Here is a 229119-nt window from a genome sequence, read left to right on the forward strand (position 1 = left end):
AGGTGGAAACGCGTGGCCTCCAGGATCATCGTATACCTCCCAGAACGCTTGTTTTTTGTTGTTAGCAATCAGCTGATCTGAGGCAGTAATACGTTAAAGACTTGCTTATGAAGGGCATAAATGCAAATTGTCCCAATGCAAAGGAAACATCAGGAGTGTAAGAAGTGATGAGCTCAGCTGAACTGGGAGCTGCTCAGTGCCCCGAGACTCAAAGAAGCCCACAAAAAGTGGAAACTAGATTAAATGAATAGGTGCACCTCTGAAAAAACAGTAGCAGGGCAAAACCGTGGTGAGTAAGACCAAGCTTTCCTCTGCCTCCTGCCTTTCCTGGAGGGAAACTGATGGTGAAAGTTGCCAGAGCATTTCACAACCTCAGCTTGTCTGTCGTGCCGCATGGTTGCAGTTTGCTATTTCGGTTAATGCTGTACAGCCACTGATGGTGTGGGCTCACGATAGAGATCTTTAAGTAACTGGCTGGGATGAAATTAATCCTGAAGTGTCCAGAGTAGTGCCAAAGAGATTTTTGAGCACCAGTTTGTTCTTGGCTCCTTTCAAGGGCTGCTGAGGATGGCTGAGGTTACACAAAACTGAAAGGGCAAACCTAGTACTTGGCTCTGAATAACGGGGGAGGAAAATAGGAACTGCAGGGCAGAGTGGCTTATCTCTGGTTTCTGGGTTAAAGGAGCAGCTTGTGGCTGCCTAGGGGATACCAAGGCCTTGTCAAAAACACAGCCTGCTAAAGCAAGCAGTCTGCTTCAGTAACGTGGGGAGGGGGCCCGTGGGTGGGTAGGAGCAGTGACCTTGTAGATAAGGTTTCTGATGTCTTGTTACTTGATGTTGTGAATGAGCTAGGAAAATGTGGTGTGGGTTGCAATGTGATGTGGTATGTATCTGTAGTTCATTTCTTCCAAATTATTAATTTGGAGAACATTGCCAACCTGCAGGTATGAAGAACTTCCCAGATTCCAAGATCAGGAGTAGTGCAGTGGTGTTTTGTCCTGGTGCTCGGATGCCTTAATGATCTGGATGATAGTGTAGGACAGTCATGTAGAAGTTGCAGGTAACAGCAAGGTGGGAGGTTTTCAAGTGTGCTGGAAGATGAATTTCAGCTTGATCTTGAGGGAACCCCTCCTAGATCAAAACCAAACCCTGTGTGATTCCCTAAAAACACAGGTGAATATGTTTGGGAGCAGTCCACTGCATGATTGCAGGAAGGAAAAAACCTGCCAGATCCTGTTCCTGCAGATGACCGTCCCAGCCTTGTTCTGAAGGAAAATGGGGCTTTGTTGGCTTTGCCAGGAGGTCCCCAGAAACCCCCAAGAAATAGGAGGGGAGATAAAAGTGAAGGTACCGCATTCAAAGTTGAGGAGAGTTCATGGGAGATCCCAAGATGAGCAGGGTTTTCAACTTCTGTGCTGTTGATTGGGACATTGGGACAGGAGCTGCCATAATTTGGCAGCCGGGGCTTGCTCTACTTCTGCTCATCACGGTGCCTGGCCAGGAAAGTGACAGGGGTGTCTTCAGCTGCTCCTTCTCTAGCAGGCTGCTGGCAAGGCCCAGGATGTAATTCCCTGCACCTGCTGCTTGGGAACCTCTCCAGATCCTTCCAGGTTGTGACGAAGTGGCTCTGCGCTGCTCCTTTCCAAGAGAACAACGTGATCGATGCGTATCTGCTGAGACAAGTCGGTCTGTGCAATGTCAGCGGCTTGCGGAGTCCTGTAGCGTCGGCTTCTTTCGGGTGTAAATCTAGGTATCGCTGTGATAGTTGGGAAATGGAATTTCAGTTTGAGCTTGCCTTTGCTCAGTTCCAATAAAAGGCTATGGGTTGAAATGTTTCTTCTGATTGCGAAGAGGCTTTCTGCATTTTTCCTGAGCTAGGTGGCTTTCAGGTGAGCACCACAAGGAAATATTCATGTTTCAGTTGCACCTCTGAGCATTTCCAAATATACCCCTGTAGTCTCAGAGGGGAGCAAGGGTGTTGAATGCAAGGTGATGGATTTCTCTGAGCAGTAAAATCTTTCCCCCGCTGACTTTTTCTTTTTGAGTTATGGTCTTGTGTGTAACCAATTGTTCTGGTAGAGCTTGGGAAAGAGGCGTGCTGGTGGTTTGCCTGTCTTCTCACCAGATATTACCTTTTATTTTCACGTCTATTTAACAGCATGAGGAGAGGTGCCGTTCTGGCACTGCAGTGTTGTCAAAGGCTTGCTTGCAGTCAGCTTCGTGGTGATGCACATTCTCATGCTGTTTCTGCATGCATCTAGGGATGCTTGAGCTTTCTTCAGAAACCTGCAGCTTCAGGAGCCTTGTGCCTGTACCTGAGATAGTGTGGGCTGGTTGCTCCTCAAGAGCTGGCTGCGAAACATAAATGTTGTGCTGTGCTTACTAAGATATTGTGCGCAAAAGCTAGTGCCGTGTACATCTGCTGGAGTGTCTCTTTGCAGTGTCAAACACTAAGCAAACTCCTCAAGTCCCCACCAAGCCTTGCTTTGCAGAGCTGGGGCAAGCCAGGTAAGTGCAGGGAGTTTATTTTAATACGGATGAACTGTTTCAGCCTTGGGAGCTCTCCAAGCAGATGCCAGCTACGCGGAGACAGAGGAGCTTGCTTGTTCCTGTGCGTCTCTTGTGCCCTGGGCCTCAAATTCCACTGTGCTGATGGCACAGGCAGAGATGCCCTTGCTGGTTTCCAGCCAAGGTAGTGATGTGTTTTCCTGCCTCTGTATTTATCATACCTGTACATCTCCCTCCAGCTCCTCCACTGCCCGTCCCAGAGTGCACAAACAGACCCTGTCACCTCTGCTCTGCAGAGCCTTATTTTTCATCATCAAAGTCACACCAAAGGGAGGGAGTTTGCACCAAAAAGCCTGCGTTTCTTGTTGCTCCTGGTTTGTAGCCAGAAGACCTCAACAAGCCATCTCGCTGCATGCCAGCCGGCCAACAGAAAACCTCCTGTCAGCCCCCTTGCTCCCACAGACAGCATTTACCCACCAAATTCCACAAACTTGCCCATAAAATGCAATTAAACGAGATGCCCAGAACAGTATGGACCCATAATGTTTTGCTGACTGCTCAGCAGGGTCCGATGGCTTGTCTGAAAGCTTCCTCCCATCTCCTGCCTCTGCCTTAGCACGTCGCTGCTCCCTGCAGGAGGCCGAGTGGCTGTCCTGGATGGGGTCGGGGCTCTTGATTGCTCCCTTTCCCTGCTTGCCAGTCCATTGACGGAGGCTGCATCACCTTGAGCAGGAGGACCTCCATCTCAGGGAGTTGGCCTTTGCTTATTAAAACCCATTTCTTTCAGGATTGCCTTTCCACAGCTTCTGGATTCAGAAATACTGAATCCATGTCAGAAGAAAACGTGTTCGAAGGTGACAGTTGCTTCAAGATCCAGCTGTTCCTTTGCGCGTGGGTGCCTTCCTGGGGGCTGTCTTTTCCTCAACCTGTCTTTTTAATTTTTTTTTTGTCTCTGGTGGATGGTATCGGAGCGTTCCTTGGCTGCAGCATGCAAATCCTACAAAATCCCTTGATCCCCCTGTCTAGTTTCAGACTTGTTTATGGAACAGAGTCTGTGTAGGTATTAGTGGCTGGTTAGCAGTGGAGGAGCAGAGATGTGTTGCAGCATCAGACTGGATTCTCAGTGGTACTTGGCATAGGTCAAAAAAAAAAATAAAATTGTGTCCTGAGGATTGCTCAGAGGATGTTCCAGCCCTGGCTGCTCTGGAGGCAGAATGTGGCTGAGCTGGGTAGCCTTAAATATGAAAGGCAAGTTTGAGCTGTGATTTCTTGGCCACTTATCCATGTTGACTTGGCCGAGAGACCTGATGGCACAGCCGTGTGTTCAGTAAGCTGGCGTCTGCCATCTGGCAGGGCAGTGCTGCAAGTTTCCTCCAGTCTTGTGCTCCGTCCCCTCTGTTTACGTGAAGCCAGTGGGGAAATGCAGCGTTAACTGATACATTGATGGTTATCAGAGCTGTTTTGCTTTTATTTAATCCAGACTTTTCAGCCTCCCTCTGTCTGATGGAACAACGTGTAACCGAGCACAGCTAGTGCCTTGTAGGAGCGATGACGTGCTTGGGAACAAGTGACTTTCTGCATCGTGTGCCACGGGCTGTTGACACAGGATCACCCTGCTGATGGATCCCATGCTTTTCCCTGCAGACTTTGGCGCAGCTCTGTGTTATGTTCAGGTCTGCCAGTAAGATTACCAGGAGGCAAGTTAATGCAGCAGGAGGGGGAGACCTCAGATGGGCTGGTACAGCACATCCCAAACTTGCCCTGCGATGAAAGGCTGGGGACCTCTGGATGTCAGCATCTGGGGCCTGCCTGCAGGTGCTGGGATGGTTTGGGACAGCTGTGCAGGTCCTCTGGCTGAGCCCCCAATAGAACAGAGAGCTCTGAAGCACACCCCTGAGAGCAGAGAGATGCTGAGACTATTTCTGTTCTGATGGGACTTCTCTAGAATTCCCTGTGGTTGTGGTTCTGCCTTAATTATCCCAGATCTTGATGCCATATGTTAATTTCCGAGTGCTTTGCTCAAGAGAAGAGCCCAGCATTTCCCTATAGGTTCTCACTTCATTAATGTATCGTCAGCCCATAACAGAGCATTCCCTGCTGTTAAAGCAGCCCCAAGACCAAGATAAAACTCCTTGTGGACATGGGGAGGCCTGAGCCCAGACCCTGAGGAGCCCACAGCTGCCTTCCTGTTGAGAAATCTGAGATCGGAGATGGTCATCTCTCTGCAACCCCTGTTTTTCCTTCACCTTTTCCTTTTTTTTCCTTTTGTGTTTAAAAGAATGATATATATATATATATATATTCCTTTGTATAGAGGAAAATTCCTGCACACCTAGCTTCTCTTGTGTGTGTGGTGTTTTCACGTGGCTCTTTTCAACCTGGCTTATTTTGGTGTTTCCAGGTCAGAAACAGGAGGACATCACCGCCCCCGGTCCCTATTAGCGAGGGCCTTGTTGGCCATAACAGAGGATGCCTAAGGCATCCTTCCACCTCTCCCACGCCAACCTTCTCCTGCACAATTCCTCTTTTCTTCCCCAAGTGAAAGAGCTGCCTGAGGGCTGTGGGGATCACCTGGCTGTGGGCATGAGCCCGGGGATATTTTGGGCAGGGGCATGCGAGGGCTGGGTGCGTGCTGTTTGCCTGGGAGATGTATCGGGGCACTGTAGCTCCGCAAGGACCTTGCCATGTTACACAGCAGCTTTGTGGCTGAGCAAAAATAAATGAGTGACTTATCCCACTGCCAAGGACCGTCAGTGGGAGGTCAGTGTTTGATATTTCCACACCCAAAAAAGCAGCCCCAAGCTAGAATTACAGTACAAAATACCCATTCAGACCTCTCCAGCCTTCTGTTTTCATTGACTTCCATCCCCTGCTTGTACACACAGAGTCCCTTCCTTTCCAAAAGAAAACAGTACCGCTGATAAGGGACACTTATCTCAGCAAGTCATTACAGAACAAGCAAGCTTTTGTGTTTGCATCTGATTCCTGCTGCGATGTTAACAAACTCCTCGTATGGAAGCTTTATTTTCCACTCTAAAGATGGCCCTTAGGGTAATATGCGAGGTGCATTATATATCTCATAAATACTTCCCACAGATGTTCCTTCCTTCCTTAAAAAAAAGAAAAGAGAGGGGGTGACTTCTTAAGGTTTCAGCATTCTGTCTGTTCTGTAGAGTGCTTTTAAACAATGATCCCTGGCTCTGCTGCACATGGATATTTACCCTTCCTGTGCTCTCTGCTGGGATGTTGCTGCCCTTTGATCCTCTCGAAGCACTAGCCAGTGCTGGAGTTTTCTCTCTCGTTGCAGTGGGTTCTCATTATGAACTGAAAGCTCATCCTCAGTTGCAGCAGTTCAAATTCAGTGTGCTATTTCCCTCTGCACATGCCAGGGCACAGCATGTGCCATGGGTAAGTATTGAGGTACTATGATTATAGATCTTCATAATGAAATCTGTGCTGCAAACAGGATTTCCAATCTAACTTCAGTGCTCAGCACCTTCTGAGGTAGACCCTAAAGCTGAGAACTTTGCAGAAGAAAGGTCTTTCATGGCAATTGAGGATGGATATTGGCTTCCTGTAATTCTGTGGGCCTTCCTATCGAGGAAGGTTGGGCTCATCTCCAGGTGCCAAGGAAGCTTCCTCTGCAACCTGGGAAAGGGGAGGTAGAGAAGTACCACCAGAAATCCAGCAGTCGGGAGGCTGGATGTGGCCTCTCTGCGGAGCTGTGGTGAGATGAGAGCCAAGCTCAGTGGTCACAGTGCTCCCCCCAACCTTCCACCAGCCGCATGGTGTGCAACTGGAATTAGTTCAGGCCAAGCGGCAAGTTGGTTGCAGCGCTGCAGTAAGGGGGTGGGAGGCAGCTCTCCCAGCATGGTGTCAAGCAGCTACTCTGCGTGCAGCTACTCCGCATCAACCTCGTGCAGCCAAGATCTGATGCAATTCTAATTTTCGTTATGTACGCAAAACAAATTGGAGTGGGCTATAGCTATCCTTGACAAATAAACTAAAAACAAGAGCTGGTTGGAAAAAGTCCCCCATCCAAATAGGATTTTTTTTTTTAGGCAAAATCCCAGATCGGAATATTCCAGTTCTTCCACGTGATGCTTTGCATTATGTTCCTGCTGCTCATCGGCAGGCTGCCTCGCTCGCGCCCACCGCTCCCTGGTGTGCTCCTGTCCTGGTCCCCATGTCGGGGGAGCCCCTCACAGCAGCAGCGTGCGGGATGCTTCGTGCCTGGGAACGTTGCCTGGTGAGCAGCAGAGGGACCCTGAATAGCTGATTACAGCTTCCCATGAGATATCGCGTGCTCTGTGCTTTGTTCAGCAATTTCTGATGTTCCTTCAGAAGGAAAGGTCACACAACTCTTAATGTGAACGAACTTTTTCATTAGGAAAATTTCTTATGGATTTTCTTTTCTGTTTTGTTTTCCTTTGCTTGCCACCTTTTAATTAAAACAGCCCTGTTTTAAACAAACCACTCTTTAAAGAGGTTCTGTTGACATATTCAAAACTCCCTCCATCTTAAATCCTTTTAAAATAAGGATTAAGTCTGGCCATTTCCAGTCACCTGCCCAAATAAATGAGCTTGCAGTGTACTTGAGTTGAATAACCTGGACTGCTCTGGTCAAAGGAGAATTTCTAAAGCCATCAGTGAAGTGTTCCTGGTCAAAGGAGATACGAACAGCAACCAGCTTAGTGTTGGGTGCGTTGTACCTGCTCAGGGTCCTCTCCTTGGATCGTGCTGGTTCTAGCAATGTGGAAATGGAGGTCCTAAACTGCTGCATGTCCTACAAGTGTGCATGCCTGGCAGATCATTCCACGTGGTGCGTGTAAAGTTCTGAAAGAACTGAGTAGGTTCCTCCTGTACCAATCACTTTTCTTGTGATATATTTGAAAGCCTGAATAATTGGAAACACTTAAGTAGCCTTCAGGGAGATTACTGGCATGCCATGGCATATAGGCTATAGCTTGTTAAGCTCTTGGTGAAAAGCTACATATGTTTTTGGCCTTGCCTTGGAAAAGAGAAATTGAAAACATGGTAAATGACAGAGCTGGGACCACATCCCAGAAGGCTGTATCTCTCGCTGTCTGTCTCTTATCCACCCTGGTGCCTGCATGTTACCCTTCTCTGTCTGCGGCTAATGGTTGCTGTTACTCAAACTTTGATAGCGAGGTGACCTCGGAAAAAGCTGACTCTTAAAAACAGCCGTGTTATGACATGTTGGATTTGTGTTTTCTCTGGTATTTTCACCTTCCTGTGCATCCCAGTTCAGTTCCAGCCAATTTCTCAGCACGGGGAGCTCGCCCCATCACTGCAGTAGGAGCAGGACGTGGCTGCTGCAGGTACCAGCTGCCTCTCGGTGGGGGACTTGTGATGAAGGCCAGGCATGTGCATCTGTCCCCTCTTGCTGAATTGAGTCTGTACGGGGGGAACAAAACCACAACCTACGATACTTCTGAAACAACTCCTTTACTAATTTTAACTATTGCTGGCAGGAACAGCTTTCACGCCCTTGTACACGCTGTACTGCGTTACCCGTAATGATTCTCTACTGTCATATAATCTAATTGCAAAAATGGGCCAAATTCTGCCGATGGCACGAGGCCAGAGCAGAGAGCTCCAGAGCCCTAATCTCCCTGGCTTTATATCCTCCCCTCTTGCATCTACTTTTTTCATCTCCGATGAATAGAAGGCTTCATCTTTTTTAAACTCCAGCAGGACAACACACATGTGGACTGACTCTCCCACAAACTCCTCAGTAACACTCTCGCTGTTTGGGGGAAGTAAATATGCGAATTTCAAAAGTCTTTCTGTGTGGAGAATCTGTTTGGATTTGAACAGGAAGTGGGGAGCAGGCATATAGGTAGTAATATTAATGAAGTTTTTTATAAAGACTTCATTCAAGGCTTTCAAAGAAAATATGACTCTTATGGGACCCACAGTTTATCTGCCAAGTCCAAGAATCTGGTTGGAATTTAAAATATATATTTAAAGGTCTCAGAGAAGTAGCAGATTAGAAAATAGAGCAGCTTGGGAAGGGCACATGGGAAATTAGTGCCAGAAGAGGAGATGGGTCCTTGGGGGCCGAGCTCTGCAGCAGGGTGCTGAGCCACCAGACAATAAATGCTTTGCTTGGCTATGGAGTGGCAGGAAGAGGGGGTGACTGGTGTAAATCCAGTCACCTCTTCCAGCTCTTGTGCCACGTTCAAGTGGTGAAGGATGTGCAAAAGGCCTCCTGCTGATGGATGTGTGCTTTTGCAAGACCTCGAGTTCAGACTCCTTCCTTCCTTCTTTCTCCCACACGCTCATTTTCTGCCTTAAAAATGCAGCTAAATAATTTTCATCATTTCCTTGAGGGTCCCAAGGTTGCTTGTTGTGGGACTGGGGGACAAGAGCGTGCAGCAGTCAGGTGAACTGGCTGGGAAGGAGAGGTGTCTGGCAGGGAGCAGCCAGGGGCAGCAGCAGGGCATTTCTGATGGGTCTTCTGTGTCTCTAAGGCCCCTGATGTGTCTGCATCATTACTCTGGGGGGCAGAGAATCAATCTGAAAAATCTTTTGCTTATTTTGGGGAGAACAGGCTCCCTGATAGTGGCACAGAGTTTTCCAATCATCCCATCCAAGCCTGGGAGGCTGTGATCCTCCTTTATATGGGAGAATCACAGGGAGAGCTTGCTCCCTTGTGGTCCCTCACAGCCTTTATTTTTCTTGGGGCTGGTAGTTTGTTTCCTAATCTGCACTGGATTGTGATCAGAGACCTCTGCTGGCTTGCCCATTCCCTGTGTCTCAACCCAAGCCATGGTTCATTCATGCTTGGGTGCTTCCAGATGTCCTACTCATGTCCCCTTTCCAATGTGCACCCGTAGCTTTCTCCAAGCCTCTCTAAAAGCCTGTGTTTGTTGTTTGTGTCGCATGAAAGGCGATGTATGTGTTCACTGCTTTGGGTCAGATGTTGTTAGCCTGGAAAATAAGCAAACAAGCAGAAGCTTGTGAAGGATCACTTCTCAGCTTGGCTGTTTAGTTAGCAACCTGTGTACAGCTCGACAGCTGGGCCTTGCACGCAAGGTGTCAGGTGTGGCAGTGGTCCCCACCAGAAAGGCTTTGACAGATGATGTGCAAATGCCCTGTTTGTGACAGTTTTACCTGGCAGCGATCCTTCTTGTTTCTGTGTTGCCCCTGTGCTTTGCATTCCCAGTGCAGGCAAAGTACTGCGACTTCAGGCAAATGGCAAGAGCACGAAGCTGCACCCTGACCTTGGTCTTGTTTAGAAAAGTCAGCAAGGCTAATTTGGAGCGAAGGCAATCTCTGTGCATGGGTCAAAGACCCCAAGAATGTATGCAGGAGCACTCAAGGACGCATCTGTCCAGCCTCGTGCTCCTGTCCCTAGCAAGAGCAGCCAGGAAGAGGGTAATGACCTGCATAAAGTGATAAGTTTTCCCCAAAACATGTTTTGCTGGTGACTTGATTCTAGGGGCTTCCTCAGGCACTGATGGTGCCTTTTGGATTCCACACTTAGCGACTGATATTTTTCCAATTGTTTTTTGCCATGTCCCAAAACAAATGGTTTCACAGCTCAGCTGTGCACTGTGCCCTACTGTAGGGCTGCTTTATGCTCTGTGTGAATGTGTTCATGTCTCCAGAGCTGTGCCTGATGTGCAGGCCTGTATGAGGTGATGGAGCTCATCATTGCGTGCTGGATGTGATGCTTTGGGGCCATCAGCAGCAGTTCAAGGTGGCAGGACTGGTACCAGAAATGTCAGCTGCATTGAGCTTCTGGTATTTCTTTCACCTGGTATCTCTGTTCTACCTGTTCTACCTTTGCTGGGACCTGGCCAGGTGTTGTTGTTTGATGCAGTGGCTTTGAGGTGTTAGTGATAATCCTCTTTTCTTCTCCCAGCCCCGCAGTCACACTGTAGCACAACAAATCTGTCTGCTGCAGAGGATTTGCAGGAAAACTCTGTCTCTATTTAAGCTGATGACAAAGCTCCTGGGGGTTTAGGCTGTATTTCCATATGATCACAAGACTGTATTTCAGTGGCAGCAGGAATAACTACCTGGAGAACAGGATCAGGCTCCATCAAAGAATTTGTCAGGTTTTAAACAGTAGCAAAAAAAGAAGTTCCTGTTCTTCTGCATTCGGTAAGGAGACATCAAACAGCATGACCCAAAGTACATCTTGGCTGATGTACTTGACTTTCTTTTCACTGAAGAGCACATCCTTACACTTCAAGTCAACGCAAGACCAAATATCAGTGTTTACATAACAAAAATAACCCGAGGATTTTTTGCTTCAGCATCAAATGAATGGAAAGGATTTCCAAAAAAACATGACTTGGAAATAGATAATAAAATCAGTGAGCAAGCTGCTCTCATGAGCAAGCCTACAGGGTGAAGTCAGGATTTTTTTTTTTCAAGGCTAAAGTAAACTCTGTGAAAATGCCCACCCTGTTGAAGGAGGTTTTTTGGTGACTCCAGTGGCTGAAACACCCAGAAGAGGGTGGATATTTTGGCGTGCTGGACAAACAGAGGCTAACAGGAGCAGCGAGCTTGTGACTCCCTCCGTGTATAAAATGATGGTGATTCATCCAGGTTTTTATTTTAATAGCAAGGCCACCAAGCCAGCTAAAATACATCTGAGGTGAATGCCATGGAATAAAAGGATCAGCTCAGGACAGCAGAGCGGTGACGGGATGCCAACGCCCCGTGGTGGGTACCAAGACTGGAGGCTTGTCCCACCAGCAGCCAGGTTGCCAGGCACAAAGGAAAGAACGGGCAACTGCTGCTGCTTTGGCAGGGATGGAACAAAAACAAGCACTAAGCAGTCCAGCCCTTTTGGATTTTCATCATTTTTGTCTACCTTCTGTTAAGTTTCCATAGGCTTAAAACTGGAAACAACCTGGGGCCCTCTTCTCCCCCGCATCCCCAAACCCGACTATTTCTGTGACTTGGCTGGGGCCAGAGGAAGCTATTTCAGTAGGAAATGGTTATTTTAAGACAATCTAGAAAAGGCGATGGCTCTTTGCCAAATTAATAACATAATGCAACTAAAATGTTGCTTTTCGTGTAATGCTTCCAGGGCTAGCACAAAACCAGAGTGCAGTGAGTTTATGGGGCTGCCGGTCATTACCCTGCCTGTAGCGGTGCTCCCCGCTCAGCTGCTTCACCTCCTTCCTCCTCCTGCAGCCCAGGATGTCAGGGGCTGGAGCAGGGCTGTTGTTTCTCCACTGGCCTTAATTCTAGCCAGCGGAAAGGCAAGTGACGCATATTTGAAGGGGTGACTTAAGGCTTTGGACCTGCTGAAAAAGAGCAGCTCTCCTCCTGAAAGCTGAGCAGAACTGTAATCGTGGCACGCACAGGATTTCAGATCTCTTGGAAATAATATTTAAAAATTTGTATTTACTTCAGAGAGCACATCTGTGCTTCTGAGTGGTGTTAAACAATATCCAGGACGTGTGAAGGGAGAAGCAGTTGTAGGAAGGGCTGCGTGGCTGGCATACAGATGAGCTCTGAGCTATGCTGCTCCAACCTTCAACCAAATTCTGAGGGCTCCATTTCTCATGCTGCTCTGTGAGACAAAAGGACACATGAATTTTGAGGTAAAATGAATATTAAGGACTAGAGACTGAACCCAGAGCTGTCCAGCTGTTTGTTCTGGATACAGGTTGATTTTTCACGTATATCTGAATGAGATTTCAGCTCCAATTCCTTGCTTTTTTTTCAATGTATATAAACGAAGGAGGTGTTTATTGCTGAAGGAAATGCAGTGGGAAGAGCACAATTTTTTTTGGCTTTCTGTCTGGTCTCCACAACAGTGAGAGACTGTGAAAATACAAACAAATCTTTATTTCTGGACTAATTGCTTAAAGCCAGGAGCTTGCAAAAAGCTGAGAATAACTTGATGCAAAATGCAGTTCTGTCACCCCGTTTTCACACTCCTCATTTCTCCATACACTTCTGTTCCTTCTTTCATGTTAGTCCTTCCCTGTAGCCCTGTCCAGGCTATTGAAACCTGTAAGCTCATCCAAAAACTACTGAAGGACACAAAGCTTTCTTTTGACTTAATGAACTTTAAGTATGTAAGGCCTAAACTAACATGGTCCTGCTCCCAGCCCATCTGTGGAAACAAATTCAGACACCAATTCAAATGCTGGTTTGGAAGCACTTTTGACCGTTTACATAAAACTCTGAGATCCTCAGGATTTTGTTTTCATCCTTAACGCTGCAAAACAAGCCCTCAGCAATAGAGGAAGACAGGGGTTGATTTGATTGGGGGAATCTACCCTTTTTCTGAATGTTCACAGGCTGGACTTGCAGATGGCACAGCTGATGCCCTGTTCCCTCTGCATGCCTTTGAGCTGGATGCCAACCACCTCCCCAGACCCCTGCTGCTTCATTTAACTAGTTGTGCTGGGGGGGAAAAAGGATCTTTTTTTTCTTTTTCCTCCCTGTCAAAACACTGTCTGACACTTTTGGCTTCTGTTCTGTTTTGTGCAGCAAGCCAGTCCTGGTGCCTCCAACCAAGTGGGACATCACAATGCAGACTTCTCCCAGGGAGGTAACGCTGCTGAGGTTCGCTCTGCAGACAAGATGTGAAGGTGGGCTCCTCTGCTAGGACAGCTTGTGCAAAGGCTTCCCCAGTCTGAGCTCTTCCACTAAACAATGAGTGCCCAGCTTAACCCAGGGGGAGGAAGTGATTCTAATTTAATCATCGGTTGGATTTTAAATGCACATTACAAGTAGATGGTGTGAGTTAAAGATATCAGCATCAGTTTAATAGCAGAGCTGGAGATCCTCGTGTACTTTCAGGTATGGAAGAATGGTGAGAAAAGAGGGGTGTTTTCCACACAGCCCCTCCAAGTGTTCATCTCCTGTATGTGGCACAGAAGTGACTCTGGAGGAGGAGGAGAGCAGCCTTACTATGGAGTGTTATTATGGGACAGACTTTGCCATTAGGCATTGAAGGAGGTAATGGAAAAAAAAAAAACTCCTGTGATTTTGTTCCCTGGCTTCTTTCTCTAGCCTCCTTCCAACCCATGTACTCATCTCCAACCAGAGCACTGGTAGCACCCAATGGTTCTTGGTTTGAAATCGAAATCTATTCTTTTTTCCCCTCTTCTTAAAGTCTGTGATCTTCCAACAATTGATCCCATTGGCTTCAGAGACTCAAGGCTGGGAATCACTTTGTTTTAGAGTAGTTTTCCTATAGGTTTTCCTATAGTTTTTCTCTGAGGCTTTTTTTTTTTTTTTTTTTTTTTCTTCTTCTGCTCTATTAGTTTAATGCATTAATTTGGCACAGAAGAGGTGGAGCCCATAATATCCTGTTCCTGAGGAAGGAGTGCTGGATAACACTGTGAGCCACTGTTCCAAGCATGGGCTTATTTACTTTAATTAGAAAGTGCACTTGTTGAGTCGTCAATTAATTAGGTAAAGCAGCACCTACTGAGAGCAGATGAAAGAGCTACTGTGTGAGAGGAAGGAGGGAGGGGGAGACATGAGGGATGAAAAGGGAAAGATAATACCAGCGCTGGAACGTAAATGGTGTTGGGGATGCCAGAAAGAGATCACAGGTACAGCTCTGTTAGGGCCTAAATTGGAGTCACTGTGCCTAGACTGGCTTCAGGTACGGATCTTGGGCATTTTTGGAGTCGTTCTGCAGACTGCTTTATAGGGGATCATTGACCAGGGCTTGGGGATGGATTTACTTTGTCCTGTCCCAGGCCCTGCCTAACCTGCCATGTTCTAGAGGCTATAGGTCAGGCAGGAATATCTTGACTAGCTCATGGTCTTTTGGCTGGCAAAAGACACAGCAAAAAAAAAAAAAAAAAAGTACAATAGTTTGTTTTAGAGAGGAAATAGTTCATTCTGACTTAAAAGACATCTGAATATTTTTGCTGTTTCATTCCCTTTCTCTCCTTTTGCATTTTTCTTTGAATATATCCAAAATTTCAAAGCAAACAAGCTAAAGTCAGTTTTGAAAGAAAATTTTCATGTTGTGATTCCAGAAACAGGCTATTAATACCAGATGTTTAAAAAGTCATAAATGTTTTCCAAAAATAAGGAGACTTAAATGATACGTCATGCGTAGTCCTTCCCTTCTGACTTCTGTAGTGTGTAGGATTCGTCTCACAGATACGCTTGCATGAAATGAAATAGAGGTTTTGGGGGTTTCCAAGCAGAACTTGAAGTTCTTGCACAAGAATCCAAAAGCTGGAGTTTTAAGCAATATGCCGAGCATCATGAGACTTGTGATAAAATCAGTCTGGGTTGCCAATTTTAAACTTAAACCCATCTCCCCATCAAAAAGGTTCCCTTGAACTTCAGCCCAGAACCACTGGAAGAATTCAGTGGAGCTGGGCTGAGCCTTGAGACTGACCCTTTGCCTGGCAGCCCCGTGCTTGTGGTAGCTTGAAGCAACGTAGCTAATCAAAAATGTGTTCAGCGGCTGGTCACAGTGCTCTCCAAAAGTCTGTGCTGACAGATCAATACTCTGGCGCAGGACGCAGATAATGGGTCTTCTGTGATCTTCCGTGCACAGGAGGCTTTTTTAAACTGCCCTGGAACGTATGCACAGGAATATTTCAGAGGCTTCAGATGAAATTTTACGCTCTACTGACGACTACACAGCAATTTCCAGGGAATTGTAATAACATAATAAACCAGTCTTCTCAGAGGTTGAAGGAACCTTTCCTCAGCATTTCTGAGGTTCGCTGTCATTCCCAGTCTTTTCCATGCAGAAGTGCAAGTGTGGTTCCACGCTGGATAAAGGCGGTGTTCGTGGTGGGCAGCAGGAACACTGTGAGCTGTTGTAAGCCTTTTCCTGAAACCCTGGAATATTCCTAACAAATACATTTGTGTAATGGCACAGGATTAGGTAATGGCAGTCTTTGGAGCCTGACTCTGCTTAATGTTCGTTTCACTCATGTTCCACTGTGCAGTGTCTCTGAAGACAGAAGCTTGGTGCAACAGAGAAGCTTTTGGCAAATGAGGCAGTGAAATGATTACTACAAAAATACGAACACTTGGGGGAGAGGGTTGGGTTTGTGCATGTGAAAAATAGAAAATTTTGGAGTTGCGCTTACTGTCCATGAGTATAAGAGGGACTCACCGCTCTCTTCCTGCTGCTCTTCTTTCGTTTCTCTCTTGGCTTTGTGAATGTTACAACAAAATCTGAACATTCAGATCTGAAGAGTCCCTGCTGTCTGTCTGCTTCCGTGCTCAGCCCAGCTGCTTTAGCTCTCTTTGCTTTTTATGTCTTTGCGTTGCTGATGCTTCAGCCTGTAAAATGCTGCGGTCCCTTTTATTGACTCTGTTCCATCAGTGTATCCTGAAGCCTTTCCTTTCTTTTTTTCTCCAACATGCAATTTAGCTTTAAATAATTATTGTGAGTTTAGAAATAAATAAATAACTCATGTATAACTTTGTAAATCATCCTTGGAGGTTTTGTACAACAGAGACAACTTCTGAACCATAATGACTGAGGTTTCTGAGGAAGCACAGGGATTCAAATCCAAACCTTTCATTAATTTTAATGAGGAACAGAACATGTGGGTGTGCATCTCTAGAAGTGCTTTAAAATACTTAACTGTTAATGTGTGAACAATCCTGCTTCAACCCCCCCCCTCCCTTGATACCATAGTCTCCTGACCTGGTGCTGCTTCTCTGGAGAATAATAGCAAATGTCAAAGCAAGGTTTGCTCCCTTCATGGAAGAGGACCCTGTGGTGTGGATTGTTGAGTGGTTTGATGCCCCACCAAACAGGAGAGAGAGAGACAATAATAAATTTTTAAAATATACATATTTCAGCCCAGCAGCAATACCTGGGCTTCAGGCATAACCTTTGCCATAGGAATTGATTCTGAAGCCAAAACAACAAGGAAAAGATCTTCGGCTAATGTAGGTCTAGAGCCTTGCGTGTAACTAACAAATATCCCCACCACAGACACTTCTTAGCTGCAGGCCCACCTGCACTGAAAAAAAAAAAAAAAAAAACAAACACAAAACTTTGGAAGATGTGTAACTCTGGAACTGGGCAAAGAGGTTTGGATGAATAATTTACATGCTAAAAGTTGTTCACTCCAGGTCAACCAAAGGTATTTGTGAATTTTGCCCAATTCTAAGTGCTTTTCAGCTGGGTAAGGAAAAGTTGAAGCAAACCCAGAAGCTTTCTCCTGTATTTGCACATCAAAGTGTTACTGTCTCCATTTCAAAAATTGTTTTTTGTTAACTTTGAAAGTGATCAGAAAATCCTGGCGTGCTGTGAAACCATAGAATCACAGAATGGTTTGGGTTGGAAGGGACCTATGAAGGTCACCTAGTCCAACCCCCAGTACGTGGGGTTTTGTAATACCCCGGGTGCTGCTGCTTTCAGAGCCAGCATCGCCTGTGAGAACAGCCTGACTGTGCTGTAGACCTGGCGCAAACCACTAAAAAAAGCTTTCCTACTGGTATTATTGGTATTTCCATGTTTCTGAAGGGGATGCAGTTTTTCAGCTTTGTATTAATTTGATGAAAGTAAGACAGTTTTGCTTGAAAAAAATGCTCATGGGAGCAAACACCCAATATGATGGCAGTGCTAATTGGGAAACTTGTTTCAAGACCAAATGAAAGACCCTTCCACCTTTGGCATCAAAGCAATGGAACCTGGTGAGGTTCTGCCAAGTCCTATAGCAGCTAAAACCATGTACGTGTGCAGTAACTTTGGTGAGGGGAGACAGAGAACTATACATCGAGTAGCGTTAATCTTTGTTGGTTATTCTTACAGCGATCTGAATATTTCTAGAAGTGACGCGAAGCGTAGCCTGTCTGGTCCATACTCAGTGAATTAAAAAAGCAGTCTAAAACTGCCTAACACTGCTTCTCTGATTTGTCTGTACCAAGGGATTTAAATAGCAATGGATTTTTTAAGGTGGTTTTATATTTTTGGTGTATTTTCCCAAGCTGCCACCCTAAAAAGAGTTGCCTTCATTGAAGTACCAAAGCCAGATGACTTGACTCATGCAGTTGGTCACAGCTAAATTCAGCTTGGACTTCAAATGTCAAACTTTGAATTTGCACGCTGTGCAGGGCTGTTAGAGACAAAATATTCATATTTTCTGAGATGAGGAAGCTGCCATGCCTTCCCAAAAAAAATAAGCAGATTAAAATGTTGTATTTTACATTGTCAGGAAACTATTTCCATTCGGTTCTACTCAGTGCTCGTGTACCAGGCTGGGTTACTGGGACACTGAACTGAGGTTGTGTGGATTCAGCTACAGATTGTAGGGAACAAAGTCTCACAAAGGTTATCGTGTTCATTTATTTCCAAAGGCCAGCAGCAATATCTGAAGATGTGCTGTTCTAAGACATTTGATCAAGAGCTAGAAAATTAAGCCCATTAAAGTATTGATTGAGGCTCAGTACTGAAGTAGCTGCTGTTTGATTTAGAGGAACAATTTGACTTTGCCCTTCTCTGCTGTGAAAGTGGAGAAAATTAGGAGTGCTAGTACCGGCCCTCCTGCAGCAGAAATATCAAAACAGAGCCAAATAGCCCCAGGCAATAAGCTGCCAAGTGGTGGAAAAGGAAAAAAAATCATCTTTAGTTGTGCCAAAATGCCAGAGACCTTGAATGATGCTGCTGTGAAGACGAGCATCCTGTGTAGACTTTGTGTTGTCCCATGAGGGGCTCATGGTTGGCACGGCTCAGGCTTGCTTTCATGCTGGCATGTCACGTAAATCATGTGCAGCACCCGGATGCTCAGCTTTCCTTCTGGAAAGAGTGCCAACGGGTGAACCTGAAGTGAAGGGTTTAGGAAGGGATGTGGAGATTCAGCAAGTGTGCCCACAAGAGAGCTTGTAGTAGGTCTTGGGGGAAGAGATGTCTGGTGGCAGAAGGTCCCTTCTTGGGGACCCTCAGGAGCAGAGGGTTGTTCCTACAAATGCATGGGTTGCTTCTTGCAGGTGTAGCTGTCTCTGGAAGGATGAACTAACCTCTGATGGGCTGTGGGCATGGGGAGGTGCTGTGGTGTGGCACTGGGAGCAGAGATGCTCCGGAGCAGGAGGATGCCTTGGGTGCTGGTGCCAACCTCCACCTGAGCTTGGGGGCAGCAGAGCACACCAGAGCTTCCCGAAACCTCTTTCATCTTGAGAAAGAGAGAAAAAGTGCTTTGTGGAGGGAAATAAATAAATAAATAAATATTAATATATATATATATTAATGCTATGGGATGTGCATCATGATGTTGTCCATGGCAGGGTCCTCCAGCAGGCAGCAGCCTCCTTTTCTCCATGGCCCCGGTGGGCTTGGAGGCTTGCTGCAGACAACTGCTCCTCCAGCTCTCACCATACAGCAGCAGGCACCTGGGTTCTGCTCGCCACGAAGCACCAGCACACCACCGGGGTGTCTCCAGTAAGCCCGTGTCAGCTGCAATGTGCCATCTTAAGACTCCATCGTTCATGCTTAATTGCTCACCAAGTCACAAGGGGGCACCCATGGCTAAAACTTTAATTATCCATGGAGAGCTGCGAGCCTTCATGTCCTGTCGGGTTTCCTCTGGCCCCTCAGCTGGCTGGGACTGTGGGGCTGCTGCCTTGTGGAGAGAGTGGGGGCAGCCACAGATGTGAGGAGAGGCAGGAGACTCTGAAGTCAGGTTTTGGCAAGGTGAGAAAATTTCCAGTTCCTTTCTGTTGGGAATAGGGGAGAAATCCCAAGACGCTTCCTTTTGTCTGGAAGCGTAACTGAAGTCTGCTAAAACCATGAAATAATAAGGTAGGACCATTAAAATGATCCTTTTAGGCATTTTTTCCCCCTCCAGCCAATGTTGAATCCCTTTTAGTTCATGACAAATTCAGCACCAACTGTTACACTAACAAGAGACAGTCCTTTATAATTAAAGACAGCTTCATATTTTTGCAATTCAGGGATGGAATTAGAATTCTGGAATAAAAGTGAAGCTTTCTAGTGATCTTCTGCTTATGATGTTTATGTAGCAACCTAGAAGGTTATAGAGCTTTTACAGTTACATAAGGACTTGAAAATACCCACAAGTAAGCTGGTGCTTCTCTGAGGATTGAGTTGTTATTGTCTTCATTTCTCTGTTTATTTTTAAGTTGCTGATTAACTCTCAATACCACTGAACATCTTTATTCCCCCGGGCCCTTCAATAAGAAACGTGGTTTTCTGCGTTTCTAAAATGGAAAGTTGAATGGAGATCTTGGCTGTCTTTCCCCCACCTTCACCCCTTTCTCCTCTCTGGACTGCGCTGACTCCACATCTGTATTAGCGTGTCGTTCCAGCGACATTACGCATCCCTGTGTGTCCTTAAAACTGCAGCTTTAGAAATTTGCAAGATGAATTGCGTTGGCAAGCAACAGCGACAACACTAGTAGTTCTTTCCTCCCCAGCTCCAAGAATGGAAAGAGCTTTTCCCACTTTGATCAGGAAAAGCCTGAGCAAACAGATAGGCTCTGGGGCATCCCCCGGGGTCACGGAGCAGGAGGCAGGGACAGAGGCTTGCAGCAAGGGGTTGTGTGCAGGGAGCCTCCTGCTCCAAGGCACGCATCTACAGACTGTCGCTCACACTTCTGATGGGTGTATCACGGTAAGGTAAATGAGCCTGGAGAAGGTGTTATGCAGGGAAGAAATCCTGGTGCTTCCCAGTGAGAAATCTGCTTGCTGCAGCGCTGGGTGCCTGGAGATTCCCTTAGTCCATAACTGCACCCCTCTGCTCACTGCTGTTCTCACCTGGCACACAAGAAACCCAGCAAAAGCAGAGGTTTCTAATTACCCTCTTCTAAAGCAGACCTGTCTAATTTCTGCTGAGTGAGCAGCAGCTCTGATTAATTTGGAAGAGGGAGAAAGGGGGTGTAATAGGTAAGGAAGCGTGGATGAACTCCATGCTTCGTTTTGTAATTCTGAGTTTGCATTGTGGTGCCTTATTTTGTTGTTGTTGCTGTTCTTTACATGTTCTGTCCAGCATGAACGAAGTTTCCTCTGGGAGAGCAGATCAAAGCTAGAGCTATCAGCTTCTATCAGATGGACCTTCCAAAAACAAATTAGCAAATCTGTGGTAACTCGTTATCTTCAGGACACGCTGATGTGTGTAAAGCCCACCAGGCTTGCTTGCATACAGCCTAATTATGGTAAAATAGGGAACACTCAGTGTGATATGATACTCTGTAGCCTGTAAGAGATGTGAGGTAGGATATAAAACTCATGGCTTGTGTGACTGGGGACTAGAGTCCCCTTGGGGCTCTCTTTCCCCAGATCTTTAAAAATTTCAGCTGTGGTGCTTTCAGCACTGGGAACTTTTCTTTGCTCTTATTCAGCCTGAGCCCAGTGAGGGCCCCAGTGGGTGCCCAGGGTTTCTGTAACGTGTCAAATAATAGGAGAAGGGTGGACGTGACCAGCCTTCTGGTACAGTGTTCTGCTGTATGCACACATATTTCTGTATGCTGGTAACCTTTGATGTGTGTGATGCAAGAGAATGTAAAAAAAAAATAATCTATTGCAGTTTAAAAGATGTGGGGGGAAAGACGAATGTAATAGGAAAAGGGTTAACGAGGACACAGAAGTGCGGAAGAGGCATGTGTAAAGCAACCATAGATACTGCAAGTCCAGGAAGAAGGGGCAAGCTCTATTTTGAGCCTCCAAATCCATTATGAATCCCTCTCGCCATCCGGTGTGATCTCCGAACTCCAGCAGATCCTTGTCAGCGCTTGTTCGGGGATGCACTAACCAGGAAGAAACGTGTGCGTTCTGCAGCCGCCTGGCCTCCTCTTGAGGAAACACCTGGGCTGTGTCAGGCTGAAATGCGAACCGCCTGCAAGACGGGGAGGTCAGCTCATGCTCCGAGGCACAAAACCCCAGGTCTGGTTTGGGCTGGTGGGTGGGTGCTTCAGAGTATGCTTTGACATCCTTCCCATGGCCAAAAGGAGGGCACAAAACCCTGAGGGAGCAGTGATCCTTCGAAGCCAGCCAAGGCATTTATCAGGGCTGCCGTTGTCTTCACACCACCGCAGTCAAAGCAGAGGTTCTGGGGGTGAGCAGCTCGCAAGGAGGGGAGAGAGCAGCACCTGGGCAATAGATAACCTTGGAAAAGTTGGTCTTAGCTCGTCACTTCTTTTTCTTTTGGAAAACCACTGGAAAGAGCTAGGTCGCTTTGTGGCATTAGGACACTAAGCTCTCCTGCCGGTTGTGTGTAGGTGTCGTTGAAAATGAGGAATCTCCCGGTGTAGGAAATAGGGTATAAGACTGTGAGAATGATGCTCGGTATTTGTCAATCCACGCTTTACAACCAGAAGGAAAAAAGTAGCTGATGAATAGGAGAACATGGGGAAAATGTGAGGTTTTCTAATGGGTATTTTGGGATGTAGGAAACCCTTTCCTATGCATAGGAAAATGTCTAGGTTCTTGTGGGGTGCAAACGTGGAGCGCTGTTGGAAAATCGAGCTGTTGAAACAAAGGCTTTTGTTCTGGGGTCACAAGGAGGGTTATGACTGTGGAAGCACCTTGAACCAGTCACTTTCAAAATCTTTGGCTTTAATGTGTAACTTCCCTCTGTGTTTACAAAGTGAGATTAAGAGCTTTACTTCCATTACATTAACGAAAGCTGATTTTTAAAGAGCCTTACAAATAATGAAAGACCCAAAATCCCTTTCTCAAAATGCAGGTCTGCCTCCAACGTGATGTTAGGGTGAGCTGTTGCTTCATTTCCCCCTCCTGGCTTTCATCCAAAAGCAAAATGGTGTTTTAGGTATCCAACCCTCCGAACCCAATTTTTCCTTCTCGTTTTCCTTGAGCAAACTGGGGCTGGACACGAATATATTCTCCCCACTTGTTTTATTTAAAGCCCATCTTGCTCACATTTCAGTCAAACAAAGGATAAACTCTTTTCGGAACAGGATCGTGACATGCTAATCTCAGGGGTTTCAGCTGAGATTTCTTTGAATTTCCCTCGGATTCAGTGAGCTGCTTCCTCTGTGCTCCCTCCCAGACCCAAGGAGGTTAAAGGATAATCAAAAGAGAAATCTTAAAATTTGCCTGATTTTCAAAGGGTCCCTCCCAGAGATATCTGCATTGGTTTCTCCTTATTTCCTACCTTCCCTTGCTCATTGTGGATCCTTTCTGAAAAAGGAGTGTGCAGATAGAAACCAGTAATATAAATTTTAAAGGTGAGTCTTTTTATTACAGTTGAGCTGGAAGGATTAATGGTAAATTCTTGTAGAGCAGGCACTGTAAGAGCTGTGGTTGCTGAGCTGCAAGCCCTGAGCAGGTTAGGCTCCCTTTTTCTTGTCTGTACTGGACACTGGGAGGCTCATCCAAATCCACCTCCGCTCAGTACCACAGGGCAGCCCATTGTGCTCGAGGAAGATGAAAGCAGTCAGGAACCTGGCTTCAAGAATTATCCCCAAACCTCCAAGCTTTGTAACTCGAAACGTTATTTTAAGATCTTCTTTGAGAAATGTGTTCAAGCCAGTGGGCACGGCAAGGGTTGGGAAAGTGCAGTAAAACCCCAACACAGTCACTGAATCCAAGGCAGATTTTTCAGAAATACAGATTGCTACCATTTGGTTTGTTCTTTTTTGAATGAGAAAAGGGTTCTCATAGTCCCAGGGCCTTAGGAAACCTCTGTCATTGCACACTTCTGAGGCTGTAGCAGTGTTGCTGACCCTTAAGCCCTACCGTGCAGCCTCTGCTGCCTGTCTGGGGAGACACGAGGATCCAGCTGCAGCGCCCTGCATCAGCATCCCATGTGGGCTGCTTCCCAAAGTGCTGCCCGCAGCTTTTCTGCAGGTTTGGGCACTTTAGGACAGGTACCGCTGTTAGGACGTGCCTTTCTCTTCTGGATGGCTGTTGGAGGTCTGTCTGTTCCCTGCACGATGCCCACGCTGCCTCGCTCAGGCTCCGCCAAAAGATCTGGATACTGGCTGATGCGGGGAAGGCAGCTGAACCCAGCAGAACTGGTGGCTTGTGGTTCATCCACATAGCCTAAATCCCACTGCTGCTTTCCAGCAGTGTACTCTCCCTGCAGAGCGTGCTGTGTTATTTACATTTCTGTTCAGCGTGTTCTTCACTGTCTCAAAGAACAAAAGCTCCTTGGTATGGATGGGTGAGAACGCATAGCTTTGTTATTAATATCGGGACTTTTCCTGCTTGGACTCTTTGCATTGGAAATAACATCCAGTGATTAATCTAGTCCTGGCTTTGTTCTTTTTATAACCAAGGGATTGGCTTTTGGAGGACATCCTGCTTTTTTGGAGGGATTTTGCAAGGTTGATTAATCGGCAGTAATAGTAGCTGCAGTCACCAGAGTTTCTGCAGTGATCGGATGGAGATAAGCAAGTACACGCCGGTGGTAGCTGCCGAAGACGCCAGATGCCAAAACTGCAAACTGGTTTTAAACAGATCAGAGGGGCAAAAGCGTTCTGTGGGCTCCACAGTCAGCTTGGACCTGAACGTCCTCTTTGTTTAGCTGAACAAAAACCAGATAAACAAAACACTGAAGGCAATTAGCATTGTTTGCTTGCCTTTGTCCCCTCTTCTCCCAAATCATTGTAAAATTAGGAATAGTGCCAGTGAATTCTGTAGCTATTCAGTGGACTGAAGCTGGTGCATAGGAGATGAGAAACAAATCAGTGTAATACTTCTGTTTTCAATAACCAGCCCATTCAGATTAGGTTTTATTCCATTTTCTTTCTCTGCTTTGGATTTAAGTCTGTTTCTTCTATCACCCTTGTAAATGGGAGCACCAAGCATTGCTTTTGCCTTGTATCCAGGGGCTGGTGCCATGTTTCTCCTGGGAAGGCTCCTCTTTTGCCCAGCACTGGCAGTCTGCTTCCTTCAGAGGTCTCACTGCAGCCTCTCAAGGTCTCAAGTTGTGGATGTACCCCTCACAAATCACAGCATGTCAGCGGGGACGTGCGCTGGGCCTGCTGTTAAGTGGCCAATTTCCTGGAGGCGAACGCCTTCAAGTTCACTGCAAAAAAAAGGGTTAGTTCCAACCTCTCCCCTCCTACAAAAGCTTTTTGTCTCCCACTGTGTTGGCTGGGGAGCAGCTCCCATCGCAGCTCATCACTGAGCACCGCAGGAGCGGGATGGTGTTGAAGCTGGGCAGGTACCAGCCGTGCTGTGTGGTGCACAAGGCACTGTCCCTTCATGGGGGAAAATTATGGAGCCTACCTGACCTTGCTTTCCTTGTAGCCACATCCCTCGAGCACCGTGCAGCCCTAGCCTGCAGTGGAGCCCGTCCTTTGCCTGCCTGTACGTGGTGTTCAGCAGCCACACCGGAGCGGTGCAGGTGTGAAACATGTTCCCTCTGTCAAATGTTTACTCCTACAGGTCCTAAAGGTTGGGCTGTGGTTTTATGCATGAATATCCTCGCTCCAGTCTAAATGAGGGTTTTGCGGTCCAGCCTGTTATTGTTTGGAAAGGGCACCAGGAAGCACTGCACAAACACGGCTACGTGACCGCAGCAGACAGTGATGGGCTAGTGGGGCCTTAGGGTAAACACAGCCCAGGTGGCACAGCTTCCCCCAGCCCCACAAGAACATCTTCTGGTCTGGGGGGGACAAAGATGGGGACTTCCCATGCTGACAAAATGAAAAGCAATGAGAATGTTTTACGGATGGGTCACTTCTGGTAGCCCTGTGCTTTGTCTCCCCAGCTCGGTGTAACTTTGTGACAATGCCCAAGCTGTTGGGCTGCCTGTACCTCAACTCCCTGTTTAATCGTGCTCCTCCCTGCCTTTTCGAGGATGCCACAAGGCCACGTTCATGGTTTGTGGGGCCCTGTGAGAGCAGTGCACAGAACAGGCCACCAACCACCAGCAGCTGTAGGACAGGATGGGACGGCCCCATTAGCAGCGTGCTTGGGCGGTGCCACGTGGCGATGCTCACAGCACAGGATCCCTCCAGAGCCACTGGTGCTCAGCAGCCTCCTTGGGTTCCCAGGGAACACCCTTCATGCTTCACCTTCTCTAACCCTTTTAGCATTGCCTTAGACATACGGGCTTTGATGTGACTGCAGCTGTTGGCGGCATGGAGTCTGCCCAGAGGGCAGCGAGCTGCCCACAAGCACAGTTCCTTCAGGATGTGCCAGCACAGCCGGCAAGCAAACAGGGCTGGGGCAGAGCAGCCCAGGCATCTGCTAACTCCCAGGGGTGTCACACCTCTGCCTGAGAAGCTTTCCTGCTTTCCTCCCTCCCAAACCAGTCCCTGCTATCCGGGGAGATGGGGAGCTCACACACACCTGGGGGCAGCGGGGCTGCGCTGAGCAGTGGTGGTGCACAACACGAGTGCTGATCGCACAGCACAGCTCCTTCAAACCAGTACTGGGAGGAAGGCATAGGGACCAGTTAACTTGTGCAACCCTACTCTGGGGGGGCAAAACCCAGCCCACACAGACCAGGTCATTGCTGCTGGTGGGATGAGAGCAGCAGCTGCCCCACTCCGTGCTCCTCCGGGCTGCGGCAGCCCACGAGCGAGGCTCATCTTCATGCCCAGTGGGTTAATTAGCTGTCCCGAGTTGAGGCTGATTGATGTCAGTTTGCTACCTTCACTTTGTGTGGTTATTTCTGGCCAAGGGAAGATGAAGCTTGCAGTGGGTGTTTGGTATGTCAATAACTATAATTAAGTTTTTGTGGTTCCCTCGCAAACTCTGGAAACTATAATTTTCAGCATAGTCCCCTCCTAGCATTGCTAGGGGGAGAGGGTGGTCTTTGTTGGACTAAAAAATATATATATATTAAAAAATCAGGGCTAGAAAATAAAATGCTGATCAGAGCTATTTACAAATATTTTAATTTGACGTTATTTCTCCTTTAAAGAAGGAGGAAAATAGAAAGCTTGGCATTTCTTGCCCTCTTCTAAATACTTTGGGGAAAGTTTTATACAGAAACCAGTTTGTTCCTGGTGTTTAACAGTGGCATGTTGGGGAAGGGGGGGAAAAAGCTCACGATGAAGGGGTGAAGAGTACAGAGAAGCTGTGTGTCCTCTCCACAAGGTCTCCTGGCTGACCATGCATGTAGGACCCACGTGTGTTTCGCAGTGCTTACTGGGCACAGTGGTGTTACGGGGAAACTCCATGGCCTTGGGGCATGGTGGATGGAGCAGGAGCCCTGGGTTCTTCCCCTTAAGTCACACCCTTAAGTACCTGGGGCTTTCTGTAGATCGAGTGAACAAGGGAAACCACCACCACCGTGTGGGTGGTGATGAGTTCGGGCTCAAAATAATTGCAAAGTGCTTTTAGGATGCTATGATGAAAGCCATGCTAGGCACATCAAAGAGGTTTTAGGACCGATGACCTGTTCATCGTGCGTTTGCTTGGGTGTATTGTGCCTGTTGCTCTGAGCAAGGCAAAGGTGAGACCACACTGCCCACGTCCATCAGTCAGTGCCCAAGGACATGCCAGCTGCTTGTCAGCAGGGCTTTCCACCTGGGGCACAGCCCCGTAGGAGCTTTAACAAAGCGTTGTTGCCTACAAGGGACACTGGAGATGCAAAACACTCACTAGTCCCTCTTATTCCATTCTGCTGATTAATGCAAGTCCTGCAGTGAATTTTGGTCTGGCTTGAAAGCTAAATGTGGGATTTGGTGGGAAAGGAGCCACAGTCGGAGCTGTTTGGAGAGGAGCATCTCAAGATACACTGAGATTAAAACTTGTCCTTTAAAATCTAAACAAGAAATAGTTTAATGCGAACTCATAATAAAGAAATCCCTGAGAGGAACAGTGTAAGAGAAGAAAGGCAGGTGCTGAAGCTGCCTGTGAAGCAAGATGACACTGATAAAGCATACATTTTGTTTGTGGATGAAGAAAATGTTGAAGCATGGCAAGCTTGCCAGTGGAAAAGTTTGCTGATGACATGCAAATGAGATGTTCCATACGAAGAGGGATTTGAGTGTTTTCTGAGAAACTGGAGAGTAAACAGTGATTCTCCCTTGGTTTTTGGAGTGTAAAACTTGACCCTGATGTAACCCTTGTCAGTCACAAGACTTCTTCAGTCCCAGAGACTTTGGGGAATTGGCCAATGGGGAACAGGCTTAAAAATGGCTCAACTGGGTCTGTACAACGGCCCCTCTATCGTGATGCTACTGCATGGAGCAAAGGAGGGCCTACTCCCTTGGCTATGTTTCTAAAATATATAAGGGCCGAATTTGCTGTGCTGCTATGCAAACATAAATTTCAGCTGAACTCACTGAAATTCTTTGAAGTTCTGTTGCTGTAATTGCGCAGTGGAAATGCTGGATTTCGTTTGAAGCTGCTGGTGCGAATCTCTGCCCTTTTGCCAATAGAAAGTGGCAGAAGTTGCCCCATTTGGACCGAGACAGTGCAGTGAATTGGAACTTACTGTGTGCTTTGCTGTGCTTTGTAATGGAAAGTCAAAGTTACTTTGCTAACATTCACTCCTCTGTGACTTTTATTTTCTTCTCAAGGCGTGGAGAGGATGTTAATGAGTGTTTGCGGTATTTGTGTATTTATTTCTGTTTGCAAATATACACAGATGTGCTCCTGGTTCCACATGGTGAATGGAGGATGTCCAGTTGCAGTCATGGCACTCTGTCAACTTATATTTGATTAAGAACAAGTTTGGTGATTTAAATCCTCCTAAGCCACATGGGAAGGTGAATATGCTGCCTGCTCTAGAACAGCTGCTCCAGGAAGGTTCTCCAGCAGCTCATGAAATGCATCCCATTGAGACTCTGCCCTGTAAAAGCCTTAGGTATCCTGTGCAGAAGGAATCAGAATTCCTCTTTTGAAACAATAATAAAATAGGATTGGAGGATATATACTTTTAATAGGAAAAACATATCTAAAATAAAGGCTTCTTGTTCCGTCTTAGTCACGGTACAGAGATGCCAGTCATGCTGCACACACAGTGCTCTGCTTGGCTGCCATGAGGTAGCTCACACCGAAAATCTGAGCACTGCAGAGCCGTGTGGGATTTCATCCAGGTGCGTGGTTCAGGGGATTTGCCTTTGGCAGAGAGAAACTACCTTCAGTAGCCACACTGATGGGATCAGAGTACCTGATGCTCTGATTATCCCTTTAATAAGAGGATTTATGAATCATATGGAACAGACAAGTCCTACAGCCTTAACGTGGGTGGAGGGCAAAGGCCAGCATAGCAGTTTGTAATGGAGGCAAAAAGCCTCTCTCTTGCTGGTAGGGCTTTACTGGTCCACGGAGCTGCACTGGAAAGGCCAGAGTTAGCTGTGGGGCTACGCCAGTGAGAAGTCCTGGTGAAAACAGGGCATGTTGTGACAGCTAGAGAAATCAGTGCAAGGTTTTCTGTTGGCCCTGACAGGCTTTGGACAGGATCTCCATGCTGGGAGAGCTCAAGCAATGCTGATTGAGTTGTTTATACTGTATCTAACCCGCTGCAACATGAACCATTTGTCATTCGGCAAGTTCATCCTCCATCAGGGCTGAGCTGATGGGGACAGGCCAGCCCCTGATGTACCCAAGCCTGTGTCCATCAGATACCTTGGGGAGCAATGCAAAGGCTCCTGAGCTTGTGGTCCTGAATGGAAGATCCCACTGCGAAGCTGACCTGATGCACACCACGCAGTACGGCTGCACTTAAGTTACAAGGAAAATAAATAAATCCCCCAAGCTCTGAAAGCAAGCAAACAAACAAACAAAAATTCTCTTCCATGAAACCCGTTTCAATCATTTCATTTTATTTTCCTCTCCTCCAGGGAGGAGAGGATTTAATTCACCAGTGGGTGTATAAATATTGACTTGATTTTTTTTTTTTCCTTTTGGAATTGGAGGAGCCGAGACACAACCGGGTCTCTTATTAGTTCTTACCCAAACATAAGTAAATACAGTCTTTCTGCAGTGGCTCCAGTTTGGAGAGCTTTACCAAATGCTATTGCTATTGAAGTGGAGAGAGAGAGCAAGAGTGTGTAGATGTGAAGAAGTGTGTTTGCTGGAAGAAAAAGAGCCTATTAGCTTTGAAGCAGATTTGTATGCCCTCGGTTAACATACCGAGTATGTCAGAAGAGAACTTCTCGGTGAAAATGGGCTGTGTTTCTGCTTTATGTGTTAACAATTCAAGAGGAGTATGAAGAAATCGAGCATTGTTCTGCTCTAAGTGGCACAGATTGCGTTTCAGACGGTGCAGATAAAGTGCTAGGAATTGTCTGCTGTACTCCAGGAGATGTATTTGAATTGTGTGTTTAATCAGCAGCTTTTTTTTTTTACATGGGACTTTTCAGCCAGATAAAACTAAATGATCTCTAACGAACTGTGCATCTGGGCGACTGCAGGTTGTGGTGAATGTAAAAGCTGGTTGGGAAATAGATTTACACTTTTTCTTGCAGGAGAGGCTGCTGCCAACTGCACAGTAAAGTAATAACAGTTTGCTGGCAGCGCTTCATGTCTGAAGGTCTTAAACCTCTTTACACATACAATGATCTATATCACAAGCTTCACTCGGGAGATGAGAACATAACGGCACAAAAGCAATGGCTTAAGTTGCTTCAGGTCACCCTGCAGGTCAGTGGGATAGTGAAAACCAACCCCGAGCTCTGCTGAGATCTGGGTTAGCTGTCATCCCTCAGCCACGGCCCCCTCCAGGCAGGGGAGAGCCCGACCACAGCTCCAGGCCAAGCAGCTGTTGAGAAAGGAGGCAACTCCTCTTCCTCACCAAGCAGCCACATCACCTCGCATTGGAAGCAGCGAAGCATAGCCATGAGAAGCTGGTTGCAGCAGTAGCTGCCTGCAGTCGATGGAAGCGGTGTCACGGCAGCACGTTTTAGCTTGGTTAAGCAAAGAGATTCCCTGCTCTGGTTCAGTTGTACCTGGGAGTTACTCTTAGACTACACAAATCAAGTTGTTTTGGTGTTGACACTTCAGAATTTAGTACAAGTTTTTGTTTAACATACATGTGTACGTGTGAGGAGCTGTCTCATCCTTGTCTCTGCTTAAAAAAATAAAAAGTGTTTCTGGTGCCATTAGTGAGCCCAGAGCAGGGTGGAGTCCAGGAGATGCTCAGCTCCATCCAGTCTCGCTGTTCCTTCGTTTTGCCATGTACTTATTTCCACTTCAGTTTCTTCTGCCACAAGGCAGGTATGATTTCCCTTTTACAGTGAGCTGCTCCCACAGCCCTGCCCAGCACCAGGACACAGGCGTTGTCCTTCCTACAGCAGCTGGAGCTGACAGTTTTCCACTTTCAACATCAAATCAGACACTAAAAATGCACCATGTTTTACTTGAAGGAAAAAAAAAAAAAAAAAAAAAAAAAAAAAAAAAAAAAGGGAGAACATTTGTTTTCATTTTGTTTTAAATAGTTTTGCCTTAAACATTGTGTCATAACAAAAAGTTGCTTTGGCTTTTTCTAGGCTCTTCTTCCTTTCCCCTTCCCATTGAAACTGCTCAGAATCTGACTCAGGCTTTGTTTCAGTCTGTCTGTCGTGCACAGAACCAGACGTTTGCATTGCATCCTGCTGCCTGGCGGAGGCCAGGGTCCAGCACTGCTTTCTGCCTTCCCACTGCACTTGGCCAAGCTCCGCATCCCCGCGTGCAGGCACCCGACTGCACAGAGCCAGCGGCACCTCTCAGACCAGACGTCGCACATCTCAGTGGTCAACACCTTCCAACATTTGTTGCCTGCAGCCTCTAGTATTGGTCTGCTGCATTCAGAACAGGTCAGGCTGCTGGTGCCTAAATCAATTCTGCACTGCACGTGCTTGCACAAGCAGTGATCCGCACCCACATCACTGCTCCTGGGATGTCCAGAAAGCTGACAGCATGCTAGAAGTGGGCAGTGCAGCCCAAAATTCAGCAGTGTGCATGTCTGACTTGCAGAATTTTGACTTAAGTTTTAAACACCAGGTTGTGCTCCCTGCCACAGTAAAATGCTGTTGTAGCAGCAACCATGGTGGTAGTTGTCCTTAACCTGCGGGAAATGATTTAGATCAGCAGGCACTGGTAAGCACTGGGGTACCATCCGTCCCTGCTGCAGGAGACAGCGCTCTCAGGGTGGTTCTGTTTCATGAAGAAAAGATGTGCTGTTTCTTTAGAGAAAGATCCTGTTACCTGACCTGGCCCAGTTCAGCACGTGTCCACCTCCACCAACCCATTGGGGTCGTTTGGCATGCCGGTGGGAAAAGCATTTGTGCTTGCTAGTGCATTACTGCGTTTAACTAGCAAACCTCCAGACGGTGGAAGAATTACTGCTCCACGGGCAGCAGCCCAGTGTTGATTTTGATGGTGGACTGGATTTGTGGTTGTTGTGTTTTTTGTTTTTTGTTTTTTGTTTTCTATGGAGAGAGGGGGAAATTGGCCTTGGTTATCTGCTGTGCAGCTCAAAATGTAGCACTGGATCACCATGCAGTGCCAAAACCATTGGAACAGCGTGGTCTGGTGCTTAGATGTAGGGATGCTGCTCAGAACTTGTATTTTCCAGCAGCACCAGTGACTGAATAATCCCTAAACAAAATTTAGGAATCTGCTTAGGACAAATAAGGGAAATGGGATGTTACCAAAACCAGGCAGCCTTTGCCTGGTACCTCAAATGAAGGCAGTCAGGGACTAGGAGCTGTACTATCTTCCCCTGGAAGCATGCAATGCACTACCCTGTTGTGGCTTACCTGCCAGTTTGACACCACACGCTTGTAACATCAGTTGAACTATCAGCTTCGCAGCCATCTGTAACACTGCAGTTCCCTGAATGTCTAAATAGAAGCGTATGGCGGGATTATAATCAGCAGTCAGCATTTCCTTAGGAAGGGTGGGCTTGGACTTGTATCGCTGTATTGTGTTTCCTTTCATTCCGATGGAAAAAGGCTCAGTTTAATGATTAACAGCAATTCCTACCTCTCAGCCAGCTGGGCAGCCCAATGTGATATGGCATAGCCAGAAAGCACAGACAGATCAGTCTTTGCCAGACATGGCATCCCCGCAGCACCGGTCAAGAGACAAAAGCCTTTAGTGTTCCCGAAAAGAATTTAAAACATTTTACATCAAACGGCTGCAGAAGTTCAAACATGTCACCGGTAGCCTGTGGCACGGGGTGGGATGGGGTTTGTCAGGCTGCTGAGAGGGGGGAAATTGCACTGGGTACTAACTTGGTTGGATATTTGACTTCTGAGCTTTCTGTACATCTCCTGTAGAAGTGATATTCTCCATAGTGAACAAGAAACATAACCCACAGCAGCTTTTCCATCTCAAAGTAGGTGTCAGACAGCAGTCCCTAAAATCAGAACAGAACTGCTACATGTTCTCTCCTCAGCTGAAGCCTCATGTTCTTACAGAGGTAGCTGAAGCCAGACAGAGAAAACCAACAGGTGAATTGGCTGGACCCCAGCTGGGCCAGCTTTTGCTTTCATGGAGTCCTTGACTGTGCCATGCATGAGGAGCCTTCTTGTCAGCCACATGAAGCTCACCAGCAGTTTCTGCTCATGCCCGGTTCCCTTAGGGTAGGAAAGACTTGAGTTCAGGGCTTGGACTAGTGCCAGTTTGCCCAAACAGAGCTCACAAGCATGAGAAATGGCAGTACGGTCATGTTAAATATGGGATCTGAATGCAAAAGTTGTGTTGGGATTAGGAGGTCCTGAGCTGGGCATCGCTTCCCTGCAGCAGAGGGGCTGGGCTGGTCCCAAAGGTCCCAAAGGCAGCAGGAGGGGCTGTGGGTGCTCACTTTGGTGCCAGTGGCCCAGTACAGCCCTGAAGGCAGGGCCCTGTGTCCCCAGCTCTCTGGGGGCTCCTCAATGCCCAGGCTGCTGGCATGCGACATGGCTGCCAGGTCAACCCCGGCCTAGGACAGCCAGGTGCACCCTGTGCTGCTCTGTGGGCTGGGGCTGAGTCCCGGTTCTGTGGGGGGTTAATCTTTTGTTCCTGCTGGGTTTACAGGAGTGGATCCATCCTTCCTCTGGAACTCTGCTGTGGGCAGTGTGTGTTCCTGGGCCACGCAGCATGGCTGCATCCCATCACCACTGGGCCGTCATTCCTTCATGGCAGTGTCACTTGCCGCAGGGTGGGTTCCCCTTTCCCTATGGCTCCAGCAGTCCTTCGCCAGGCACCAAGGTTAGATGGAGCAAATCCTCAGCCCAGAGGGCAGTGAAAGGCTCTTTATCCCATCTCGCCTTCGCCTGTTTGTTTGATCCCTCCCACAGGCTTTTCCTGTGCTTGGGGTTTCACACCGCCCGTGCCTTCTGCCCGGTCATGCCACAGCCCTCAATCTGAATAGGGCATTTATCTAAATATATCCGGACACATCCCTGTAATTCCTGGTGACTACTGGGGGCAGCGAAGGATGCGGGACACTCTCCCAACTTGGGCGTAAGAACGACCGAGCTGTAATTCCCGAGCTGTCGCCTTGCAGGCTGAGCAGGAGGGCAGGCACAGGTTAGTGCCTGGGTTTCCTCCGGTCCTCGGAGCCGGTGCTAGGAGCTGCGTGATGCCACCTCGCCACAGCCCCTAGGTGCCTTCACGCCTGGTTTTCCAAGAGGAGCGAAGGGACAGGGTGGTATTAATGAGGGCCTTGATGCTCAACCAAACTACGGACCCAGAGGAGAGGTGGGTGAGGGTTCTTTTGGAAACTGGCTAAACATGGATGAATATTTTAAAGGCTGTATTTGTTCAAGCAGTAATGACATGCTGCTTTTTTTTTTTTTTTTTTTTTGTGAGGTGTGTTTTGTCAAAAGCAAGTGTTCTGTTCCCAGCGTCGTGTGGTGTGTGGTGGCATTTCCTCCTCCCCTGTACTTTTCTTATTTTGGCTAATTAAACTAGGGCGGTCAATTCCCTTTTTTCCCTTTTTCTTGCCTTTTTTTGTATTTTTTTTTTACATTTCACTGCTGTGCTGATTTACTTGAGTTTATTTAGTATTTTAAAATGGCTTCTATTTAAATGTGGAAGGAAAGAAAAATAAATCTGCTAAATATATTTCTATTCAGATCATATGTTGTGGCTTTTCTCTTTTTGAAGAATGAGGTCTAATTTTTGAACCTGAATTCACTTGGCACTACTCTTGGCTTCAGCAATGTTGGGTTTCCTTTTGTTTTAAACTAATTCCCTTTTTCCTACTGCTGGGCTACATTTATGTCTGCATGCTAGCAAAGCTTTTATGCATGTGTTTGGTTTGAAACCATTCATATGAGCAAAGTTAAGTACGTACATAAATATTTGCAGGTTGGGGCTCCAAGTGTGTTTCGTTGTGGTCTCTGCAGCGCTACGGTCCTGAAGCTCTGCCAGTCCTTTTGCTTACCGCTTACCTGTCCCTGCTGCATCTGCGTGCATCTTCCCAAAAAGCTGCAGCACGCCTTTTTGCTTTCATTTCTGTCCCCTTGCTCTGGGAAGCTGGACCCTTGTTGTTCTCTGGGATAGTACGGTTTTCTTTGAGGGGAAGGACGGTTGCTGAATAATTGCTGGTTTTGGAAAAGTTAGAAATTAGAGAAGAACAGTAGGCTACAAGGCGCAGTCAACAGCACAGGAATTTCCATGCGTTTCTTTGCAAAGTTATATGCATATATATGTATAATAGCTAAAGCTTTAATTGTAAAACACTCTAGGCTTGGCTAGAATATGTTTCTCAGCAAGGAATGCATGACTGAGAAACATGGAAAAACAGCTGGGGAAAAAATAGCTGAGAAAATAGAGTTTTATGTGGTTTCTGACACACTGTGTGACTACCTTTTGTCCCTCAAGTCCCAGTCCTCAGAGCTGGTCTGGGTGGGTTGTCCAAGCTCCCGGGACTTGAGAGCACTGCGACAGGTCTGTCCGTGCACAGGAGCTCCCAGCAAGTGTCTGGGCGCGTAACGTGGCTGCATGCTTCTGGGAAAGTGTCCCTGAGGAAAGTGGACTGTGAGGCTGTTACTTATTTATCCCAGTCATAACACTGCTTATTTCAAATTCCTTTGTGCTTTATTGTTATTGCTTAAAGCTTCCTCGATAATAGCAAGCGAGAAAGAAAAATGCAGATGTTTCAGAGCAAAGGTATGAATAAAATCTCCTGCCTATAGAAACTGGGAGATGCAAAACCACAGTCCCTGCAAGCAACCACGACTCAGCCAAATGTCTGTGTTAAAGAAAAGTGCTCAGCATGCCTGGTAACAGGAGACGTCACAGGAGGTCTGAGCTCTGGTGGAAACCTTAACTTTTGGCCACGCTGAGGTCACCTTTTCGAGTAAAACCTGCAGTGCTGAGTCAGGCCAGCGGCTCCTTGAATTTTCTGCTCCCAGCAAAACCTTCACATTCAGGGACTCGGTGGGACAGTGTTCATCCTACTTGCAGCTGGATTTTTTTTTTTGAGGGGGTGTATCAAGGTTAGGGCCCACAGCCAGGTGCTGTGGTTCTGCCTGGTCCTTTCCCCCATCTCAGGGGGCGTGCAGCCCCCTACCCATGCGGAGCAAACCCCGGGGCTGGCTCAGCACCTGCAGGATCCAACCTTTGCAGCGTAACCCTGGCAGCCCAGGCACCCCAACCTGCCCTCCTTGCCCCCAGCTCTGCCGGGCAGCCTCCAGCCTCCCCCCCCCCCCCTTCACATCCCTTGCTGCAGGGGTGCCCCAGTGCCCCCCTGCCCGCAGGGCAGCGCTGAACCTGCCCCTCGGAGGCTGGATCTCCTCTCATTAGCTGCTGTTTGCTGAAATCGGATACCTGGGGCACCCCAGCCAGCCAGCGGAGTCCCCTGGCTGCAGCTATTTAAAAGGACAAGGGCAGCCTTATAATTTCCACCTCTCTCCCATCCGTGTCCCTCCCGCTCGCAGCCCACCTTCCCTCCTGGACCCGCGGGGCCCCTGCCTGCGTGCGCCCCGGGGAAGGATTACCTGCTGAAATTTGGGGGGAATTCGGGTTACCTGCTGAATTTGGGGGGACCCGGCCCTGCCAGGGAGCCTTGGCTTGGCCAGGGGCCCTGAGCCTGGCAGGCACCCCCTTGGCTCCAGACACCTTGGGACTGAAGGGGAAGGAGGCAGGAAAGGGCTTGGGTGCTTGTGTTTTTTCTTTTTCTTTTGTGTTTGCTCCTTTTGCTTTTTTATTTTTATTTTTTATATAAGTAGTATTATTTTTTAAGAAGTAGACGTTGTTGTAAGCTGCTGGGACAAATGAATGCCAATGAAGGTGGGGCTGCAAGGAGACGTTGCGCAGCCTCCCGCCTCACCAAGTAAGTGCCCAAGGCAGCGACGCTGTGCGAGGGGCAGGGCTGGGGGGCACCCGGGGGCTCGGCTGCACGAGGGGACCCCCAGAGCTGAGGGCTTTGCCGTGTCCTGGCGTGGACAACATGGACAAGAGGGACCTGCCTGTCACCTTGGCTGCGCACGGTGGATGGGGTTTGGGTGGGGGGGATCCTGGCTCGGTGGGGTTTTGCTGGAAGAGTCCAGCACAAAGTCCCCTCTCGTGGCACAGCCGCCTGGGTGGGCTTGGGATCTGCTTTACTCTGCTGGGCTTCACGTAAGGAAACTCCTTCCCCCCTCCCAGCCCCTCAGGCTCCAGCTTCCATCACCTGGCGGTGGGAGGAGAGGGGGTCTGGGGATGCCCCCACCCGGGTTCCTTTGCTTCCTCCCCATGGGATTAGGACAGGGCGAGGAGGGGAGCGGGGGGCTCCTGCGTGTCTGAGCCCCCTCCATGGGCTCTCAGCCTCCTTCAAGCTCCACACCCACAGGGAGAAGCCACGTCAGGTACCTCGTACCGTGGGTCCATCGCTGTCCCGGTGCGCTGGGCCGGAGCTGCTTTGGGCAGAGGGTTCGTGGCCGGGCAGGTGAGCATGGCCAAGCAGCCATCTCCATCAGCAGCCTCCCCCAGAGCTGGGCCTTCCTCCACGGAGTCACCCTCTCCTGCTCTGCACAGCCTGGAAGGGGTCTTGGGTTACTCCCCTGCAGCTCTTCTAGCCTAAGTTTCAATTTTTTATTTATTTACTTTGTATTATTTTTTGCAAGTGCTTCAGTACTACAGAGGAGGGCAGCAGAGAGAGGCAGCAGGGACATCCTTAAATAATTTTCATTTCTGAAAATCTGCCTTTTCCTCTTCTCTCTAAGTCCAGAGGAGAGATCTTTGGGGGGGTGGGAGGCACATCTGCACTGCAAATAAAAATAATAATTACAACCACCAACCAAACCAAAAAAAAAAAAAACGTAACAGCTAAGAAAAAATACACTTTCAATCAAGGATTTTGGAAACCAGGGATCACAGCAATTGTACTATTAATAAGGAGGAAAAAAAAAAAGAGAGGCAAGAAATCCAGCGACCATGGGCCAGCCTGGCTTCCTAGCGTGTACTTTCTGTTCTCTCTCCTTTCTCCCAAGGTAATTGCAGTCTGCCGAGAGGGAGTTAAATGGGATTAAAAGATCTGTGTAAGCAAAAGGACCCAGAAGAGAAGGAGGAAGGAGTGAGCCGTCCGGGCCAGGGGGTGTCTTTGACACAGCTGAGCCCCTTAGAGAGGCAGAGAGCTGAGCTCCTGGGAAGGATGTACCCACAAACCGGCCTGTTCCCCTTTTTCTGATGGATTGCCGCAAAAATTGCCCGAAAGAGACAATGCACTAAACGTGATGGAGCCGGAATCAGAGCCGGTCTCCAGACTCAGAGCTACAGCAGCAGGCAGGGGGTGAGTACAAAGTCCGACTTCTCCCGGCGCTGGGGAAGGGCATCCTGGGGGGAAATGGGGGTTTTGGGGGGCCGGGGGAGCCCGAGGGGCGCGGGCTGGGAGAGCGTGCCCGGGAGGGAGCCCCGCTCCGCTCCGCTGTGCTCGGGGCGGCTGGGGATGGGGTGGGGGAAGACATTCCTGCTGCCAGGGGACGATGTGAAAACTCCTGGGCTGCAGAGGAGAATGGGCTGGGAAGCGGGGAGGCCACGCTGGAGCGGGAGGGTGGGAATGGGGCTGGGGTATGGGGTCGGGGCTGAGAGCACCTCGGTGAGGAGCAGAGCTGGGGGTCAGGGTGCTGGGGACGGCAGGAGGAACCCCCGCTTCCCAGCCCTGGGGAAAAGGAGCTCCCAGTATGGGAACTGGTCCCGGGGGTGGGCCACCCCAGTGCGGGTGCTGCACCCGCATCGAGATGCAGCAGCGGGCGATTCCACCTCCCCGGGGTCCCCCAAGGCACCTCCACCCTGGGCAGGCACCAGGAGGTTCCCAGCCCCATTGGGGAGCAGGCTGGGAACACTGCTCCTTGGCCCTGCACCGCGGGACAGGGGCACGAGTACCTGGAGATCGCCACCGCAGTCCTCCGAAAAGTGGGAGAGCCATGGGGAGGGCTGGGAGGCACGTCCAGGGAGGCAGGCGGGTGCGTGGTGGCATGTTCGTGTGCTTCGTGTCCGCGCGCACAAAGCTATCTTCCCATCTCTGTACCTACAGGGACATGAAAAATGAGGTTCCCCACCCTGCCTGTCCTCTTTCTCACGCAGCCGGGGCCAGCTTTGAGGATTTTCATTGTTAAATTTGTTGTTGTTGTTATTTTGCTGGGGACTAGCAAAGGGTTAAGCCCTCTGGTTGCGTTGTCGGATGTAATGATGATTTACCGACACTCCCTTGGAAGGACTGGGATTCTTCTGCCTGGCAGTTTGAAAAAGTTGTGTACAGGATCCCTGCGCTTCTGCCAGACCGGGACGGGCTGTGAGATGGGGGGAAAGGACAGAAACAGGGCAGGGGGATTTGGGGGCATCCCCCCTTTCCCCGTCTGCACCCCGAGGTCACCCCGCTCCCCGCAGCCGCCCCGTTAGCGCGGTGCCGGAGCTGGACAGGGATGAATGTGCAGTTTCCTTTGTAGGCTCAGCACACGCCTGCCGTGCATGCGTGTGTCTGTGTGTGTAAAGTTATGTGGCGGGGTCCGAACCGCTCCCAGAGCCTGCAAGCAGCTCTCCTCGGGAAGTTGGTGCATGTTTGTACGCTCACAAGGACTGAGCTTCAGGGCTTTGGGGCTTTTTCTGGCCGGACGTGGCTGTGGTGTGTCTGGAAATGCTGGTGACTGCACCGTCCCCCAGCTGCACCTATTGAACACTGGGTGCTCTCTGGAGCCCAGTGCCTGCCTGGGAGCGTGCGAGCGTGGCTGTGTCCCAAATGGAGAAGTCGACAAGGGAGGAAAGGGGAGCAGGGGGACGGGGACTGCTCTGGGGCACCAGGAGCAGCGCTACGAGGCAGCGAGGGGCAGGGCCAGGTGCTGGGGAGACGCTTGGCACAAGGCAAGGTCCCTTCACGCTACCTTGGGGGCATGGTGGCCAAGTTATCTGCAGTCTCACTGCAGATGGGGACAGGGGAACCTTGTTCGAGCCCCAGGGCACGTCAGACCCCACTGAGGCCGGGGCGAGGAAAGGGGCGCCCAGCGGGGCTGCGTGCCCGCAGCAGGGCTGGATCTGCCCTCGCATCTCTGTGCCCCAGGCTAACACCATGCGAGGTGCCACGGAAATCTGCGCTGTGGTCTCTTCTGGTGGCTCAATATGTGCGCCTTTTGTTCCCAGGATCTGCTCGGGGTTAAATACCTTGCCAGCGTGCTGCTGATCCGTTCCCTCCTCGGCAGAGGTCGCTTGCTGCCCTTCGCATTATCTCCCGATGGGCTTTTCGGTGCTGGGCTCCCACTTGCCCGGCGGAGCTGTGTGTGCATCCCCCTGTCCCCACAGCTGGGTGTTCCTCTTGAACCCTGTAGGCTCGGGGAGGGTCCTGGGAGCCCGGAGCTGCTCACCAGGACACCCTGGTGCTGCAGAGCCTGCCTCGGGGTGCTGAGCGTGGTGCTCCTGAAGGCAGCCCCTAATGGGAACCTCCTGGTGCCGTCCCTCGGGGCACTGGGTCCCCACGTGTCCCAGCGCCCCTGCAGCATCCTCCAGAGTAGGGCTGGTGGCTGGGGAGCTGCCGGACTGCGGGACACCCCCGGATGGGAACAGCAGAGCTGGCTCACCGGTGGAGGGGAAGCAGCTGCAGAGTGAAGGAACCGAAGCCTTCTGGCCCAGGCAGCCAAAGCCTGTAAAACCAGGAGAACACAAAGCTTATGGGCTTTACAAACTTAAAATGTTATTCCTGATCGTTTCTGTTGATGCATTTTCAGTGCACAAGCTCCCCGACACCACAGAAGAAGGTTTTGCACTCTGCTGTTCATTGAATGTGTCCAAGCCGTAGCACTCGTGCTCTTTAGCTGCATCTGCACCAGCCCGGCCCCTTCCAGCCCTGGTGCTGCATGCTGGCCTCCTGCTCCTGAGCCTCAGCTCGCCCTGCCTGCTGCTGCAGCCCCAGGTGGTGGCCCTAATGTTGTGCTGGGGCTGCCTGGCCCACCCACTGGGCCCCTCACGGTGGTACAGCACCCTTCTGGTGCCCCTGGGGAGGATGGACTGAGTGGCAGGGCAGCCCTGGAAGGGATGGAGGAAAGGCCGGCTCCTGTTTCAAGGGGAGATGATGGCCTTGCAGGCAGGGCAGGTGATTTGGGACAAATTAGGGCAATGCCGGGCAAATGGTACAGGTGGGCTGGTACCTTGGGGTGAACAGGAGGCAGCGGCACAGACTCTTGGAGCTGTGACCCAGGAGGGAAGGGCAGTGGTGTGGCTGAGGTCCTGTGCCCAGGTTCCCCTCTGCTGCCACCTTGATGTGCCACCCTAACAGAGCCCCAGCTTCATCCCCTTTCTGCTTTGGGCTGCGGGGATAAAACTGCCCTGCTTCAAAACACCACGTTACGTTGCGTTAAAGACCAGGGGACGCCCAGGTCTTGCAGTAGCGAGTTGTATGAAATTTCTAAATAGAGATATTTTTTTCTTTCTCTCTCTGCCAGTTTTTTGGGGGCATAAGTAGCAATTGTGATACTTAGTGAAGTGCAAATGGAAACAATGGGGAATTCTATACAGCTCTGCCAAACCCCATTGACAAAGTGAAGGAATGCAAAGGCATTTGTTGGAAGGACAAAAAAGGAGTTAGATGACAGATCACGCTTAGCACTTCTGTTTGTCCAGGGCTTCAGTTACTAGCTGCAGACACAAAGGGAAGGGCCGCAGTGAGTGCTCTCACTTCACACAGCAGCAAAGCCGATAACCCGGGCAGTGATGTTGAGCAAAAGGAGACCGAGCAGCACGTTGTCAGGAAAGATCCCCTGTTGTGGGAAGTTGCTGGGGGGTATCCAGAAGGGTGTTTGGGTCATCCCAGCCTCATCAGTCGGTCTTGCATCTAGTGATGAGGAAGCAGGTTGTCAGCAGCAGGAGCTCAGAGAAGCAATGAATACATGAATTCCTGGTTAGGAGGACAAGGACCAGCTCTTTGAACCCCATCAGTCCTTGGTCTGCAGGTAACAGCATAAACCCATGGAAAAACAACATGAGGTGCCTGGAGGAGGGAGGGTTGGCCGCACTGGTGTTTCATCTCCACCTGTTGTGTACGGCAGGTCTGCGTTACCCTCATGGAGAAATGCTACGTGGAGCTAGAGGCACGGGGGGAGCAAATACCAGGCCTGTATGCACCCACACCTTCCTTGTGCCTGGCTGTTCAGGCTGTGCTTGGGCCCTGCTGCAGTATCACTGCCAGGCACCGAGGTCCCTCCCCTCTGCGAGTGCGATTCTTCCCTTTCATCAGACCCTGATGGATCATTCTTCACTGCCAGGGGCCTCCTTCTGAGTAAGCAGCAGCTTTTTCTGGTCCACGGTTGCCAAAGCCCTGAGATAGAGCTCTACAGGCACAGCTTGGAGGCTGTTTTCACCCTGAATTAAGATGAGATTTGGCCAAAATGGTGCTGGAGAACTTCTGGGTTTGCACCTGTGGTCCAAACCCTGGGGCAGGGTGCAGTGATTGGGACATTCCTGTTTAGGATCCCCACAAGGATGGGTGCAAGTCTGGCTGAGAGAGTCCCATCTGGGCTCCTGTAAGAGTGGTGGGGCAGTCCTTGAAACCTTCCTTTGAAACCTGTTTTGTGACCTTGTTGCTGGATGATATTTTGGGGAGCTTTTCTGAACATTAAAATCTTACAGAGAGAGGTACTGCCTTACATTTTTCCCCACTTGATATTGGCAAGTTTTAGGTAACTCTTAGATTTCATAATTTAAAATGGCCATGAAAACATATCTGTCTGGACCATATCTGCTTGTATGCTTTCTCCTTTTTTCTTAAAAAAAAGTAATAAATAAGTGTAGGTGCTGAATGGGGGTTTAAAGTGAATACAGTTTCAGTCATCTCAGACACGCTCCCCTTAGCATGCTGAGTTTCTCAGCAGAGCCTGGGTACACCAGGCAAAATCTTTGACTGGAGGTCAAAGCTGGTTAATGCTGCAAAAAAGGGTCTAGCACAGAACTATGCAGGGTCAGAACAGGGACATCCACATAATGATAGGTTCCCATCCCTCTCTCCTGAAGCTGAGGGTGAGAGAAGAAATACCATAGTTTCCAGGGTGATCTAGTACAAGATGAGATTTCTACCTCAAAAAGCTGGGCGTGGAATCGATTCTATGGTGCAGTTTAAAATCTCAGTACATAGGCTGTGATTTTTGTTTCCTGTTGGCTGCCAGAACTGCTTGGGAGTCTTATAAAAAGTCACCTACAGTCATGTGCATGGGATCTTAAACAACATCTACATTTTCTCTTGTTAAGAACTCTTGTTTGTACTGCAGCTAGAAATGTAGATTTGCCTTCCTTGAAAAGCAATTTTCAGCATCCAGCTGGCTTTCTAGTCTTTTGGACAGGAAAAAAAAATACACCTGAATGGAGGAGAGTGTGGGGGGAATCGTTTTTCCACTCTGCAAGAATGTTAGCAGTTTCAAAGACATCTTGCACTGTAAATGAAGGCAAAAAAAAACACTGTTTTGGACCCTTGTAACATTTTGTTCAGCTTTGACCCATCATCTACTCAAACAAGATGTAAAATACTTTCGACTTCCTCTTTTCTTTTCTTTTTTAAGCAAAACTTTTAATTAAAGAATGCTGAAATTGTGCCAACCAATTCCAGAAATTGCAAAGTGTAGAACTAGCTGATCGATAAGCGTTTTACAGATTGCTTCAGCTTTGTCAAACTTGCACTTTTTTATTGGTAATTCCCAACCAGGTTTGTTCTCAAGGCTGTTATATTGCTCTTGTCTTTAGATTCATCATAGTCCTTTTCTCCTCTGTTACAGAAGCTGTTGGCTGTCAGGTAAGAACTGATACGTTCAGCAGGATTTTTTCTTGGCTTTTGCTCTTGAGGCTGCCACCTGAATGTGACTGTACTGGGGCTGGGAGTAAGACACGCTCTGCACAAGCCATGTGGAGCAGTGATAACTTCTGTAAGCCGCTCTGCCACAACTTACTGCTGTCTGAAGTCTGATTTTTAATATGCATTAAGATAGCGAGTAAGTCTGGAAGCTGAGAACCCAGGGCAGAGTTTTGCTAATTAGTACACTAATTAGCAGTCGTGATTTCGGTGGATCTCCAGACTAGTTCTTAGCACCCTGTACAGGGAGCTCCAGGAGGTGCCAGCCCCAGCAGAGGTGGTGCGGGGACCTTTGGGTTAAGTTTTATAGGAACTCCTCAGGGTGTTTTTTTTTCTAGCTGCTACCTGCATGCCCCTGATTCTCACCGGGGAGATGCTGAGGTCACCGCTGAGTCTGAGAAGTGTTACTGACAGCTTTGCACTTGTTTCCCTCTCTCTTGTCTCTTGCTTTCAACCCTGGTAGCTCTGGACAGATCCCTGGGCTCTGCAAAAAGTACCAAAGCCAAATTGCTCTGTAGTCAGTAGCTTCAATTTGCTGTAAAGGGAGTTTGTGTCTCCACCGGAAAACTTTTAGGGTTCGTGTGAACCTACATTGTAGGTGTTTAGGGGTGCTTCTTCACCTAGTAACTGTAGCAATAGGATCCTCATTTGGGTATTCGTAAGCCCTGTGCAATAAAAGAAATGAACGCCTCTAGTGGGTGCTTCTTGCTAGAGTCTCTGTGGAAATCACCGCTTGTGGGAAGAAGCAGAGATAAAGGAAAGGTGCGCTTGATAGCTCTATAAAAGGAGAAAACTCTTCCTTTACTACTGCTACTCAAACTGCTTATGCAATCCTGTTGCTGCAGAGTTGTAACGGAAAAAGAGCCTGCATTATAAAATCCTGCAATAATTAACAGCCCCATCAGTCACAGGTCTGCCATTTGGAAGCTGCTTTTGCTTTTTCCATTAAGTTGGTAAATTTTGCCAAAGTGTTTTTCTTCAGCGCTTTGGCACTCGGCCCCGCTCTCAGCTCGTACAGCATTGGCTGCGCGAGGGGTCCAGGAGCAGGGCTGGGGCCAGCTGGATCCCGTGCTGTGCATTCGTCTCCTTTATAGCCCCGGCGGTGTCACTGGAATGGAATTACGTGCTGGATTTTCCCTAAGGCTTGTTCTCCTTGCTGTGTTGGTCAACAGGAATTTTGGACACAAGTTTGGGTGGTGCCCAAAGAGTTTGCACCCCTCCGAACGCAGGTGGACTTGGGTTAGGTGTGTTGTGTGCACCAGGCTTTGTACAGAGCTGGACAAATCTGGTCCTCAACAGAGAAAAGGTGTTATTAATGCTTGGGTCTTCTGGCTTTGGAGCCGACATTGTGTTGGTCGCCCCCTTCCCCTCGTGCTCTCATCGGGCAGTCAGGCCCGGTTGCTGGTACCCGGTGCGGCCTTCACTCCATGCACGTGTGGGAGTTGCATCCACATCCTAACACTGTGATCCTTTGGAGGTGAGCACAGAAATGTAGGTCTTATGTAAAGGGTATCTTAGCCTCTTTTAAGTCATATAAAGGTTTCAGCTAGAGCTGGCCATGAGGAATCATTGTATTCTCTTTGCCTTCCTACTCCTCTTGAATGAGCGAGGCCAAGAGCTCTCCTGCACACAGCCACGTCTCCAGGCCCCGAGAGCTGAATTCTGTGGGATTCAGCAGGCAAAAAACAGCCCCATCACCCCAGCTGAAGGTCTCTCGGGTACACCGAACGTTTCCTGGTTAGCGTACGGCTGGCTACAGGACACGGAGAAAGATTTGGCTACTCCACGCTGCTGTTCCTTCGTGCGTAAACTAAAGCAGGCCCAGAGCTCCTGAAATGTGCAGCCCAGTGTCAGGGTAATGGAAACAGCAAAAGACTGATGAGCTTCATCTCATTTTTTTCCCAGCCGATGTGGGGCCACTCCAGTATTTTGTCCCTTCGAGCTTTAAAATATTAGTTAGTGGCTGGATTCCTGCACAGATTTTTACATTCGAGGCCAGGTTTCCCCGCTGCTGTGTAAATCACCATGGCTTCGTTTTAGCTGTGGGAAAGGGTCTCCTGCTCTAGGTGAGGATCTGGCCCAGGGTCTTGCATTGTCTCAGAGGATTTTATTTTTTTTTAGTTAAAGCTGAGACTTGATGGCAGGAGAAGAGTGGTCTATAATCCCATTTGATAAATGATTCGTCTCTGCCAGATCTGAAGAGAGGAGCAAGCTCCACTTCGGCATCGCTTTGCAAATCCCACTGTTCTCACTGGCTTGGCTGAAGTGAAGAGCAACTGGTGGATGTCCCACACTGCTTTATTCTGGCCGGGGACTTTCTGTAGTTTACTTTTTTTTTTCTCAGTTCCTCCAGCTGCCTGATGCCCTTGCTGATCGAGCAGTTAAATCTCATCTCAAAGACAAGGGAATTCAATCTCCAAACTTTCCGCTGACAGTTTTAAGTGAGCTTAACCAAGGAGTTTCCTATGTTTGTTATTTGGCTCCAAATCAAGGAAGTTGGCAGGGGAAAGGGGGCTTCAGGTGCCTTTCTGGTAAAACTTTTCCTCTCTGCTGCTGTTTTCAATGGCACTTGGATGCTTAAAGTTTAGCTAAAACAAAAAGGTTTGCCCAGTTCCTTCTCAGACATGAAGGAGTCTGCGAGAGCGCTGCGCTTGGGAGGCTGCAGCTCTTGCTTTCTAAAACTCCCTGCCGTAACAAACTAATGAGAAAGTCATTAGTGGCAATGGCATAGGTTAGAAGCTGTCCCCCACCTTGGTGTTGGTGTAAAACACTAGTCGATCTCTGTAGGATTTTACATGTTCAGAATATTTTGAAGTATGTAGTAAAGCAACAAGACTCCCATTTTGTTTGCTGAGATGCAAGGGCAGGTGATCTGTCCCTGCATGGCAGCCCCTTTCCTACCTGTGTCCTCACAGACATGCACATGTACTGCTGGCATGTCTTTTGGCCTTCCCGTCTTGAATTATTTCTCCATCCTGTTGCATTTCTGCTGCTCTGTCCTAGGCAGGATGAGTGCCAGCAAGCAGCAGTAGTGAAAGGACTGCTGACCTGGCACTGGGGATGCTGTGTCTAAAAACACCGGTCTGGTCCTCGTTCAGGATTTGATCAACAGCCCCTAACGCTGGTGGGAAAACCTCCCGCTGAATTAAGGGGGGTTTAGAGGACTTTGAAGCAGCAGAATGAAATCTCAGTCAGAAACAAGCACCATTCTACTGAGCACCCATTTCCTAGAGGTGTGTGAACACCGCCATTGACTTCACTGGACTTGTGGTCCAGGAGAAGGCCTTTAACAGGGCTGTTTTCTGTTGTTAACATTGTAGAAACTCATTATTTTTTCTTCTTTTCCAATTTTAGGGGATTCTGCTTTGTCTGGACTGTGTTATGTTTTAGCTGGTTCCTGGGATTCACACAGGGAAATTCTGAAGGTAAATCACACTTTTTTCCCCCCTCTTTTTCAAACAAAGTAAAAGCAAAGGACTTGTGCATCAGTTTAGGACCATCATTTAATAATCCCTGAGCCTAGTGCACAGAATTAAGTGCATTTATTGCTGATCATTGCAGTGATCCACGTGATGTAGATGACGCAGTTAACAGCCGGCAAAAGAACCGGGTTTTTACAGGTGATTACATGCCCCCCAGGACTTTCAGAAGTGCCTGTCTGCCTGGTGGAACTGGTGGGAATGAAGCCCTTCAGTGTATCTAAAACGTCACTGGCATCTACCTGCATTTGCTAGTGCTTAACTGCTTTTAGGAAGTGCCCCTTGGGGCCGGGGCATTAAGGAATTAAGCACCTCTGGCAGATGGATTTTTCCTTGACCTGAATGCAACCCAACCACTCCTGGTGCAGACACGTAATGTTGTGCATACAGAAGTTATGGGAGCTCTAAAAGTGAAAGCAAATTTCAGGAAGAAGTATCCCATGGGAGTGGTTGATAGGAGAATTACTATGTCTGGCTCGGTCCCCGTGCTGCAGGGAGAGAGCTTTATAGGGAGTGACCATGTCTCTTTACCCCAGCTCCTCTAGGCATCCCTTCCCAATGCTGATGGAGACAGGACAAAAGGTTGGGCTACAATAATCAGTGATCCCCATGTGATGAGGCAGCTTCAGAGTCAACAAAAATAAAAAATAAACGCATCTTTTACAACTGATAGTGGTAGCTGAGCCTCTCTGCAACATCTGTTTGTCAGGGAGCCAGCCCTTAAAATAGCAACACCTCTTCCACGCGGATGTTTTACGCGGGTACATGCTGGAACTGAACAGCTTCCTGCAATCAGGAGACAACAATAAGTGGACTAGCAGGCTCCAGGGCTCTCCTCTCAGTCTCCAAAGCATGAAGGAAAAATAGAAAGTTGGTCAATGCTCAGCTGTAAGCCAGCCCATGGAGCACTTTTTACAGAAGAAAAAATAACATCCCTGCCATCAGTAATTTTGAAAAATGTAATATTTTCCGAATTCTGCTTCAATGCAAAAGAGGTGAACATCTGGCTGAATTACTTAGTCAAGCAGTTTTCAGAGCAAGTTTTATGTCAGCTCATAAAGAGGCAGAATAAATACTGTGTCTTGGCATCTCCTATTCAAGGAGGTTTTAATATGCTGTTTAGATTCATCTTTATCATGGGAGGAAAATGATGGATAATTATGGGATGGTGCCATCTTTTTTGATTGTTACCATCAGTTCAAAGGAAACTCTTTCACTTCGCTCTTAGTGCGGCAGATATCTCCCTTCTGAGATGCTTCCTCCGTGATAAAGGAATTACAAAGTCCTGCACAATTTCCCTACAATCAGAGACAGGGGACCAAAAAGCAAAACCTTCCAAGGAAGCAAAGGCTGTAAGGAAACCCTGGTGATTTGAGACTCTATTATCACTCAGGATTTTTGAATGAGAGATCTACAAAAACAAATAAGAGCTTGTTCATAGATGTGCATGAGGATAAAATGAGGCCAATGCTAGAGGCTATTGATGACCTCAGTTATTGCTGTAAGGCTCAGAGATCTTCCTGCATGCTGGAAAATCAGGGAACACCGAGGGTGAGTTTTCCCTCGGCATTACAAATCCAAATGATCACGAGGTTAGTGAGTTCATCTGATGTGCACTAAGGGTCTGGGCAGTGACTTTTGGAAATGTAGCGTTTGTTCAACCCCGTTTTAGTTGTGGGCACCAGATCTCAGCTGCTGGAATCCAGGAAGCTGCGAGTTATTTCTCTCCTGCCTTTTGGCTTCTTCTTTCTTTATAAAGATTTTTATGTAGGGAAAGGGGGAGGGAGAGAAAGGCGAAGGGTAGCAATAAAACACTTTATCCCCTCTTTCAGAGATGATCGTGTGCTTGTTGATGTGCTGCGTATCTTGCTTCATGCACAGAGTCTGGTAGAAAAGTTTTCCCCAGTTGCTCAAGCGTTGCTACAGGAATGCTGCAGCGAGGTTTGAGGCACCTGGGAGCAGGCAGCTCTAAGTGAATGGATTTTTTTAAATAATGTGTTTTGATGGAAAAATCTACAGAGGAAAAAAAATGGAAGGAGGAAAAAATGCTTTGCTAAACTTGGAGCTATTTAAAGAAGCCACAATTACCTTGCATTTTACGTTAGCTGATGACATCCCGTCCTCCCTGGAGACATGCCCCACCAGCCCCGGGCTGTCGGCATGGGACGCGGAGGCAGACGGGCTGGGTGCACAGGAGTCCAGAGCTGTGTGCCTGGACCTGGGGCTGGAAAATCCACATCCCTGTCCCGTATGAGGTCTGTTTAAATCAGGCTTTGCGTAGGCATCTAGAATTTGGCTCTACCTTTGTGGGTTTTCAGGGAGAGGAGAGGTTGAGTCGTGCTTTTTTTCCTTTTCCTTAAGCACTGTTTGGTGCAGTTGCTAACAAAGCAGTTGGATTGGTATTGTAAACAGCAGCGGCATCCTTTGAGCAGGGAAACATCCTTACATCTTCGCACAGCAGCTACCAAATGAATAGCTCTCAGAGTGTAAAGCTTCTCTGCCTAGCAGAGACACACCGCAGTCTGTCTCTGGGAGTGAACCTAAAAATACATGTAGAAATTGGAAGCTGGAGTCTAGCTCCCAGCTTAAGCAGTAAATTTAGTTCCTTAGGGCTAAATCCTGGTGCCTTTGAAGTCTGTGGCAAAGGTCCCACTTGACTTTGCTAGAGCCATGCCTTGGCCTTTACTGTTTCATGGGCTCTGGGAACAATCCAGCTTGAAGATGCTGCTGTGATTCCTGCGTTCAGTGGAGAGAGAAGAGCAAGGCTCTACCTTTGTGGGGTGAGGGACTGCCCTGTAGAGCAATACGTCAGAAAAACAGTGAGGGACCAAGGATTTCTTAGTACAAAAGTACTGTTATTAACACTCGAACATGCTGTGCACTGAATTATCCTCTCTTTATGGAGTGGGAAAATATCTGTCCCGTTGCACATCTGTCTGACACATCTTCTCCAGGACAGTCTCTGCTAGCAAATGAGTCAAGCTGCCTTGAAAAAGGGAAGTGGGAATAAAGCTGATCTCAGACAAAGAAAATATCGATTGACTTGTTCTTGCATACAGAAATGGCCATTGTTTTTGCCAAAGACAAGGAACAGAGGTTTTCTCACTATTCTCCTCCCTTCCTGACCAGAGACATTACAGGCCTCAGACTGGCTTGAGTCTACAGCCCCTCTGGCCAAAAGTGAGGATCTCTTTCTAGTGCCGGTTCTCCAAATATTGAGAATTGTGCTGAATATTTAATAGTTGAGGGTAAAAGCGGCCAAATTCCAAGGCCCCTCTAGAAAAGCAGCTTTTTTTTTTCCTCTCCTTTGGACAACCTTTGGTTTGCTTTTTTTTTAATATAGGAAAACTACTGCAATCCCCTGATGTTAACTGATGTGCAGCCATAATTGGCACTGCTGCACTTCTGATGGTTAAATTCTTACCTTGAGAGATCAGGGTTTGGATCGCACAGCCCAGACAAGCAGCCTGCTCAGGCTGGCTTCCCCAAAGAGCGCTTAATGCAAGAGTTGGTCATCGAGTAATGGGGGCTGCATTTGGGCAGGGAGGAGGGAAGGAGATAGAGCTGTCCTAGCTCATTTTAACAGTGATTGCATCACGCTAATCATCATCGCCTTACCTTCATCTGTCTTTACCATGTGGTTGCCATCTTTTGTTAGAGTAAATGCTAGAGCTGGAATAAGAGAATGAGATTTTGGGCACATGAAGCCCTTTTTTCAGGTCTGGGCGTATTTACCTTTGCAGCTGTTCTCTCATAGACCTGAGCATCTTCCCCAGTTAAGTAGCTGAGCTAAAGCTGCAGCCAGCTGGCTCCAGTCTGTGTTGCTGTTGCCTGCTAAGCTGCTTTGGACTCCAAGCTGTGTGACTCCTGTTAGACCTCAGGGCCACGAACCAGAGGACTCTGCTTGCATGTCTGCTGCAGGCTTCTCCCAGCATCAGCAGCCAAAGATGGGTGCCTCTGGGCAGCAAGTGTCCTGTTCTCTCTTGGACAAGGCACCCAGCTCTGAGGGATGTGCTGGAGGTGACTCCTACCTGCTCAGTGGCAGCCACAGCTAGTTTCTCAGCTCTCCACAAACCAAGCCTGGTTCTTCCAACTTATTTTAATAATTTAAAGTTGTAAGATGATCCTCTGGGAAAAAAAAATCACTGCTGTTGAGAACCTTAAGCAGTTCAGTGAAATCTAGGTGCAGTTTTTTCATGCTGGGAGGCACCTTTGCTTCCCTAAACTCTCCAGAGTCTCTAAGATCAAAAGCTGCTGCTTACTAATCTGGAGACACAGATACAAGGCTTTCGCTCCCTTTGAAAGTTCTATTCCTTGCCTTCTGGGGATAGAACATGTTGCAATCCCAGCTCAGTCTGTTGTTCAAATTCCTTTCCAGCTGTGTGGTCAGTACTCAAAATTAAATCCCAGGGAAGTGCAGTATTGGTGCTCAGTGGGAAATTTCCTCGCAGTGAGGTCAGCTCCCTCCAGAACATCTGGAGCCGGTCTCTGGTAAGACAGGACAGCTAGCCAGATGCACCATGGAGCTGTTGCATTTTGACAATTGTTAATGACCAAGTTGAGCATGCACTTGCTGTTCACACTATGTGCAGGAGGAAGAGTAATGCACTCTCTATTGTCATTACTTGAAAATACTTGTGTTAGATGGTGGTTGAGGTTTCCTGAAACCTGTTGCACGTTTGCATGGACTGGCTTGACCCCTCGTAGACGTCTCACATGGATCCAGCCCTTGGGTTGCCCACCAGCTGACATGTTCTCTGCGCTTCCCTTTCAGATGTGGATGTTCTTCAGAAGCTGGGCCTGGCAGGGAGAAGGACGTCAAGCGGATGGTCCTCGTCACGTGCAGTTCCTCAAGGGGTCATTCCTTTCAAATCAGGGGTCATCTTCACTCAGCGAGCGCGTGTCGAAGCACCGATCAGCACCATCCTGCCCGCAGGCTCCAGCGTTGACTTGCTCCTAGTGCTGAGCCTGTGCTCCCACCGCATCAACAATGCTTTTCTCTTTGCTGTCAAGAGCAAAAAGAAAAAACTGCAGCTGGGGGTCCAGTTTGTGCCTGGGAAGGTCATAGTATACGTAGGCCACAAGCGCTCTGTATATTTTGATTACAATGTTCACGATGGCCAGTGGCACAATATGGCCATCGATATCCGTGGCCAGACAGTCACTTTATTTACTTCTTGTGGGAAGCGCAGAGTACATGCGGATTTGCATTTTAAAAAGGACGAGGCGTTGGATCCACATGGGTCTTTCCTCTTTGGGAAGATTAACCAGCACTCCGTGCAGTTTGAAGGAGCCATCTGCCAGTTTGATATTTATCCTTCCGCCAAGGCAGCTCATCATTACTGTAAATACCTGAAAAAACAGTGCAGGCAAGCAGATACCTACCGGCCGAACCTGCCCCCCCTCATCCCCATCCTGCCCAGGGATCCCAGCGCCTCCCCGAGTACCCCACAGCGTATGGAGCCCTCGCTTCAGGGTCTGAAGAACTTGACCACTGCCACCCCATGGCTGGAGTTCGGCAGGGTCACGGCACCCCTCAAGCCTCGAGGTTCAGGTGCAACAACCGCCGCGTTGGTCTTGTCCCCTCTGCCGAGACTGACCACCAAAGCCACGAAGGTCACAGTGGCCCCGTCTCCTGTCCCGTCGAGTACCGAGACGCAGCCACCCACTCGTTCGCAGCCTCGGGGGACAGCGACCACCCTCAGGGTGTCCCGGCCCACTCCCAGCACGCGGATGGAGAAAACTCCCCTTCCCACTGCCAAAAAGGCCCCGCCAGCAAGCCAGAACCCTGCCACGGCCGGCAGGAAGGAGTCCAAGCAAGAGACCAAAAAGAAGATGAACCAAAAACCGACCATCGAGTCCTCGGAAGTGCCCAGTACTGTAAAGCCCGCGAGGAGGAGGATTGATAACACAACCAGCAGCGTCCACTTTGTCACCCTAAAGCAAACCCCGCAGACCCCAAGCAATGGGCTCCTTCCAAAGAAGCATGCGTCGCCCCCCACCAGGAAGGTGGATCCCAGCAGTGTCCCTCTGGTGTACACCAAATCGCCCCTGGGGTCTGCCCGTCCCGTCTCCAGAGCCCGGGCACAGGCCTTCAACCTCACCACCCCAGCTGCGACCGATGGCTATCAAATCTTTGACCCCCTTGGACCCACTCCATTTCCATTTTTAGTGGGATTTCCAGGAGTGAAAGGAGAGAGGGGACCCCAGGTAAGTTCAAGCTCTTAATAACTCTTCCCAGTCCCAACTCCGCTGGCTGGTTGGCACACCAAAACCTACAGGGCTTTCTGTAAATCTTAGCGGAATGTGGCAACTCAAAACCTTAGCCAAGCACTATTATCTCTCTGATGACAGATTTACTGTGTATCTCAGGGTAAGCATTGGTGCTCTGTGAAGGCAGATGCCCCCTAAAAGTTGGTCATTGAAGTTGTTGCTTGATGTTAGTTTAAAAACAAAAAGGAAATCCCATCCTACAAATTGCTGATTGCAGTTCTGATGGCCAGGCTGGGGTTCTGCTGTGCAGCCCTGGTTTTACTCAGGGTTCCCGTTACTTCCCAAAGAAAATCCAGATGCCTCAAAACAGGCCACAAATTAACTCTTTCTTAACCCTGGTTATTATTTTGTGTTGTTCCTAAAATTCACATTTCTGGAAAAGTGTACTATTCAGCAAATACAGAGATTGCTTCAGGGGTTCTTGTGCATTTTGTTTGTGTTGTTTTTTTTTATAAAACCCTTCTCTATTCTTATGCTGTAACTTATTTTTTTAATATATTTCTTAAAACGTGCAACGAGTTTCCTTTATAAATTTAACTACTGCATTCCACGCTCAGTAACCACTCTCAGGGTGTGTGTCTTGGCCATCAGAAGAGCATTCACATGTTTAGTAATGCTAAAAGCAGTCAGGACACACTAATTATCTGCTAACATGTTTTTTTTTTAATGCAAGAATGCAAACAGGATCTTTAATCTGGCCAACGTTCAGGAGGATTTGGTGTTCCAACCCAAGCCTTTTGCTATACTGTGTATATGAGGGGGTTGTACATGTATAATAAGTTTCTCCCAGACAGACTTTGGTTGCCAAGTTCCAGCCTAGAGCAAATTTTTACAGCTGACTTCTTAAAATAGTGAAAGAAGGGTTTACAATGGAAAATTTGAGACTAGCTTAAGGAACACAATCAACAGCACTTGTGTCTGCAGATGAGCTGCTCGTTGTTGCGACTAACACCTAAAATGCAAGGGTTGTGTTTTGCTAAGCCCTCCACGAGTGCTTATCTTCAAGGTTTGCATCCCCCTGTCTTCCACATTTCGAAGCAGCGTGTTGGCTCTCTCCTGTAGGGAAGGATGCCTGACTTCACAGGCACGTCCCCTTGTACTCATCATGCTTGGGGTTTTGCTAAATCCCTGAGTATGCAGAGGGAGCCTCAGCACTTCTGTCTGTGGGCAGTTTTCTCTGTTTCTTGGGGATGCGTTTCAGGCATCTTTCCAAGAGCAGAAGTTCAGCAGTTGTGAACTGCTCCTAAAACATCACTTACCTGTACCGGGCATAGCTGTGTGGCCTGCTGAGCTCTGAAATCCCAAACTTCTTGCCCTGCAAATGTTACAAGGCTGACCAAGCTCCAAGCCCATGCTTCCCCCAGCAATTTAAAGAGCGAATTATTGAACTGGAGTGGAAAATCCCTCTCAGCTTGTGAATCACTGCAAAGAAAGTGATTTGGGCTGAGGGGAGAGATGGCAGGCTTTTTCCATCTGCTGTGGGAACAACTGGAGTCCTGAAGCCAGGCAGAGGAGAACATCTTGACGCTCTGCCTGGCCTTATCCTCTCTGGCTGCTGGAAACCGAGCCGGCACTTAGGGAGGGAGAGGTTACAGCTTGGCTGGAGCTGGCGGCCGCGCGGTGTTCGATAGCTGCTGTGACTCACATCGCTGCACCACGCTTCCCTCAGCGTCTCTGACGTGGGAAGGGAAAGAGGAGAAAGGACCAGGATCGGGATGAGGAAATTCATGGAGCGCTCCCATGGCCAGACAAGCGTGTTTCAGAGCAAGCGGTGATAAATGCTCCGTGCCTGAGTAATTACCTGGCACCGTCCTCGTGCTGTTGGGCAGGCGTTTGAGGTGAGGTCAGTGCAGCCCTTCCTGGCCTGGGGGCGATGCCGCAGCCCTGGATGGGGCAGGCCGTGGGCTGGGACCTGACGTGTGAAGTCTGGTGCAAGGGTGGGAGGACAAGGTGATTAATTCACTTGTCTGCTTGTGCTGCCTGGTACGAGGTCTTTTCGAGACCCTGTGAAGACTTCAGGTATCCCACTGCGGGCAGAGGAGGGTGTAGGAAAAGCTTTTCAGCAAGGGCTGGGACCACTTTGGCTGTGATCTGCGTGCCGAGACAGACTGGCAGCCCCCTCTCCAGGAGAGGAGAGAGGACCAGCTTTCATCCAGATCGTCCCCAAATCAGGGTGTGATTGACAGATGGGGACGAGGCAGCGATGACTCAGGCGCTGTGGTCTCTGTGCAGTTTGTGAACGGTCCCAAAATAACCGCGGTGCAACCTCAGCCACGCAGAGGGGCCCCTTCCCCACGGTTGAGGGATGTGTCCATGTGGTTAGAGGAATACAAGCAAGGGGCTAAAGGGGACACCTTCACCTGGTAGTAAAAGGCAGCACCATCTGTGGATTAATCTGCCCTAAAAGACCACCACGGTGCTGTGCAACAGGAAACGGAGGCACTGTCCCACATGCAGAGCATTAATGCTTCAGGAATGTTGGGTTTTCTGGGTAGCCAGAGGAGGGAGGATAAAATGCGCTTTTTTAAAAAAATAAAAAATAAAAAAATTGCTTGGGAACCACTAATAACCACAAGCATTTGGGATCTCTGCTCTGAATCTCTTCTGGAGAGGGGAGGAATGGTGCAAAGAGCCCCCAGGCCTGGCGCTAGGGCAGTAGCTCAGCACTGACTCAGCACCTGGCAGGCATCCCGCTGTGTGTCCCCAAGGGCATTGTTCAGGTCTTGGGGTCCTGCGTGGGGCAGGCAGGCTTGCAGCATGCCCCCAGTGCGTGAGCAGCTTGGAAAGCCATGAAAGAAGAAAAGACAAAGTTGTGTTTTGGGGGCAGCATCTCCAGTCCTGGCAGGGCTGCGATGGGATGCACGTTGAGTCCTGGCATGGAAGGGGTGGTGGTGGCTGGCTGGGGCTGGGGCTATGGCAGCAGGGGGCTTGTTGGGGGGCATATGGGGCTGCAGCCCCCTCCCCTGCCCACCAGCAGGGATGCTCATGCTCCGGGCATGCCGTGGAGCTGCAGCAACCCCTTGCCCTGGTGCAGCCATGGTCTTGCTGGGCTGCATATAGCATTACCAAATGAGCGTGCTTATCAGACACGTAGGAGCGCCAGCAACCCCTGTCTGGATGGCCAGGTCCCCGCGTCTGAACCCCGGTGGCAGCATCCCAGACAGGTGTGGCAGGGCGCTGGCAGGCAGCATCATTGCAAAGGCAGATGTTTCTGAGCCCGTCCCAAGTCTAGACTGCTCCAGCTGCCATCTTCCGCATGAGGAGTTTGTCTTGGAGCCCGGCTGCTTTTGTAGAGCAGCAGTCCTCGCCAATTCAATCAGCGTGGAGGGGAGAGAGAGGTGATTGGGAACGCTGATAAAATATGAAGTGCCTATTTCCAGTCCTCCTTGTACCAGAAAAAGCTGCTCAGGCTGACAGTCTATGATAAATTAAGGAACACACAATGTGTTTGAATGTCTCTTAATGAATGAGTCATGTTTTCTTTTGAAAAAAAAAAAAAAAAAAGAAAAAGAAAGAAATTGCATGCTTTGTATAATACATGGGAAAAGTTTTAGCTTCACTTATGCAGTTGGGTCATAATTTTTTGCTAATTTAACCAAAATTATCCCCAAAGGGAAAAAATCTTGTAGGCAAACGGCTAAACATCAGAGAGCTCTTATGTGCATAAGACAAAGTTCATTTTGAAGAGTAGTCATTGAGAGTGTGACTGAGATAGATGTACTGCAAAGGATGTAGGGATGTGTTATACGAATATATATAGTTATAGTTATTTCATAAACCTCTAAAAATAGGAAGTGAGTGATAGAGAATGGGATCCCTCTATTTCTTCACACCCCTTCAGACTTCCTGCCAGGGTCTGGGATTGCTCGAGCCTCTGGATTTCTCATGCAAAGTCTGTTCCTGAAACGTCTGTAAAAAAGCATTTTTTATCAAGCTGGAACCCAAATCTTTTGCTATGTGCTATTGTGCTGCCATGCTATGAGGAATCCAATTGTGGACAAGGACTTTTCAGTGAGAGGTGTTGCCCAGACCCAGAATAAACATCTCTTTCTTGCGGAAATGGTATTACAGGACTGGCTGCCCACCAGCATCTTGGTTTCTGCCAGAATTTCGAGGGCTTTTGTTTATAGCCTGGTTGAAACCCAGATGTGTCCTAATTATAAAATAATAAACCTGCCTCGGAGAAGAACATGACCAAAGTGCTGGACTTTTTTCTCCAAACCTCCAGATCTGTTTCAGGCAGTTGTTCAAGCTGGGTTTTGGTTCAGGTCTTGTCTGCTTCCCTGCGGAGTGCCTGGCAAGAGCAGGGAGGTGAAGAGGGGCTGCTGTGTCTTTTGGGATGAACTTTTCTTTTCTGTTCTCCTGAGCAGGGAAATTCTAATTCCAGTGCTGCCCCTGCAGCTGCTCAGTCCCTTCGTGCTGCTGCCTCCCAGATGTTCAAGGCTAAGCAGTGGATTTGGGGCAGTGGCCTGGCATGTGAAATGTGCCTCATCTGCCTCCAGGAAGGAAAGGCAGGTTCTCGGTCTGCAGGGATAAATAACATCACTGCTCAGGGTGCCAACCTGGGGAGAAGCTTTCGATGATTTTTTTGAATTTGCTTTTAAGGTGACTTTACTACATGTGTGAGCATCTGAGATGGAGGAGTTTTGCCTCTTCTCTCTCCTGTTTGCACACAGCAGCGTGCCCAGCTCTGAAATGCAGCCGTTTCTGGGATAGAGGGGAATGGAGCCACTGGTGCTGAGCATGGGAGGCAGAAATACAGCAGAAAGACCTTAAAACACAGATGTGTCAGCCCGTCAGTGTGCTCTGGAATGTGAGCTGAATCGTGTCCTGGGCGGTCATCAGCTATTTACTGCCAGGCTGAGTACCCGTCCCTGGGGAAACAATTACAGAAATACTTTGCTAGCTGAGCAATCCGAATCAGTAATCACTCAAAAGGAAGAGAGTCATTTCCCAAACCACCAGCACCGATTCCTGTACCGATTATGCTTTCCTCGAAGCCCTCCCCAGACAGGCTCAGCCTTGCTCTGGTTTTGAGACCTGAAGACACCTCTGCTGCTGGGTGCTGCTGGGGCAGGGGGAGCCCTGAGGAGGGTCCTGGTGTGGGAAGGGCAGGGGGATGAACAGGCTGATCTCAGCAGCAGGAGGAAACAGTGAGATTTCGCTTGTCCTCAGGGCCTGATGTATTTCACTTTCAGACAACCTAGCTTAATTTGCAATTTGAAGCACAAAAAGCTAAGAAAAAAAGTCCTTTTTGCGCCAGAAAGTTTCCCAGCAGCAGCTTAGAATAAATCCTGTAATCATTTGGTGGGATCAGGCATCGTTGCTAATGCTACCGTGGGAAACTGAGAAGGGTTAAACTTCCATGTGGCTGCCACGAGCTGCTCCACGGAGCTGTTCAGGCTGGTTAACAGCTCTGCTGCTTGGCTTGAGAAGAGAGAGTATCTGCTTCTGCCACGTTTCTCCTTGATCTCCCATTTTGCTTCGTGTGATAGCGGGCTGTGTGTTCCCTGCCACCGGTTTGCAGCAAGGAGCAGGCAAGAAGCCAGGGAGACAAGACCCAAGGTGCGAGGAACGGCAGCTTGCTGCGAGAGGCTGTTGGCTGCTCTGGTGTTGCAGAGCATCCGTGCAGAGGGAAGGCAGGAGGAGTGCTGTGCTCCTCCAGCTGCCAGGGAAGGGAAATTCTGCCTCTCCGAGCCCTTCCCACTGTTCACAGTGGGCTTCCCCAGGGATGCTTTCAAGGTTTACAATGGAAAAGGTACACACAGGCTCTGTTTGGTTCATTTAATGCTTCCCTGCATCCCTGAAGTGGGGTGAGGATGGAGTATGGGGATTGTCTGGGCACTACCTGCAGGCAGAGCCCAGCTCCTGCTGCGTGGCAGCTCGTGGATGGACGTCTCTCGCTCTTGGTGTCTCGGAGCTTTGTGTTTTAAGTGAGACAGCATCCATCGTCTGTAAGTAGCTGGGCCCCGGTCCAGCCTTATTCTTCTCTGGCTGCCTCTACGGATGTGCATTTTTCTGTGTGTGTGTTTCAGCACTGCTCTCCCCAGGCAAAGCCAGTTGTCTGACGTGGGCCTCGTGTTTGAAAACCGGAGCTGGATGACACAGAGCCTCATGTATGGGGCACAGGGCAGAGGAGAAGTGAGTCACGAAGAAGGCACAGTGCGTGTCCCATCCAATCTAGCTACCAAGGAACCACGTGAGAAAGCAGAGCGTGGCCTTGCAGCGTGTCATGTTCTACAACTACACGTGTTCATCCAGCTACCCCCGTCATCTCCACCTTGCCTTGCTTATTTATCTGTTGCCATGCTCTTCACGAGAGGAAAAGAGGTTGAAGGAAAGGCAGCAAATTAAACTGAAGCAAAGTGGAAGGGACTCCAGAATTCTGCACAGCTCCTTCTGTGCTGCCCCAGCTATCTGCTAACTCTGTATCCCCGCTCCAGTGCAGGTGTTAACTCTGTATTTTTTTTTTAGCTTCATTGTGTTCTGAACAGCACACGTTTTTGGAGAACATTTTAACTCAAGTGGCCAAGTGCAATTGCAGCTGCTGTTAGCAGGAAGGTAGAAGAGGTCACCTCGAGTCTGGTATGCAGGAACACATTTCTCAGGCAGTTGCATCTTCTCTTTCACATCTCCCTGAAGTTTTTTGGTGGAGAAGAGGTTAAGGACTTGAATTAATCTTTGGTAAACTCCATTAACTGTCACTACATCAGTTGCATTCATCTTCTGATAGTTATCTTCCCAACTGAAAGGGCAAGGGGATTTTTTTAATAAAAGCCTGGATTCTGGAGCACAATTATGCGTGGGGCTTAAAAAAATAGTACAATTGTGTCTATTTGCACAGCTGCATAATTGTGTTATGTGCGGAGCCCTGAGCTGGCACAATGGCAAATTAAAAAGTTGTGTGTATTGCTAAAATGAGGGTCGGCTGTATCAGTGAGGGTTGTTGATACAAGGAGCAGTAATACTGTGTCAGCCAGCAGCAAGCAGCTCGCAGAGGGGTCAGATAAAGTGTCCCAGGCCACAGAGGCTGGAAATCTCCAGGACGGGGAGCAGTGTTGGGTAGCAGCAGTGAGCAAGAGCAGTAGAAGTGCATCCTCGCGTGTCTCAGAGCAGGGCATTAGCTGTTCCGTCCTCTGTAGGCTTTTACACCTCTAAATCAGTCATTTTTTTTGATGTTTTTACAGCAGATAGAAATAACTACAGAAAGAAACGTTCTGGTTCATTTGATGTCCTGTCAAATTACTAGCACAGAGAGAGACTTGCCCTGGGCTTTGTTTACTCTTCCCTCTGGCTTTTCCCTACTGTCCTGAGGTTTGGTTGGATGTCTTTTAAAATCTCTCTCTTACACCAATAGTTTATTGCTTACCCGCTGTACCTGAGGCTGGTAACATCAGGGGAGTGTTCCTTTGTGAGTTACCTGTATGGTTCGGGCAGGTTTTCTCTGTTTGCAGTCTTAGGCTGGGCAGGAGCCTTCGGGTAGGGATCTCCAGGGTTTGTTTTTGTTACTAAATCCCGCACTTGACGACTGGAGAGCGTGAACTTTCCGCTCCTCAGGGCCAGCAACGCGCAGCAGAGCCTGAGCAGTTCTGCCTGGAAGCCCTTCAGTAGCAACGGGGTCAGCCCTGCAGCGGGCCCTGCTGTCGGGCATTGCGTTTCTGCAGGGAAAAGCTGCTGGGAAGGAAGCGAGGCCGTGTCGGCACTGTGTGGTCTCAGGGCACGAGCAGCACCTGCTCTGTGCACTGCACCCAAATTCCCCACAGCACGCTGCTCCCTCACCACTGTGCCTTGGAGAGCTCAGGCCGCCTTCCAAACATCCTTCAGCCGCCTGCTCTGGACCTCTGTCCTCCCTGAATGCACTGAAAGCCCAGCTTTTGTAACCAGCTACTAGAATATAAATCCTCTGGGAGACGCTTTAATTAACAGCTATTGTTGTTAGCCATGTTTGGCTTGGGGGGAAAGGCGTTTTGCAGAGCTATTAGCAGTTGCAAGCGGCTCTCCAGAAATCGGAATTCTCCAGTCCATTGAAAAAAATAAATAAATACATAAATGAATAAATTCCAAGAAGTTCAGACCTCGCTGGTTAAATGTTGTTTCCTAACCTGTTTCAGATCAGCGTGCAGCTGGGCAGCTGAATATCTCCAGCTTGTTCTCACCCCCTTACAAGAGCCCCCGCTTTTCTGACCCGTCTCCTTCCACCTCTCCTGTATTTCAGAGCCATGCTTAGGAATTCCCAACACCGACACCAATTTTATTACATTTTATAACACGCTGCTTTAAAATATGAAGTGCTTGGGTGCAATTAGGTGGCAACTCGTGTCGGAGCTGACAATACCAGTACACCCTCAGGCAGTGTGTGTTGGAACCCATGGTTTATTCCAGCCCACCCTCGCCAAGGTGCTAACACGTCACTGCTGCTGTGTGCCAGCATGGAGCAGGAAACTGGGGCTGGGAGGCAGTTGTGTTACCCCTGCCTTCCAGCACGGGTCCAGGAAGCTGGAAGTGTGAAACATGGCTGTGCTCAGGGAAATGTGGCTCTCAGCAGAGAGATGTGAACGCTCTGTCTCTGCTCTGTGGAAATACGTGCTTCTGCAGATGTTATGGGCACGGCTTTTAGCCCCTTACAGTGATAGTATAAATTGAAGGTGGATTCTGGCCTTATCATTACATGGTCCATGTCAACAGGTTTTCTCCAAATGGTTGCGTTATGGGTATTTCTGAAGCAGTCAGGAGCAATATCCTGATGTAGAGCTGTCAGTAATGCTTATTTTTATTTTTTTTAGGGTCCCCCAGGTCTGCCGGGCTTACCAGGACCACCTGGCAAGAGAGGTTCCCGGGTGAGTGGTTTAAAAACTTCTGTTTCTTTCCATCTGTACTTGTATCCACGTGTCCTACTGCTCCAAGGGCTGGTGTGTGGTCCTCTGGCTGAGCAGGGATTGCTTCAAGCCCCACTGCTGAGGTCTGCCCTTCTTCCTTTCTCCCCTTCCATGCTAAAGGCTTTCAGGATGCTACAGCTTGGTGATCTGCAGCCTCGCTGAGCTAAGGTTTGACCTCAGCAAAGCTGGGGATGAATGTTTCCAAATGGCTGTCAGAAGGATGAGGAGCCCCATCTCTCATTTGGTCTTCGGGATCCCTTCCTTCTTGCAAACTTGCTGGTACTGGCTTCGGCTGCTTTTTGCCTGTTCTCCACTCTTCCTAGACTGTTTCCTTTGCAGTCCTTCGCTGTCACTGTGCCTTCAGTAGTAGGACCATGGTCTAAGATCAAGGACTCAGTAGCAAGGGCAAACTTCTGTGTTTCCCAAACCAGAGACCTGCTCTCTGACTCATTTTCAAGATCTAGAACAAAACACCTAAGCTGTCCTACAAGATCTGTTGCAAATTCCTGACTTTTCTTCCCTCCCCACACTAAAGTCTGGTGCAGATCTTTGAGCAGTGGATGCCATGCTGAGGAAACGCCTGGAGCTGAGTGCAGCAGCTAGCTGTGCTATGTGAGAAAAGCTTTCTGCGTTGGCCTAGCTGCAGAAATAGTCTCTCAAAGCTGGGCAGCGTGCCCTACCTCGATACGGTTAACTGTTGGCACATTTTCGTGGCAGCAGTGTGCTGTCCTGCAAGGTATGGTCGTGGAGCACATTTCCTGAGCGCTGCACTGATGTGGGTTGGGAATCCAACAGATGTAAGTGTCTGAGGCTGAAATAAGGGAATATTTGGATTTGTGATCCAGGCAGCATCCTGGCCTGGCAGCAGAGGGAGATTTGCTCACACATACTTGGCTCAAACTCAGCCCTATGTAATGTCTTTAAAGAACAACCAAGAGGCTAAGAGCTAGAGGGTTGTGCATTCCCCGAGGACACTTGTTACAGTCCTGTGAGATCTTGCAGCAACTGGTAAAGATAAATGCACCTCCTTTCTGTAACAGGAAAAAAAATAATAATAAAGGTCTGCAGGACCAACTGCAGCACAGACATGGATATCAACAGACCTGAACGCTGACTGAGGCTGTAAGCATAGGGCACTAGATAGCATCAGGCTTGAAACAAAGCATTCCACATCAGATACGGGTGTTCCAGTGCTAGGTTAAAGGCAGGACTAGATGATCTTAGAGGTCTTTTCCAACCTAAACGATTCTATGATCGTGTTCTTTGGTGAAATATCAGCACAACTGGTTATGCAGCTCCAACGTCTTCTGCTTACCAATGTCTGAACAGCGACCACATCGGCAGATGGCCTGGAGTTTGCCTTTATTAGCAAGTCCCCATTAAGGCTGAGAGTTTGGTCTTAACCCAACTCACTGCTCACAGGGGGTGTTTGGTGTTACTTTTTGCAATCCTGTGGTGTGTACACAAATTCTGTGTCTGGAGCCCCAGCTGCATCCCCTGCCTGTATGAATGACCAGCTTTCACCTCTAGCTCTGAATTCCACTACCTACCAAAACTCGAGTTTTTCTAGAAGGAAAAAAAACATTGTGGAAACCATGTCACAACTCAGTGTTACTCCCCAGCCGTGGCATGCTCCATCCTATATTTAAGACAATCCCCTGAAAGACAATGAGCAACAAAGGATTTCTGAGCTCAGTCCCTGCCAAAGGTGCTGAGAATCAGCCCAGAAAAGAGTTCCCAGTTAGGAAGTGCTCAGCACAGCTGAGCCTGGCTTGGCTCAGGCTGCTGCAAAGAGGCTGTGCTAATTTTGGGAGGGGGCAAAAGGGTCACTCTGTAAATGTCTGGCCTGGAGCACTGGAGACAGAACTGCTCTGTGCGTAAGATATTTTGACTTTGCAACACGTTTCTAGTATTTTTTTTTTCCCGTGGCTCTTCAGGGTTTAAAGATTTAACTGCAAGGAAGAGGAACTGCCAGAAACTAAGACATGCTTAGGGGAATTCTTGCATCTTTTGCTTTTGTTGTGCATGACTCACTTAAAAATAAACGTGCAACACGGCCGGGGGGATGTTCTACCTCTGCTTTACTTGCTCTTCAAACGAAGCAGCCACACAATTTTTACACCAGCCCAGCCCAAGGGCAGCCCATGAGGTGTCCCGTGAGGCTCCAGGCCAAGCTTGGACCTCCCGAGGTGGGGGTGAGTACTGTGTGCAACTTGCAGAGCTGGGTGCCAGGGGAAAGGATGGATTTCTTCTTGTCACCAATGCAGTCTATGGCCTAGAGCATGAGACATAATTGCCCTTGTTGTAGCTTGCATAATTTCTACATTATTAATGCCTGTACAGTAACTTGGCTTATTTGAAAATCTAGCTGCAGCAATTGACTCATGACCTTCTGTAGCTGTGAAGTCCATAAAGTGTCTGTCTTGCTGATGTAGCGCAGTATTTCTACTCCTTTGAATTCTGTATCGCCTCTGTTTTATTTCCTTTTCTCTCCTCATATTGGTCAGAGTAAAATGAAAGCTCAGCTTAGCCTTTGCGTCGAGGGTGAGACTGTGGTCAGCGACAGTTTGTAAGAAAAGCTGGCTGAAGCCATGACTCTGCCTCCTGGTTTCCAGCAGATAAATCTCTCTGGACTCATGCAGAGTCAGAACGTTGCTCTCCATGTAAGCAAATGCCCTGGTTTACAGTAACAAATGCCAGTCTGTAATAGCATGAAGGAGGCTGGGTTTGGGCGCATCTCAGTGCTCAAGTGCAGCACGGCTTAGAAGCCAAGTGGGGAGCAGCAGTCTTCTTGAAAATGCCATTTCCGTGATTTTTAAATGTTGACCCCCCCATTTTAAGACAATTAAATCAGTTGTACAGCCTATCACTCAGAATCAGAGGTCTGTTGAGAGACATTCAGGATGCATGCCCCCCTCTGCAACCACGAAGGCAGAGAGGTTTATTAAATACAAGCCGAGTGTTTCTCTTTCTCCCTGTTGCAAAAGGGACTGACTCCAAGGGAAAGGAGTTAAAATGCTGCCTGTTAAAGTGCCTGTTGGAGGGGAGGCAGTTTTAGCAGGGAAGGCTTTCCCCAGGTTCCTGTGATGTGGACGCACTTTGCCAGGCACAAGGTGGGATGCGTTTTCCAAGCAGCATCACTCAGGCACGCACACAGCCCCCAAAGCAGCTCAGTGCAGGTTGTGCATCACACTCCAGCCTGGAGCAGTTTTTTTTGGTGACCTTTACACTCCTTCAAACACCAAGGTTTAGCGGGGAGGTGGCAGCTGGGCTGGATTCTGCTGGCGGAGCTGTGCTAACAAGCTCTGCAAGCAGCTGCCAACAAGGGGCTCCCTCTGGAGCCGTGGCTGCTGTGCTGCCGGAGCTTCTCCGCCTCACCCCGGCCTCGAGCAGCTTCGCTGCAGGGCTGCCCATGTGCTGGGCTGCCAGCATCTTTGTGTTGGTCACAGACTGTGGCTCATTGCAGTCCTCACTGGTTTAATTAGGCCAGAAAAGTGCCCACAACTTGATTTGACTGCAGAGAATCCTGCAAAACGTTGTACGTGGTTTTAACTGGTGCTTTTCGGACAAGTGCTTCATAGGCCCTTGTTATTTGTCGTCCCCCCCCCGGTGTAAAGGAGATCCTTATTATTTGTCCTCCTCCTGTGTGATGGAGACCAAAGTCGACATGTGACAGGAGTCCAGTTGTTGGCTTCACTCCCAGGGCAGCAAGAAAGAGCCATGGTCTGAGCTCCTAAATAACGTAGGGAGCCAAGTCCCACTGGAAGTCAGCCTCCCGTTCAGACAGGTGAGCTCTCAGGTACCAGGGGAGCGTTTTACCCAAGGGAGGTGTTTTACCCACGGCCACACAGAAGGCCGGAGGCACAATTTGGAATAAGGCCCCAAAGCCTGGCATGCTGCAGTTGTTCCAGCCTCTCAGCCCACTGCAGCACAAACCCAAAAGGATGGGTGAAGGAAGCACACGAGCATTCACTGATGCTCTGGGATGCCCTTACCATCCTGCTGTGAACCGTAGCAGCTTGAGAGATTGCAGGGTACCAGTATAACACGTCCCTGTTACATTTGGCCTGTGGTTGCAGAAAGTCTCCCTTTCCTTCAAAATGCAGGGCTTCCCCCCTAAAACAAGCAAGAACTTAGTCAGCTCTTCAGGCTCCCCGGTATCCTCATTCCGTGAGGAAGATTTTCCAGTTTCTGAAAAGAAGTGTTTGTTTGGCTTCACTATAAATATTTAGCTCATTTTTCAGTGAGCCAAAGGTCAGAGTGGGATCTGCAGGTCAGGAGCAAAGAAGTCGCTTTACTCAGTGAAACCTCAAGACATAATGGGTTTTGAATGAGTGGTCATTCCTCTGACTGAAGCCTTCCAGCATTTAGCAGGAGTTTGGAGGGTATTTCCCCCCGCCTTGTGACTGCTGAAGGGATGGGGGCAGCTGTGCACAGTCCCACTTTTGTTAATTTTTGTGGGCTGTGAAACACTACACATAAAAGCGCTTCTGTGAGCAGGGTCCCATCTCCAGGCACGTCACCCCGAGGAGCTGGATGGTGCAGCGCCGTTCTCAAGTGGCTCTCGTTCACGGGAAAGACATTCCAGGGAGATTACAAACACGTCACCTTTGGGAAACCCTCCTCACTTGGAGAACACATTCGGGGATTGTTCTGTCCTCGCTGCTGCAGAGCCTTGGGCTGCTGCTGCCCCTTGATAACATTTTCCATGGAATTTGTGGTGCAGCTTTTGGGCGATTTCCGATGCAAGGCAGCTTGTCACTAGGCTGGGTTGTTTCAGCAGTTATAAAGGAGTCAAAGAAGGTGGGTAAAGGCGCATTTGCAAATAGTAACGTGCTGTGGGATTTTTTGACCCAGTGGTCTCAGCGTTGTCCTATCCTGTGTGTAGAAAAGAGAAACAAAACTAGTATAATGATGATAAATATATTTAGGAGGATCCTCATTTCTAGATATGAGTGGGGAATTGAATTAAATCCAGGACAGCCTGAGTAGAATATAGCAATTAGCTGTAGACCTACAAAGCAATTAACTCTTGAATGGCTTCTCCATGGAACAGGGGCTATTTCGGGGAGCACCGGCTGCAGGCAGGCAGTTGTGCTGGGCACAGCAGGAGGAGAGGAACCAGCATTGGGCAGGGTTTAATAGAGCAAGGGTGGGGAGCTCGGGGGCACGATGACTTTTACTGGGGTTTGCAGATCAGTGTGTGGATTAATTTATAAGGCCTGTCAGTTCAGATTTCGTACTGCTAACAGCTCCCGAGGCGGATGCTGTCCCGTACCTTTTGTTACTCAGCCCAGCTAACTGTACCACGCTGCATCTTCCAACTCTGCCAAGAATGTGGGTGTAAGCATAGATTCAGGACTAACCATGTTGGAACACATCAAGATCAGTTATTTTTACCATTTTTAGGACTCCTGCCAGGCTACACCCTTTTCTCTCCGCAGTTACGAGAGCAGTTTAAAATGTCTAGCACAGCCCCCAGATTTGGTTCCGGCAGTCACTGGTGTGCCAGGCTGGACTTCCCACCATCACCCCATCAGCAGGATGTGGCTGCTTCTCGCTAGGATGAGACCACATTGGTCTTTGGGAACAGGATGGGGTTCTGATCATCCTCTGCTCGGATTACACACTACGAGTCTCGTTGAATTCGGTGTTAAAGCCTTCATCTTGTATGTCAGGAGCCTGGTTTTTTCATAATCACACATTTTATCCCTGAATACTGGGACCAGATGCTTTCTCCAGTCTTTCCTCCTTTACAGTTCCACTTCTGTTTAAGACTTTTTTATGATTATGTCGCTGTGCTTTGGTTTAGCTCTGGAAGCACTGCACCAAATTTGGCTGGAGGAACGATTCGTCTCCTATCCAGGAGCTCTGGGTGGGCGGCCGAGCTTCCCATGTTCCAGGTTTCCTCCTGGAAACTCTCCCTGTCAGCTAGGAGTCACACCAAGCTGTTCCCTCCAGTCTGACGCTGTTATAAGCCTGCCCCAGGCTATGGTGGAGCACAGATTTCAGCTAACTGCACTGACGTGGGCTTAGAGCCAAGCTGCCGACTTCGAAGTTGAATAACAGCTGAATTCCCTCCTCAAATCTAGCAGTAGCCTAAATTTATGAACCCTGTTCAGTGCTACCTAGATTATTGCTTATGTGTAAGTGCTTTTTAGGAACTCATCCTTTATAAAGGCTTTCCTGTTCTGGTTTCTGCCACTTGTATTGATTTTCATCCATATTTAGGACCTGGAAGACTTGGGTTCAGGTGCTTTTGCTACTACAGGCTTGCTGAACCACCTTAGGCAAAACGTGAAGTCTCTGCATCCCACCCAGTGAAGTGGACAGATGATGCCGTGTTTTACTGGGGAGATGAAGTTATTCAAGACCACTGGGTGCCCGTGTGCTGTGGTTGCAGCAGTTATATGGGTTTTCAGATGATAATTTGTCATTCCAAGTCCTTAATTTTAATTAAAGTTCTTTCAGTTTCATTGAAAATTCACAGCCAGGCTAAACTATCAGAGAATTTCCGGTTGAAAATTTGGGAGGAAATTAAGAATGGGACAATAAAAGTATTTGGGTAAAAAATGTCCTTTGAAAAGTTCAGTCTCAGCCTTTTAATTGAACAGCTTGTTACAGCAGAGCAGCATGGGTTGTGAAATAGTGCTGAGCACTCATCAACTGTCTATACCGCAAGATACAATAGCTAGACAAAAAAGCCTTTATTTTCTATTACAGTGTAGTAAAAATAAAACTGAATAAACATTAGCCCACTGATACTCTTTCAAAAGAGGGCAGGGGCACTGAACTTGGCTGGCAGTCGCATGTTTAATTGCAGCGATCTTCCTCGGAAATCAGATCCTGAAGATTTTGGCCCTACATATGCTAAAGTGCTTATTGGAAATACTACAGCTTACTGAGAAAGCACTTGACTGGCTTTTTATCCCCCAGCCTGTATTCCTCCTAGCTGGAGGGTACATTAAAGTGCTCCTGACGGTGGTGTAAAGCTCACACAGTGCTGGCAGAACAGGAGCCCTTGGAATTGAATCTTCAGGTTGTTTCATCTCCCAGGAACGCGTTCAAGAGGACTTAGAATTATTATTACTTCTGCCTGAAAGGTTAACAGATCTTTTGTGCTATATACAATCCCAGGATAAACTATTCTTAGCTGCTTATTCCAGATAATTCCTTAAATAGGCTTCGGAAAATATGCAGAGTGCTTTTAAAACATGATGTAAAAGGAGATACCGGTGTGTGTGACCTAAGGTGGATACCCTGACAGTGTCAATGGCTTCTGAGACCTATGCAAGAATGCCAAGTTAAATGGTTTAAACGGGGTCCTGTCTCCTCACCTCCCATTTTACTGTCCTGCCATCCGTTCTCTTCCAGGCCTCTAAAGACAAAAATCTGTTTGCCTTGTAGGGGAAAAGAGCTCATCTTAAATAAATAGCCAAGCAATTAAAATTTTCCTTTTTGTAACTACTTCTGTTCTCTTCCATTTTCACCAAAAAACAACTTGTTACCACCCCCATGCCCTTCCTCTGCCCTCTGCCTATCTCCATCCCTTTTTGCTGGGACTTCTTGCGCAGCTTTCCCTCCCCTGACCCCAGGTAGCTCCTGTTCCTGGCCATGGGATGTTTGGTGTCACTGAATCGCCTCATTGGCATGTATCTTGTGGGGATAAGTAAATGTCACCTTCTGTACAGGTGAGGAACGGGTGGGTGCTGTTACCACCCGTGGGCTCCCAGGGAGGGCCCCGCTAATGCTGTGTCCCAGTGCTGGCAGGTCTGGCCTCCTGCATCTCTTGTGACTGCCGTGGACATCTGCCCCTTGACTAACGTTTTGTGTTTGTTGTGTTTTTTAGGGTCCCCCAGGTCCCCACGGAAACCCTGGCTTACCTGGCCCCCCAGGCCTGAAAGTAAGTATTCGTTGGCATGAGGAGTTTTGCCTTCTCAGAGCTGTTGCTTTCTCATTTCAGAGACGTACCAATAGGGGAAGTTCAGCCTTTTTTCGTCCTGCCCCACACAAAACGAGGAGAAGCTGAAGCCATTTATCCCCTCCCCTCTGCTCGGCACAGGCCCTCCAGCAGCACAGCACAAGCCTTTTCCTGTGCCTGCAGGAGACCCCGCTGTGCGCCTTCGTTCTTGGTTCTCCCTAATTTCAAACACTGCCTAATTAGGATCCCGCTGAAGCTCGCTCTGTGCTAGGGAGCACGCTGCTTTGCTGAGATGAGGGCAGCGGAAGCCTCCCACTCACAAAGTCGCCCCACGTCCTGATTTGCTCACTTTATTTCTCATGGATTTTGTGGCCTGTTCATCTGCCTGCGCATCCACACAGCAGTGGGGGGCCGGCAGCACCCACATCTCCTCTGCCTTCCCCCTCCTGAAGGTCCCTCACTTCTCCTTCCATCTGCACAGTTCCTGGGCAGCCAGCACTCTTCCCAAACTGCTTGCTCCTAGATGTCCTCATCTGTGAGTCACCTGTGAGGTGTCAGTGCCAGAACCCCATGTTCTGCCCTTTTTATCCTGTGCACGTGTCCCCCCATGGTGCTGGGGGCATCCCCACTGCCAGGCCCCTGCCCTTGCCCGGGGATGTTCACACACATTCAGCTCCAAAGGGGAGCTAATTCAGTCTGCTGCAAAATCCTGCAGAAAGGTGTTTGAATTCCCAGCTTGTTCCTGCGTCCAAGACTTTTTGCTGCCCAAAGTCTGTGAAGTTCTTGGGAAATTTGTTTGCTTTGTTTTGGTGTCATCGGTTACACGGGAATAGATTTATGTCTCGTAATGCCTTTCTGGGGCCAAACTGTCGTTGAGTTTCAAGGGGCAGAGCTTCGTAGAGGTTTTCACTAACAAGGAAGCTGCAGGATGTTTCAGCCAAACACAGAGAAAGGTGCAAGCAAGATTCCTTTCTTTTTATGATCTCATCAGTAGGCAGAGCCGTTAGAAGCACTGCTGATGCTCTGGGAAAAAGATTCTGGAAACCTGGCGTGCTGCCATTATGCGATTAAAAATTAGGCACTGGAGACGTGGTGGTGAGCAGCAGCTGTTTTAAATTCTGAAGTATGGCTATATGGCCTGCAAAGTGAGGCCGTAAAAGTTCTATATCTCAGTGTTCTGCATTTATTCTCCATCAGTGATTTCCAGATCACACTTGCTGAGTTTTACAAGTCAAATCAAAGTCCTTTTTACCTAACTTCCAGGCCTGCAAATTCAGCCTGATCCAATCTGTGCAATCAAACTGTTTTTTTATGCTATAGTTTTTTGGGGTTTTTTTTTGGACTTCAGTCCAATACCTTGTCAGAAAACATCATTTGGCTGTAATAAAGCTATATTCAGCTGGCCTCCTATTAGAAATTAAAACTTCCTATAGGTATTTCCCCCCGTCCTGCTGAACAGTCTGTCTGGCAGCAGAAGCCCTCAGCTGGGGGATGGCTGTAGCAGGCGGCAGCAGCGATCTGGTGCCATCAGTCTGTACTACGTAGTGTAATTTTACCCAGGCACCATTTGCAGGATCAGACTGTTCTCCGTGAGGCTTTGTCACAAGAAGCACTGAGTTTGCAAAGGGATCTGAGAGCTCAGCCCGGGCCCAGGTGTAACTCCACCTCTAGTAGCTTCTAGAGCCTGCAAAGCCACATTTGCAAGACCTTTGCATGTGAAGCAGCTCTTAGAAGATGTGTATCAGTTGCCAGGGCTTTGTCTTCCCTTCTTGCCTTAAGTTCTTAGGTGTTACACCAGTCCCAGAAGCTAGTAGTCACAGAAAAAGAAAAAAAAGGTATTTCACCTCCTTACATTTTAAATACCAATTCCCTTCACCAGGCTTGACAAACCTGCACCTGGTATCTTCTTAGCACATCCAGCCCATGGCCAAAATTATGGATTGTGAAGGGCAGCCCCAACCAGAATTTGTGCTGGGAGCCTTCAAGTGGCAGTGCCAGCAGGGCCAGGTCTTCCCTGGACAACCATTAATAACAGGGAAAAAAAGGAGCAACTTGGAAAGGAAACTGAACTTATCAGATAGGTACAGCTTGGAAATTATGACTAACACCAAGTCGTTGTCACTTAGGAAGTAACCCAAGAGCACAGTTTTTATGAGCTGAATTAACAGAGCACTCACAAGGTCGGTCAATGCCTACGTACAGGGGATGTGATTCAGTGCTGCAGCTGCCTGAGATGTCCGTGTGCATCTTTTCTCTGGGTGCATTGTGCTGGCGAGCACTGGTGTTGTGTTGTCAGACTGGCTTTATTTCTGAATCCATCCTGTGCAGAGCACACCTTGTTCTGGTGGCTGGAGCTGAGCACTCACAGGCCCTTGTACTGAGCAAGCTAAGCTTGAACTTAGCTCGCTTTACACAGAGCTGTATGTAGCTGTTGAGCCAAATTCCCACCGATCTGTTTGGGCACGCTTCCACTGACTTCAGTGGCAGTACACCCACTTGTGCCACCCGAGAAATAAGCTCATCCTGCTTTTCTCAGCGATTTATAACGTGCAACACTTTAAAGAGGCCTTCCTGCCACTTCTTGGCATTTCATTTTTTTGTCCTTGGCAGTTGCAACATTGCTGTTGCATCTAATTAGAAAAGACTGATTGTAGCAGATAACCTCTTAAGCAGATGCAGACATATATTTGGCTGGGGATGCTGGCTGTGGGATCTGTAACCTGCTGGGGGGAGCAGGAGGGGCGTTCTTGCTAATGAATAGATGCAGCTCTGGGGATGTCCTAGGAGTGTTTGGGACCGGGAGGGAAGTTACCTGTCCAGCAGGGTGTTTTCCAAAGGCACTACAAGAGTTGGGTTTGTGTTTCTTATCCAGAAGCCTTTGCCTCAGATGTTGGTATGTTCTGCTTAGTTAGCTGCTCTGGATAAATCTCTCTTGTTACAGTGTGAGGCAAAGTTGAATTTTCCTTTTAGTGAATGGTTTGACTCTGATGCCTCTGATGTTTGGAATACTGTTAGTGGGATTGCAAAGCTGAGGTGTTTAAATTGCACAGCCATCAACTTCTCTCATGTAGGGAAGAAAAACAGAAGAAAGCAATTTCTTCCTTTACAAGAGGAAGGGAGAAGCGAGAGGCTTGTGGGCAAGGTGCCGATGGACAAGGTGTAGGGGCATTCTCTTGTTGCAGTTGCTGCACAAGAAGAGCTGGGCACTTAATCCTCAGTCTCAGCCCTCAACATCCAGCCATCTGTCCTCTCTGGCCCTGATGCAGTCTTGTTGATTAATCTTAGGAAATTGTGATCACACCGTGGCCGAGCTCCCCCCCTGTGTGAGGACTGCAGCAGTGTTGAAAATAGAAGTGTGGTATGAGACACAGTCCTTGCTAACATGGTCTGGAGCTTTCCAGGGAAAAATGTGAGAGGCTTGTATTCCTCTGCATGGCTTGGAGTCATCTCACGGAGCACGTTTGTGGAGGGTGGTGGGTGTCTACATGCAGCAGTATGTTCATTTTGCAGAGTAGAAACAAATACCCTGTGATCTTGACTGCTGTAATCTTTTCCAAGCAGTGATAGCACCCACAGCCTGCTCAAAGAGTGGGAGAATTGCCCTGATAGCAGCTGTGTGCAAAGCAAGATCGCCTGCATGACTTCAGTTACTGCTTGGAAGGCAGGCAGCCTTCATTCAGGATCTGTACAGACGCATCTGCCTTGAATCAGCAGTGCTCCCTACAGTCCGTAGCCAAGCAGTCTCTCCCTGAACCTTGCAGCTTGTGATGGATGGTGAGCAGGAGAAGGGGAGACAGACACTCTGCAAGGTGGGAAGTATGTCTGGGAAGTCGTCGCAGTGATGCTGCATGGAAAATCAGCTGGCCATAGCTAGATCTTTGTGCTGTCAATGAGAAATGCCAGGTAGTAAATATTATTACTCCTTTGTACGATCTCGCTTTCCCTCCAAGCACTCCACTTGACAAAGATTAATTACCTCTTACAACTGTCCTGTGCTTTGGGTTAGTTTTGAATCCCAGGCTGCCGACGTGGCATGCAGAGATAGGGACTTGTTTGTGATCCCAGGGGCGTTACACAGCCAGTGCCTGATACTGTCCTGGCCGTGCCAGCACAATGTTATACAGACCTAAGCTGCTGGGTGTGCTAAGCCTTACCTCTCCCCTGCCAAAAGAATCTGGCACGCTTCAAATCTCTTCTACTTTTTCCTGCTTCTGTCTCTTAACCTGTTAGGTACACACGCCACCTTTCCACTGTTAAAGATTTTAAACCGGGATTTTCAAAGGCATCTACTGAAATTAGACGTTCATATGCTGCTGAAATTCCAGCCTGGGTTTGTCAGAAGGTCGGTCTTCAGTTGTACTTTCTCTCGTCATGGTTGTTGAACAAGAAAATAATGCATACTGCCACTTAAGATAAAGTGTGCCTCTTCCCTCTGCCAGCCTGAAAGCCTCACAATTGCTCTGGCTGCTGGTGCTGTCTAATTAGTGTAACTTTCTCTCCAGTTTCATCTATTCCCCACAGTTAAAGAAAGCAACAGCAGCTAGGAAGTTGTTAAGAAGGATGGTTTAGCCACAGTAATAGGCTTGGTAATTATTTTTGTGATGGTACTTGTAGACAAGGAAGAAATCACAGCTGTCTAGTCTAATAAGTATCAAAAGTCCTGACGTTGCTGTCTTCCAGATATCCTTTCTTTAGTCAATTTAATACTGTCAAATACTATTTAAAACTCAACCCTTTAGCAGCAGCACTCACTCACCCAAACCAGCCCCAGGAAAACAGAGCTGTACCTAGGGGCTGTAGGGATAGCTCTTTAGGAGTAGCACTTGAGATGCGAGGACGAAACAGAGATAAAACTGTGTTTTTCTAATTTGGGGGCTTGGTGAAAGCAAAACAATGTCTATGAGCAGGATCCTTAGATTATGTCATTAATTTAAGTTTTTTTGTTTCAGGGTCAGAAAGGAGATCCTGGGCTGTCGCCTGGAAAAGCTCGCAGTGGACAGAAGGTAAGACTGACCAGACTGCACAGGCATTGAGACTGTGTTGTACTTATTGTATAAGCCCTGTGTGTTCATGTGGAGGGGGTCCGTACTGCAGCCATAAGCAACACAGACACTCAAGTAGATTGTGGACTTAAAATTAAGACTTAGACCCTGGATTCAGGACTAAAGAGTCAGCTAAGGTAGTGGCCACAGTGCACTGAAGTGCTTGCTGCCACAGCTTCTTGTCATCCAGGTGTTTACCTGTCTTAGGTGTAACCTAAAGCCCAAACTTAAGTCCCTGCTGCTGCAAGCATGCGGCTGCTTAAGCTAGGTGCTTAAACAGTGGATATACATCTGTGTGAGATACAGCCACACACCGCCGTCTCTGGGCATGCAGCTGTAGAAAGAGGCAATCCCAATACACGCAATTAAAGCCTTGAAGGCAAAAGAAATTATGTTCTTGCTGAGGAACAGTGCATGGCCTCCCGTCACAAACGCAGCCCGCAGCAGACTGCTGCTCTGAGAGCAGCTTCGCTGTCTCGCTGGCAGAGAAGGAGAACTTCTCAGACCACTGCACTGCCAAAGTGTGGATCCTGCTGTGTGGTAACCAGAATCCTTCCCACCAACGTCTCATCAAATTGACACAAAGCACACACAACTGGGAAGTGTGGCTGCTTTCTGGATGTAGCAACTGTTAAGGATCAGAGTTCTCCTGCTAATTCCTTTCAATGAATTATGAGCCCCTTTTTTGCTGTTTCACAGCTGAGTGAATTTTACTGAAGCAGCAAGGCCTCACAGAAGTCTAGAAATGAATAGAAAAGCGATCAGAACTTCCCAACACCTACCTCAGTTACTTCTATCAGTAGTGTCTGCACAATACTTCGTAATTCATGTTCGGGGCAAGAAGCCTGCACCTCTTCCTTTCATCATATGCCTTGCTGTAAATTCACAGCTAATAGAAAACATCAGCCATGAAGAGCTCAGGCCCTTCATTTGAAACCAGATGCTGCAATGAAGTAGTGCACGCCACACAAACACGAGATGGAGGGTGACACTAGCACACAATGAGATGGCTAAATCTGAAACGATGCCTTTAACTTAACAGCACGAGATGCCTTTTGAAATGTCGGGTACTATATCAGAACGGCATCACATGGAAACCATCCACACGGACAATCTGGAACTGTTCTCCTGTAAGCATGCTTAATGTAAGAAAGGGAGAGATCCAGATCACTTTCAGCTCATGTTAACAAGGCTTTGTTCCTGTTAGCAGTAATAGAAACAAGAAATTTCCAGCAGGACTTTGGAGCAATGCCTAATTTTCAAGCTAGATACTCCAAGCGTTAGAGACCCTAAAGGTTTGATCCTAATCAGAGGAGGCCAAAATGTACTTGTGCTAATGGATCAGATGTTAGAGAGTTCTCACACCAAAGTGCTCTTTCTATGATGATTTGGATTTGCCAGCTGGGAAGTGATGCAATCCCTTTTCAGAAGTGCAGGCCACTGAAAAACCTCTCCCAGGAGCAGCCTGTAAAGTTTCAATCCATGTTACATAGGCAGGTTAAATACTTACACCAACAGAGCCACCTGAACTGGAGCCATGAGCTGAGCCAGCGTGGTAGCGCAATAAGAGCAGAACCACAGGATTTGGCAGGGGGTATCTGTTGTTCTTGTTGCATATAAAAGCTAGAATTTTCTTGCCTTGGAGATTTAAACACCTATGGAAAGGCAAATGAAGCAAGTGGCTGAATGAGAGCCTTTTTTAAAAAAAAAAAAAAAAGGCATTCATTCTGCTGGTAAAAAGCTGGGCTCCAGCAGCAGCTGTAACTAATTAACTGGGTTTATAATTTATATGAGCCAGTTTAAAAAGATGGTGTTTAAATCTACACTTCTTATCCATTCTGTTTTTGAAGAGTCGCAATTAGAATCACAAATATCAATAGCTGGGTACTACCATAGGCAAAATAATTTTAGTAACAGTGTGCTAAGCACAGGGACAATGTTGATGAAAATTAATGCGACTTGCTTGCTTCCTACAGGGAGATGTGGGCTTACCTGGTTTGACTGGGTTCCCTGGACCACCTGGTAGAAAGGTAAGTGTGTGTCCTTTTCTAATGGATAAAATCACTATTGTTAATTTAAATTGCCTTCCTCTAACTCTAGCTGAAAGATTCAGTTAAGCACTGGTACCCAGCAAAAAAAATCTTCTGCCTGTTTCACAGGTGTGTAAACCATGACACAGGGCTGGAGCAACTGCCTGGGGGTTGTAACAGCAACACTCTGTATGAGTACAAAATGAAATTCTGAATCCAGGTTTCTCTTCCTTCTTTCTATTTGGTGTCCACTGCACTGCATCATCTCTCTGCGCCCTGACACTGGGTCCTCATCAGGAGGCTGAGTTCAGATCTGGCTCAGCTCATATGTTAACTGGGTGGACCTAGAACCTACATCAGTACTCAAAGGTTGGATTCAGGATAGGTTTAGGCACTCCAGGGGAAAACCTGACTGTCTCTCCTGCTAAAGCATATTTCAAACAAAACATGTGTAGGCCTCCCCTCTATTTTGCCTGGAGACTGACAGCACCAGTCAGGTTTTGCTTTATTTGCTTCCACGTTGATGTTTCAACATTAGCATTGCCAACAACATGCCTATGCCTAGAAAACGACACACGGGGACAGAGCACAAGATCCTTCCATCCTTTATGTTGCAGCAGAGCATGTGCGTGTGTTCACATGTACAAGTCCACACCACAGTACCTTAGTGATCCCTACCTTGAGTCCGCACCTTTCATACATCAAGGACACTTCAGCTGACCTTCGAGCTCCAGGCTGTTTTGACAGGTTGATTTGGTTTTCTGGAAGCTGTTGAAGGGAGCTGCTTGATAGTTGTGCTCAGCAGACATGACTCTCCTTCCCAGTGAGCCAACATTGACAGAGCAAAGCCGAACAGTTAAATTTAGCACTCTTGGTTCAAGCACTTTTGGTCAATGGGCCGTTGAAGATATACTGCTGTTCCTCAGGCCAATTAGCTGCACACAAACACCACCTCAAGTATGCTTTAAGACTGTAGGGAGAGAAAAAAGCTCTGAAGGAAGCTAAAAGAAACCCTTCCTCTCCGCGACTGCTCGCTGTATGCTTTATATTGGAATCAAACTGGCAAGGGTAGGGGACTGTGTTTATGTTTCTACTTCCAAAGCTGATCATGCTGTATGGAGCTAGGAGTAGAAAAGTGATTAATTAGCCATCTTTTGCTGTCACAAACAACTTCTAATAAATAAGGTGCAAAGAATATCATTTTCCTGGTATAACAGCTCATAAAACAAAACCTTGTGGTTATGATCAGCAAAATGCAATGTCAGGAGAGCAAGGCCTCATAGTGGAAAAAAATGGAGAAGGAATAGGAGATTGAACAAACATTCCTGAGTCCAGCACATGGCCTTCACATCTGATCTTGGCTCCCCTAGGACAGGATGAAGGCAGGGGTATGCTTCTGTTTCTCTGAGTAATGAACAAGTTGGATGCAGAATTTTTTCCTTTGGTACAGCTTAAAAAAAGTACCTCCCAGTAGCACTAGCCTGGCAGTGGTTTTGGTGTAACCTGGCTTTTATTAGCATCCTGTATTAAGAAAAAAAAAAAATAAATTACAGCTGTTGGAGAAATGTTTGGAAAAATCTTTTTTTATTTGGATTCCCTGCTGGCATTCTCCCAGTGAAAATATGCTGGTGTTTGGCCGAAAATAGGCAACACAGCTTGGCTACCAGAAAACAGCTACGCCTTGGAAATGGACATCCCTCCCTCTGACTCCATGGGGGACAGTGAAAAGAGCTCTGAGGACTTTGATCTGAGAATTCTGTGTAGAAACTTTCGGAGAGGCAAAAGAAACAAAACACTTCTCTCGCTAAATGAAACAAATGTCTCAGCAGCATGAGCTGGAGCCACAAGCAAGCGGCATACGGTTTTGGACAGCATGGCTTACACCACAGCACCTGCCTCGTGGATACACACCTTTGGCTCTTTGTAGGACCAGAGAGCCTGGTCTGCCATGCCCAGACATCTCAGCAGCACTCACTGCATCGTTACTGTCGGCCTCAAATGCTGTGGAGGAGCCAGTGGTTGTAGCAAAGTGCAAGGTTGTGCGGGACAGCAGCAGTGAGAGAGAAGCAGCTCTGCTAAAGTCACTCAGGGAGTAAAGGCAGAGCTGTGAATTGGTCAGTGCTTGAAAACACATCGTGTCGTGCCGATCTCACTTGCTGGCCTCTTTACTCCTTACATTTCCTATCAAAGTGCAGGATGGTTCCTTATAGCCAGGATAGCGTGAATTATAAATATCATCACAGATGAGCAAATCCTTCACTGGAGTGCAATTTCCTTTCTAAATCACAGCCCTTTGTGTTGAACACCCTGTAATCATCAGGAAGTGTTTGGATAAAAGAGCAAATGCAGTTGTTTTCATAACACCCTGTAATCATCAGGAAGTGTTTGGATAAAAGAGCAAATGCAGTTGTTTTCATACCCTCTGCCCTGTCATTTTAGAGCTATTTGAAGGGGATTTAGCAGGTAAATGCTTTCACATTCCAGCTAACTTCAGCATATACAAGCTTTTCTGTTTTCTCCTCATTATAATTAACCTGAGACAGAAATAACTGCAATATACCGTCAAGAAACACACATTTGAAGCTTCCCAGAGCTCACTATAAATAGTGAAGAGGATATTTAATAGGATGCAACAGTAGTAGAGTACGTATTTAACTTCAGTGGAATTCACTTACCATTATAGAGATAGCAGTGCAGTGCTTGGTGCAGACATTAGCTCAGGTCGTGCTTTGAGTGCCTGAGGGGCTCTCCCCCAGCCACCTGCCCTAGGTGGACAGCAGAGGCTTGAAATCCCTGTCCTGCAGGAACCCAGCCAGAGAAGGATGATCCAGAGCAGCCAAGCCAGGCACCTCTGTCTTGTCTGGATGGAATTAGACTTCTCTGGGGGTGTATATCCATGGAGGTAATTCCTCCAGCTCTCTGGAAACAAACATAGTTCCTGCTCCAGGCCGTGGATGGAGGAGCTGGGCAGAGGCCCCAGGAAGAAACCCATGGGCTCCATGCTGTGCCAGGGTGCGTCTGGCCATGCTGAACCCCGGGCTGTTTGCACTGGCAGCTCTCTGGAAGGGGTGAGGTGGGCACCAGAACAGACGTCCTCAGCCTCACAGCACCCTGCTGGTCCCTGCTGCAGGGACAGGCCATGTTTGGCCTTCCACACCCGGGCGGGTTTGGAGCTTTGCAATCCCAACCATCTCCCCTCCTTTCTGGGCCTTGTCCAGGAGCCAGAGAGCAGCTAAACGTGACAGGATCTCGAGGGGCAGACTGCTGGAGGTGTGCAGGGAATCCATCTGCTGGTGCTGCTCCAGCAGCTGCTGGGCACTGCCAGTGTAGGAGCCACAGGCTGAAACGTGCTAACAGTGTTCGGAGAAAGGACCTTCTAGGAAGTTCAGATAAGGGCCAGCCGGTAGCCAGATGGTTTTTCAGATTATCCACCGCCTTCTCGGGGGTGTGCAGCTCAGAAAGAGCAGGCCGTGATACATCAGCAAGGTTGAGCAGGGGAGAGATGCGGTGAAAAGGGAATTGATGATTTTCCAGGCCAAAATGTCTGAAATAACGAGCGAGGAGGAATGCGAAGGGGAGTGGGTAGTAGCCAGGATGGCTGAGAGCATTGCATACCTCCGCCAGCGCAGGCTTAGGCTGCAGGTCTAAAATAGCCCATGGGAAGAATAAAAAAGCAGTTAAGCAGAGGTGTGGACCTGGGAGCAGAAACAGGCCTGGGTTCATCTGGTGAGGGAAGCGAGAGGCTGAGGCCGTGGCCAGGGCTTGGTCAGGGCTTCCAGAGCAGGGGGCTGCTCCCCGTGGGCTTTGCAGACAGGCAACGTGTGCGGGAAGCCCTGGGCTGGGACAAGGCGAAAAGCAGGGGCTGAGTTGCAATTAGCAGTTGTAACCCACCCTGAAAGCCTTTTGTTATTTCTGTAGTATGTGCGCAAGTATTATTTCTTGTTTGTTTTCTCTGCCCGTTTGTTTCAAGTTAAATTTTCTGCCCCCCTCCCTCCTTTTTTTTTTCTCAGTCTTTCTAGTAGCCCAGCTAAACAATCATCTCTCTAACCGAATTTAATCTTCTAATCTGCTCTGACTCCACTTGACGGAGTTTTGATTTATTTTAAATAGCTGAAGTAACATAATAAAGGGAAACAAAAAAATCTGAAGTGCCTGCCACTTGCAGTATTTAGCCCGTGTTTGGAGAGAGATTTAGCTAAATCCTGGGGAAAGGGAACTGTCTTAAAATACATACTGATCAGTCTGCAGCTGAACAGGCTACCGTTGTAAAGCTCCAGTGTCTGCATCTCAAAAAAAAATAAAAAGGAAACTGAAGCAGGTTTATGAAAGACCTGTGAGAATGATTTGAAGCCTGCAACACCTGCCAGCTAGCAAGATGGATTAAGAAACTCATTCAAACTAATTCAGCAGAAAGCAGGTTAAGAGAGAATTCGCTCACCATTTTAGGTAGCTTGATAACGAAGAGCTCTGCATGTTGTCATACCTTGTAATAATTAGATTAGAAAAGCTGGAAGCTAGACAGGTTCAAGCTAGAAACCAAGCTGAAGCTTCCCATGACAGTAAGTGGTTTTGGAGCTTTTTCCTATGGCATTTCAACTTCTAAAGCAAAAGTGAGAGCTCTCTCTGAAATGTGAGTGACCCACTTCATGTAAGGATTGGTGCAAGAATTGCCAGATGAAATTACACAGGAGTGATCAGTGCTTTCACCGTGGGCTTGAGATCTGCAGTTGAGATCCAGGCTTTTCTGAAGGCAGCAGCTCAAGTCCCCCAGATTGCCCAAAGCCAACGCTTTAGCCTACAGGCCTGTGGTTTCCTAAGGATGACAGATAACTGTGGATTACGAATAGCCAGACCTGACTGTAGATACAACTGTCTGTTGATGGAGCAAGTCCTTCTCAAGTAGCCGCCAGCCAGACCCTCGTGGTGCAGGCTGCTGCCACACTGCCTTGCAGCACAGCCTGGGACCATGGGCAGGATTTGGGCTGTGCAGACAAACTAGTACGTTAAAAGGTTATGATCGTGTAGTGCTAGCCCATATCCAACGACCTGCTTCTTGTCAGAACTTTAGTCCTACCTGCAAAGAGAAATTCAAACCAAACCTTATATACATAATCATTTTTGTTTTCTAATTCATCTTTTTCACCCTATTTCAACAGGGATATAAAGGCTACCCTGGACCACCAGGTCACCCTGGAGACCAGGTGAGTCTTCTCAATTTCCTCAACCTGCAAAGAGGGGTGGATTGACTGACTCTGCTGCTAGTTTGGATCCTGTACAGCCTGCTCAGTGTGGACAGCCAGCTCCTGCCAGGGGCAGCTTGGTACACACAGGGGATGCACAGTGAGCTCCCACACTGCCAGGAGCTGTGCACACACACTGAGCATCAGCAGGTTGGTGAGAGGACACTGCCTTGGAGTTTCTAAATTGAATTTCTAATTTTTATTGCTCGACCACGTTAGGTTTATGTGGTGGAAGAAATACCAGCTCACCATATTCCCCACTTTTTTTTTTCTTTTACATTAATTTCATCTGGAGTTTACTAGCCGCATCATATTTAGTACTAACATGTATTTCCCCTCCCAAAGCCTATTCCCCCTCTCCCCTTTTCTATCCCCCCTTTATTTGGTTAAGTCTGATGTTTGCAGTTCAGAAAAAAAAGGGCAATGAATAGCAGGCCCTGTTAGCAATGATGTTAAAGGATATTATACATGAATCCATTTAGTTCTGAAGAATTTTGGCAGTGCTTCCTCACCAGTAAAATGCTTCCATATGCCAGATATAGATGCAGCCTTACACCTTCTCTTAGCCTCCTTGTTTCGAACTATCTGCTGCTTTCACTGCAGATGGAGGGAGAAGGAGAAATACCAACACTTGCTTAATGCATGGATCCTACTGACAGGGCTTCTGCTTGCTTTTTTCCCCTCATTAATTTATTTTGCTGTCCACTTTTAATATTTTCTTCTTTATAAATTTGCATAAAGTTAATTCATTCCACCCCCTCTCAAAGTAACTGAAAAGGTTTCCCAAGTGCAGCATTCACCTTACCTTGTCTCTCTTCTTTCCAAAGGGTGAACGAGGACCAGACGGAAGCCCTGGTGCCAAAGGTTATCCTGGCAGGCAGGTGCAGTAAATCTCATCGTGCTGTGCACAGACTAGGGATTTGGGTGTGCAGGTAGCTAAATATGTGCCATGCTAAATACATGCCCCACTAAAGACAGTGCAGACCCCTGGAACAAGGAAACTAAGAATCACTGAGGTTGGAAAAGACTTGATCAAGTCCATGTCTGGCTTTCCTTCTTCCCTGCCCGAGATCCTGTAGCAATGCCATGGCCTATCACTGAGGGAGACACTAAGGTTGTTAGAATGTATTTTATGACTGTAATGGATAAAACCTGAATTTCTGTAACAAAATCTATATGGTTTTTGATTCACTATAAGACTATGAAAAAACAAATAACAGCAGAGAAACAAACATGAAAGCTGCTAACCCCTCACTTTTAGGCAAGTTCTTGCATCTGATGTTGAACAGGTTAGAAACCTGGGACATAAAGCGTATTTCTGAATTAAAAGATTTTAGCTAGTAAAATTTGCTTATATAATCATATACATATATATTCATATGTATAAAGTTATACGTGGTCCAATAATATGTATAAATCGAATTTGTGGCTGCAAAAAAAAAAAAAAAAAAGAAAATCAAATTTTTGTCTTCTATCTGAAAAATAAAATTACTAAGACAACATTAGGAATGGTGGAGCATGCAAAGGAAAATGGAGCAGGATCAGACACCTTATTTTCTTACTTATGTAAGAAGTGGAGTAGTTGGAAGAAAAGTAAGAAGTAGAATTTAAAAGATCTCTAATTGGAATCTGTATGCAGGCAGGAGACAGGTCCTGTAGAATTTTACAGTGAAATGAGTTTGTCATGTTTTTTTAAATGGACATATTATTGTTAGATTCACCCATTTTTGTATTTACATACATAATTAAGAAGGTAGGCAGATGTCAAAGACCCCAGGAAGTCTGCTGTCTTTCAGACTTCCCATGAGTTCATACGAGAGTTTTTACCCAGATGTACATGGTATTGGACTAAGCATGAGCTAGATCTTCAGAACAAGTCTGCATTCCCCCTGCCTCAGACTATCAGTAGTGTATGATCTATTTTAAATTCTAAATTAGATCGATACCTCGCTTAGCAAATTGTAGGTGGAATACACAGATGCCTGCTGGAGAATGCAGATGGTAGACCTGGAGGGAAGTTTTGTGCACCTGACTAAATGCTGCATTCATACCCTGAAAGGCTCTCAGAGATGTGTGTGCCAAAGAATCTCCTAGGTGTGAATGTGCATTAGATGACTAATAGAAAACGGTCCGAGCTTTAATGGACATACAAGGCTAATGAATGCTGTTTAGCAATTCACAGCAGTGCTCTGCCCATCAGATAAGCAGGGTGAAATATTTGCGCTTGACATATGAAGAACAAAAGCACTTTCTTCAAATGTGGTTTGGGTCAAGAAAGTGACTTTTCTTTTTTAAAGCAGCTTTTTTCAGTATATCTGAATGCCGTGTGTATCCAGCATCGGGGCTGTTTACTTTAATGAGATTTTACTACTTGTTACTCCTGTCAGCTGTGCTGGCTCTGCAGTGCTATGGGAGAGCAAGCTTGGCTCTGTTTTGATTTGTGCATCATAGGCAGAATTGTTAACTTTGCCCCGGTGGCTGAGTTCTCTGACTGGCAATGATGCATGAGCCAGAAAAGAGCACAACTTGACTTTCAGATCCCAGGCTGTGCGTGCAGTGCTGCCAGCTAAAGGAAATACGGACATTGCCTTTTTTTATTATTATTACTCTTTTTGCTTCCAAAAAAGCCCAACAACATTTGGAATTGGATAAAAATTGATCTGGAAACTTGCTAGAGGACAATAAACATGAAAATTCATCATGCATTTTTACAGGGTTCCTTTTCACAGCAGTAGGGACAGAAATGGATGGTAATGCTGCAGAGGGCTAGAGATGTGCAGCACCTGCACTGCTACGTGACCTTGTAGGCTGTAAAAATGAGAGGGGCTCTGTCACTGCATCAGGGCCCGACTGTGTTCCCCAAACAGGTATCAAAATATATTTGTCACTGCTATGTGTGTTCAGTTAGGCAGGGAAATGAAACAAGAGCTGTCGGGTACAGAGGATCACTGTATGTTGCTTCTGAAGTGTAATGCAACCTCTGCGCCCTGCTGCATGAATCTTTCTGATCTTTATGATCAGAAATCATTACTTGAGCCCCGGGGAAGGCTCACTACATGCAGCTGCCTCAGGTTCTGCAGAGGCACAGCTCCCCAACAATGGGAGATTTGTGTTTGTGTCATTTTGTTGTTTTTTTTTTTCCTCCTTTGTTGATACGCCTTGGACTCAGCACTGAAAGCAGAACCACGCAGGGACAGTGCTGGAGACTTGGCAGTGCTCGTTAGGTGAAGTTAAAGCCTGTCCACATTTGTCTTTGTTTTCTCCCTTCTGTTCTAGGGCTTACCTGGCCCCATAGGGGAAGCTGGTCCAAAAGGCAGTCGGGTAAGCAGCCTTTGATTTGTGTTTACTTGTTTCTACAAAGGGCTTCTCAAGAAACTGTATGCTTAATTTTGCAAACCTGAGACAAGTTCCTCTAAGTTGTTGGATTCAGGGGATTTGAATTGCACACTGGTTACTTACTGAAACACTGTTAATTTTTTTAAATTAAACTCTGAATATACCAAGATTAAAGATCAATGATAGCTCTGATGATGTAAAGCCAACCCCTTACATTGCAGGAAGGGAAGAATGGTATACAAATTCCTACAGAAGACCAAAGTCTGAACTTTCTGCAAGCCCCAATTCCCAAAGGCCTCTTTAGTTTCAATAAATGTGGTTCAGTGGTCTTTGACTGTGCTGAATATGGGCTCTTTTGGGTATAGTCTTGAGTTTGGGAGTGATTTATATCATTATGCAGAAGGGTAAGCCAGCATCTTGAAGCCATGTGCAAATATAAACATGAATATTTCTGTTCTGCCTCCTTTTGCTCATCAAATTGAATTTCTGGGAGTTCTTCCTCACTGCAAAGGATTTTATTTTTTTTAACAGTTAAGACTCCCTTTAATCACATTTTGTTCTTTTCCTGCAATTGTAAATTCACAATGAGATTCTGACCCAATAAAATTCCCTCTCTCCCTGACACGTGATACTTTCTCTATATGCAATAAATTCAACCAGCTGGCTTTCATCACTGGGAAAACTGCAAGGAATAAACAAATGCTGACCCTCTAGCTAGCCGTATTCCTGAGCTGGGGAGGGAGAACACGTGCTTGGTGTCCTGCAGGGGAAAGAAAGGTCTGAGAGAGAACAAACAGCTTGCTCACCTCGCTTCTGCAAGCGGTAACATTTTTCCTGGTGCATCCGTTTCACTGGCCTAACCAGGATCTCATGTAATTGTCAACTGGTAGCTGTATAATTCTGAGAGCACTGTTTAGCAGAAAGACTTGAAAATTATTTTCTGCTTTGTACCTGAGTGCTGCGTACTGAAGTATTTCTAGCTCCCCAGGAAAGCCACTCTCAGCTCAACTGCAGTCAATCAGAATTGGGTACAGATCTCTAAGGTGAGATCTCTGCATTTTGTGGAGTAAGGCAATCAACTGTGGGCTCTTCTCCACCTCCCCATCTCTGTTTTTTTCTTCTGCAGGGAGTAGTTCAGGAGTCGCATGGTTTGTCTTGGGGTTCAGGAGGCAAAGGCAGGCAGCATCATTACAATGTGGCCGTATTTCCCAGTGGGATATCGTCCCTAGAGGAAGCGCAACCCAAAGGGAGCGATGGACTGGTGAAAGAATTTGGTGGGGCTGACAGTAAGAGATTTAGTGATGATGGAGAAAGAAAGATGAGAGAAAATCAGTGTTAGCACTTGGCTCTTGTAACAGCGAGGTGCCACTGAGGGGGCTCCCTGCTGAAATTCACTTCCTCTCGATTCTGCATGTTTGGCACAAACAGTCCTTTGCAAAGGACCAGCACACAAGGTAACTTTGTGCTAACTGCTGAGCAAAGAGGATTAAACACAAGGCTTCAATTGTTGCAAGGGAAAGGAAATGTAGCATTTTATGCAGCGCGTCCTGTCTGAGCGGGATCTCAGAGGCGCACAGAAACATCGCGTACTCGAAATGCGACCGCTGCTGCTGAGCGTGGAAGGAATGGGTTACTTCTGCCATCACTCCTGCTAACCTTGAACCAAGCTGCCTTTCCCTCAGGTATGCTCAGAGCCAGCCCAGGTAAGGTCTTTTGTTGCTGGCCTCTTCCTGCCCGGAACCCTCCTGATCCCTGGTGTGAGGGTATGTGCCCTTGGACTACATCGTGGAAGCCAGCACCATGCAGTCCATGGGCATATACACTTGCCTCAAGGTTTATTTCATCACGGCTGCCACTGACCAACGCTGGAGGATGCTCTGCTGCTCTTCAGGAAAGACAGACTGACTGAATGCTAATGGATAAATAGAGCTGACTACTTGTTTCTTCTTCCCTTTAGGGATATATTGGTCTCCCGGGATTATTTGGGCTACCAGGGGCTGATGGAGAACGAGTGAGTATTTTCTGAAGAAAACCTTGGTGTATTGCTTGACTGCAGTTCTTCAGAGCCTGGTGTAACCTTTTCTATCCTTGCTCCTGAGAAAAGAGGCAAGCATGCCTAGTGTTTGAACACTCCGTTAGCCTGTTTCTGCCCTTGCATGAAGACCTGTGTCCTTGTTAGATGCTAATATTCAGCTCAGGAAAACCCACACTTCAGGCAGGATCCTCAGACCACACTGATGTGTAGGAAGGAGCTTTTCTGTGTTGTCCTTCACTTAAAATCTGCTGTCCTCCTCCCACTTTCAAGCTCATCTTAGTGGGATGAGGCTGGAGAACAATGTGAGTGGAAATTTCCTGCTCCCACATGAGTGGCATCCCAACTACAGTATCTCAGCCTTTTGGGTGTCCAGCTGGAGGTGTCTGGAAGGAGCCTGCCTCTCGGAAGCAGCAGTGCCTGGGGTTCCTGACGATGGCTTTCCTTCCAGTTGCATCAAGTTGGGCAGTCAAGACTGTGGGGCCCATGGAAGGGCACCTGTGGCTGTGTTCCCACGTGTCCTCCCTTCCTCCCACCCTCTCCATCATGCCTTCTCCAAACCCATGTGCTCAGAGCCTTGCAGAACCTCTCTTGCTTTTTTGCTCCTTTTCCCCAAGTCCCCCCACCTGCCTCATCTCCACCCATCCAAGGACTCACCCTTCCCCCAGCACGAGCTCCTAAGGAAGGGCACTGTAAGATGAAGCCTGTTTTATTCTCACTTTTTCTCCCTCAAACGCAAGCTCCAGAAACCAGAGAGGCCCCGGGAGCATGTGGGAGTGAGTGTGCCTGCCTGGGAGGGGACTGCCCTGCGCTCGAGAGTCGCTGATTTAATGCTTGTATAACTAAATAAGAAACATAAACAGAAGTTCTCCAGCGAGCGCCTTGGCGGTGGCCTTCAGTTGGTTCCAGACCAGTAGCTTAATGACTGCTCCTGCTAAGCACAGCCTCAGCCTGTTGCCCTGGGTGTGGATGCTGCCTGCGTGTGTCCTCGGGGCCGTAGTTAGTGGGTGAAGGTTAATTGTCCTCTGCTCTCGCAGCTGACTGCAAGGAGCTGACATTTTGCTTCCCGAACAATGCCGCAGTCATTAGGCTGGTTTGCATTCCCCTTTCTCTTCTCGTTTTGTTTTGTGTTGTTGGTTGGCTGTTTGCTTTCTCAACCAGACCTATTTTTTTTTTCTCTGTGTGTTTTCCTTGCAGGGGATCCCTGGAGTTCCTGGGAAGAGGGGCAAGATGGGTAGGCCGGTAAAGTTTTTCCTCGTCTATTATGCAGACTTTGTTGAATGTAAACAAAACACACGGCTTTTGGCTGGGCCCTTCAGTGTCTTCTGATGGGAACTAAATGGGGAGATCAAACAAACCTTTCCATGTCTCTTTTCTCAAGCAGGAAGAAAACTGAAGATACAAGTACTGTTCTCTTCCTTTCATGCTCTGCCCACTGCACAGGCATTTCTGTTCTTTGTTGAACTGCCCATGCTCCCTTGGGTCCTACACTGCTCAGATTCTCTTCTGCAGTGTCTTTCCTCGTGCTCCCACTGAATGTGCTGTTTAATTCCTGCTGTGACTGCAACATCCCAGGTATCTGTGCTTGTTCTGCTGGTCCCATCACATTTCCCTTTTTAGCTGTGATTCCCTCCAACCTTTGTATCGTCTCAGTTTGTATAACACCAGCGTGCTTTGGTATAGGCACATTTCCGTCCCTGGTGGTACAGACAGGTGAGATGAGGACATGGTTGATGAGCAAGGAGACCAGGTAAACTTGAGCATGACCAGGAGGAAGAGGTGTCTGAAGGTAGGGATGAATAGAAGGTGGAACTGAAAGCTGCACAGAAGGGGGTTTGTGCTGCCTGATTGAGGAAATCAGTGTAGAGATCAGGAGTCAGCGCAGAGAGCAGACACATTCATGCTCTGGTGTTTCGCATCACCTTTGCACCTTGTTCTTCATGTCAGCCTGAGTGTCTCAATCTCCTGACACTGCTCTCACAGGCTCCTTGTAAAATATCCTCTCACCCACGCACGGAAAAACCCAGTGCTTTCCCCTTGTCCCCTTGCATGCGAGCGTGTGCTTTCCAGGATCCCCACGCCCACCGCGTGCTGTTCTCAGCGACAGCCGTGCAAGCAGCTCGACAGAGCCCCATTCATCCGGGCTGGCTGCTCTTCTCTCGCCAGGATGGGGGAAGGTCGAGAGGATTTTTTTGGGGGCGGTGGTGGAAACGTGTACCAAGTCTTACAGTTTTGTAAGCCGCTCGTTGCACCAGAAACCTCCGTGATGAATAACTGCAGCGAGCCGCTCGATGTAAGGATGACTCACTGACCAGAGCAAAACAAACAAAGCAACTGTCGTTAGGTACAAGGCTTTCTGCTCTCCGGCTCCTTTCTGCACAGCCCATGCTGTGGGCTCAAAGCATCCCAGCTGTTGTTTGGCTCGCGCCTGTAATCTTCCAGGCAAGGGTTTTTTGTCTTGTGGTCACTGTTATGAACAGGGCACTCCCCTGAGACCCAGGAGTCTCAAAACCTTGGAGGCATTCAGGCTTGGGATCTAGAGAAGGGACTAAATGGCTGCACGTGAGCACCTTTGTTCTTCTCGGCTCTCTCTGAGAGCTGTGGCTCCATCCACGTTTCATGCCATCAGGTTTAATAAGAACTCCTGAATGGACTGATGCTGCTGATTTGTACTCCCAAGCCTGAACAAAAAGGTTATGTGGCATCTAGAGGTATTCAGAAAATCCCTGGGAAAGCAGAAAGCAGGAACCAGCTGAGCTGGTTCCCTTCCCAGCACTTATCTCCTGGCCGGGGCTGTCTCCCAGCCGGCTTGCAGCGTTCGTGAGCCTGCTGTGATTTTTCTGGTCTCTCACATCCCCGCTCCGCGAGGTTTGCTGGCACGGCTGCTGTTCCTGTTCTACTTCAGCGCTGTCACAGCAATGGAGAGCTCTTGGGAGCCTTTATTAGCTACCATCCGAGGCTGGTAAATGCTCCGGGGAGTGGGGAAGGAGCTGTTATCAAACACATTCTCTACCTAGTTTTGCTCGGTATGAGACAGCAGAGGATTAAGAGGAGCAGGGGGCTGGGGGAGTTTGCATGTGACACCGTGGGCCTCCCAGAATGATGTAAGAGCAAACGATTAAAATAGACGAGCTGGACATGAGTCAGATTTTGAAAGCGTTCCAGGGAAGTTAAGTTCTGCAGAGCTGTGCGGGACACGGTGGATCTGTCGTGGAAACAGCCAGCCCCACCTCCATCTCCGCTTTCCCCAGTGCACTTCCCACCGTGGGCACTGGGGCTCCTGGGCAAGGAGAGGCTGGGGCTGGGGTGGGAGAGAGCTGTGGTCAGAGCACAAAGTGCTGGGGAGAAGGAAATATCTGCCCTCTGCACATCTCTGGGTCTGCTGCCTGTTTTAGAGGTAGGCTGGAGGCCTGCAGCTGAAGGGGCTGGCTGCTGAAACCTTCAGTTTTGCCATTGTGATGGCTGGCAAAAATGTTTTTTTGTAGTGTTTTTATGGATTTTTTATGGCATTCTGTTTGGTGTCTGGGGAAAAAAAATAATATATATATATATTTATAAAAGTCACATTTCCATGATGGCAGCAGGGCCATGCTGGGGGGAAGGAATGATAGATGCTGCTGTCACCTTCCATCATGGCATGCAAGCGATCTATCAGTCTTAATTCACCTTTAGAACGGAGACGTGCTGACACTGAAGTAACACGCAGGAAGAGGAGATACGGCTAGTTACCACTGGAGGTGGGAAAAGCTGAAAGTGGCGTGTTTTTCTTACACTATGGAAGATGGGTAGCTACAGTCAGGTACGTCTGTGCTGTAGATTGGAGTAAACTTCAAATAGAATATGATATTTTCAGAAGTTCTCGTGTCCTGTTAGAGAAAAACTTAAAGGGGAACTTTGAGGAAACGTATCCAAAGAGCTTTGAGCTCTTTTTGGTTCCCCTTTGTTAATGGTGAGTGCTCGTGTCCCTTATTCTTTTTTCATATGTGTAGAGTATCAATAGCACACCAGCAGTGCTGTCTTCTGCCTGATATTAGCTTATAAAGTGGGTTTTTTAGTAGTATTATTTTAAAAGAGATAGGAAGGAACAAAACTTAGTTCCAAGACACACTTAGTAATTCTTGTGTTTGTCTGAAGTCTGTTCACATCTTAGCAAAGACGCCCGAGGTTGCCTTCTGCTCGGAGAGCCCAGTGGTGCTGCTGGTCCTGTGCCTGGCCCTCTTGGAGCCTCGCTGTGCCAGGCACAATTCAAACACCTGGAGAAGGAAGAGCCCTGGCCCAGAAAGGCTCTGTCAGTTTGGGTCCTGGGACAGCAGAGGACCAGCCCAGCCCCAGGGCTGGGAGGTTGAGGTAGCAGTAGGGTGAGCCAGGTCATTAATACATCGAGCAGTCGTTTTGGCTTCCCTAGCAGTGCTGGTCATTACTTATTTATCTTTTGCTGCCCCGTACCTCGTGTTGGTGAGCGATACCCAGCTGTTGGGCAGTGTGAGGGGGCGTCCTGTGTGCCTGCAGACCTCCAGCCAGGGGGCAAACGCCTGCCGACAGCTCGGGCACTGCCACCTGGCTCTGCGCAGCCTTTGGTAAGTGCCAGCATTGCTGTTTGGAGGAGATAACGTGATGTGGAGCTGGAAGTACAGGCACAGAGCGAGGCTTTGCACTCGGGATGCGTGGCCGGGAGGCTGACAGCTCCGCTGGGGGAGCGGCCGGAGCATGCCAAGACCAGGTGGGGAGATGCTGCACTGCCCAGGGGGAGGAAGGGGATGTGGAAACCCATTTTCCCCACGGTGTGTGACTTCAGAGGAGCTGTTTGGCTCTTCCTGGGTTCGTGCAAAGTGGGGATAACACTCAGCTGCCCTTTGGGCTCAGCGACCAAAATGTGGCATGTGAGTGACAAGGATTGCTGCTCCGATGTCAGAGAAGAGGTTCGGTGTGGGGATTTTAAGCATTAGGGAACCCTATAGGGGTGACGCCAGAAGCCTCCCTTCCCTCTGCCTGTCGGCCGCAGCATGGAGGTCACGAGAGCCAGCAGTGATCTGGCAGCCGCTCTGATGTAGGCTCAGTATTTGTTGGGAGCATCAATGCGGTGGCAAGCTGCCGAATCTGGCATCCGTTCTCCAGGAGCTGACCACAGCCGGGGTCCCCCTTGCCAGCTCCCAGCTTGTAATGCGACGGTGCCTTCTTGCCAAGCTATTTTTCATGTCTGCTGTCTTCTTCCATGTTGACTTATAAAGTTAATGTCTTAACTCATGCCTCCAGTGAATGCCAAGCCTCCAAATACTCTTTTTTCCTCCATCTGATAAGTTGTTAGAAGTGCATGCGATAGCCCTGCCTATCCTACTGCAGTGGGAAGGCTGTTGCATCATCTGAGAGCGTATTGCCTTGGGAGACCAGATAGCAAAAAGCAGGGCAGCCTTGGGGTTGTGGAGGTTTCATTTTACAGCCTCCCCCGACCTCCTGACGTATGGCTACGATAACTTGGTGGGGAACGTAAGCGTGTGCGGCTCTGCCAAGTTACACAGCCGTAGCTGTTGTCCGTGCAAACAATGGGGGGACGAGTTTTGCCATGTGTCTGGAAACGCTGGCATAACCACAAATCACTGAGAAAATAAATTGTGCTCCCTTCTGTAGGGATTGAGACTTTAAACAGCTCCAGTCTTTTCTCTGCTTTGGATGAAGCTGAGGCCCTTCCTTGCATTTTAGAGGGAACCAAGCTAGAGTCTCCTGCACTACACGAGCTGAGATTTGGGAAGCTGTTAACAGCGTTTCCAAGTACCTCTTCCTTTACGAATCACTGCCAAACTCCTTCCCTGGAGTGGTCTCCTTGGAGGCGCAGAAAGGCTGCCCATATGGCAAACGTGGCTTAGGAATGCACCTTGAGAGCTCTCACCTATGGCACCGAGTATTGTGGCTCACATGGGCTCAAGTATAAAAATACTTTAAAGAAATACTGTAATTAAATTGTAATTTTAATTTTAATTGTGCTGTTAGGGGTGTTTGTGCAGGTAAACCACCAAAATGAGCTTCAGGAGGGAGTGCAAGTGGGCTGTAGGAGCTGATGGAAAGGACTCGGGTAGCTCGCTCTGTCTTGTACTGATACCCCAGCACAGCACCAAAAACTTTGTGTCTTCTTTGGAACTGATTTATTTTTTAAAAAATGCTTTTAATCATTCTGTTTGCAAGAAATGTAAAGTGGAGGTCCTGAAAATTGGTAATTAGCAGAACTCCCTCGTTACTGAGAGAGACTTCTAACCTGTGTATTGCGTTTTTCCTGCTAACCATCTAAGTTGATTCTTTGCTATCATTTTTCTTTATTAGCTTAAATTGTTGAAATAATTTAGTTTGAGCAATCGGTGACTTCTTTAATGCTTAATGTGGTTGCTGAGACTGGGCAGCTGTTCTCTTCTGCCTTTTGGGCCGGGCTCACTGCTCTGAAATGCAGGACCAAGCCCAGAGCAAATCTCACGGTCTCTTTTTTGGCCCAAATTGCATTCCACATGTCCAGAGTTTCCCAAATCTCTGTGGTGAGACACTTGTGTGGTTACTGATCACTCTGATACCAGCACATGTTCTGTGCCCGTGATTACAACATCCAAATAATCTGGCAAGCTGGACAATACTGGCATATATTTAATTTTTTAGAGAATAGGCAAAACGAAGCACTGAAAGCATAGGCAAAAGGCTTTGAAAGGTGCCAAGACCCATAACTTCTGCTGAAACCAAGGATGTTTCCAAGAATGTTCTCGGTGATTCGTCAACTGTCATTCAGAAAGCTCGTGAAGAATTAAATCAACATCTCCTAAGCACGAGAGCATCCTTCTTCCTTCGGGGAAATGTTCATTCATAAATCAGACCAAAGTCCAAAATGTTTTTCATCAGAACTAAGAAAAACTAACACAACTGTCCCTGTTGAATCTGAAAGCATTTTGATCTTGACTTTCTTAAATAGGAGGCTGCTTGATTTGGAAATCTTGGCCATGGATAATTAGAGGCATTGGCAGATTCAGCGCTCTTCAGCATTAGGTAATAGAGTCTGTGTAATCTGTGCTCTGTTAGAGCCCCTCAGAAGTAGGACCAGATCACATACTTGCATAAAAGGAGCAAAGCTGATGGTCGGGAGGGTGGAGGGGCTGTAGGGTGACTTCAGTGGTGTCTGGCTGAAGGGGCTTCGGGGGAAGCTGGCTCACCGCAGGTGGAACTGGCTGCCCTGGAGGGCCAGGCTCCTGCAGCTGGAGGGGTAGCTACGCTAAAAACTGCCACGAAATCTTTATCCAAAGAGGATGTGGCACAGAGATGTGAAGTGTGACACAGACAGAGAGCAAACCTCCCTCTGGGGTGACAAAAGAGCAAGCCCACCAGCCCCACACCCCGCAGAGGGGACACCCCCCTTCTTTGCAGGGATGCGAGCTGTCACGGTCCCGGGTCTAGACTGAGCAGGAGGCAGAGGCTCCCACATAGCTGCATGAAGCAGAGCTGGCAAAGAGGCCAGCCAGAGCAGGGGCCTTGCCAGGGGCCCCGCAGGGTGACTCTGGCCTCTCAGGGACCCAGCGCTGGCCCCGAGCCACCCCGCTCACCCTCGCACCCACCTGCGGGGGACTCACGTCTGCGCCCTCCACCAGGAATGCTCTCAGAGGTGTCAGCTGCCAACATAAGCTACATTTGTTTATTTTATTCTCCCTCTTTTTTTTCTTTTTTCCAGTCAATGCCTTCTCTCACCCTCAGCCTCGTTTCCCCACCAACTTTTTTTTTTTACCTTTTTTTTTTGGTTTAAATTGTTTGACTTGCACGCTCCATCCCTGGGGAGACTCCTGGGCAGAGATTTACCTGGCCGGAGCCAACTGGCAAATGCAGCCTTTCGCAGACAAGACAGGAGGACTGGTTGGTTCGAGCAGCTTCACCTTCAGCCAACAGGAAAATAAAATCCTATTTTTGGAGAAGGATTCTGTTGGCACGCAGACCTGCCAGGATTCCTCGCAGCAGCAGCTGCCAGACTTGCCTCCCTTACTCCACCAGGGAAAGTGTTTTAAACTGGATCAGATGGCGCATGCATACAACACACCCACCCACACGCACACACCTGAAAAGGCCTCGGGGAAGCAAAGGGCTCGGTGTATCAGACGCCTCTCGGTTTCCCCCAGGATGGCTGCTTGCGGGGCACGAGGCGAGAAATGGTGGCAACTGCTCGGAGCAGCCCTTTGGCTGACAGCAAGGAAGGGCAGGCTGCTCTGTTTGCTTTAAGCAGAGGAAGAAAGGAAGGGGAGGTGGAGGGGGATGTAATCCCCGCTGCAGGAGGAGCTGTTTCCAGAGTCTGTCTGGGTCTGGTTGTTCTCAGCAGGAGTCTCCTGGCATGCGAGAGGATGCCCTTTGCAGGGAGCGGGATGAACAAGGATTAAGGAACTATTGGGGGACCTCAAGGTGTAGGTTTAGTCACTGGTCCAGCTTCAGGCCTCTCGGTGTTACCTGGGATAAATCAGCTTGTGTCTCTGTGTCTCGGTTCCCTCTCCAGCACTGGTTCCCTGCCTTCACCGAGTGCAGCAAGGACAAAGTCTGCAGCCACGGTTTGGGGTGGGCAGGGGGAGCACAGAAGCCCTGGGTCCTGCTTAGTGCGAGCCATCTGCTTGTATGGTTTTTCTCCAGCTCCTCTTCAAGTTTCACCTCACTTCTTTCATTGAATTTCTCCTTCAGAAGATGTGAAATCCATTCAGCTGAGCTTTACTCATTTATTTTTTTTTTTTTTTTTTTTTTTACCTTCTGTATTTCCCAGCTGTGAGATGGAGCCAAAAGTTTTGTCATACCTGCCTCCAGGCACGGCGGAGGAGCGCCCCGATGGCTCCTGGCCGGCAGGACGTGTGAGGCGAACCTTTTCCTCCCAGCTCTGCCGCCCTTTGCCATCCCTTCCCGGTCCTGGTCCTTCTCCGCGTGTCCCCTCCCTCCCACAGAGCAAGCAGGATGCTCAGCAGGATGTTTTTCACTAGGGTGCTTTCATTTGTTATCCCAATTCTTTAGCAGAATTTCCAGGGACCAGGCTTCCCAGAAAAACAGCTGCACCCTGAGAAAACAGTGGACTTTTCCATACCAAAAAAAAAAACCCTCTGCATTCACTGCATTCACTTTGGGAAGGTCAGGAGACTTGGGAAAATGTGCTGAGCTCTGTGATCCCTTTTACAAGCCTCCTGTAATGGGCATGAAGCGAGCTGAGCTGCCTGCCCCCGTGTTTGGGCTCCTTGGGCTGCTGGAGCAGAGCACAGGAGAGGAGACGCAGTCGGACAAAACAAAGGGGTTGCCATAGTCCTTTTGCAATTCCTACACTGTTTGTTTCAGTTGAATAGCTCTAGTTTTGTTCCTGAGGAACACCTCTGGCCTTCAGGCTGAGGCAAGAGGGGAGAGGATCTGAAAAAATAGCTTTTACAGACGTGCGAGATCCAGGGAGTTAGGATGCTGTGGTCGCTGGAACTGTTCTTGTGGTTTAAACTGCTACTGCTTATCCCATGGAAAAAGAGGGCTTCCTTTTTCATTAGGGGCTTAACAGATTGATTGCCTCCTGCTGTGAACAGCACTGTGCTACAAGGCCTTTGGAGTCTTTGGAGACATCCTTCTTCGTGCCACAGCCCCCAGCTTTGGTCTCGTTTAACGCACAAGGCTGCTCATACTTGTGTTGCCAGCCTCAAAGTGAGGGGTGCCTGGAGTTCATTGAACTGAAGCTGCTCTTTCCCCTTCTCTCCTCTCCTGGGTTTTATGATGGAGGCCAAAAATTACCAGGGGCCCAACCATCCTCCCAGAAGCTGTGGGCTGGGTGGTGCGTGTACCAGGAGAGCAGACAGCACGTTAAGGTGCTGGCAAGGATGGGGCTCTGCTGCTGCCTGCTGTCCTGGGGCTGGCTGTTGTAGCTGTGATGCCAGCCTGCATCCTTCTGGGTTTTATTCTCTGTTTTCTGCCACTTTGACCTTTTTACAGCCCATCCCAAGGATGGGAGAAGCCCTAGCTCCGTGAGGGAGCCACAGCATGCTGCTGTGAAATGGGTTTCCATCTCGAATCCCTTGCAGGGAGGTGTTGGCCAAGTAGCCTCAGCCCAGGTACGTACCCAGCTCTCTGCCTCTGAAACAGGAATAATCTGTGTTGTAAAATACTTGGAGATCTGCTGTTGGAACACCTATATAAAAGCTAGATATTTATTAACTCTATTAGTAAATGCCTCAAATTTCCTGTGTCTTTATCTTTAAGCAGTGAGGTTAGTACTAGAAACTGAGACGTAAAAAGAGATTAGTGGGAAACATTCATTTAAATAGTTTCTTATCTGAGCACTTTTCTGACAGAAAAGTGCATTGTTTATATCGCTTTGGAAGAGATTTAACCCAAATTTAGAAAATCCTCTTAGTCTGGAGCATGCATTTCCCTAGATGATATGCTGCTGTGGCTGTATTGATTTCATTTTACTATTCCAACTAATAAAACCTTCCCAAACTGGCAAGGCCTTAGCTCAATAGAAGACACCTCAGAAGCCCCAGGGCCAGGTTGCTCGGTGGCATCTCTGGGTCCCTTTGTGCCCGGCTGTGCCCCCTTAGAGAGGGAGGCTGTGGCTGGGGGTGTGCTGAGGGCTGTGCCTGCACTCTGCAGCAGCGTGAGTACAGTATCGGGCTGTGCACACTCATATTTTCCTTGGCAAGTTGTATGACTGTAAACAGCAAAATATTCCAAGGCAGTCTTTTTTTTTTTTTTTTTTTTGTCTTGCTTGAGCAATGAGTTTTCCCTACAAATCTCTGTTCAGATCTTATTGATTCAGCATGTCGCAGAGTTATTTTTCCTCTATTTTTATTAAAGAAGGTTGTACCCCCTCGCACCCCCCGCCTGCTTGTTATATTTGACGTCTTTGTCTCTAGATGGCAGAAGGCTTTTTCCAGTGGTTGCTTACCACAGCTTCTTGGCTTTGTGCACAGGCTGGAGGGATGCAGTGCCCAGCTGGAAAGGCAGACAACTTTCCCATTCGCCGTGATGCCTGTAAAATATAAGTATTGAGTCCAAACAAGCAAGCGATAGCTTGCATCCATTCATGAGAGTGTACTGTAGGGAACTGGTACAGAGGAGGTGAAATCCTAGCTCAGAAGTCAGTAGCAAAATTACAGTTGTCTCAGCAGATCCCCCGTATTTCACCTGGGGTGTGACCAAGCAGCTTTCTGCCTGGTTGTGTTGGCCACGAGTTGTGAGCCACTGAAGGTGAGTGGAGGTCTGGCTCTGGCAAGGCAGCGTTTTACGTGTAAATACAGTTCTTAGTTTCTATCCTGATGTCCACGGTCAGAATAGCGTGGAGAGGAAAACAGGATCGTAGCCCACGTCTAGGAGGGAGAGCCTGGGGCTAGGCTCTGCCTTTGCTCTGTCCATGGGCAGCTCTTCCAGCAGACAACCTCCCTCTGAGCTCAGACTTGAAGGAGGGGGATGCCGTGCCATATTTTATCTGAAGCTGCTGGTGTTTGAGCAGGTCCCTGACAGCTCTCCGCAGCCTGCACCCCGCCAGCCCTTTGCTGAATGGAGTGCAAGCTCAGGGGAAGGCTGGGGCTTAAACTCAACGGCCTCCTCCTTGAAAACAGAAGTGTAGAGACCAGCAGGGTTTGCTAAGCACAGTTATATCCCTGTGCTGAGCTCTGGCTGAGGGACACAGCACGACAGGACAGGGGAAAGCCAGCTGCTGGGTGCGTTGGTACGTGGGGCACAGGGGACTTGGTGCAGCACGGGGGCTGTCTGAAAGAGAACATTATACCATTGAGTTCTGGCTCGGTACCTCTTTTATAATGGTTTGATACCTTCCAGATTCGTATCGGATAGAATGAGATGATGCAGAAGGCCTTGTGGTGTAGTTAGCATGGTCTTTCACAGCTCCGGGGTGCAGACCGTAAGGAGCTTGGAGCCGTTTGTTCCTCTGGCACACAGCAAGGTCATAAATGCATCGGAGTGAGTACTCCTGGCGTCTTTGGTCAGCTCCATTAAGCATCCGCATGGGCTCCAGGAGGCATTAAGCTATTCAGCTAAAGGGGGAACTGTTAAAATGACTGTGGTAGTCAGTGGGATGAAATGATGCAGATTGACAGCCCATTTTTGAGGACAGTCATTGCAGCAAGGTTTGTGAATTCTTCCAGAACGTAAAGGATTTAGGATTGACTTTTAAGGAGGTATTGCATTTATCGGTAGGGCATTTCTTCCTAAAGAGGACAGGAAGGACTGTGTCATTAAATACAGAGCCTGATCCTCCGAATGTGGGATTAAGGTTTCACTTGTAAACTACACAGCGTAATCCTCAGGGCTGCATACCCTTGTGGGACATACTGACAGTACTTCGGTGAACCAAAAGGAGAAAAAAGCACTGATTTTCACCTTTCTCTCTCCTTCGCACTCTCACGCTTTCTACATGGTGCTGCTAAAGCCTTGCCTGCCATCTGAAGCCTGCCCAGGGCTGAGAGCTGCTGCTCAAAGGCACAGCTGATGGAGGACCGGGCACAGCCTGCGAGGCAAGGCATGAAAAGTTGGGTCCAGCAGCCTCAGCAAGGGATGCTTTCCACAGCACGGCCAAAGAAAAAGCCTTCCTATCTCCTCGCTGGGTTTTCCTCTTGAGGTTTCCACCACTTAATGTGCAGCTCACGGCTGAGCCTTGTAAATGAGACTTCTGGTTACCTTTCACTGGCCCCAGGAGAGGGGAGTGAATCAGCTCTTGGCCCCGCAGAGCCTCTCGCTGGGCGCGTGCTGGTGGAGCAGGGGTGGTTTGGACGAGGACAAGCAGGCGGCTTGGCCCAGGCTTCCTGGTGACCTGCTGTCAAGTGTTGCGCTGCGTGCTGGGGACAGTTTTTAAGCTGGCTGCCTTCACACCAGGCTGCATCAATAAGTAATACTGATGTTTTCCTCCTCAGGGTTTTCCTGGTGATTTTGGGGAGCGAGGACCTCCAGGCATCGATGGGAACCCAGTAAGTTGATGGCTTTTCCCCTTGTTTCTTTTCATTGTGGTGGACATATCGTGCTAGTGAGAGCTGAGTGAAGCTTCTCAGCTTGGTGGCAGCTGATAGCATTTTGGTGTTCCTCCTGAAAAACAAATGTTCACCCCTGCCCTGCTCGTGCATGCTGTGAATTCCTGTGTTCAGTTCAACATCCTGCAACTGCCGGGTAATCACGTTGCCATTTAGTTTCTGTCTCCCTCCATCACCTTTCTTGCACCTTGGTCTTGATAGATGCTTTCTCATCCTGAGGATGTGATTAGAAGAAAAATCAGGTGAGAGAAGGTAGGGATTCTTCTCGTGAGGAGCAAGCAGTGGCCAGAGCATGTGGTTCATGCCACAGGGCCACAGGAATGGCCCTGTTGACTCTGGTGTGCTTGGGATGAAGCAGTATGTGAACAGAGCAGCAAGACAGGGCCCACAGAGAGAGGGATACATCGTCAGAAGGCACCACAGATGGCTACGTGACTGCATGAGCCCTCTAAGGTGCAGTCCTGCTACTCAGTTGCAGAGAGATCTGAGACAGTGTGTAGAGAAATAAGCTGCTCCTATCCTGCTTTTCACCACATCTCATTTTCTGATGAGGGTTAGCTAGCTGGTACTGTATGGTTTGCATCTCACTAGCATGTAGCTGTGAGCTTCTAAAGCGCTCCAAGCTTCGTGCCTTTCCTCAGCAAAAGGGAACCTTCGGCACCTGTACAAGTGCCAGGTTGCCTGCTCTGGAGCCTGGGTGTGCTGGGGAACAGCTGCAGAGTTCTGGGCTTCTGCACTCCTGCCTCGTGCCTCCCCCAGCCCCAGCACTGTGGTGAGAGAGGTCTCCAGGCCCCTGAGTTCTCGGCCTCCCTCCGGTCTCCATCTGACCCCTGCTGGCTTTCTAAGAATGGGATGTGTCTCCTGGGAACTGGGTCAGGATGGTCCCGGAGACCATCTGAGCAGCTGGATGCTAATAAGAATTATTTTGCTCTGTTCTTGTAGCACTTCATGCCAAACAGTTGGGCATGTGCTGTGTTTTCCACTGCTCACAAAACATGCCATTGTGGATTGTAAAATTATCAGATGTATTAATTATTTGAAATTATTTTCTGAATGGCTCTGTCAGTTCTTCCTCAATTAGCAGACGAGGCGTCCTGATTCATCTTTGAGATTCATACTGTCTTGGCTGTTCGCACACAACATCGCAGTGTGGCTGTGGTGTTCAATGGAGTGATTTGTGTGAAGCAATCCGCGCCTTACACATCTTAAGTTCCCATTCATCACATATGCGGCATAAAAGTTATTTTCACAAGCAGCCCCAGCCAGCAGGCCAAGCTCAGCTATGCTCCAGCCTTTGTGGGAATTGAGCAGAAGAGTTACAATTGCAGTGAACTGAAAGAATTAGATTCCCAAGAAATCCTTCTGCAGTTTTCCCATCCCTCAGTCAACATAAGCCGTGGGTCAGAGTGGAATCAGTAGTCCCAGAGTAGAAATCTTTCTAGATTGTATTGCTGTTTCCAGCCAGCCCACCAGGAAGAGCAGGAGTCCTGGAGGTCAGGAAGGCTCCTTTTCTACAAATAATTTGTTTTGTTTTCATTTAAATTCGCTAGTTGTCTAAGCCCCATTCAGAAGATGTGCTCGATGTTAGCCCAACGCCAGTTCCCAGAGCATCGGGGAGCAGCAAATGTCCTTTCCGTTAATTCATCCAGAAAGATCGCTTTTCTTTCATCTTATCAACGGCTTTTAAATATTAATGCGCCTTGGAGATCGTAGAATGAAAACAGACTGTTTCGGCGGACTTGAAGGGAGGTTCACAGGGTCACGAGTGGAGTCACAGACACAGAAAAATGCCAGAAAGTCTGTTTGCGGAACAGACAGCTATGCCGGGCTTGCTAGGTGGAGCATGCAGCTAAATCACAGGCAGGCTGCCACGGGTCCTGAGCTGCCCCATCCTCCGTTTGATCCCCGAGCACTTAGGCCGCTGCCGTCGCACGGGGACGGCCGAAGCCGCCAGCCTCTGATCTTTCCGTGCCTCCCAGCCAGAGCCAAGGCTCCCGCGACCGCAGGGGCGTTCTTCCCTCCTAGCAGCTCGCTGAGAACTGTCGAGCCATTGCATTCCAGATTCCCGTTCCCGGAGCGCTTTAGCCACTCTAATTAGTGTCTTAATCACAGGAACTGGACATGGGAAAGGACTGTTGATTCATCTCCTTGTCTCGTGTCCCAGTGCCAGATTCATGCACTGCAAAGGAGGATGGAGCCCCGTTTCCCTCGCAGGTCAGGGACCAGCCTGTCGCTGCTGATGGCCAGGAAGGGAGCACCTGGAAATCCTTCCTTCCCAGCACAGGGAACGGCTCAAACAACAATTTGTCTGGCCTGCCTCTCCCAGAGGAGTCCACCCCCTCCTCTTCCAAGAGGAAATCCTTTTGCATTAGACTGAGGCTGTGTGTTTCCACATTTACCCTTTCTCTTAAGGAATACCCTGGTGACATAATTCAGAAATCTAGGCAGTCTCACGCGGTGGGACCCAGAGCTGAGCATCCAGCTGATCTTCCCAACCACCCTTGGAGCCTGCAGAGCTCCTGGGGAGATCCAGGCCACCGTGCAGCTCCTCTGCCGAGCATCCCCAGGGATGTTCCCTCTCCTCCCTGACCCTAGCAGTGCCAGGCCTCGCCTGGATGCTCGAAGCCGACCTTGTTGCAGTAGCTCTGAGGACACAGAAATCCCACCCATAAGGAACAATTGCTCCACAGATGTCCCAAGTATGCAGGAAAGGAACCGGCCATAAAAAAGCAATTTTAGGCTGGTTGAGATTATGAAACGCTTTTTGTGTGCGCTTGCCCAATAGTCCTTTACTCCACTTCCCATAAAATAAACACACATAACCCTTTGCCCAGGAAGGCCGAGCACGTTTAGTCACGTTGCGTCCCCTTCTCCTTCATTCTTTCACTGGGCAAATCTTGCCATAAAAGGGGAGCTTTATTGCACCGAAGGGGACTCCACCAGATGTGCGCCATAAACCGAGCTGGTCTGTCAAAGAAAGTAGCCAGTGTGATCCAGAGCAGGGGTAGGGTTGCCTGAGCCAAGGGGAAGTTTAGCAGTTCCAGTGCACTTGTTTGGGGAGGCCCTGCTGGAGCTGGAGGTGTGTGAGGGCAGCTCCTTGCTCCGACAAGCAGCCCGCTGTCTGTGCGGCCAGGCAGCAGGATATTGGCCAAGAGAGAGGCACAGGGATGGGCTGAGCTTCACAGAGGGGTTGGTGAAGTGCTTGGGGAGCTGGATGGGTGATTTGTGGGGGTCTAACAGCTTCTCTGCTGCCCTGCGCCAGGAAATGCTCCCAGGCACCTGCTGGCACCCCTGGCACCCGCCTGTCTTTGGGATGCTGGCACAGAGGGAGTTTGTGGTGAAGCTGCGAATTCAAAGCAGACCTGGAGAGCAGCCTGCGCCTTGAAATGGGGAGCTCTGAGCCACTTGGAAAGCCTCTAAGGGGAGGCCAGATGGATGAGGCAGCACACAGAGGAGGCTGCAGGTTCCCCATGTTACACCACCTCTCCTGGGTGCTCTCAGGCGAGGAGCAGCCTCGGAGTACCCCATGTACCAACCACACTGCCAGGGCCCATCCGCCAGCACCAGAACCCAGCACACCCTCTCCTCAAATTGCCCAGTTTAATTTTCATCTGCATTCTCCTTTTTTCATGAGTTTTACTGTTTCTTACCAGTACTGAACCCTCACCTTTCCCCGTGCAGAGCAGCACCTTGCTTCTCCATCCCACCCTAGCTTTGCAGTCCCTGTGCCCCCTCTCTGCCCGAGCCTTCCCGTCCCTCGAGGCAGCTCCTACTGCTCTCCTGCCTGCCCCATGCACATAAAATGCTGCTTTTATCCAGCCTGCTGCTGGGAGGGGTCATCAGCCTGCAAATAGCTGCAGAGCAACAAGCAGCCCTGTGTCTGCAGAGGCTGAGCACCCACGAGAGCAGGATCAGTGGAGTAGAGTCTCTCCATCACTTTGGCCAGGGAAAGAGGTTGAGGAGGGGGGAGGAAGGGGGAGGGATGGTGTTTTCCCTGCCCTCAAGCCCTTGAAACACTGAGCTGCCTTTCAGCCTCTGTTTGTCTACAAAGAGCCCATAACCATGTCGGTCTGTCTTTCCTTTTAGGGAGAATTGGGAGCCCCAGGTCCTCCTGGAGTCCTTGGACTCATTGTAAGTATAAAAACAAATGGAGATCTGGCTTCTCGTGGCTTTAACCCTTTTGGTGTGCATAACTACACACAGATTTTCTCCTTCCTGTGCCGGGCAGTGAAAGGGATAACTGTGCATGGGGGAGGCGTGACGGCTGGGGAGAGAGGAGTGGGCTGGTGGACCAGGAGGTGGAAGAGAGCAAACCCTTTCTAAGCAAAAGGGAACAGAGTAAATATTTACTGTTAGAGCACTTACTGCTAGATAACTCGCCCTTTTGATAACATTTACCAGGGTATTTCTTCTAAGATGCAATATTCATTCCATGCTAGAATCTGTCGTCTTATAAAAAGCGAGTCCCTGGGAGCAGTAACCCAAGGATGCACAGTTCTTGCTCACTGGAGAGACCACGTGCAGGAACTGTCTGTCCTTTGGGTGTAGAGGAATTTTGCGCATGCTCCCACTGTCCCACCACTAATCCAGGTAATTGCATACGTAGCCAAATTCCACCCTTCGTTACACCCCTCCCCAGCAGGAGATAAATGGCTGTAAGGAAGGGTGGCAGCTCATCCCCTGGCAGCTGTGGCGGGGGTTAGTGAATGCCCAGCTGAACATATTCTGGTTTATTTTTAGGGCTCAGTACTTGTTTCAAGGTATTTCCTTGCACAAGAAGTGGTAGGCTCTGTTAGCAACTATAGCTTTCTTTCAAAATAGTTCCTCCTCAGCTATGATAATCCGTGAAAATTTAATTTGCATTGAATGGTTAGAAACAGTCTCCTTTTGCCGTCCCATAACTTAATTACAGGAGCGTGTAAGTCAGCCCAGATTAAGGCCTTGGCTGCACTGGGCATTGCACAAACACAGAGCACCAAACCTGGAGATTTTATACTCCTTGGAGGAAAAGCAGAGAATATGGTGGTATAAGTGTACCTTGAATTTGGGGGATTGGGGCAAAGGTAGATGGTTTCTGTTGTGGGCTTCTTCCTGGCTTTACTTCTGAGGCAGAAAGTCAATCCTTGGCAGCACTGTTTTTTCGGGAGTCGCGTGCCACAGCAGTGACACTCAGCTGCTGGCACTGCTCCAGGAAGATTAAAACCTCAGCCCGAGATTCAGTTCAAACTGAGCAGGATCCTGTGTCCCGGGAGAACAAGCAGCTCCCGAATTTGGGCTGCCGAAGCGACCCTGGTGGGACTGATCTAAGGGTGATTCCTTCTGTTTCCCCAGGGAGAAGGGGGCACTTCCAGCCTGCCTTCTCCTCCCTGCAGGGCAGCAATCAGCCACCCCCTGCCCTGGTCTGGCTGCAGGGCACACGGAGGCATTGGGGTTTGCTCCTGGCTGGCTTATGTCTGATCCCGATCCCTTCCTTCCTCCCCTCTACAGCCCCCCAGGGACCGCCTGTTCCCTCCGCGTGCCCTGCAGGTGTTTGGGCTCATTTAAAAGGGTTTGGAGAGCAGAATTAGAGGTAACTAAAGCCTCTTGCTCTCCTAATTAGCTGTGCGGGCAAAGCTTTGAGTAAACGCCTTTCTACAAGAAGCCTTTATGCTGGGAGGCATGAAAAGGGCATCTGTTAGAGGCCGTGGCCCAGCGCTCCCGGCGTGGCTGCGGGCCCTGACTGCGGGCCAGGGCCGCGCTCCCTCGGCAGGGCCGGCCCTGTTTATTGACACGCTGCCCGTATCACTGGCTCCCTTCATGGGCTGAGAGCAATCAAAGCCTGCTTCAATGTCGGCCACTGAAGGCTTCCTTTTATACGTGCGTGTGCAGGTACACACCGCCACCATGAACTCCACTGTCCCGGGCAGCAGCTTCTCGCACAAGGCCCAATACGTGATGCCGGGCTGTCTTCTCCCTGCAGCCGAGTGTCCATGTTGCTGAGGCACCTCTGTCCTTTCCTTCCTGTTTTCTCCTTTCCTCCCCATATCCGTCTAGATATCAGATCTGAGTAGCAACCCGAATTTCTTGACCACTGCCTTTTCTTTTGCTGTTTGGGTCTGTGTCCTTTTTTACACTCCCTTAACCTCCCTCTGGAGAACTCAGGAATACTGTGGTGGCTTCTTTCTGAGACCAAGAGTAACTTCACCAAGAATAAATACACTCCAGGACTGTAGTAAACCAGCTCAATATTTTATTTTTTCAAATGGTGGAAGAGGGAAAAGAATCTATTCATAAAATGTATGAATTTAGGAAGAACAGACAGAACCAAAATCTCAGACCCTACAACAGTTGCAGACTTCAAGGTGTTTTCTTAATTAATTTATGATTATTTTGCCACTAATTTACCACCCTGAATTCCTTAACTAATAGAAGCTAAATGTGAGATGAACATCCTGTGCATTTTTACTTAGAAGCTGTCCACATATAAAAAGTCTCTTGGCTAGTCCCAGGATGCTACTTCTGCTGGTCAGTGGTATGGCTCCTGTAAATTGAGGGATACTGGGGGACTGGATGGGAGAAGAACGTGCCACCAATACAGATGTCTGTTGGCTTTGCACCTAATGACTTCAATAATTTTCTTTCTCTTACTAGGGTGACATGGGCTCTGTTGGACCTATAGGCTATCCAGGACCAAAAGGCTTAAAGGTGAGAGAATACCTGAGTTACGTGAGCTCTCGTCCCTCCATGGCAGGACTGAAGATCATTCTGTTCCTCCCTCGGGTGACCATCCTGAGGGAAAGGATGGTCCCCAGTGTTGCTTGTCCGTTCACCCAGGCACAGGATTGCTCAACACAACATCCTGCTGGTGGTCTGCAGTAGGTGCAAGTTACTGGAGAATGCCTGGGGCATTTTCCCTGCATGCCTCCAGCCCAAGAAGGGTGTTTGAAGGTTTGGTGGAGCGTGCTTTGGGAGCAGCCTGGTATTTGGCCTTGGGGCTGTGCCAGGCCAGTGCTGTGGGTCTGAGCCACCAGCCCCACCAGGGACATCGATGTCAGAGACCTGAGCAAGTCTTTGTGGTGGCTCAGTCTCAGCCTGAACTTTCTTTTGTTTCAGGGGCTGATGGGAAACCCTGGAGAACATGGACTGAAAGGTGATAAGGTGATCTGAATACTCCCTTATTGCACTGTGTTTTAATTTTGCATGGGAAACCCCCTTTCTAGCTTCTCTTTCTTACTCAGCATCATGGTACTGATTCCACTCTGGCTGGCTCTTAGCTTCCTCCCTTCCATCCTACCCCTTTCTTGAAACCAAAGTTTTGATTTTTCTTTCTTTTATGGTATCTGCCACATCCCCTTTTCCATGGGGATCTAGTGTAGATCAGTTATGCTCAGCTCCTCTTTGGAGCTTCTGTCTCCCACTGATGATGATGGTAACCGTTAAGATTATCTGGTGTTTTGCTGGGCTTTTATGTTTTTATATTGGCTACACGATGGGATGGGGAGGAGGGTGAAGACCTAACACTGGAAGTGGGTTTGCATAAATGTGTTTGGAGGAAACGTGATATAACAAAGCAGCACAGCTCGCTGGAACAGACAAACAACTGGATCCCCAGGAAAACATGTTGTGTGTTAGGTACCTCTGCTCCTGTTCGAGAGGCTCACCTCAGCTCAGCTTCCTGCCGAGAGGAAATTGCCTTATGCCGAAATGATATAAATCACTTTGGAAAAAGAGAAAAGGAGAGGGGCATTGATGGCAATGATTTAGTGCTGCTGGCACAGAAACACGCAGCTTGAGCTAAATCAGCATGAATCTGCCTGTGTAAATGTCTCATTGTCATGAGAACCATCCTCCTACAGATACTCAGCTGCAGGATTTATTTAGTCTGAAAGAGTGGGAGGTGCAGTCATTTATTGTTGGCTCTGATTGCTCAGGAGGGCAATGCAAAATGACCATTAATTGTATTCTCCTCCTTCTGTGTGATGTTTTATTCTCTTATTAGATGTTTGCTTTTAGAGAATGATTTAGTAGCCCAAAACAGCACATGGAGGAAGTAGTGTCAAGCCAATTATTTCCACTCTTATTACGTTATAGCAGTTCTTTGCCAGGGCTCCTGTCTGCAGTTTCCATTTCTCCCCTGTACTGCCTTTTCGCTTTTGTAGAGAGGAAGGACAGGGCAACAGAAGGGCTTTTTCTCTAGGACAAGTTTAAGACATCGGAGATGGTTTCTTGACTCAAAACCAATTCCCAGAGGCCACAGACTCTTCTGACTGCTCCTCGGAAGAAACCTATTAAGAACTGGCCAGCATTTAAATCAGTGTTTAACAAAACTAAACTTCATGGACATTCCAGTATCCACTGCTTTACACAGACTGCTGTATTTATCCCCAGTATTTCTCCAGTTGCTGCTATCACAGTAAATGACCAGTTTTCAGCTCTCCCTGGAGCTATCTTCACAACAGTCCCAAGAGCAGAATTACCCACCATCTCCCAACAGCCCTGTGCTCAGTCTTACAGCTCCTCTCCTGGGGTGCTGGGAAACTTTCCTTTCCCTTCCAAGCTACCTCTCTCACTGCATTTTCCTTGGACAGGACAGACTCCCTTCCTGGCTTTCGTTACAGCCCTTTGCTGATCCAGGACTGACAAACCATCTCTCCTGCTCAGGCTTCCTCTGTCCCTAAGGAGTTGGCCTTAGTTTGAATATCCTGGGGCGCTATCAAACGCTCAGATCAGACTAACAATGATACCAGAGCTAAGAGAGAGCTTCCAAACAGCTTGTGTGTATCCTCTCCAGCAGTCTGAAGGCCAAAGGGATGGAAAACACAAGGCAAAGGGGAACCAGATTTACTTAGGCATCGATGACCACAGTTCTCATCTGCTCTGGTGAATGCATGCAGCTCTGACATTGCAGGTTTTAGCCAAAGCATCCAAGTTTGCTGTACCTGCTTGCATGAGATCCTCAGTTCTCCTTATGTTTGGGGGAGGATTTAGCCAGAAACAGCTTAGCGGGGTTTGTTCAGTTACTTGGTTCTTGGCCCAGTTTATAATGCATCCCTTCTCCAACTGATCAAAAGGCTGTTGTGTTCATTTACTCCAATAATTCTTCAGTGAATTGCGCCTCAAGACATTTTATTTTCTCTCACTCCAATTTGGGCTTCATGAACAAAAACACTCATCCCCTCTTACAGCTTGTTTACATTTGTGTTTTAATTGTTTATGCTCTGGTACCACTGAGAAATGTAAATGATAGCTGGTCTTGCTGCATTTCCTCAGTTAATAGCAAGGGAAAATCGCTGCCTTCAAATAGCTCATGGTCTAAATGTACACGTGGTTGGAGGATGGGATGTTTATGCTCTTCATGAGGGCTTCTGAGTCACAGAAGTGATCGAGGAGGAAGATACTAGAGGTGGGAAGTGTACCCTGGCCTCTTGGACTCTGTTCTTTCTGGCATCATCTTTCTTCTTGTTGCCTGCCTCATTTCAACAAAGATGTTTTCCATCTCAAACTTTATTTAGAAGCTGCGTGATAAATCTTTCTTTATTCCCCCACTTTGTTTTGGCCTTATGCGTTTCAGCTGAAGGTGGTCTTAGAACTGTCTGGCCTAAGGAAATCTCTGGTGTCGGAAAGTAGAGGCAGGATTTCTGTGTTTGCGTAGTGCCCAGCCCTTGGGCTGCAGAAGGACCCTGCATAGAGCTGATTTATGTTGGAGGCTCCATTCTGTCATCTCCAGCAGTCGTGTCACTGATAATTTCTGCTGCTACTGCTATTTTGGGGCTGGAACATCTTAACTGATTTCGCTGATTGCTTACTATTCGTTTTCTGCCCATTAGATTTTGACTTCATTAAAATCATCCATCATCATCTTCAGACAAAACTATCTTACTGCTATGACCAGAAACATAAGCAACCTGCCTGAGTCATGCACTTATTCTCTGTGCCTGTCAGTCTGAAAGTCTGCCTCCTGCCATTCTTGAAACATTTCCAGAGCATGATTGTGTGGAAATCTGCCTCTGCAGAGATCCTCATTTAAAGCTCGCTCACCTCCCAGGTAACAGTTCCCTTCTCTGCTGGGTGTTGGGGATGCAATTACCAGGTGAACTTAGCTAACTAATCAGAGAAAACACTCCAGCCACTGCAGGCTGGTGTTTGCTGGCTGGAGCACACCCATCCTGCTGTGATACGCAATGAGTACGTGAGGTCCTTGAGCTCCCTTTGAAGAGCAGGTTAGTTCAGACTTCCAAGCTGATGCTTTTTGCCTGCAGTGCCTTCACAGGGAATGCTGCAGAAGGACGGGCTGGCACCATACCTTGAGGTTGCACGGCCCATAGAGAAAGTTGTGTTAGAGTCTGGGAGTCCTGGTTACATCCCTGCTCATGAACAGGGCTCAGGAAACAGTTCAAGATGCATCATTTCCCATAGGAGCTGAGCTGCCGTCTTCAACTGTCCAAGTGTCTTTCCTGAGACTTTAAGTGGGCACCCACTTAATTGCTAGTTCATCTCTGAAAGAACCGAGCCATGTGCCAAGTGTGCTGAATGTGCAAGGTGAATGCATCCAGGTCCTAGCAAGCACAAATGATGCTCAGGCAGTCGACAGGAGCTGTCAACCTCACTGAACATCTCCATTCCAGCAGCACGTCAGCACCTTACCCAGAGAGTCCCAGCCTACTGAAGGCTGCATCTTGTATGAGGATGTTAGTTGGATTCTCTTGAAAGCAGTTTCTAATAAACCCGTTTAGAAATGGAAGCTTTCTCCAAAGACACACAAGGGATTAGTGCAGAAGTTTCCCATTATCCAGCCAGAGGGGAGAGGGGTGAATGTTCTGCTCCACCATGGCTTTCAGAAAGCTGGTAAATCTAGTTAAACGTCACATTTAAAAAGGGAAAGAAAAAAAAAAAAAGGCCCTAGATATTTGGCAGCATCTGAAGTGCTAGATCAGCAAGGGCAGAGAGCAGCAAACCTCTCTGCCCCATGCTGACAGTAATCAGTAACCATTCATAATTAGCAGCTCCTAGCAGATGAGAGCAGCCCCGAGGGTCGCTCCTCGCACCTTCCATCTGCCACCACCTGTGGATTAGCCCAGCTCTGAGGAGCAGTGGGGCTTTTGAGAGCATCCCACATCCTCCTTGGCAAAGGACGGGTCTTTCTCCCGTCACATTTTTACAGATCTTGGCCTCTTCTGTACCTCCCTGCAGAGCTGCCCGTGCTGTGCCACACGCTGCTCCCTGGGGACCCTGCAGTGTCCTGGGGTACCTGGAGCACAGCCCGGCCCCGTGCCTGGCCGGCCCCATCAGCTGCAGCCCACTGAGCTTTCTGTGGATGTGCTGATGAAGATTTAATTAGATGTCTGCGATCTCCTGTGCAGCCCATCTGTCTCAGTCTCAGTCCAAGTGTGTGGCCTCATGCAGATTTGTCCCCTTTGCACAGGAGCAGCTGGACCAGAAGCAGCTGAAGCCCAAACATGGTGCAGAGTGGCTGGGTGCCGTGTGCCTGAGGCTGCTGCCTCTGCCCCCTTGGGAAAAGGTCCTCACTGCGATGCTGCGTCTTTCAGGAATGCTGCTGCTGTTGTCCTTTGCCACGACAGGGGTTTTCGTTGTATTTTGGGTGTTGTTTCCTACGTTGCCTTCAGTATTCTGTATTCTGCAAGGGGCAGCAGCTTTATGTGCAGAGCCCTTCTGCATCCTTCTCATAAAAGGTAGCCCAGAAGTTAATGGTGGCTTTTGCAGCTTCGGATTTCCCACAAAATGGGCCTGTCTTCTGTTTCCATTTCCATGTTTTCCTGGAGGCAAGGAGAGGAGGCAGACAGGGCTGTGTCTGCTCTTACAGGGAGAAGTGAAATTACTGCATAACCCTGAAACAGAGTGGTCTTGAGAAGCCACGTGGTGTGATGAGCACAGGGGGGAGGTGGAGGAAGCGGAGGAAATCCTAGCTCCTTGTTCCTATGAAGGAGTTTTATGAATGAGGACATCTGTAACTAGTGAAGGACATGGCTCGGTAAAACACCTCAAGTAGTTTTGCAGTGTTAGCTCCCCATATATTGCCAAGCAGAAAACCCTGGAAGAAGAGATGCGGGATCAAGAGCAAAATGAGGTTTTAGCCCAGACACCTCCTCTGCGTGCTGCAGGCAGCAAACCTGCGTCACGCCTGCTGATCGGCCGCTTCCTTCACAGCCCCCTCTGTGCAGCGTTGCATGAAGAGGGGCCTCAGGGTGAAGCTGCGTTTCTTTTTATAGGTGAAACATGAAGCACAGGCAATATCCCATGGGCAGATCCCATTTGCAATTCCACATCGTGCATTCCTCCCCCTCCCCATGAACAGAGTGCTTGCAGCCCCTTCTTGTCATCTCAGCATCATTTTTTTTTTTTGGTTAATAAATACTCTGACCTCTCCTCTTTACTTTGTTCCTCGAGTTAAGCACACACAGCCTGAGTCAGTGTCAGATTTATGTCCAAGGCAGCTAAAAGTGGGTGCCCTGAACCTCAGTTTTGCTTTGGGTTATTAATGGCCACTGCCAATGCATCGTTTGTGCCCCGCTGTTTTGCTGTGCAGGAAAATGAGCTGGGCCATACAGTAGTTTTTTGCCACCCCTATTGTATCTAATGCTTGTGGTTCATCCGAACCAAAGCTGTGTAAATAGCTGATTTTTTCCATTTACTTGCTTTGCCAAAATAAAAGGGGGAGATGGAAAATAGTTTAGATGAAGCAAACTGTTTGGTTTGACTCAAATTAAAATACTTCAAGCTAAAAAAAAGAGTAAATGCATTTAACTTTTTTTAAGAATGGCATTTCAATTTTGATATGTAAAAGACTTGTTTTGAAGATGATTCAGTCAAAAGTTCTGAGAACATTTACCAAAACATTTAAGCAAATTTAGCATGAATCCATGAAATGTTTCCGTCATTGAATCTTCATGCTTCTTAATTAACTTTCTTCTGGAAAAGTTGTGTCCAAAAAGTCTTTCCCAATTCAAGTCTTACCCGTTCACAATTTCATTATCCCATGCAAGTTGCCACAGTACTTGTAATTACTTCAACCCTTCGATAACAAGTGGGTGGCTTTTGCCTGAGTAGAAGTAGACTTACTCTTTCATCTCTCCGTGGGCTTTGGCTCTGAAGCAGAAGTCCATGTGTCTTCCACGCGGAGTATGTTTAAACATAGATCCTTTTACTCTTCTGTGTCTTGTTCCCTTACTGGGAAGAACATTTTGGATGCGTGTGCCATGTATTGGACACAGCTCCTCAAGCAGTTACTTCTGGTGGGTCTTATCAGTGTACCCAGTTTTTGATAGTCACTCTTCCTTTGATTTCCTATGTATTGAATTTTTATTTATATATGAATTTTCTCTGCACCCTCCTTGACTCAGCTTTTATTTATGTAAATCACTGTACAAATGAGGTTGGGAGGGACCTCAGGATGTTACCTGGTCCAACAGCAGGGCTAAGAGGTAATACAAGATAGCCACTGTTTCTAAGAAATCCTTCCTTTAGGGATAATGACTTCTACACAGGGAGTCGGAATGCATTAGGAAGTCCTGAAGAGGGGAAAGACAGCTCAGGTAGAAAATACTGTCACTGATGCTGTGCTCAAAGTTGGGATCTCCATCCCAGCAAACAGCAGCCTACCCCTGCCAGGGAATCTCACCCAAAATGCTGCCAGTGGGATGGTTGTAAAGCGTTATGAGAAGTTACTCTTGTTTTCTTTTGGGAGAGAACTGATCTCTGGTGCCTGAAGCAGGGACCCTGAGTATTGTTTTCTGTGCTGTAGAGCCTTATGAGAGAAAAGGTCCATTCATCAGGCGCTAAGCTAACTCTTCTGTTCAGCTGAATTTTAACACTTCGCCACCTTCACGGTTGCTGTTAGCCAGAGGAACATAGCCTCTCTTCTTGCAGCCTCCATGGAAACACAATGCTTGCACTTCCATATTTTTCTTTCCCTGCAGTTTCATTTTTCAGTTCGGAATCAATGTTGGGAAATGCACACAGTGTTCAGGATCATTGTTACAGTTAATGCTATCTACAGTTTGTCACCAGTTCAGCTTTGAATGGAGCTGGTGATGAGCCTTTGGCTGTACATTGCACCGTCTAGCATCTACCTGGGCATTTGGGCTATTGCTGCTGCCTATTTTAACTCTCTTTGGTGGTGTGTATCCAGGGTGATCAGGGAGGAGCAGGTGTGCCAGGAGATGTTGGCTTCCAAGGAGACAAGGTAATTGTTCCCCTTTTCTTCATCATTTTTTCCCCTTTTATGGGTAATTTGTGTGGCCACCAGCCTCTCTATGCATCTTCAAGCCATGAGGAGCTGGGGCTAACTGCAGCCTGTTGCCAGGTCCTTTCCTTTAAATAGTTCCCCTTTGGAGTACTCTGCTAAAATTTATGTCATCAGATGGATTTTGTTGTTACTTATAATAAAAAATGTTCTGCTAGTGGCTTTCCATATAAAGGGCCATATTCTCATGCAGAAACTGGAAATGATGGGACAGGGTTGGACTGGTGTGCCTGTGTGTGGTCCAGCAGCTGCCGACTCAGAGAATTTGAGTACTCGGTGCAGCAACTTAAACCCTGACCCAGTGAAGCACTTAACGCTGTGCGGAACTGCTGAGCAAATGACTGCTCCCCCAGGACTACAACGTGATGCTGACTTCAGCTGAGTAAGGCTGTACTTAGCACCGCACTGGGGCCTACATGGCCCTGAGCCACAGCCAACTGCAGCAGTTCATGTGCTCCTCAGGGCTAAAGTCATCCCCGGCTTTAGCAGAGACATCTCACTGATACCAGGGCAATCACCCTGGCCCCTTGCAGGGCTAAGAAACTGCTTAGAAACTCCTCATGTCTCTGCAGAATCTGGGGCTGGAGCAGGGGGAATTGGTGTTTTTTGATGCTTTGTTGTGTTTTCTCAAAACTCCTCTCTTTCTCTCTCTTTCTCAGGGTAGCCAAGGTTTGCCTGGGGTCCCTGGGGCACGAGGGAAGCCAGGCCCCCTGGTAAGTAACCAGATGTCCTCTGCTTCCTAATCTCCCTTTCCAAAGGTTGAGTGCCCAGCTGGAAAGACAGCTTGGCAGGGGTATGCTCTGCTCAACAGGAAACATAGCAGCTGGGAGCTAGCTCACTTTTCTCCATTTTTTTCTGACTTCTGCAGGGAAAAGTTGGTGACAAAGGTCCAGTCGGGTTTCCAGGACCACCTGGCCCTGAGGTATGTCCCACAGTGCTGGGGATTGCTGTCTGGTGGGATTCGTTGTTCTTTAGTCAATGGAGATCCAGTTTTGTTCAAACGGGGAAATGGGACAAACTGTCCATCTTGTACCCTCTGACAACCCTACACTCACATTGCCTGATCTGCAGTTAGTCTTTCTGCCTGATCTTTCCAAGCCTTTTTCTTCCTATTTTGTTACTTGCAAGTCCCATACGTAACATCTTGTTCTGTTCCTGTTCCAAAAGGTCCGTCTCCAAAGATTGTCCGTCCCTTGGCACACAGCATGTCACAACCCATCACCTCTCCCCATCTTTCACTTTTAACAGCTTGGCAGACACTTGCTGCAAAGCAGAACATCCTGTTGTTTTGCAGAGGGAAGCTCTCAAGGCTTTTCTTAGGAGCTTCCAAAAGTTGTAAGAAAAAGCAGTGGTGAACAGAGATAGAGCCCCACATGGTCTCACAGCCACCAGCCAGTCTCTGTGAACGCTAGTCTTTTTCATCATATTGTTCTTCGACCCTTTTTGTTCTTTGGCTGTTCTTCTGGGGCAGAAGATTCATTTCTCGAGTCTTACACCTCACTTTCCACCTACCCTCCTCTTTTCAAGCCTGGGGCTTCACTCCTCTGCTAGGATATTATGGGACATCAGTGGCTATGAGGGGACCAAGATAGGTTCATGACCCATTCTGCATCTCATGTTTTCCTAGTTTCTTCTTTCTCTATTTGTCATCGATATCCTGAAGGTTTTGTGGTTGTTTTTTTTTTTTCACTTCTTCGCCTGCAAAATACCATTTCAAGTAGAAAACAACCCTCACTGCCCTTAACAAAAATTTTTATGGTGATACCTTAAACCCGGGCTCGGCTTCCCCCCAGCGTATTGTGGTTTTTCTCCCTCATAAGCAACCAGACAATGCCTGTGAGATGCTAGAGAGCCTCTTCCAGCACGAACGATGGTCTGTTTTCCCTTCATCACTGCTCTGGTATTTTACTGGGTCTGGAAGGGCTCTCGGTCAAGTGCTGCCACTTAGCAATCTTTGCTCTTTGTTGCTATTGGAAATAACTGCAGATTCCTTTGTGTGCTCGGCGAAGGGGTGGTGGGTGGAAAGGAGCCGCTGCCTGGCTGAGGGCGGCCGCTAATGAGCATGTCAGCACCTTTCCTAATTCCTCGCCCGCTGTCCTTTGTCGCCGAGGCGTGCAGTTTGTTTCTCGGAGCAGTGAGATTATGCGCTGACTCATAAAGATTAATTAAAACCCAAATTGCTGTTTTTAGCCCTGTGATGACAGGAAGGCCCTCACAGCAATAAATCTCCTCAGATGATGGACCTAAAGGGAGCTGCTGGGGAAGGCTGCCCTTGTGTCCAGCCGATAGCGCGGCTCCCGTCGCGGTGTTTCCTTCCCTCTGCGTGCTGCGTGGTGGCCCACACACGGACACCACCAGCATACAACCAGTTTCTCAGCATTCAGCCTTTAACTGAACCTCTCACAGAGGCTGCAGAAGTCCTTTGCACCCAAACCATCTCTCCTTTTCTTCAGGGCTTTCCAGGGGACATCGGCCCACCAGGAGAAAATGGCCCTGAAGGCCTAAAGGTGAGTGGAGCTGAGAGCGAAGCTCTGTAGGGGTGGGAGGCAGCCAGGGAAAACAAAGTAGTGGGAAGGGGGAGAGAGAAAGCCCTGGAGATTCCTCAAGACTGTCCTGGCCAGCCTTTCAGCTTGGTCTGTTTGGCTTGAGGTCCCTCCAAGAGTGGGGTTTTCTTTTTTTTTTTCAACTTTTTTTTCTGTAACAAAATTGACATTGGATGACGTCCCATGGCTGTGAAAGAGACTTTCTCATTTTAATGGCCCTTCTGAGCTTATGTTACTATTTTTCTGAGTATCTTTTCCTTTGGCTTCTTCTCAGGGGAAGCCGGGAGCACGAGGTTTACCTGGGCCAAGAGGACTGCCTGGACAAGAGGTGAGTGTCCTCAGACAAAAAGCAGATTGGATTTAAAGAATAATGTTGAATTTTGAAGATTAATGCACACTGAAGTGGTGCCTGTGTTTTGAAATCCTTCTGTCCCTCAGAATTTGGAAGTAAATGCTTATATTCACCGGTCAGAAACCCACAGAAGAGGAGCTTCCCCTAGGCCCTGAGGCCCTTGCTTCCAGTCACTGCTGGCATCCCTTGACCCTAAACTCTGCACCGGCTTTTCTTCTTAAGTCTGTTCCCCCACACCCACACACACTCCCGAACGGATGTTAATGCCCTTTTCCCTGCACATCCCTTTGCACAGACATGCCCTGACCTGGCTTTTGCTTTCTGCTCCTTTCAAGTGTGTTTTCTTTCAACTGTGAGACCTGCAGACTCTGCTGTCTCACATGGAGCAACGTTATTTGTAAAAAAAATGCAGAAACTGAAACTGCTATTTGCAAAGATTTGTTTGCCCCAGCATCTCAGAGCTTGCAGCTTTCACCTTCCACTGCACAGGAAGACTTGAAGCTTAATTCCAGTCACAGTCATTGAAAAGGGAAAATTGTCATTGATTTAATTGTCCTAGAGCTGCAAATACTTCATGGCGGCAGCAGAGAAGGCCCGAGAGCCCTCCTGTTTATCCCATTGCAACTCCAGCGGCTACAGTGTAGTTTATTCTGGGTCAGATCAGTGTAAGCTGTTTGGAGTCATGATACATTTTGCAAAAAATACTTAGTGCACACATGGGCAGCAGCTCAGACTAATAGCACCAATCATTCTGAACTTTTTCTGGGAATTCTTTTGCTTGCTCTCTAAATGTGATTAATGCAAATTAGCTCATTTATTTGCACTGAAATAGGGAAAAAATATTCTAGGCAATTTACAAAGTGAATCGAAGCCCTGCATTCCAGGTTCAGGCAGGCATGACCAAGCTGCCTTCAATTTACTCTAGTTAGTGAGCATGAAAGTAAGACTGAAGACATGGACATGGACTTTGACGTGAGCTGTGCTGAGGGCCTCTGAATGTGCATCACAGCATACGACTGTGCCTTCACTGCTTCTGTAATCTGAGGCGGAAGGTCAAGGCTGTGAATTACACCCTCTTTACAAATGTGGCATACTGTGGGTGGCTTGTCTGAGCCCACCAGGCTGGGTTCCTGACTTCCAGTCCCAAGTTCAGCCCGCCAGCTCATGCCACTTCATTACCACGGCTGACCACCTAAATGAGAGCAGCAAGAACCGTGGCTGCCAAGGGCGCTTTTAATTTCTCTTGGCAGTTGGTTTTAGACACTTGAGATAATTTTTGTGAAGCTTAATTGAAGGTCTCCTAGAAACTGTAGATCTGATCCTATCACATTAGAAACTGGTGCAGAGCCAAGGGAGAAGACCGAGTCCAATTGCTGTGTGAGATTTTGAGATAGCTCCATCGTGTAGCAAGTGTAGTCCCATTTGAAAGCAAAAGGGAAACCTCCATGCAGTTGCCAAATGGTTCTGTGGGAAATTTTGCGTCTCTGTTTTCGTGGGGCAAAAAAAAAAAAGAAAAAAAAGAAAAAGAGTAGAGAGCTCAACAGCATCCATGTCCCTGCCAAATCACATGAAACAGAGCCCTGTGAGCATGTCCAGTGTATCCCATGGGCCAAATTCAGCCCATGATAAGCCCACCCAACTGGTGTTGACTTCGGTCAAATTTTGGGTGGCCTTTACTGGCAGGACTTGACTTCAGACTGTATTTCTGATGTGGGGAGAGGAGTTGGGGAGCCTCAGAGATGTTGAGCTTCCTTCTGTAGGGGTTCAGCAGGAGTCAGTTTTTAAAATGTGACAGCTGAACACACAGCCTGTGTTTAACTGCTGCTCATACTGCAGACCTTTCATTCTTGTGCATGGTGAGACCAGGCTTTGTCACTACTTTGCCCTTTATTTTAATTTCTTTTCTCCTCAGGGAGATGAAGGACCCTTAGGACCACCAGGAGTCCCTGGTCCAGAGGTAAGTTTTAGTGGTTTACTCAGTTACTACCAGCTCTGTTGACTTTGCCATGAAATTGTAGTTGAAATAACATGAAGCTTCAACCCTTCTGGCTTGAAGTGGGAAGTCATCTGCTCTTCTAGAAAATATTGCATTGTCCAATTGCTTGATCCAGGACGTATGAAAGTCACAGAACAGTCTTTCACAGGATGTTGAGTAAGACTGATTTTATAATTTGTTTAAAGTTTCAGACCTTGAAAAACTATCTAACATTCATGCACAAGATAAAGTACTTTGACTGGAAAGCATCTTTGTAAGCAGCTCTGTTGTTTGCTTCCTTGATTTATGGTATTTTTCAATGAAAGTAGAAGGAAAAGTAAGAAAAAAGACAGGACATTGAAGTAGAGTCCTTTTTGTCATCTACATCACTCTGAACATGGTGATGTATTGCAGAAATGCAGTTAGGAGAAGCAGAAAGAGTATTATTGTATCTGTGAGCCTGCCAGCTCACAGGGTTTTATAATGGTTATGAACATAATTGTTATTGCAAGATAGTGAAATATCTTGTAAATTGGAAACTGCTGAGAGCTTCTAAGTGGATGAGGAAATAAATTTTTATCTTGCATTTCCCCCATTATTCTATTAGATACTTTTATTCCTTTCTTGGAACAACGTAACAAATCCAGTTACCTCAGTGCCTGGGGGAACGCCGTAATTGTTCTCCTAGCTAGAGGGAAGGATCAACATGAACCCTTGGGTCTGCAGGTTTATTCGTGCTTTTCTAAATTTAGCTGTGGATGTCAGCCTGGCTTGCTCCACTGCAGGGACACTCCTGCTCCCAAACCCTCTCTCGATGCCAGGGATAGAGCCCACAAGAAGCCTACATAGCCAAGTCCCTGCCAACACCAGGGAAGTGCCATCTTTGGATGCTCAGGAAGCTGGTGTCTTTGCTGGCATCACAGGAAAATTTCTGGAAGTCAAATAAATCCAACTAAATACTGCAGAGAATGAGCTAAAAGGCAGCAACAAATACCTTGGCTTGGTTGATTACAGTCCATGAATAATGTTTCTGATGTGATGTTTAAGCAATGGAATCGAGCTGCAGGGGCAGAAATGTGCTGAACCTTAGAGTAGCTGTCTGAACATGTTCCACATAAATCAAACCCAGTGTCACTCAAGACAGCATTTTCTTCTTGTGTTGCCTTGGCATCAGTGAGGACTGCTGCATCCTTAGCACGAGGGATTGGCTGGGAGTGTTGCTTGTAAGCTGCACCTTGTCATATGGATTCACAGACACATTGCTGTAACCCCAGGCAGCTGCAGGAGTCATTATTTAGCTTTTCATATTTATTGTGTATTTCAGGGTCGACCTGGCCGGAAGGGATTTCCGGGAAGACCTGGTCCTGATGGTCCAAAGGTAAGGAAAGAGTTGGTTAATGATCAGGGAAGCAGTGAGTAGAAAGGAGAAGAGGTAGAGGGATGTCTCTTTTCTCAATTTCATAGTGCTCCAAGCCTAGGGTATTCATTTCAGAGAGGACAAGGGGAACTGAGGTTTTATCTTTTTCTCTCAATTTTGGGGTCTCAGTTCTTGCTTGGTTTCTTCAGAAGGAAGAATGATGGTGTGTTTTTTGAGCCATGTGCTTTGTTATATAGTGTTTCTCCTCTGATATTCACCACCACAACCCTCCATCATCTCATGTTATTTTCCATTGTTTCTCCACATTTTTGTTCTAAAACAATGCACATCATTCCTATCTCTGCTGCCTAATTAGCAGCAGGAGCCATCCCAGGGCAGTCCGCTCCACAAACCCACACTCAAAAGGAAAGAGAAATCCCAACAAAAACAACCTCTTCAAGCAGTAAATAGCAAAAATGTGGTCTGGCAGCACATCTGGAGTATCTGCCTACTGAGAAAATACAGCTGCCGTCACCCAGAGACAATACTGCTGAGCGGTGACTCTGGCCCCTGGATGGCCTGTCCAGGGGCACGGTGTGGCCTTTCGTGCTGCCATGGCTGTCCCACATGCAGGTTTGGATTTCTCCTCTTCCTCTTGTTTTTCACTTCAGCCCTCATTTTCCCCATTCTCTGAATTTCTCTGATCCTACACTATGATTTAGCTTGTGTGCGTCGTTCCTGTGGTTTTCCTGCTCCATGTGACAGTAATTTGCCTATGGTGGAGGTTTTGTAAGAGCAGAATCAGGGTGCAGCATTGCCTGGGAATATTTGGGTTGCTTTTTGTTATTGTGACCCTTCCACCAGCCGGTGAATTTTCTCGATCCCTTTTCCTCTGTCACTCAGGAACAGCACCTTCCCATGGCATCCACACTCTTGCTTCTACTAGATGTTCTTCAGATCTTTTGGTTAATCACTCTTAATCTGTGACTGATGCATTTCTGCCTTCATCTGTCCATTTTACTCAGCTGTTCAGATAGAAACATGATGGGGTAGAAACACCCTGGCTTCAAGAGGATCCCTGATGAGAACTCACACCTTATTAACCATATGGATAAATCACCCAGGACTAGGCTATGCCACAGGAGAGCTGGCAGCTTATGTTTCAATGTTTGAGTTTGGTTTGTGTAGGTTATGTTACCACAGCACAACCAGCAACTTTTAGGGGCATTTCACTCAAAACAGCACGTTTCATGTTTGTGTCATGTTTGTCTCCATGTTTGTGGCAGCTATGTTTCTTGCTTTGGATTATTTTTCAAAAAACTGGGCTTTGTAAGAAGTTCTTGTAAGAGGTTGCCTCTTGCTGGTTTTCCACAATTCAGAAGCAGCTTCCCAAATGATGGTGTACACAGAATCATGTTGTAATGAGTGAGGGGCTGACTGGGAGCAGCAGCTAACCATGTGCCTCCTCTCCTCTTGTCATGCAGGGCGAGCCAGGAAACCACGGCCGACCAGGGAAAGTTGGTGAGCAGGTAAACTCCTTGTTTTTCTTGTCTGTTTGATGGTCTCCTGTGTTTAACACCTTCTGGATGAGCAGTGTGCAGGCAGAGGGCAATGGCCAGGAGCTTCTGACCACCTCAAACCTCTCTGTGGTCCTGGTGCTCCAGCTGTGACATAGGAAACACGTCTCGTAGTCTAGCTGTAGCTCTCAACAAACAGCACTGCCAGGGGCCATGGGGTCTGTTTTGAGCTAGAGGTTTTCCCATAGGCCGTCTGATAAAGTCACAGTTCAGATGGACGTGCTGGCCATGCTGGCAGCACTATAGCATGCAAAACTGGCTGTGCTTCTCTAGGAGGCAAAGCCTTGGAAATGAAAGAGATTATGGAGTTCTGTGTATTCCACTTATTCACAAAGGGGCAATTTCCAGGCTTTGCTTATGTAGGCTTTAAGGGTAGGACCCCCTGCTTTGAGGTGCTGCGCTGCTTTCAGAGGAGACAGCAGCCAAAGGACCCAGGCCCTGGGCAGGAGAGGCACTGAGCTGCATTTTGGTGTACCACAAGAGAGAACGTTCTGCTGGGTTAGCAGGGGACGTTCATTATCCCTGTAGGCTTCAGGGGAACCACAGGCATCAAGGAAAGAGAAACAATCGTTGCCGTGTCTGTGATTGAAACCAACCAGCTTGTCCACCACCAACCCTGAAATTGCAGCCGCGGAGCCTCCAACATGTTCTCTGCGTTCCTACATGACCACACCAGGCTGGATGCAGCCGCTGGCCCTGGCAAAGAGGGTGTTGCTGCTCAGCACAGCTGTCCTTCCCAGCACTTTCCCTGCCTATGGTCAGCAAGTTTGGTTTGGTTTAGTTCGTCAGTCTCCCTGGCTTTTCTTTCCTCTGTATCCAACAGCTGAGGGTCACTTACTTGTGGGTTTCTGACCAAGTGTGTCAAAAAAAAGCCATGATGGATCCTGTTCAGTACCAAGCAATCTGATGGGCCTCAGTATGAATCAAGGATGGTTCATATCAAGGATTTATGTCTGGAAATTAGAGGCCCTTCTATATTATCATTAATGATTTACTACATGAAGAGCAACAACTGAAGAAACGAAGCTGCTCCACACACCTGAGGCTGCAGCCCAAGTGCTGTTTGCAGCTTTAGCACCCTGTGTATGGCCTTGGGGAGTACCTCCCAGTGCTCCGTGCCTCAGTTTCCCCTCCTGTAGAGGGCACAAGTCAGTGCTGCCTTCCAGTCTGGGGCCTGGTGAGAGGAGAACTGACAGGGAAACACCTTGGGCTGAGCACTATGCCTCCTATTCTCAGGTGGCACCTGTGGATACTGCTGTATTACGGTTAGAAATAAATATTTAGAAGTGCTTTGAGAACCTTAACAAGATGTTGCCACTGAAGGACAAAGCATCATTAGGATTATTATGCTTTACCATCCCTCGGGACTGACCTTGGATGCAAACTGTAGGCACTGTTTGCTGAAAAGAAAACACAGCTGGCCTCCGCTGACACCGAAACCAGCACAGTGGTATGAAAGCTGCCTGTATTATTCTTAGTCAATTAGTCTCTGTCTAGAAATATCACCCAGAAAGAATTTCCATTTCCATACCAGTTAAGTCATTAGAAGAAAAATGTCGCAGCGGCTTAGTGAGAAATAACCTCCCTTCCCATCACACCTCTGCTGAACAGAGTGTTGGCTTTTCCGTCCTCCTGAGCCTCAGCATTTAGTTTTGGGGCTGCGTTGTTTTTTTGCAGAGCTCTGAGGGGTCAAGCTAACAAGGTCATTTGGTGCTGAAAGCCACCTTCAGCTTTTCCCTGTTTGCTCCTGGGGAGGCCTTGGAGGCACAACAGCAGTGGTCAGGCATCCCAGACTTGCTGCTCTGCCCTCCCTGTGGGTTTCCTCTGGCTGGAAACCCTCAGCATGACAGCATGAGAAAAGACCAGCCATCCATCTCGTTGCAGCTCTCTCCCCTTTCGTACGGACACCTGTTTAGGCTAACGTGGGAGTTCCTGTAGTGTTTCCAGACACTTGAGCTCTCATTGAGGAGCTGAGTTTTTAAGGCACAGGGCAGTTCCTGATGCGTTGTTTTTCCATCACAAGGACGCTGGCTGGGAAAGTTCATTCATAAGATGCCTGTCGTCTTCAAATGCTGGAAGTCCAGCTGCAATCTCCCCTGTACCCTGAAATGTGTGATTTAACCCTTCCTTGCAAGTAGATGGAGGCAGAATAACATGATGAAGAACACGGAGCCACTGGCCCAGGCCACCAGCTTTCGCATCCCAGAGCTGGGAGTTCACCTCGGTGTCCATCCTGAAGGTCAGAGAGCCCTACAGGAGAAGCAGCACCCTGCACTAGAGGCTGAAAATATCAGTAAAGACCTGTGCCAGCTGAAAAAGGCCAAAGCTGACAAACATCCTTAGTGGGAATGAGGTTCTGTCGTGGCAGGAACAGCTTTCTAAATCCTTCCTCCCGTGCAAGAAGCATGGCAACGTTGTGGTCATCTGTGTCCCCATCACACCCTGCAGGGAAGGCAGACACTCATCTAGGGGGTATTTCTCCCTTCAGGCAAGAAGGATGTTGTCCCAACAACAGCAGATGTTATTCTGAAATAATTTGTCAAAGGAGACAAGCACCGTCAGTTCTCTATTCAGTGTGTTCTCCTTGCAGCACCCTTTCAGAGGAGGGAGGTGCTGTGATACCAGCTCAGCAGGTGGGGTCTGACGTGGAGTTGACTTGAACAGGGTCAGATGGGTCGCTGAGAAGCAAGCAGGGAATTCACTGATGTTCCTACATCTCACAGCAGCGTCTTCCCAGTGCAACTACCTTTCCTTCCAGCGTCTCTTTCTGAGCTGCAGACCCACCTGGGATCCCCATTCAGGGCTTTATGGGCACGTGAGGGCACACAGCCTCCTTGCTCTGACCAGGCACGATGTCCACGTGTCACCACATTCCCGTCACCCATTTCCCAGAGGGACGTGGCCCCGGGTAGCTGTGGTGTGCAGAGGGTTAAACCGCGTGGCTCCTCTTTGCGGGTCAGAGCGTCCTCCCTTAAACTGCGATGTTTACTGTTTTACTTTCCCTTTCTTTCATCTGAATGGGAGGATTGTACATTTACTCCCTCCCACCCTTTGTCCCTGCTTTGTTTTGTTTTGAGTTCTAGCGAACCAGTAAAACAGAAAGGCCACCATCGGTTCCTGCTGGGAGCGACTGGCGGTGCCGTCCCTGGGAGACCCTGCTCACGCTGCGCTCGCCGTTCGCTTGTTCCTCTCAAATGGGCTATGATTTATGCAAGGCCTCATTGCTGACTTGCTCTCTGTTGATGCAGCCAAGAGGGGGGGCTTAATTATGACAGGGCTGGAAAATAAATGGGGAAAACCAGGCAGGAGTTAGGAATTACAATCTGCTGGTCTCCCCCTTTCTGCCCCCCAAGCCTCCAGCAACTTTTTAACAATCTCCATCCTTTTTCTGCCATGTCCTTGGCTGGGGAGTACAGCAACTGAATCAGGAGCGACATGCTGAACTCCCCATCCAGTACAAATGTTTTACACTCCTTCCTGTATACTATGGCCCTTCATCAGGGCAGCCACCGCTGCTAGGACTTCACGTGCATCATTACGCAATCTGCCTGCAGTCATGTTTGATGTAGAGCTTCTTTTCAACCCTGAGAACCGGGGGAAAAATGTTATGCCACAGCCATTTTAGTGTAATGCCCATAATTCACACACACTTTGATTTAAAGGTTGCCGCCAATGACTTTTCTGGTCCTTAAAACCTAAATCTTCTGCTGCGTATATTCCCTTCAGCACCTGTACCATTCCGGCCAGTGAAGGATATCGTTACCCGATCTTCCCCGCTTATTTCAGAGACTCCCAATAACTTACCAAGATTTATTTTGCCTAGACATATCTATTCCATGCTCTGTCTGCCTGCAGACAGCAGCGCTGGTTAATCCAGCCCAGAGCAGCCAGCACTGGCTGCAAACACCGCAGAGCTACCGTGCTGGAAGCCTGTCCACATCTCGGGGTCCCTGCTCTCCATCTGGCTACGGTGACACCACGGGATGCTCCTCTTCCTCGGTACGCTGGGAGCAGCAATGTCTTCCCTGGAGCAGCAACATAATGTACCAGAACAGGCAGAATTTTCCCCATTTCTGGAGTGAAAACCAGGCCAGAAATGTTGGCTGCGCTCCCCCTCCATCCATTTACCCACACAGCAGGTGCAGCGTTTGCCTCAGCCCTGCTTGCGTTGGCAGTGCTGGCAGCTTTCTGCCCGAGCTGCACTAACAAATGGCACATCTGTGACAGAGAGAGGGGTCTCGGGAGGGTGCTGGGCTCGTGGGCCGCTTGCTGTGCTGCAATCAGGGCTCTGCATGCCATCTGGAGAGCACCACCAGCTTGGCCGGGAAGCACAAGCAGTACATCTCGCTTCATGACCCAGATTCCTGAGAGACTTCAGGGTGGGAGCTGATGCTGCCACGGACAGTATGTCAGAAGTACCAGCCTGCAAGCCTGAGTTTGGGTGTACAAGTTTGGATGCACCCCAGCCCCTGCGAAATGTTTTTGGAATAGCCGTGTTCTGACCGGTAACAACATTTGCTGCAGGAGCAGGGAATCTCTGTTCTTCTGCAGGGACTGACCTAAGTACCCCAGAAACATCTTAGAGAGCACCTTCCCTCTCTTAAAGGGAGAAAGGAAAGGGATGTCTGCAGGTTTCTGAGAAATTGGAAATGAATATATTTACTCTTTCTTGCTTCTTTTGTTTATCTCCTTTTTGTTTAGCAATACATTGCCTTGTTTCATCTCATTGCTTTTCCATCCTCCCCTCTGCCTTAGCATTTGCCAACTTTGTGGCCTTGGGCTATGGAAAACCTCAGTAACTTGAAGCAGTTATCAGCTATGTATCCGCACTTGTGTCTAATTAAAGGGATAATTGATTCAGCAGCCTTTAGCAATGCCACCCAGTGGCAACCTTGCATATGCAGATCCTGCAGGTTTGCCTGCTGCCCCTTGGGTTCCTGCGGCGGGCGATCTGCTGCTCGGTGGAGCGCAGCTTTGCTCTCGCTCCGTGAAGCCTGGCCACAGCAGCACACTTGTGCACTGGGTCTGCTGCAGCTTCAGACACAGCAAAGACAATGTCAGTACTGATGGAAGGGTTGGTGACATGGAGCCCCTGGCGGGATAGCAGAGCTCTCCTGGTAGTTGGTGCCTTCCTGTGATTAGTCAGTATTTCCATTGCAGCACAGCAGTTGCCTGGGACATCATCCCTGGATGAATTTCTAATGTAAGCATCTAACTCCAGGCTCTGCACTTGTTGCCTTCTCCCATGAGTTTTTCCAAATGCTTCTCACCTGGATATTGCTCCCATGCAGAGCCTGACAAGAGCTCTACGGCTCCACAGAAGCGCGTGGCTGCTCACTGCAAGAGGCACAGCCAGCTGGGCATCCAAGGGAGGGATGCTTCTGTGCCATCAGTGTGCCTCGGGGAGGAGCTCCACTGAGGTTTGAAGGACGACATTTAATTGCACCATGCGAAGGACATTAATGCATGAAGACTCTTGACATTTGGAGCTATTATCAGAAGTTACTCCCTCTGAAAGGCACTGGAGAGTGACCCTCGTCGTGGTTTATGTCTCTGAATACAACTGCTGGGTCTCGCATGTGGGAATAGCAGTGAGGGTATTTTATGACACAGCTTTATGTTGTGAGCGTAACTTCATGGAAAAGAGGCTTTTGGTGGCAGGGGGAAGATGCACAACCTGTGAGTAGCTCCTGTGTAGCACCTTGCACCATCAGAGCACTGCTGTGAACAGCCACAGTGATGCACCGGCTGCACAGAGCTCCTCTACAGGCTGCACGTGTATCTTGGGCCAGCTGGGTATGGAGAAAGCAAAGAAACAGGAGTATGGCAAGGAAACCTTTGCTTCTTTTCTTGCTGTCCCCTTAGAAAGGGGATATCAGGGTGAAAACCTCCCGCTTTTCTGGGACCACACTCCAGAGTGTTGCTTTGCAGGTATAGCTTTTCCCCCGTTGTGTTTGTTTCTTCTGGATGTTTTCCTGAGGGTGCCATTTGAAAACCTCCTTGGTGTTGAAGTGCAACAGAAGAACTTGCAATTTATTATGAAGATTTTGAATTACTTTTACAGAGAGAAATAGCAGGATGGTACCAGTGGAGAATCCATCTCCTGTCTCTGACATGCCCAGCAGCCACCTCCCGGTAGCCGTCAGGATGTTGTCAAACAAGCCTGGGCATGGCTGAACCGACAGCACCCTGCCAGCTGTGGGCAGGTTAGGAAGTGTTTCAACAGGAAGCGAATCCCTTTAGTTACAGATTCACTGGACTAACTAAATATAGATAGCTATCTCCCAATGACCCTTGCTGAGACTAGGGACGAGGTCATGGGAATTGCGTAGCGGGAGAGCCGGCAGTGGCAGAGAGGATGCTCTTCTGCATCCCCAGAGCCAGAAACGCACTGGGGTTGTTGGGGAGGGTGCTGTACACCATTTCTCAGGGATCTTAGCTCAAGATAGCTTGTTTCCATCTCCCTAATTAAAAGCAGTTCTGTGTTTTTCTTCATTATCCAAAATGTTGTTAAATGCTGACAAATCCTGTTTAGATTTTTTTTTCCAAGATATGTTCTGAGTAGTGGGGCAGGTCTGCTGCCCTGCTGGCCCCTCTGGCTGTGTCCTCAGACTTTTATTTCCTACTAGCATCCCAACAGCATGATACTATCCAAGGCAAAATTAGTTTGCACGAAGGTCTGAAGTGGCTCAGTTAACCCAGAGGAAACGTAGCCAGTGCAGCAGTAGAAATGACGGTGAGTCCCAGCTCTGTGCGACCCAGGAGCTCCCGCTATCGATGCTCCTGGGGAAGCTGTGCTGACGTTTGGGGAAATGCTTGCAAAACAAAGCCACACCACGGCCTCGGCCTTTCTACGAAACGTGCTTAACTCATCCCCTATAGCGTGTGTTGTGGCTCTTGCAGCTCCTCGTGCTGCCGTTCCAGCTGGCGCCCAAAGCAGAGCCAGCTGTGGAGTGAGCCGTTCCCATGGCCAGGAGCAGCTCCGTGCGCTCTGGTAGCCAGGAGGAATTACTGAGCTGCATTCGAGGGATGCTCTGCTGCTTCAGCCAGCAAGGTGGACCAAAGAAATCGTTGACTTTCACAGCAAGTAGAACTGAGAATTAATGGTGCTTTTCTCTTTCCTCAGGGTCTAATGGGCTTCATTGGTCCGGTAGGGGAGCCTGGAATAGTGGGAGAAAAGGTAAGGTTGCTTGCAACGAGCTGGTTGCTCTTCCTGTTGCAGGATGAGGGAGACTGGGGTGGGGAAAGATTGAAGGGATTTAAGTTGTCGTGTCAGTGTAACACCCAGCTGGGAAAGCAGCACATCCAGGGTGTCTGAGTGAGTCGTGGGCCAGGCACAAGTCACCCATTTTGCATAGGAATTAGTATCCTTACCCTCCAAGGAGATGCTGTCAACTCTTCTCTGAAAACACCGATTATTTAAGCTGTATTCATTCATAATCTGCCAGAAGACTTGTATTTGACAGTCAATTCTGTTTTTCCTGGAGACAAAGGACCCGTCAGCCCTGTGCTCCTGGTCACAGGGGAGGTCTGAGGGGTTTAGGTTACAGATGGATTCGTGCAGAGATGTGCTCACAAGCCCAGGCTGCGTTGCTAACAGGGTCACACAAGACCAGGGCTGAGCCTGCTCTGGACAGGAGGGCTCACCAAATTCCCAGGTGCAGAAATCATCAAAGAGCACAGCCGTGTAGCCGAGCAAAGGCCTGTCCAAATGCTTCACTACACCAAGGACCATGCTGTCTGCCTGCCCTGTGCTAGCCTTGGGCACGCTGCTAAGGGCTGGTGCCCTCTTGTGTACAGCACAGATACATGCTTCCTCCAGGAAGAAAAATGACTTTATTTTCCATAAAAAGCAAATGGCCGTTAATTCCTTTCCTATTAGAGTGTAAAATTATATTCAGGGGTAGCTTTTAAAGACAAATCATCTATGTCATTCATTATATTTCAGCTGCAGAGTGCTGGTTTTCATTGGTGGCTTAATTATTCACAGTCCAGCCATAAAGATAGTAAAGAGCATAAAATGATGCATTCCGCACATCAGCTCACTCGCTCTCTTTTATTACTTCAAGCCCTGTCCTCTGGGTAATGATGTCAAGCCTCTGTGACAGTTACGCTGTGTTCACTGCAAATGCTTTTTATTGCTTGTCTGCGGCAGCCCTGGGGAGCCCTGTGCTCTCCTCTGGTGGGGCAGTAGCAGAAGCAGGCTCAGTCCAAACTGCCAAGGCACACAAGAAGTAAAAGGAAGGACGTGATGAGGGCTGCGTTTTACAGGAGGAAAGCATAGGAATAAAGCATCTGTGAAGTGTCCAAGGTGGTTACGCAGAAAGTCAGTGCCTGAGTGAGCCCTGTGTGGGTCTCAGTGGCAGCTGCAGATCTGAATTGAATGGGAAATATGAGGTCTGCCAGGCAGGAGACATGGGAAGACCTTTTTCCCACTCCAGTAAACTCCAGTATCACATCTGTCCCTGTTCTGTGCCAATGCCTTGACCACATGAGCTCTATCTAGCTGCAGACCGACTGTAACGCGGTGATGTTACACTGGTGTCCAAGCAAACCCGGGCTGTCCTTTTATAATCCGCCCTAGGAGATCTTCAGCACAGCTGCGACTTCTATCAGACTTCTCCTTTACCAACACAAACTCGGAGATGACAAAAATAACTATCATCAAATCAAAACCTTGACCAGGCCTCCAGTTGGCATAGCATCCTGCAGCTTACTATGTTGCTGCGAGCTAAATGAAGTGGGAAATATGCTTTCATTAGACAGAGCTGAGTCAGCAATCTCTGTCCCGAGAGCTGCAAAATTTAAGACCGAAGCCAGTAGAATCCAAAGATTATCAAAGAGAACAATATGGTTAATACAGACTTAATAAAATCCATACATTCACAGGAAAACAAAAAAGCCGTTGGTTTACAAGGGCCAACTGGTGACAACACATACTCTGGGGCTTGCTTTTTAATAAGATGCTCAGAGCCCAGAAAATATTTCCCCTTACAGTATAGCCCTTGGAAGGTAGGTCAGAGTTTGGGCGTAAACTCCTTGGCAGCATTTGCTAACTCCTCCTCTTCATCCCCCCGAGCACACAAACACAACACACCTAATTCCCGGTGCATTACGGGGCACAGGCATTCGTGGTGGGAATTGCCAGTCTCCAAAAAGCAGCAGCTGACATCCCATAGCCAGAGCTCTGCCCACAGCATCAGGGGGCGTGGTGGTGCTCGCAGAGCCTCACACCTCATCCCCCGTCCTTGGCTGAGCTGAAGGGCCAAGGATGTCCTTGGAGAAGTGAGACGTTCTGTTTGTGGGGATAAGTAGGACTTTTGGAATTAATAAGTAATTTTGGGGGTGTATGTTATTGATTTTAATGCCAAATGGTGGCTTGTTTTAAAAGGACTGGTGTCTTCAGGGCAGGAGCTGGGCTAAGGAGGAATCCAGCTCTGTATCCCTCATAAACACAGGCCTCCAGATCGTTGTTTGCACTGCAGTCTCACTATGAGCCACAGGATGGGACCCCTAAATGCCTATGATTTCCTGAAATCACCAGCCATCTGTCCCAGACAGCTTCTCTGCCTTTTTCCAGCGTGATTCTCTGCTCTCAGCAAGCCCCTCATGACTACAGCTCTCAAATCCATCTCTCTGAAAAGGGCAGGACGTGTAGGAACTGGGGTAGTGCCGAACAGAGGCATGCAGGCTGTGGGTGGGATGGGCCGGAGCTCTTCTGGGATCCAGCCCCAGCACTGCCTGGACTTGAAGGTGGTCCTGAGTGGGTGGCTCGATTCTCGTCCTTGAGTGGTTTGAAGTCGATAGTATAGTCTCATCTCTTGGGTCACAGAGGGTCAGCTAATTCTTGCTGTAGTCCTTTAGCTACCCTGATGAGGTGGGTGCTTAAAGGAAGATGTTTAGCACTCTGTACTGGAAGCCTCTGGTGGAAATCTGACTGCACAGGCTGCAATCTGTGGGTCTTTCAGTTGTTGCATTGCTCTACATCCCCGTTGCAGCCAGCACAGAGTGCTCGTTAGCACAACTCCTCACCCTTCCCCATGTACTTTTGTCTCTCACAGGGTGACCGTGGCTCAGTGGGACCCCCGGGCCCTCCAGGAGTCAAGGGGTCGATGGTAAGGAGTAAGTCTGCATTCTCTCGCTCTTGCTGCTGCCTCTCCCTCTTTCCTAGCAAAAGGTGCAGCTTCTCCTGCTCTTTTGGTTACGTGAGAATAGCTGCAAACTGGTCCTGTATCTGGGGGATGGAGGAGGCCATTTTTGGGCTGGTTATTGAGGTGTAACCTCTCCCCAGCACTCCTGTTCAACAGTCTCCCCAGTAACACTGGGTTTCCATGTGTGTTCTGCATCTCCCAGCAGCTGAGGACCTGTTGCATCAAACAGATAACGAGGAACTACCCAGGTGCTATGGCACCCGAAGGCACCCCGAGGATTATCTTTTCCCAAATGTTCTGGCTACGGGCCAGACAGGGCCTGGGGGCAGGGATTTCCAAACCTCTGGTGGTCACATCCCAGCATGAGACATGGGGCTGCCTGCACACACAGCCAGGCTGCTTTGCTTTGCCATTTGCACCACTCTCTGGGGACCCTTGTCGATGAGTTTAACAGAGGGGACTTAGTGAGATCCTGTCTTGCTCTGCCATGCACCCCCTGTATACCATAGCACAAGACCCAAAGATGGATTTTCACATTAATTCAGCCCCCTCTGTTCTGGGCTGCTCAGAAAATCTCGCTGCTTATATTGCTGCTAGAGTTGAGGTTGGGTTTTTTATGGTCTGGCATTTGCCATGTGTGCCCCAGCTGTTTTGCCCTGGCAAATAACAGACCTGCCAGACCTTACAGGCATCCAGCAGTGCCTCGTTTTCTGTCTTCTCACTTGGGGGAAGAACAGCTGAGCAGATTTTGGGAACTCACACCAGGCATGTCTTCTTCCTTCCCTTTCAGGGGCACCCCGGGATACCAGGAGCAGTGGGTTTTCCTGGAATCCCCGGACCAGCAGTAAGTAAAGGTTATCACCTCCTCGTAGTGCTACACAGCATCCTCTATCCTGGGTGTTCATGGATTGAGTCAAGCAATCGTGTCCTGGCTGGTTTGAGTTCAAAAGACAATTTGTGAACAAGACCTCGTGCGCTGTCAGAGTGGGGCAGCTGAGCAGCAGCCCCCAGATGTGCCCTTTGTCTGGATTTGCTCATCTGGTGCACACACAGCTGGGGCTGGAGCAAGCAGTTGGTGAGGAGGTAGATTTTACTCTGGCTCCAGTTTCTCACAGCCTTTGTTTAGGTGGAGCTCCAGCTCTCCCAGCAGCACGAGTGCTGCCCCATGAAGGCAGTGCACGTTGTGTGCTGGAACCAGCAGGAAGGCAGCTTTGGGTGGGAACGGGGAACAGATTTTGCTCAGCGTGTGAATTCCCACGTTGTGGTTAATTGAGAGGAAGATCACAGCAGTGAGATGGGCAGTGCCAAAGGCTTGGCCTCCAGACCCGTGGCAGCTCTGCCCAACGCAGTGAGCTCAGGGATGCTCTGGGCACACCAGCTGCAGCCAGCTGCTGGCTAGGGACAGATTTCACAGCTGCGTGTCTATTGTGATGATGGAAGGAAAGGGTTTGAGGTCAAGCAGCGCCCTGGGGTGACCTGAGGAACAGCAACACAGCACTGGCCAGTCCCTTACAATCAGAGCCCCCAGCAGTGAGCTGCTGCCTGGCCCTTCGCGGCAGCATTTACACTTGCTGTTGACAGAAGTCTAGGAGGCAGATGGATATCTTCAGATATCCCTTTTTAGCACGTTAGCTGCTCTGTGACTTGGGGATGGCCAGGGAATTAGGCAGGCTCCGTGCCTGTAGGCACTAGAGAGGCCGTGACAACGTCCTGGGCAGAGCTGGGTTCTGCACCGACCTTGTGGCGCAGAGCTCAGCCCTGAAGCACTGCCCAGTGTACCCCTAACTAGTACCCTTGGTGAGGGCTGAATTTTATCTCACTGGGACAACAGTATGGGTAAGGACATCAGCTCTGACCAGGGATGATGAAACCTCCCTGCAGAGCTCTGGGTGCTGAGACCATCCCAGGTCCTTCAGCTTCCCTCGGTGCCCTGTTCTCCTGCAGGCAAATAACCAACAGGTTCATCCAAGCAAAATGTTTCCTCCAAGGCTGCATTTAAAAAGTTGTAATTCAGTAAGTCAAACTTCCCCGCAAAGCCAGTAAATCAAATAATCCCCTAATATTAAATCCCTGCTCTTATTAACTCCAGCTGTTTCTGCCTGTTTCTCCACCAAACAACCCTTCATTATTTGCTTCTGAAGCCAGACCTGTGGTGTGTTGTTGTTTATTATCAACTGTTAAACTCTTGGAGATGAAGCTGTCCAGTGGGCCTCAGCAGCCCTGATGGCTGCTTAATTCGGTAGGGGGTGAATGGAAAGCAAAGGAATAGGCAATGGTAGGAAAATCTGCCCTTAATTTCAGCTCACTGAGGCTTGGGAATTTATTTTCTCTCTTCCTTCTCACCATCGTGGTATATCTTTTCTGTTAATTTGTAGTTTTGAAAATGATGTATACATACTGGTATATTAAAGGTCACTCATCTCCTAAAATACTTTCTTGAAATTCTGAGCATGGTATTGCATTGCTCCCCTCAAAATTTTGCCACCACAATTAATCTTTTTGTGCTCATTTTTTTTCACTTTGGGATAACTATTAGGGATAGCCTGAGATTTACAGGAGAATATTCTAAATGCCAACAAAGACTTTCATTTCAGTATGTGTTTTTCATAAAAATCTGCATAAAACAGGCAACTGACACATCTACTGCTTCTCTGTGCCAGTCACTACTGACCTCACCAGCAACACTGAGATGTGCTATAATTACAAATATAGTTACCATAAACTAACATTTCCATTTTGAGTGTGAACAGCAAAGCATTTGTATTCTGGGTTTACATGCCATGCAGAATAACTCGGCTCCAAAAGCAAGATCTTTATTAGCGGCAGTGGTACAAGCAGAAGGAAGATCACAGTCCAACTTTGTTCTAGGCCTTGGTGGAGCTTGCAGGGTTGACAGTTGGCAAAAACTCTGAATATATAAATAGCAAACTTGATGTGGAATTTTTGAGAGAGTAAGAATGTAATGTGTCATTCTGAGGTTTTCTTTTCTGACAGCAGAAAGGCACCAACTTCAAATATGGGTTATTCAAGTTGTAATGTAGAAATAAGTCCCGTTAATTGAACACATCATTCAGTGTTTGAAACTGATACGTGTTGAACAGAAGAATAGCTATTTAATTTTCTTCTGTATTTCCTGTATGCATGTTAATGAAGCAAACATGTACAAATTCAGGATAAATGACAACATGAAGCCTTTCTGTAAGGGTGTGATGAACAGGATCACCCTCAACACCAACAGTCTGAATGAAATTAGTCTGTCTGCCAGCATGAATGTTTGTGCAGCACTAGCAGCACAACAGTTACTTGAAAATAAAATCAGAGTTTGGCTGAAAGGGTCGAACTTGGATACCTACAATGAGGTGCCTGATTTTGGACAACTGAAAAGCACATCCTGGTTATTATTATTTTTTGTACTGACACCGAGCAACAGCTGCTTTTAATAGTTTTGGAGGGAATTCTGGATCCTCAGCCTCTCTTCAAATCATACCACTTACACAGACAACAGGCTGCAGATACTTAAGCTTACAAACCTCAGCCAGCATCCTTGGCCTAAATGTTGATAATTGAGAGGCAATCGGTGAGTTCACAAAAAGACCATTTACAGACGAGGAAACATGGCCACATCTTTGGCAAGTGCTCGGGGAGCCAAGTGGCTGCTCCAGGCTCTGTGTCCATGTCCCCTGGGGATCACACGGGGACGTGGGGTCTCACCCCCAGTGCTGCCTGCCTCCTCCTGCAGCTTCACTCTGTTTTCTCTCCCCTCCCAGGGTCCAGCAGGAGTCCGCGGTGCACCAGGGACCAGAGGGATGAAGGGCCGCAGGGTAAGCGCTTCCCGTGGATTTTTTACGCCTCTCCTCTTTCAGCCTTTGGAAGAGGAATCTGGTGGAGTAGTTTGGGGGTGTGAAGATGAGCAGTGATTGTGGCAGTACCTCCTCAGCTGTGTTTCTGCTGTGTAGAAGGGTCACTGAAGCAAGTCTTACCAGGGACGCGAATACCAAGGATGAGCAGAAGAGTGTTCAAGTGTGGTCTGTCGTGGAAGCAGTCCCTCTTGGCTTTTCCAGCCACCTGCAATGTCAGACAGGGTTTATGGATGCTTCTGGGGAGGATGGTAAAGATTTAGTCGTCTGAGGGTGGGCCTCAGCTGGGGAAAAGTGTGCAGGTAAAGGACCAACAAGGTGCCTTTGTTGCCAAGGGACAGTGAGCAGCTGAGGTGTGGTGTGATTTAACCAGAGGCAGATACAGCAGGATATGCTGTGCTAAGAAATAGAATCAGGAGCTGAGGCTGGCAGAAATGGGACTGACAAGGAGCAGAAGAGCCTCCCCGTTGAGCCTCGCTGGAGGCAGTCACACCTTCTGGCAGTGTTGTGCGTGGTTTCAGAAAGGTGTGCTGTGTGCTGTCGGTGCTGCAAGGTACAAGCACGTCCTGTCTTCCCGTGTGATTTTCCAGTCCATAACGCAAGCTCTGATTTTATCTGTGCGTATCTAACAGTGCCACACCATGAAGCATGTGTGAATACGTGCTTTGCGTGGGGAGAGCAGGCCCCCAGCTCAGCACTGGCGAATGGCACTGGGTAGCATTGCTGACAGCGCTGCGAGCACTCCTTACACCAGATGAATATTTCACACTCGGTGTCAGTTCATCTGTGGCTCTTCCTGCTCCATTTGGGTGACAGCCGACAGCAGAATGACCTCTAGACCTGCCAAAGCTGCTTGTTTTCCTGGCTGTGACATCCAGCTCATGTCCCACTGAGCTCCTCAATCTTTCTTCTTCTTCAGCAGGACATTCGTTGCAGGAGCATCTCTGCTGTGGGTTGTTTTTCCCTTTGTCCAGCTGCTTTACAAAGTATTAATAACAAGCACACATGGGTTCTGCTGAAGGCCCCAACAACAACATATTTTGCATTTCTCCCTCCAAGGATCTTGTGATATCTGTTTCCATGTTTTGTTTTCAAAGACGTAGGCTGGAGTAAACTAAACATTTTACCCACCCCCAGACTCTGCTTCTACTGCAATTCCTGCTTGGGGAATTCAGGACAGCGAAATGTTTCCCTCTACCAGAGCTCATACTCCATTCAAGTAGCTGGGACTGGCAAAAGGAAATGGAATAACCAGCTAGAAAGCTTTATAACCACAGAGTTATGTACCCTGGAACTGCTGTAACCTTTAAAAGCACAGCTAGACGGACACGAAAGACATCCAAGCTGAGCAGATGCATATCAGGGTTCAGCTTTTAGCGTGGGGCTGGGAAGAAAATTCCTTGGCTCTGCTCCCCTCAGTGGGAAGGCTCCTGGGTCTCAGTCCCCAGCTCCTCTCTCAGGGGGTCCCTTGGGAGTGAGGTTTCTCTGCTACGCAGCCATGACTTGGGCTGCCCGGGCTCTCAGTGAGCACAACAGATGAGAAACTGGAGGCGTTCTGCCACGGGAGGCCTTGAGTGGACAGCGGAAAATATCTCAAGGTAAAACTGCAGCACGGAGCTGAACGGGAAATGCCTTCTGAATGAATCCCAGGCTGTGTGGGTTCTCGGAGAGGTGGGTCTTCTGGGAGCACTGGGCATTTCTGCCCAGTGTACAGAGGGACAGCGGAGTCCCCGCTGCCCCCTCCCAGCCCCTGGCACCAAGCCTGTCCTTACAGCAGGAGCAGCACACACCTGCGGTGCTGGGCTCCTGGCTCATGGGAGGTTCACCCATGTAACTCCTGTTCGGCTTCTTACATCTCTTTTGGCCTAAAGTCCTTAAGCCACAAAGAGAGTACAGCTGACGGGCCGTTTTCAGCTCCACTTGTACTGGCAGGAGTGATGAAGGAGATGGATATTTATTATCTTGCTAGTAAAACCAAGAGCCAAGGTGGATTCAGCTCCCACGGCAGGAGGTGGGCTGGCACAGCAGGGACCTGCCTTCAGATGAAGCTGGATCAGGTGCCAAACCCTCAGGAGCAATCCTGCAGGGCAGCAGCTCCCACCAGCGATGTCCATCCCCAAAACGACATACCACATGGTAGAGATGCTCAGCTTGGCAGCCACAGGCTGCGTTTCCTCTCCAGAACCACAGTAACACAATCCCTACAGAATTTGCAAGACAGGCATCCTTTCTAAGATCCCCAACAGAGGGAAGGAACTCGGGCATTGCTTTGAAATCCTACAGATTTCAGTGAGTACGATGTGGGAACGTTGCTGTTGTAAGGACCAGCAGATCTCATGCCTGGAGGATTTCTGGTTTGTATCTCCATCCCTCACGTTTTGTTTCTCTTCATGCTCTCAGAAGAGATTCCAGGCACATGCTATTCTTTGTTTGCTTAGTTTGTCCTGCTATTCCAGCTCTTGGTTTTCTCAGGATGGGGAAACGATCCCCCAGTTGTAATTTCAGGCATTACGCTCTGTCTGTCCCCGTTTACAGAAGGGGTGTAATTCGATTCAGAGTGGAAACATGAAGGCAGCCTCTGCCAGATGTTTGTGGATTCCATGAGCTCTGTGGATGCTTCGTTAAAGTAATTTCACTTTTGAAGAAAATGTAAATAGCAAGTATGGTTTTGATTGTAAAGAACAACGGAGACTTTTGGGGGCCTGTATTTACGTTGTGATAGCTTTTGTGTTGTCGAGATAGAAGAACAACTTTTGAAAAGAAATTTCCTTAAGAACTGTAACTTTCTTTTCAGTCATGACAAGACGGTTGTTCCTCCTTATCTCTTTGTTTTGATCAGTCCCCCCTTCCTCTCTTCTCTTGGAGAGAGGATGAGAAACTGGGACTTGCGAGTCCAGGCTCACTTCCCTTCTTCATCCTTCAGTGTAGCACCTGGGCACGTGGCTAACATTCACCTAACGACAGCCATGCACATGTTTAACCTAATTGCTTAGCCACGTCAAGGTTTGTGTTTGGAGGAGGCTGATTCTGCCGGTCCCTTACTCTATCTCCTGTATATTCCAAAGCCTGTTTCTGACGATCAGCTCCATGCAGGAGGACAGTGCCTGGCCTCCAGCGTCCTCTGCTGAGGAGTTTGGTATTGAGGAGCCTAGGAATTGACTGAGAGCCTCTACAAAAGGCAAAATATTGACTGGAGCACTAACTTTGCAACTCATACATAAAGCCACACCTGAAATCCTTCTGTAAAGTGACCTTGCCCTGTTCTGGCCAAGGTGTGTCTGAACATGTCAACGGGATCTTACTCTCACTGGAGGGGATGTTGGATATTGACAGAGGCGCTTTTCAGGTCCCAGAGCACATTTCTCTCTTACATTCAGCCATCAGGTTCCTGCATTAGGCATTGCCCAGGTGCAGCCTGCAAAGAGGAGGCAACAAGGGCACATCTGCACCCTCCGTGTGGGGGGACCGCTATCTCCTGCCACCCAGCCCCGCTGCTTTGCAGCAGCACTGACTGCAGGACTTTAAACACTGGGAATTTGTGGTGTTCTGTAACAAACCTGGAAGCAGTTGCTTATTCCAGGCGTAGCTGAGAAGTTGCTTACAGAGAAATAGCAGAGGCATTTTTGGTTTGCTCCTAATTGTTCTTTCTAATTGACTGAAAAGCATTAGAAGTGTTGGAGGAAATGTTAGCTGCAGACCAGTGATGTCTCCAAGCTCCAGCTGAGTCATCTGCTTGCTTTCCACTTGGCCACACTGTGACAGTGACGTATCCACACTTGGATGAGGGGTGGCACTTGGTCTAGTGGCTCCTGTGCCGTGGTGGCACTGCCCCAGGACATCCCTGCACTGACCGTGGGTGAGCTGCTTTGGGATGGGCACGGCAGTGCCTTGGAGCTGCATTTTCATCCCACCTGGCTTTGGTGAAACAGGTGAGCAGGTTCTCAAATGCTCCCTCAGCCACAAACCTGTATCTCTCTGTGCCTTGGCAGTCCATGTGCAAAGGAGCAGACAGATCGTGATTTAACCCTCCTTTTTTTCCTTTTTACATTGTAAATCTGCCCAGAGCTCGCACTGCTTGTACAGCCCTGGCCCATCAGGACCTGTCCTGAGCTGCATACCACCATAGAAATTGTAACACAACTAAAGAGAAACTTCCTTCTCTGTTTCATGGGCTCCTGGAGGTGCTGGGCTGGTGACCAAACCCTGCTTTCTCTCTGCACCCTCCGTACCGTGCTCTCGGGACGAGTGTGTGCCGCGTCTGCCCTCGTGCGCCCAGCCGGGCCGCAGGGGAAGGCAGCGTGCTGCGCGCCGCGGCGCTTGGCATGGGATGCTCCTGGAGAGCCGCCAGGACCTCGCTCACCCCTCTCTAACCAGTGTTGTCAGTAAAAAAGAGTTTAAAAGATTTCGCTAATTGGCTAAACGTAGCCTTTCCTGTCAGGGCGAATTAGGGGAAGCCTTCATCCTGGGTTTCAGCCCAGGAGGCTTGGGGAAGATGAAGCTTGCCACATGCGTTTGTGAACACGGGGTCACTTTCTCCTCCGGCAGGTCAGAGGCTGATGAGATGTGTTGTGATGGGATTAGCCAGGTGACTGCTGTGAAGGGAGATTGCCCTGGCAGGTCCTGCCATGCTGGTGACAGGGCTCTGCTGGAGGAAACGTGGATACTGCAAACACTGCCCCGGCCAGCCGAAGGGCTGGGAGCACCCAGCAGCCTCCAGCAGTGTGGAAAACCCCAGGGCTGGGCAGGGCAGGCTGCAGAAGATGGCTCTGAAGGGGTGAGATGCACCCTGCTTTGCTTTCCTGGCAGCCTGTCCTGGAGCAGAGGCCTCTAACCAGGGTCACTGCTGCCGTTCCCATGTCCCACTTGCCTCTGGACCCTGTTCCTTCATCCTGTAAAACCAGGGCCAAGCTGTTGAACCCTTCCCCTCTGCACAAGCAGCTCAACCTTGGCTAGTACAGGTGTAATGCCCCAAACGGCCAAATCGCTTCTCAGAGCCAAGGGGGCCGGTTAGTTTTCCAAGGAGGGCAAGGAGCTGGGTGGCAGTGTGCCGGTGCCATCCACGTGCTGACACCCCACTGTCTTTGGCAGCCCAATTCCCAGCCTGGGGCAGGTTTCTGTGTTTTTCTGGGTCTCCTGCGTGCTCCCCAAACCTCCATGTGCTGCTCTCCCGCTGCTCCAACATACAGAGCTGGAGCTGTTGGGAGCCCTGGTGTTGAACAGCTTTCTATTTTATATCACTGTTCTTTGCGGTTCGCAGGGACGTGGGTTAGTAAAATCTGCTCTGGGGTCTAGTGGGCAGCACGAGCCAGGGCAGCAGCCTCTGGAGCTGATGATAGCAGCTGTGGTGGCAGTGTCACCCCTCTGGTTGTGCCATCCCTGCCTTTGCACAGCTCCCCTCTGTCCATCCATCCCGTGGAGCAGGCAGAGCACCGAGAGCTGTGGGTTGTTGGCATGCAGCACAGGCTCTTGGTTATTCCGCCTCTGGTACGCTCAGCGGCACGGGGGTTTGCCAAGCACAGTAGAAGTTTTTGCATTATTTTATATGGACAGTGTTTGTCTGCTGTAATAATTTGGCGAAGCTTCCTGTACATCTTCTGCTGCTACACTGCCGCTCTTTGTGCGTCTCCCTCTTCGCCTGTCATACTGGAGTTGCTTTTCTAACGCGTTGGCTCCCTAACGCTCTTATTACTTTTGGCACTCGGTTTGCATCCCGATTAAGCACATTGGCTCCTGTTTTCCCTATTTCCACATTGGCCTGCTCTCAGAATTCCTCTTACCATTACATTCTAGCACCGCTCTGTGTTATTATTTATTATTTATATTGCAGTAGCGCCTCGGAGTCCCAGCTGAGATCACAGCCTGATTACGAACACGCCGTGTGTTAATACAGTCCCTTACTATGCCCTTTGTGGACTTCTCTGTTTCCCTGCCCTCTCTGTTTATTCCCCATCAGACTGACCCATGGGTTTCTGGGGTTCGGAGGGTGCAGGGGGCTGCGCCTTGGGCTCTGCTGCCGTGAGCTCGGATGCTCATCGCAGGTGCTCTCTCACCAAGCCCAGTGCTCTCCTGGCTCAGCACCCTCTGGAAGAACATCATCCCCTGCTGCAGGATGCCAGAGCCGTGCCACGAGCTGTGCAATTTCAGCTCATGGGGTCTGGGATCACTCGCAGTCCATACTCACGTGGGTGCCAGCAGTGTCACGTACACCTCGGGAGCTCCCAGCCTGTCGGACACCCGCACGCACCCAGGTGCTGGCACAGGACCAGAGGTGCCAGAGCAGGCACAACCGGCTGCTGCCTTCCCAGCAGGCATAAATGCATGAGCACCTGCCTGCTTCCTAGCAGCTGCCCCCTCCTTAAACAGCAGGTAATGAACTCAGCTGCCAGCAGGTTTAGCCCTGGGACTCGGGACAGTCGTGAAGGGGCTGTGTGGCAGGGGCTTTGTGCTTCTCCGTGTGCTCTGTAGCTTCATTGCCCCGACTGTGACCATGAGGCAGGTGATGTGCCATGGGGCAGGTGGACCAGCAGGGCTTTTAGGAAGGAAGCGAAACCGTTCTGTGATTCTGTAATACCAGGAAGGCTGGGACTGTGACCCTGTGCATGGCAGAGCCATCAGCATGGAGGTGGTGTCTGAGAATTGGGCTGTTCCTGACGTGCCTTTCTCCTCTGGCTTTGGTTTGCAGCTGGTGGTTAGTTTAAAGGGGAATAAAAAGTGTTCTGGTGCAGTGTGCTGGTGAATGGTGAGAAATGAGGCAGAACACAACACAGAAGGGATCTTCTGAGCCCTGGGCTCCAAGCTGCCCTGCTCAGCCCAGCCAGGTGTGGGTTGGCTTCTCCAGGACTGCTCTCAGTGTCCTTCCAGGTGTCCACAGCTGGGGTGACTGCTGCATTCCCCATGAGCCGTATCCTCTGCACAAATCCTGTAAAGCCTTAGCACAGGAGCGGAGCTCAGGCACCCAAACTTCAACCTCTGAGCTACAGCCCTGCCCTGCCTGCAAAGCCCAAATGCCCCAAGGGTTAGAAGAGCAAGGACAACTGTGGTGGTTGAGGCTGGAGCCATCCACAGGTGGAGCTCCCCTGAGCCATCTCCTTGTGTGCCCCAAACCTCACCTGGTGGAGGTGGGAGTTGTCAGGCTGTAGCAGGGAGGCTGGGAACCTTCCCCAAACACAGGCTGCACTGCTGATTACAGTGGCGAAGGAATCTTCCTTCTCCTCCTCCTTCTTTCCCTCTTTTTCTTAATTTGTTTTCCCTTCTTTTCATTTTTCCAGGGCGCCAGAGGGCCTGATGGACCAGTAGGCGAGCCGGGGTCGCGAGGTGCCAAGGTGAGTGCCAGCTTGGCTGAGATTGCTCTTAGCAGCATTATGAAACGCCCTGGACAGACCAAGGTCCCATCCTCCTCCAGAAACTGGGGCTGTCCAATGGCTCCACAAGAACCAGCCAGCAGGAATGAGTCCTCCACGCAGCCAAAGCAAAATCTTCCTCCAAAGCAGCATTTGCTCAAAAGGATGTAGGTCATGCAGCCCGTTGCCCAAACTCCCCGTGGGTTGGGGTGTTCCTCAGAGCAGGATGCTGGGCATCTGGCCTTTCAAAAGCTCCAGGGAACTGGTGTGGATATCTGATGCAGAAAAACACAAGAGCAGGTGGGGTGAGGCAAAGAGCTTCACCAATACAGCGTGTGCTGTCTTTTTGCCTTGCAGGGCCGTCCCGGGGAGCCAGGCAAGCTGGGGCCAGAAGGGCTGCAGGTACGTCCCCTGAGGGACCCAGTGCCTGCCAATTCCAGCAAGGCACAAACCCCCTGGGGGTGCCCACGGTGCCCAGAAACCTGCAGCTTCTGGCCAAAGCACTGCAGGTGTCCGAGCACATTTCCAGCTGCTAATGGCTGTAACCATGTGTTCACAGGGGAAGATGGGCGAGACTGGGGAGACAGGATCGCGTGGCTTCCCAGTAAGTGCCCATCACTGGTGCTTTCTTTTATAAACTCGTTTTTACTCAAGTTCTTATATTTTGGTTCCTGGTCCAGGAGGAAGAACTTGGAGTGTCTCACACTTACAGGGCCACCTTTCCGCTCTTCTTACTGCATGTCACTGCTATGAAGCATGAAGGATTGCCATGGGGTTGGAGCTAACCTTGGTGTCGTTTATTTTTCTAGGGTATCCAAGGGCCTTCAGGACCTCCAGGAGCAAAAGGGGCACCAGGCGACCCGGCAAGTGTCTCACCATTCTCTCTCCATCTGTCTCTCCATGCACATACAGTCTTCATTTCTTTCTCTGTCTGTTTGTCCCCGCTACTGATTCCCATCTCCATCCTGGCCAGTTCCAGTGTGGTCAGAGATGTGAAAGATGTGGCTAGAGTTCTAGGAGGCCTGAGGAAAGATCAGGTCAGACCCCTAGAAAGGAAAAGGGGACTGTGGATCAACCAGGGACAGTGTGGGATACAGCCTGGGCTGGATTTTGGAGGGGAAGGGAGGAAAGAAATGCAAGGCTGGGTCTGGACAGGGTCAGATGTAATGAGAAGAGTTGGGCTGGGCTGAGGGGGGAACAGGAGGGAGTCTGACGGTGTCAGAACTGAGCCTGCAGCTTTGAGGGAGGCTCTGGGAGATGAAATGTGCAGACAGACCTGCAGGAGAGCCAGCAGGACCACTGAAACAAGGTGAGGGGCCTTCTGCTGTCTGTGTCTGCGGGACTTTCCTAGACTGGAGGGAGAGGATTAACCAGACACTTTCAGGTTACCATCAGCGGTTGTTCTAGGTTGGAGCCAGAAAGGTGAAGGGCCTTCTGAGCTGTTGTTTGCCTGTTTTGATGCCTCAGAGCACCCATTACCGGTCCCTCCATCTTGCTGGCCATCTCTGGCACACTGCGTAGCTCTGCTGTGATGTGGGAGGGAACCAGTGTTTTATCTTACAGGCTGCAGAAATGATGGCCCTTCAGAAGGGAAAACAGTTGCATGAAAAGAGCCTTGTGTCTCTGTTTTCCAGGGTCCACAAGGACCACAGGGGCCACCTGGGCCTTTGGGAGAAATCGGGCATAAGGTAGGTCTGGTCTTTGCTCCTATTTATTTTCCCTTTACATCGACAGTGGCAGGACTGAGGGAGAATCAAGGGTGCAGAGGTGAAAGCTTTCACACCCAGGGACATGAGCAGGAAGGATTTCCCTCAAGTCTGAATATCAACTTCCAAAGCAAACAGTGAGAGCCACAAATCCGAGCATCATTTTCATCTCAGGGCATGGGCACCCTGCTGGTATGTGGGCAGCCCCATCTCCACAACAAGAGAAACATTGCAAAGCTGGCCACCCTCCTGCAAGCACACCTCAGGTGTGGCTCTACCACCACTCCAGGGACCACTTCTGTACCAGGGAGCAGAGTCAGAAACAAAATAGAGCCTTCAAAATAAAAACTGGTCTTTTCTGCCTCCCTCACTAGTCCCATTGCTGACCAGGCACAGTTTTGTCAGCCAGCCTGGACTGCTGTGGCACTCCCATCAGAGGTCTGCAGCCAGTGGAAGGAGCTCAGAGAAATGCCTGCGCTGCTGACGGTGCTTTTTGGGTTGCTGTTGCCACGAAGCAGTGGCACAAACACACCATAACCAAGGCAGCAGCAGCTGCCAAACAGTGCCCTGATGCAGGAGATGCCTCCATGACTTCCCCCTAATTCATTCACAGTCTTGGCCTTATTTGCTTCTCGTTGAAATATTAGAGTTTTGGCTGATTATACCGGGGTACCAGTCCCCTTGGGTAGCTCCTTCCACAGGTCCTGAGCTGTGAAGCAGCCATGATGTTTCGCTTGGTTGTGAAAACAGCAGCAAAGGTGCCTTTTAATACAGTCTACTGCAAAGTGTATGAGTCAGGAAAGTTTCCATTCTCATGGCTGCTAGACTGGATGGAGCGAGCTCTCAGCGTGGTAAACCACACTGGGGAGCTGGAAAGCTGCTACCAAGCCTCTCTGGATGCTGCCAACCAAGAAAGTACAGAGGTTTATTCAAATCTGTGTCTCTTCCAGGAGCCTTTCCCTGCACTGGCACTGCTGGGGAAACCAAAGCAGGATTTTTGCTTTCATTGGAGCTTGAGTTTTCTCTTTGCGTGACTTGACCATTTGTTAATAAACCCAGCACTCACCCTGCTCCCTCCTCTGCCCAAATCCATTTCAGCAAGCCAGGAACTGGCTTTATTCCCTGTGCAGCCAAGTGCTCCCTTTGACTATATGCTCTTTTTTCCTTTATTCCTAGCTGCAAAGAGAAGGGGGATTGTTGTCCAGAAAGCAAGTATTATAAGAAAATAAAGCCCTCAAATCCCTTAAAGACAAGCTTTGCTGTCACATCTTGGGGCTTGCTTTCCAGACTGTCATTCCCCATTCTTACCAGCAGTAGCAGAAAATGTACAAAGATTAAAGCTCCCAATAGATCTCAGCACCAAAGGTGTTTAAGGAACTGTGGCCCCACGACTGCAAAGCTGCAAGTGGCAGCTGCACACCTAGTACGAACGATTTGCAAGATCATTCTCTCTTCTACCTTTTTATACCTTAATTTTCCATACTTTGCAGCTCAGGCAGTCATTTTTGGCTGTCGGAGGGATACTGAGCCCCTCTGCCAGGGTTACCAGCAGAGGGTTGGAAGGAGTTACAGAGGAGCCTGGCAGAGGAGGCTGGGGGCGTGAGAGAAGAGCAGAGCCCCCGCAGGGACCAGGCACAAGGGGATGCTGGCTTCTTTGATGCTGCATACCCTGAGCCAGCTCCGGGGAAGTAATTACACTGCAACCAGGGCTGTGCTATCCCAGGAGGGCTCTGCTAAAGGAATTATGCCTTTGATCTTGCTTTCTACTTGGTTACAATGGGTTTTTTCATATTTTTTTTTTCCAGGGACCGCCTGGCTCAATGGGACAACCTGGCCTTGCAGGTGAACCTGGCATGAAGGTAAGAAAAAGCCCTCAGTGCGATTTCTCTGTCAGAGCAGGGAGGTAATAGACACTTTGGTTCCTACAGGGGTGGGTAGCATTGCAGGCTCACCCTCCAGCAGCCAATGTAGACCGCACAATCGATAAAGATAAGGTTAAAAGGAAAAAAATAAATAAACATTTTAACTTCAAGCCCTTGGCTACCAATTCCTGAGCCCCATCACAGCAGGGGAAGCTGTCAGTGCCAGGGACAAGCTATGTCCCAGGGATCTTCTGCCTTGAGCTGAGGAAGGGCCGTGGCAATAAACTTCAGCTCTTTCACAGGTCTAAAAGCTGAGCAGAGAAGCGAGTCCTCGAGACCCAGAGGTCCAGGCAGCTTCTGATGTGAAACAAGAAGAGTCTTAGGAAGGTCTCAAGCGTAAAATACCCTCAGACAAGGTCTTGCCACAGTTTCCAAGCCTCAGCTATGTGGGGACTGAGCTCCTCTAAGGGTTATGGGGGAGGGAGCCCTGCTCCAGGGCCATGAATGCACCTTCTTGTCCACATGGAAAGGCCTATAAAAACCATCTCTTTGTTTGAACAAAATCCCTGTGCAGAGCAGCTCAGAGGGGTTTTTATTTTATTTTGTCCCCCTCTCGGCTTGGTTTGAAGGTCTGCTCCTGTGTGGAGAGCTTGTGAACAGTCTCTGTGTGGGGATTAAATGCAATTTCCTCTTCACTGTTCTTCGCTCCCCACCCCCAGCCCCATCCTATGCCATGTTTTCCTTGGCAAATCTTCTGACACTTCACTGGAGCTACCGTGTCTGTGGCATCCTGATACTGCGCAGCTGTCTCAGCTCCCGTGCTCCCGGCTGCCCCTGCACTGCCATCCCTGGAGCAGGACACGGTGATTTGCACAAGCACCCCTCTGCCCCCTGACAGCACAACTCCTTCCCCTTCTGCCCCTGTCACTGCATTTCATGAGCTCTCTTCCTCGCAAAGCAGTTATCTTGGATGGCACACATGGGAGGCAGCTGCCCCATGTCCCTTGTACCCTCAGAGGGAAATCCCAGCCTCGCAGCCTGTCACCAAGATCCATCTGCCAGCTCCAGACACCTTCAGGTCACTCATTTGGGGCCCATCGAAGATTGTGGATCTTCTCCGCCCTCTGCAGTCATGCTGGGGCTTGGAGAGCAGTTGGCTGTCTCCTCCATGAGACTGGGATGAGATAAGGATAATTTAATTAAAGGGAACAGGAAGAGGAAAAAAAAATAGTGAAGGCTGCGTGGAAGCACAGAGAGGGGAAAAACAATTTATTCTCTACTTCCCATCAAGGAGCAATGTTCAGCCATGTCCCGGGAAATAGGGCCTCGGTACATGTAGCAGTTGTTTGGAAGGACAGACATTTTCATAACAAAAGACAAGAGCCCCCTCTCCCCTTCCCATTTCCCACCCTTTATTGCTGAGTGTGATACCACACGGTATGGGATATCCCTCTGGTCGCGTTAGGCCAGCTGCCCTGGCGATGTCCCCTTCCCATCTCTCACCCACCCCTGGCCTGCTGGCTCTGGGTGAAGTCTTGGTGCTGTGCCAGTACTGCTCACCAAGACACAACACTGGTGTGATACCAGGGCTGTTCTAGCTACGGGTGCAGAGCACAGCGCTGTATGGCTGCTGCAGGGAACGTTACCCCCATCCCAACCCCGCTCCTCCATGCCCTGTCCTGGTGGGTGTCGCTGTTCCAGCCCCCGAGGGGTGCAGGAGGTGCAGGTGATGCCAGCCTTGCAAGATGAAGGTGTTTGTGTGAGCACAGGGACAAAAAGCCAAAATGAGCAGCACAACAGGAAGCACTCCATACTCGTTAACAGCATCTCAATGTCTGTGGTGCCTTCTTTCTAGGGTGATCCTGGCCAGCTGGGAGTTCCTGGAGAGCAAGGCCTCATCGGTCAAAGAGTGAGTACAGTCACCTTCTGCTCGGGCTCCTCTCTTACACCAGATCCCAGAGGCAGCAGGCAGGGCAGCACTGGCTGCTCCGTGCCGCATGGGAGGGAGAAGGGACGGGATGAGTTCATGGACTGAAGCTGGCCATGGCTCTTGTCCCTTTTCGGGACCAAGGTCAGCTGTTAGAGCAGGATGGGGAAGCCCCAGGTGAAATGAGGGCAGACTGAGTCCCCTTTCCAGCACAGGGAAAGAGCTCTTCTCCACAGCTGGGTCTATGGAGAAAAAGCTCAGAACAGAGCAGGAGGCTGAGCTGCTACTCTTGCCCCAGGAAGAGCTCGATCAGCGTTAGGGCATGGGATGGGACACATCAGAAGTGCTGGCCTGGGCTCCTCTTGCTGCAGCCTGACCTGCTGCCATGAATTATCTGCTGAAGGCATTGGGGGGGAGGGGGCAGAAAAAGAGTGTGTGGGCACAGCTTTATGTTGCTTGCTTCTGTCTTGCAGGGAGAACCAGGGCTGGAAGGGGACAGCGGACCACCCGGGCCAGATGGAATCAAGGTAAGATGTGTGATACAAAGGGTCTGCAGCAGGCAGGGCATTCTGGTGCAGCGTGCCCTCGTCTCTGATCCCCTCACTTCTTTGATGGGTTAATTTATTTAGAAATAAGAAGTGAAGATTTTTTTTTTCCTGCAGACACACATAATGGACTCCTCGTGTTTCACTCCTCTACCCACATTTTTGGCATGTGATCAGATCTCCAAAAAGGTCAACTCCTTCAAGATCTAGTTTCCAACAATTTGTCTGTTTTATTTGAGTTTTTACAGATTGAATTTCCAGCTAATCAGGAATTCCTGGGGCTGGCAGGGGAAATCAAGAATTGTCCATCATTATCCCCTGCACCGCTGACCAGAACATTGTTTGCAAGGAGAGAAATCAGATCCCCTTCCTCTTGGCAAGGTCCCAGGTGCTTGCTTAGGGCTTGCATCGCTCTCTTTATCTGACTGCTGTGAGCTTGCTACCTTGCCTTTGGAACAGGACTCCGATTTCTGTCCCTGCACAGCCGGCCTTTCCAAACAGGCCAACAGTTTTGTTCCATGGAAAGAAAAAGCAGCCGGTCCCACAACAATGCACTTTATTGCTTCGCTCTGGTTAAGCTATTTGCCATGTGTCTCTAGTTCTGCTTATCTCTGAGTGCTGGACCAAAAGATTCCCCCTTAAAGACAGTCAAGTTGTCTGTATTCTTTTGCCACCCCGGTTGTCCCCAAGAGCTCTTGAACCAGGCAAGGTTTCCTCGAACTGAACTTGTTTCTGGGTAGCAGAAGGGCCGCTGCTCACTGCTGTAACCCAAAGAGACGTGGCTCTGCTCTAGCACAGCAAAGACTGAGTCCATCGAGGCTGGTTGGTGCACCAGCATGGTGCCGCTCTCAGTACAGAATTGGCCCTTTTGATGATCTCCATGAAACGTGCCATCAGCTATAAGAGCAGACATGGCATGATACCTACTGCTCCAACTGCAAACCCTTCGCAGGGTGAGATAACGCGGTTTTGTAGTGTTCAGTCAAGCCCTGGGCTGCTTCCCGCTGGCAGAAAGAGCCAGGTGGCTGCTCCAGACAAACCTGTCCTATTTAAAATCTTCCAGCATCCTGAGCTCAGGGCTTCTGGGTGAGGCAAGGGAGTCTCTCAGATGTTGTCCGCTGTCTCATTCACGTGGGAGGTTCAGGCCTCATCGCAGGAGAAGCAGAGTTCACATTACCCTGTGTAATGGGGGAGTTCCTTCTCCTCCAGCCAAGAAACTTTAAAAAAAAAATGGTTTTGCTTATTTTTTTAAATTTCAAGTGTATTATGACTCATCCTCATTCATCCTTTTGGTTGCAGGCTCTCTTCCTCCCAGACTCCTGAAATATTAATTATGTGATGTTTTTTTTTACCTTGCGAGAGGCATTTACGGTGATCCGTGCATGGTGTGGGTATGAAAACTCCCACCTTCTCTTTTCCACAGGGAGACAAAGGAGAGCAAGGCCTGGAAGGAGAGAAAGGAGAAAAAGGCACTGAAGGACTGAAGGGAAAAGAAGGGCCTCCTGGATATCCCGGCATCACAGGTGTCCGAGTGAGTCTGAGAAAGCATCCTGCTCACCTCCGCCAGGCGGTCCATGGGTTTCCTGAAGCAGCCAGTGGTCTCTTCCCAGCTGCACTGGCTGTCTGTGTGCGTCACAGCCAGCCAGGTGCACGTCTTGGCCCAGCACAGCTCCTGCACCCTCTCCAGAGGGTCACTGTGATCTGGTTTCCAAATTTTGGTGGTTGCATCTTGCCCCAGAAGGACAGTGATGAATGCTGTGTGCTCTTGTCTAAATCCCCTACGTGCAAGATGACTTCTGCCTTCCTCGTGGCTGAAGCGTGAGCCCAGATGTGCAGTACGGGCATCTTTTGCAGTGAGGGGACAAAAGGAAGTTCGCAGTGTTTTGTCTGGGAGGCTGGATTCCATTTAAACCTTAGCAAGAAAGAAATATGCATTTTTATTTGATTTATTTTTATTTCAAGGACAGCAAATACTGCGGACGTTAGTCCTGCTGTAACAGGACTTGCCATGTTGCAGCAAAACACGTGGGGGCAGACTGAGTGGGAGATGCAGGCACTGAACCAGGACACTGCTTAGGGCAGGAAGTCATCCAAGACATGGCTTGTTGCAAGGGTTGGCGTAAAACATTATTTTTTTTATACACAAAAAAAAGCTGCATCCAGGGGGAGGGTTGGTCTTTGAGACGTGGATCACTTCTTTGGTCTGCTGCAGGCTTTGCGTAGGCTTTGGGACAGCTTGTGCAGCCTGGGCTTGCCTCTCTGCTGCATCTGCCCTGGCTGTCCCAGCTGGCCTCGGCCTGCAGTTTAGGGATTTGCCCTCTGTCACTTAATTTGGGTGATTACTTGATTACTTCTGTTTTTCCCTTCCAAGGTTTCTCCCCTAAATATAGGTAGGAGGAGGAATTAGTAGGAAATGATTTCCGAATCCTCAGGGAATATCCTAGGCTTGTGTGGTTTGTCTGGAGGTCTGATCTCAATGCTATAGGAAACAGAAACATAATTTTGTCTCTGAGACGAGAGCTGCAGGGCCGAGGGAGTAGGGCAGGATCTGGCCTGGGCTCATTCGGTGGTGCCGGGTGCAGGATGGTGCTGCCCAGTGCCAACGGGCTGCTCTGCAACTGAAGCCAGATCTCTCTGCTTGTAAAGGGGAGTTATCAGCCTGACAACATGATTTATATATTCTGATTATTGTGGTGGATCTCAGCTGTCAGAAGCATGGACTCAGAGGCTCATCCTGTGGGGCAATAGCCCAGCAGGTTGGATGCAGCCAGTGCTGCTGGAGGTGCCAGGCTCACCTGGGGCACAAGTTTTGCTGCCTCTGCAGCCAGAGAACAGGTCAGCTCCCACACTGTGCATGCCAGGAGGCGTGCAGGGACCCCGCGTCTGAACGAGGTTGGTGGCAGCTCCTGGAGTCCCTCCTGGGACAAAGGGAGGCTGCAGGGCAGGCAGGTGTCCTTGAGCACGGTGTGGATGCTTGATGCTGGAGTGCATTGTTTCTCTCTTTGGTGATGTTGTGGCTGCTATAAAGGAGAACAGTGTGAGGGGATGGAAGCAGCAAAGGAGCTGGATGTGTGTTGTTTTGGGGCTGAGGTGGTGGTTTGAGCACTGGCTTGACTGGAAAGTGGAAACACTGGCTTAATATGGCAGTCCTGCACCGTAAATACGCAGAACAAGGCTGTAGCCCTGCCCCAAATAAGGCTGCTTCCCCCTGTGCCCACAAGGAGCCCTTGCAGGGTTGGTGCCATCCCGTGGTCCCCAACGTCCCTGCTGCCTCTCAGCACATGGCCCTCCACGTGCTGCTCTTCTGGCTGCTTCACGTGTTGACATTGCGCGCTTCTGAGAACCAATAAAAATACCAAAATCATGCAAAGGCCTTATTAAGTTATAGGGCATAAAATATAGGTTCTCGCAGACTCCATCCCTGCTCTTTGCCAGCATGTCCCTGGGAACATGATGCCGTTTTCTGTTTTATTTATATAAAAAAAATACTCAATAGAGCCAAGATTCCGGCTCATAATCACTCCCCTCTTATTTTTTTATTTTTTTTTTACAGCAGAGTGCTATATTTCCATCTACTATTTTAACGTTTCTTTGTATATCCCCTACGTTGAAATTCGAGCAGACTTTCAGGGACCCACACAGGCTTGAGCCAGCTCTGCCTCCTGCCAAGCGCTTGGCCATTACCTAATGCACAGGCTGGTGTTCCTGTGCTCACCGAGCTAATTCAGAGATGGAAGCCCTCTGACAGAAGTACAAATAATTTTTCTCCTCCCATTTTTTCTTGGAGTTTTTTTATCCTAGCTTCCCATGGAGAGAATGTACAAATATTAGTGGGATCTTCCTCAGGTTTCTGCCAAGGTACAAAATTCATGGACCAGAGACGCAAACCACGAGCAATAACCACAACTTCTCCTTTTCAAGCAAGGATTGGAAGCTGCAATACAAAGTCAAACCATCCTCAGTGAGACAAGCCACACAGGCACAGCCCGCTGCAGAAGGGAGTGATGGACAGAGGCTTTTAAGGCTGCTGGAGAAAGATAGGAGAAAGCACATCAGGAGAAAATCTTGAAGGTATTCACACAAGGGCAAGTGCAAAGGTTGCACCATGTCCAGATCCTGTCCAGGATTTGTGCAGAACTGCCCGGTAGCATGGAAATCGCCTGTGGAAGGTGCAGAGGCACCTGCTCCATGGGGATGAGGCACACGTGCCTTGGGCTTGGGTGTGCTGTGGCTGCGGTGTGTTTACACTTTGCACACGCTGCATCTGGTTTTGTTTAATACAGCCGACGTGACAGCAGTGCTGTGTCCAGTACCCGCTTTAGGTGGTGTTAAGGAGAACTTGTCTTCAGCTCATCCATCTGCAGTAGGGCTGTGCTGGGGCAGTACCCAGGGGTCTCCACCTGTGCTTTGCTGTGGTCTCACCTGGCTCCCCTGCCTTTTCCCTGGGCTAGAGGCAGTGGTTTGTGCTCCAGTGATGCTGAGATATCGTCGTCTGCAGAAGTGACAGGGGAGATGTCCATGCTGTTACTGGAAGAGACGCACAAGGATCTGGCTGCTCCCTGTGCCAACAAATTGACCTGCAGCAGGGAGCATGTTGCTTATCTTCTGCTTCTGGAAGAGGTTCGGGTTAGCTCAAGGAAGCTGACACCCATTCACGGTCTTGGGCACAGAGATGAGCTTCTGCAGCGCCTCGGCTTGGCTCTGTGTTGCTTCTCTGCACCAGTGCTGGAGGGAACCCACATGGCCATGACCTCCAGGAACAGCACCAGCTCTGGGAACACCCTTTTCATCACAGATCCCTGCAGCCACACCGCCTCCTGGAGAATTTTCCCTAACACCAAGGCGATGTTTAGTCTTGTTCTTAGTCTTGCTTATGTCTAAAGGAAAAAGACACTTCAGTATTGTATCTCCTTGACAGATGTAGGAAATGAGGCAGACGAGTGCTCTACAAGGAAGCAGACAAGTGCTCTAAAACAATCCAGCTTTACTGCTGGTACATTCTCAGTCTGTGTTGCACACATGGCCAAGGGAAAGACCTGATGCTGGCAGCTCCCCTGTAGCCCCACAGCAGGTCGAGCTTGGCTGGGCTCGTACAAACTCACACACCACTTGGCAACGGACCAGCAGAAGAGATGGAAGGGGAGAGCAGCGTGTTTGGCCCGTGAAGTCCTACAGCTCCCTGGGAGGGAAGAGGGGACGTCCTGGGGCACCTCCACAGGTGCTAGTGCTGGAGGAGGCAGCAGGGACCTGCTCTGCCCTGCTGGGGCACGCCGAGGAGAGGCTTTCACCGGCAGCTGGTCCCCACGGCAGGGCACAGCCTGGTTTCACTGAGCAAGGCTGTTTTCCAGAGAGCCATCCCGATGCTGATACAGCATTACCGACAGAGCACACCCGCGCTTCCCTGGGTGCTCAGGAAGCATTTTTCAAAGATTGTTAGCTTTAACTTGGCCCGGCCATCTCCAGCGTTAACATATCTGAAAATCGGTTTCCACTGCGGTTTTAAAGCTCAAACAAAAGCAGCAGGGAGGCCCCAGCCAAGTCTCCAGGGGTAGTTTGTACACATTTCAAAGCCAGTGGATTTCAGCAAACAAACCTGGCAGCCGAGATGGGCCATGAGTCTCACAGCTGCGGTTGGCAGGCTCGAGGCAGCTGGAGCCGTGATGCACAAGTATCCTCTGTCTTTTGGTCACTGCGTCCAAGTTCACACTGCTCCGTTCAACTCCGGGTCCTGCTCCTGCCAGTTGTCCCTCTGGTAGTGAGCGAGGAGTCAGAGCATCTGAAACACCAACGTACAGCCGAGTGCAGGATCCAGCTGAGGTTTCAGAAATCCATCCGAGATGTGCATCTGTTGTCCTACCTGTCATCTCCTCCCGGTGGTTTCCTACTTCTTCTAACACAAACTCGTTGCTGTCACTCGATCTTGACTCTTCTGGACTTGACTAATTGATCTCTAGTTGGCTCATGTGAGCCGCAAGGAGCTGGGAACCTCTTCCCCTTGCAGAGCACCACTTTGGGCATCTCCAATCAGGCTGGAGGTGCAGGTCCCAGGCTGACAGCACGGGGAGCAGTTTTTCCTCCGGGGAGGAGAGCAGGAGGAGGCCGTACCTCTGCAGTTTGTGAGCAGAATGGGAGTGGAACAGCCCTTCAACCCCAGCTGTCCTGTAGCAATGCAAGTGTCACGCAAGCTCACGAAAATAAAAAGCTAATTCATCGTAACTGGTAATTGTATGAGGGGACATTGCCATCGAGTCTGAAATACCTGAACATTTTTAGAGAGTAATGTGTCTATACAGAGGATCCAGCTGCCAGTCAGTCCCGTTCTCCACTACAGAGGATGGAAGGAACCGAAGGTTGAAGTCAGGGTGTTCAGCCACCCAGCTGGGCACACAGCAGGGTCACAGAGGGTGACCCCTCCTGGCAGTGCTCCCTTCCAGCCCCCGTCCAGCCCTTCCCGTGGAGGACGACCGGCCCGCGGTGCCGGAGCGCAGGGCCCGGGCCAGTTGGCAGGTGGCAGGCCGTGGCTTTCCAGCTGCTCTCCGTGGCTGCGCGCTGCGGTTTTCGTAACGCGCTGGTTGTCATACAAGGCAGACATCTGATAGCAAGGCTTTTACAGTTCCAGGAAAGCAATTGGAGAGCCTGTAGGTAATGAAATACAACAAGCACAGAAACAAGAAAATCCCTCATTGTTCAGCAAAACTGGGAGCTGAGCTCTTTTCTTTTTCCACTTCCTTTTTAACCTGAAATCCTATCTGCAGTGTCATTCAAGCCACGTCAGGACATGGAAAGCTTTGAGCCAGCTGCTTCAGTGGCAGGAATGGCCATAAACAATGACATCAGAGAAGGTCTGGCTGCCTGTGCCGGCCCTGCTGCCTGGTGCAGATGTGCACCGCCAGGCCCAAAGAGCTCTAGGGCCTTGGTGAGTCCTTTTGCTCCGGTGTGACAAGGTCAGAGTCCTTTTGTTTGCTCTCCCAGAGGGTAGAGTAACAGGACTGGGCAAGAGTGAAGACCTGAGAAGGTGTTCGGAGGGAACTCAATGTGCTTTGAAAAGGGCAAAGCCACTCGCCTGAGAAATGAGAGAACTCGTGGCTCTTGGCTCCAGCACCATGGTCCCAGCCACGTCTCCCCAGAGCAGCGGCAACTCCACACGCAGCCTTGGGTGGTGTCCCGAGGACAGCATCCTTCCCATCGACTTACACCCAATGTTCCTGTCCTTTTTCCATCATCTACAAGCCAAAATCTTGAAGCAGAAGGAAGACATGCTGGTCGGGGAAGACCTTGTGCTCTGAGCTCACATGTTCTCTCCAGTGACACCACGCCGTGGTCACAGCCGCGCTGGGGCTGGTTTCTGGGCTCTGTTATAGCAGCACTGGGCAGGAGCTAATTCCCATCTGCCACACTGCTCTGTTATAGAGCTGTCCAAACATCACTTACAGCAACGTTTGTCCCAAAGCGTTTTTTGTTTGTTTTTTTTTTTTTTTTTTTCGCTCTTTGTTCTTTTCTGTTTCCTGCCCCTGAAAACATAATTCAAAGGTTTTCTGCAACAAAGCGCCTCGCTGCTGCATCCAGCCATTCAGTCGAGCACAAGAGCTCAGCGACAGCTGGCAACACCACAGCACTGCCATGGCACTTGGCTCAAGAGAGCACTGGGGCTGCCGAGGGACAGTCCCGGAGTCACTTCTGGTTTCAATCTCAGTTGTCCATGCAGGAATCCGTGCCTTTTTTTTTTTTAATATATAATAATGTGCTGAGCTGTTGTTTCCTGGACAAGCTGTTTGTGCCCTGATGGATGGGTTGGGTGTGGAGCCCTTGCTGCAGGAGCTCCCTGAGGATGTGGGGTTGCCCTCTGGCTGAGCAGCAGGCCCAGGATGATGCAGGAGGTCGGTGGCAGAGGCCAAAGGGGATCAGGAGTCTCCCAGCACCATTCCTGTGCCCTTTGCATTGTCTCAGCGTGGGCTGTGCTGGCCCACAGGCTCTGGGTGCAATGCTGCAGCAGCTGAGTGTCTCTGGGGCTTGTGCATGACCCAGCTCCCAAGGCACAGCCACGGCCTCCATGCAAGAGGAGGGGACGCAGCGGGACGTGCTTCTCCTGCCTGTCCCTTCCAGTCCCTACAGCGCCAGTTCCTTTGCTGGAGCAAAGCTTCTGTAGCTGGAGGTGCTGTGCTTGGCCGTGGCGTGTCATTGTTTAACAGCCTTGGAGCCGCTGAGTGTCATTCCTCGTGTGGACAAACATCCAGCAGAGCCATAAGCAAGTATTGGCCTTGCAGCAAAAATCAAAGGGGAATAGGGTTGCTTAGGAGTGAAGTCAAACGTGCTTGAGCCCTTTGCTTTGGCTAGGGCTGGAGCAAGGGTCAGGGTGAGTGGCTCTGCGTGGCTGCAGCCCCCAGGTTCTCCTTCCCCTTCTGGAAGGGATGCTGTGACCCCCGGGCAGCTCTGCCCTCCGTGCAGTCCTTGTCCTTCATAATCACTGCCCTCTGTGCACTCCTTTTCCCTCAGTACTCACGGCATCTCCAATGGCCCCAGGTTCAGCTGCTTCTGCCGCAGTCTAAACATCCCATTTTAGGGGAAGGTACGTGCTGGATTTTGTTGTTTGGGAGCTTTTATTGCTTTTTTTTTACCCTCATCTGCTATTCTGGTGTCCGTGACTCAGCCCACCCGATGCACTGAGTCCCCTGGAGCAGACCGCAGCCCCCCGGGGAGCCGGGCACCCCGCGGTGCGTGGGGACTCGCTGCCTGCAGCCCCGGGGCCGTTGGTCCTCGCCGCACGCCGGCCAGCGCTGCTCGGTCCCTGCCGCTCGGGAAGGCAGGCTGATCCCAGCTGGTCTTCGTTTAGAGTTAATAGGAGTTGAAATGAGCCAGAATTTGAAATAAATCCCGTTGACTTGGCACGGTTTCTTTCCTGACTCAGACGAAGGAGACGCGCTTTCTGTGCAGTTACTCCAAGATTCCCCTCCTTATTGCGAGAGAGGATTTCGTTCCCCTCCTCTTCCACAACCCCAGGGCGTTCGTGTCCTTCAGAAGGAAGATGTTAACCCCTAGTGCTTGCAGGAGAAAAGAAAGACCCGAGCAGTGCTTATTAGTGCAAGTAGGAGTTGTACTGCCGGAGCGCTCTCTCTATTGCTTTCTTCCCAGTTGGCAGCCTCCAGAAGTGGCCAATTCTTTGGAGCGTTTTGGTGTCATCTTGTGGGAAAGCTTCCCAGATCCATGGTGCTGAGGGCTTGCACTTCTCCTGCGCCTCCCACCCATCATTGAGCCACCTTTGGGTAGCACCTTTGTCTCGTGTGCTGCCTTAGAGATGAGGAAATAGGGAAGGAAGAAAAAAAAAGGAGAAAAAGAGAAATTCCCAGAAACAACAACTCAGTGGCAGTTCAGAGCAATCAGGCCAAACCAGAGTGGCTCAGAGCACACCGCACTGCTCCCCATGCAATTCTCTTTGCTGCCTTGCACTGTGAAACTGCTTACGCTGCTTAGAAGAGATGAGTCAAATAGACATCCCCATCCACAAAACCAAAGCTGCATATTTCAGAGCGACATTGCCTGCAGATAAGGACTTGCTCTAGAGCAGGGAGTTTGGGATACAAGGTTTAGTTTTGGATTCCACACTTCAAGCTGAGGAACTCAACTGAAAAGGAAGTCATAGCGGTGCTTGCAGTAGTTTTTCCATCTGAGATCTTTTTGTAGGGTTTCCCAGTTTGCGTTTTCTTTGAATCCAGCCAGCCAGCTCTACCTGCGCTCACCACTTGGGTTCCCACAGGCAGCCCAAGAGCCCGTTGCTTCCCAGTGATACCAGCAAAACCCTCTGAACCTTACAGTACAATCAGGTCTTTCTTCTCAAGAACAGTTGAGTCTTTCTTCTTTCCCAAACCCATGCAGGAGCTACTGCCGTGTCTCCTCCCCTTGCAAACTACTGCTAGGCAGAGAGATTAGGAAATGTGTTTCTTATAAATCCAAAACATTTATGTCTTCAAATGCCCGGCCCCAATAATCCCACTAATTTCCTGAGTGCTTGTGAGCTGTCCTCTATGGGGGGAGGCTTCTCTCGATCAAAGTTTATTAAGTAGAGGTTCTCATATGGAGACGTTGCTGAGCAGTAGGAAATGATATGGGGCTTTTTCATTTCCCTTTAAATGAGCTGGCTGGCTGGGCCTTGAACAATATGGGCATGGTCATCCTACGCTTCATGCTTACTACCCCTACTGCTGCTTTAGCTTTTCTGCCCTTCAAGCTTCCAGTGCCTCAAACTAGCACCGTTTTTTCCATCACCATGGGCACTTTCTTCTCTTTACTCCCTGGCTGCATTCTGGTTCTTCTTTTTCTTCCTGCCTCACTTTTGGAAGAGGAGAGTGACCTCAGACTCCCTTTACTGACACCCAAAACACCCGAAAACATGCTCCATGGCAGTCATGTAGTCCTGAACCTGCCTGAGACAGGATTTGGGAAGCTGTCTCGCCAGGTGCTGTGTCCTCCTAGAGCTTCCCTCCTGTGCCATGCTTCAAGCCTGCAGGAAAAGAAGAAAGTTGTCCTCTGAAGTGCCAAGAGCCACGGTCTCCTTGAGGCCAACCAGGCTGGGGAGTCTCAGAAACCACGTCCCGAGGCCTGGTGCATGCAGAGCGGAGCATCGCTACGTGCGGGGGAAGCCTGGGGCTGCACCGTAAGCTTGTTTGCCCTGCTTGGGGCAGATATCCCTGCAGTTCAGCTTCCTCAGTGAGGTTTTCTGGACACCTCTGCTTTCCTTACAAACGTATCGATCTGCATTGGACAATAAACCATCCACGTCTCTCCCATACGGGAATATCTAACGCTGAAGAAATCTTAAAAAATTGGCTCCTTACTGAAGCTGGCAATGAAATTTTAAACAAACTAGACCTAAGATGAACATTTTTGCTTTCCTGGGATATTTTGGCATACTTGAAGTCATGAAAAACTTGTAAAAACTGCTGCTTTCTGCTGTCCCTGGTCACAAATACCACCATCTTCTGAAGATACCGATGTGTTTCTCCAGTGACGGGCACAGTGTGTAAAGAGAAATGGCCATTTAAAAATAATGCTGCTCCCAGAAGAAGCTTGGAAAGATTTGTTTCTTCAGAAAACCAGTGACCCAAAGCATACAACAAAATGTGTACAAACCCCAAGAATAAACATGTCAAGCGTTCAGTGTCTTGGCACACTAACCCAACTGATTTGTATCTAGGAAAAAAGAACCTGGAATGAATTATTGTTATGTATCATCTTTTCTGCATTTCTACCCCTTGTTGCTCTCTCTGCTAAAGGCAGCAGGAAGCCTGGAAACTTCACAGTGCAACGGAAAAGGTACCAAATGGTGCTGGGTTGCTGATGGATTTTGGAGACTCTGCATGAAGTGTCAATCCCGCTGAATTTGATTTATCAATTGATTTATTTTTTCCTGTTCTGGCCCCATTTTTTTCATCCCTGGACAGATGAATCAAAAGAACAGGGAGAAAGAAAACCTGACCTTTTTTTGAAGGCAACCAAAGTTGGTGCTGGGCTGGTTATTGCCCGTGTGACACGTGGCATGTGGTGGCACGGTGACTTCTTGGAGCTGTGCAAACCGCTGCATGTGTGCCCTGCGAACTTCTGGGACCGCACCAAGCAGCAACCGCATCTGGAGCATCACAAGGAGAGATACCACATAGCTGGGAACCCCAGACAAATGCAGGACTGCCTCTAAACTCATCTGGGCAACATTCCTGCGCAGTTGGAGAAAGCACATCCAGGAAAATGAGCCATATGGTAGGCTTCCCGCGCACCAGCACAGCTCCGCTGGCCAAAGTCCTAGAAAGCGCGCTGGTGGAGCCCAGAAACATCCCTCGCTGATAGAGCTCGCTCCGCTCGAGGAGGTGGCTGAGGCTGCAAGATCCAAGCCACGTCTCGGCTGCCGGCACTGCCAGCGTGGTTTGACCCATTTATTTACCCCGGCGATGCTTTTAACTGGCCAACAAGGGCTAGCACAGCGAGGGAGCCTGAAAGGAAGGGCTCTGTGGTTTACCGCGAGTCACTGCTGGTCGCTCAGCTATCGCTGACAGGAGGTGGAGATGCTGCCAAGTTTTGTTCTCCAGCGATGGAGAAGGAGCCGCACCCCGGCTGAAGGGCTCGGGAGAGCCTCCAGGAGTGGATGAACATCGCTGCTCACCCAGGCTGGTGCATCAGGAGGGGAAAAGACAGCCCAGGAAGATTTCAGAGCCTGTATCTGTATCCCAACATGGAAAGATGAGCTGACGGAGCCCAGAGAGAGTGAGACCCTGTCTGAGCACTGCACAGTCTTCTATGGGTCGATTTATTTTTGTGCATAGGCCTTGGGCTGTCAAAGTGGGGTTTGGTTTGTGTTTTTTTTTCCCTCCTCTCTTAAATGACTTTGGCCCTGTAGCTGCAGTGCATGACTGTGGCATGAACTTGGATGCTGGCAGATTTCAGGAGTGATGTGGGAATTTTGTTTCTCGTTAGGGAAGAGTTAAGACCCAAACCCATCTTCTCAAAAAGCAAAGACATTTTTTGGGTGCAGGGCAGAAGCACTTTTCAGTCATTGCTTCCATGGGAGATGTGTCCAGGTGGGGGGATCAGGCTCTACATCCTGCTCCTGTGATGTCGCTGTGGGACGTCTGCATTTTTCGCAAACCCTGTAACACATCCTCGTCCTGGGGAGGCAAACACAAGTAGCATGGAAGTATTTGTTTCAAGAGATTTCACATCACAGCAATTCAGGAGCACGTCTCAGCGTGCAAAATGACTCTGCTGGAGAAGATCGACAGCTTGGCCCTCACCAGGGCCAGGAACAGATTTAGCTTCAAACGTCCTTTCTCCAATTTGCAAGAAATATCCACTGCCCAAACTTCCAAAAGATCTTAGAGCACAGCCCAGGGAGACCGATGGAAAAAAAATTATTATGCAACTAATTGGAAATCCCAGTTGTGTCTTTGTTCATTCAGGTCTTGTTTTGACAGTAAACTTTTGTGAGTGGTACCACTGTTCCCTCTCCCAGTTTTCAAGCCACTAGGCATCGCAGTGTTCCTGCAGAGCAGGGTCTGTGAGCGTTCACATTGCTTTGCTGTGCCTCCAAGCACCGACACGTGGGGAAGCTGAGCGCCCTGGTACCCTGGCAGGGGTTGGGTTGGCTGGGTAGGGGTGGCCACTTCCCAGTCGGATGCTTTTGTTGGCGAGAATTTCTTTGTACTCCTGTCAAAAGTGTACATCGCGGGGTGACGCCAGGGCCTTGTCACCCACAATTCATCGCCTGTTGCGGCTGGGCAGCGTCTGTGGGAAACTAATCCCCAAAGTGCTCTCTGGGGAAGTGGCAGCACAAAACAGCCAACAAAAGCCCCGAGCAGACTGGAGAGGCAACAGACCAGGACCCATGAAGTCCTCGCAGAGACTCGTCCTTTGTGAAGCTCTGAGAGTGCTGGCAAGGTGGGCTCTTGAAATGTTTGACTTATTTAAACGGAGCTGTTCCCTCGGGGACAGTGAAGAGCTGCCACGATTCTTCAGGGCTATAATAAGCCTGAATTGCTCCTTTGTGTTAAGAGCAGGCACTCAGGAGGCCCGTGTTTGAGATCAGAGTGAAAACCCTCAGACATGGCCAGCTTTCCAAGTAGCTTTTGTTCACCTGAGAGACCAATGCTGTCCTGCAGCATCAACAGGGGTGCAAACGATACCTCCTTAACGGGGCAGGGGAGAGATGCTGTGCTGGTGTGTGGATGCTTCTGAAAAGCACATGGCAGCTGCCAAGAAGTCTGAGTTATTTTCTTCAGTGATACTTCTGCTCATTTCTGTCAAGTCCAAAATATGTTGTCTGCCTTGCAGCCAACGGGGTCAAACATTGAAAAAATAATTTCCCTGGGCTCCCCAAGGAGAGTGTGCTATACTTAGCTGCTCGTCACCGCTAATTTCGGTTTGTGTGTGTGCGAGGACAGCTGGTGGGGTGTGCTGCACGTGAGACACCCACGGAGGGGCACAGAGCAGGGCAGCATTTCTGTCTGTCCTTGCTGTGGCTCCCACCTGAAGTGCTGCATCCCCGTGCATTTCTCGGTGCCTGACCAGCACGCTGTGGTTTCTGTGTGCCGTTCCTTGCAGGGATAGTAACACGGGGAGATGGTTTCTGCATCGTGACCTGCGTATGGCAGGTAGATAGAAAATGAAACAAGCGTCTGTTTTGTCAATGTGAAGATAAAGAGGATTGCTGCTGAAGCAGTGGTTTCACTGCCATTGTTCTAAAACCCTCTAAAAAGTATTGATATCCAATTTGGTGCTTCAGCTGATGGTGAGGGAAATGACCCTTTGTGCAGCAGGGGCAGGTACCAGTTTTCAGTTCATTGGATGCTTCAAGGAGCACTGCTGAGATTCCCCTTCCAGGCCCTCGAGGACGGACGGACACACCAGGCAGTGGTTTGCCATCCCCTGCCTGTCCTTGCCATGTGGGGTGAAGATGAAATCCACCGCCTTTCTGCCCTGCTGCTCTGTGCTCGCTGGGCACAGGGGTCCGTGTCCACGTGCAGGAGCAGCTGAAGAAGAAACATGGCCACACTCCTGCCGAGCACCTGGGAATTGTGCCCGTGACTGCCTCACCTCCTTGTTGGCTCCCTTGGGAATGGGATGGGATGGGAGAGGATGCTGTCAGGGTTGCAGGCACCAGGAAAATGAAATGAGGACCTGGTTGGGACGGGATTTCTCTGCTTTCCCATTCCAACAGCTTTTTAAATCTTTCCTAGGGACCAGAAGGGAAACCAGGAAAACAGGGGGAAAAAGGCAAGCCTGGCCAGAAGGTAAGAACATCTCACACTGATAACCTTGCCTCCTCTGGATCTCCCTTTTCTTTGCTCCTCTTTGATATTTATCTGCACAAGCTGTTTTGTCCTGCATTAATGTCTGTGCCTTTGTTCTGCAGGGCAGCAAGGGCTACCAGGGGCAGCTCGGCGAGACAGGAGCTCCAGGGAAGGAGGGGCCGAAGGGGAACCAAGGCCCTAAAGGATCCCGAGGTACCCTGGGACCTATGGTGAGAAGAGCTCTGCAGATGGTTGAACACAACACGCAGAAACGTGACTGTGCTGGGCACGAGCCCACACAAAGCCCAACAAGGGCTCCAGAGCAGGGAGAGTGAAATGATGCTAGATGGGTTAAATTGACCAAAAGAGCTTAATGATTGCTCTGAGCAGCAGAGGAGACTCCACAGTGGTGGTGGTGCCCGTGAGCCCAGCTCACATTGCAGCATGGCACTTCTTTACAAGTCCCTAGACGAGCTGAAGTATTGGGGATTTTTTCTTGAGAAGGGAGTGAGCTGATAAGCTATTTTTTGCTAAGATCTTTCCCTTTGAGACTGCACACTCATGGTAAGAGCCGCTTCCAAGTCAAACTGTGTTGTTAAAAGGAACTCTGCCTTGGACTTCTGCCCCACTTCTACACCCACTCTTGATATAGTTATCTAAAACACTTACAGCAAGAAGAAATACAGCATGGGAAAGGGTTTGAGTTGGGGCTTGAAGGTAAGGTTTTCAGAGAGAACAGCTCTGTGGCAGAGAGGGAAGAAAGTTAATTTGCTTTAGGAACGTGAGACAAGCAGGTGTGGTCAGCAGCAGTAAGTAACGAGCACCTCCTCACACGTGGCAGGCTGGTAAGCAAACTCATTGCAATTTTATTTGGTAGAACTTAGTGAAAGAGCAGGAATTATTTATGAACCGGGAATCGCGGTGATGTTTCAGAACAGTAGCAAATGAGTGATGGAATAAGGGTTCTGTGGACAGTGTTTTCCTGTGTCAAAAATTATGGCCTCCCCATATATCCTCCCTTAGATTCGTTGGCAAAGCCTCCGTGGATTATTTCACAAGGAAGCTGAGCAGTGTCCGAGCAGTGTGTTGGGCTGAGCACGTCTCTGCAGTCTGTCCTGAGGAAAGAGCTTCCTTCCACACTAAATGGGATTATCTGGGAAGGTTGCTCTTCACTTTAACCTGATGATCTGGTTAAAACCCTTTTGTGCAGATTGATAGAGATGCAATGAACAGCTTTTGCAATGCCCTCAGCACAACCCAGAAAACTCCCTTCCCGGCCTCAGAACCCACACCGAAAGGTTTCCTCCCTGCAGTTTAGGATTAGGTCATGCGTGAGGAGGGTCTCGCTGGTGGACTTCCTAGCACAAAGCCAATTTGGGTATAAAGAGAGGGCATTTCAGATGGCTGCAGCAATGCTCCCCAGCGGCCAGGGGAGAGGGTGGCCGTGCTGAAATGCTCCCTTGCTGTGCTGAGCTTTGCTTTGTGCAGCCTGGTGTGTCCTCCTGCTGCGGCTGCACCCGCGGGCTGCTCTCATGGTGCTTTCTGTGCTTGTCTCTCCAGGGTGCTCCAGGAAGGATGGGTGCTCAGGGGGAGCCCGGCTTGAAGGGTTACCAGGTAAGGTTTTTATTTTCATCCTCTGGCTTCCAGCTCTTCTGAGCTGTAACAAAACTGCCACTGCAGCACGTGGCTATGACTTACTTCTGATCTGAAGTTGGGTTTGGTTTAGTTGTTTTTCTAGTGTCTGTTTGCACCGTGTCAGCTTCTCCAGATCCAGCCTGTTCATCTCTGCCATGACCTGCGTGTGCCTCCACAGCTGGGGTGCACAGTAAAGGGCTTGTGCGAGCTGTCAGGAAACCAGGCAGGACCTTTGGTCCAGCAGCTCTCTCCTGTCTCCTCACTTGCTGTCTGCTCTCCACAGGGACACGCAGGACCACCAGGGCCAATTGGACCACCGGGGCCAAAGGGGGAGAAGGTAAGCTGGCGGTGTAGCCATCCGGTCTGTCATAAACATGAGCCAGCGCTGCTCTGCTGCTGCAGCATCAGTTACGGCCTCAGCACCAACGCTCAGCCCCAGGAGGCCTGCACAGCGCAGTCACACAGGCCACAGGGACAATGGTCATACCCTGCAGCAGAAACGCAAGCTGTGTTCTTGACAGAGGCTCGTGCTATAGCCATCTTCAGCAGGAACAGCACTAGGATTGCTGTGTCTCAAAGCTCGTGCACCTCCAGCCCACCCATGCTAAGATGAGGTTATCGAAGCGGGGCAGAACCGGTCTCCATCACCCTTGCCCTGTTTCCCTCCTCGCTGCCGTGGGCCGAGGGCTCTGACTCAGCCCAGCTGCGGCGAGGGGGCTCGGCGAGGGGTGCTGGGCTGACTCAGAGCCCTCTTTCCCTTTCCCCGTGCATTTTTCCCCTTCTGCTGAGTCAGCGCGGCCGTAACCAGTTCAGGCTGGAGAAGTGACTCACGCCTTAATGGTTTCCTGCCGGTGGGGCTGGCTGCCGTGCTCCCAGGCCAACCCAGCTGGCTCTGGCCCTGCTCTCGGTGCCGCTGGAGCCCCTCACGTGCCTGCAGTAGCAGCGGTGATGCTCCCTCCCCTAGCACAGGGAGGGAAGTGGTGGTGATTGGGAACGGGCAGCCGTGGGGTCCCAGCAAAGAGGAAAGATGTGCAAACTCCTTCTGCTCCTTTCCGTGTGTGGCTGCAGATGTGTGCCTGCAAGCAGGAGCTTCATTGCTTGTAAAAGGAGTTCGTGGGACTCGGGGCAGAGATCCCGAGGCCACGTCCGTGCTGGGCTTTTGAGTGCATCATTTCAGTGTCAGGACACCCTGTTCGTGCTGCTCCTCTCACTCTGCCTGCAGGCTCCTCACGCTGGTGGCCAGGAGCTTTTGTGCTCCACCAACAAACCTCCCGTGTCTCAGAAACGCTGCAGTTCCTGCTGCTCTTTCTCTCCTCTCCTGCTGCTGTCACACCCGTGGCACAGCAGCAGCTGGTGATGCTCCTGCTGCTCAGCACCTCCATCGCTGCCTTGCTGCATTTCCACCCTCTGCACTCTCCAGTGCAGCCTGGCCAGAGGTTTCTCACAGTCTCTCTGCTGAAACTTGAGCAACCGGGCAAAACACTGGGAGCTGTGGCAACCAAGAGCAAAACTGCCACTGGCTTTAGAACAGGAGGAGTAACAGATGTGCAGACAGGTATCTCTGTTGAAATTGTTACTGCTGATTTTTTTTAAATCTCTCCACATTTAAATTTGCCATCTTGAAAGCTCCCATCACCCCAAATCATTAATTTGAAGTGCTTGGTAAGCTGTCTCCCCTTCACTAGCGCTGCTGTGACAGAGCTGCCTGTGTCCCTCTGCTCACCCAGCTGCAAGGAAACTTCACAGCCTGCAGCTCCTCGGAGATAGCACGGATCTTGTGTGGTCAGAGCGCAACAACGCTGTGCAATAGCTTAACCATGGAGGATAAAATGGACTCTAATTGCAAGTATCCAAGCTGAAGCCTGGCAAAAAACTCCAAAGCATCTCATGCATCTGCTGAGAACAGTAAGGCCTGTTAATGACCACGGAGAGCCAGGTCCTGCTCACACCGTCCCTGACGGACAGCAGGTCTGCTGGCACGCTGCAGGGAGAGCCCAGCCTCGTCTGCTCAGTCTCCAGCATTGTTTCCTGCAGCACCCAGGTTCTCCACAAAACCTGCATCTCAGTCTTCTTATCCATCCTTCCTTCTTATCTCCTAAGAGTTGCCTGGACCTCAGCCCGAGGACAGACAGATTCCTCCCCTCCAGACGTCTGTAACCTCGCGCACGCGTGCGCATGTTAAAATGGAAGCCTGGAGCTGGGAACGGAAGAAGAAACAAAAGTGGGACCGTGGCTGTTCTGTGAGCTTTAAGCCGTGTGGTAGATGTAGGTTTGCTGAAGAAAGAGGATACAGGATGGTGGGGAAGGCCTTCCCTCCTGCAGAGCAGAAGGTGGAGTGGTGAGAGGCATTACTGTGAGTCCAGCTCCGCTGTGCCATCCCAGCCAGCTACTCTGCTGTGTTTAATACGTTTACAGCTCCTCAAAGAGGCCTTGCTCAGAGCAGACGCCTGCACTTGGCAGCTGCTTAAAGCAGTCCAGATGGGATCCTTTTAAAAATTACAAACTGGTGTATCTCACTTTGGGAAAGGAGCCAACAACAACAAGCCTTCCCTTCTTCTCCATGCATTTTCCATTTGTATCCCAACATGTTTACTTTGCTGCCCTTTACTCTAACTTCTTTTCACTGCAACTTTCCAAAGAATTAGTGCAGACCTTTCATCTCCCTCTCGAGCAGCTGAGGCATCAGGAAGTCCTGGAGGAGCTCAGTCTCGCAGTCCTAGAGCTCACCAGTCCTGCAGGATTTTCTCAGAAGACAAAGGACAAAGTGGCAATAAGACACAAAACTTCAGAGAGAAGGTCTGTGAGTCCTGATGCTCTTCAGAGCTCCCCAGAGCTGTAAGCTTTCTTTGTGTTCATCACACCCCTCTCAGCTCCCAAATGGCAAGGTGTTCACATCCTGTTTGAGCAGAAGCAGTTGGTGCCAAGACTTCTGCGCAGTAACACGTATGCTGGGATTTATTTATTTTCTCTGAGACTTGAGAAATGGTGGCTTTGTTTCTCTTCTATCCTACACTCCTTTGATAGTGACTAGAAATTAAATGAGCTGCCAGGTATTCTGCAGCTGATTTCAATCGGTGAGTTCATTAGCACTGGAAACTTTATTGGCAGAGCCTGTTAGGCATTGCTTTTCTTTCCCTCTGTTCTGCCACCCAAATCTCTCTGTCCCTATTGCTCAGTACTGCATTCTCAAGCCATACTGACAGTTTCTCCCCATATATTTTTTTTTTATTGTTATTATTATTTTACCAAGATACCTGCCCCCAAAAAACAGGCAAGTAAACAGTTCATCACCCAACACCTGATCTCCTATGGCTATGTATAACCATAACCTGGGATTATATCTAAAATCCTGGCAGCACCCATCCAACAAATGGTGCAGCAGCAGAGAAAATGCCACTGTCATCAAGCACGTAATGAAGAGAGGTGCACTGAGCTCTTTGCTGCCTGTTGAGGTTAACTGCAGGAGATTTTCCAAATCTCTAGTCTCATTCTACCAAGCTGCAAATGTCAGTCCTGGTGCTCAGCACCATGAGAAGTGGCACAGCCCTGATTCCAAGCTGTGTGCCCAGTCCCTGTGGAAGCCAAGCCATCGGCTCCATTATCAGAGCATTTTCACTGCTGCTTATTTGCTGCTCCAGTTATGCCATTAGCAAACATCATATATTAGCAACGCACCCCAAAAACCTTCTCCCAGAGAAATTCCCACTGAGAAATTGCACAGGCACCCTTACTACCAGCAGCTCCAACTCAAGCAGAAGATGAGAGTCACAGAGAAACAGTCAAAGACAGCCATAAGCACACCAGCAAGAGCTGATGCCACCACTGGAAATCGCAGAAGTTTGTGGAAGATGCGTGCCTGCATAGCCGTGTGGATTTGGATGTTCATTTTGGATGTTGACGCATACCAAACAGTCCAAACACAGCAGCTCCACAGTGCCAGAACCCCCCAGACCTCCTCGCTCCAGTAGCTGCAACAATAAAGCGTGAGATGCATCCACGCTAAGGAGCCTGAGCGCCAGAGACTGCTTGATAGAAAGTAGCCAAAAACCAAAGGGGAGCAAAGAAACAGCCATGTCTGAGCAAGACTCCAGAGAAAACAGGACACCATGACCCCAAGTGACTTACAGAACTGAATTTAAAAAAAAAAAATAGTTTCTGTTTTGAGAGTCTTGAGGGATCTCTCCGTGGATGTTTTAGAGAGACCTCAGTTATAAATAATCCGGGTGATGTTATCTGCCAGCCAAACCATGAGCTCTGAGCTCCTGCTGGGGAGCATCCCATCGATGAGCAGAGCTGCTCACACAGCAAGCGTGAGGGACCGACCTTCTCACCTGGTCCAACGTCAGAGAAGCCCACAGTGGTGGCACACGACCAGGGAGCCCGTCCAGACCACCCCCGTTCCCTTGACAGCCCAAGCTGCTCTCAGTGAGGGTGGGGAAGTGCTTGATTAAAGAGTTTGGTTTGACTGTTGGCAATGAAATTCAGAGGCAGAAAACTGTTTTCCATATTGTCCTAATTACATGCTTCTTGCTTAGTTTTAGGAACTGTTGAATATAACTCTTTGCGCACCTGGCTTCTTAGTGGGGATGGTTAGACCAGGCAGAAACAACCACCAAGAAATTAGGGAAGTGATGTGAACAGTCAGGGTACCACAGGATGTGAAACAAATAAACAAAACAAAACAAATTTAGACGTTCTTTGGATGAGCAATTAGCAAAATCAACGCAGACTTTGACTTACATGCCCATGATATGAGAAGACTGGATAAGATCTGTACAGAAACATCTGCCATATAAGCTGTAATCTATATTCATACGAGTATTTTTACTCACAGGGAGAACAAGGTGATGACGGGAAGGTGGAAGGCCCACAGGGACCACCCGGAGACAGAGTAAGATGTTAAATCCCATCTCTAATCAGTCCTGGCCTGCTTTTTGCCAGGGGACTAGTTGGATTGCTTCCTTTCTTGTAGAATCTGCATAAAGCCATTGAGATTCTGTGGATAAGACGATTGTTAACATCTAACTTAAGCCTTTTGTTGTGTGGCTGTAGGGCCCCGTTGGTGACAGAGGAGATCGAGGGGAACCTGGAGACCCTGGTTATCCTGTGAGTCTTTTCCCAGTAAATGATTGTCTTATTCCCAGTGCGTGATTCAGAAATTGTAGTCCTGGAGAAGTTCCCCTAATCTGTATCAGCCCCCTGAAGGTCTACCCTTTGCCCAGTAGGCACAATTCATAACCTGCTGTTGTGCCTTGTCAACTGCTGCACATGGCTGTGTTTCAAACAAGGAAGAGACATTCAGTTGTCTTTACCAGAAGTGATAAAAATTTTGCTGAAGTCAAATGTAGTTCCTGCAGCTCAGCATCCAACAGTGCTGTGCACATGCTGGAGCACACTAGACTGAAAGAAGGAGCAGGAATTTCTCATTAGGATTATTTGTGGTTATCAAGGAAATGCCCTGGGGAAGATGTGTACAAGTTATGCCATTGTCAGTCAGACAAAATTCAAGGCTGATGTGCCAATGGCTGTAAACAGTTTCATGGGAAGATCTCTGTTAACTTGGATGTCTGGAAGCTTCCAAAATCTTAATGCAATTACTCTCAAAAGCAAGACCAGAGTTACAAATGATTTCCACTTTGTGGGACATCTCCAGCTAATTGCTGTTGGTCGGAAAGTCTCTGCTGACTGTCTCACCTCCAAAAGCAGCTGGTCAGAGCAACCCATTGCAGGAAAGTACAGAAAAGTTTAAATTCACTGGAGCAGCAGTTAAGTTAGCTGTGTGTATTTAGGGGCACATTAGAAAAACTTGCCCCTTGCTTAGACAGTTTTTAGCAGTTCCACTTAGCTACTTCTTTCCAATGCATATCCATGGTAGCATGCACACTACCCATAAGCTTCAACATTTGTGCATTAGCAGAATGCAGAGATGTTCATCTTACCCTGCCCGTGCTGCTTGTCACACCTGTGTTTGTTCCCCATTCCCACCGAAATTCCCAAGAACAAACGAATGTTCCTTCTCTTGTTTTTTATTTAAGGGTCAAGAAGGGCTTGATGGAGAAAGAGGAAAACCTGGACAGCAAGGCTTACCTGTAAGAGATGCTGCTTTACTGTAAGCTACCCAATGTCACATGCATATGAAAAAAGAGATGGAGGAAGGTAGGAAGGGCTGCAGTAGGGATGTACGGTGAGGTGTGAAACACAGGGTGTGTGTTTCCATGAGCCAGGCCTATGAAATGGGCATTTGCAGTCATTTTTGAGACTAATAAATAGGTGACAGGACAGGGGGCACTTGCAAAAGCCTGTCCCTAGAACTGGCTTTTGTGAAGAACCCAAAAAGGGCTGGAAAGCTTAGGAGGTGGGCAGTGCAAGACGGCAGTGACACTGGAAGGGGCCACTTGGAAATGATGCTTCTGGGGAGAGCTGGTCCAGTGAGACCACAGTGACTCCCAGTTCAGTGCATTGTGAAAGAGTAAATTAAATCCAAATTTAAGGAAATTATTTTTTATTCCTTTATTTATATAAGGCAGATCTAATTTGCATATGTGAGCACACAGACAGACAGACATATTATATCTGTGTACTATCGCAGCCAAGAGTGCAGTAGCACATTCAATGGAGTTCATACTGGGAAATCAAGTTGAATTGATTCCCATTCTTTGTAGGGCTGCCGGGAAGAACAATAAATTCCAGTTTGGGTTAAAATCTTAGTGCTCTGTCATGTGCTCTGTCTGGAAATGGGTAGAGCTGCTGCATTCCCCAGTGGAGTAAATTTATTCTGAGGGGTGGTTTCCCCGCAGATGTCAGTGTTTCAAATGGAAGCGGGAGTTTTGGCTTGTCTTTAGGAAAGGACATGAGAAATGCGGCTCAGAAACAAGCTGAAGAGGGGGAGCTCTGTAGGTGGGTCCTCCAGAAACTGCCCAACACAAATACACAAAAATCTGGATGGCCAGAAGAAAGCACGGAGATGTGTGTGATGGGGAATTGAACAGGATGAGTTTCACGTTTCTGTAGGTAGTTGTCCAAGATGTGACATCCAGGCAGAACCAAGGAAAGGGCTGCAGCACGCAAAAGAGAGGTGGTACCAACACTCAAGATGTGTTTGCTGTGTGAACCACTCGTTCTGCACGTAGCTTGTGCAGTGCCTTTCTCAAACCAGGCTCCCTCCTGCTCACTTCAGGGCATGGTTTTCCAGGCGCAATCTGGAATTTAGTGATTGATTCCCCCAAACACGAGCACCACCCAAGTGAGGGGGTAACATCGCTTCTTCTCCGATTGATACCCTGTTAAATGCTCTCTGGAGACAGTTCCTTGCTTCTTTTTTCCCCAGGAGGCTTGTCTGAGCACAGGCTGTTCCCGTGAATTGTTTCCATACGGTCAGCGTTGTTAGGGCACAAAAAATGCTGTTCTTTGTACTTCATGCAAGATATTGCCAGAAGAGAATTTCAAGCAGATTTTTCTTGCTTATGTTTTGTAGGGGGATCCTGGACCACCAGGCCAGCCAGGAGCAAAGGGATCCAAAGGTGATGTGGTAGGTTTCACCAGGGTGGATCTATAGTGTCCTAAGTTTGAAGAAAATGTCTAATTAAGAGGACTGTCATGTGTTTTCCCAATGTGTTTGATTTGGCCTATGGTCTACACCTTGAAAGACTGGAAAACCTAGTGGGAGGGCTGTAAACACACATTTAAGTGTCTAAACCCAATAGTTGGTTGACTTTTTGAAAATGGAGATGATCAAGGCAATAACAGCTCCTGCATGACAGGTGAATCTTGGGCAGGTCTTTAGTCCTTGCCATGGGTTGTGCCTCCTTCCCGTACTCATCCATGTGCTGCCTCCAGCTCCAGCCAGCTCCATCTCCAGTCTGTCCCTGAGGGGATCTGAGCCAGCCGAGTGTTCCTCTCCTTCACCTGAACCATCAAATTTTTTGACTTGAAACCTTCCAGCTAGGGAGTCAATTTATCCATGCAGTTTTCACCTTTCTTGGAGGAGTCCCTCTAACTCCTTGCCTTTATTGAGCAAGGAAACACAGCACACAGCTCCTTCAAGGTTCATTGTGGTACCTACTCCAACTTCCACATCTGGCTGTAATGACAGCCTGCTAATTATTCTCACAGAGCGGGGATTTTATTTGCTAAAACATAAGAATGTGACCTCAATACTCAGCACATTCCTGCTCCCTTTTGGCAGGCATTAGGGTTTTTATTTTTACCCTGTTGTGTTAATGCCAGAAGATAGCCTAACCTACAGTAGGTGTTCTTGGCAAGGAAGGTACCAGGTGATAAGATGAATAAACTCTACCCATCAGTGGATGATCTGGAACTACCTTTGGGTCTAATGAGTAGCAGAGACAGCACCCCCAGGAGTATTTATTTCGTGTAGCTGGTCTGCCTGGTCCTCTGCAGATGGAGAAACAATGCACAGAAAATGCAGTGCCTCAATTTAAAAGTGCTTTAGTGCATGACCTCACTAAAAGAGCCCTAGTGAAGATGGTGAGGCTGAGTTTTCCATTCATTCTGCCGAAATTAATCCTTTTTACAGCTAATAAACCTCTGGAGTATTTCTTATACGTCTTTATTCACAAAGCAGCACTGCAAATTTTAGACACAAGGAACCCTTTTCATTTCCATTAACTTCCCAAAATACAGGGAGCTACTTAGGGAGAAATGCCCTTAGTGAATGCCCTGCAGAAGACTTGCCAGTGCCTTGGTTCTGTGCTGTGCTGTCAATGAACAGACAGAGGACGCAGGTTTCAAGCATCTTGTTCTAATGTTTGCCAGTGCATTGAGTCCTCCCTTGAGTTCATCCTGCTTTATTTGTCCTCATCTGCTCTGTATTAGGAAAAATGTAGGTCCTTGCCTTCTAGCTATTCATTCCTGCCCTAGAACTCTCAAGACATACGAAGAATCACTTGTAATAAAACCAAATAGCAGTTCATTCCCCAGTGCTGGAGCAACTGACTTTATAAATCTCCTTTTTATAAAACTCTTTCCAGCCATTATCCAAAAGCACACCCTGAAGTCAGGCTCCGAAGTGGAGTTGTGCTGGAACTGCTGCAGTTTTAGATGTCTTTCTTATTTTCCTTGCAGGGTCAAAAAGGAAAGCAAGGAGCAAGGGGCAGTGCCGGGAGCAGAGGCTCACCGGTAGGTAAAAAATTGATTTTCTGCCCCAGCAGATGCTGTTCAGGAGTTCCATCGCTAACGCCTTTGTGATTTTAGGGCACCCTTGGGCTACCAGGTCCTCGAGGAGTGGTGGGAAGGCAGGGTCAAGAGGGTGCCCCTGGTGTGGACGGAGTGCCTGGAAAGGATGGCGTGCCTGGGGTGCTGGTGAGTTCGCATTGTAACCTCATAGTATTGATGCAAGTGCAGCTTAGGAGCTGGAAAAATAAAAGGTAACACAGGAGAAATGGATGTAGTCCAGCCACAGATATCCCAGTTTACATGTACCCAGAGTGGATCCTATGTTGCTCTTCCTATCTCACATACAGGCGTGGCCAAATCTGTAAACAACCCTGTGCTTCTAGCCTGACAAATAGCTTCTTGCATGCACAGATTTTGCAAGTCCACCCATGCCCAGATGCATGCTTGCTGCCCCCAGAAGATGTGCACAAGTAGAGACAGAGCGCCGTGTTTCATAACCTCTCCTGGGTTTCATTTCTAGGGAGAGCAGGGAGATGATGGGGAAGAAGGTGTAACAGGGATGTCAGGCAAAAGAGGGAACCCTGGCATACCAGGACTGCCCGGGGCACAGGGACCACCAGGGTTCAAGGTGAGTTTGTGACTTTAAAATGCTTCTATGAGCTATGCAGTCTGTGAGCCTCGTGTCTCTAGAGCTTCGATTCTCCAGGGTCTAATGAAGTCTGAACTCCTGCTGCCACCTTTCACTTAGCTGGAGGCCCAGTCAGTCTCCATCCAGTCTTCTCGTTCATCCACCCATCCATTTTCATTAAGTTCACAGCAGCTGAATGTCCCAGCAACTTTTCCTCCTTTGTCAAAGTTCTCTGAGCACAGGCGTTTACAAATACATGTACCCACACTGCGAACACGTTAGCCTCCTTTCAGTAGAAACCCGGTTAAAAGAAATGTGACCTTGGAGAAGCTGCAAGGCAACTGCTACAGCCTGGCTGTGAGATATCCAGGACGGACAACTCCACTGAAACGTGGATGTCCTCCCCCTGCTGCCCTGTGAGGCCTGAGCTGGGGAAGCGAAATTGTGCCACTGGCTTTTAGCGTACATTTACCTGATTGGAATTGCTGGAACCAGCATGGGCTTGGGCATCACTTTGGGTGGAAACAGGGAAAAGCTGCTTGGTGACAGCTGGGTTTCTTACTGGTCCTTGCCCTGGTCCAGACAGGCCCCAGGGCCTAAACTGGACCAACAGCAACTGAGCCGTGTGTAGAAAGGCTCTAAGTAGGAAGACTGCAGCTGGGTTTGGGGCTATCAGGTCTGATTTAAATTATGCCTCCCCTAACACATCACACTTAAACTGTCACTTGCTGCCCTCCAGCTGCCTTGGGCAGAATAACAGGCTCTTAGCAGAAGTGGCTGACAGACCCTTGTGTAGCTGTGCCACGCTCACGCCCTGGCTGCAGGGAAATTGGTTGCCCTTTGGCCACCTGCTCGACCACCCCGGGCACTCACCACCACGGATGCTCCGTCCCAGCAGCTGGGGTTTGTGCTGCTGCTGGTGCCTGGCAAGGGGAAGAGCTGGGGAGCAAACAGCGGTGCTGGGTCTGACACCCCGCTCCTGGCCTTGAGCTGCAGTGTTGGTGCTGAAGTCCCACAGCTGAAGCCTTGGCATGACTTCAGCATTTCCGATGGCTTAATCATCAATTGCTCGGCTGCTAGGGGGACGAGATTATGGGAAACTGCCGGGCAGGACAGGCAACGCACACAAGTGCAAATGAAGATGCTTCAACCCCTGCTGTGCTCAGCCCCCAGGCAGGCAGCACCCCTCTGCTGCAGCTCCTGCCCCGCATGGAGCTCAGGAGGGGCCCCAGCCATGCCCCTCGCTGGCCTCGCATCCTGCAGCCCTAGCAGACCTGAGGCATCTTGTGATGAAACCACATTCCTTATCCTGATGAGCCACTTTTTTCCAGCTTTCCATCTATGGCTATTTCGGCTGAATGTTGTTATATTTAGCTCCTGTCCTTTGGAATTGTTTGAATTCTGTTATTTTTAGGGTGAAAGAGGATTGCCTGGACAGACTGGCCAAACAGGGAAGCGAGGATCACCAGGAGGAATGGGCCTTCCAGGGAGCCCTGGCAATGCAGGCCCCAAAGGCCAGCCGGTGAGTGACCGCTGAGCTGAGCAGCACTGACCCCTCGCTGTAGGAGGAGGTGCAGAGCCTCACGCCAGGACAGCAGGGTGCACCCCAGGAGGGTCACAGAGAAGGGAACCCATAAACCTTGCACATCAGTGCCAGAGTGTCAGAGCAGCTCCCTCCAATGTGTACGCTTCTCCGCTCCTCACTGCTCACTTGTGTGCAGAGACATCTAATCCGTGCCTGCATTCCCCAAGACATCGCAGCTGTGCCCATCTCCCCTGAGCCTCCTCCTCTCCAGACCGAACAACCCCAGTGCCCTCAGCTGCTCCTGCAATCCAAACCATCCCAAAGGTGCAAGGGGCTGCAGCTCCAGCAGGGACGTGCAGGAGATGCAGGAGCAGGCATCACCCGTGCAGGCTGGAAGGCAGCGGAGATGCAGGTTCAGAGCACGCTGTGGGAGAAGCACCACGAGCCCTCAGTTGAAGCAGAAGTTAAATTCCCACACCTGTCTGCAGGGCAGGCTCCTAATCCTTTGTGCTTTTTTATTGTACTGGTGGGATTGCCCATCTTAGCACTGAGGTGTCACACTTTATCAGCCCGAGGCTATGTTGAGCTATTTAGATTGGGAGCTTTTTAGGCCAGGAGTCACTCTTACAGAGTAGACAACTATAACTATTTAAACACTTTAGATTCACTTATTAGAAATCTTACAGAAACCCCTAAGCAGGGCCCTTTTCAAGTCTCACTTAATAAACCCTCTGTCTGCTCAGCATCTTGGCACCAGTGGCATTTCCAGCCACCTGACATGCACAGACATTGTGCAACCTCTCCCTGCCCAGGCAGCCTGAGCATCTCCAGAGCACGACAGACATAAAACCAGAGAGATTAGGACTAACACAAAGCAAGGCACAAGATGGTTATCCTCAACACCTCAATTAAAGGTAGCTGCCCTATTTGCATGTTTTATATCCAACCCTGTGATGGCAGTATTCAGGCTGGAAGGTGGCAGCCAACAACAACAGCATTGTTTTGCCTCTTGTGCCTGCCTCTGGCAGGTTGCATTGCCCAGAACTGGGGCATACCTTGCTGCGTAAACACTGATCAGGTCCCCTCAGCTGAGCTGACTCCATGACATTTAGATTTCTCTAAAACCCTTCTGACTTCTCATTTACTTTTGCCCTAAATTCCCCTAGAAAGAGGGCCTGGTTGGTTCTTGTAAAACAGGAAAGGCCTTAGTCCTCTGTTAGTAGCGAGTTTCCTTTCCAGGATCCGTAAGCGGGCAGTGAAATCACTTCGTATGCTTGGAAAGTTTCTTACACTCCACCGAGTCCAACCAAGACCTTTCTTGCCAAGAAGTTTCTCACTGTCGTGGCAGGAAAAAACTTCCTAACAGTAAGGTCTCTAGACTGACTCTGGAATAGCCTTGTAATAGAGGTGGTGGAAACCCCATCGCTTGAGTCATTTACAACCAGGCTGAACAAGACATTGTAAAACATCCCGTAAAGTACAATCCAGCGTGGGTCACACCGTCCAGCTGAGAGGCCAAACAAGCCTTTTCCATCTCTTGTGTTCCTGAGACTGTAGATGAATCATCTGGTGCATGTTTCTGTCCCATTTTTTTTAATGTTGAATCATTTTGCATTTTAACATCTGAGAAGCCCAGAAATGTCAAAGGGCATATATCCTAAACATTATGGTGAAATGAGGGTGTTTCTATATGGACGTGCTACCCAGTGAGGTTTTTTTTAATTCTGAGTGCATGCTACGTGCTAATCCAAGCTTGATGGCCTTCCAAATATTTTATTATTATTATTTTTCTTAAGAAAGTGAGCAAAAATCCCTGCAGGGATGAATAGGAAAAGAATTAGGGGATATGTATGGCTTTCCTGGTTTTGAATGGGAGGTTCTGTTGTAGGAACACACACTTTTTTGACAGTATAACTGAGCATAGTTTGAAATTACCCTTCAGTAAATCAGTCCAGTTGGTATTAGAAATAAAAGAAGTGCTTATTTTAAAGGGCTTGGAGCATGGACTTCCAGGATCAATCTCAGAGTAGATGCTCTTCACCCTGCTCCTGCTGACTGTGGTCCAAGCTCTCCAAGCTAGCCAAGCATCTGCTAGAAATATTGTAGGTATGCCTCTTGTCTTGGGGGCAAAAAGGCTTAGTCTGTGAGATGTTCTGGAGTTGCTTCCAGCCTGATGTTTGTGTAATGCCTCCTTCAGATTTCTCTCATACTTCTTTCTCATCAGTCCTGCTTAGACTGAAGAATACTAATGGATTTCTCATTCTCTGAAGCTGCTGCGCTCTTGGCGTGTCTTCAAGTGACCAGTTCAATGTGAACTTACTGTTGCTCTTTGTTCTTGTGTTTGTCTTGGCTGCTGTTTCCAGGGAGACTTTGGTGAGGCAGGATTTCCAGGGATCGCGGGCATCTTTGGGCCAAAGGTAAGAGGCTATCTTGTGACCACTTGGCTTTCTAGTCTCTCTTTATTGTGGCCAGACAATGCAATAAGTGCTGAAAATTATTTATTAGTAGTAGTTCTGCAGAAACTATTGAAATTAAATTGTGATTCCAACTTTCTTTCATTTATGCATCATAATGGCTGAAAGAATCATTGACAGTGCATTTACATATGCTTTGATGAAATTTATTCCTGTTAAAAGGGTGTGGTGTAGATGGAAAATGGCTGTCCTATAGCCCCCCACCCGCACATCTTGCAGTCCCTCATTTCTCCAACATCAATCAGTTTAGACCCATTTTATTGGCATATACTTTTACTGGTGAAGGGGAACCAGTTTGTTTTCTGTAGAAAGTAAAAGGCTTGCAAAAGAGGAGTGGAAATGTTTAAAACTGGACCGTCCCATTCCCATAGACTAGGGGCAGCACCACTGCCCTTGCAGCAGGGCTGTAAGCAGGGGCACACGTGTGGGGAACGTTTAACAGGACCTGGCATCTCGTGTTTGCTCGCAGGGGCCCCCAGGAGACCTTGGTTTCAAAGGCATTCAGGGACCACGTGGGCCACCCGGCCTCATGGTGAGTGGTTCTGCAGTTTGTTTGGTGTGGGAGGATTTTCTTCCATCCTCTGGCCTCTATTTCTGTGAGGCCACAGGCTGTTAGTTCACCCAGTGCCCATCAGCCAAGCTGTGGCCAAGCTGCCACCAAGAGCACGTGTACTGAGCCACATGGGGCACTCCTGCCTTTAGAGACCGTCGTGCTTTTCTGAGCACTGCACAAATCGCTCCAGCTACACTGAAATCCCTCTGTTCCTGGAATTTCTGAGGTTTGCCATGGGCTGTGACAACCACACTGTGAGGGCTTGTGTCTCTGGGCCTGTGTTTTGAACGGGGTTTAATTCAGCTACACAAACACTGTGACCTTGCTGCTGAGAAGCTGCAAAGAGATTTGGTGTCATCACCGAGTCTGCCATGGCAAACTGACCATCGGTTCCCACCTGGTGGTTCATGGATATCTTTTCTTGTCTAGGGAAAAGAAGGAATTATTGGTCCGCATGGCATTCTGGGTCCCACGGGAAGCCCCGTGAGTATTTGCCTTTCTTCTGCCTGTATTTTGTAGCAGGGCACAGTGGTTGAGATCCAAGGTGCTTGTGGCCATCTTAACTACATCTCAAGTCCTGCTGTAATGAGGGAAACAAAGTGATCTTCAAGATGAGCAGCTTGAGAGAAGCTCAAGACTTAGTCTCTGGCTGAATATGTAGTTGAGGGGGATTACTAACTGAAAAGTGAGGAATAATCTATTTATGTGCAAGTTCTTGGATAGAGAGATCAGACTGGAAGACAAGAATGTCATTTCAGTTTTGCAAAAGCAAGTTGCCAGCTTTTCCAGAGAACTTGGGCTGGGGGGCCCCAGGGAAGAATGAAAAATAAAAATAAAAAAATCAACAGAAAACTGATAAATGTATTAAACTGGGACCAGCTGGATTCAGGGAAGTGTTGAAAATCTCTGCCTGCCCCAAGATGCCAAAGGCACTGAACACAGACTAAAGTTCAGGTCAGTGCTTCATAAAAACATGAGCGTGAAGTTATTCAGAGCTCAGCACAAAGAGGCTGCTGTTGGCAGAGGTGAAAACCAGGAAGATGCCGGCAGCCCCATGCTTTGGACACAGGGGTTGCTTGTGCCTAAAGGCAGGCGAGCGGCTGCTCACGGCAGGCAGGGGCTGGGCACCTCTGTGCTGCATGCATGGGTGCTTCTAAGGGCCTCCGCTTATTCCACGTTTCATCTCTGAAATGTCCAGGAATGGCTTTTTTTTGTTTTGGATGGAGTTTTGGGTGGGAATATGATTTATTTAAGATGTGCTTGGGTGCTTGCAAGGCGATTCTGGGTGGCAGTGCATCCAAAAGCGCAGCTTGCAGTCACTGACAGCCGTCTCGTGTGCCTTCACAGGGGCCAAAGGGAGACAAAGGCAGCCGCGGGGAAATGGTAAGTGGGCACCCAGGGTTCTCTTGCTCAGGCATCGGGTCCCCCCTGGGCGAGATGATGCATGCATGCACCCACATGTGCTCATGGATACATGCTGCTCTTAAAACTCCAGCTTCTTTAACTCAATATAGCAAAAGCTGCCACTGGAACGATGACTGCGGCATCTCCAGGCACAAAATGCAGCGAGTGGCTGGAGGCTGCACCCCCTCGTGTCCCTCCCACAGGGACCTGTCTGAGTTGTGGTGGTGCCAGGGCACTTCCCTCCTGCTGCCCTCGTTCCCCTTCTCGCAGGGGCCCTGATGGACTCTCACACCTTCCTGTAGCTCCTTTTGTTCTCAGCATGCAGGGGCTGTGTCGGGTGTACAGGACACATGTTGCTCCTCTTCCTTGGGACCCCAACACTGCTCCCAGTGGTTGTTCCACACACAGGGGCTCTGCCGTGACTGTACAGGGTGTAATGAGCATCAATTTAATAATAAACATCTGAAGGTTTCTTTTTTTTTTTTCCTACAGGGTCTTCCAGGTCCAAGGGTGAGTATTTGATATCACTTTTTTCTGACTAATGTATTTCATTTAAACAAAGCAGTTGCTGCTAGCAAATATAATGCTGTAGGGTGGGTAACATGATGGAAACAGGGAACATGATGTGTACCTGGGCATTTGGCATTACTGAGAGCTCAGGAACCAAGGGTAGGAACAAGAGATAGAGCAGGACTGGACCGGGTACAGACAGATGCACCCAAAACTGGGAAATGGAGGAAACAGAGCTATGTCCTGTCTCCAGAAGTGTTTGAGGGAGAGGATACTGTAAAATGTCAAAAATCTGGAGGCTTTTAGCAGGGAACAGACTCATTCTGGTGACAGCCATAGGAAACTGTAATGCAAATTGAAGACATTTCACTAACTGATGCCCCTCTGTCTTTAGGGTCCTCCAGGCCCACGAGGACACCCTGGCCCTCCGGTACGTATACATGGAAAGAGTTCAAAGACATTATTGAAACAAGCTGAAGTTACTGCAGCGATACTCTCCGGAGGGACTGTTCACTCCCTGGAAATTATAGCTTAGCCCCATTCCTCATATGCAAAAACGTGTGTGTGTGTGTGAATGGACTAGTGTTTATCGCACTTCAGCCCAAACCATCTCCAAGTATTTTATAGAGACAGCATTGTTGCCTCTCTCACTCATCTGTATTGAGGGACTCGGGGTAAAGAGGATTTCAAAAGGATATAAATGAGCATCTTTGCAACAGTGAGTGCCCATTGTTCTGGCTGATGCCCCTTTTCTGCTTTGATTTCTAGGGACCTCCAGGAATTCCAGCTTCATTTGTAAGTTCTGTTTTTTGTTCATTTGTTAATGACGATAATAAATCATGCAGAGCTGAGGTGCTGTTGGGGCATCAAGAAGGGCTTGCTGGGACCCTAAAAACACACACTCAGGTCTAGCAAGAGACGCTGTGTTAGCAGGACAAGGCTTGAATCACATCCCTAGACTGAGAAGGGATTGCTTGCATCAGGGCACGTTCAGCTTCCCCCAGTCCCAGTTACCATCTTTTTCACCCCACACCAGCAACAAGATGGCTTTGGGGCTGCTTTCCGGACACTGATCGACTCCAGCACTGCACTCAAGACAGAGGTACGGGGGTACTGTGGAACTCCCCCCGGTCTGTGCTGGGGCCGTTCCCAGCCTTGCTCGTTCTTTGTATGCTTGGAGTTTCTGTCTGCAATGCTCTGCTTTGTCTGCTTCTTGTGGAGTTACCGGGGTTTGTGCATGCAATGAGCCAGTTCGAGGATGCGGTTCTGCTCCCTACTTGTGAGGCTCCAAACCTCATGGCTTTCCCATCATGACTTTGCCAATGCAGCAGCGATTCCCCATGCAGGACAGTGCACAGTCACAACTTGCTGCCACAGCCTGCCTTTGGCCCATGGAGTTTTCCCACTATAAAGAGAATTCCTTGTGGTTAGAGCACCTCATGCCCCCAGGGCACACCTGACTTTGCCTCCTGTTCTCTCCAGAGTTACCAGCATCCAGACCTTCTCATGCTAGACCACGGAGGGGAGATCTTTAAGACTCTACACTACCTCAGCAACCTCATTCAGAGCATCAAGAGACCCCTGGGCACCAAGGAAAACCCTGCACGCATCTGTCGAGACCTCATGAACTGTGAACAGAAGATGAACGATGGTAGGAAGCCCCGAGTTATCCCTCCATCCTGGTCTCCTTCCCTGGGACCAGTAATGCAGGAATCAAGACTTGCCTTTGCTTATGCACAGCAAAGTTAAATTTTCTTGTTAATCCCCAAATCCTCTACTTCTTAGGTACCTACTGGATCGACCCAAATCTCGGCTGTTCCTCAGACACCATACAGGTCATCTGCAACTTCACCAACGGTGGGCAGACATGCCTCAGCCCCATCACTGTCTCCAAGGTACACACACTGCAGCATTTCCCATACAACCGTTACGAAATGTTTACCCACAGGCATATTCTCCCGGAACCCGGGACAGTGACCACTATAACCCAGCAAGCTGCCTTAATCCCGGCAGCAGGGCGAGCACGGCTGTGCGGGTAGCATTCAGCACTGCTCTCATGCAGTTAAAAACATACCTCCTACATTGTTGACTTTTCAAGACAGAGCAGCATGTTTCCAGCAGTGTTTAATTAACCCATAACCTTAACAGAGGCCAGTAATCCTGCAAACATGCTGCCCCCAAATGCTTTGTTGGATTAATTTATGTTCAGGTCACTCTTGCATTTTGTTGTCTGCCACTTGAAAAAGTGTGGTCAGCTTAAATACACAAGTTGACGCTGAAGTGAATGCCAGGGAATTTTTCTTGAGGAAGTAACTGGACCGAAAAATACCAGTGGCAGTATCTGGGTTCATCTGCAGTACCCACCAGAGCTGGCTGCTTCACTTCCTTGCAGAAGCACACATTGAATTCAAGCACGTGTTGTTTTTCTCCTACTTAAGGACCTACCAGTTTGTTATGAAAAACAAAGCACCTGCCATGTCCCCATAGCAACTTTCCAGAATGACTTTGTGCCTGGCCCTCGTGCCCATAGTCATACCAGAACCAGTCTGGGGCTCAGACACCTATCACAGCCATCTGGACTTGCACAGAGCCCAGGGAACTCCTTTGCTGTTGGCCCTTGCACTGACAAACCGCTCTCTCCCCCAGCCCCGCTGCAGGGGGCACACACTAACATCTCTGTCACCTTCACAGCTGGATTTTGATGTCGGCAGAGTCCAGATGAACTTCCTTCGCCTGCTGAGCTCAGAGGTGGTGCAGCACATCACCATCCACTGCCTGAACACCTCCGTCTGGCGGGAAGGCTCATCCAAGAAACCTTCGGACAAAGCCGTGCGCTTCAAGGCCTGGAACGGGCAGATGTTTGAGGCAGAAGGTCAGCTCAAGCCAGAAGTGGCAGCTGATGATTGCAAGGTACATTGTCCTGAAAGAGGGGAGAGGTGGAGAGAAATGCCAGGCAGAACCCACTCAGCGTACACAACGGGACTCATGTTATGCCTGTGGTTCTTATTCCATGACCATCCCAAAAAAAGGGGGGAGAAAGGGACTAAGATACCTGTTTAACACTTTAATTTTCCAGTCCAGGGTGCTATAGGGTTCTCCTGTTAGGAAGACTGCCTTCAAACAGAAAGTTAAAATTTGAATTCCAAATTTACACGTGTATAGTTACACAGCAGAAGGAGAATTGCCACCAGCAGGCTCAGCTCATGCCCAATGTGCTGCTGTGGTAGCAGTGTGCCTGCATTTGGGTTTTCCACTGCATCACGAGTATTATGATGCCATTTTAATCTGTTTCCCTCAACTTGACCTGGATAAAGGGTTCCCCAAAACCTCTCACCAGACCTGCTCAGGGCTGTTCATACACCGCCGTGAAACTCACCCCTCTCCAGCAGCAAAACAACTTTTTCTGTCTTTCCCTCCTCCCTGCACAGATCAAGGACGGACGCTGGCATCGGACTCTCTTTTCGTTTCGGACGCAGGACCCTCAGCAGCTGCCAATTGTCAACATCTACAACCTTCCCCCATCCGAGCCAGGAAAGCAATACCACCTCGAGGTCGGCCCCGTGTGCTTCCTTTGAACAACGCCGCCAAACCCGGGCTCCAAGGCTTTGACCCCACTTTTGGCCTAGGTCTTCACACAGCATCTCCCACCTCTCTGCAGCAAGGACAGCTGGGCTGTGTCTTTTTGGGTCAACTCTTGCTCTAGCCTTCGGCTCAAGGTCTCAAAGAACCCGTGATCTACTGAACTCAGCAGGTTGTGGAAAGGAGGAATAAGAAGGATGGTGGGGAAGCGGGTATCAGTCGGGACGTGACCAGTGAAAAGGGATCAGGGGACTAGGTGTCCAAGCGGTTCCACACACAAAGCTTTTTCCATGACCAAAGAAAATATTGAGAGAAACCTCAAGCAACTTGCAGCGTGTGGGTTTGTTTTTTTTTCTCCCCTCCCCCATTTTTGCCTTACCTGGTTCCTGAGTTACCAAATGTTGTCTCCATTGAAAAGTAATTAAAAGATGATAGAGCTTCCCTCGCAGAGCTCGTCGCTCCCGGACAGCCACGCGCTGCATCGGGCTCTGCCAGGCGGAGCCGCAAGTCGAATCTGGCTGCTCTGCGTACCGGAAGCATTTTGATGTGCAATATTAGAAGAAACAAAAATATATATATTATATTATTTAAAGCAAAAAGAAAAAGGAAAAAAAAAAAAAAAACATAAAAAAAAAACTAAGTTCCTCCTTCCATGGGTGAGTTGAACCAATGTCCCTTCTCAGGCGTGGCGGTGGGGTAGGGGAGAGTCCCAAAGCTGAAAGAGGGGAATGGAAGGAGGAGAGGGGAAGAGATTGGTGCTAAAATAGAGAGAGAGGATGGGCTTGTCTGATTTGTTTCTACCTCTCACTGTGAAATCTCTGGTGCTCTTAAAAAAAGTGTGTTATTTTATATATATGACTTTATTTAAGGTTGTGAAGGTGCTACAGTGTCTTGCCACAGACCCAAAAAAAGCCCATAGGGCCATCTCTCTAGGAAGAGAGGTGGTCACGATCTACAGCTAAATCAGAGAAACACCTTTAACGGGATCTTTGAATCACCACGGATGCCAATCCTGCGCGACAACTCGAAGCGCATCCAAAATAATTCACAGGATGTTTTAAAAGCAAATTTGCCTTTTTTCTTTCTTCTTTTTTTTTTATTTTTTTTTTTTTTTAAACCAGCACTTCACTGCTTTGGGAGGAGAGCGAGGGCTCCAGCTCACCCGCAGCCGCTGCAGGATGAAGCCTCAGGGCGCTGCGTGGGCCGGTCCCAGGTCACTCACTCGTTTTGCTGTAGCCGTGGTGGCCCCGTGGCCGCGGCTCCGCGCGCAGCGATTCCCCGGGCTCAGCGCGTATTTAAACCCAGCTCTGCACCCTTCTGTCCGGGCCCCTCTGCCGAGACTGAGAGGATGGTACCTGGTTCCAGACCCCGGCCGGGCTTGGAGGGGTTTTCTTTTGTTAAGTTTTGTAGAAATCTAGTCTCTGTATGTAAATTTGGAGGATTTTTTTTTTTTTTAAAGAGGATAATTATGGTAATCTTTAATTCTATATAAGGAATAATATTGATGTAATCGGAGCTGTACTGTATCGGAAACGCTTCAGTGCCTGTTTGGAGTTTTCATGTCTCGTACGGACTATGGATTTTATTTTTTTGAGGAAAAAAAAGAAAAAGAAATATATGTGCGTCTCTCTTGGTGTATTCTTTTTTTTACTACTGCCCGCTGGTTGGCTGCCAACCACCCTCGACACAGGTTAACAGGATCCGTCTCAAATACCTCACCCTCCGCGCTCTGCCCCGCTCACAGATACCTCACCCCCAGCCCCCCGCTGCCCGTGTGTGTTTGCTCCCGGCCGCAGTTACCGTCTGTTCTCATTTACGCTTTTTTTTTCCTTTTCTTCTTCATTTTCTTTTTTTTTTTTTTTTTTTTGACTTAAATAAATATTTAAAACTGAAGCAACGAAATGGGACTTTTATGTTTGTGGTTTGTTTTTTTCCTTCTTCTTGAGAAATGGTATTGGGGGCGAGGAGCAGGCTCCACGTCCAGGCCCCCACAGGGGAGCCCCCAAATCCCCATCCCACAGCAGCGCCCACCCAGCCCTCAGGGCGATGCTGAGCCCACGACACGGCTGTGCCCCGCAGCTCCCCACCACCACACGTCCCCTGCTGTGGCCACCGGCACCTTTCTCATCGTCACCCCTGTCCTGGCAGTGCTGGGGAGCCAGAGGAAAGGGTGGGGAGGCCAGGCGATGAGCTTTTCTCCTTGCTGAACCAAAAACTCACCTCAGTGGCTCCAAGGTGACCTTGGAAGGAGTCTTCTTGCTCACAGCCTGGGACTTCGTGGGTTGTGTCAGGGCGCGCAGGGCTGCAGCACCGGGGTCACTGCTGGTATACACGGCTTGTGGTCAGCAAGAAAACAGAGAGTGAATAAATAAATAGATGTAACGCATGTGGTTGTGCACCCACCAGCCCCAGCCTCGTGTAACGCTGCTGCTCATGTCCTCGCCTTGTGCCCCCAGCCTGGATTTGGCCCCGTCCCAGACCCAGTCCCAGTGCTCCCATTTGGGTCAGCCCCAAGCGCTGGACACCACCGCTAGCACCACGGCCCAGGGGCTGCGTTAGCAACCCAAGGCTGGGCCGACACGAGCAGCAAGAGGCGAGGGATAATTAACCAAAAAAGCTAAATTTTTTGGCTTAAGGGCAAAGGCTGTGGGCAGGGGTTTGCGTGCCCAGGCAGGGCAGGTACAAAAGCCCCCAGCAGCACTCACTGCCCCATGGCACTTTGCACAAACACACCTGCAGCCCGCAGCGTGCCCGGCCCGCCACCCGCAGGGTGAATTACGGCTTCCGAGAACAAAGCCCACGGTGGTGCAACGCGTTTATTTTTTTCTTCACCTTTTCTGCCGGAAAAAAAAAATGCACTTTTCTGCCAGTTTACATCCACTCACCTGCTATTGCTTCACGCCTGAGCAAACAGCCCTGTGGTTAAATAAGCGCCTCGGGGCTGCGGCAGGGCCATATAGAACAGTGCCGGCGGGCGGCCACGTCCCACCCGCGCCGCAGCCTCGCCGCAGACCCCCAGCCCCACACGGTGCCGGCGATGCTGCCCTGCCTCCTCCTGCCCGTCCTGGCCGTGGGGCTGGTGCGTGCCCATGCGACCGAGCCCCACGCCTGCACCCCGCTCACCCCGGCCGTCATGGACAACGCGACCGTGGCTGGGGTAAGCCGTGACACCCGCGGTTCCTAAAATATCCCTCGGGCCCATGCGCCCCCCCGGGGGAATGAGTCCTCAAAGCCGCGCTCTGGTCCCGTCGGCAGCTGCTGGGGCACTGGGTGTACATCATGGGCGCCTCCAACTACCCCCCGCACGTGGCCGAGATGAAGGAGCTGAAGTACGCCACCTTCACCTTCCTGCCCGGCAGCCACGACGATGAGTTCAGCGTGACCGAGACCCTGCGGCTGTAAGCACGGGGTGGGGATGGGCCGGGACGTCCCCAGGGCAGTGGATGCGGGTCAGAGCCATCCCAGGCTGTGGTCAGGGCTCTGGTTCCACCGTGGTGGGGGACAAACATGTGGCAGCAGCCACCCCAGTGCCTGTCGTGCTACCTATCAACACTAAATTTGGGGCTGGGAGCTGTTACCCCACATTTATCCAAGCTCTGCAGCCCGCTAAGGGCTGTCCTGCCTCAAGCTCAGGGAGGCAAGGGAGGGGGCCGCAGCCCGAGGACCCTCCCCAGGTTTATTCGGGGCAGCCGTGCCCCATTTCACCTCTCTGCCCCCCCCAGGAACGAGACGTGCGTGGTGAGGAACGCCAGCAAGATCCTCATCTTCCGGCACAACTCCACCCTGATGCACGGTACGGCCGCAGCCCCCAGAGGCAGTGCCCTGCTGAGCCTCTCCCGGCACACGTTCCCCAAAAACTGCCCTTTGTAGGAACCCCCCGGGCCTTTCCTACCCCCACACACAGGTCTGGGGGCAGGGGACACCCCCAGCCCCGCACACTGGGGACATCGGTGCCAGGGGGACACTCCCGTCCCCAGTTGCATCCCAGTCACTAACTGGGGTCCCTGCACTCCCCGTGTCTCCCAGTGGAGGGGCAGGAGGCGTCCATGGCCGAGCTGATCAAGACCGACAAGGAGCTGCTGGTCCTGAAGCACAGCAAGGAGTCCTTCCTGGGCCTCAGCCTCTCAGGTGAGCGCACTGCCCCGCATGGCTGCAGGGGGAGCACCCCCAAACCCGTCCTTTTTTCCTCTCCCCCCCCCGTTTTTACGCCACCTTCCCAACAGCGCGGACGCCCAACGTGAGCAAGGAGCACCTGGAGGAGTTCCGGGCCCAGGTGCGCTGCCTCGGCTTCACGCAGGAGGAGACCTTCGTCACCTCCCCGAAGGTAGGGACCCGCGGGTGGGACGGGGCACCCCGGGACTGTGTCTGGGTGGGTGCGAGCCCCTGTCCCCCCTCCCCAAGGACGCCTGTCCCCCTGAGGGCAAGGAGAAGGATGAAGCCACCTTGGCCACCGCAGAGGTGTAACTGGAGTGAGCCCGCATCCCCCCTGCACGTGGCCCCCAGCCCCTGCGTGGGGACGTCCCCCGGCGCTCGGCTCAGCCTCAGGAGGTCCTGGCAAGTTTTTCTCTTCCAACAGAGGACCCACACCGTGCCCTTCCCAGAAGGGATGTGCAGCTTTTCTGTTCTCACATCGAGCTGGAATAAAGCCTGTGTGACACCCGCCTGCTGCGTGCCTTCCCTGCACCCATATGTGGGATGGGGCACGGCTGGGGGCACAGCTCGGACCCCATCTCCTACCCAGTGTCAGACAAAACCCCAGGGATTTAGGGGATGTGGTGACTTAACCCTCGGGCTCGTGTCTGTAAGCAGCTCCGAGGCTCCCTGGGGAAGCTGGGGCCCTGAGTGCCTCTGAGCAGGGCAGGGGGGAGGAAAAGCCACTACCAGGGCCGGCCCGTGGGGCTCGGGGACAGGACACAAACAGAAACCGAGCCAGCCCCCGAGCTGTGCCCTGCCAGGGGTGAGGGCATGGAGCAAGACACAGACGTGGCAGCACACGGGGGGCACTGAGCAGGACAAATAAGGTTACACGGAGGGTTCAGGGCAGACCCCAAGGAAGTTTTCCTGCGAGGAACAGCACCAGGGCAGCAGTGCCGTGAGCTGCCAGCTGCACACGAGGCATGGGGAAAGTCCCTGGCCTGGGGCTGGAGGCCGGGCAGCCCCTGGAGGCCATCCCAGCCCCGCTGTGAGCACAGCTCACACCCAGAGGGCTCCCAAAGCCCCGCGCCCTGGCACAAGGCAGCGACAGCGCCCATGCCCCGGTGAGCAGCGCAGTTCCTCACTTGCACAGCCACTACAGCAGCTGCATAGGGGGGAGCGAAACGGGGAAATTTTGGGCAGATTTCACTTTTAAATATGGGAAGTGCATCGCCCTCCCCGTGCTGCCCAGCCAGTCAGAGCCCTGAGCTGGGGCCGGGCACCCGGCCCTCACCGGGGCGATTTCCCCGAAAGCTGCCGTTGCGCCACCGCAGCCCCTGCTGCGCGCAGCCGCCTTGCGAAAGCAAACACCCAAGCGAGCAGCGTCCGTCCATCTGTCCGTCCCTCCGTCTGTCCGTCCGTCCATCCTGCTGGTCCGCTCCCTCAGGCGGCCATGGCAGCGGCCGGCATCGCCGCAATCCTCATCCTCACAGCGCTGCCGCCCGCTGCGGCCGCTCCCTGCAAGCCCACGCAGAGCCCGGCCAACGCAACGGCACCGGGGGTAAGGAGGGGGCCGGGTGCTGGATGAGGGGGTGGGGGGCAGGCAGGGAGCCCCCACAGCCCCACACCTCTCCCGCAGCTGCTGGGGACGTGGCGGTACGTGGCCGGGGCCGCCCAGCTGCCCCAGCACCTCCTGGAGCTGCTGCTCATCGACCACGGCCACCTGCGCGTGGAGCCCGGCGCCAGTGGGCAGGAGCTGCTCGTCACCCAGCACGTGGCCGCGTGAGACGCCCGCACCCCCGCCGGTCCCCGACCCCTTCCTCCTAACCCCCCGTGTGTGTTAACATCAGCCCTCGGTGCCCGGCCTCTCCAGAAGGATGTGGGCACGGTTTCAGATCGGTTTTGCCAAGGAGCGGCTCCTGGCTGTTCTCTGCACGCTCTCCCACCCCCTTCATCCCTCAGATCTTAGTTTCCTCCAGCAGCCCCCAGCTTAGCCAAACCAAAACCTCCTGCCCTCACCCTGCCTGCTCCATGGACACGGGAGGCAAACACAAACCCTCCCCAGGGCCCTGCAGTGCCACCAGTCCCTGTCGTTTACCCCCTGCCTGTTCCCTACCAAGGTCCCCGTGGTGGGGCTGGGCTCGGTGCCCTCCTGGCTGGGGCAGGGGGGGCTCAGCACCACGGCTCTGCCTCGATTCCCCCTCTCCGCAGGGGCGGCCGCTGTCTCTCCAACAACTCCACCTACTTCCAGCTCCCTGATGGTGGTGGCACGGTGCTGGTGAAGCACGGTGAGTGGTGGCACGGCGTGCAGGGCTGTGATTAAGCCCACATTTCAGAAGGGCACTGATCAATGCCTTGCAATTTCCCACACCTTTTTATTTTGGGATGGTTTTGTGGGTCCGAAGCCTTGGTAAGCTCCATGTGATGCCAGGGCCCCACCGGCAGGCACTGAGCCCACCCCACAGCCGGGTCCTGGCACACAGCACAGCCGCATGAGGCAGCAATAAAGCCCATGAAGCAATGCTGTGCCGGGAACAAGCAACAAACCTGCCCCCTCCGATGTGGAAGGAGGCCGCTTTATTTTCCAAATGGTTTCACAATCCCTCTGGGAACGGCGGGGAACATTCGTGGCACGTTTCATTGCACTAACGCAGCTCTCGCTCCCCAACGCCGGCGCTGCTCTCTCGAAGCCAAGACCCAGCAGACTGTGGGGACGCTGCTGAACCTCAGCTCTGAGGACGTTTTGCTCATCCAGCACCAACTGCAGAAGGAGAGGACGTATTCGGCGCTGTATCTCTACGGTACGTGAACCCCATCCTAAGGTAACCTCAAGCTGCCACCCAACACCAAATGATGCACTGAGAGCCACCACTTAACCACGCACAGCTGCACAGTTCCACCAACAATCTGTGATTTTTCCTCAAACCACCATGCCAGGGTCAGGGGAATAGTTCAGAATCCCATTAATCCTAAATCTCTGGGCAGAGCAGAAAGAACAAGTTAAAGCCAAAACCCACTTACGCCATAAATATTCAAAGAACAGGAAGCACACACAGAACACCACAGATATCACCGTGAAATCTCAATATTTTCAAGCCAACCGTGATTTTTCAGTGCTTACCTCCCGGGGCAGAGCACGTGGCTTTGCAGCACCGGCACAGGCAGTGCCAGCCAGGCCCACCCGCAGCCCCGTGAAGCAGCACACCAGACCACGATAAAGCTCCCCGCTGCCCTTACAAGCTGCAGAGCAATTGCTTAAGGAAGTCCAAAGCCACGTTTGGCAAACACAAACCTGCCTCGGTCCCTGCCTGGGGCACGCATCCCTCCGAACACCCCAGGAGCGTGACAAACTATTGTGCAAGCAGTTAAAGTGGGAACAAGGAAGGAGTAAAAATAAAAATAAAATGATGCCCAAGGCTGGCTTTGACAGGTGGGGTGAGGGACCCCAGTACCTCCACAATGAGTATGTGTGGGAGCAAAGGGAGGGCACGAAATACAGACCAGGAGCAGGCACGATGGACCAAGTGTGGCCCCCGACCTGTGTTAACACTTCTGTTTTTCAGCCCGAAATCAGACCGTGAGCAAGGCCCAGCAGGAGGAGTTCGCCCAGCACACCCAGCGCCTGGGGCTCAGCGAAGGGGAGATCGTGTACGCGCCATGGAGGCAGGTGGGTGCCCTCGCCTCCCCGAGGAGATGCAGAGCTCCTTCCCCTGACTTACAGCCCACAGAGCCGCAGCTCCCCAGAGCAAATTCCTGCCCTTCAGCAGCCCCAAAGGGAATTGGGGTGACTCTCTGCAGCCACCTCCCCCTGCCCAGAGGGGATCCCTAACCCCCAGTTTTGCCCCCAAACTCCTCATTTTGTACCCTCAGCAGCGGACGCATCCCTTGGAGCTGCAGCATGGGGCTGAAGGGGCTCGTGTCCCTGGGCACACCACGGCCCCACTTCAACTGAAAAAAGCTTGGCGTGCTCTGAAACCAGGGCTGGGAGTACTGAGGGCTCCTCTGGGTCAGGAATCCAGCCCTGAGTCCAAAAAGCCCAGAGTATCAGGAAAAAAGCCCCAAATCCCCCTCCTGCTGCCGACAGAGGGGGCAGTGCCACCGACCAACTCCGCACCCACTCCCCACACGAACAGAGCTTTTCCCTGCCGTTCCCCACCCAAAAGTTTAGCAGGGCCAACCCTCACCCCAGCGCCTGCCCAGGCTAAGTTGCACCTACCTGCCTTCCCCATGCTCGCCCAGACTTCCCTTACAGAGGGTCTCCCACAGCTTCACACAAACCAGGGAGGGGACAGACAGAGGGACAGACAGCCCACCTCGAGCCCCCATGGTGGCAGGGAGGTGCCAGAGGTGCTCAGGCAATGAGCAGCACCTGGGGCTGGGCCCAGCTGGGCTCACCAGCTGCTGACGAGGGGACACAGAGGTGTGGGGACTGTCACTGATATTTGGGCAAAATGGAAATGCTTTGAGAAAGCCCAGGTGAGGGGAACGTGCCCGAGCAATGTGTCCTCAGCAGAGCTTGGGGATCACAGCCAGAAGGGGTTTCTGTGCCAGGCCAAGGTGCAGGACACCAGGGTTGAAGTGAATTGAAATTAAAGTGGGAAAATAAATGTAATGCAGGCCTTGGGCTGAAGGAGCCACAGGTGAGCAGAGGCTGGGGTATCACTGCATCAGCCCCAGGTGTTAGCAATTCTGAGCATGCAGGTAGTACATGTTTTTAGCTTATTTCCTCATTAAGCCTGAATCTCCCATTCCTTCAGAGCAAGCTGGTGCAGTGTACTGGTACAGCACGGATTTGCTTCAGAAACCTGGTTTCTTTTGGGCATGGGTGTAGAAAACAGCAGCAGCTCACTGCGCGGTCTGTGCTTCAGGTAGCACAGGAAAGCACACGTAATCTCTGTACCTGTTTAAAACGATAATCAGCTGAAAAGAAAAAATGATAAAGAAACACCCTTCTTCCTGCAGTACGTTCTCTCCTGAGGCCGTGGCCATTTCATTTATCCATTTATCCATTTCTGGTTGTTCTGAAGGAGCTGTGTCAAGTGGAGGAAACCCAAGATGGCGGCGCCGGAGGCACAGCCCCCCCGGCCACAGGCCCAGAGTCACCAGCACCGAGCGGGGCCGGGAACACGATGAGCCAGCACCAATAAATGCTTCACTCCGACACATTGCTGTTCATTGCTGAGAGGTTGGGGCTCAAGAGTGCAAAAAAAGAGATCGAGCACCTGATTTGCCTTGTGTGTGCCTCGCCTGGTGTTTGGGAACAGCAGCCTCGATCAGCCGTGGCTGCAGGATGAGGCGCATGGGTTGACTGCAGCCTCACGGCCCCTCATGGCGTGCTCCAGGCCCGGGTTTGGGAGCTGGGCTCCTCCAGAGGTAACTCTGAAAGCAGTGATGGAGGCTTACCAGAAGAGGGCAATCGGTTACCACGCATAGGAGCGTGCCAAGCATCTGATTGTAACTGAAATCCATGTGAGGCCAGAAACTTCTCAACCTGCGGGCCGAGAGGAACATGGGGCTTAGCTGGAAGCAGCCCCTAACTCCTGCCAGAGCTGGTCCATCTTGCCCAAAACGAGCCCAGCTGCTGCTGCCCTTCCCTCTTATCCCTTCGGGCCAGGCTGGAGCTCCCCAGCCTTCACCCACAGCATGCTCGGCTGTGGTGACGCTGGTGGAGCTGGGGCTGCTAACCCAGGCCTGCAGGATTTTGATTCCTCCCCAGAAAAAGGGCACAATTCCTCACATCCCCGTAAATTCAGCACGGTGCCGGGGTATGGTGCTGACAGACACCCCACGCCTCCATCTTCACCCAGGGGAGCACAGTGCTGCTGCTCCATGCTTGTGACACTAAGGGAAGGTTAAAAAAAGCACTCGTGGTTGCTGCATGGCTGGGAGGTAATTCAGTCTCAGCTCTAACCTAGTAATTAAGCACTGAAAATATCTCTGCCTTAAAAAGGAGGAAAAGGACGAGCTGCTGGCACACAGCGAGGAGCCCTGCCCCTCTGCAGTGCCACCAGGGTGCCTTTACCCTGCAAGGCAGCGCATGCTGGGGAGCATTTCACTCAGGCTTCTGGCCCAATTACTTGTAGCAAAAAGCAAAACTGGGTTTTACAGAGTGAAATCAGCACGTTCCCTCGGGGTCTCAGGGCACAGGTACCTGCCAGCCTTTGCTTCCAGCACCTTTATCAGTTTGTGGCAAAATCTTAACACCCCACGCCTCAGAGCCAGCCATGGAAGGGCAGGAGAGGACAGCAGAGATGGGTGCTGCCAGCAGCCTTGAGAGCTGCGGGGCAGTGAAGGCTGCGATGTCTTCAGCTGAGCAGAGCTGACGCTGCTGGAAAGCAGCTCCTCAGATTGCAAGGGCCAAGGCTTTATAAGTAGAGTTATAGATGAATAAAAGCCTTGAATGACAGTCAGAGACATACAGTCAGAGACATAAAAACCAACCCCAGTGTGGTCCCCACAGAGAGTTCTGTTTGCTGGTAGTGCAAGTGCCCTCTGATTTAGCTGTTTTCTGGAACCTTCAATAGCTCAGTTTTATTGTTGTTGTTTTAGACAGAAATTGGAAAAAAAAAAACTTTTGAAAACCTTAAAAGTCCTTCAAGGTTCCTTTGTTCCTTCAGGGGCATTATTTAGACTGCAGAGTTTCCAGATTTTCCAGGACTCTCACTTCTCTGAACAAGTTATGGACAATGAACAGATGAGGAAAACGTCCAGCAGCACTCAGAGCTAAGCCAACCATATCCAAGTGTTTCTGAGCCATTACATCCACCATTACTTTTGATCTCATTTTTGCTCTTTTCTCCCTTTAAGAATTCTTTTCTCCCAGGTCCTTGTAGGGAGAACCATTCCCAGCATCACCATCCTTGGTAAAAGCCATCCTAGTCTGGCCACAGACCACCAATAAGCCAGATCAAGAAAGAGACAGACACATGGCATCTCTTTGACAGACCTTTATTAGCAGACTGTTCCCTACATGAAGGATCCGAGTTAGATTTGCATATTAACAATTTGTGGTTACAGCTACAAAGATGGTTGTCATTTTGCATTGATTTTTGCATTCTGATATTCATATTTCCATTAGGCCACACTGGTAGGAAGGAGCCACTGCAAAATTTACAATAGATCTCAAAAAAAAAGAGGGGGGGTGGGAAAAAATCTTATCACTAATCCAGACCGCTTAGATTCCCACGTGGCTAACTACTGACAGTACTGGATAGCCAAGGCAGAGAGCCTCACCTGGAAGGCTCTCCATGAAGTCTGTCAGCAGAAAAGCAGCTGCTGAGTGCTAACAGATCCTTTTCTGACTTCTCAGGCACTTCTCCCCAGTGTCCATTTGCACGTAGAGAGCAGTGGCTCAGCAGCAGGATCTGCTGATTCAGCCTCAAAGCACAACTGCAGCAGCTTGGGTCCAAGGGCAAGTTTCCTCCCATCTCTCTAGAAACTTGTGTTTTCTTTAGTCCCTGAGATTTCTCCCCCCCTCCCCTTTTACTTAAAGATTCCCCAAGATCGCTCTCAATTACCTGTTGTGACACCCAACATGCACAGACCTTCTACTTCCCAACTTCAGCCATCCACCCGAAACCCCTTCAGCCGTGCACAGAGGCAATTCCGAAATAAGGCAGGCCTCGCGGTGCACCCTCTGCCCTCATCCCTGCTTCCTCACCAGCTCCCTTCTCTCTTATGGCATCCTGCTACAGAATTTCTCTGGGCTGAGGTCCTCCAGCAACAACCCCGGACTGGGGAAAGGCAGCTCAAGCCCCACAGGGAAGGTACGCTAGTGACTTCAGTGTCCTTCCCACGACTCAGCTGTGTGATGTACGAGAACAAATAGAGAACTTTTTAAAACAGGAGAAATACAAGCACAGTAACAATATTTAAACAAGTCTATAAAAATAGTCTGACATAACTCTGTTCAAATAAATACAAAATAAATATGCTTTAAGCAGTAAAACAGTGGAATGCAACGCTGGTCCATCTTGCCCAAAATGAAAAGTTGGATGAGGATCTCCCAGGCCTCAGAAGCCAGATCCTATCAACTAAAGTAGCCCATAATGCAGAGAAATTTTAAAGCCAGCTCTTTCCCTTAGCCTTATGAAAAGCACCCTTTGAAAGAAAAGCAAGCGCGTCCTCGGGACTGAAAGCTCACCTCTCCCAGTGACAACCAGCCCCTCTCCCTAACACCCCTTCCCACAACAGACCCTTCTGGCTCGGGGACTCCATCCCGCTAATGCAAACCTGAACATCAATCTACAAAGAGGTCTAAAGAGATAGATAGCAGCGTAGGCACTGGGTTTGGAAAGGTCCATCAGCTACCCTTGGCACCAGGCAGAATGGAATTCAGAGGTCCATGCGATGCTGCACAGGGGCTCTCTTGTCGTGCTGGGAGCACAGCTGCACAGGAGCTGTGAAGTATTGTCATTTATTCACTAAAGCCATGCATCAAGGTGCCGGTCCACCGAGGACTCTCAAGCCTTCCCCTTTCCAAGCCCCTGCTGAGTATAAGACAAGCCAATCCCGGCATGCAAAGGATACAGGCATGCAGGCTCTAGTCTGCTGCTTCTGTTAGTAAGTGCATCTTGTTAGTGGATTTATGAGACACACTTAAACCTATCAAAAATAAATAATCCTAATCCTTCATCAGGCTGGCCTAAGTAACATTCAGCCTGACCGGATAAACCACTGCCCACCAGCCCTCAAAACCAGTATAGTTCAGTTACATTTCATGTCAAGTCTTGGAAGCAGAACATGAATGTCTCCTACCCAAAGGAATATATGTAAACATAATGACAAGCCTGGTGAGGCAGCAGCTCCTACACAAGGTTTGTACAAATTTAAACAACAGGTAGGAAGTTAAACAACTGAATGGAAAAAGAAGCTCTTTCAGCAAGTCAGAAGGTGCTCATCTGCAGGCATACAGCTCCGTACATGTCATATGCTGAAAGCAGACTGTTCCCCAAATCTTTGCTACTTTGACCTCAGCAACTCACGCCTTAGGATTGTGCCAGGAGTTCAGCTCCCGGTCTCCCAAAAGGCCCAACAAAACGGACCACCTGGTCTCCCAAAAGGCCCAACAAAACGGACCACCTGATGGTTTACGTAGAGCTCTGAGTAGCAAGATGGCAAAGGACACCAGATGCTCCCCTCCCCTTACTGACTCACAAACTATCTGAGATTTCACAGCTTTGCTTAGTCAGCTTAGTGTCGACACATTCACAGAATGAGAGATGGCTATACGTCTTGGGATTACACCCCAAGATTTCAGAGTTCAAAGTCCTCAGCATCTCCTGGTCACCGTGACTGCACACCCAGAGTCATCTTCAAGTTTTCATACACCACGTAGCTGATGCTTACGGCCGGGATCACCTTCATAAAGTTCGGGGCCAGACCCCGGTACAGACCAAATGCTCCCTCTGTCTTCAGAATGTGTTTGAACAGTCCCCGCATCGTCACTTCAGGAGCACCCTCCACAGAAGCTGCAACACGAAAAGACTCAGTAAGTAATGCAGCCTACGTCATTAAAACACTAAGATAACCCCTGTCTCAGAGAGCAATTCTGAGTCACGCGCTTCCTGTGGATGTTCACAGACCAAAGGTGCTTTAGGGAGGACAGCACCCAACTTCTCAGCAAGCCGTGGCTGTGCCACGCATCACAGCCTTTTTCCCAAACTGCTCTGCCAATGCCCTTAGCCCCAGTTCCTAACGTGAGCAAAACAGAACTGCTCTGTCCTGGAGGTGCTTGACACGAGGTGCTAAGGGCAGAACAAAGTCCACTGTCCTCTTGCAGCATGGCAAATAGCCTATTGCTCAGCTGCACGGGCTAGTTAAGGCTGTTTTTGCAATGTTTGCACCAGCAGACCTTTACCCTGCCCAGAGACCACGGCAGCAGTTCACACACTACTACAGAGTTCCCCGAAGTTCTCACCTTGGGCCTGCATGCGTGTCCTCACAAGAGCCAGTGGGTAACTGGCGAGCTGTCCGCAGGTACTGGAAATGGTGCCACAAGCCAAGAGAACAAAGACTCCAGGGTCAGCACTGTTGACAGCGTAGCGTTGCAACCAGGCATTTTTTAGTGTCTGGAAGGAACAAGCTAGATGTTAGCAGTGAAGAAGCAATCAAGAGTATCAAGTTATATAAAAGATCTGGCATAAAGGCCCAGGCAGATGTGTGCAATTTCAACCAGGCTTCTCAGTTTTGTTTCTGAGCTACTGCTACTTTAGGGGCCGAGGAAAAAACCCTCCTTCCATTTTCTGCTGCAATTCTCTCCAAAAAAGAAGGAATCGTGCATGATGCCAACTATGAAAGCAGGATTCTTGTACGGCATTGTCATTTAGGCCATTTTGAGTAAAAATCCACCTGTACCCCCCCCAAGGCTGATTAGGAAAGCCTTGAAAAGTTATTTAAAATCCTGTAGTGACTGAGAGGTCTGACTGTAATAAAGCTAAAGTATCCCAACCCTACAAAAGAGTTAAAGGCTCCATACCTCATAGACTGCCAGGTCAATACCAGCATATGGAATGATTCCTAGCATGTTGGGGATGTAGCCTTTGTAGAAGGCAGCCATTCCTTCCTTGGAAAGGATGTTTTTGGCACAGTCCAACATGCCTGAATATTGTCCCGTCTTTCTTAGAGCCATCCGTGTTTTCAGAACCTAGAAGACAGGAATAAATGCCATGAAGACCCACAGGAGAACCAACAGGAGAAAAACACGCAATGTCATTCTCGGGAGCAGGATGTCCAGGACTAGAGCACGCATCATGTGAGCAGTATTACTTGGCACCAGCTTAACTAAGGAGTTCTCAGAGATAAGGGCAGAACACCAGCTCCACGATAAGCTCTCGTCTCGGCACCTCGCCGCCACCCTGCGTGGGCTGGGCCGGCAGCCCCATGGCCTCACCTCCATCGGGTAGATGCTGCTCTGCGCAATGGCCCCAGCCAGAGAGCCAGCCAACAGCCGCTCGTGAATCCTCAGCATTTCTTGGTCGGTGCCGATGAACCGCTTGATCTGCGGAAGCCAAAAAGAAAGGATTGAGGATCACCGACTATCCCAGCTGCTCTTTTCTCATTCTGTCCTTCCACAGACCCCTCTGCAGCCAGACTCCTCCACGCTCTGTTACTCACCTGCTCGTAGGCCATGAACTTAATGGCAGATTCCGGTGCAATCTTCAGCACGTTGATGCCATTCCCCCGCCACAGTGACCTTGGTCCACCCTCTCGGATCATTTGGGTAAAACCACCAATAATGCACATGTTGTTGCTGCGGGAGGCATGAACCTGGGAGAAAGCGAGCTTGGATTAGCTCCAGGCCTGATTACGACAGCGTTACGTTCTTCCGTAATCCAGGGACAAAAGGGCACTTTTTTTTTATTTACCCAGAGATTTGCCAAGGCTTTAATCCCTTCCAAATAACTTCTACAATAGAAAAGCAAGCTTCTCTTCCTTTTCGAAAAGTCCAATGTTAGCTAATGAATCTAATCAATATCTCCTTTTCGGAATGGGGGGAAGGGTTAAACAGACAACTCCCATACCTAGAACAGGGCCAGCTACACAGAACAGACTTCTCAGCTGGCTTAAAAGCAGGTGCAAGCTAAAAATTCTGTTTTTGCAATGCCTTTATAACACATAACACTTGCACAGGATGCCAGCTCTGCCTGCGGATCCCCACAATCACTTCAACTCCCGTGGGAAAACAACTTGAACCTGCTTCACCAAAATCTAAGCGACAGAGCTCTCCAACTATTGACAGTTTTCACATCTACCTCCTGAAATCTCTCTCTTCTGGACAGTGAGGAATTACTTGCTGACATGACTTTGATTATTCAAATAACCCAAAAAGATTTCTAAAATGCTAATACAGGAGCAAAAGGATTGATGCCAGTCAGAGTGCCGTACTGTTCATGATCATTATTATCGTCTCCTCAGCATCACTTTGGCAGGAATATTAAAGGAATCAGCCTGGCTATTCAAACAAACTGGGATTGTTCCATCATACCTGCATGAGCACTTTCAAGCGGTCCAAGGGAGCTGTACAGGTTCTGGACACGGCACCTGCACCTCCACCTGCAACCAGATGTCTCCACCACATCCCCGTTTGCCTCTCTTCCACTGTGAACTCATCAGGGACGGTCAAATTCTCTCCGACATCAAAGATCTGCAAAAATGTAAGGTGTTGAGAAACATTTTATCAGCTGGCAATCTTGCCAAAGTTTTATTGCTCTTTATCAGTGCTAAGTGTTGAAGCAATGAATATGCTCACTCCGAGTCAGCAGCTTATCTGTAACCATTAACTGTTGTGTCTGACCAGCGGGACTGCCAGCACCAGAGCATGTCCAAGGGTACCTTACGTTTACAAGACTTCTGTCTGGGGAGCTGGGAATTGCTAAACATTTGTCTGCGTTAAGGTACCGTGGATCAGGACACGGAACAAAATGATCCACTGCGGGCAACTGCGTAGGGAAAAAGCTGAGCCTCACTTCAACCTTCACAGCTCACAGCCAGTTTAATCTCGTTACACGCTATTTACACACACTGAAATATCTCCAGGAAGCACGGCTGCCTGTCACATCAGTTCCTCCTCTTAATGAGTTCTGAACTAGCAGGAGCTGGCCACCGGTACAAGCTCTCAGAGGTAGAAGCCAAGCAAACACACTCATCTTGCAGAAAGTAGTTATCACCTGTGCCAGAGGCTCCAGAAATAGCGCCTGTGATGGGTGGCAAGATAAGAGGACAGAACAGGAAGCAACCGGCTTCCAGGCAGCTACTGAACCATAAAGAAAATGATAGAGACTGCTGATTGCATCTCCTGGGGGTCATGGCTTTGACTGAGAACCTGGGGAAAGACCAAGACCTGCTGTGGGGGAAGCCTTTCTTACCGTGGAGTGCTTCCAGTACAGGATGATTTCAGGAATGTTCTCCACCGGGTGCAGCAGGTGATAGTCTCGCCACTCGTTCCAGTCAATTGTCATCGTCCCATTTTTATCCATGCTAAAAAGATTTATCACTAGATGAGCACAGACTCCCACTGGGTGACAGATTCCTCCTCCCCTTCCCTTTGATTACTCAGGCCTACGCCAGAAAAAGCTTTGCAAAGCAACTGCTGAAAGACTTCCAAAGAGACACAAGACAAAGCTAGGAAATCTCTTCACCAAACATTGCAGAGATAGAAGCACTCTCCCTTCTTCTCCCCTCCTTCCCCTCTAACTGAACCACGGAAGTTGCTGTACCCCCTCCTACCAAAGCAAGTCCAGCTAGTTTCCCAACTGAAGGGAAGAAAATACTTACTAGGTGACAGGACCCCAGAAGTGTCCCGTCCTTATTCTGACACACAGGCAAACAGACAGAGGGAAGGTTGCAGAGGAAAGAAAGAGGAAAAAAACAGCACAGATAAGTGGTTGTTAACATGTTAGTGCCACATGCAAAACGCACTCAGCATTTCTGAAGAGCAACTGCACAGCCCCTCTCCAAAGCAGCAAGCTCAGGGTAGCAGGACAGGCAGACAGGAATGCAAACCAGCTCAGGTGCAAGCCCTTCCCCACAACAGGCCAGCAAGAAAAGAGGTTCTAGCAGTCACTGCCCATAACACATTACAGCATTTAAAGTGTTAATTCATTGAAAAAATCAAAAAGAAAAGTACTGGGCGAAAAGGGAGGAGCTGACGTGACCAGAAAGTATGTACGGGGTACAGAGACAGAGGTTTCCTTCTCTCAACATGAAGATTTCACGTTCAGGAGGACAGAAGAACCAGCTGACTCCTTACCTCTTCAGTATTTTCTCAGCCTGCTGTTCAGAGATCTTGACTCCCAGGTCCCGAAGGGACTGTACAATCTCCTGAGCATCGATACGGCCTGCAAAGATAAGGCCGTGAGCTCAAGTACGTGTGTGACCAGCTGCAGCAAGCAACAGTCTATTGGTGAGCAGGAGAAAGGCACTTACCATCGTTCTTCTTGTCCAAACTCTTGAAGACCAGTCTCAGTTTCTTCTCGTGGTCTTGGAGATAGTGAACAAATTCCTCAAAATCCAGCTGCCCATCCAGGTCCTTGTCTCCAGCCTTCACAATTTTCTGTTCAGAAGACAAAACCCAAAAACCGTCAGCTCCTTTGTTTGCTCAGATCTGCCCCTTCTTGCACCATATCCAAATGCTATTTCCCACATGACTTTGGCCTTTCCCCCTCAGAAAGCAGCTGACAGAATTATGAAAGTTCCTCAAAGAAATCTGAGCGAAGCGTTTAAAAGTCACCTGCTTCCAGGCAACCCTCTTCCAAAGTTAGTTACGCAAACGGAATGCCTCATGCTTTTACTGGGGATACTCTGCTACTATCAGGTATCTCATCTCAGCCCAACATCTTGATTAACATCCTGCGTGACAGCTCAGGAGCTTCCGCGGGGATTAAGTGTGAGGCAACCAGATTTGCATAAAATCACCAAAGTTCAGTAATAATAAAGTCAGCAGGAGAAGGAATTTCATGCCTAATACGATACTTAGAGAAGTAAGCCACCTCTGGCAAGAACCGACTCCGACCAGAAAGAACCTGTCCAGCTCTAGTGGACACGGCCAAAGATAAAAACCCCTCCGAACTGGTTTCAGTACCCCGGAGCTATGTGCTTTAATTGTACAAGTTTCCCTGAGAAGCATAAAGAACGAGGAAAGGTTCTTAGTAGGGCAAAGCTAGAATCCAGATCAGGTGGTGTCAGAGATCTAGGACAAGGCGAATGATGAATTAACTCATTCCAGCATGGGGCAAGAGCAGATGAACTGCCCTACCTAGGGGCACGTGGCTCCTTGTTGACAGGAGAGGTGATCTCCAGGCTGCAGGAATGTGGCTCAGGGAGTTCCCATTTCCCTTCTCGCTCAGTCACTTGCCTTTGACAGCCCTCCCCAACGTGAGTCAGTGAGCGACACAAAGCGGTGCGTGATTCCGCCCACTGCGTCGCCTGTATTTTGGTTGTAACCCTGGTACCACTTCTGTGAGCGGCAGGCGGGTTGTTAAGGAGGCTCTGAACCACGACCCAGCACCAGGCTGACCCCGTTTACTGAGATTTTGTTCAATATTTAGGCTTCAGAGGTAACGGAGAAACCTAAGCTGCTGGTGCTATTTCCCCAGCCTCTGGACACCGGTCTCCATTAGCCAAGTTTTGATTTCACTGCTATTTTAAGATAATTTCAATGCTGAACACTTTCCTATGAAAATTCCACCTTCCCCTTGCCCCGCCGTGTCCTGTCATTGCGGCCCTAATGCTGTGAGGATTACCCCTAATCATTTAGGAGCTTTAAATAAGAAAGTGCCATCCCAGCCGCGCTGACCTTTGAGGCGTGCCCAGCCTCGCTAACCTGCCACTTATCACATGCCTGACGGAAAGTTCAGGCCCGGCTCGGCAGCCAGCTCGCGGGCTATAGATAGCCCAAGCCCTCTCACATGCTGCTGCCACCCCGACAGCTGAACTGGGGCTTCCCCCTGAGCCTAACCCCGGCCAGCTGGCAGCCACGAATAATTCGGGGGCAGCACGGAGATGGGACTGTGCAACTCGCCGTCCTCTATGAACAAAAAGCTGCCTGCAGCCCCTTGCTGTACCGGCAGGGAAGCGATGGGGGCAGGCAGAGCCGCTCCCCGGCTGCGTTGAAAAGCCACCCACACAGCACGTGGCCCTGCGGCGTGCTCGGGACCCCACGCATCCCACAGCCGGGTTGGTGGCTGCCCCAAAAGCAGCCCCACCGCCGGCTGCCCATGCTCTCGAGAGCCTGGGGGTGAAAACGCTGCCAGCAGCAGCCAGCTGGAAGCACGGGCTGTGAGATGGAGCCGAGCAGAGCGCTCGGCAGTCCCCGAATCTGCCGTGAGCAGGGAGAGAAGAGCTCCTGCACAAGCTCCCCGCTCAGCAGCACGTGGCCGCTGCGGCAGCAGGCAGGGCTCAGGGATACGGGGCAGAGCCGGCAGCACGCAGGAGGAAAAGGAAGAGGATGTGCGGCCTTTAATTAGAGCAGAGGAAGCCGCAGCTTGAAAAAAAAAACTATTTAAATTGCGTCACACCAACTGGTTTCAGTAGCCTGAGAGGCACGGGGCTCCTACCGGAATTAAGGCACAAGAACCCAGGAGCCCACCCGCACTGCTCCGGCACACGTGGCCGTGCCCCAAAATTACAGCGGGGCCCTAACGAGCTTCTCCCCCCCTTGAGCAGCCACTCGGGGCTGTCCGAGCCCCCTGGCAGCACCCAGCCGCGGCCCTACCTGCTTCCACTGGCGGTAGGTGGAGAACTCCTGCGAGGGGATGAAGAGGCTGAGGCGGAAGATGGATTTGAGCTCGGCCGGCAGCCCCTTGGACTCAAAGTACTCGAACTCCGCCTGCTCCTGCCCCAGCAGCGGCACGTACAGGCAGAGGCAGAGCATGGTCCTGAGCCGGAGCCTCGGCTGCCCTGCTCCGACAGGCGAGAAGGGACGAGAAGCGAAGGGAAGGCGAGCCCCGAGCCCTGAGCCCTGTGAGCTGAGCTCAGCGCGGTGGGAAGGAAATGCCGGCGAGCCCCACGCCACGCGCCTATGAGCGCCCCGGCTCGGGTGGGACTGGCTGCTCAAGCCCTGCCCTTCTACTTAAAAGGGAAGCGGCAGCGGCCCCGGCGCACTCGTCACAGCCAGCAGCCTCCCACGAAGGCTCCGCCGCCGGCACCAGCCTCCCAGTACACTCCCAGCCCGCTCCCAGTACGCCCAGAGCCCTGCATCACTCCTCACCGCGGTTAACTCGTTCTGGGTGTCTCCTCTCGCCCAGGAGGCTTCGGCCAACACCCGCGGCACTCGCCTGCTGCTCCGTCCACCCCATTGCTCCTTCCCGACCCTGCCGTGTAACACCAGGGACCTGCACGCCCAGCACTGCGGGATCCGGGCTCCATCACCACCTCTCCCAGCAGCACTGACGCCACCTCCCCAAATTACTTCCTCCAAAAGCCAGCGAGAGCAGTGTGCCAGCCACTTGTTGCTTTCACATCGCATTTGGGATGCCCACCTCGAGCAAAAGCCTCCAATCCCACCGTTACAGCAGCTCCTCTGCTGTGCCCGAGCGCAGTGGCTTTGGCAGGGAGATTTCCCCAGACACCAGCACCCTGACGGAGGCAGCGATGAAGGGCATTGCCCAGCAAACCTCCCGGAGCACGGGCAGGCTTCCAGCACCCCACTGCTCCCAGCACGGCTCCCACAGCAGCCAGGAGCTGCCCGGCCTCCCTCAGCCCCGAGGCACTCGGTTGTGCTCCATAACGAAAAGTGGCCCGAGCAGAAAGACATTTCCCAGTTTCTGCCACTTGGTGAGTGACTTCCCCAGCTTTCATCCCAAACACAGCCGGACAAGGGGGAGCGTGGCACAGGCAGCAATTACCGCAGGTGTTAATTACAGGCTTGGGGGCGCTTCCTGCAGCCAGGTGCCCGGGATAACGCCTGGCCCCGCAGTGAACACACCAAACACACCGACTGACTGCCAGCACCACTACAGAGCACGAGTTACGAACACAAACTGCATTTCTATCTTGAAACTCTCCATAGAGCTGTCCCGCTGAGGACCCAAACCCGGTGAGCAGGGTCCCAGACGCTTGGTGCTGGCCGTGCTCGAGGCACCACTGCTCGCACAGCGCCGTTTCCTTGTGTTTGCTCATCAAACAGATCTCCCGGCCGGGGCAAAGTCCAGGCAGCGCTCCCCTCCTCGCAGCTTGATGCTCGGGGGGCCCTTCCCACTGCCACGGCGGTGTTTTGCTCTTTAGATTTGGGGAAAAAGCCAAGGGCAGCCGGGAGCTGTTTGCAGGGCGGCGTGTCCATGACACAAAGTGGGGATATTTAAGCTGGGGGTTATTTCAAGGTTTGTTGTTGGTTTATTTTGCTGAAAAGCTTAACAGCTCGTGCCCTGCAGCCGTGGGGTGCCGCGGGGAGCCGTGACCCATGAGGGCTTCCCAGCACCTCACCTGCCCCGACACCACCGCTGTGTTACCTAACTGGGCTTAACCTGCTCCCTGCTGACGTCTCTGCACGAAAACAGGATCTGCTCAGCGCCTCCCGATCCTCTTAGGGATCAGCTGCAGCAGCTCACCACACGCACGCCACCGCGCACCCCAGGCTGCCCACCCTGCATCTCGCTGCAAGCAGCGCCCCAACTTCACACACGGGACCTCCAGAAGCAGCCAGCCCAGGGCCAGGTGCTGAATGACCAAACAGAACCCAAAATTTGCCCACCGAGCCTCGAGATCCCCTGCACGCCTTCCCCCGAGCCGCCAAGCATCACTATTCCAGGCGCTTGGCGGCTCAGTTGCCATGCCGACGTGATGCAGATTTCCCTAATAAACTCCATCGCCAGTTGGCAGCTAGAACAAAAGGCAAAATCTGCACATTTTAGGAAAGAAAGCCTTACCACCTACGTCAGAGGAAAGGAGAGGGGTAGTGAGGCTAAGAAAGCTGATTTATGCAGGGTATTAATTACAGGACAGCGAGCTAAGAAGGAGAGGCAGATTACGAACTAAGCTTATACCGGCAGCTCTGCTTATAATGATGAAGGGAGTTTAAAAAAAAGCATTTACCAGTTCTTAGATTTCACCTAAATAACATCCTGGTAAGTGTGGAAGCACCCAACAGCCGGACAGGTCTGCGAGCTGCCAGATCTGTGCTGCCTGCACCCCAGGAGCAGGGGCTCGCTGCCCCCTGCCACCACGCAGCCCCCAAAAGCTCACGGAGCCCCTGCAGTGTGGGTACAGCTGTGCCCAGCCCCAGGGCTTGAGATGTGGGATCTCCGGGCAGTGCATCCCCCAAAAACAGGCTGTGTCCCCAGCCCATCGAGCCAAGGGCAGGGCTGAGAGCGGCAAGGCAAGCCAGCCCTGCCAAGTCACCCTCGCCATCACCACCAGCTGTCACCCCACAAATTAAGGCAGCAGCGGAGGGCTCTGGGCTCCTTCCACCAGACACTCACTTTTCTTCTCACCAAGGAACCCGCCAACCCATTTTCCAGTTTATTCATAGGATTTGGCCCTTGCTTAAACGTTGTGTTAGCAGCTCAACGTGCTGCCACGTCGGCGTTACCCTCCCCAAGTCATTTGTAGTCCCCCAGGCATCTGCCTCCCCGCTGGCTTCCTCCAGCAGCTCCGGGAGGTACCTCCCAGAGGATGGGCAGACGCAGCCATACAAGGAGCAGAGACGATGCCGTTGGATTTTTAATTTACTTGGCTAAAAAAAAGTCCCTAAAAATATCAAGTGGCGGCGAGCGTCACAGCCGCACGGCTAACATCCTGCGGAGGCAACGAGCTCTCGGGGCGAGCTCTGAGACCTGTTCTGCCCGCGGATGGCAGGAGGTCCTGCTGACTCGGGGCTTTGCCTGCTGGAAGTTAGCTGATAATTAATTGTACAGTACAGAAAGTCCTCGCGGAGCACAAACAGCGGACGGAGGGGGGAGTTAATGATTGCAGGGACCCCGCAGAGCAGCGCGGCGCAGCGGTCGGCCAGGCCCGGGGCAGGGCAGGCAGACAAACGCTGTGTGGCACAGGGGTGAGCACACCGGGAGAGGTGACAGCAGGAAAGGTGACCCGCTGCGCTGACAACACCGCTCCAAAGTCACAAGTCCAGGCGGTGACACGGAGGGCAGGCCGTGCCTCTCCTGCGCACACGCCCCGGAGCCAACTCATCGCCTTTCGGGGCGGCGTTTTCGCCTAGGTTCTCCTACACCTCGTGTCAAAGCCTTTGGTGAAGGAGCTGAGCTGCCACCGACGCGAGGATCGAGGAGCCACGGCTAGGAAGCACCCTCAGGCATTTATGGAGGCACAAATTCCTTATGGAAGCCCAGCACGGTGCTGTGTGTGCTGTTAGCAGCTACAGGCACCCTCAGGAAACAAAGCGGCACGCGGCGAAGACACTTACCCCAAGGTCAGCGCCGTGCAGAGGCCAGAAGCCAGGAGTCCCCCACATTTTCTTTACCCCTCCCATGACACCGGCTGCTCGCGGTGATTTACAACCTGCCCCTAAGGGACTTTTTACAACACCCCTACTGCAGACAGGTAATCAGAGCACAGAAACACGAGCGAGCCTCGCGAGCTGCTGTCCGTCAGCCGAGCCGCGGTGGCTGGGCGCAGCACGAGCTGGCTGCCCAGCAAGGTAAAACCCATCTGCATAATCCTCCCGAGGACAGCTCTGCTCCGTATTTTACTGGGCAGGGAGGACAAGCTAAAATTACACAGCCCCAGCCCCGCAGCAGATGGGCAGCTCCTTCCTAAGCGGCAGTAACTCCGCGTTATCGCAGCCTTATCCTCCAGGCACTCCTGCATTAGCCAATTTTAGGGTTCCTACAAAGCCAAGCTTCTCAGGGTCACGGAGGCGAGAGGAGATCGCTGTCAGCGCCCTCCCCACTGCAGAGAAAACCTCATCTGCAGGTGCGGACAGCTGACTGAAGGGCCATTGTTCCCTCGGCAGGTACCGGAGGGATTTGCAGCCCTGCTCTCCCCAGGTTTTCATCACAACCTCATCTGTTTTGAGCCTCTGTCCTTCTCCAACCTCTGCGCACAGGAGCGCTCCTCTTCTCAAGGCGCACACGCCTCTGGATTTGGAGGAGGCGCGCGGTGCTCGCTGCCGGCGGCAGGGATGAAGGCAGAAGTCTTCCTCCCTGCAGATATCCCAGCGGGGCCGAGGCAGGGAGTGGCTGCTGCTCGGCAGGATGTGAACACCCCCTGCCCGCTCCCACTCACAGCCCCAGCAGGAGGTGTTCAGCCCCCCCCCAGCCCGCTCAGTGCCCATTTCGGGGAGAAGCCCGGCAGCAGCAGCCCCGTTTCCTCACCGAGCCAGCTGGATCCTGCCAGCCACCCACCGCCTCCCCTCCGCGCCGCAGCCAGCCCCGGCTCCCCCAGGGGCTCTGCCGGGTCACAAACCCCACAGGATGCCCCCCCGGCCTTCCCTTCCCCTCACAAATAACCCCGAACTGCCAGCAGCCAGCCTCATAGTACGAAACCAGCAGGAAACTGAGCCGCTTTTGTTCGCCTCCCCCCAGACAAAGCCTCGCCATTCACCCGCCGCCAACCACGCGCCCCCCGCAGCCCCCACAGCCTCCGCTCACCCACCGACCCCACAGATTTTGGCCCCCTCCCCGGGGCCAGCCCTGCCTGCTGCGGGCCATGCTCAGTTACTCAGCACATGGCAGCTCTCTGCAGTTTCCAGGGGGTTGCCAAATTACCAGACCGACCCCCCGAGGATTTCAGGACCTTTTGGGGTCCCCCTCCTGTCACTGACCTGCATCACCACCCCCTGCCCTCCAAGCCACCAAGGATCCCAGACCCCCTCCTCCCTTTATAAGTATTTTTCTCCTTGAGCATCACACCCGAAAGGTTACATCGTCCCTTTGCAGCTGTTCCCCTGCTCCCCCCCCTTTCCCTCCTGGCAAGCCCACGCGTCGGGCCCGCTCACTGCTGCCGCCCCCTCCCCAAGCACACACACACACGGCTCGTCCCTGCGCGCTCCCCCTGTCCCCACTGGCCTGGCCGACCCCTCTGCAGGCCCCTGGAGGTCCCGTTACCTTCGGAAAATGCTCTGCGGGTCCAACCACCAGTAGGATAGTTGGTCTCCTTTCAGTGGGGTCAGTCCCTCTGTCCTGGGGCTTCCCCACCATCTTTGGCCCTTTCTCCCCGGGGCCTGGAAGCGGGCTGCCGTTCCCGGCCTCATCCTCTTTTTCAGCTGCAGGACCTTGGCACACGGCCCTGGGAAGGAAGCTAGACAGAAAACGCCAAAGGCTCTGCAGCATCGCCTCCGCGGCGAGCGTCCCCGGCAGGGAAAGCCCCCCAGGCTCGCAGCCGCCCACTGCCGAGGGTGCTGAGCACCCCGCCGGGCACCCCGGGGACGGGAAGGGGCACGGCACCAGCGGGAGGTTCGAGCCGGCGGCTCTGCAGGCTCCGATTCCTCAGGGCCCGGCTCCTGCGGACGCTTCCTGCCTTTGGAAATTGCTGCTAGCGCGGTCGTGCCTGGCCTGCCAAGCAGCTCATTGTACCAGAGCCTCACAAATCTGGTGGCAACAGACAAAGCGCAAGGAGCTGCGGCGCGGAGAAGCCAAGACGCCGAGCTTTGCACGGAAAAGCCGAGATGCCGCGCTCGGGAGGAGGGCTAGGGGAAAGAAAAAAAAAAAAAAAAAGAAAAAAAAAAAAGAGCTTTTCGGAAAGGCTCCGGCTTCTCAGAGGCGCCGAGGCGCATCCCAGCGGCAGGGCTGAGCACCGGGGCTGCGTCCCCACTGCAGCAGCGCCCAGCCAATCGCCGCTCCCAGCGCCGCGGGGCTCCGGAGCCAGGCAGCGCGCGCAGGCGGCCGGGAGCGCGCGGGGACCCGTGGGGAGCGCGCCCGGCGGGCAGGGAGAGCGGCCAGAGCGGCCCCGGGGCAGCTCGGGGCTGGGCACAGGGGTTACCTACCCGCTCCTGGGGCTGGGCAGAGGATGGGACTCCGGAGCTGTGGCTGAACGGACCTCGAGCTGCTCCCCCCGTCTCCCCGGGGTCTGTCCGAGCGCCATCCGTCACCGCAACAGCTGCTGGTGCCGCATTGTGCTCCTGCCAGCGGGCTCCCAGCGCCCTGCTGGCACGGGGTGGCCGCTTATCCAGCACGCTCCGACGCGCCGTGGGTACGGCACCGCCGAGCAAACGGGCTGGGGCTCTGCGTGATGAGCGAGGGATTAGCTGGGCACAGAGCGCAGGCAGCACCAGCAGCGCGTGGCCCAGAACACAAAACATCCCCCTGGGAGCTCCTGGAGCTGCTGTGGGGCTGCAGCACAGCCCCCCGGGCACGCCGTGTCTGTGCTGGGGTAGCAGGGAGCTCCTTGGCAGCCCCCATCCCTGCCCACCTCCTGTGTCTGCAGAAGGAGGGCACCGCGTGCCTCGCCTCCCGGAGCACTACAGCTCTGCCCTACAAGCACAGCTCGTTTCCATACCCCAATAACACAGCACGCTGCACATCCCATCACCGAGCCTCCCAACAGCAGCTCAGCGAGCTCCTCGCCACGCACCCGACCTCCATTTCCAGTTTTTAACCTTTGCTGGAGGCAACAGGAGGAAAGTTTTGCTTTACGGGCATCAGATACAGAACTACAACCCAAAACCTGGACGAACCACAAGTTTTAAGCAGCCCATCTGCAAATAGATGTGAGAGGAAGAATGTAAAGCATCTCATTTTAGGGGACTTGCTGCTGCTGAATTCCTTTAAGCAACCTGAGTAATGGAAAAAGGGACGAGCACGCAGAAGAACTCACATTACAAAGAATTCTGCAAATGCGCTTCAGGGTTACCTAACAAGACAAAAATGCTGCTCAATCACAAGGCCCACACACAGCACGGAGAGGTTTTAACTTTAAACCTCAAGGCACACACCGGGGCAGAACCAAAAAGGGAAGGGAGAGGCAGCCACACGGGGCACGAGCAGGGACAGGAGCAGCAGGTACGGAGGTGTCTGCGTGGTGCTGCTGCCAGCACAGGAGTTACACTGCTTTCTGTGGACCCAAATCACAGCCCTTTGAGGTGGGGTTTTAGCATTTTAATGCTGCTGAGCCAAAGGAGGAGCAAAGCAGATTCTCTGAGCCGGGCACAGTCCCTCAAAATCCACTTTTAGCAGCCTGAGGCTACAGTCCCACAAGCAGCAGCAGCGAACTGGAGCTCTCCTGGTGGCCGTGAGCTTCAGGCAGCTCCCGCAGCCCCATCAGCCCCGCGCTCACCTCGCTCCCGCAGCCTCACCGACACAGCCGGGACACGCAGAGCGCTGGGGAACAACTGCAGGCACGGACGGGGTCGGGAGGAGGCAGGCACACGGCTCTACCAGAAGGATCGGAGACTCGGAGGGCAGGGCACACGAGCAGGACTGGGCTTGTGCCAGCGGTCACGGCGCCGGGCAGCTCCGTGCAAGGACCTGCCAGGCCAGCAAACCTCACCAGGAACCACTGCTCGGCTCCTCCAGTGCTGGGCGAGCTGCTGGTTGGGGTGTGTGCATGGCAGGGACCCCATCTGCCTTCGCACATGTACTCTAAACAGTCAGCTGTGCAAGAAAGTACTTGCTCGGGGTGCAGTTCCAGCAGGAACTCGGCAACTCTTCCTCGGCTTTTGTCCTCGCTACTGAAAACCTCGGAGGAATTCCCCCAGCTCCTGGAGAACAGACTTTTCTAATCATATTTGGGAAAAAAAAAAAAAAAAAAAAAAAGCATTTATTTTACCAAGCGAGGAATGTTATTAGGTCAGAACAATGAAGGCAGGAACAGCGGGATGAGACAGCTGCAGGCAAGGCTCTCCTCCGGGGAGCCGCACACCAGCACCACCCCGGCACCAGGAGGCTGAGCGCTCACGCACAGAAGATGCCACAAACGCAGCAGGTCCGGCCTGAGCCGGCATGAAGGGGAACAAAACTTCATGTTTTTTTTCTAGAAATTGCAAACCGAGGCCGTCCCAAAGCTCCTTTCCCTACCTCACCCCTGGCAGGGTTAGGCTGTCAGGAGGGAAGGGCTCCTGGGGACCCCGCTGTCCTGCACCACCGAGGTGCAGCCCTGGGGTGGGGAGGAGAAGGCGGTGATAAAACCCAAACAGAGACAAAGGAGAAGGGAGAGAGCAGGAGGATGCCGTGTTTTGCTTAATTAGAACAGTGCTCGCCTCGTGCTGCAGGCAGGCGAAGGGAGGTCTCCTGGTAGGTGCCAAACCCGAGGTGTTTTGGATCCTCTCCGATCCCACCCTGCACACCCGGTACCTGCCACGTCTCCTGCGGGCCCTGGGGTTTTTCAGGGCCGGCAGCAGCGAGCAGGAGCCGAATCCCAGCCCCTGCCTGCTCTGAGAGGGCTTCTGCACCGCTCCTGGGCGAGCACGCAGCCTTTTCCAGCAGGAACCCACGTCCGATCAGCAGACAGCTAGCTCACGCCGAAAAAATGCGGGAGGGAGGGTGAAAAGAGAGCCGGGCAGAGGGAAGGGGAGCAGCCAAACCTCGCCTCCCGCACAAGGGGAGCTGCCCCGGGGCCTGGTGTGACCCCGCGGTGACGCAGCTCCGGGACGCCCCCGAGCAGGGACACCCGAGGAATGCTGCTGGCAGCGCTCTCGCGCTCACCTCTCGTCTTTCCCTACGTAATTAGGGAAAGATGAGACTTGACGGACTTGGAAAGGGGAAAGGGAGCCAAGAGGAGCCCTGCACGGCACTTCTGGCAGCGCGCTGGAGGAACCTCAACGTCTTGGCCACTGCTGCTCAAGCACCGAAGCTGCCCAGCACCAGGCAGCCCCATTCACATATTGGGGTGGTAGGGCAGAGCCCAGCCAGCAGCAGGACGAAAGGCAGGCGTCTTCGCAGGAACCCGGGCACAGGCACAGTGCTGGGGGAGCTCAGGGATCCACCACGGCCGTGTCCCATCCCGGGGAGGGCCAGAAGGGCGCCCTCAGCGCTCAGGAGGCGGCCACTCGGCCTCTCCCTGCACCCCACGGCTCAGCGGGCACAGCCCCGCAGGAAAGCAGCAGCTGAGCCGTGACGGCCCCGCGGCCACGTCACCCAGCCCCTGCTCACCTCCGGGGCCACGAACTCCGTGTGGCAGCGCCTCTCAGGGCAGCTCAGGGCCTGGTGGGGTCAGCAATCACTCCTGGAGCACAGCTCCCTGCCCCGAGCCCCTCCAGCTGCTGGGGAGCCCCTGGCAGCGATGCCACCGCTGCTCTGCCTCGCTCTGACAAACTCCGGGGTGTCACCGAAGCGTGCTGGTGTCCCGCATTTGGGGGCACAGCCATGAACAGGGGGCTCCCAAACAGGAGGGCAGTCCTCATGGCAGTGCTAACACAACGCTGCGCAGCCAGAGCTGTCACTGACTTCTGTTCTTTGAGGAAAATCAGACTACCCCCAAGTACACTCAAGTTTTGGGTTTGTTTCCCTGCCCCTATCCCAGTAATTCCATTTATTCCCCTCCCGAGCTGACAACCAGCAGTGCCCTGGCTTGGAGCAGGCTCTGTTTCAGGCTGCTCACCAGGGAAGGCAGCCCGGGTAATTAAACACCGCCGCACAGAGCTGCCAGGGAAAGGCCAAAGCCCCAGCCCCGCTCGGCATGCCAGCTGCCTCGCACCAGCTCCAGGGTTTCAGTGCACCTCGGGGACCCCGCAGGCATTTGGAGCGAGCAGCACCCCCAGGCACAGCCCCACGGGGACACAGGGCACCTCTCTGCAGCACCGGGGCTCACCGGGCGATGGCAGCGGTCGGGACGGGGAGCTCAGGGCCACCTCCACGCCTGGCAGGGCTCAGCCTCGGTCCTCCTCTCTCATCTCAGGCATCACGCCTGGCGCTCTGGTGGGTTGTGAAGAGTTTGAAGGGTTCGTCCACGTCTTCACAACACCTCCTGGGGTGAAACGGAGCTGGCTCAGCCCTGAGCACAGACGCAGGGGGTTATCTGCAGCACAAGCACTGACCTACACTCTGTGTTTCCCCAGCACCCGGGAGCAGGGCTCTCCTCACACCGCGTTTCAGAGCACGCAGAGCCACCAGCCCCGCTCCCCGCGGGCAGCAGGCACCCCGTTCCTGGCTGATTTAACACACGCCACCCCCAAACCTCTGGAGGTATTTAAGGTGTCATTACCACGAGGTGAAACCGCTCTCAGACCGGCTCAGGGCATCTCCACTTGTTCTCTTAGCCAGGAGAGGCGGCTGAGAGGCCACCAGCTGGGACCTCAGCCCGTAACACAGCCTCACTCCTGTGCCTGTGACCCTGCGGGGCTCAGCCCCTCCGAGGGGTTACAGAGCCCTGGCCACAAGCTCCTCAACCACCCCGGCAGGGTCTGAGATGCACAGACCATGAAGGTGTTGGACGTGAGAGCACACAGCTCGGGGGGAGATTTCAGCCTGGATTACCAAACACCACCTGAGCTTTGATTTTTTTTTTTTTTTTTTTTAAATCAAACTCCTGTAGCGCAATAAAAGCTCGGGTTATCTGCCTCCAGAGAGCTGCCAGAGGGAAGCAGGTGAAGGCACGGCACAGAAAGTCCCTGCTGCCTCCACCCCATACAGCTGCTGAGGGTTTTAGGACATTACACACAGCGTGATACGGAGTGGTCAAGTCTTGGAGAGTAAAATAGTTGCAGAAATAAGGAGTCTAACAGAAATATCAAATAAAGGCGTGAGAGATGATACAGTACTGATCAGAAATAAGATTTAACCTTTACAAAATCGCAGTAACACAAGGCGTTTCTCAGTCCATCCATCAGAGTCCAAGTGCACAGAGCAGGGGCACCGCATTTGTTCCCTGCCAGCTGGAGGAGCCCAGGAGCCAGCCCCCGGAGCAAAGCCCTCAGAGCAGCCTGAGGGGAACCAAACCCCGCAGCAGCAGGGTTATGCCCCTCCAGGACACCTGAAACCAGGACTTGTGGGGGAGTTTGGACAGCGCCTGGAGAGCAGAGAAGGGACAGCAGGCAGAGAAAGGCAGCAGAAGGACTGGGGCAGAGCTGGGGCGGCTTCCTTTGGGAAGGTGAGAGCGAGGCACAAAGGTGAGGCTGGGAGAAACAAGGATATCAGAGAGGCCAAATCCCATCAGTTTTTAGCAACACGCCGTCTCCAGACACAGAGCAGGAGGCACAGTGCTGGCTGCACGACCCCTACTCCCATTGAACACATTTTCCGTTCTAAAAACCCACACAAACGTCTTCAGGAGGGCAGTCAGAGAGCAGTAAGAACATGAACTGCTCCCGAGGCAGGTTCGTGCTCCCTGCAGGGGAGATGAGCAGGGAGATGAGCAATGCTTTACAGCAGTTTGCCCGCTCGGGCAGTGAGGTGTGCGCGTTGCTTCCCGGCCCCAGCACAAACAAGCGTTTCTCTGGAAGCCTCACAGATCTGGCACGCGGTATTTGTCAAATGGCTTAAAGATAACAGCACAGCCTTAAAAAAAAACATGGTTTACATAAGCAAATTCCACCCCAAAGGACATCTGGGTCCAAATTCTCTCCCTGCCGCCGAAGGCCACCCCAGAACAAAAGGCAGCAGCTTCCTGAACACGGCCCGGGGCTTTATCTGGGTGAGAACCGGGAGGCTGAGGGAGACAGAACATTGCTCCTTTGCTCTGAGTGCCAGCCCAGAGCGGGTGCTGCTGCCACCAGGACTCTTGGCCTGCTGACAGAGCTCAGCCACCCGCAGCTGGCACTGACCTGGCATCGCAGGGCTGGCGTTTGCCCCTGCTGTCCCTCAGGCACGGGGAGGGAGCTCCCCTATCGAATGTACTCCTGCATGGGAGGAGAAGTGAGAGGTACCCGAGGCCCTGAGCGAGTTACCGAGCACAAGCAGCCCGTGTGATTTGTGCTCAAACCCATCTCCAACACCACGTCTGCTCCATCGGAGGTTTTCATCCCAACCTTACACAGCCCTGACTGCGACGTGGCGGTAGCCACCCACATGACACTGTCACCCTGAGCCCGGCTGGGGAAGGCAAAGGAACGGCTTTTAATAGAACTCCCTGGGAAACAGGAAGTTTTTTAAAAAAAGCCACAGGGCGGAAGCTTTCCAGCCGGCTCTCACATGCCCAAGTGGAACCCAGAGCTCCGAACCCTGCGCTCAGCCCCTACCCGGAGCTCTCACACTGCTGCAGGGGGGGCTCTGATACCCCCACCAGCTCTGTTTCTCTACCCAGCCGCTTCCTAAGGAGCAGGAGGGGAAGCAGAGGAGGCAAAGGGCCAAGGAACAGTCCCAGTGGGTGAGGGCTTCAGCAGCAGCACCAGCAGCACTCCCCTGGGGCAGGGCACTTCCAGACCCCACAAAATGTTCCCTCTCTGCTGGTTCTGCAGTGTGGCAAGCAAAGAAACGCTCTGCTGGAAAGCAGAATGGCATTTGGGTTCATGGTGCATCCTCCCAGCCTGGAAAGTGTCAGGCTGGATGGAGTAAAGTCCCCAGGAGGAGAAGGCAATGCGAACTGAGAGCGGCACACGGGCACAGAACATTCTGGGGCACTGCCTCCTGCCAGCCCCCAGGGCTCCAGCCCCACGGGCAGCAGGCCGGCATGCCACAGGGTGTGCACGGCTGATTTATGGGGTGTGATGGGGGGCGATCGGGTTTCAGCACCGAAGCAAATTGCCACAGCATGGCAATTTTAGAAGCAGCAGCAGGAAATCACCCCCAGGATCCTCACACTACCTGAGAGTTATCGTGCTCTGCAGCAGCAAGGTGCCAACTGGAAAGCAACGTTAACACCTAAAAGGGGTTACAGTTAGAAGGGAGCCAGCACCTTTAGGAAGGGTGGATGCACACGGTCAGAGCAAGTGAAGGGATCAGGGAGGGAGCAGGAGCCATCGTTTCAGTTTTCCTCTCTGCCTCGGAAGCTCCCTGCCGGTCACAGCCCGGCTGCAGCCCTTCCCCTCCCTGGAGTCACCCCGGGACACGCAGCGCTTTTATGGCCCTGCACCCATAACACGGGCCCCGATAAGCTCCTTCCTGACTCACAGGGACCTCAACCCCGCTGAGCACGGTAAAACGGGGCCGTGTCCCTATGGCCAGGGCCGGGGCTCCCCCGTAGGCAGCCCCGGGAGCTGTGTGCCCGCAGCAGGGGGCAGCTCCCGATGCCCAGCACCCAGCGGGGAGCTTTGTAGGGTTCGTGTGCCAACGGCACGGCCCCAGAAACCTTCCTGCCTACGCTCTGAGCCCCTGAAGGCAAAAAGAAAAAAAAAAAACCTGACACGGGATTACCGAGCACAAACCGGGCCCGGCCGCTCCCCCCGGTGCCCCTTGCCCCCCGCTCACCAGCAGGTCCAGCTCGGTGCGGTGCAGCCCGAGGCGGCCCAGCCCCACGGCCAGGTCGTGGATGCAGAGGGCGCCGTCGCGGTTCACGTCCAGCTTCTGGAACAGGGCCCGGAGCCGCCGCTCCTGCTCCGAGGCCTCGCACAGCGCCCGCCCGCAGGGACCGGCACCGGGACCAGGACCGGAGCCGCCGCCACCACCACCACCAGCAGCACCGTCGGTCACGGAAGCGGTGCCGGAAGCGGCGGCGGCCCGCGGGGAGCCGCAGGGGCAGAGCACGCCGCTCACCACGGGGGACGCCAGCGAGCGCCGCGCCCCCGGCATCCTCCCGCCGCCCGCCCCGCCGCCAAATGGCGGCACTTCCGCCGCCGCCAGCCGCCGGCCGCTTCCGCCTTCGCGCCACGCGCCGCCGCCCCCACGTGACGCCCCGCCGCCGCCCAATGGCGGAGGTTCCCCGCGCTGACGTCAGGCCGGCACGCGCTGCCTCCCGGCTCGCGGCCAATCGGAGCGCGGCGCCGCGCGCGAGCCGGCGTGGGAGGGCTGAGCGAGCGCCTATTGGTTAAAACGCCGGGAGGGAGGCGGGGAAAAGCTGCGGATGCTCCAATCAAATCGCGAGCCCGGCATCCGTTTGATCTTGACGGACGTGGCGCGCACCCAGCAGCTTCCAGAGGGGGGTGGGCGCTGTGCGTTGATTGGCAGGGAAACAACCAATAGGATTAGAGCGGGGAAATTTAGGGGCGGGCCCAGCCTCACTCAGGCCCAATGCCATGAGGGAAGCGGGGAGGCGGGACCTCCCCGCCCCTCTCCTTGAGGGACAGCCCGAGCAACCAATAGCCGCGCGTCTCTCCCACGGGGGGGCGGGACCCCGCGGGTGACGAGCAGCCTTGCGGCCCAACCAGGCGCGGCGGGACGGGGGGGCTGATTCTGGAAGCCATTACGCCAGTGTCGCAGGGCGGAGGCCGTTGAGCGGGGCCCGCCGGCTGCCGGCGGTACGCAAATTGCGTACCGTTGGCGGTTGCTAAGGGCCGCGGCTGGGGGGGGGGAGCAGGAAGGGGGCGCGCGGCCTCCACCGGGCCCTGAGGGGCCCCGGGGCCCCCTCCCCAGCCGGGGGGGGCCGCGACCCCTCGAGGCGCCCCCGAAGCCCCTTCACGAGGCTCCCCTCGGGGCCATGGCGTCGCCGCCGGCCCCCCCGGCCAAGAAGCGCAAGATGAACTTCTCGGAGCGCGAGGTGGAGATCATCGTGGAGGAGCTGGAGCGCGGCAAGCACCTGCTGGTCAACCACTTCAACGCCGGCGTGCCGCTGGCCGCCAAGGCCGCCGCCTGGCACGACATCCTGCGGCGCGTCAACGCCGTGGCCACCTGCCGCCGGGAGCTGCCCGAGGTGAAGAAGAAGTGGTCGGACCTCAAGACCGAGGTGCGCCGCAAGGTGGCCCAGGTGCGGGCCGCCATGGAAGGCCAAGGCGGCGAAGGCCAAGGAGGAGGAGGAGGAGGAGGAGGAGGAGGAGGAGGAGGCGCGGCGGAGGGCGAGGAGGCGGCGGGAGGGGCGGCGGCCGCCCCCGTCATCCTCACGCCCATGCAGCAGCGCATCTGCAACCTGCTGGGGGAGGCCACCATCATCAGCCTGCCCGGCGGGGAGTGCGGCGCGGGGGACGGCGGCGAGATCCCCATCACCGCCGCGGCCGCCACCGTCACGCTGACGCAGAGTGAGTGCGGCGCCCGCACGAGGTGCTGTTGGAGGTCTTGTGGGGAGCCTCCCCATCCCCACCCCAAGTTACTCCATAATGAAAAGCCCCGTTCCCAAAGTGCTGCAGGGGAGCGGCTCCAAGGTGTTCGTGTACTGGAAGTCGGCTTTGACGGCTGGGGTCGGCCTTAAGAGCAGGAATTGTGCGGTCCCCTTCTCGCAGAACAAAAGCAAAGGGAGAAATATCTCCAAGGCCGACTCCCTGGTGTGCCCCAAAGAGGAGCTGGCTGGTTGATAAGCGCCATTCTGGGCCTTTGCCCTTCCGTCAGTTGGTGAATGGTGCTTGGAAGGAGCCCGCTGAACTGCAGGTTGAAGCGGGATTTTGTCTAGGCAGACATAGCGTGCCCTGTTCCCTTGGACTTTAGCGTGTACACCCCAGAAGGAAGCCGAGATGAGGGTGGAGCAGCCTTAAATAGCTCATTTTGTGCACTCAGTGTTTGCTGTACGTTATCTCGGCGAACAGGCAGTGTTACAGTTACCTTCATTGAATAGTTCTGTAGATAAAACCACTCCTTTTGCCGCTGCTCCTTACCCCTTTCTGTCCTTTGTTCTCAGTTCCTGCGGAGACGACCTACCACAGCCTGGAGGATGGCGTCGTGGAGTACTGCACCACGGAAGCCCCCGCGACGGTTACGGCCGAGGCGCCCCTGGAGATGATGGCCCATCAGCACGAGGTGTCGGCCAAACCCCAGGAGCTGAAAAGCCGAATCGCCCTGAACTCAGCCAAGCTCCTGCAGGAGCAGCGAGTGACCAACTTGCACGTGAAGGAGATCGCCCAGCACCTGGAGCAGCAGAATGACTTGCTGCAGATGATCCGGCGCTCCCAGGAGGTGCAGGCGTGCGCGCAGGAGCGGCAGGCGCAGGCCATGGAAGGCACGCAGGCCGCGCTCAGCGCCCTCATCCAGGTCCTGCGCCCCATGATTAAGGACTTCCGCCGGTTTTTGCAGAGCAATACGCCCAGCCCTTCGGTGACTGCTGACCCCAGCCAGGCCGGGCAGCAAGATGGCATTATCCAGTGAAAGATACGATGCTGGGACGTCTTTCTTGGAACACAAAACTGCCTCTGCTGCCGTTGGGCCCGGAGCGAGGGCTGCGAGCTCTTGTCGGTGTGAAATGGCCTCGCCTGGGAGGCTGGCCGAGCCCGGACAGCTTTCTTCTCCCCTAATCTTATGCTAAGCTGCCTTTTCAGACTCACCGTGCAGAGGGGTAGCCGGGTGTGTAATAAAGCAGGAATGTAACATTGGTTGCTTTAGTTCCTCAGAACAATAGATTTGTTTAAAAAAAACGTAGAAAAGACGATAATTATTTTTATATTTGTTTGAAAACCTCGCCTAAGTCTGATACCTCGCTTCCTCCCCCCCCTACCTTTCTCTCTCTCACCTTTAGCTGCCTTGTAACAGGGAGAGCCTGGTTGTTGTATCACAGTGCTGAAGCTGCCAAGGTACAGTTACTGTAACTGGTGCATGGCCGTGGGTGATTTCCTGTCTCTTGCTCAAAGCATTTGCTGGAAACGCGGTGCCAGCGGCGCTTCAGCCCTCTTTCTGCACTGCGAGTGGTGGATGCTGCTCTGGGAGCACGAAATGCAGCCCACGCAGGCCAGCATCGAGCCTACATGCGGTTTAAATCCCACCCACGTCCCCTTAGGATATAAATTGGGTTAAAAGCGAGCGTTCACCTCGTGTTCTGTCTGTGTGCGGCCAGGAGGTTGCACTTTCAACTCGGCAGAGGTGAAAACGCCGCGCCTTGGTTAGCAGGCGCTGCCCTGGGCTGCGTGTCGGAGCACACACAGGTTTCACTCAGGTGGGCCTGCAGGCGAAGCTCCAGCTCTGCCTCGCCACGCTTGCTTTGTCACCTCCCTGATCCGTTCATCCATCGAAGGGCCTGGACTACAGGGCTTCAGCCACACAGCGACTCCCAACCCTGAGGGGTTTGTCAGCCCCTCGTTTTAGCGAGGTTTGGAGCATGAATTGGGTCTGGTGGTGGTGTTTGTTCTGCATTTTTCAGAGCTGGAGGCAGTGCAGCAGCTCTTTGTTAGCCTGCTAACAGTTATTTCAGCCGGGTTAGTTTCCTGGCTTTGACCAGGAGGCTGAGAAACGGCTGCGAGGCTCAGCTCAGCCTTTCCTACGGTTACACGGGGTTGGGCAGCGTTCGCAGCCGCTGTTCGTGAGGCGCTCAGGCTGCTGGGTTCAGTGTCACAGGGCACTAAATGAGATTTTAGACAGAGCTCCATGTGTACCTGCATGGAAACAAACTCCAAAAGTAAAGAGAAGGAAGCAGAACTCTTTGCCCCATGCCTTGCAGAGCGTTTCACGTTTAATAGGCTTGGTGCTTGCCGGATGCCGCTTTTGAAACCGAACCTTTTCAGAGCTGGTATTTGCTTGCTGTTACGTCTCCTGTGGGGCTGAGAAGTGCTGAACAAAGACTGCCGAGGGAGTGAATTGGCACAACCAAACAAAACCTTTACGTGTGTTATGGTGAGGTGCCAAGGGGGTCCTCTGGGTTGGGGTCCCCCGGTTGGAGCAGGAGGCGAACAGGCTCCCACTGCCCGCCCCTGTAGTGATCTCCTCTCATCTGCAAGTCTGAGGGCGGAGAAAAGAACAACGCAGCCCCAAGGCTTGGGCCCGGGGAGGACTCCTGACCCCCTGACACCGACAGCTCTGCGCTGAGTCAGGGCGGCATCAGCGGCGCCTTCCCACCTTGCCTGGCACCGGCCGCGTGAGTAACACTCGCCTGACTCCTCTCAGACGCCGTGGAGTCAAATCAATTGCTCAACTGAAGGCTATTTTTAAAGCGAAAAGCTCTGCCCTGTGTGTTGTTTTACCTCGTTTGTGTAACGATCTCTCCTTTGCAAATATAAATTTTAATAAAAAAAACCACGTTTTTGGTAAACAGTTTGCAGTCCGTCGGCGTGCTGCGGGGCAAGGTGAGCTCGTGAAACCAAGTCAGCAGCACAGAGGGCTCAGTTAGAAACAGCCAAAGGCAGCTGTGAACAGCCAGGTGTCACGGTAGGTTTTTTCCTCGTTTATGAACTTTGTGGCCTTGTATTTGCATAATTGTGCTCTTTTTTTTTCCCCAAATCACAGCTTTTACAGCCTAACCTCCCCGCGTGTGACAGACTCCCGAGGGATACCGACCTCCCGGCTGCTCCAACCCAAAAGGAGGGATGCGGTGCCAGCCTCCCGACTGAAACCAGCGCTCGTCCTGGCGGTGCGAAGCCCTCAAGGTGTCACTGTTCAGAGGAGTGAAGGTGCTGCCCTCGGAACCTCCCATTTTTCTGGTGTTTTCAGCATAAACACGGAGCTTAGTCAGGCCGGCAGCGTTCGGGAGCGAGTTCCGCGTGCGCATTTTTGTCTCATTAAAGAGCTGTAGCAAGGTTTTAAGTACAGGGTGAGCACCGTCATTAGGGGCTTGGCTCATTTCAAGGTCATCGGGCTCGGGGAGGGAGAGAAAACGTGTCCCTTACAGCCAAAACCAGGGGGGCCGGGCACACGGGGCGCTTATGGGGCAAACACACGCACGGCATGGCGCTGAACAGGGAATTTGTGCCCAAATCAGAACAAAAGCTAAGAGGCAACATCTCACAGAGGGCTGTTTGTACTCCTGTGCTGATCTTTTTGTACCAAGAGATTTGTGTGCAGCACCCAGAGCAGCGCAGGGCTGTGCTGTGCCTCGGAGGGGAGGACGAGCAGCCGGCGGTGAGCGGCATCCTGCAGACCTCTCGCTGCTGGAGGAAGAAACGCTTGTGCTGGGGCAGGAGGCACACTGAGCAGCAAATCCAGGCAGCAGCCGAGCTGCTTGTGGCACCACCGGGTGCTTCAGGAGCAAAAACCTGGTCGCGAGGCTCAGGCAGCGAGCAGCGTGCGCAGCTCAGGCACGGCCTTCCAGGAGATGGCACTGCGCAACGCGGCGATGCCGAGCTGCAGCCTGCAGCAGGGTTCTGGGCGCCGCAGGGATGGTCTCAGAAATCACCCGAGTCCTCCAGCCCTCTGGTGGGCCTGCTTCATCATCCTCTTACCGCTGGGTCTGCTCAGGTCGGAGAGCCCACGGAGGCAGAAATTCAACGGGCAGAGCTCAGGGAGGAGGAACGCCGCTCGCCATGGAAAATTCGGGCTGCCTGGGAACGGGGACACGGGCTGTGATGCTGGAGCTCGCAGCGATGAGTTCACTGCAGCACCGAGAGTGGGCAGGCACATGATAAAAAATGCATGAATTCCTTCCTTATAACCAAAGGAACCGGTTTGAAGATTTTCTTTCCGAGGCCACACACGAATGTGTCAGCATCCCACGGGCACAGCGCGCTGAAATAGCTCCCTGCCAGCTCTGGGAGCCGATCCTGCAGACAGGCTGATATCATCCACACATCCACCCAACCTGCCTTGCCTCCTCCGACATGTTCTTAGTTTGTCGAGGCTGTTTTGGCAAAGCACTCTGCAGTTGGGTCGTCGGGTTGTGTGTTTTTTTTTTTTTCTGTTGATATCTGGGAAGTTATTGCCAACAGGTATTGTCAACAGAAGCGTGGCCTGCTTAGCTCAGTATGGAAATTGAGGCGTTTCAGGTTCTTAGGGTTCTTGAAAGCCTCTGATGAGCAGCTTACACAGATGCCCAGCACAGCTTCCAGGCGAGTCAACCCAAAGCCCCCACGGCCTGTAAACTGGGTTTGGGAGCCCCTGGTGCCATCCTGTGTGGGGCAGAAGCCTGGCCCCAGCGGGGTGAGTTGCCTCTAGCTGGGATCCCGCACAAAAAGCTGCTATGGCAGGGGAAAAGCGCAGTCCCCTGGTTGTTCCTGCTGTGTTTGGGGTCAGAGCGATGCTTGCTGGGGCTGCAGGCAGAAGCCTGGATCAGCAGATGGGTTGTGGAGGTGCCGAGGGTGGCAGCGGGGATGCCAGCACTGGGGAAGGCTCGGTAACTGCAGCACGCCCCGGGGCGAAGCAGGTTCCACTCTGAAGGTTTTAGGAGTGGCAAAGCAGCCCCGTGGCCTCCCAGCGAGAAGCGGAGAGCCCCGCCGCATGTTCCCAGGAAGCCGGGAGCAGATATGGGAACCAGCAAACACACCAAAGGCAGGCAGCTGGGTTTTCAGGTCTGGCCACGTGCCTGGGGAAAGGAATCCACCGGCTCCAGATTCCTGTGCTCCCTTTGTCTCCGGAGATAACAGGATAACAGGATCCCCGGACCCGGCGGGTCACAACCCCCCCAGCAGGTGTGTCCTCTGCGTGGCCAACAGGAAACCCAGCCTGGTGCAGAAAGTGAAACAGCTCCTGGCTTTTATGGTGATAAGCCCAGTTAAATATGGAACTAGCGAAAACCCCAAGCAGATCAAAGTCGAGCTCGCAGCCGGCTATTAAACTAAGCGGAGAAGATGCAAGCTTAGGACAACCGTACCCCAGGAAAACCTTACAGAATTGGGGAGGGGGGGGTTCAGCATGCTGCAGGCAGGGCTGACACCGCCGCTGTGGGTCCTGCAGCCCCTGCCCTGCTTTGGGGGCTCCCCGAGCTCTGGGGAAGGCAGCTCCCAGCACGGCTCCGGGCAGCAGGTGCCTTTGCAGGTGCTTGGCCACCAGCAGCAAGAAGAATATTTATAGCAGAGAGCACCGTGTGGTATCTTTTTTGTAGTTTGGTTGGTTGGGGGGCGGGTGACAGGACTGGCAGCCCATTAGGGTATTACAGCAGAGCTTCCAGATGTAAGAGAGGAGAGCCATTACATGTTTACGCTGTTGCAGCAACCCTGTGTAATTTAGTTTTCAAACTTTAATCATTTGGCTGCTGGGACAAATGGATTAGTCTGATGATGTTTTCCAGAGGAAGATGCTGATGATGTAGATTACAGGGCTTGATTTGCTCGTGTATCTGGGATTCCTCTGGGATACGAGGCAGGATCTGATGGCTCACCAAACGCATTATCTCACTTCACCTCGCTGAGCTGTGTCCCTTCTGAATTTATCTTGCCTCGTTTCTTCCCCGCTTCTTTATCCCGGTACCCTAGGTCAGGAGGGAGGAGGCAAGAAAAGCCACCTCTGTTCCTGCTTGCCCCTTGGTCCCAAGACAAGCAGAGCCCGCAGATCCCAGCCCCTGGCTGGCACCTCTCCAGCAGCAGCAGAGGTGAAGCCCAGCATTAAGCAGAACACAAACCGATAAATTATTATCTCTGGCTGATACAATAATGCCCTGAACCAGCAAAAGTTGAGGAAGTGGTGGCAGCGCTGGGGAGAGTCATCAGGAAAGGCTCGGGGCAGGGAGAGCACGGGGTAAGGACGTGGCTGAGGCTGGTGGAGCAGAGGTGAAACGGGCACAGCGGGGCCGGGGTCAGGGAAGAGCAACCACCGGCATAAAGAGCTGGGCGCTGGGGTCTGGGCTGAGCAGAATTAATGTACATCAGAGCACCCTGATCGTGTATACGACCCTTTAACAAAAAAATTTGGACCTGGATTGGAAAATAATACAAAGCCAGTGGGACAGTGGATGGGCAGACACACTGCCTATCCCTCTGCTACCTGCACGGGGCCCAGACTGACCGACGGGCTCCGACATCCCTCCCAGCAGGGCTCACTGGAGACCCTCAGAGAAGCACTGCTCCTTTAAAAAATGAGGCTTTGTCCACAAGTAATTATGCAGCATAAACACAGAAAAATCAACAGGGTGAATTTCGAACTAATAGAGATGTAATCTCAAAGTCATGAGGCTGCCTTTGTTAGGAAAATATACATACCCCTGAGAATCGGCTACGGTTGCTATCTTACACACTGCTCAGCAGCTCTCTGGGCACTTTTCCAAATCAGTTTATTTTTAACATCAGTCACATTATACCATTAATTATAAAAAACACTGAGGTTTTCAAGAGAAATTTCTGCTAAAACTGCAGGGTAAATATGCGTGAGAGCAGCGAGGATTAAAAGCCCTGCAAACTTTACCATGTGAGGCTGTTGCTACAAACAAGAGAAGTCCTCCGAGGAGGTTATTTATCAGAGTGAATCACAGCAGATAACACGAGGCCTCCTCCCACACTGCAAACAGAGATCATTTGGCCTTTACGTGGCGATGGAAGTGGAAGATTGACACGTCTGTCGGTGGTATGCTCGGGGAATGAGAAGTGTGAGGGACCGGGCTGGATTCCTCAGATGCTTCCTGCATTCAGGCATCCCAGCTTACAAAT

At 50.4% G+C, this 229119-nt stretch overlaps 5 protein-coding genes and 1 pseudogene across 9 annotated transcripts; 5 read left to right on the forward strand and 1 right to left on the reverse strand.

Annotated features, from left to right (window-relative positions):
* The first annotated feature begins 37755 nt into the window (after positions 1-37755).
* Positions 37756-186710, forward strand: COL27A1 (collagen type XXVII alpha 1 chain). The gene is made up of 61 exons (XM_082775483.1): positions 37756-38021; positions 46908-46978; positions 51807-53242; positions 62089-62142; positions 70031-70084; positions 75052-75105; positions 77121-77174; positions 82331-82375; positions 83242-83295; positions 85691-85735; positions 87708-87761; positions 88980-89024; positions 100670-100723; positions 104870-104914; positions 107414-107467; positions 107876-107920; positions 114909-114962; positions 115682-115735; positions 115891-115944; positions 117476-117529; positions 117840-117893; positions 119830-119874; positions 121217-121270; positions 122734-122778; positions 129953-130006; positions 132888-132941; positions 133768-133821; positions 136745-136798; positions 144103-144156; positions 144532-144576; positions 144734-144778; positions 144984-145037; positions 145809-145862; positions 147686-147739; positions 149598-149651; positions 150143-150196; positions 151638-151745; positions 164932-164985; positions 165108-165215; positions 166546-166599; positions 166904-166957; positions 171455-171511; positions 171673-171726; positions 172656-172709; positions 174095-174148; positions 175705-175758; positions 175834-175941; positions 176276-176383; positions 177798-177905; positions 180272-180325; positions 180852-180914; positions 181365-181418; positions 182283-182318; positions 182832-182849; positions 183244-183279; positions 183618-183644; positions 183886-183951; positions 184332-184500; positions 184635-184744; positions 185541-185759; positions 186278-186710. Exons 1-61 carry the CDS (start codon positions 37966-37968, stop codon positions 186422-186424), a joined length of 5238 nt encoding a protein of 1745 aa, XP_082631609.1. The 5' UTR covers positions 37756-37965; the 3' UTR covers positions 186425-186710.
* Positions 186506-186973, forward strand: LOC309885680 (annotated as a pseudogene). Its single transcript has one exon. The product of its transcript is annotated as an uncharacterized misc_RNA (transcript).
* A 2385-nt stretch (positions 186974-189358) lies between these two features.
* Positions 189359-191090, forward strand: LOC309885709 (alpha-1-acid glycoprotein-like). Its single transcript, XM_082775945.1, has 6 exons — positions 189359-189585; positions 189684-189826; positions 190151-190221; positions 190455-190556; positions 190652-190752; positions 190830-191090. Exons 1-6 carry the CDS (start codon positions 189466-189468, stop codon positions 190890-190892), a joined length of 600 nt encoding a protein of 199 aa, XP_082632071.1. The 5' UTR covers positions 189359-189465; the 3' UTR covers positions 190893-191090.
* Positions 191091-191703: 613 nt separating this feature from the next.
* On the forward strand, positions 191704-195782 carry LOC309885398 (uncharacterized protein). 3 transcript variants are annotated; one of them, XM_082775273.1, is made up of 6 exons: positions 191705-192123; positions 192202-192344; positions 192814-192850; positions 193253-193363; positions 194126-194229; positions 195590-195782. In XM_082775273.1, exons 1-6 carry the CDS (start codon positions 191781-191783, stop codon positions 195707-195709), a joined length of 858 nt encoding a protein of 285 aa, XP_082631399.1. In that variant the 5' UTR covers positions 191705-191780; the 3' UTR covers positions 195710-195782. The 3 variants fall into 3 exon arrangements, with proteins under 3 accessions (XP_082631400.1, XP_082631399.1, XP_082631401.1); XM_082775275.1 differs by having other exon boundaries at positions 191893-192123; positions 192774-192850; XM_082775274.1 differs by lacking the exons at positions 192202-192344; positions 192814-192850 and having other exon boundaries at positions 191704-192123.
* Positions 195783-199177: 3395 nt separating this feature from the next.
* SLC25A25 (solute carrier family 25 member 25) lies at positions 199178-220589 on the reverse strand. Of its 2 annotated transcripts, none has more exons than XM_082775484.1 (11): positions 220235-220589; positions 204489-204615; positions 204313-204400; positions 203429-203540; positions 202549-202707; positions 201678-201830; positions 201454-201561; positions 201040-201207; positions 200482-200632; positions 199644-200032; positions 199178-199609 (listed from the first exon to the last, which is right to left on the reverse strand). In XM_082775484.1, the coding sequence occupies exons 1-10, from the start codon at positions 220553-220555 to the stop codon at positions 199848-199850; spliced, it is 1572 nt and encodes a 523-aa protein (XP_082631610.1). In that variant the 5' UTR covers positions 220556-220589; the 3' UTR covers positions 199178-199609; positions 199644-199847. The 2 variants fall into 2 exon arrangements, with proteins under 2 accessions (XP_082631610.1, XP_082631611.1); XM_082775485.1 differs by lacking the exon at positions 220235-220589 and adding an exon at positions 206776-207076.
* Positions 220590-221163: 574 nt separating this feature from the next.
* On the forward strand, positions 221164-224933 carry NAIF1 (nuclear apoptosis inducing factor 1). Its single transcript, XM_082775946.1, has 2 exons — positions 221164-221934; positions 222528-224933. The coding sequence occupies exons 1-2, from the start codon at positions 221400-221402 to the stop codon at positions 222989-222991; spliced, it is 999 nt and encodes a 332-aa protein (XP_082632072.1). The 5' UTR covers positions 221164-221399; the 3' UTR covers positions 222992-224933.
* The last annotated feature ends 4186 nt before the right edge of the window (positions 224934-229119 follow it).

Source organism: Aythya marila (assembly GCF_965140915.1).
Source record: "Aythya marila genome assembly, chromosome: 19".
Taxonomy (NCBI): Eukaryota; Metazoa; Chordata; class Aves; order Anseriformes; family Anatidae; genus Aythya; species Aythya marila.

Coding starts and splice junctions, on each gene's coding strand:
- NAIF1 (XM_082775946.1), top strand. CDS start 221,400: ATGGCGTCGCCGCCGGCCCCCCCGGCCAAGAAGCGCAAGATGAACTTC. Junction 221,935..222,527: donor CACCGTCACGCTGACGCAGA/GTGAGTGCGGCG, acceptor CTTTGTTCTCAG/TTCCTGCGGAGACGACCTAC.
- SLC25A25 (XM_082775484.1), bottom strand. CDS start 220,555: ATGCCGGGGGCGCGGCGCTCGCTGGCGTCCCCCGTGGTGAGCGGCGTG. Junction 201,208..201,453: donor GCAGCATCTACCCGATGGAG/GTGAGGCCATGG, acceptor CCTGTCTTCTAG/GTTCTGAAAACACGGATGGC. Junction 200,033..200,481: donor GACACGCATGCAGGCCCAAG/GTGAGAACTTCG, acceptor TTCGTGTTGCAG/CTTCTGTGGAGGGTGCTCCT.
- LOC309885709 (XM_082775945.1), top strand. CDS start 189,466: ATGCTGCCCTGCCTCCTCCTGCCCGTCCTGGCCGTGGGGCTGGTGCGT. Junction 190,557..190,651: donor CCTGGGCCTCAGCCTCTCAG/GTGAGCGCACTG, acceptor CCTTCCCAACAG/CGCGGACGCCCAACGTGAGC. Junction 190,753..190,829: donor CCTTCGTCACCTCCCCGAAG/GTAGGGACCCGC, acceptor CCCCTCCCCAAG/GACGCCTGTCCCCCTGAGGG.
- COL27A1 (XM_082775483.1), top strand. CDS start 37,966: ATGGAGCCGGAATCAGAGCCGGTCTCCAGACTCAGAGCTACAGCAGCA. Junction 122,779..129,952: donor CAGGGAAAGTTGGTGAGCAG/GTAAACTCCTTG, acceptor CTCTTTCCTCAG/GGTCTAATGGGCTTCATTGG. Junction 184,745..185,540: donor GCCCCATCACTGTCTCCAAG/GTACACACACTG, acceptor TCACCTTCACAG/CTGGATTTTGATGTCGGCAG.
- LOC309885398 (XM_082775273.1), top strand. CDS start 191,781: ATGGGAAGTGCATCGCCCTCCCCGTGCTGCCCAGCCAGTCAGAGCCCT. Junction 192,124..192,201: donor CCAACGCAACGGCACCGGGG/GTAAGGAGGGGG, acceptor CCTCTCCCGCAG/CTGCTGGGGACGTGGCGGTA. Junction 192,345..192,813: donor GTCACCCAGCACGTGGCCGC/GTGAGACGCCCG, acceptor ACCTACTTCCAG/CTCCCTGATGGTGGTGGCAC.